At 41.1% G+C, this 236,774-nt stretch overlaps 8 protein-coding genes across 11 annotated transcripts in view; all 8 read right to left on the bottom strand.

Annotated features, from left to right (window-relative positions):
- Window positions 1-60,421: 60,421 nt before the first annotated feature.
- Window positions 60,422-125,268, bottom strand: LOC115364113 (myocardin-related transcription factor A-like). 3 transcript variants are annotated; one of them, XM_030058541.1, is made up of 21 exons: window positions 125,177-125,199; window positions 124,486-124,555; window positions 117,083-117,258; window positions 95,482-95,547; window positions 84,646-84,701; window positions 83,758-83,833; window positions 83,459-83,620; window positions 75,722-75,888; window positions 74,720-74,848; window positions 74,289-74,357; window positions 73,928-74,112; window positions 73,179-73,365; window positions 72,462-72,735; window positions 71,364-71,530; window positions 69,836-70,978; window positions 69,328-69,525; window positions 67,205-67,321; window positions 65,678-65,827; window positions 65,182-65,280; window positions 64,909-64,957; window positions 60,422-64,739 (listed from the first exon to the last, which is right to left on the bottom strand). In XM_030058541.1, the coding sequence occupies exons 3-21, from the start codon at window positions 117,219-117,221 to the stop codon at window positions 64,153-64,155; spliced, it is 4,020 nt and encodes a 1,339-aa protein (XP_029914401.1). In that variant the 5' UTR covers window positions 117,222-117,258; window positions 124,486-124,555; window positions 125,177-125,199; the 3' UTR covers window positions 60,422-64,152. The 3 variants fall into 3 exon arrangements, with proteins under 3 accessions (XP_029914401.1, XP_029914402.1, XP_029914403.1); XM_030058542.1 differs by lacking the exon at window positions 124,486-124,555 and having other exon boundaries at window positions 125,177-125,268; XM_030058543.1 differs by lacking the exons at window positions 117,083-117,258; window positions 124,486-124,555; window positions 125,177-125,199 and adding an exon at window positions 116,398-116,972.
- A 3,963-nt stretch (window positions 125,269-129,231) lies between these two features.
- Window positions 129,232-134,751, bottom strand: ccdc97 (coiled-coil domain containing 97). 2 transcript variants are annotated; one of them, XM_030057625.1, is made up of 7 exons: window positions 134,330-134,751; window positions 134,068-134,253; window positions 131,396-131,555; window positions 131,106-131,194; window positions 130,740-130,932; window positions 129,760-129,883; window positions 129,232-129,512 (listed from the first exon to the last, which is right to left on the bottom strand). In XM_030057625.1, exons 1-7 carry the CDS (start codon window positions 134,474-134,476, stop codon window positions 129,353-129,355), a joined length of 1,059 nt encoding a protein of 352 aa, XP_029913485.1. In that variant the 5' UTR covers window positions 134,477-134,751; the 3' UTR covers window positions 129,232-129,352. The 2 variants fall into 2 exon arrangements, with proteins under 2 accessions (XP_029913485.1, XP_029913486.1); XM_030057626.1 differs by having other exon boundaries at window positions 134,068-134,232.
- Window positions 134,752-136,238: 1,487 nt separating this feature from the next.
- Window positions 136,239-141,166, bottom strand: LOC115363416 (uncharacterized). The gene is made up of 10 exons (XM_030057623.1): window positions 141,060-141,166; window positions 140,766-140,840; window positions 140,436-140,569; window positions 139,777-139,830; window positions 139,628-139,685; window positions 139,151-139,309; window positions 138,794-138,900; window positions 137,915-137,969; window positions 137,138-137,395; window positions 136,239-137,043 (listed from the first exon to the last, which is right to left on the bottom strand). The coding sequence occupies exons 4-10, from the start codon at window positions 139,816-139,818 to the stop codon at window positions 136,541-136,543; spliced, it is 1,182 nt and encodes a 393-aa protein (XP_029913483.1). The 5' UTR covers window positions 139,819-139,830; window positions 140,436-140,569; window positions 140,766-140,840; window positions 141,060-141,166; the 3' UTR covers window positions 136,239-136,540.
- A 1,420-nt stretch (window positions 141,167-142,586) lies between these two features.
- LOC115363419 (GTPase IMAP family member 7-like) lies at window positions 142,587-146,116 on the bottom strand. Its single transcript, XM_030057627.1, has 2 exons — window positions 145,807-146,116; window positions 142,587-143,733 (listed from the first exon to the last, which is right to left on the bottom strand). The coding sequence occupies exons 1-2, from the start codon at window positions 145,838-145,840 to the stop codon at window positions 142,763-142,765; spliced, it is 1,005 nt and encodes a 334-aa protein (XP_029913487.1). The 5' UTR covers window positions 145,841-146,116; the 3' UTR covers window positions 142,587-142,762.
- A 13,463-nt stretch (window positions 146,117-159,579) lies between these two features.
- On the bottom strand, window positions 159,580-163,930 carry LOC115363415 (uncharacterized). The gene is made up of 3 exons (XM_030057621.1): window positions 163,429-163,930; window positions 162,082-162,374; window positions 159,580-161,326 (listed from the first exon to the last, which is right to left on the bottom strand). Exons 1-3 carry the CDS (start codon window positions 163,649-163,651, stop codon window positions 160,424-160,426), a joined length of 1,419 nt encoding a protein of 472 aa, XP_029913481.1. The 5' UTR covers window positions 163,652-163,930; the 3' UTR covers window positions 159,580-160,423.
- Window positions 163,931-164,287: 357 nt separating this feature from the next.
- Window positions 164,288-178,189, bottom strand: LOC115363414 (nuclear body protein SP140-like protein). Its single transcript, XM_030057620.1, has 16 exons — window positions 177,696-178,189; window positions 175,101-175,275; window positions 173,808-174,035; window positions 173,401-173,520; window positions 172,807-172,940; window positions 172,643-172,687; window positions 171,106-171,142; window positions 170,191-170,271; window positions 169,852-169,986; window positions 169,495-169,634; window positions 168,519-168,587; window positions 167,552-167,685; window positions 166,502-166,619; window positions 166,210-166,284; window positions 165,771-165,914; window positions 164,288-165,628 (listed from the first exon to the last, which is right to left on the bottom strand). The coding sequence occupies exons 1-16, from the start codon at window positions 177,837-177,839 to the stop codon at window positions 165,530-165,532; spliced, it is 1,878 nt and encodes a 625-aa protein (XP_029913480.1). The 5' UTR covers window positions 177,840-178,189; the 3' UTR covers window positions 164,288-165,529.
- A 1,299-nt stretch (window positions 178,190-179,488) lies between these two features.
- LOC115363073 (extracellular serine/threonine protein kinase FAM20C-like) lies at window positions 179,489-193,152 on the bottom strand. The gene is made up of 11 exons (XM_030057146.1): window positions 192,946-193,152; window positions 192,569-192,846; window positions 191,578-191,756; window positions 187,261-187,339; window positions 186,906-186,998; window positions 186,110-186,225; window positions 185,763-185,943; window positions 180,926-181,035; window positions 180,460-180,541; window positions 180,138-180,197; window positions 179,489-179,726 (listed from the first exon to the last, which is right to left on the bottom strand). The coding sequence occupies exons 1-11, from the start codon at window positions 193,150-193,152 to the stop codon at window positions 179,489-179,491; spliced, it is 1,623 nt and encodes a 540-aa protein (XP_029913006.1).
- A 32,808-nt stretch (window positions 193,153-225,960) lies between these two features.
- Window positions 225,961-236,774, bottom strand: part of nptxra (neuronal pentraxin receptor a) — an 11,637-nt gene continuing 823 nt past the window's right edge. The window contains exons 2-5 of the mRNA XM_030057624.1: window positions 229,874-230,156; window positions 229,119-229,360; window positions 227,070-227,249; window positions 225,961-226,202 (exon numbers count right to left, since the gene is read on the bottom strand). Of these exons, the coding sequence (XP_029913484.1) occupies window positions 225,972-226,202; window positions 227,070-227,249; window positions 229,119-229,360; window positions 229,874-230,156 (936 nt within the window). The 3' untranslated portion in view covers window positions 225,961-225,971. The remainder of the gene's footprint in view (window positions 226,203-227,069; window positions 227,250-229,118; window positions 229,361-229,873; window positions 230,157-236,774) is intronic.

Genomic DNA, 236,774 nt, shown 5'->3' with positions numbered 1-236,774 from the left:
TCCTGCAATGAGCTCCCCTGCTGAGTGGATGTATAATCCTTGAAAGTGAAGATTTTGGGTTCCTGACAGCGCTGGCGCAGAGAGGGCAGGCAGATTCCTCTCAAACACACAAACAGATCATCATGGACTTCAAACAAGAGAAGCTTTTTCACTCAGGAGAGCAACTCCTCTCCCCGAGCGGACACCAACTCTCCCGTCGAATATTGGAATACAATCAGTTCTGATATCCAGGAAAACTTTTTTTTTAAAAGTGACAGGAGTTTGGTGTAATCCTCTGGTGGTATTCTGTAAAGTGAGAACGGTGTCCGTCTCCTCCACTTTTTTCCCCTCCCGCTTAACTCGCCTCGGCCATCCTCCTGCTCTCCACTTCGCTGTGAAAATGAAGCTTTTTTATTTTTGTGGTGGGCATCTTTTCTGACAACCTTAGTCCACCTCGGTAATCACTGCCTCTCCCCAAAGATGTGTAGCTCAAGTCCTTGATGTCCTTGCAAGTAGTCTTAACAAGTATTCAGTTATTAAAAAAAGACTGTGCAGGACATTTTTTCTCCCTTATTTCCAGCAAAAGCCCTGATGGGTAACAACAGCTGTTAAATACTATCTAAAACTGTATCTCAGGCTCGCATCAAGCTGAATGAAATCCCTTGATGACTACAGTCCACACTGGAAACGTCCTCCTTGCACCTGAGGCGGTGTGTCTCTCATGCGCACACACTCTCACAGACACACTCGGCTGAAATCCACTGGTGACAGCGCTCCATCAATGTCAGTCTGGAGCTAATAGGTTTAAAGCGACAGGCAGAGAGGGCAGTACAATAGCTTTGCTGCGCTCGGTGTGTGTGTGTGTGTGTGTGTGCAGGCTCCTGTTGCTTGGCTCTCTGTGCTCGCTGCTCACTCCACTCCAACCCTCCCTCTGTCTCCGGGTTCCGGGGTCTCTGACAGACCCGGGCCACCAGCAGGGCGTAGTGTATCGCACACTGCTGACGTCTAAAGCCACGGGAGTTGTCCTACAAGTGCTAAGAATCAGGAGAGAGGAGCAGAGGGGGAGAGAGAGAGAGTGTGTGTGTGTGTGTGAGAGAGAGAGAGAGAGAGGGAAAGAGAGGGAAGGGCTGATGTGATGTTGAATCTTTTAGCTCAGTATAAAGGGGAGAGGAGTCTTTTAGCGTTGCTGCATCCACTCAAGAGCAGCTGTCAAAGAGATAAACATGCTGGAATTACTTGATCGGATTGGAGTGTCCCACTTAATGGATCACGACTTGTCTCTTTGTTGCTTTTGTTTCTTCCCCTTGGTTTTGCTTTTGGGCTTCTTGATTCTCTTTGCTCACAGTGTGACTGAAATGTCCTCTCTTTGCTTTGGTAGTTCTCCCTCTTCTCCTTCCTTCTTTCTTTCTTTCTCTCTTTCTTTCTTTCCTCCCTCAACTTACCTCACTCTCTCCTCTCTGCCTTTCTCTCAGCGGTGGCTTTTGTCGCCGCTGAGGAAAGATCAGCGAAAGCCTGTGGAACGTCCTCTGGACCTTCAGCAGACACACTTCTACAAGCCTCGGCGGAGAGACGCTCTCCAAGCCCTTTCAGGGGGCTGGAGAGACAGGTGGAGATGCGACAACGCGAACAGGGCAGAAGAGGACAGATCAAAAAAATATCCTGTTTTCACAAGAAGCCTCCTTAACAGGACTGCAGCAGAAGCTCTTTTGTTGTTGTTCAAATATAGAGCCAGTTTTCAAAATTTGCATCAATATTTTTTTTTGTTGTTGTTTTTTTTTTGCCACTGAGCAAAAAAAAAAAGGAAGAAAAAAAATCTCAAAGCAATAATTTGCTACAATGTTTAGCAAACACTGTATTAAAGCAGAACTTCCAATTTGCTATGCAATGGGTTCTCTTTTCTGTCAACACAGTCCATGTCCGGCTGCAGCTTCTATGAAAACAGGCATAATTTGATATATATGTATAGGAGTTTTAGATATATATCATATGTATGTGTTTTCACTGTTGATCTGCTTGTGGGATGCTCCAAACAAGACAGGAGAAGCAGAAGCAATAGAATATTTTTTGTTTTTATTCCATCCTCCCCCTTTGTTGTTGCTTCTTCATCAGTGTGTATTCCCTTGTTTGCTCGTCGCCTTGCTCTGCTCAGTGCGTCTGTGTCCCGTCCTCTGCTGCTGCTGCTGCTGCTGCGCTGCTCTTCTCTAGCAGGACTGGACGACAATGCCTCACACACACTCTCTCCGTCACTCCTCCCTCTCCGCCTCACTCCTCCCCCTTTCTCTCACTCACTCCCCCCGCCTCACACTCATTCGCTCTTTTGTGAGCGAATGAGCGTACCTCTCATTTGCTGACTCTCCCCTTCACTCTCTCTCTCTCTGTTTCTTTCTCCATGTGTCATTGACACCCTCCTCTCTCAGCTTTGTCCCGCATTTTTATTTATTTATTTCTTTGATGTTGTTATTGTTTTTTTTTTTTGTTTTTTTTAATCCCATCTCCCTCCCCTCCAAAATCTCTCCCTTTGGCTGCTTCTCCTTTTCACTCCCGCTGTTCCTCCCTTCCTGTCCTCTGTTCTTTATTTATCTGTGCATCTCCTTTTACCTCCTGTCTATCCAACCTTTTCTGTTTGCCTTGGCTGCCTCCCCTGCATCCTCCCCCCCCTTCCCTTTCCCTCCCATTAGCATGCTTTTATCCTCCCTCATTTCTTTTCTGGCTCTGTCCATCTTTTCATCTCTCACTCTCTCTCCCCCCTCTCTATTTCTGTCCTTTTTTTTGTCTCCTGCGCTCCTCTCCTTCCCCCAAAAACCTCGTCGGTTCAACAGATGAGTGCAGTGGTGCTGACTGAGATGCAGGTCGCAGTGTGTGGGTGCGCACGTGTTTGTTTGTGTGCGTTTGTGCCCTTGATTCTGTGTGTTTATGTGTGTCTAAATGGGCGCACTTGACTTGCATGTATGATTGCAGGCGTGCATATGTGCGCATGTCTTTGCTTTGCATGTGTGTGCGCAGCTGTGAGAGCGCTGGGCGCATGTGTGTGCAATTATTGCGCTACTACCTCTGCACCTCTTGGTCTTTGTGTGAGCCTGTCTGGAACATGTGTGCTGCTGCAGTCGATCGGGGCTGATTAAGAGGGGGAGGAGAAGGGGGGGTGGGGAGAGAGAGGACAGGGATGGAGTGAGGGAGGAAGAGAGAATGGGAGAGGAGGGAGGCAGGAAAGGAGGGAGGAGGAGAGAAAGGGCTTGACAGAGAGGAGAATGGGAGGGAAAGAAGAGAGGAACAATTGCAGGAAAGGGAGGGGGATTAAGAAACATGGGGGTAGCAACTGGAACAGGAACGGACAGAGGGATAGAATGAGGGAGGGAAAGATAGAGACAGGAATGGAGTGGAGACAGGTTGGAGGGGGGAAAAAAGGACAGACATCCAAAGCCAAAGTGACACATTAGTCTTGGTAAGGAAGATAGAGAGAGAGGGAGAAGGAGGGAGAGATGGAAGTGAGGGAGGATAATATTCAGAGAGAATGCACTCAAGGCCGCTGGAGATTTCCCAGCAAAATAGACAAGGGACAAAAGAGAAAGTCGAGAGTGTGAAGCAAAATGTAATGAATTTTGGATAATCTCAGATTTGATGTTGAACTAGATTTTGTAGAAGAAGAAAAGGAGAGGTGTCTTTTGGCCTCGTTGTGCATTAGCAAAGATATGCATGAGAACGTGTGTGTGTGTGTGTGTGTGTGCGTGTGTGTGTGTGTGTGTGTGTGTGTGCGTGTGTGTGTGCGTGTGCTGCTCAATATTTCATTCTATTTTTAAGCATTCAACATTATATTCCGCTTGAATATTCATCTTTAAACTTTTCTTCTTCTTTTATTTTTTTTTTTAAACAAAGAAGCTAAAGAGCTTTTGTTTCATTTCCCGGTCCCCACCTCCTCTTTCATCTTCTCTTTTCCACTCTCCCTGCTTCATCTTCTTTTTTTTTTCTCCTCCTCTCACACACTATCAGTCCTTGCCCTACCTCTTTGTGCGTTTGAGTCACACCGGCTTTGTTTTTCTTTCTTTTCTCTTTTCTTTTTTTTTTTTTTTTTTTTTTTTCCCTGCAAGTATCCCCAGCACAGCCCTGCTCTGTTTTGTACCCCGTCCAACACTCTCAGCCTAAAATTCAGTTGAAATTCTTTGGCACAGTGCAGCAGCAGTTATGTCAAGGATACACTCACTCACTCACACACACACACACACACACACAAGCATACACAATTCACACAAACATGCATTCACGCACACTCACGCAATTACACACTCATGCATACACACAATCCCATTACTTTCCGCTGTGAGATGCGCTACAAATCACCTGCTCTCAAAAGTCTCTTCCTCTCTTTATTTCTCTCTTTCTCACACACATACATTCTCTCTCTCCCTCTCTCTCTTTCTCTCTTTTTTCTCTGGGTGTGACATCAAACGGGTGACATATTTTCCATACTAGAAAGCACCAATGACAATTTCAGGCGAACTTGCTGTTATGTAAATCCCGCATAATGAGGATCAGCTTATTAAAAGATACACAGAGCCCTGGCTACTACCTACAGATAGACAGAGGGAGATGGGAGGGAGGGAGATGAAAAGCAAGACGGTGAGCGAGAGCGAAGAATGAGATGAATGGAGGGGCAGAAAGGGGGAAATAAAGGATGAGTCCAGGGGGAGAGATGGAGGGCAGAGAGTACAGATTGGATGGGAGATCTGCCTTTCATCATGTCACTGTCTTTCCGTCCCGCTGCGGTCTAATAGCGCACATCTTTTGCTGTCTCGTTCTCTCTCTCGCCTGTTATTTCCCCCCTCTTTCTCATGCATAGCGCTCTCATATCCAAATTTTATCCTCCTCACTCAAGATGTAATTTGACTCCAATTTCTTTCCATCAAAAGGCAAGTGCTGATGTTCCGTGGAGTTTGATGACAGAGTTTCCTGTTGCATGCTGAGTAGGGAAGCCATAGCCCAAAACAGTGCAAAAGAATACTGCCGCACCCTCTCGTCCTTCAGCCCGGTGTCGAGGCGAAGCGTGTAATAAACCCGACGGTGACCAAATGTTCAAACCCCCAAGCTGCGCCCCTTAAGTGCACTGCATGTTCATGTAGCACTTACACTCCAGTTACAGAGCCGTTTTCATCAGGATGGGGGGCAGTTATTTCAGCACTTAGCTCACCTACACTGCACACCTTTCAGCACCACGGACAGCGCCTCAGCGGACCAAAAACGCCCCCTAAAATCCACCAAAACATAGAATAACACTAGTAAACAAAAACACAGTGGTTGCATTGGTGTAATATAACGTATCTACAGTATATTGGTTGTGAGATACCTTTTTAAAATAAAACACAATGTATTTGTCAGGGTGAACAAGCGCAGGCTGTCGGCTAAATGGCTGTCTGTGACACACTGTCTTTGGGCAGCGAAAAAGCGGGACAGTTTGGCAGCGACTGTTGAAAACTGACATTTTAGAGTTTTACAGATATTTGTCAGGACTCAGGACACCCAGCTTGCTTGTTTTTTAACGTGTTTGCTGATGTTAGCGAACCTTTCCTAGCTAACGTTTCTTAACCTTAACCAAGTCCTTAACCGAACCTTAACCAAGTATTTTAGCGAACAATAGCTATTGTTCATGCATTCACAGTGACATTAAACTCAACCTGGTGTGCAGTTGTAACTGGACCGGCAATTCTTACACACTTTGGGGTTTTAGTGAGTTGTCTCCTTCCTCCTCACCTCTTCTTTCTATCCTTTCCCCCATTCCCCTTTCGTACAACTAAATAAAACATGAAGAGGCAAACGTATGGCATGTTCACCCAAATCCCACCTATATTTTTTTTCATCTCCTTTACCTGTTGCCTTCAACTCACACACCCTCTCTATATCTGCTCTATCCTTTCCTCTACCTCCCTCTATTTTCCTCTCAACCCCCTATCCTTACATCAGACTACAGTGTATGTATCTGTCTCTCATTGTGTTTTTTTTCTCGTAGACTCTCTCTTTCTCCCTCTCTCCAGGTAGCTCATCATTCCTATAGTCTGTAACTGTCACTCACTATAGAATAATTTAGACAGCTATAGGATGGCAGAGAGAGAGAGAGAGAGAGAGAGAGAGAGAGAGAGAGAGAGAGAGAGAGAGAGAAGAAAAACAGATTTATAGGTGGTAAACAGATAAATGGCAAAGAAATTGTAGGTGGGGGGAACATAGAGTGAATGATAGCAGTACTGACAAGGCCAGGTGAGGATTTAATGAGAGACAGAGAGACAAGGGGGCACTGGGCCTGAAGAGTTCTATACAGCAGTAATTGCTTCCAATCTTCAAGAAACCAGGACAAAGAAAAGAAAAGATTAAAAACGTTAGGGGGGAAAAGGCACGGGAAAGGTGGAGGGAGAAGTAATTGAGGAGAAAGCGAAATCAGGGAAACAGTGAAACATAATGGAACAAATATATACAGCGAGGAAGAATGAAAAGAGAGAAGACAAAGAGTAAATAGAGTACAGAGAGACGGGAGTTTAAAGGGAGCTGAAAGAGTGGGATGATGCCTGCAGGGCTGACGAATGTCTCTGACTGGCTGTTGCTTTTTTTTTTTCTCTCTCTCTCTTTTTCCCCGGTTGCCCTCTTAAGTAGCCTACTGAGCTGGTGACCTCCTGCAACCTCATCCTTGACTGCAGAGACCAGAAATCACACACCTGACAGAGACCACACACACACACACACACTAAGACATAAGTTTAAGAATAAAAATTTATATATGCATGCATGTAAATGAACCCCTTGAGCCCTGACGTCCCATTAAATTCCATTCACATTGTTTTCCCATATTGTATGACAATGTCACACACATATTCTGAAGCTGGTTCACTGAAGTCTCATCACACTTAATACTTTATGACTACAGCATCATATCAAATAGAAAATATTTTGACATGTTTCCCTGTAATTCAGCAGGACATATTTGGAATCTTTGGAAACCTTGAGATCTCCACTAGAATTTAAAAAAAAAATGAAGTTGTGTGGATATGAACAGAGCTTGGCTGTACAGAACTGATGAACATGCTGATGGGAGTGGCAGTGTTGAAGAGGTTAATGCACAAGCGCAGAAATGGATGCAAAAGCACACAGACCTGGCCATAACCACACTTGACTTCATGGAGACAGACACACACACACACACACACACACACACACACATACACACACACACACACACACTGACACTCACACACATAGATAGATATCTCATTCTGGGGGAATGGTACCTAGTAAAAGTGGAGGGTAGCAGCAGAGTTTGAGCTAGAAATGGCCCTCGGCCAGCATGAGTGGATGTAATCTACTGTTAGTGCACTATGCCTTAATTAAGTGTCCATGTCTGTGCTGTGTGTGTGTGCGTGTGTGCATCCTCCTTTAAACCATGTTTCAAAGTGTTTGTTCCTATCAACAAGAGAGCTTTGGCATCACTGCACCAGCTCTATCCTGCAAATGAGTACTTATTTAAATCATCCCTCTCACCGTGGTACCCGCCTTTTATTTTGACAGCGCAAAAAGAGCAGAGATGGAGCAAAACACTGCAGCAAAGTTCAAAGTGCCGCTGACTCTCAAACCTGTGCGTCATAACTGTCTGTTTAAAAGTGTAAATTTAAAACCACGCCACTGAAACCCTTCCTGAGAGTGTTCAATAAGCTAACAGTTTCTGGCAGAGTACAATCCCAGCCAGTGGAAGCACACTTTTTTTTTTTCTTCTAATATTACCTCAAAGATTGAAGATAAAATAGTTGTTCCACAGAGTAAAGCTGACTCACTGGAGGTTTAAAAATGTTTCAGAGCTCTCACCGTTGCAGCTCGCTTTAAATAAAAGTTTCCAGCGTGGATGAATCCCCCCCCCTGTGTGGGCCAGAGTCTAATTCCCGACTGTGGCACTTTTTGTACTGTGATCCCTCTTTGTCTATAACCCTCTCAGCTTTCCCCTCTTCTTCAATCAAAAGAAAATACACAAAGAGCTCATCCTGTCTGTTCGCGTCAGAAAAAAAAGAGAAGGGCTCTGGGGTTTGGAAACAGCCCAGAAATCCTAGCAGCCTGTTGTGAAAGGAGAGCCTCGCTATAACCTCGCTGTAAGACAATGTGGGTCAGCTTTATTTTTAACAATGAAAAAAAATCTGCTTTGCATCATGGATTTCTTATTCTAGCTGCTTCATTTTATCAGTGGGATCCTTACGTCTGGAGTGGCATGATGCTGCATTTGTGTTGTGCTCTACATTCATGAAACGGATGATTAAATGAAATGCTTTTAATGCATTTTAGTTAAAGGTATAGTACAAACATATAAATTAAAAAATATACATATATATTATGTTATTTCTAGTGCCAAATGATTCTGCACAATGATGATTAAGCCCACCAATAAAACTTCCTCCATTCTGCATTATCACAAACTTTGCTGGGGTCTGTGGCTACATTCTTGTGCTGGTGCACTGTTGACCTTTAGTCATCTAGTTGTATAATTAAAATTATAACATGCCTAATACTCTGAGTCTGATGATTCCATGGCTCTCTTAGTTTTTTTTCCCTCATGTTTTTCTTTGTGCATCGAAGACTGAAAAGCATTCTCCCTGAGCCACCTAGAAGTGTATTTTTCCACCCAATTTGACTGTTACTACACAACTGAATGGGCACTATTGATGTTATCAAGCGTTCTGTGAAGTTTCTAATTTAAAACCCTTTCCTAAGCCTTAACTGTGACCTTTTTCTAACCTTAACCAAGTACAAAACTAAGCTGGCAAAAGCAGCTAAAGCTAATATTTGATTGGTTAAGTGGAGTAGGGACCTACTAACCCATACCTGCGGAGTGATAATGACTGATAATGCCCATTCAATGGTTTGATAACAGTTGAACCAGGTGATTTTTCAAGCAGCGTTTAATTTACTGCCGGTTGAAAGAATATCGACTTATTTTGCATCTTTTTCCCATTCTCTTTCCCTCCAGGTTATTTGTTAATCTCTGTTTCTTCCTCTTTACACATCATGCCTGTTTTTTTTTTCCTTTATTTTCTCTTTATTTTACCATAACATTTAAAAATCAGTCCATCCAGTCCTGTGAGCTAGCCACCCACAACAGATATTTGTTCTGAAGATGGTCAACTGGATACTCAGTTTATCAACAACAGCCGCCCTGCAGGTCAACAGCTAGCAAGTGAATCAAACAGTCAGTCAGACAACAGCTGAAGGAGAAAATGAGGCAGTCTCATCAACTGGTTCTGTTGGCCACCCAACTCATGATGACAGGTGGTTTGTCAGCCAGCAAGGTAGCCAATCAAACGCCCTGATAGCCTCCCTGTCAGTCACCCTGACCAACTTGTCCATCTGCCAGCTAAGCAGTCAGCCAACCACCACTTGTCCTGATTTTTTCAAACCACTGGTGGCCTCAGTTCGACATGTCAAGTCATATATGAGCCAACAGTTCCTTCAGCCAAACAGGGAGTATCTGTAGTTCAGTCTTTAATTGTCCCACCAGGGGAAATTCAACTTGCAGCAAGGTAACATAGACGGCACAACTACAATAAAAACAGTAAAAGAAACACAAAAGCACATAAATCACTTTGATAAAAAACAACATAAATACACAAAATAGGTTTATAAATCCAGTCTGGAACAATAAGCAGGTACGAACATTCAGACACAATATACATTAAGTGCTTGAATGTGCAAACTCCCAGAAATGGGAGGTGCAGTTTTTATCATCACTGGGAGAAGTAGTATTTGGGCTAGTGATTACTTAACTCAACCATGACCCCATTAGCTCTGCAGCTATACTGCTCTCTGCTGCCTTTTTAGATCAGAGATGCAATAAATGTTTAATATTTTGCTATTTTTATTGAATATTTTTACATTCTACATGCGTACTTATATTCTGTCTCTGCTGAATCATTTACTTTTGCTCATGCAAGGACAGAACTGCCCTACAGTTATCTGGTATCATATTATCTTAAATAGGTTGCTGTGGATCTTTTTATGTGGCATGTGATTGTTATGTTGAATATGTGCACTCATAGCTGTTTGATAAAACCCTGAGTTAACAGAGAAGATTGATTACCACCTTAATAAGCCTGGTTAGACAGGATTACCATTGACAGGTTTTGTGAAGACAGTTATCCTAAAGACATGCTGTGTTAGACCAGATATAATCTATACAGGGAGATATTCCACCCACAAGAATATCTGAGGCCAGCTCCAGGGGGAACACAGAGCTAAAACTGCAGTAAACACGGGAAAATGAACAGCAGTCAATGGGAAATTATAGACTAAGATTTTTTTTTATTACTCGGCATTGGTAAAAATCACCATACACTGGTTAAGAAGATAAAATAGATATTTTATGTGCTTAGATGAATGAAATCTGAAACCATTTAGGGGAAAAAATGATTGGTTGTGCAACCAGACTGCACTGCACTCTTTTCTCTGCCTTACATCAGTGAGTGGCAGCGGTTCGGCTTTCTCTCTCTCTATAGGCTTGGGTTAAACTTTCTTAATGAGGAAGGCCCCTGGATGAGCTGGCTTTTTTGGTTGGGGAAAATATTAGTGTGCTTGGTGATGATGCACAAACTGCAACAACATTGATTGAATGTGGCATAAAGAGGTATAATATAAATCAGGATGCCAGCCAACCACCCGGGCTGTCACAAGCCAAACCAACAAGCCGAGCAGTCAGCTGACCAGCCGACCACACGCCCCGGCAGGGACGATGCTAGCCAGCGACACAGCCCGTCAGCCAGTAGTCATGTATATTAAATAGCAGATTGGCCTGCTGCCTTTCTGCGAGGGTCTATGTCATTATCAGTTGTCTATCTCTGTGTCATCCTAATGCAGTCCCACTCCCCTGCAAAGCTATGCAGCGTGTGTGTGTGTGTGTGTGTGTGTGTGTGTGTGTGTGTGTGTGTGTGTGTGTGTGTGTGTGTGTGTGTGTGTGCGTGTGTGTGTCAGCCAGTGAGTGTTTGAGCCATACTCTGTCAACAGGGACAGGCACAGTAACTCAATCAGCCAGCCAGAGATGGGATCTGTCCTCAACTGTGCCTCATGGAGAGCGAGAGAGAGACAGAGACAGACAGACAGAGAGAGAGAGTGAGAGAGAGTGAGAGAGAGAGAGAGAGAGAGAGAGAGGTTGCAAAAGGGTGAACAAAGAAAAAGTGGAGGTGGTTAAGATGGTTCAAGGCAAAGAGGGAGATGAAAGTGAGAATGAGTAGAGACAGACGAACAGCCATCAAGACGAGCGACAAAGAAGAGGATGATGAAAGACAAAAAGAAAAAGAGCTGGATAAACTTGCAGTAAAGGGACCTGGCTCTCTAGGAGACACCCCGGGCCATCCCCACACCCCATCCGCTCTCACCCTCTTTCCACTAAAGTTACGTGACGCAAAATGCATTTGTGACATCCAGTACAATCCAGTGTTGTGTGAATGAGTGTGTGTGTGTGTGTGTGTGGGTGTGTGCATGTGTGAGAGAAAGGCCCTTAAATCAGTCTGTGTGATATAAGCAAAAATGTAATATGCTGTAGTACATAAGTCACATATGTATTAGCATATATAGCAGTACATAAGTGAGCTCTTGTTTACCATAAGTTATCTGCGTGCTTTAGGTGGAGCTTTGGTTTACTGCATAGCATGTATGTGTATATGTGTGTGTGTGTGTGTGTGTGTGTGTGTGTGTGTGTGTGTGTACGCTGGATTTGTGCACTTCAGTGGATTAAGCCTAGTTGAGGGCTGATGTTTTCCTCACTGAGGCTCCTAAACTGGTGGCTGACTCATATTTGTTCCACGGCCGCTGATGACATCACCATACATCTCCCTGCGCTTATCCCTGCAGCTGTTTATCCAGTTCTATATTTATCATCTTATCAGACTTATAGAAACACATTCCAACTTGGTAGCTCACATCACGTAGAATCCATATCACGTACATGCGACGAACAGACTAAAAGCATCTATGGACTCTCGTGAGGGGCTGCAAAGAGGAGAAAATCCCATATGTTTTATGGTGTATAAATACATGACATACAGTGCAAAGCAAATTGCCTCAGAGAGGATATTTTACTGAGCGAATCTAAAAGCTGAGCCAGCAGTATCAAAGTCAGGACTCCCTTAAGGTCCTTGAAAAAGAAAGTCAAGTCACGGAGACTTGCAGTGGTGCTCGGGTTCCTCAGTCGTTTTCCTCTCTCTCCGTCTTCAAATCTTGTTTTGTTGAGAGGGAGTGAAATCATGAGTAAGTTTTTCAAGACGAATAGCTGACTTCTCACTTTGAACATCGCAATATTCCAAAATTAACCAAAATAATTTATCGCATCCATTCAAATATTCATTCAAAGACAGAAACGCCATTCATAATTCAGTTCAGACGGGCCCGCCGTACGTATGTGTGTGTGTGTGTGTGTGTGTGTGTAATTTGCGATTTAATTGCAAGTGAGGATTGCATACTTTGCACGCTTCTGTCTAGTCTCCGAGATGTGGATATGGAAACCAAGATCTGCTTTCATCAAGACACATCAACAATTAACTTAACGACCACTGAGAGTTCTGAGGCACGTCGGTTTTAATTGATTTGCCAATTATTCTGAAATGAATTCTTTGTACTACCAGCCTCCAACAAAGTGCTGCGAGAGGCAAAATTACTCCTGGTCATGTGTGAAGCTGGTATAATTCTTCCAGTCACACATTTTTTTTTTTTTTGTTGTTAAAAGGAGCACTTGCCCAGGATATGTCAAAAAGATAACTGTCCTGGATAACAGCACTTTGTGTCCGTCTGAGATTTATTAGAACCACAAGTGATTTTGTGGTCCCAGTAAATCTCTGATGCTGACAACAGGGTGCTCATAATTTTTTTTTTCTTCCCACAGCTTGTCGGCTTTGAAGTAAGAAATCTTTTCAAAACCACTGCGATGTGCAGTCTTATTTCATCCAGTTTTCTTTTGTTTCCATTTTCCAAACTAGGTGGCCTTGAGAGTTCAATTAGTACAGATGGCAACAGGAAGAGGAATGCAAACGGTTTTTGATCACATTATGTTTCACAGATTGGACGCGCAGCGAAGAGATACAAATCTTTTCGGCTCCATCAAATGAAAGCCCACTGCCTGTGACCTCACTGGCCCTTTCAAATTTCCAAGCGCCTCTGAAATTGGCTCATCTCTGGAAGTGATGTATAATTATCTCCACTGCTCACAAACAATTCAAATCAAAATGATTTCTTCCAGTGTAGCAGGGGAGGACATTTTCTGTTTCGATCTGAAGGAAAAAGTTGACATATTGCCTCACATTCTCTATTCAGTAGTCAGTTCATGTTGCAGTAGGACATGTAGGACATGCAGTATTTCCATGATGTCCAGCTGCTAAGTTCAAGTTACAATACATTGCACACAACAAGTTGAGTCTTATCGTACACCATGTGATTTCAGAACCTGTGTGGAGATTTTTTTGAGACTCCCACCAACCAGCCGTGTCACTGTTTTCAGCTCTTTATTCAACTTTTTTTTTTTTCACATGCTACATACTATTCCTCATGATGAGGAAACTGATGTGATCTGATGTGTAAAAGCAGCAAACTCCTAAAAGAACCACTCTGCCCCTCCCATTCTTGAAAATTCACAACAATCCATTAAGAGACTGAACACAATGACTGAGGGAAGTGGGAAGCCAAAAAGTTCACGTTCTGTTTCAAAATAGAATGTGGTAAGAAACATATTCTTGTTTCGATAGGTGACGTTTATCAGTTTCCGTGACCTGGCAGCTAAATTGAATGCATGTCAAAATGAGGCTGGTAACCTGGGAGACCCTTTTGTCCCTTTAGTGAGTGGTTTAGCTTTGCTATTCGCCTGCAGCTCAGCAAATTTTGTCCTAAGCTGGCCTCCGACCTGCAATGACATAGCCTTGCAAAGAGTTTACATACAAAGTCGTTGCTGCTTTAAATACCATCTAGTAGTGGTCAGAGAAACTTAATAACCTCATTTTGCTTCCTGAAACAAATGAAAAGACAGTGGGGCCAAGCATGTGTCCTCTATTGATCTATACAGCCTCATTATTTCAAGGATTTTACTACAACTCAAATACTGCCAGTGGAAAAATGTAAAACCTAGTTGAACATATGAGTTTCCGTACTGATTATAACCTTAAATGACCAAAGAGGATGGGTACTTTTTGCAGGGCACTGTGACAGTGAACCCTCATTAAGGGGCAGCAACTAACCTGCTCTACAACTTTCCAATGCCGAGCCTTTTGAATCTGACCCCCCCATGGCTGTTACATTACACCTGGGCTCGGTTAGGGTTACGATCTGTGGGTCCCTTTACATGCCACCGTTGAGAAATCATATCAGGTTCTATTATTGTGGGAGTAACCACCGAGACAGCTGGAAGCTCCTGGTCAGAACAGGATATCCTCTCTTTTAGGACGGGACCTTATCATACAGGTCCTGATGAAAGACATGCTGATTAGTGTGTAAGAGGTGTGTGTGTGTGTGTGTGTGTGTGTGCAAATCCTCAGTAGATCCTATGTGAGCTACTCCAGAAGACATGTCTACATATAGTGTGTCTCTTTCTGTAGGGGGCTTAAGGTTGAAATCCATCTTACATTCAGACTTAAACTCGAAATCTCCTCTAATAATGTCCCTGGCTGGGCCTTTGACTTAAAGTTTTAGGTTGGTGGAAATTCATCCTGTCGCGGTTTTACTGATGTCTACACCGATAGCCACTGAGGAAGTCTGCTTGCTTTCATGTGTCATACCTCGGATACCTTGAATTAATGTTGCTACAGACTCTTTCACTCTTTCACTTTCAGTTGTTTCACCAATTTTTTTCATTTGATGTATTGTTATAGCTGGATCAATCAGTCACCTTGCAGTGGACACTGATGGCTCTAAATGGCAGCAAAAATAAAGTATTTGAAAAATTGTAACTCTAATACCCAATCATAATAATCAGTGGCCAGCCAGTTTATGATTGCTTTTAACCAAATGATCCCAAAGAAACAAAAGAAGCAAAAAAAAAAAAAAAAAAAAAAAAAATCAAATGTTGGTGAGTCCAGCTGGACAAAGCGCTCTGCCACTGGTCCTTTAGAACAGTGGTTTTCAAAGTGGGGTCTGAGGACCTCTAGGGGTCCTTGAGGGGCTTCCAGCAAAATGAAGAAAAATTTAGTTAAACTATGATTAAATTCCTTGGGAATCATATATATTTTATCATGATGTTTTAATCTCACCATTTTCAGTCAGTTTGTCAGTGTTCAAGTATGACATTTAAATCCTTGTGAAATGCATCTGAATGTGGACTTTTGTTTTGTATAATATGCACATGACCCTTTTCTAATGTTTGTGGCAGAAATCAGGTGAATTTGCTCAGGTTTCAGAAGATGACATGCTAATGAAAAAGGCTTTCACAAGCATTTAAACGCAAAAAAAGGACAATAACGGTGTAGTATTGGAATTGGAATAGCATTGGCTAATTATGAATACAGTTTTATTGTAATTTTTTCTTCTTTGCAAAATTTTCTATACTAATGTTCCTTTTTTGTTTGTTTATGCTAATCACCTTTTCCCCATGAAATCAAGTGAGTTTGCTCAGGTCTTGTAACAATTTAAAGCAAACCAAAATATATATATATATTTTTTTTTCATATCACTGTCTTTAGGGAAAAAATCAAGTCAACTTGTGGATCCAGAACATGAAAAAGTTTGAAAATCCCTATATGCTCTTTTGCGGCTCCATTTTGTGGTTTAAGCTGATAAGTGTTTTTTTTTTTTTTTTTTTTAATGAATATTGTGAAAGAAAACTCTCATATTTCTCATATCACATCGCTTGAAAACTGAAAAACATGTATTTAGAAATTCCCCAACATCCCAGGGGCAGAACAATAGCACAGTAGTATTTTTACTATTTTATGCAGCGCTCGCAGTGAAAAGGAGGACTTGTGAAATTGCGCAGGGCATCCACACCCACAACAGGGGTTCAGCATCAGGTAAAGCATGTAAGGGCTTTAAAGGCTTCACTCTAATCACAGCCTTGCAGGGCAGCTCAGGGCTTCTGAATGATGGATGAACACGACGCAAGTTCAAGGCCGTTTTATGCTCCTTTGTTTTGCTTTGAGTCTGTGTACAAATACACGGCTTGTTCAGCAAATGTGGCTTAATTGTTTCCTTTCCTTTGAATTCCTTTTTTAAATTTTCCCTGAGAGAAAGTGAGCAATCAGCAGCATTGCAAAAATGTCTCCAAAAATAATAAATTCAGTTCAGGGATCCCATTACTGACAAATGCAACTAGAAGAATTTTAACCACAAATCAGTCCGCAAAGGGTGTTTTTGAAGATTTTATATTTTGCTGCATAATTAAATGAAATTGACACAGGTGATAAAAGACTTGTGAGGCCATTAGAGTTGAGATGAGGGTCTCTACTGTATATAGACATAATAGTGCTGGTCATTAAATATTGTAATTAGTCTGTCATGGTTTTGTGCATTAGAGAAGTAGCAAGGCTGCAATGAAAATGAAAATGTGGGTTCTTTAAAAAGGTTTGTGAAATGTTTCACTGTGCTTCTCTGCATTCAGTATTCCACTAACCTGACTTAATTCCTTCAAGGCTCAGGCGGGAGGTTCACCACAGGTTCATCTAAGATGCAAAAGGAGCCAATAAGCACCTTGTTCATGCTCAGGGTTCCCTTAGAGGTTTATAGAGCAATTGCTGCTGAGGCTTCCCTAGAGGATCGCCCTATTCTCTGAAAATAAAACCAGTGAGAAACAATAGTCCGCATCTGCCAGTCAAAGTGAAATAGAGTCGGCAGCATGAGTATCAGCGCTCCCAGAGAGGCTCCCTCTCCCACTGCCTCCCTGTGGAATTCAATATTGGCTCACCAAATAAAGCGAGCAAACACTGTGTGTGTGTGTGTGTGTGTTAGATCACACCAGTCATTAGGAATTCATTACGTTCGAGGTAACATGAAGAATGTGTGTGCTCGGCTCTGTTTGAGCAGCCTGTGCAGTTTGTGTGGGAATCCACTCCCACTACAATTTTTTCCCCATCTTAACAAGTCAGGCATTGAGTTTTCAAATCTGCCAATATTGTGGGATCATATCACTCTTGTTCCTTTTGCAGATTCACCACTTTAGAGATTTCTTTTCTTTTCTTTTTTTTTGTAAGCAGAGATGATATCCCTAAATAAGGTGGATCAATCCTCCGCTATTTATGACTACAGAGTGCAACTCAATTCTAGACAGTTCTGAAATGAGTTGAATTACATCAGAAACAGCAGAAATAGCAGATTTATTCAATTAGTTTAGGAATTTAAGCATGCCAGTGGTTTAGGTCATGCCATGTAGCATAACCATGAAATATCACACAGGACTGATGGAATGGCAACTCATAACATGGTTTCCTTTTATGCCAGCAAATTGTTTTATAGGGCATCATTTGGAATGAAATCTTAGAATGAAACTACCATCTCACATAAAATCACATGCCATCACTCTTATTGAGAGCACAGCCTGTGCACTAATAATAGTGTAAGACTCAGTATTAGAACACAGAATTCAACATAAGAAATATTACAATACAGAATACAATTTTTATGTCGCCTGCATCATCTACTGTTATCACAGACACCAGAGACTGTTTTATAATAGGAGATTTACCTTTACAGTACCATAGATAGATAGATAGATAAAAATGTTGTAGATTTTGTTTGAGCTATTTCTCTTCAGCATATGGAGGACTTTCAGTGTTCACAATTTTCACACACACAGTATGCGTGTCATGTTATTGAATATAGATCACAGGAAATTAAACAGCAAATGTGTGTAGTGAACTCATCATGTCATGCATTTACAACACATGCACACACAGGCACACACAGCATGTGCTTAACCCCCTTGAGCCATATCATTATTAATGACCCTCATAAGGTCATTGTAATGTCTGTGATTCTTACACATGCATGCACACACACACACACACACACACACACACACGCTCTTTCACTCACTCGGCCTCTCTCTCTCTCTCTCTCTCTCTGACCCTCTTTCTCTCTCTCCCAAATACCGAAGCCTTAAATTCAACACCACCTCTGTGAGGTTGTATCTCGCCCATAATCAATAGGGTATGACTTTCATTATCTTCCGCAGAGCCGCTGGTAATGTAATCACATCGTAGCCCAACACAAGTGCAGCGTGATGCTTTATGATCATAATCATAATCACTATTGATGTAAGTGGATGGATATTTAAAGCGCTGCACTCGTCTCCTGGATGATGATTCAGCGTGCAAGTTCCACTGAGAACTGTTATATCGCACCAATTACATGGGTGAACAAACTATGGCTGTTTTATGCCTCATTCTTGGGTCAAAATGAGGTCGAACACAACTGGTATAGTCTAGAGGAACACATCAAAAAGGGAAAGGGTTCGTGAGAAAATGTTTTCATTGGTGAATTTTTTTTTTTTTTTTTTTTTGACAAACATTCATTTTGAGAAATGAAAAGGGAAATGAATAATATTAACAAAATGCATGTGTGGGAGGTTGATAGGGTTGTTACTACCAATGACTCAGCAATTCCGTTATAAGGTGCTCATGTTTCTGGCTCTCTAAGGCCATTTTGGGTCCCATGCTAAACAAAAATGCGCTGCCTGTTGGAATTTCGAGCCACTGCTATTTCCCACCCAGTTTTCTCACATAATTTTCAGTTCTGTCATTAGTGTTAAAATTTCTGCTGGGCGCCAAAAGAGGTTCACTAAAGCATGAGTGTTTTTTTTTTTTTTTTTTTTTTTTTTGTGCCTCATTTTTGCTTTCCATCTATTTAATGTTATTTCTTAATGTATTCACCACGGCTGACAATGCGTGCTTTTTTAAATGTACTCTTATTTACTCTTATTAATTAGTTTCTCCACACAACTTAGTCTCATTTGTTCCAGTTGAATTTTTTAACTCAGAAGTCAAAAGGATGCCTCACTGTTAATCAAGCCAACAATTACATTCAGTAAAGTTGCATTAGAGAGCTAATACAAGCTTTAAATGTCTATTCTGAAATAGGTTCTATTCATTGTAATTAATATGATGAGGGTACAGGAACACTGTGTGAGCAAAGCGGAGAGAGCAGTGTTTTTTAAATGGGACCAGGGAAAACAAAGAAAGAGCAAAAAGATTCAAATTCACTGTGCTCAATTATCCACATTTCACCAAAATAAATCTTTCAGCCATTAGTTAAGCCTCACTGCCGTCAGGCTAGGACCCTTCTGTCAATCACAACCGAGCGAGGCCAACAGGCAAAACAGAGCAAGGCACTTGTCTCGGATAAAATCCACAATACTAAACAGAAACTACAGCTCGATTTTACACTATTAGAGTTTTACGCTGCCAGCTGTACAGGGAGTAATTTGTATCATTTAGACAATACCTTTGAAAACACTTAAAAAAAAACAACCTCTAAAATAAAGGAAAAGGCATGTATTCATAATGTGATAAAAGCACCAGTAAATAACATGCAGTGGTGTAGGATAGTAGGGGAAACTTGTGTTGTAATGGTCCTTATAATTGCCGGTTTAATGCTGCAATGTTTTGAGTTTTAATAAAATATGACAGGTTTAAAATATTTAGAGCATTAAGAATGGATTTACAATGCATTTAAGATGAGTTAATAACGTAAAGCACTTACTGTACATTAAAAAGTAAATTGCATTTGCAATGGGATATTTAAAATTTGAGTCGATCCTAAAATAATATTACTGCTAATACATTTATAGAAAATACCATTGCATGCCTTGATTTTGTAGTGAGCACATACAGTATAAAAATAAAAAGATCAGACTGTTTTTAAAAAGCAGCTCATTCAGTTCATGTAAGATTGAACTGTCATGCAGTCCCATGGGCTCACATATGGAGGAGCAGAATATGGGACCTTGGTCAAATTGACATGCAATGCATTTCCATGACAGGGCTATTGTGGAGGGGTCATGAGGGCATCACGTGCACGTGGCGACTAAACTCGTACCGGGCTCATCCAAGCGAGGCCAGAATCACACAGCATCACCACACATCTGTCTTCTGACTCATAAATCAACTTCTGGCACAGTAGCAACTCAGGCCGTACATCAAAGTGCAGCTCATGGTCGAGGAAGAAAAATGAAGTTTCTCTGTAGACTTTCCTTCTCTCTGGGAGATGGTAAGCGATTTCATAAGAGATGGTCATTTGAAGAGTTTCATTCTAAAGCTGACAAATCCACAAATGATGCCCTTCAAAACAATTTGCTGGCATTAAAGGAAAGCACGTTATGAATTGCCATTCAGGTTATGAGTCATCTGTAGACCTTAAAGCTATAATCTGCAGTTTATGCTCATTTGTGTTTGTGTGCACCCACTCGTAGCTGTGCAAGAGGAATTATAAAAAATATATGCCTCATAACAGCCTGTTTTTTTTTAGGAGAAGCAAACATAAGCAAGCTGACAGCATGGTAATGACATTAAAATCTGCCTTATAACTGTAGCAAGACTAACTAACCATGTCACTGGAAAAGCCTTTTGAGTTTTTAGGGCTTTCTGCTTGACAAATACTGAGTCAGTATTGATCCAGTGCCGGGAACAGTCACACACATGTTTCTTCTCCATGTGCTGTTTCTTAGTTTTGAGGAGAAGATGCAGAGAATCTGATAATCATGCATTTCATCACCAACATTATCTTTTTTAAATGGTCAGTTACCCCTCAGCTTATCCTAATGCAGCCCAGCTCCAGCCTGTGTCATCATGCGTGTCCTGCCCTCCACCCTAACTAACACAGGCCAGTCACCAGGACAATAAATGTTGGCATTTTAAATTTCTGCAAACCAAGGATATGTAGAAATGTGTATGCTTTCAAGTTTTGTGACATAGTACACAGCGAATGAAAACAATGCATTAGAAGGTAGGGCACAATCACAAGGATTTTGTTTTCAAATGTTCACGTCCCCTGTCAAGCAAGAGTTGCCAGCTAATAGAGGTGGGAATCACCAGAGTCACCACAATACCATATTATCATGATACGATTTTATTGCAGTTTTAAACATTTTGCAATATGTTCAGTATTGTAATAACTTATAACTTATTGTAATAACAAATTATGTTCCCGAGGGAAAACTTTATCAACATGTTTTATCTAATACGACAAAGTTTTCATGCTGTTCATCTCACTTCAGTCATTTTCATTGCAGCAAAATGGGATAATCAAGCAGACAGACTGACCAACATTGTCATAAAACGTAGCATGGATACTTAGTGATACAAAAAATATCACAAAATATTGTGATACCATGCTGTATTGTTTTTTTCCACCACCCCGACTAGCTGATATTAGCAAACGTTATCTTACGTTTCATAAGGTTAACCAAGACCTTTCCCTAAGCTTAACCAAGTAGTTTTGGTGGCTAACAAAATAACAAAATGAAGCAAACGAAGGCAGTTAAAGTAGCTAATGAGCTCACACTGGCTAACGTTAGGTAACAAACAGTCACATGAAGTTGATGCAGGCTCCACCACATTGGCTATAAGATTAAATGTTGAAATGCAACATATTTTTGGTACACAAACACTGAAATTTCGATGTATTTGTTAGTCTGCACAAAAGCAAAATGGCAACAATTTATTCTAGTGACTACCATCATTTACACACCAGGAGGCAAATAAGACTGTTTTGGAATAAGACTGTTTTTGGAAATGTGTATAAAATGATGCACAAGACATCTGAGTATTTGCTGTTTGATGTAATGCTGCAGCACTAAAACAATGAATATTTCACTTAATAAGTGTGATGTAGCTTCACTGAAGAGCTGCAACCAGCTGATACAGACTATGTGTGACACTGTCGTACAATATTAAAAAAAATCAAAATGTTAAGCCGCTTAATTACTTCACCATTGCATAATTGTGGGAAAATGTACGTTGCCTTTTATTGTCTGCGTTAGAGCCGTGGGTTCTGTCAGCTGTATGGGGTGCTTGGATGTGGAGAGTGATTATATTTGACATCCTGCTAACAATCCCCCTGTCGGTGAAACCATTTAAAGGTACAAATACCAGGATGCTTCACTTTTAGCTGGGGGCATACAATACAATAATAGCATCAGCTGTCAGCCGTGAAGACACTGTGGGGAAAGCAAGCGCTCAGCTTGTTGTATGAGCTGCTGAGGCAAGGGAGACTAAAACACAAAGCCAGAGAAACCATGAAGAGGAGTGGAGGGCTGTGGGGACCGGGAGACGTAGGGATTGGGTGAGGAGAAGGTGCCTTTCAGTTTAATTAGCAGTGGCAAATTAATTAGCAGCAGGATGTGAATTAATTAGCGTCGAGAAGGCAGTTTAAAGGCAGCGCCATAAGGAGCCACTGCAGAGGTCCCATAAGGCTTTACAGTTTGTTGCAGTCCAAACATTATCCCATTATTTAGCAATTAAATGCTTTTTTGTGCCCCCTTCCTTCTATCCATTTCCCGATTTTGTTTCTTTCTTCCTCGCTATCTTTCCTTTTGCCGCTGAATCCCCTTTGCCATACCTTCAGAAGAAAGGAATGCAAGCCTCCTGCTGTTATTTATGAGTTCTCTTTATACTTGCAGCTGTATCAGGCATTTTGTGTGAAATGCGCCTCTAAATTGGTCCATAATTTTCTTCTTTGTTGTTGCACTTTTCAGTGTATTGGTCTTGCACCAAAAACTGTTGCCTTGAGGGTCTTTTTTTCCACCAATAAAATGCCAGCTACAGTTTAGGAGATTCAAGTCTTTAAAAATATTTCTTTTTCCCAAGGATTTGAATAGTAGTGCAGAGAGGAAAGAGCGGCTATTTGGTGTTTTCAGTGATTTTTAAAAGCCATTTCATATCCAATGGTTTCCATTTCCAGAATATTTGGTCTGTCTCAGTTTTTGTCAAATTTGAGAATCCAAATTATTCCAACTCTCTTTTCAAGCATTCCTGAGAGTGTCCTGTGATGTTACAGTATATTCTGTCCTCTCCCTATTTAAATGCTCCCACAACTGTTAAAGCTCTGGGGAACTGATTTAGATAAGGCTGTAAACCTCCGATGCGATAAGCGAATGCCTCCTTGATGTCACTGCCTGGTTTTAAAGACAGTTATCACCATTTATGTTTAATAAAGCACAGTTTGATTTTCATGAGATATAAGCTGGTTTGGGCTGGCTGGGAGTGGACATTCACTCATTAATATTCATAATTTATCCATAACTTACGCTTGCATCAGTATAGCATTGATGGCACATTAACATATGGCCAGTGTTATACATTGATCACAGTAACATAGCTCCTGCAGCCACAGCCTCGATTACATCTACCCACTTGGGTGAACAAACTCGGGAGAGAGGGAGAGAGAGAGAGAGAAACACACACAGAGAGAGAAACACACACACACGCACACACACACACACACACACACACACACACACACACACACACAGAATTGACTGCACTGAATTGACTTTGAATTGACGAAACTTAATGCGATGTGAGTTTGCATCCATTGGGCTGCATTTTTTAACTTTTCAGTTTCCAGGAATGCTTCCATATGGTTGGCAGACCATGCATGTAGTCTCGCACAAGCACACCAATATCATTTTATAAGGGTTACGTACAAGATGAACCCAACACTGCCCTGCATTAAATATTGCTGGTAGAAACTATTTTATTGGTTGTTGGGACTTGGCTGTGTGTATCGCTTCCCCCTCAGAAGCCCGCCCAGTGAAAACCTGATGTTCAGACAGAGGGAAGCCAGCTGATCTCTGCCAGGCCTGACTGCTTTTTGTGGTCAGATTTACTTCAAAATATTTTCAGGGTTGTGAAGGCAAATATGTTTTCAATTAGTCCGCTGCTGAAGAAGTTGTTTTCAGATTCATTTTCCCCTCCTTTGACTTCATATAAGCCTGGCACGGCTTTGATGCATGTTTAGGCTCATTGTTCTGCAGAAAAAATGAAATCCTCTCCCACACAACTTCAGTGATTGTTCCTACCTACATCACAGTATTTCTTCCTACACCCTTTGAAGGATGTACTGCAACACACAAATGGTTTGTTTTTGTTTTTGTTTCTTGCTTTTTTCAGCCAGCTGATTTCCAAAATGTCGGAATGGTTTTCTTCCATAGCACTGCCCCTGTGCAACCAGACAGCAGCACTGTGTTCCCATATGTAGTTTACAAAGTGACAGTCACAGTGCTACAGCAGTTAATAGTGGAAACCAGCTGCCTGAAAAGAGCGCCGATAGTGAAACCAAAACACACGTGTATTGTTGTGCAGCCTTAAAAACAATTTTCTAGCTTTGTGTGATTGCTCAAAATCATGCTGTTTCCCGGTCTTTATCTACTTCATTCAATTTGGAGCAGAACACCCCTGGTGAAACTCTTGTTGTAACAGGGAAGAATTTAATGGACCAAACCTGGTGGATGTACAGTGGTGGAAAAAAGTTTTCGCACACCCTTAAAATTTCACACAATCTCAAATAATACCATGAAATATTTGTGGAAAAATCTTTTTTGTGTTTCAAAAGGTGTGGCTGCATTAGACAGATACAAACAAATACAAATTATATTTTTTGGTTTATTGTTTACAAGAAAAACTAACAAAACTAATGTGCGTACCCTCACATTAGTAGGAGGAAGATAAAGCTGGAAACTGGACTCATCTGACCACAGAATCTTCTTCCAGTTCCTGGCTGTCCAGTTCTTGTGTGCCTGGGCCCAACGACGCCGGGCTAACCTCTGTCTCTCATTGATCAGGGGCTTCTTGATAGCCTTGCAGGACCTTAAGCCATGATCTAAAAGTCGGCCACGTGCAGTGCGGGTGGAACACTGGACACCAGTTTGGTTTGACCACTGCTGCTGAAGCTCCTGTGATGTCATTCGGCGGTCATTGCCTGCACATGTGGATCAGGATGCGGTCATTTCTTGCTGAAGAAACCCTTGGACGCCCAGATCTTGGTTTGTCTTCCAAGCTGTTGGTTCGTCTGTATTTCTGCAGAGTGTATCCAACTGCTGAAGGACTGCATCTGCACTTCCTGGCTATCTGGCGGCAGCTGTACCCTTCCTGGCTGAGAATCTTTATCTTCAGGCGTGTTTCCTGTGTTAGGTTCCTTGTTTTAGCCATTTTTGTGTCTGAAGAACTTTCAAATGTGCTGGCTTTATATAGACACGAAGCTTGGCAACAAAAATTGTGTCTTTTAATAAAAAGAACGACCTTCATCACTGGTACCAAAATGACCCAATACTCAAAATTTCTCATGTATTTTTATGGAACCAATCAATTTTAAATTTTTAATGGCTTTTTTAGGATTTGTTTAGTATTTTGGCTGTGACTGTACTAAAAGAAATTGCACTTGAAGACCTAAGAGTGATTCTTAATGCAATATTTCACAAATGCATGGGGTGTCTGAAAACTTTTTTTCCACCACTGTATTACACTCACATAGAGCAGCAGATACAACTATATGGGTAAGAATCCAAACTGTCACTTTAAGGCAAAAGGCATGCCACTCTTCTGCTGAATAGAGTGCTATTTCTTCTTGGTCAGTGTGCATCTGATTCTGTGCAAGTCACCAAGTCTGTAATAGGCCAAACATCTCCACCTGATTGACTGTAGGCTTTATTCACTGTACTATTGTATAGTATTATTCACATTAACCTCAAATGCAGCTGTCTCCTCAAATAAATTCTCCAATTGCAATTGTAAAACCTGTTCAACCTGAAATACATGTATAAACGACACTTTGTTCAAAGAAGTGAAACTGCTGCTCTCTCATTATGGCTGTAGTTTGCAAGTTGTCCTCTGACTGTACTTTTACTACTTTCAACTGCACTTTCACTTTGTTCAGTTAACTTCTCGGATGCAGATGTGTTTCTGTCTTGTAAAAATGCTGGCGTTATATTTTGCTTTGCAGATGGTGTGGTGTGCCTGGTGTTACTTTTGCTGAAAAAAAAAAAAAAAAATCTGAAAATCTCTCCAGTATGTGTTGTACTGTCCAAAGGATTTTTGGGGGGAATTGCTTGGAATCATGTAGGTCCAGGGGCATCAGGATTACTGCTTCACATTATTAACAAATGTGAGGCATTGATTTTCATGGCCAAAAACAGTGTTGAAGATAATGCAGTTGTCTCAAGTTCAGTGGCAGACTCAAGAATGACCTAAAAGATTATGTGGCTTCCTATCGGCAATGCTTACAGTGACAGGGGGTAGGGGTGATAGAAGAGGATCACAGCAAAGTCCCACTTCTCCACACCTATGGTACTGCCGGCTTAGACATGTTCCATTCTGCAAATTTGGCTGCTAAATGTTTTTATTCAACATTCACAATGACAGTTTGGCCCCAAACTGCCCCACTAAGCCGTTTTGATATTATTACAAATGACCTTAAAATATTTTTCAGTAGATGTTCAAAGTTAAAGCACTAGCAGTAGCAAAAGTTATAGAAGACTATACTGATGTCGTCAATATCAGGTATTTGTTGATGTCGCACACATGATAGTTTTTGGATGGCATATGTGGTGTGACAGCCATACCAAATGGTGTTCAGAGAAAATAATCAGATATATTCCAGTTTCATATGGCCATTACTCAAAGATCTATTTGTATCAGTTCTAAATTGTGTTTTCTTGACAAAGAAGTATCAATTTAAAATGTTATTTTTTGATAGATAATGAAAATAACCACTTCTTCTGTGCGTGTATTATATGGTCTTTTCACATGCAAATGAAAATCAAATTCCAATTTTCATTGGTACTTGTTAAAAAATCAAATTAGAGAGGGTTGTTCTGGGCAGCTGGTCATTTCTGTGTTTTATTTATTTGTTCATTCATTCAGTTTTAATCAATTGTGTGCCCCTCACTGAAAATGATGGCTCCATCCCTGAATACAGTAGTGAGGTGGAAATGATTTTCTGTCTTCAGCTGGATTACAAACACAGCGGTGCAGGCATCAGTTTAGAGACGTAAGGACAAATAGGAGGCACCCATCACAGCTCTAGACATGCTCAATGCTCTGTTGAGTCTGCAACTGTCACTTGTTGTCAGATAATTTGTTAGTTTGTTCTTCAATGATATACCAATAATAAAATGTGCCATTTCTGAGTCATCCGTTTGTCATAACAAAGGTATGTGGGAAATAAGATCACAACAATTTAAGTCTTGGCATGAAAGGATGCCACACACGTCTCAGTGATGACAAGTTCCCCAAACACTTGCTTTGAACTATATGCAAGTAACATTATCTTTGATTTTACAAGATATTCTTTATTCTGGCATTTTTCAGATTTTCCTAGGCCCTCTCACTGCAAGATTCACTGACCTTGATCTCCGGGTCTCTCTTAACCAGCAGTATTTTGCCTTTAGCTAATTTAGCCATCTCAACCATGCAAACAGTGTTAGTGTTTTTCTTTTCTTTCTTTCTTTTTTTTCCTTTTCTTTCTTGATGATTATTCTCTTTGGCCCCTCACTTGGCCCTGCAGTGGGAAAAGCAGCTGAAGCATCATCCACGCTGGGGTCAGTGAGTTGGATTTGTCGTCATTCTGTTTCCTTCTCTGTCCCTCCTGACTCAACCTGGGGAAGCAGTGCACCCTCTGCCCTTCACGCTGAGACGTGATTGGTGGCCCTTAGTAACCATGGAGTCATCCCCATGGAAACCAGGAAGATGTAAAGGAGGAGGATGGCGTTCCAGCCCTCCAACTGAGGTCAGGGAAGAGAAGAGAAGAGAAGAGAAGAGAAGAGAAGAGAAGAGAAGAGAAGAGAAGAGAAGAGAAGAAGAAAAGATGAGAGCAGAGGTGGATGAAAGCAAAGAGAGCAAGACAACTTTAAATTGGTTCGTATTGTGACAAAACAATAGGAACCATGGGGTGGCTGTCATTTAGTTTCTATTATCCAAGTTTTTTGTCATTCTGTTTCTTTGTTCTTTGTCTGTTTTGCGTACAGTGTCATTTCATATTTGCAAGTATATCAAAAGAAAAATCGAAACCGGAAATAGAGGCACGAACAGCCCTCAGCATAACTGTGGAGATTCGCTTTGCATTGCCTCACTTTACCTGCTGAAAACTGCCCAGGAACACACCACGCAGACTACAGCTGACGGCCGACATGCAGCACGTTCTGTGCATGTGTGAGAAGAGATTATTCTCCATGCCAGGAGGGGGCAGTAGTCTCAAAAAGTCTCTAAAGCCTCAGGATCGCAGAATTTCAAAGAATCAAACTAGGGAAAATTAAGGGTTTTAGCCCTTAATTTTCAGGCCACTCTCTTCAAATGGTTTCATTATGAGAATCAAGAGTATGTCTGAGAATATGAGAGGCTGGTGCTGGATGTGTCAGCCTTTTGTTTGCTCTTGCTAGCTGGTTAGCACCATACCACAATGCAAAACAACTGGATTTCTGTTCCTCCTCTCATGCCCTGATTTGCTCAGGCCAAACAGCCAATCAGAACGCTGTCGATTCAACATGCTGAGTTTGCAGGAAGTCACAGAGGAGGGATCTGAGGATGCAGAACACACGGCACAAACTATGGAGTCAGGGGTCCTAAAGTCTGTCTCTTTCCATCAAAAATAAACCAAAAAACAAAACAAAAAACAACAAGCCATTTTTTTCCACTGTGTTGCATTTGATTTTCAATGTTGGAAAAACAGAAAATGGGTTCGTTTTCTTATTTTTCGCCTTCGGTGTAAAAGGGAAAAATAGAAAAGATTATTGTTTTTTTGTTTTTGGTTTTTGATGGATCACGGGTTTTAGCTTCACATCTCAGGGTGAAACTAGCAGCCACGGCACAGAGAAGCAGAGCAAACACTGAAGCTAAAGATATGGCAGACCTTCAAAACATTCACGGTAAACATCAACATAATTCATAATTTTTTTTTTTAATTGCAGATTTGCTGTGTTCTTCATTTGCTTATTCACCGCCTGTGGTGGCTGTGTGGCTGCTGGTTATCTCAGCCTCAGGCGAGATGCTGTAGACAGCTCATCATCATGAGAGACAAGTGTTTGGGTGTGAGCTCAGTGAGGAGGAGGAGTAACAATACACTTCCTGCCTCTAGGCAAAAACTTGCATTATTGTAGCTTTAAATAGTGTGGCAAATCTGCTGACGGGGAGGGAAAGTGGGAAAAGTGCAACCGGTTTTTATTTATTTTCCTTTTCTGGATCACAGACAGTTTGGTAAAAGTCAACAGGCTTCCCAAAATGTGTTCTTCGAACTTGTCAGCAAATCAGTCTAACAGCTTTTTGGCCTCTCTCTCTCCCGACATCTCGACCTGCTAACAAGGAATATAAATACGGGAAAGCTAATGGGGTTAAGTTGGCATTTGTGGTCTCATCAGATGCTTTTCCGCCTCCATATCAGCGCTCAGTCGTGCCCCCGCCTGACACCACTAATCACCAACATATTACTAGCAACAGTAAGGAGTGCAATTCACAAGAAGATAGAGATAATTACAAAAATCCGCCCTCGGCAACACACCTAGGCCTTCCTCATGTCATCTGTCATCTGTTATGTAACATCAGACTGTGCCAGCCATCGATTCTCCCAGCTGACTGTGTGGAGTCATGTTTGCAGCTCAGCCGCACAGAGCTGCCACCCAGCCATCGACTGCCCCTGATCAATGCTAATGAGGCTGCATGTGCAACATCTCCACAACTTTTACACAACCTCCAACATTTGGCTTGTTTAGTGCTAACACACACGGCAGAGACAACGCCGGGGCAGTTTGTGACTTTAGATGCTGCTTCCTTATCCACGGACCATGTTATGCCTTGAGTTTATATTCATGTTTGCAGTTAGCTGTAAAACGTTGTAAAGACCTTGTATCAGAATGCACTGCATCCACTCACAAATTGCTGCCTCCCTGCTATTCCAGCCCAAATCAGAATGGTAGAGTTGAGTTCTACAGTTAAACAGTCCTTTGTAGGACATACATTTACACTAATTCAGTTTTCCGGTATAAGCATTTCATAGTGTATTGACTGCAGTACCAGTGCAGAACAGATGCAGGACTGATGCATAATGCAGCTTCCACTGATGCTGGCTGAAAGTTAGGTCTCAATTACAGGCAGGGCTTCTGGCCTCATGGATGATGCAACTGCTCCATACAGACCTGCAAACTACTGCTGCATGGATCAGCTCTCACGGTATCTGAATCTTGATGTATGCATAAATCATCCACCCGCCACGCAGCAGAATTAATTATTTTCTGAGATTTACAGATCCGCATCGGCATGGACATTTCACCTCACCTCTAAGTATGTCTGTAGGCTATATTGCTTTTTAAATGAAGTCGAGCAGTGTGAGCTTCCCGTTTTTCTTTTGCCTTTATTGTGTGTTGTATTGATGCGTGTGTTTTCTTTAACAATTTACTTTGAAGATTAGAGCGTCTGCTTTCAGTAATTGTAATTGTTTCCATGCGCACAGTAATGTCAAGCAAGTATCGTGGGACATTTAAGCAGCAAAACTACAAACTATAGTTACAACCTTGACAGGACAGAGGAAACTCTGCAGGGGAAACAGAATTAAACTTGGAGCTTCTGAATTTTTTTTTTTTTTTAAACAGCTGTGATGGCGCTCGGGATTTATCAGGAGGACGACTGCTTCACTCCAAGCAATTTGTCTGTATGAATGTGGACTGTGTATGTGACCTTTTAGACGTGTGTAAGAACACATAATGAACATTCGATCCTGACTGTTTCTGTCGGCGTGTCTGGAGATTTAATAATCAGTGGAGTTACACCGCTGTGCCTCGTGTGGAAAGACACAGCCTCTCTCTTAATGGGGAGACACAGTTATCGTTATTGCTGAGGAGGGATCGCCGCAAGTATTTAATAAATTCAAATTCGAATTCACCCACCCGCAACCCATCCACTATTAATCAGAATATTAATTTTTATGAACCGAGCGGTCTGATCCACAGATTATCCATGAACATAACTGCAAACCGCGCATCGCTATTGCAAATCCAATTCACAGGTGGGAATTCCAGTATGAATCCTTTTGGATCAAACATGAAATAAGTTTTACTTCATTGCTTTGAACAGGGATGATGCATATAGCAACATTTTTACTGATTTACACAAGCTCAAGTAGGTGATGTGCATGTAGAGATTATGTGTTTATGGATGACTGTGTGTGTGTGTGTGTGTGTGGTTGGGTGGTCTTTGTTTATATTGAATGCGTCTGTATATGCATGTGTGCATTTCTCACTGTGTGCATATGTGTAACCATACTACTATGTATGTAATGGAGTCAGGAGTGTCAATAAGCTATATTATTATTATTAATGTTGTGATTATTATGATAACTATGATTATGATTATCATTCTCATTATTCTCATTATATTGATGTATAACAAAAGAAACAAAGCATGTATGCAAGGAGCCTTGATCAAAGTGTTTAACCTGCAGCTGCTCCAGTCGAGCTGCTCGGTTGCAAATAGTTCAGGACTCTGGTAGCACAGGGCGGATTGCAGGTGTCTATGTGTGTGTGTGTGTGTGTGTGTGTGTGTGTGTGTGTGTGTACAAGCCCCAGCCACCTGCAACTACTCTTCCAAGCCGCCTCTACAGATGCATTCTTAACGTCCTCATTAAATAAGGGTTGAAGAGATACAGAGGTGCTGGGCCGCCAAACTATGTGTGAATGGAGCGGATGATAATAGCACTGTATCAGAGTCAGCTATATATCACTGGCTGATAAGGTCAGCTCCTGAATAATGACCATAATAATGTGATGAGTCCCAGCCAGGAGACCGAGATGGCGGCCAGGTCTTGGGCATAAAATGGAGAGAGGGTAGCTAACACACAAATTGAAAACGGCCAGTGTTTATGTGTGTGTGTGTGAGAGAGAGAAAGAGAGAGGAGATAGAGACGAAGATAGGGAGTGAGAATGTGTCATTTTTTTATGGCTGTGTGTGTGTGTTTGTGTGGGTCTAGTTGTATGTGACTGTGTGTGCTTTCTGTGTGTGTTTTTGTGTGCATGTGTGTGGCTGAGTGATTGGATAGGTTTACTGAGGAAGCGGGGTTTGGCGAGCCCTCAGTCGCTCCATCCCCACCCACCCCCAGCCAGGAAACAATAGCTCCTCTGCTAAATTTAGCACGTCTGCGTTTTACCTCACCCGTCTCCCTCACACTCTGTCCCACCTCGCTCACACATACAACTCCTTGACTCGCTCCGTCTCTCCCATGCCTTTTCTCTCTCAAACAAATTACACAACTCCTCCTCACTTTCCCCTTTCGCTTTGCCGTCTCTCGTCTTCTCAAACAAAGAGCTCCTCGCTCTTTTTCGCCGTCTCTCCACCCTTTTCCCCGCTCCCATGTGCCTTGCCCCTGATCAAACGTCTCTGTTTCCTCCCGTGCTTCTGCAAGCTCTTACAGGATTGTTGCTGTTGCACCGAGTTCAGCCTGCCGTCACAGCAGCCAATTGGGTCACGCTTGATGCTAATAGCTTTGATGAGTGTTTCCTCGTTTGCTCCACGCTCGGCCTCTCTGCCCCATTATCACGCTTCCCCACTACCGCACACTGTGTCAGCATTTTTTCCGTCTGTATGCCGCATTGGCATATGCTGCGTGTGTGTGTGTGCGCGTGTGTGTGTGTACGTGTGTGTGGGAGGATGCGTGTGTGCTTAGTTTTAGTGCCCACAGTTGCTTGTCGATGTCCATTGATTTCAGCCCCATGTCATTAGCATTTTGTGTGTGTGTCTGTCGACTCTTTGTCTGTTGGGCTTGTGTGTGTGTGTGTGTGTCTGTGTGTGTCTGTGTGCGTGTGCAAACATTGGTCCTCATGATGCTGGCTTAAAATGGTCACAACGCGGCCTGTGTGAAAAACACACTCGAAAGAATTAAGGCCAGCTAAGGACAAATACTAATTAAAAAACAAAACAAAACAGAATTATAGGTAGGTCAGTCTGTCTATCAGTCGTGTCAGTGAGTGGATGCAGGCTACATGTGCTCCAGTTTCAATTTGTATGTGTGATATCATCCAGTATCTTAATAATTAAGACTTCCAGCTACTAATGGCTTCACATTTTCTTTAAGCCATTTATCATCAATATCATAATGCTCTGTAATTTTCAACAATTGCTTCTTCATGCTTGAGAAATCCTCCAATGATGATTGAAATGAACTGTCAATACGGGCCGCATGAGGCTACAAAGCCACGACAAACAGCATCAAGGACCAAACAGAAAACATCATGTCAGCGTGCAACAAATACAGCCACAAGACTGACATTCCCTAATTATCTATGAACCCACTTCGCCTACAATACTCACCATGGTATTCATACATGTGGTGAGCAGTTATCACACTCAAACACTTCTTGAATCAGCTATTACCATTGGACAGTGCAGTTAAATTGTGACCACACTTTTTTTTAATTTTGCAGCATATTTTGCAACTGTGCTTAAAAGGCAAACCCACGGAGATGACACAGGTCAAATATTTATGTGACCCGAGTCTGTAAGTACGCATTAACACATGCTGGGGCTGGCCGTGTCTGCCAAGCAAATTTCCCTCTTGAGACAATAAAAGTTGATCTATTGACTGATGCACTGATTAATTGATTGAGATCTTCTCTGTTAAAATCATTGAGCCGTGGAGTAAAAACACCCGATCTAAAATGGAATCCAAGCCTGTGAATGGATGTACTCATTATTTTGCATATTTTGACATGTATTTAGGGCAAAATGCATGTCCCCTTTGCTTTTCTGCACTCTGCAGCTTTACTATTTTCACATTGATCAGGGTGGAGTAAAAATAGCAGAGGTTTAAAGTTGCCTTTAGAGTTGCCTTTTTTGTGTATCCCCCAGTCTTGAAAATATAGTACTTTTGTATGTTGCATATTCTGTTCTTTTTTTTTTTTTTTGTCATCATGTTCTAGCTCTTTGCTTGTAGGCACAGTCTCCCTCATTTATAACATGGCAGTGGCAGTTTTCAGGCCACTATTTGTGATGTTCTGATGCTGTACTGATAATCAGGATAACAAGCAGAAAGAGAGAGAGGGGGAGAAGAACATTTTAGGCGTAACTGTCGGTTATTTCAAACAGCAAGGCATCATGGGAACAAGAAATGTTTGTTTTATTGCCGTAAGGAGGGCTGTGAGAACTGACTGTGATCAGAGATGCTGATTGGGGATTCCAACACACAAACAAACAAACACACAAACACACACACATATCTATATGGTCTTCTCTTGTAGACAAACAGACTGTCTTGGTGGTTTCAGGCATTTCCCCCCTAAAAGTCTCAGTTTGATATTTGCCTGCTGTATACTCATATGCATGTTTTACACTACATTTGCTGATAAACATTCTGTTTATGTGAATGTCTAATTTGATTCAAAACTGCCGAAAACACAAGCAGTGTGTGACGTAACACTAAAATTCTCCACGGAAACCAAAACAAATGAAACACGGCTGTGTGCTGATTTGCAGTATCACTGCCAGCTCTGTATTCACATAATCTGTGTATCTCTTGTGGGCATGACACTGTGTGCCTGCTATCAGCAGGCGGCCTGGCACATACCCCCTCCTCTGCTGACGCATGTATTGGAAATAAATTCACTGCTGCCAAACCACGCAGACAGCCTCTCTCCAGTGTCCCTATTGTGCTCATGCACTAGGAAGGTAAATGGTGCCACTATATTGAACATTCCCACTGATTGTTATAATTAGTGTATCAAAATTTCTATTTACATCAGCGGGCCCAAACAATTAACCATATCATCGGAGGAAATAATAGGTAAGCTGCCACATCAGACATTCAACTCTTAGAGGGTTGTTTGGCAAAACTGCAAAACTGGAGCAGGTTATAATTTTCTCCCAAAAAATTTGACTGAGCTTACATAATTTACAACCTTAAAGGAACACTGTGCAAAATTGTGGAAGGTTAACTTGAGGGAGGACATTTAGACTGTACTGATAAATATTCGGGGTGGGGGATAAAAAGATTCACTGAGGTACTGCAATTATTTTTTTCCCCCAATTTTTGAAATTGATTCCTGAATCAATAAAAAAAAAAAAATGCAATATATTGTGATATTGAATTGAAATACTTGTGAAATCGCAATACTTAAGTGCTTAAATACTTAATTACTTGATGTGCATTGTTCTGGCAAATATGACTCATGATATACAGTTTTTAGAAGCGTGTGATTCAACTCTTCCCTATGATCTAGTGCTAAAAAAAAAAAAAAAATCGGCACCCAGGTATTGTGATAGTATCGAATCAGGAGATAAGCATATTGTCGCAGTCCTATTAAATATGTGCAATAAACACATAATTTGATGGTTGAGTCTATATAGTTGCCATTATTGACCCATCTCAGTGATATTTCACATTTGTGTGTGTGTGCCTGTGTGACAGTTGAGTCTAAAGGTTCCTCACTTACACCAAACCTCTGCAGTTCTACGTAGTGCACCTTTAAATCTGTGTGCAGCTTTTTTCCTCATTAAAATAGAAATAAAGAAACAATATAATCAGCTGTGTCCACCTTCTGCCTCTTTGGTGTTCTTGGCTTCACCGGTGCTGGTTACCTCATCCACAGGCTCGATTTCAAGGTAGACAGCTCATCAAAGTGTGTGTTGAAGCAGGAGTGTTGATCAACCCAGAGGGAGGACGGTGAGACCTGCAATGTACTTCCTGCACCCGCCTGTAAACAGTACTTCACTTACTGATCAGCTGTTGTGTTAGCCACTGTGGGGAAAAGTGAGTCAGCTAGTCAATGACCGAAAGTGCCTGACCCACACACACACACACACACACACACACACACACACACATAAACACACACACACAAAAAAAAAAAAAAAACATGTAAAGTGGCTGCATCCACATTTCCGTTAAAAATAAGATGACTAAAGGCAAAAACCTGCATACTGAAAGGCTTAAACTAGATCTTAGGCCATGTTAGTCAGGTGGCAGTAACTTTCCAATATAACCAAAACGCTGGGTAAGGGATTTAGCAGCATTTTGCCTTCAGGAAGAGGAACAATGGCACGCCTGCTTTCAGTATGAAACTGAATGAGACGTTTAGAAAGTGCAGCAAATGGCTTGGTTTTGGAATGAGAGAGGACACCATGGGAGCCAGATCTGGGCACAAGACAAAATGCATGGTGGGACTTGGCAACACAGAACTACACTCCTGTGCTTAGTGTGCCTTAAAACTCAATCCAGACGCTGCAGCAATGAGATATTGCCCTCACCAGATTCTTTCTGAAACAATCACTCTTCATTTTAAAGTATGGAAACTGAAGGAAATTGAAAAGAATTAAAACACATGGACGGTAAGAACAGGACAGCAGTTGTTTGGCTTTTCATGATGTTCTTCTCCTTTTCTCCTCCTCCTAGACCCACATGATGCCATTACATGCAGTCTAATGTTTAATATTCATCAATACAGACACAACTTACTCATGGACACGCATCCTTATTGAATGAATGCTGATAAGCCAAGTCAGGCAATAATACATTTTAACTCTCCTAATCTCTATTTAGATATTTTTCTCTTTCATGTGGCAGGAAAGGTTTTGTGGAATACAATTCAGCCGTCTCTCTCGATAATATTTCAGCTCAATTTCCCAATAAGTGATTTCACCATGAAGAAGCGCTGTGATTCTTGTCGTGCTTGGTTTGATTACTGAGACAGGGGCCGCTAATGCTCTTTCCCTGCACAAATTAACTGTTCCCAGCGCTGACAGTATTCTGTCTTATCTCCGAGGAAGGCGTAAGGATTTAAAAAGGCTGCGTCGAACAGGACTGGTGACAGCGGCCGTATCTGTTAATATCAGATGTGATAACATGCCATTGTAGCTAAAAAAATAATAAAATAAAATAAAAAAAAAAAAAGGTGCTGTGGAAAAGAAGAGAATAACTTGTGGTCTGACAATTTTCAAGCTGGTACAGATATTAAAGAGGGCTTGTAAAATTGTTAGCTGTCACCCAGATCCAATGTAATGAGAGCAAGTGTGTGAAATATTGTGGGAGTGACGACAAAACATTCACTACTGATTTGTGCAAACCCACCTGTGGTTTGTGCAAGAGAAAACTCTGATCTGCTTGTGTGCACATGAGTATAAAGGTGTGCGTGTCTGTGTGTGCATAGTCAAATGTCTTTTTTGTAGAAAGAGCCAGCCTTATGTAGGGCTACGCACTATTATATGTAATATGGTGTGTTTGCATTTCCCTCTTTCATTCATCTCTTTCTCATCACTACAAGTGACCCATTCCTCTTCATTCCTCATCCGTCTTTCTAAAATCCTCTCTGAGAGTTCCTGTGTACTGTTGTAGAAGCTGCAAAGGTTGAGCTGTGAACTTCCCTGCAGTGCCCACAGAGTCTGCACACCCAGGAACAAGAAAGAGAATATAGGATGCATTAATGGCGAGAGAGAGAGAGAGAGAGAGAGAGAGAGAGAGAGAAAGAGAATTGTTAAAAAGAGAGAGAGTAAAAAGAAATGGGAGTTAGAAAGAAGATGATATTCCAGTTATTATGACATACAGTTATTATGACTGACTGATCTAAATCAAATGGACAATTGAGGAATGGATGCTACAGTGGTACAGCTGACCTGCTAATGATATATGCCTTTTTTTTTTTTTTTTTTTTTTTTACACAATTTATATTTTATATTGGGTTTTTGAAAAAAAAAAAAAAAAAGGTAAACGCACAGCACAGTCTGAAGGAGGTGCAAGTATTATATTCAGGATACAAAAACAAATTAAAGCGTGGCGCTACCTGGAGTGTGGATTAAATTTTTTCTCTTAATATTGGGTTTTACCCCGTGAGGAGATCAACATGGCATGAATGTAGCATCAGAGCATTTGAATGGTCTGCTTGCCAACAACCTCACACCAGTTAAAATGGGATTTTTTAATACTGGAATAAATAAATGAGTTTCACGCAATGGATAATGAAAAAATTGGATGCAGTCAAGTTTCTAGAGTTTCAGTCTTTTGGGCTTAACGTACATGAAGCTTTAACAAATTGCAAAAACCATGAATGAACTATGTTTCCTCTTTCAATAGGTTGTAAATAAAATGAGGAAAAATAAAATGTTGCCATTTTACGCTTCTGCAAACCAACAAATATGTTTAAATGTCTATGTTTCAGAACCAAAAAAAATCATTGCATATCAACATTTATACCTAAAGCCAATGTGGCGGAGCCTATCATGTGACTTTTAACAGCTAACATTAGTTTTATTTGCTGTTTTAGCCACTTTCTTGGTTTTGTCTGCTTCATTAGCTGTCAGAACTACTTGGTTAAGGTTAGGAAAAGGTCATGGTTAAAGGTCATGCTTAACGTTATAAATATTATCACTAATATTATCCACCGAACATAAGCTAACTTTAGTTAACAAACCCCAGTCTGTGGATGCAGTCCAGTCCTGTTGGTTACCATCCACCATCTTTCCTACCTCTTAACACAGTGTTTTCACTCACTTTACACTATGTCACAAAACCTGAAAACATGACATTTCAACATATCCTTGGTTTACAGAAACGTAAAATGCCAACATTCAGTCCTGGTGACTGGGCTGGACTGCAAGCATCAGCTAACATTATTACTGTAATCACCATCACTCTTCACTCCTGAACTCCTCCACCCAGTTGCAGTAGTCTTTGATTTGGCCCTTTGTGGGTAATTACGCCTCCAGCTCTGCTGGTCTCTGAAGGACATGAAAAGATAATTTTGATGTACATTGATTTTTTTCCAAAGAAAAGTTGCGTTTGGCTCCGTTCACATCTATTTTGCAGTGCTTTCGTTAGGTTTTCCCAGACCAAATATAGGTGTTCACTGTCAAGTGAAGCAGGGACACCTTTAAACACTGGCCATGAGCGGTAAGAGTTAATATGAACATTGCAAAGAGAGAAAACAAGGAGAGTTGGAGTTTAAGGAGTGTCTGAAATGGAGAGGTGTGTTTTGCGTGGTTGTGATTTTCAGTTCAGTTTCAGTCACAGTCTTTTGGCAGCACTTGAGAGAGTCCTCTTTGGCCTCCGTATGAAATCGGGTTTGAATTTAGACTCAGGAAGACAGGAAGAACAAGAGAGTAGGTGGAAGTGAATGGAATGTGAGATAGTGAGAGATACAGACAAAATGAGGGATCAGAGTCAGCAAGACCGAATGAGAGAGGCAGACAGAGAGAGACTGATCACCTGAAGTACAACAGAGGAGAAGGGAAAACGTGAGCCCAGGTGAAGGGAGGAGTACGACAAAAAAGGATGTTGCCTGTGTGTATGCAGGTAAGAGTGTGTGTATAAGTTTTAACTGTACTTGCAAGGTCAATAAGTTGTTACATACACTAATAATAATATTAAAAAAAAAAAAAAAAAACACTTACATTATGGCAATTATAGATTCAGTTGGACCCGATTTTTGTTTTTTTGTTTTTTTAATGTAGATGGATGGCCAGACATTTTCAGCATTCTGTTTAAAACCTTTTTGGCTTTCGGAATGACAAATTTTAAACAAATAAATGAACAAATAAATTTAAGCAAATAAATTTTATAAAAACAAGTAATGTTTCACTTTTTAACGCAAAAAAGGGCATATCCTAACCCAGGCACATCACATTGCTGAAAAAGAATAAAATAGTATAAAATAGTATAGTATAAAAAAAAAAAAACACAGTATAAATTAGTATAGTATAAAAATGTAACCATGTTTGTTTGGTGTTATAGATGGTGGTAAAATAGTAGAATATTTGCCAGTGCAGGCAGTTTTCATTGTCAACTTTACATTTCAGGGTTGACAGAGACATATTTTTGGTGTAGCCCTTGCCTACTACTAATAGCCAGACATTTTGAAAAGCTACAAGGCGCGTTCAGAATTGTGTCCCATGAGACAAAGTTGATTTGTGAAATATCGGCGGAATATCTTTCTCCTGCTGGTTTTGCTCTTTGATTGTTTGTGGATTTTAAATTACACAGTGCTGTATCTATTTAGGCTTCACAATAACACTGCTATTGACAATACCTTTTATAAGATAATATTATAATTAAAATGTTAAAACTGTTATTAAAATAGCCTTTCTATTTCAAGCTTGATATCATTTGGAAGTTGTTTGTGCTGCTGCAGGCCGCCAGTTGAAAACGTCGGCTTTAGGGCATGGGAGTGTATGTGTGTAAGAATGTGTGTGAGATTTCAGTGTATTGCCTGCGTGTTTGTATGTATGTGTTCTGTGTGCATGTATGTCTGTGTGTGTGTTTATGTTTGCATGACGCTGACCTTATTCCCTGCTGCTTACGTTAACTTAATCACACTGAGAGGGATATGAATCACTGAGCAACACACACACACACACACACACACACACACACACACACACACACACACACACACACACACACAGAGTAACTGAAAGCTACTGTGAGACAGATGAATTGGTAAAATGCATTAGGATCATGTTTGTTTACACATAAAGTACAGCACATACTGTGTAACCACACATGGCATGTAAACACATGAACTTTTTGAATGAGCTCCTGTATTTGCAGGTCCATTCACACCGATGCGTGTCCTACCAGTCAGGCGACAGCAGCATATCTGGTGACTACCTCGCAGAACCCCCCTCCGCTGTGCATCAGTTTGTTCTTTTCCTCTGCAGCTATCATAATTTTTCAGTCACCTCGCCATGGATTATCTCTGACGTACAAAATAACTTAGTTTATTAAAGACAGATCCTACAGTTTACTATAGCAGCTCTCACAGTCTCTTCTATCATACGTCTATTTGCTTTTTTACCATTCAAAAGCATTCCTTTGAGTACTGTCTTTCTCATTTGTCTTTAATGCTATGAGAACTTTCACTTCTTTTGCTGCTTTGCAATTGGAACTGGATATGGACAGCATGCTGTTGTCCTACACTTGTGAACAGCTGAGAAATCTCAAGGAATCTTCTGCACTGCCGGCTAGACAGTCAGGACCGAGGGCAGGGAGGATGAGGAACAAGATAGGAACTGTACCTTCCATTTATTGTCATCATGCAGAATGCAAAGTTCCTGGAACAGAAGGTAGGTGATATCTGTCATGATAAGTACTCATTAGGAATATCATAAATACATTCTAATATGCTTTGTTTGGAATACAAAGTAATACAGTGGAACCACAGATTTACACTGAGGGGTTTTCAGCTAGTGAGGCATTCAAAAAGAGTGAAACAGAGTGATTAGAGGACAGGAGGTGGCCGTGCTGTTTTTGTGCAATTGAAGAAGTAGTTGAAGAAAAGCCAGAGTTGAAATTTGTTCTTGTGAAATCTCGGGTCTTTCAATATTCTGTATCTAACAGACTACCAGTCAGTTGTCAGTTGCCTTCACACTGGAGGCAGTGTGAAGGCCAGAGATGCAGACAGGATCAACACAGTGGCTCTTGCAGCCGAGCTTCCCTGGAGGCAGAAGTAGGAAGACCTTAATACATTCATGTTTTAATAAAACATGATGACATTTGGCTGTTCCCTGCAAACAGAATTTTGATCCAGCTGCTGGTCGTACTGGTGTACTTGAACATCGTTACTAAGGGTTGAATTTATTTGATGTCATTGTCTCAGTGTTTCTTAGCAGTGGACAGGGACTGACAGATGGGGACATATGACTGCCATGAAAATTTAGTAAGAACCTCAGAAAGCTGATGTGTTAATTCTGGAAATGGTATTCACTGACTGAGCCCATGGGAGGCAGTTAAAATGATTAAAGTGATTAAAATTCTGATACTGTAAGTCTGATGCACTGCACTTTTTTCTAGCCTAACAACAATATTCAGATTAAAGATGCCATCTTGTATGCCCCAAGGAAACTGTGATGTTATGGAAGGAAGTCTCTTTCATAACTTTAATTCAAAAGTATGGGCCTTATATCTTCCCAACAGAATAGGACCATGACATAATTACAAGGTACATCAGTGTACCTCACCTGGACATCTAATAACCACTGAAGTCAAAGCACCATCACTACACCATCTCTTCAGAACTGATGGAAGGTTTTACTCAAACAGTTACACTGGTCATAATAGCTATACTTAAAATTCACATCCAGCTAATAAATATATACAGAATATTTACAATATGTACAAGTAATTATCCGTAGCACGTACATAATCGAAAAAATTCTGTCAGCTATTGAGCAAATTAGAAACAAAGAAGTCCAAACGGTTTTGCCCACTAAACCACAAGATGCTTCCATTTTTGTTTTCACAGGAAGTGTTCTCTAGCCAAAGACTGTGTTCCATCAAGGAAATGGAGAATTCCAACAAGAAAAACAGAGAGTTCCATTACAAACAAACAAAAAGAATCCATGAACAAAAGGCAAGACTCCATTGGCAAAGGCAATATTTGACCAACAAAGGAGTGTTCCACCAACAAAGCTAGTTTCATCATTGAATAGGTGTGTTTCATCAGCAAAAGGGATTGTTCCATCATCGAAAGAACTGTTCTATGAACAGTGTTCTTTCACCATTTTTTTTTTTTTGTACTGCTCATTTTTGCTTTTAATGGGGTTTTGTTGTACCTTTAAAAGAATGAACTTGACCTTAACACAAGTTAGAGTGCAATCAACAAAGATTGTGTCAATCCAACAAAGACGTATTCTGTGAGTAAAATGGAATGTTCGGTCAATCAAGGGATTCATAAGGGAGTGTTCCCCTATAAGAGGAATGTTAAACTGAAACAGTTCTATTAACCAAGAGAATGTTCCATCAATTCAAGTGAGTGTTCTAGTAACAAAGGAGAACTTCATCAACAATGGCAGTAATGTGTTCACAAAGGAGTGGACAGATTACACATTACTGAGTGAACAAAAAGATGAATTCCATCAACAGTGGAAACTGAGGTCTGCAAATGTAGTGTATCATCAAAAAAAGGAATGCTCTCTCAACAGCCAGTAACTCTTGTCAGTGTGGGATACAAGATTCTTTTTTTCCCAGCAGTTATTTTGACTTTAAACAGTAGAGTAAAAACAGGTGTTACTGATGATATTAATTAAGGTTCTGTTCTGTTCTGTTAAGGCTCTGTTAGATCTAAACGGAACAGAAATTTCATTGATGTCATCAGTAACACCTGTGTTTACCTTCTCTGAAAAAACAAACGGACACACACAGCTTTATGTTAACTGTAGCTTGACTCAAAGTCCCAAATCAGAATTTGTGGGGACATGGAAATGAAAAATACATGTGGATCATCTTGCTCATGGAAAATACATATTTTGTTGCTTTCATAAGTCAGCATAGTTCAAAATGCTTTTCTGACCAAATTATGTATATTTTTCAGAAAATTACAAAATCAGTATTAACATAATATAATATGAAGTTGCATAATATACAGAATACAACTACTGAAACAAGGTTAATTCAAAATGTTCCCCAGCATCAATGGTGAGGAGTAGTTTTGCTGCATAATTAAGCTGCTGCTTATCTGCAGTTTGCAGTATATTATATATTACCCTTATGTGCTTGCTTTTTTTTTTTTTTTATCTCTTCAGTTGTTGAGGAACACCTGTCTCTGGAAGACAGGCATCAGGGAAAATGCAGTGAAAATGCAGGAGTGATAGACATAGGCATATAACTTTCCTTGCACTTTGATTTGGCTATTTGATTTGTATGAATATCCACACTGTGGTTTCTGGCAGGTAAATGTTACGGGGTGTCAATTCCAAATGCAGTAAGACCCCTTTGCAATTTATTTCAGATGAACACAAATCATATTTGACAAAGTAATTTGAACTTTTTTCTAAATTCACAAGTTAACAGATCTATATCTATAACTATATCACAAGGGTATCTTGACTGTAGTCCAAAAAACAGTTTTAAAAATCTAGTTCTGTCGCTTCCCCATCACTGCCCATTATAGTATTTCCATGTGCCATCAACTTTTGTGGTTACCTCTCAGGGACGTGCCTGAAATCCTTCAAAGTTTTGTGCAGTAATGACAAAGAGCTCAACACAGTTCCCCAACTCCTGTTCATTATACTCATCCTGTTTCTCTCTTTTTTTCCCTCCTTACATGCTTTGTCCACTCCCTATTATTCCTGTCCACATTCACCCTTACCTCCTCCTCTCCCCTCCTACCTCTTTGTCCCCCTTCCCTCCTCTGTTGTCCTGCTTCTTCTGATTTGGAGGCCTCCTGTTCCAGCTGAAAGAAGGCAGGTCAGGCAGCAACACCTGCAACAGAGTCATAGATCATACAACTCTGACCTGTCATGACAGATAGGGAGAAGCGAATACAGCCATTCTAACCAGAGTACACTGGAGAGAGAGGGAGCCGGAGGCAGGCTCATCTAAATAATATAGTAAAGTTTGGGTTGCTCCTAGTTTTTGTAAACTTAAAGTTGCACCAGGCAAGATTTTTTTTGTTGTTGTTTTTTTTCTTAAATAAAAATACTTCTGTCTTGTCAGCGTAAATCCTAATTCTCTACTACGGCACCAACAGCAAAGAATGTTGCTTCTAGTCTAGACACTGTAGCTCTGCCCTATTTGTGCACATAATTATTATTATCATGATTATTGTCATTATTTTTATGCAGGCTCTATTCTGATCCACTCTGGATGGTACAAAAGGCTTGGACTACATCTATGCCTCACCAAGGTGCAAATTTTTAAACAGGCAAATCATGTATTTTTTCAGCATTACTCAAAAATAACCATCAAAAACTCAGTACTTACTTTCAAGCTTAACATGGGCACCAGCCATGGATGCAGGCATTTTCCTAGTATAGCTTTTTATGATGCTTATTCCTTTCATTTTATGCCTAATACCTGAAAGAGAGATGGTAAATTTTGAATGCCTGTAATCTGCTTGTCATAATTTTTGCATTTGACTGGCAGAGTAATTTTTCATTTAAAAAAAAATCACATTAGTAAGCAAGGACTTACAATTACTTAAATGTGTTGGTGGCAGTAAAAGACGTTTAGGTCTGAGCTGTGATCAGTTTGCTGAGATCATTTTACATGACGTATGGGTATTAAAGTGCTCCAGATTCTAACAGTTAACTAATGCTGCCTTTTGTTTCTTCCAGTGTGCAAAATTGCCCAGTGAAACCTTATGGTGTAAGGGGTGAAGCTCTAAATATACACATTTACTGTGCTGGAAGAATACACAGGCATGAAGCAGGCCAGGAGCGAGACAAACAGTCGTGCACGCATACTTGCATACCCAAGTGGATACAGACAGTAGATAAAGGTGAGTGTACTGACTACACAGACATAAGATGGACAGAAACACAGGTAGATGGACGTGTTGAGATCAAACAAATATGTAAACCTGACAGAGATGCTGAGAAGGAAAACTGCACATCATAGGAAACAGAGGAGACTCTGGATGTGGAGATTTCTCGCTCCCAGTCTCTCTCTGTCCTTCTCTGTCCTGCGCTCTCTTTCACTCTGGCAAGGGTTCAGTAGTTTTGCTGAGCTGAGGAGGAAAGAGAAGTATGGAAGCTGTCAAGGGCCATATGATGCTGCCTCTGCAGTTTACAGAGGGAGGGAGAGATTGATGGAGAGGACACGGAGGCATAAAGAGCTGTGAATCTCCTACAGAGGACTCTGCAGGTAGACATAAAACCACACAAGCACTGGTGAAACCCGTGTCTCTCTCTCTCTCTCTCTCTCTCTCTCTCTCACACACACACACACACACACACACACACACACACACAGAGAGAGAGAGAGAGAGAGAGAGATGCACGTATTAAAGGGATAGTTTAACTTTTTAAAAATCTATATGGAAGTCGATTTCATGAATTTGCTATCATTTGTTTTCTTCACTGAACAAAAATAACGACTTCATCCAGAGAACTTTTAGTACTCTGGAGAAAGTAAGTGGGCAAATAATGTTGTGGTTAGCTTCTTCTTTTCCTCCATTATACACCTTTTGGAGCTGTAAAAATTCTGCCACACATCATCAAACTCAGCTTTTTTTATTTAACATTTGATTGATTGAATCAATGCATTTGACACTGATTACAATTTAATTATGATTTATTTTTTTTTTATTTTTTTTTTTTAATGTTTGCTGGGGGGAAGTCCATCTCAACAGTTAGCATTTGGAGCATCCAGCCAGTATCCAGCACTCAGTAACAATGACAAGAAGATAGCACCACTACGGTCCTAAACAACAGTTAGAGGAAAAGTGAAATAATATCACATTTTTCAAATGGGTGAACTATCCCTTTAATTTTGTACACAATCTGTGTGTGGTTGTTTTTAGTTCAGCACCTAAAAATGACATCTGATTGATGTCTGCTTTTGATGTCCAGTTCCATTCTTTGTACCTGTACTGTCTGTGTGTGTGTGTGTGTGTGTGTGTGTGTGTGTGTGCGTGTGTGTGGTAGTAAAGGTCAGTACTGTCTCCATCATTTGACTGACCTAGATTCAAAAAAGGCCCTGTGTGTGTATGTGCATGTGTATGTGCATGCCTGTGTGTGTGTGGGTGGCCTGCCACTGTCTCTTTATAATCTCCCTGCTAGCATTTAGTCGCATAAGTAAGAGAACAGTCAGGCACTCAGTTTGCAAGGCGCCTGACCTACATTGGCTGCTCACAGTGTGCTTAAGTAGACACATAAACACACACTTACTGTATCTTCCTGCAAAATGCCTGGCTTCAAGGGTGTGTATGAGTGCATGTCTGCTTACAGTCTGCTTAAACACACACACACACACACACACACACACACACACACACACACACACACACAAACACACACAGCAAGGCTCAACAGTTTAGTAATGACGGTAGTTTCAGAGAAATGCTGCTGTCACATTAAGGCAAGGATTAGATGCTTCTTAAGCTTCTCTCACCAGGCTGCCTCTCTCCAGGTGGTTAACAGGAAAGGTATAATCTCCACACATACACACACACACACGTACACAGAGAGAGAGAGGGTGAGAGAGAGAGAGAGAGAGAGAGAGAGAGAGAGAGAGAATCACAGGCAAACAAAGAATTTCGGGCACGCAGACATGATGACACAAACATGCACACACGTGCAGAAAAAGGCGCACGGATACACAAAACTGCAAAAGTGCGCACGCAAACAAGCAGACGGACACACATTAATCCATGCATAAGTATGCATGCAAATGCAAACCCACACACAGACGTGCACGCGTCCACACGTGCTAAGACACACACACGCTCCCCTCATTGTGAGCTTTGGCAGTCTATTTGCAGCAGTCTGGCAGCAGTAATTAGAGGTGCGACAGTCAGACAGGTAGAGGTGATGATAATGGGCCACTGCTATTTCTGTTCTCGTTCCTTCCCATTCTCTCTCTCTCATTCTCCATCTCCCCCTCTCTCTCTCCATCCTTCTGTCTCTCTTTTCTCAATTTTCTTCTTCTCTCCTTGCCATCTTAACAGTATTGTCTAACACTGCTCTCCGGTCCAGGTGGAATTGAAATGTTCCTACACACACACACACGCTCAAACTCTATCTCTAGCTTTCCTCCTACCCCCTCTTTCTTAATTCCCCGTCCTGCATCCCCTCACACCTTATCTCTCGCTGTTTCTCATTTCAAAACTGCCTTCTCTTTGTTCCCCCGCTCGTTGGATTGACATGATGTCAGCGTTTACCTCAGCAGCTACACTGTGTTCTTCAGAGTCTACTCCATCCTGCTGCAGAGGGGAATGCCATTATTGTGCATTGGCATACCTGCGTGCGTGGACACATTTGTATTACTTCACTTGTGTGGACGCTGGCATGACAACAGAGTCACAAAGCAGATGGAGCTGCAGGTTCAGGGAGCTTTTTCCCCAATTTTGAGTTTTAATTTGAATGAAAACCACAATATTTCTCAGCACAGAATCAGCATCCTGGATAAACAACAATATGTTCTGGCCATCACTTCTAAATGTTTCAACTTTGTTTCAGAGGACTCACATTTTTCTATTGGTTTGTGTTGTGTTGAAGGAGCACTAAGTACTACAGTAAACATGCACCTCACTGACCATTACCACAGCATGGTGAAGACGTCAGCTGAAGCCGCAAAATAGATTTAATATTATATTATATTGTGTTCCAGATTGGTGGTTGCAATCAGGAAGGCAGTATAGATTCTGAAACAATTCAATGTGAAATATAATCTGTCCAAGAGGAAAAGATCTTTGTGTGGCCAGATTAGGTCTGGAATATTCCCTCTCCATACTGAAACAGGGTGGGCTCTGGTGAGGAGGACAGTCTTTGTTACTTATGTGGTTTCACTGAAACTCAGAGTGAAATTCATTTTGTGTTGTATTTCCCAGATTATCATGATTTATGAGGTTTATGTAATAAAGCTGGTGTAAATGAAATTATGCTCATGTACAGATACATTAGTGTGGTTGTTTGAGCATAAAAATGTTTGTTTGCAGACTTTATTGAGAAAGCATGGGCTAAAAGAAAGATGGCATTGTATAGATGAGCCCCCGCCTGGATGTGATATTTACTATTATTATTATTTCAGCTGGTGTTTAGTGGTAGTCGTTTTATTTTGATTAAGAGGACATGTAGGCACAGTATCAGATAGTATATATTGAAATATGTTTATTGTAAATCAGGAAGGTTTTTGTTGTGTGTGGTGATGGTACTGAACGTTGAAACTGAACTGTTTTGTTGTATCGGTGTCTTGTAATCCCATGTGGAATGGGGCCACTGGTGTGTCAAGACATGAAATGAAAATCACTCATTCATTCACTCATGCATTCAGTCATGTACCTTTGACTTTTTTCTATGAACCTGACTTATTTTAATACAGTTCTTATTTCTTTGCTGTGATGATGAGGAGAGTTTCACGCCCATCTAAGTGTTGGAAATGCTCATAATGAATGGGATTTTCATTTCTGTTCCCCAGGCCACCTATCTACTCCATATTGATTTTAACCCCTAAACTTAACATAAACAAAATTTAAACTTTAAAATCCAAGCTCTAACCTTAAATTAGCCTCTTAAAGAAGTGAGGGCTAGCAAAATGTTAATGTTAATTTCCATGTGGCAGTGCCTGATGCCCGGGACTGGGTGGCAGAGACTGTCAGACTTGATCCATCCTTATGGAATACATTTTCATAATAATGTATAACTATAAACAGAGCTACACTGATATATAATTAATAACTAATGCAAGTGTAAATAAAAACTAAAAAAAATATTTAAATGTAGATATATATGTGTATATATGTATAATAAATATATATGTGGATAGATAGAGCGATAGAGAGACACTAGAATACAAACATAATAAACATACAATATCAACATAGGATAACAGTCTATATAGTCATGCATGGAGGTAAATAGAGACATAGAGGAAAGCATGTGTGTGTCTATACGTTTCTTATGGTTTGTGCTGTCAATGTATTTTGCCCGTACACCTGCAGGCATGCTTTACATGTTTGTATGTGTGGCTGATGGGCAATGTCTGCTGTTTTTTTTTTTTTGGTTTTTTTATTTATTTATTTATTTTTTTTTTTTATCTGTGCTTATCTCTGTGTGCAGCTGGAGCTGAAATATGCCACTTGTATATGTGTGTGTGTGTTTGTGTGTGTGTGTGTGTGTGTGTCAGTATGAACATTTCATCACAGCAGGTCTCCATCAGAGCGGTCCAGATTTAGCATATTATCTGTCATCCATAGCGAAGCCGGTTTGACCTCAAGGATCTTACCAAGAATACATGAAGTATATTACTCTCTCTTCTCCATCCAGCCTCACATCCCACAGTCACTCCCTTCTTCTTCCTCTTCCTCTTCCTCTTCCTCTTCCTCCACATCTGTATTCCTCCAGCTTCCGACACATTTTATCGCAATGGGAAGGTATTCTTCACCCCCTTTGCTAACCGTGATTCAATTTCACCCTCTCATCCGCCGTGGAGATGTCATGCTTTTTAATCTGGAATAACATGAGTGCTGTGAGGGAGGAACATCAGAGCTGTCACTGTCACGTCTTGTCAAAACTTCCATCAGCTCCTTTCTGTGTGTGCACGCAGGCCTAACTGGCTGCTTGTTGGCTTGTCTGTCACGTTTCTTTTCTTAAGAGTAAAGTAACAATCCGTAGCGTTTCATCCTGATGTTGGTTTTGCCATTGTGTGGTATCAATTTCTGCTGCCAGTTGATACCGCACAATAGTGATTCAGTCTGTATCTTCCCCAAGCTATTAACTGCCATCCAGTGAAAGCCATGTATCTCCAGAGTGTCAGCTTCTCAGAAAAGAAGAAAAACAGCCCTGCTTTTAGTCAAGTCACTTTATTTGTATAGCACCTTTAAAATCAACAGGAGTTGACCCAAAGTGCTTTACAAACATGGCAGAGGGTCTAAAAATATTCAAATGTGCAAGATTAAGAGAGTAATTCAAAGAAGTAATACATTTTTGCTTGACGACTGCATTTTTCAGTTTATCGGATTCATTTTGAGAAGATTTCATCACCCCAAGGGCTGTAGAACTTTTTTTAACACATAGATGAGCAGATCGGTCCTCAAATTATGTGAAACCCTAAAATTCACAGAAACTGGAGATGCAGGATTGAGCAGATTTTCACTTTTTTTTTTTTTTTTTTAACATGAATGGGAATAAATGGAGATCAATTAGTCTTGACTTGCAAACAACCAAAGAACATTCTGTGCACAAAGACCAAGAAATATTTTGGATGGACAAATATGATCCCGACTGTTGACAGGGTGTTCTTGCCATGGGTTAGCATTTGTTTGTGTGTGTGAGCATATTTGCATACATGCTTTTCTCTGTGCATGTTTGCAAACACTGACATACTTGTGCATCACTTGCAGACTCCCCACTGTTGTGCTGAGATGCATCAAAGCATCAGCAGAATAACTTTGGGCTCCCTGTTGGCAAAACTCTCCCTCGCCCCATCCCACTGTTACTGGATTTAGATGTGTGTGTGTGTGTGTGTGTGTGTGTGTGTGTGTGTTGAGCCCTAATCTTGCTTTGCTTCGCTCCTGACTCATGCCAAGAGGTCTGGAGAAAATCGTGTTAGAGAAAGTGGGATAACTGGACTTTGCAGAGTAGAAGGTCCCAGTTTGATAGGCTCTGAGTTTGAAGAACACTTCTCACACACACACACACACACACACACACATAAATACATACAGGGGAAGTACTGTTTGTTTGTTTTTCTGACTGGGTAGAAAAATGCTACATGCTTAATCCTACATTTTTTAGTCTATGAGGTGTTTACTGTTCCTAGTACTGTACTCTAGTTAGAAATATGACATGTAATGGTGTGTGTATCCATAGAAACTGAATGAGTAGAACCGGCGTGGGCCTTTGGTCCAAATCAGAGAATTCCGGGTGATTCAACTCGCCAAGGCAACAGAGATGAATGTTCAGCAAAAGAGTTTATGTTGAGAGAACTGATGCATGCTTAACGGAAACATGTTCTGTTTTCATAAGAAAACGAATATAAGAATTGTGAAAATAACCTAATAGCTCTTAATTTTGATACACACGTAAAAAAAAAAAAAAATATATATATATATATTGATTTTGGGAGATGAGTCTTACCTGGTTGGTTGTTGGTGGTTTTGCCAGAAAGTTATTCAGTAAGTTTATTCGCAACATCACAGCTAATTAGTTCTCAACTTAGCTCACATCTAACTAGCTAATGTTAACATTAGTATGAGATGAGGCCATGACTTAGTGTCCAATAATTTTTAAATAACTTCAGCACGCAGATGATTTTAGTTCGTTTCCTGCGTTAACTTTGACTTCGCTCATTGCGGTAGCTGTGAGCTGCGCACACCGAGACCTCCAACATATGGTCAGGTGCTTGTTTTGTCACAGTGAAAGTTTTGATAAAAATGTTCAGACATACTCAGTGGCGGTTCTGCCTATGTTGCTGCCCTAGGTGAAAGTACTGCCTTACGCCCTTCCATGTTACTACTCCTACTCCTACGATTTCCCAGACGGTAACGGACGCTAACAGCGCCCCTCCAGCCACTAGAGGCGCCCCTCCCAGAGCCAAAGATTGATTTGCTGTGTAACCAAGGCCAACGGCAGGTCAACCTTTTCAATTTCTACAGAATGTGTTTACCTACAGATTCTGGTGAAGGTGATCTTTTACATAGGAAGAGGAGATTACAGTATAGACCTACTCACAGCAGCCATTTTGACATGAAACAGCAGGTAAACGCAGGCTTTACTGGTGACATTAATGAAGGTTCAGCTCCATTTAAGTGCAGCGGAGTGTTTCCAGTGAGCCAGCATGAACAACAGCAGGACCCAGGAGACCTAAATGGAACTGAACCTTCATTAAAATCATCAATTTACCCGCTATTTCATGTCAAAACGACTGCTGTGCCGAGGGTCTATTAGCTGCTAAATGTTTACCAAAAACCTTGACGGTCATTTTTCAAAACGTGGTCTCACTTGAAACTTGTCTGTCACTATCCACACATAAAACACTCAGTGTTGACTGTGGCTGATAAAGAATTACAAAACCTGCCGGTGTAAGAGTAACAGAGCCACATCTGTGTGCCTGTTCGTGTGCATATGAATTTACACGAGGGCCAGTGCAGCGGATGTGCAGAAATCTCGCCGGCACTGTGTTTTGTTTTGTTTTCCCCCGGCTGCTGGAAGGCAGAGCAAATGTGCACACGAGAGAGAGGGAGAGAGAGAGAGAGAGAGAGAGAGAGAGAGAGAGAGAGAGAGAGATCACACAGGATGGAGACATGAGGAAGAGCTCTTGTCATTGTGCAGTGATGTGCACCGTACTGTAAGTCAAAACAGTTACATCACTTTACAGCAACAGCCTGTGGAACATCCTGCAAACCTACACACACATACACACACACACACACACACTCTCTCTCTGTCTTTCGCACGCATACATACACACACACAGAGACACACAGACACAACCCACATATAACTGGGGGCTGCTGAATTCTCTTTTGTGGTCAGTAGAAACAGATGAGAGATGAGAAACAGGGACAGACAGGGACAGATGGGAGAGGTGAAAGTGATGGAAAAAAACTCATCATTAGGACCTTTTTACCACAATCTTGTACAATCTGCTACTGTGGGATATTTATCCAACAGATTGTTTCAGCCAACCAATACATTTTTTAAGTTTGGGAGGAGTGTTCATTGCAGTGATTCTAAGTATTTCATTGATGCTGGCAGCCCTCAGCTGTGCCTCATACCTCCAGTAGCAGCATCACTATCATATAATCACACTAATGGTTAACCTCTGGGCTATTATTTCTGCAACATTTACTTTTAACCTTTTCAACTCTGCCTGTCCCAACAGTGGGTTTGTCTTCACCAATTGCATGCTGTGCAGCTGAGCTTCTTTCAAACCCACAGATTATTTTAAATTCAAGTGGAGATTGCAGTTGTTCCACAGATACCAAACATGTCCTGCTGAATTATAGGGAAATGTGTAGAAAATATGTACATATTTTATATTTGATGTAATGCTACAGCCATAAAACAATGGTGTTTTGGGTTTGAATATTTCACTCAATTTAAGTGTGATTTAGCTTCACTGAAAAGTCCGAACCAGCAGATATAGAATATATTTGTGATGTTATACAATATTGGGGATTTTATTTCCAAACTTTGAATCTATTTAAGGTGAAATTCAAGGGAAAATCAGAGTTCTATCAAAGTTCTATCTGTCTATATGTTAATCAAAATGTATCAGCTATTGTGGTGTCACAATCATTGACTGTAACTCCATGAATGTGTTTTTCCTTTTTAACACAAACTGAACACTGACATGTCTTCAGTACTTCCACTCTTTTAGTTGATCTGAGATCTGATAGTGCAGCTCCATTTTCATTCTAAAATTTGAGAAAAACAAAACTGTACATAACAGCCTGAGCTAGGTAAAGCACTACAATTTCCAGGGCACTTTACACCACCGCTGTGTTCGACCGAGCAGCAGGCTTTCTGGGATAAAGGTGATGCTGTATTGCTGTGTTGTGTCGAACTGCACAGAATTTCTCAGATTCTCCAAGAGTGAAGACTAACAGGAAATGTCTTCCATGCCAGACAGCCATGCAGGGTGTTGGGATAATATCGACAGTGTAATACTGATTACATTTGAGGCCATGAATCATGGTTGAGGGGGCGGGGATTTAAAGCTTCAGCATGCACTGTGTGCTGCTTGTAAATAGGAACCCAAGAAGCAAGAAGCATTAGTTTAACCTTGCAGTGGTCAGCGCTGTGGCACGGCAACATTACAAATGATATAAGCTGCAAAATATTTCTCACCAGTCATCAACAGTGTAGAGCTAGTCTAACCTTCTGGTACTGGTGTTGGTAGAAGAGGCTGACATTTTCTTGGGATTCCTGTGGGATTCCTGCGAGATTGGAGTTAGTTTCATTATTCATCACATTACTGGGACGGGACAAGAAAAAAAGCCGACGGGAGATGGCAGGATGGGAATCATAATAACAACAGATCAGTTTTTACTAATATTACTAATAACTATTCGGTTAACTATTCTGTTTTCTTTATCTGAGCATAATGCTAGTCATTCTGTTGTTTTATATTCTCTCCAGTCTGCTCAGGTGGCTGGTTGCAGCCACCAGACGGCAGTATGACGTGTCTGGATTGACCACCATAAAAGTGTGAGCCAACCTACTGGCCAAATCATATGAATAAAAAAAAGAGCACCATATAAGCTAAGAAAGGGAGTCAAGAACATGAAATCAAAATCATCACATCATCACACAGATGACTACCCCCCTTGTTCAGAAATTCATATTTCAATTGTTCGTCTATGATAGAAAGCAAGGATTTAAAGGTATACTATGTAAAATTGCATTGAAGTGAGGACAACACTCAACCAACAAAAATAACCACAAAGGCATAAAGAGAAAATGATGTTTGATGGTTTTCATCATCTCAACGATGATGAGGACCCTTTAGACTCAACTGACAAGACCAAATTAAGCATGGAATTGGATGGTTGGGTCTACATGGCTCTCGTCATCAGCCTGTCTTACTTATAAGTTACATGCTTGTTTTTTGTTAGTTGAGTCTAAACTGCCCTTACTTGAATCAACCCTCAGTTTTGTTTAGTGCACCTTTAATACAAATGAGTCCTCCACACTTCTAAAGTAGCCAATTTGTGAAATGTTGAAGTCAGAGTTGCCCAAGCCTGATAAATTAGCCTGAACTTTTGCTAAGCCCTGTGGGCGAACAAGCCAACATGTCCTGTCTGGAAACTAAAGTTCTCAAAGTTTCACGACAGCCACAAACTTCCCACAATACTCCTCACTCAACTCCGTTCTGACCATGTTCATGTTCCATTCAACAACAGTGGAAAGGGAGTTCAAGCTCTCAGCTTTGCCTCTGTATATTTCATGCACAGATCCACAATCCATTGCCTCCAGAAGCTTGTTTCCTGACTCTTGAGAGAATGTGTCATTAGAGTTTCTTGCTCTCTCAGTGTAAGCGGCTACAGGCTGTCACACAGCGCACAGCTAGCTATGTAATTTAAGTCAAGACAACTGTTCAAGAATCTCAAGCTTGGATGTCAATTCTGTGAACCTTGGAGTGGGTGGAGAGATTCACCTGTCAGTGCACAGGGGAGGAATGTAGAGAAGAGGAGGTTATGTAAGGGCTGGGTGTGTTCTGTTCAAATCCCAAAGCCACGCTGCCACACCACTCATGATGTATTGTTTTGGAGGTGTTTGATATACATACTACCAGCAGGTAATTTGTTATTTTTTGACAGGGGTGATGGCCCAATGGGAGCACCACCCTGCTCCCACACCACCAACCAACATACTTGAATTGATTTTTAGGGGCATTTAATAAACTCTGAAATAATTACTACACCACATTCTCAAATAAACAGTTGTAGCACAAAGATTTGTTTCATCTGAAGAAATAACAAGTGAGCACTGGTGCTGCTCCACTCCCAGGCAGGCAGCAGTGCATCTCTATGATCCTCCTGCTCTTCTGCAACTGCATGTTGCTACTTGTCACTTTGGTCATGAAGATGACACTACTCTGTAGCGTATACAGGCTACAATATAGTGTAAAATTTATAGTATATAGTTTAGAGAATTTCATAATAAAACGAAACTGACAGAAGGGCAGCACTGAGAGAAAATGGCGTAATTATAAATCCATTTGCTACTTCAGCACCACGGACAGCTCCATGGATTTATCAATACACAGCGAAGCCATGCACAGGGCCATAGATGCGAACTTGCAGAAACCTCAGTCAGATAAAGGATCAATGAGTCAGCTAGAGTAGACTCACATATTCAATTAAACAAACACCCCCCGCACCCCCACCCCACACCTCCTCCACTCATTACCCTTGAAATGGGCTACCGCCTGCTTCTGAGTACTGCAGATTTGTATTAAAGCTGATCACATCTTGTGTCAGAGCCATTTAGGATACCTAAAATTGAAACATTGAAGTAAGGCAAACTGTTTCATATAGAGGAGAAAGTGGTTGTATATTTGTTATCCTGTATTTATGTACGTTTTCTATATGACTATGATCCTGATGAAAGCTTGAAAAATCCCTTCTTAACCTTAGTGGATCCATTAAGCCAAATCATGCACTCTTTGTTTATTAGTCTCTTAGTTATGGTATGCATGCCAATATATTGATTTATGTGCTGTTTATTGTGCAGAATGAATCATCCATTTGTCCGTCTATCCATCTACCCACTCCACCACACAATGAATGGTTAAATGACTTCTTGTGTTTAAATGTGCATTCACTATCAAGGACCACACCATCAGCAAGAGACATTTAACTGATTTATTGATGAGATTATGGAAGGAAGTAGGAAGTAGAGAAAAAGAGAGAGGAGCAAGCAAAGAATAAAGAAATAGGGCAAGAGAGTGGGGCGCAGAATACAAGGGCGAAAGATTAGGAGAGGGTTATGTGGGTATTTATAGGAATGCAGGATTAGGTGCAGCTGAGGTGATGATCCTGCTCCTGAAACTCTGCTAGAAAACTTCAACATCAGTTTAGAGTCTCTATGGTCCAGTCATCCTTACATTACTTACTTAGGCAATAATAATCAATTCAATTTACATCACATATCATATGTAGAATATACAGTCTTTTTTCAACACAACAGCAACACTATCAAGAAGAAAGCAACATGGAACGAGTGTGAAATGCTGCGATAACATGACATGAAAGCAGCAGGCGTCATTTTCAGTGGCAGCCAGTGATATAAAGCCGCAAACAAAAAAAAACAAAAAAAAAAAAACAGGCTGTAACAACAGAGAAAAAGAGTTCACTTCAAAGTGTCAGCCAATCAGCTGTAAACAAAGCTCTTCACCCTTTAACCCTCCTCTGTTGTGCTCTCTCTCTCTCCAAAGGCCCAATCTTCAAAGCCTCACTTCCTACTGCTGAAAAATGGATGAAATGAATGAAACGAATCCAGTGTTGACCAACTTAATTTGTGGCGCACAAGCTGATCATGACACAACAGTGCACTTGTTGGAAACAAAAGGTGACAAAAGGTGCTTTCTGTGCATTTTGTAGTATTATCCCCTGACATGTATCTTAAAAAACAAAAGAACTGTTCTGATCATGCGGCACGTCAGCTGCATTGTAGAAGGCGCTATCGAAAAGTTTGTGGCTGCTGATAAAAATGGCTTATTGTTATCAACGCAGCGTCTGAAACATTCTCAGCCACTGATGATAGCGATCATACAGCTTTACTTCAGCCTGTGGGAGATAAGAAGCCTATGCTTGATACAGATCGGCTGTAATCAACAATAGAGAAAAGCTGAATGGATCACTTGTTGAATCAGGGTACCGCAGGACTTGGCAGCTCTGCACGGCTCAGGCTGCACTACACTCGGGCCCTTGAAACATTCGGATCACAGTGGGTGCTGTTGGGAGCCTCTGGGTGTGCAGTGAGACAGCACGAAAGTGGACAGGCTGACGACTGGAGAGTGTGTGACTGAATCCCTGAATGTGGGTGTGAAAAATGAATGAGTAACACTCTCCACTCCTTCAACAACTATTGTTGAGGTGCCTTGAATGAGGCGCCTCAGAAGACTGTGCACCGGGCAGCTCCCAGGAGTGACTGTGTGTAAATGTGTAGATGTGAGACAGGGTGCTGCTGGGAAAGAGGATGCATGCTCAGCTGATTTTGCACGACCCAGAATCCTACAGGAAAGCATAAAGTGGGTCAGAATAACCCCTAATGAAATTATTGTTGTTCTTCACAGTCACCGTGTCCTGTTTCATCTTTATCTTCAACTTATTGAGCCAAATTAAGAATTTGATCATTCACAAATCATGACTCAGTCGTGATCATTTTTTTTCCTCTGAAGATTTACAGAGAAAAAAGAAAAAAAGTCAGTGATGTTTTTAAAATAAAAGGACAATCTGTGCTGACAGTCTATTTATTGATTAACAATTTTTTCATTTATTTTAATTCATTCATTCATTCATTCATTCATTCATTCATTCCACTTTCCAATCTATCAATCAGTTACTCCATTGTTAGTTACTACCATATCTAACAGTGGTACAGCAGCCATAAGGAGCAACACTTAGCTGTCATATGAAATTTGTGCCAGTAGTTTAGGATTAGGGTATTAGTATTAGAATATAATTATAAATCCCTCTGTATGCCAAGTGTATTTTCTGAGGAATGGTCTTATCAGATGATTAAGTGTTTTTTCTAGGGCTAGTGATACCAAAATATACATTTTTTTTTTTCAAAACCCATAAACAAGATTAAGAAATTGTCAGTGGTTAAGGCTGCAAAGAAGATTTTTGAGGAATATATGGAACATGAAAAAATGCAATGTTTTTATTTTATGTTTTTATTTTTAACACTAGCAAATATGATCATTTCCACACCGGCACTTGAAACAGATGTCTCCGGTTTGGTAAATTTGATGAACCTGATGAGTATTTTCTAGCCACTCATCTGCTTTTCAAGGAAAATCAAGCCATTTAGAGGCTTTCAGATTTACAATCTGCTCCATTATCAGTCAGTCTTGATTGTGTAATAATGTAGATGTGGGAGCTGTTTATGCACACACACACACACACACACACACACGCGCGCGCGCGCGCGCGCGCGCGCATACACACACACACACACAGTGGATTGTTCTGGCCTTCAGTGGGAGGCCTGTGATGCCCACTGTGGAATAGATTTTAGCCTGGCATCCTCTGCTCCCCTCCATTAGTCTGTAAACAGTTATCAGCCAATCACCTGCCTCCCCTAGTGTGCCCACCAATATCCGGATCGCTCAAGGATGTGTGTGTATGTGTGTGTTTATTCATATATGGAAGCGTGTTTTTATCCATTCGTGTGTGTGTGTGTGTGTGTGTGTGTGTGTGTGTGTGTGTCTCCCTTGAGCTGTGACCCAACAGTTATCTAGTTCTCCGCCCTCCTGTGACTCACTTTTCATGGCACGACAGATCTATCATCCTCCTGCTCACTGCACATTTTAACCACCCAAAGTGTGTGTGTGTGTTTGTGTGTGCAGGCTTGCACTGATGTGAGTTGCATGTGTGTCTTATTTGTGGCTCAGCTGCTTCCATTTATTGCATGCAAAGGTGTGTGTGCATGCATGATTGCCCTGATGAGAGCTCTCTTGCATTTGTGTTCACTTATGTTCATGTTAGTTTCCTTCTGTGAGATTTTTTGGGTGCTTGCCTACTCTCTTATGCTTTGATATGTTTTTGTTTTGTGTCTTTGGAGATGGGGCGCAAGGATATGTGTGTGTGTGTGTGCATGTGTGTATGTGTGTGTGCACGCAACATACAAATGTGTAGGGCTTTGTAGCTCAATGCCATAAATTTAGTTTGTATATCAAAGAAGGTCAGAGTAAGATCAAACCAACAAAGATCTAACGGACAAATAACAGTGTCCTAGTTTTCTTATATCAAAGCTGCCTCTTTGAACCATGCTAGCCTATGTTCACATTAGCGTCTTAGAGGTTGCTCCACATAAGCTATATGCTGCAATTTCCATACAACACTGAATGACTAATCCAAATATGAAAAACATAAATGAAAAAATGTCCTTTAAAAGTGGAGTTAAAAGTGTGTTTTGCAATTACCTGGAGAAATCCAGGAGAAAATAGCTCTAATTAGAGAACACATGTGCCCTGCAGAGTTTAATTACCAATGCATGTTCACAATATGCATTCTGCCTCTATTATCTCCCGTGTCTATGGGGTAAATTTATACAGGGATGCTGCTAAGGTAGGCAGATTACGCCTCTTCAGCGAGTTACCAAGCACGGCAGCTCTCTTTCATTAACTGCATCTTTCTGCCTCCCTCACGCTGTGTTCAGCTGTAGGTAAGTCACGTGTGAGCGAGAGGTTAAGGAGGAGTATCACAGGACGTTATGTAAGGCAACGCCTCTGGGGCCACAGGACATGAAAGCAAAGACAGTGGAAGAGACGGAGGGGCAAACCAATAAATCATCCCCACTTTGTAGCTGAACGTACCAAAAAATGTTCCACATATGCTTGTTTGTAAAAATCCAAATAATTGCAATCAAACTTAGACTACACCAGTCACTTATTATTATTTTTTTTAATAAATCCCCTTTGTTTTTTCGGGAAAAAACCAAACACTTTACATTAAAATTGCGCATAGAGCTCAAACAAGTTTTCACATAAAGTGGCTCAGTAACCAATGATACAGCAGGAAAAAAAAAAAAAAAAAAACAAGACTTAGGAAAATATATAACCGTCTGAAAGCGTTTTAAAGTTTGACTTGAGGTGTGTTTCATTCATCATGCCAGGCACTTGAAAAGCCTCGAAAGTGCAAGAAGGACCCACATGTGAGGTAGGAGAATCAAGCACACCTCAACTTTTCTCTACCATTTGAAGTCATTTCATGAGCATTTTTTTTTTTTTTTATCCTAAACTTTTTAGGTAATGGCTGAGTGGTCACTGTACATCCCCGTAATCCATAATGTGTACCATAAAAACAAAACAAAACAAAACAAAAAAAAAAAATCCTCATGGAAAATAAGACCTTTGATTGACTAAGTATCCTGCAAGAAAAAAAAAAAATATTGCAATTTCAATTGGTGTATTTGGTATTTGAGATGCTTTTCGAGATGATACAAAGCTAACTTGCTCACTTGACATGGACAGCACGTTTATCAAAGGGCTTATTTTCCAAAGGGTCAGTGTGTTCCTTTTAACCAGCCGGACCACTGTAAGTATAAAGTCAGAAAATCAAGGCAATTGTACAGGATAAATAATAAAGCCAAAAGTTCACCCAATGTCTTTAAATACCACAGTGTATGATATACGGTATAGTCTGCCACAGAAAAGGATATTGGAAATTTTTTGGGTTGCTTTCTGTCGTGCCATTTTGCATCCCTGTCATCAATCGCCTTCGGTGAATGGGATGCAAATAGGCACGTAGCAGGAAGCTGCAGGGTAACGGGTTAAAACTGAGCAGACACACTGTAAACGGACAATTCATTTTTGTATCCTGATCCGTTGAAAATATGCAGCAAAGTTGTTTTTAACGCTGTTTTGAAGTTGGATACGATCACATAGCCCTCTGGAGGATATTAGAAGTCCAGGCAAATAAGTGCAAATCTCTCCGAAGTCATCACAACAATCATAATGAAAAAAACTTACAGCAGCATGATGCAGTATGTGGTGACGAGCAGAAAATCAAGACAATGAAAATTCAAGCAAGTGAGTGGTGCAAAAATTAATGGGTGTGTGTTTGCAGCAACATATAAGTCTCTAGGGTTCCTAAAAAGGGGTTTTGGATTCAGATTACAGACATTTTGTCGGAAATACAATTTGTCACAGTTCACAGAAACTTGTGCTACCAGAGTGTTCCATTGCCTGAAATGGAAAAAAAAAGTAGCAGTAAAATCAAAAGTACATAATCACATACATTTTCAGTGTCTATACTGATATATTACAGCACTGCAAAATCTCACAGGGGGAAAGGATTTAAATTAAGTTTCTTTTCCCCATTGGCAAAGGTACTGATACAGTACAGCACAGTAAAATCACAATAACACAAATATAATCCTTATGAACAGGACGTTTTATCCCAATACACTGACAAGCGTCTGTGAAGCAGTTTCCCTCTTCTGTGTGCATGGTGTGTGTGGATGTGTGTGACAGAGGGAATAAGTTTCAAAACAAACCGCAGTTTTCAATACCAAATGATTTTCCAAATGGCTTAAATAAACCTGTTGCTTTGATGCAGAAACATAAAGCGCTGTGAAAGTGAGCTTGGAGTACGCCTGAAGCCCTGAACGGACGGTAAGCAGCAAGGTTTCGCACAGTGGCCAGTTGTGTGGGTACACAATTTTCTCCGCTTCTCAAGAGGTGCAACGTGAAAACCGTAATCGTTTAGCAGATGTCGCCATAGATCACCTCCACTGATTGGACAGCAACCCACGAATGCCGAATGTTGAAATGCATCACTGGCAAAATTCTGCTCGCCGCCCCGCTCCAATTCAAAGCGAATGGCACATTTGCAATGCAGCCATCGTCTGTTCAGGCCTTAAAACTATAGTAACGTAATGACTGGATACTGCTGTTCTGTTCACATTCCCAAGATGTAATAACTGTTCAAAAAAGGAAGATATTCCCTCATGAAATATAAATACGCTACAAAATCATATCATGACTTGCATAATGTACATCCATGTAATGTAGCAATACTGCATCATAAATTAAGACCATGAGTTCCACGACATGTTGAAATATGTCCAAACATTACACATTTCGTTATGCATATGAACATGCATAAATTATGCAAAAAGTAAAATAATTTTCATTCAACTTTCTCCACATGATTGCGCCTGGAAGCTCTGTAAATCTTCAGTAACTAAGCGCGGAAAATGACCACAGCAAAACATCTCGAAACCACTTCGTCCCCCAAGTGCTCTTTCACTCACAATGTTGACTGTGACACTGTGTAGCTTTGTGTGCCATTTTAAATTAGGGAACTAAACAAAAGAGCAGTTAGCTCTGGAGTTTAAAAGACTGAAATACTTAAAAAGTTGATGCTCAGTCACTGCAGGGTCTTGTCTAATTTTAACTCAGGCTCCTTCTGCAGCCCTCCACTACTCAGCCTGAGCTGTTTTCACTGGACTGCAACACCGAAGCCGCCGAGGGAGAATCCTCACCCAACCTTCGAGGAGTAACACTGATTTTGCCAGCTGTGTAATTTTTTCACGCACTAATATGCATCAGAATACACAGCCCAAGTATCAGTCCAAATCCTTCAGTAAGTTTTCTGCCTGTGATTGAGCTTCTCTGGCACAATGGAGCTAATTGCTTGATTCTAGAAATTCATGTAAAATATGCTTGTGATGCCGCTGTATTTGATTAGTAATAAACTACCACACAAAACACCACCGTTAATGAAGAGAATATAAAATAATGAGTAAGATTACACATATTCTTAAGGCTAAAATTATATATACAGCATATAATTAAGGCTAAATTCCTTCAACAGCAGTGATTAGGGCATATCATTTCAGTTTTATCATTGCAAAGTATCACAAGTAAGTTTTAGTGCTGTAACCTGCACAAGAATAAAACTTAAAGTCCAAAACAAGGACAGCTAAGAAGCAAAAACAAAAACAAAAACAAAAAAAAAACACTGTCACCAATGTGACAAAAATCTATAAAGAGAAGCAGTGAGATCCATTAGATTAAGTGGCAAGCTGTTACTTTTATGAAAGTTAATTTGTGTGTTCAAACTGTCAATCAGACTTTCCACAAACTGTCTCTACACTATAACCAACTATGCTGCTAAAACTGATGTGAAGATATAACTGTCTTTCACTTTTGGTTATTAGGTTTGCTATATTCTTTACCTCAAGAGGTTAATTATTGATTATCATTATATACAAATGCAGCTAAGAATGGGTTTGCAGTCTTATTATTGATATACCCTTCTGCTGTTCAAAGGTGACGATTATGCAGGAAACATGATTTCTCTAGAAGGACAGCAACAAATAGGCCTAAATGGCTCAGTTAATAGTGCCTTGTCAACTTCTGAATCCAAATCCACAAAACCCCAAATAATGTTACAACTCATGCTAGATGAATGGATACAGGACCTGCCTCGCATGTCTATCTAAATGAGTAATAAAGATCAAAGTGCCCTTAGGTTCAACATACCAGTGAGTGAGAAAATACAGTCAGAGTACTTCATAATCAAACATCAGCCTCAAATAGAGATTTCTGTGCACGTGTGAGCGTGCATGTAAGTGCAAAGCAAAGTGTGTTATGTAGGATGCGCTTTAAGGCTGCCCTAGGCTATAGGCAGGAATCCCAGTGTATCTGCAGGTCAGAACTGTCCAGGAAGTCAGTGGAAAAGACACTGGGGGGTGTTTGGGGGCCCAGTGGGGCCAAGGCAGGTGTCTCCTCACTTGCCCCCTCGCCCATGCTGAGGTCCAACCAGTCCATACTGTCCAGCCCCTGCTCCCCAAAACCCAGGCCTCCAGGAGGATCAGCCGCTGTGTAGCCCAGCTCGTAGGTATCCATGGGAGAAGAGGGGTGGTCCAGGATGCTGGGGGTGCTCAGCATTTGGCTGTGGAGGTCATCAATCAAAGTCAGCGGGCCGCCAGGCTCCACCCCCAGCAGTGGCTTCCCGGTGGTGCTTTCCAAGAAGTCCTCCAGGCGTCCGCTCTCTGTGTTGCTGGGCTGTTGTCTTGCCTCTGTGGTCGAGGCTGGGGTCTGTGGTTTGCCCAGCACTGAGGGTGCAGCCTGCGGGGCGTCTATGTTAGGCTGGGTAGGAGGTGATAGTACCAGCTGGAGTGGGGAAGGAGGAGGGGAGGGAGCAGGGGAGCTGGGATTTAGATGGTCCAGGTGGGGATCTGGTGCTGGTTTGAAGTTGGAGATTTCTGAGAGGAAAACAAGACATTTAAATTTTAGTCACAGGATTAAAACAATTATTCTCATGACTATTATTACAGCGCTATCAATGTAAAATGATAAAGGTTAATGAATAAATTTCAGAAATCAGGTTCTATATAGCACAGAACAGAAGAGAACAGTTGTATTGTCTCTTACCTCCAGTCTGAAAAATAATGTCAAAGATGTCATCCATATGCTCAGTGTCCTGGGGCAGACAGAGAACAACACAGAGCAGTAAGAACCCTGAGTCCTGGACTAAGCCCATGCTTTACTCATTCACACTGCATCATACAGTATTATATTGCACAATATGTGACAAAGTATGTGCAGTTTTTTCACAAATATGTAATGTGATGATGGAATGTGACATAATACAAATGATTTTGACACAGTGACATGACAGAGGTCATGGAATGCTGTGCACCCCACCTTGTCACCAGGTGATGAGGTGGCTGTTTTGATGGAAGCTGGAGACAGAGGACTGAATAAAGCATTGTGGTCCAAACCAGGACACACCTCCTCCTGGGGCTGAGGACAGGAGAGTAAAACTGTAGTTGGTTCTTCTGATAAACTTAATTTTCATATCTAAACACACTTATGGGAGACACTTTCATTGTGAGAGATGAGCCCTGCAGTTTAGTGTCTCTGCAGCCCTAATACAAAAGTATACTGTACAGTATATGTTTTTTAAAACCACATAACTAAAAACTGACTAATTTGATCACTTTTACAAGTTGTATATGAGGCCTACACATATAGACAGACTCAATCACAATGTAAGCTGGGACAGGCAAACAACATTTTCTATCTACAGTTACATTTTTATCATGTGATACATCCAAATCCTAATCTTGTTGTAATATGATTGGATCATAACAATTCAAACAGACTTTAAGTGTAACCATGACATCTGTGGACTGCTTACAGTTTGATAAGAAGGTGACAAAGCGTCCTTTCCAGTGCGAGTGGTCTCCTGCTCCTGGAAGAAAGGCTGCAGATTGGGTGGTGCTGAAAAAGACTGAGTGACCCCCTGCTGGGATTGGTCAGTAGACACCTGAAGTCCCGCCTTCTGTGCCTTCAATAAATCCCAAACGAGAGGAAATATAAGTACTCATTACAGCGAACAGAATTCAGAGGTGGCAGCTCTAGCTGCAGTACAAAATCAGTTAGGGGACATCTGAAATTAGCAATAGAGCACTTTCCCGACCATAGAATTTATTTATTTTTTAACTGAGCACACATTTTCATTTTCAGCAGCGTCCTACTTCATATTCATAGTTACTGACGCACCTGCCCTGTACAGCCACAGTCATCAAATATTGGCCAGAAATGCTCCAGTAGTTACTGAGTTATACTCTTTACCAAGTTTTCCCACTAAATCTGGGAACTGGCAACCTTCCAGTAACAAGTTCACTTCTGCCACCCCTGAACTGACAGCATCAAAGGAGGGATAAACACTCAGGTGACAAAGAAAGATGGCTTACAACAGCGATTCATGTAATTAGTGCACAGTGCTCTATAAGGTCTACTCTCTAAACCAAAAAGTTAGATATTTCAAGGCAGGCTTTGCCCAAAAGGCCATTTGCTTTGGCACACCTGCACTCGATAAGAGATACTGTACATCTCAATTAGCCGAGATGCGATGGAGTCTTTGTTCCCCCTCTGTTAACAACATAAATCATAGTAATGGAGGATGTCGTCAGAGTAATTAGCAAAGCAATAATAATCAGCATCAGAATACATTAGGCTACTCAGACACTCTTATCAAGGATTGCTGTCAGTGTCTTACACAGCATACATCATTAATTTCCACCGTTATTGGACTCACTGGAGCAGTTCTCATCGACTCTTGTCTTTATCCTTTTCTTTATGGAACATTAACAGACTGTTCTGTTAGTGCCATCGTGCCAGGATGAGAGCCTCCTTGGCTGGTGAGAACTTAGTTTGTGTTGAGGATGAAGTTTGTGATGGGGATACATGAAATGTGTACAAGAGAAGTTTAAAACTTGTTTGTATAAAGTCTTACCAGGCTTTTCTCACAGACATGGATTAAGCCTAACACCTGCTGCTCAGCAGCTATCTCTGATTGACAGAAATGTCCTATCCAGAAATGTCTTTCACTATCTGACACGTCAGCAGGATGATTCAAAAAGTGCTGGATGGATGTACGGTTCATGAAACCTGGTGGGAGGGTTGCTCACGGGCCAGGAAAGTGATTAACTTTTTGGGTCAATTAGCCTCAAGGGAGAGTAATAACCGGTGCGGCTTAGCACAAATGGAGCCAGAGTTTCCAAAGGCACATAACATCACAAAACCTGGTCCAGGATGACACAGTGTGCCCTCTCATTTTCATTTATTTCATAATGCTGTATTTTCTGCTTTTACTGTGTCATCCAAGCCTTGTGCTGACATTTGAGATGTGTTTACAAAATTAGACGATTGTTAAACTCACCTTTCTGTTTTGTTGTTTTAAAAGTCCCATTTGTATTCTCCGTTTGGACTGGTTGTCGACATTGGCCGGCTGTGGAGGGGATTGCCCGGGGAGCTTGGCTGGATTAGACTGTAATCTCTATTGGCAGTGGAAATTGAAAAAAATGAGACAGTCTGTTGGTAGACTGACAAATAATTAAAAGTAAAGCACATAAGAAAAATTGCCTTTTGTCCTTTTGTCATTTACTTTTTGTGCCTTTTGTCATTTACATGCTACAGTATATACTGGAAAAATGAAGTTATACATTAATGCCATCCAAAGCCAGATGATGCAGTTGAAAACTCAAAGTTGTGCTAGTCAAGTTTCTGAGTAATGGTGCCATTATAACCTTGAAAACTGTCAGCATGGAAGAAAAGTTTGCCAGACCTGGTGGTATTGTAGCAGCTGTGTTTTGAAAGCAAGAAGCAGCCACATCTACATATTCTTTTCAGGACATTAAAATTTGTTTAGAATTTGATTTCAGTGAAAATAGCATGTGCATGCAGTGCAGTTTAGCAGCTGACTTGAAAGACCTGAGGCCTGTATCATGAAGCAAGCTCAGTTTCCCTGGATTGCTCCGATCGAGATCATGGTGATCAGGGATAACCGGTATCACGACGCTGGTTATCAACTCGCTCACTCGATCCAGGTTTTTTTTAAAGATTATTTTTTTGGCATTTCTGCTTTATTTGACAGTCACAGTAAAGATAGACAGGGGAGAGAGAGGGGATGACGTGCAGCAAAGGACCTGAGGTTGGATTCGAACCCCGGTCACTGTGATAGGGACTAAGCCCTGGTTCATGGTGCACGCTCTTAACCGGTGAGCCACCAGGGCGCCCACTCGATCCAGGTTTGCCTCACCGAGAGCCGTGAACGCGCACGTATAAGGGGCGGGTTCTGAGGCAGCAGACCAATCACAAACATGAGCGACAAGGAAAAACACACAGTGTGTTTCACGGCGGAGGAGCAGCGTATTATAGTGGAAAAGTATGAGGAGGAAAAACAAAATTTACAAACTAAATCGAATACCGTGGCTGCCGCCAAGAGAAGGCAGAATGCTTGGCAACGAACTGCCGACTGCATAAATGCGCAAGTTACACATCAACGGCTCAAGTAGTCCACATCTGACGCTGAAACCTATGAACTCACTGCACTGCACAGATGTGTTGCGTGTATGACAGGTATAGCTGAATTCCTCCAGGTGTGACCCCTCAGGGGTTAAAAGAATGTGGGGAAAAAAAAAAAAAAAAAAAAAAATTAAAAGTAAAAATTAAACACAACAACATCATTGCATTTGGTAGGTTCAGCTTTTTGTTATAGCCTGTTATAATAAAATAAAGCTATAAGCTGACGCCACAATTCAATCACGTCAGTATATCAGGTTGATAGCCTGAATAAAATCACATACTGAGCTGCGTTAGAATTTAGCAGGAACAAAAGGCAACTATAAAGGCCGACTCGCCCTCTTGAATGAAGGGTAGAAATTATCCTATTTCACATTTGCATCAGCAAGCTGTCAATTAGGCCCATTCTCTCACCCAGGAATAATTTGCCCCCCAAAAACATTTAGAGCTAATTAATTGTGCCATTTGAAATGTCCCTAAAATGTTGTGAAACGCCTCTAAAAATACTTTTAATTATCAAATTTCCTTTAATGATCTCTCATTTCTGTGTTCCTCTCCTGCAGAATGTCAGCTCTGTATACTAGCTGTACAGCTGTATTCAGCTGTTAGGCAGGCTGAAGTGCTGTTTCAGATTAGTATCACTTCTCTCTCACACAGATAGTCGTCGGCAAAATCGAACGGATTTGTCGGCCCACTGTAATGCTCTCCTCACTATTTGAGCTCCATCTTCAATGGGATTCTCACTGATTGGGCAAGCCATGTTTTCGCAAACAGCTGATTGGCCAGGGGCGGTGCTTTATATAGGATTCACTCCTATCCTGAAAGCTAGCCTCAGGATAGGTTTCCTATCCCGATGAGAGGTGAACCAGCTTTGTGATACAGAAATTCCGGAGTGGAGCCTGAAGTTATCTCGCTAACGCCTGAATCCTGCTTCATGGTACAGGCCCCTGGTCCTTCCTCCAGGAAGTCCGCATCATTTACCTGCAATGTGATACAATTGCTGGCTTTGCTGTCAGGTGTGCCAGTTCCTTGGTTCTCTGCGATGTGATTGGCCAGTGCAATCAGGAAGTGGTTACCATTGCTGTCAGTGACCAGGGTTGGGGTGGAGCCAGTCTTGAGGATGTCCAGTGGTAAGGAGGGGGTGGAAGCTGACTGCTGGTTGAGGAACACCTGAGACACCTGTAGGTAACCAATGTTGCACTTGTTGTAGAATTTTCATTTACAAATCCTTTTTATTTCTCAACCTACTTGCTGTTTTACCAAGTAACAGTGCACAGTTTGAGGGATTATCCTTATCATTGTCCATATCAAAAGCACAGTGCTCGTTAAGGAGCATCCGCAATCACCGACTGCAAAGTATTTTTCAATATGTTAATTATTTGTATATTTATAGTAAGTATATACAAATAACATTATACCTAAAGCAGCATGGTGAGGAAATCTGAAACCAAAAATACATACAGATCACACCTTATAAGCCTTCCCTCACCTGCTGTGACTCCTGATGTGCCTGCAGTTTCTGTTGCAGTAGCAACTGTTGTTTTTCTTTGAACAACTGTTGCTGCTTCAGCTGTATCTTGGTTTGTATCTGGATTTGTTGCTGTTGTTGTTTTGTTTGCTGCTGTTTGGGGTTCTGCTGCTGCTGTTGTTTCACTTGTTGCTGTAACAGTGACTGTTGTTGCTTCAGCAGAAGTTGTTGCTTCAGCTGTATCTGCTGCTGATGTTGTTTCGACTGCTGCTGCTGTGATTCTAACAGCAGCTGCTGCTGCTGCTGTTTGAGCTGCTGTTTGTGTGACTTCTTCTTTCTCTGCTGAGAACGTTTCTGCAAGTTGTGCTGATTCTCAAGCATCTGATTCTGGTTCTGAAGCCTCTGCTGCTGGTTCTGAATGTTCTGCTGTTGTTGCAGCAACAGTTTCTGCATGGCCTGTTGCTGAGCCAACTGCAGAGCAGCGTGCTGCAGACGTAAGTGCTGCTGCTGATGTTGCTGCTGTTGTGTTTGTGTGCTCGTTTTCTCCGGCTTCATCTGCAGCTGAATCTGTTCTTGTGTCTCCTGTGTTTGGGAGTAAGACTGCAGGAATTGAGAGTGTGGTGACAGCATGGCTGTCTCAGACACAGCCTCTTCTGCCTCGATGGCTTCCTGTTTTATCGTCACCTTGGTAACGGCTATGTCAGATGAGAGGGATGATGGAGGAGTGGTGGATGGAGGATGGGCAGATGAGATAGCAGGGGATGAGAGAAGGCTGTTGGGCACATCGGGAGGTTCTTTCTTCACTCTAACAAGAACCACAGGATCTTTGACTTGCTCTCCTTCTCTTCCTTCTTGTGCTCTTCCTCCTCTCTTACCATGCTCTAGCTGCATCCTGAGCGCCTCCACCAGTCTCTGTTTCTGCCTCAGCATCCTGGTCAGCTCCTCTATTTGTTTGTCTTTCTCTTGCAGCATTTTGTCTTTGTCCACAGCGGTTACTGTGGTAGCAGAAGTGGTCAAGACAGCTGCCGGTACCAGGCAGCGTTTCTGCAGAGGACTGGTGTTGATGGAGAATTGACAGGGTGCTGGGGTGGAGCACAGGGGCTCTTCTTTGATGATGGCAGTGATCTGAGCTGCTGAAGATGGCTGGGTGAGGGGCGAAGTCATCTGAGAGAGAGCACGAGAGAGAGGAGAGAGATTAATGTAAAAGTATGTAAAAGAAATGCAGTTACTAGCTGCAGTAGAACTGATTTCAAACAGGTACAAGTTCAATGGGTAGAGATTTCAATGAAGATGTTTGATGTTTAAAACTAAAGAAAATGACATAAGTGCAAAAAGCTTTAAGGTTTTATGCTATGGATGGAGAATGTGCCTGATTAGTAATACCACATTCAAACACTCTTGATATAAAATTCCTTGTGTCATAAGCTGGTAGATTGTGTGGATATGCATACTTAAATATGTATGGGAAAATGAAATGAAATGAAAATGGGTATGTTACTGTGGTTATCTAGGATTAATTCAAATATCACAAAAATGAAAATCTTCAAACCATTTCCCCAAAAGTGTCACTGTTATAGCTGGTGTCGTCTGGGCTCATGTTGGATGCTGAGTGCTCAGAGGGAGTGGGGGAGACAGGCGGGGAGGAGCTGCTGCCATCAAAGGTCATAAGCTGCTGTGGGGGGGCTGCAGCTGCGGTGGCACGGCCACCTGCATCATCTGTGCAGTGGTTAAGACAGATGGACAGGATGTTAGGCAGACAGCACCAAGCCAATACAATAACAACACTCTTTTATTACTTGTTCCTAATGTTTTCTTAAACCCTTACTTCTCCAGGTAAGATTAAAGTGATAGTTCAAATTCTTACCCCTGTAGTCGTATTTGCTGCCCCATATAACTGTAATACATCCACCAAGTTTGGTCCATTAACTCTCAACTGGGAGTATACTGCTCCAGAATTAATGAAGTAGATATAAACATTAAAACAATACAACTTTGAAACAACACAAAGCCGAATAATAGTTTTGAGAGATACACAACAACACAATAGTTTCACTTTCATCCCTATTTTCAGTCCCCTGGCTTCCACAGTGTCTGACTATTTTCTACTGTAGCACTGTCCCTGTGTCACCACACAGCAGATTCATATTCAGCCTACAGGGTGACACAGTGGCAGTGCTCCAGCAGAAAACACCCTTTTTGGAGGCAAGGGGACTGAAAATAGCCATGAAAGTCAAAGTGAAAACAAACATGTATTGTTGTGCATCCCTAAAAAACAAATTTTCAGCTTTTTGGTAAATCTGCTTCATTCATTTTGGAGTAACACACTCCCGGTGAAGCTTCCGTTCTCAAAACAGGGGAGGATTTAACAAATCAAACTTGGTGGACGTATACTCGCATACAGGAGCAAATACCACTGTATTAGTTAGAATACACACTATCACTTTCAATGAGCATGGATGCTTTTCTTCAGCAATTGCTTCACACAATTACATATATTCCTTTGCAACCACCATGTTTAGTATGTAAGAGACAGTTCTCAGAAGCAAGTCTCTGAAATACATAAGTGATTACACACAGAAAATTTACATGCACTGCCTACATATATATATATGGGTTTAATCATGAAATTACAACCCTATCCAATCACCTAATTGAATGGCCAGAGATGAGGGCAGATGGTGTTGAAACTGTTGCTGCTCTTGTGATGTGTTATTGTTGCTGGCAGTAGTTTGGGATGTTCCTCCTGCTCCTTCAGCCCCTGGCCCTGTGGCACCCCCTGCTGCTGGAATGGAGGCAGTGCCATCCCCGCCTGCACCTCCCCCATTCAGTTCCTGGTAGGTCTTCAGCCTTTCGATCAGGTCATTTTTAGTTCCGGAGACAGGCAGGCCACGCAGCTTCAACTCAGACTTCAGTTCTGCCACCTGACAGAACAAAGAGAAAATCAAAAAACACCGAGACTGGAGGAAAAGACCAAGGAAAGTCAAAGATGTGACAATAACACAGGGCAAATATGAGAGGAAAATTGAAAAGGATCAAAGTCAAAGAGAAGAGAGGATGCAAAAAAGCAGCGTGATTCATCACTGTCTCTCTCTGTCAGGTCTAAGTAGAGAAGCTATTTTTCACAGTCAAAAGTTGGGCAATGGCGGAGCTCTTATACAAGTCAAGTCCTATCCACCAGTTAATCCATGTACTCAACAGCCTGAGGACAGCAGAGTTTGAATTTGCAAGAGCCAACACTTATCATTCAACACATGAGGTACAGTGTGTCAGCTCAACTCCAACACAGCTCACAGCATAAGAATGACAAAAGAGATACTAGTCTGGAGTTCTGCTTTGGATTTTTGCGTGTTATATTGTAACCAACCTTCATTTCATCCAGATTGGGAGGTAGAGAGACCGGTTTGGTCCCTCCTGTAGGGGCAGACGCCTGGCGGCTTTGATTGCCCTGGTTGGAGGGGACTGTTGAAGGGGCTGTAACGGTTCTAGGTGGGGAGGGGGCAGCACTAGACGTGGAGACGCTGGACACACACGGCTGCTGATCTGTCTGGGGTCTGTTGGAGGGAGCGAGAGAGAAAGATAGACGCAAGAGGAGACAATATTGTCACTGCCCATTAGGACTGTGGGAACAACTCCTCCACAGCATGACCTACTGTCGCCAGGAGACAACAGCACAAAGTATCAGCGAGACAGAAAACTCACTGCGTATGTTTTTGCAACCTTGAAAGAATATTTTGAAGGACAATTATTTCTACTTGTACTCCAGACCTGGCAGCCAGACAATTCTTTTTATAGGTTTCCAAAAATTCCTTCTCTACACACACCACCTGGTCATAGTGGACAGTCTGCCCCAGAGACAGGCCTATTAAGCAGTGATCCCATTGTACAATTTTTGTCAGAGCTACTTAGACTACAGTGCTGCATATTTCTAGAAACCTTGTAAGCCTAACTTACCTGAGCAAACTCACAAGTAATTAATATTTACATGATAATTATTTGTAAAATCCTGACCTCCATATTTAAAGGCTATTCCATTCAAAGGCTAGAGGGTGCGTGTGTACTAAAGATAATCTCATCTATACATCTAAATGCTTGAGCTCGTGCAAAAACACTCACTTGGGCGGCGCAGGCAGGATGGTGTGGTAGTTGTAATGCTGCTGCTGCTGGCTGAGGATCTGGAGCTGCAGGAAGAGCTGCTGCTGCTGGAGGATCTTGGCATAGGATGAGTCCAGCTGGGGAGGAGGCTCTTTTTCTCCCTTCTGGTCTGGAGGAATGTACTGATGGTACTTTAACTTCTTGATCTGGATGGTAACATGTTAACAAAATATTATTTTATTCGTATTCCCTGTGTCCTCTTTGGTCAAGAAGGATGTACTCGTTCTTTAAAATAATATCTTCACTATTTACTACCTCTTGTAATACTAGTCGTAATATCGAACCCCAACCTTACACCACCATAAAAAGAAGTCATATCTACCTTTGGCTTGCTGTCCTTGGGTTTCTTCGGTCTCTGGACTGAGCGGTCAGTATTTGGTTTAGGCTGGGACTGGGGAGACAGGAGGGATGATGGTAAACGTCCACTGTCCATCTATCATACCTTCATTTTCAAGTCAATTTCAAAATCCTTTACAGAGGCAGTTGGCTCAGTGCATTAAGAGGATGCCCATTCTGAAAACAGTTTCTATCCTCAGGTGACAAGAATAATGAGCTCAAACACAGGTGTGCAGGGCTTCTTAAGATGTATTTGTTTTTAAGGCTGAGCGAGCCAATGATTTTTCAAGGACTTTTTATTGCGTTTGTTTATACTAGGTACTTTCTGAGTGTATATCACAATAAATTTTAACTCTTCACTGATTAAAAAAATATGAAGATTTCAGTCTTTGATTGGCCTTGACAGATATCGCTCACCTTGATCTGTGTAGAGGCACCGGCCCTCTGTGCAGATGGTGCTGCCGTCTCATTGGTCAGCTTTAGCGGCGTGGAAGGTTCAGAAATTGATGGGAGAGGAGGAGGTGGAGGAGGAACCTGTACGAGGAACTGAAAATATACTTTGAGTTAAAAAAAAAAAAAAAAAAAAAAAAAAACATCACTGATGCCTACACCACAATCGGCAGAGGATGCAAACTGTGGCATTCTATCACTAAAACCTCAAAGACAAAAGAACAAGAGAGAAAACAGCTGCAACAGCGTAGCGATAGGATGTCATGTTCAAGCTAGAACCTGCGTAGAAATAAGAGGATTTTTGTTTTGTTTTGTGGTGGTTAAGCTTCTCTGTGATCATCAGACAAACAGGAACAATTTGAACAGCAAAGGCAAAAGAATAGTGGTGTTCAGATTTCACATCAGCAAAATGATGCTCTTAAACACCGCTTAACATTATTAAGTGTTCTTCTCTACCAATAATACCTCACTTGGGCAGGGGATAAATATGTTTTTTTCAGTTTCACTATTCATGCAGTTGCTGTTCTGTGATTTTGTACAGCAGCATAGTGTGTGAAATCCGTGCTGTTAATTGTAATTTGAACAGTTTAATAATTCAGCTGTACTCAGTTGTGACTTGAACATGTTGTTCTCATGGTGAAAAAGAGATGTGGTATTCATTTTGCACTGTTAGGGCCGATGTTACAAGTGACACTTTTTCATGCAACATGGTTTCCCTGCACGTTTTTTTTGGAATTGCATCCAATAAAATCATGACCTGGGTTTGCATCATCATTTGGAATGTCCCATAGGATTTGTTGACACGGCAACAGTAAAAATTTTATTTAGAGCGTGCAGTTAATTGCATAGAAGCTGCATAGTGCAATGTTGAGCCCAGGGATAGTGAATTCAAACTCGAGTTACAATTTTGCATGCATAACAGATAAAATGCATGTCAGACTTGGTGCAGTGCCTCTGTGATGATCCTACCTGTGTAGGAGAGGGGATGCCGCTCCCAGCCAAAGTGTCTGGGGGAGAGTGCAGAGGTCCAGGACCCAAAGGAGACTCCTGGCTACCTGGCTGCTCTGGGGACAGACTGTCATTACTGTCCTCATCGAACGATGAGTTCTCACCCGCAGCCTTCGGAAATTCTGTCTCTGAGAGAGAGGATGGGATTCAGGGTCAGGGAGAAAAGGCAAAAGGCAAATGATCAAGGGATGAATGCAGAGACACACACTCCTTGCTCTCTTGCTCTGTAATCCACACTCATTCACACACACACACACACACACACACACACACACACAAATACGTAAATTTCAAACAGGTGCGAAGCAATTAATTCATCCCCGCACTTAAAATATTGCTACAGTGCCAGCTGTCTCTGTCCTTGACTGTGTGTGTGTGACTGTCTGTGTGCATGTACATGACAACACACAGCAAGCATTTATCACCTGCGTTTAGAGGTGCTAAGACAGTGGATTCTTCCCTGGAGATAATGCTCGCTGCATTTTGCAATGAACCACCTCCCTGTGTGACTGTGACCATCCCTACAGTGTCAGCCAGTATTATCACCACTGCATCTCCTCTCCTCCACAAGTAGCAGCAAACATATCCCTGTGTGTATGTGTAGGCGTGTGGGCCTGTCTGCCTGTGCATTGCTTCAAAGTTAACACACGAGAAGCTTCCTCACTGGTGTCTGCACCGGAACACTCAATCAGTGCATTTATTGGTCTTTCCAGGATTTAATATTCCTATAATTTAATATTCTATAAACCAGGGTTAATTTTAACAGGCAATCTTGGTCGTTTCTTGAATTTTTTTTTGTCAGATTTTAGCCACTTATTTTGCATTAGTCTCAGTCAAGTTTTAGAAAGAAGCACTTCAAATTTTAGTCACAGTCATTTTATTCAATTTAGTCAAATGACAGGACACTATACTAAAATACTGTTGCATTTTCTGATAAGTGAGCATAATTTTAATACTGTAAACACTGTTTTAGCACCTGAAACAATACAAAGGATACAAAGGATACGCTACGAAGGATGCCTGAAGTATGTCAACGTCAAAGTTCATAAATAAACACTATGACATACTCTCCTCTCTTAACTAATGTGACTGTTAGAGCTTCAGTGCATTACAGGCGAGTTTTCACCAAGGATTCACCGCCAGATGAGTTGAAACTTGCAACGACTTGCAAAAGAAAGTTAAAATGTCTGCAATGTTCTGAAATCTGCCACCTGCCACCATCTGCCACCTACACCAATGAGACTAGATGAGACGGTGTACTGTTTCCATAGCAACGACTCTTTTTGCTTCGGTGTTTGTGTCAGCTTTCTGTAGTTTGATAGTTTGTAGCGCAGCTCCACACTGCCTTCATAGGAACGGGACGTCAGAGTATCGTCTGTAAAGTTTCTCCAACACAGTGTTCACTGTGTTAACTCAGGAAAATTGATTCTCTCTTCCTTGGTATTCCCCGTGGAGGAAATTAAGTTTCTTCCTCTTGAAAGCTTTAATTTCTGTGTTATTGCCAAGGTTGGAAATTAAGAAGAAGAAGCTTCTGCTGTTGGACTTCCTGTGAAAGCTGCTTAGGTGTCTATTAGGTTGTCTGTCTTGTTGGCGAAAGGGGCCAACTTTATGCTGATTTGTATCTGTGCATTTGTTTACCTCTGACATGTTCATATCATTATTTTCCATTGGGGTAACTAAAAAAATATATTGTTTTAATTTTCGCTTTCACAGAGTAACTTGTTAACGTCATTGTTTCATCGTCATGAAAAAAGAGTCGTAAACACCAATTTTTCGCCCGAATATTAATTGACAAACTTAAAACTGCTCCAGACATAAGGAAAAACAGCCTGAAAAAGTATCTAAAAAAGTTCTGTCAAAACTAGAACGAGGGATGGCCTTATTTCCACAGTAAATTCCATGACCACAAAGTCATGGAATCCTTTAGGGTCTAATTTATGCCCATAGTTAATTTGATGGCTGCTGCAGAGCAACTTGAATGCCTTTTCTTTCTGTTTGTGCACATCATTACCACAGAGGCAAGACTTAGAACCTACGTCCTCACTTCAAAAGAGAAAAAAGGCCTCTGGACATGCGACAATGTTGTGCCAAGCCTCATCCTTGTGGTACCTTTCGGTTAACTCGGGATACAGCTGGATGGGGCATTATGTTTTGAACTTAAGATGATCCTTTGTGTGATTTTTCATGGACTAACAGTTGTCCAGTTCATGCAATGGTTGAGTTGTGCATGCTTCTGCACAGCTCATTCTTGGGGCTGAAGGGGATATGGCCTTTACAAAGTCTGTTACAGTCATCCAAAAACAATGCTGAAGAAAAACAAACAAATCAGTGAATAATAACTATGCAACTTCTATATGGGGTTTATGAGGATGCTTCTGAAAGACAGCCAAGATTCGACCTCGACAAGAAGACAGAATCTTTGTGGTATTGAAGAATATGTATCCACCTTATTTTGAATTTTTTTTTGCTGCTGTGGACAGATAGTTTTAGTTTTGTCCTATACCTGCTGCTGTTTGGGTCTAATTCATGTTTCAGGTTAAGTGTTCTAGTGTTAAAAATGACCTGAACTCCATGAATGTAATTTTAACATAATAGCAAGACTAATTCATCTGTTCTCACTGAATTATAATGAAAGTGAGGGTGAGGGAATCTATATGATGGGCGAGGATTGTGGAGGTGAGTGGACCGAGTCACGGTCAGATGCCCTCAGTGGATAGTGAGGGCAGGATTTAATTGCACACCACTCGTGGTCTATTTGTAGTTGTGTGCTGTATGAACGATATTAACAGAAAATCATGATGAATAAACTGAAATTTGATCATTCAATAAACAAAATAATTGATAATTCCATATTCCAGGATCAGACAAATATGGTACATAACACCATCCATAACCCCTTATGACACTCAACTTTAGAATTAAGCAGATGAATAAAGAGCCTCAGTCATTACACAGTATTGGATTTATGTCAGAAATATTCCGATAGCTGTCAGTAGAAACAGATTATAGGTTAATTACATTATTTCATCCACTGCAATTCACATTCAATAAATTCACCACTGCACACCACTGCTAAATGAACAGAGAGGAAACACTGCTCTGGGCACAAGGAGCCTTCACCCCTAAGTGTTGACTGGAAGGCATTTGCCTCCTCCAAGACTGCCAATAGTGGGCTAACACTCTTCACTTTGCCAGCGACATGCTACTGTATGTGGCACGGTGCCTCACTCTTGTCCTCAGTCTTCTTCTCCACACTTGGTGAAAAAGCTGCAAATCATGTCCCCACTACTGGCTCTAGGCTGCATGGACAGCTCCATTCATCAGTTTGCAAACTTCCAGATATCTAGTTTAATTAATTAGCTCATGCAGTGTGGTCTGGCAGGCCTGAAGTTATTCTAACTCTTATCACACTTTGAAACATAATCACAACACTAAAGGATACGCCATCGATTATTTTGCTCTTTTGCACAGAAATGTATTATCACTTTAAACATTTAGCCGAGCCGATACCTATCAAACATTAATTTCTTAAATTTCAAGAATGACACAAATTCAGTACACGTATTTCACATTTAGCTGTATAGTAGCACAGGTTTCAGTTCACAGACGAAGGAGCACATATTGATGGTGGGATGTAAAAACCAATACTCCTTGGTGATTTTTCACTTCACCTGAAGCAGAAATACCAACTTATTGTCTTAACGTGTTTATTAAAATAACATGTCAGTTGTGTCAAAAGCAACTCTTGTCCAGGAAAGATAATTTCCCTGAGGCTATCAACTGCATTATTACAGTATTAATATGGGGATTTTACAGGGAGAGCAAGAAAAATTGGACCTGCACGGACCCACTTGAACTGTTGTATTATGGATAGATGTGTGTTATTTAGTGCACGGGCCAGTATCTGCTGAGGTGTTGAGCTCTGAAGAAGACACTGCTAGCCATTAATTTACCATCAGCAGGTGATGATGAAGGGACGACATGGGGCTGATTAAATACCCTCCGATCCAATAATGTGATGAATTCCCCACTGCGGTGCTATGTTAATGCGTGTGTGCGTGCAACTCCGTGCCTTGCATCTGTACAATGTGAGTGTCTGAGTGCAGAGCTATGTGCATGTATGTGTGCCGCAGTCCTGTGCATGCGTTGTCTTGTACGCATGTTGCTGTGCATGTCAACTTCATGTAGCTCGAGTGTCCGCGGTGGACCTAAGCGTCAGTAATGCGATTGTGTTTAATGTGTCCCGGTGACAAAGACAGATAATCCACTGACAATGTACCTTATTGAATCTCAGTTTTCATCCCTCCACACATCAATCAGCCAGCTGGCCCCGCTGTCCCTGATCTCATCGTCTAATGTCAGGCAACACTGGCACTTGGCCAAAAACAACTAGCAGAAGATTGATGACAACAATATATGAACACTGTGTGTTCCGTCTACAAATCCCTTTTGGGGGAATTGTACTGCTCATTCCTTTTGCCTTTTATTGTCGATTCAAAAAACATAACAGGGAGTTATAATAATGAAAAGGGGTATGAAATCTGTCATAATGCCCAGTGAGTGAAATCAAGCACATGTGCAAGAGACAAACATGCATTTTTTTCAGTGTTTCTGCAGTGTACACACATGGTCTCTTCTGCTCCCATGAACACAGACAGATCCGCATCTTGAAACATTATGTAACCCAAGAGACACTGGGTTTCATTAATGTTTCATTTGTTATTTCATTCCTTTGCTGTTTGTTTACTGGTGAAGCAGCTTTGTAAATTGTGTAAAAAAAGAGCCGCATTAATAAAGATTATTATCACTGTGTATTATTATTAACCAAACTTGTACTCATTTACAAACATCAGCAGAGAGGGAAGGGATGAGTTTAATTCCTGTCTGTCAGCCTGAGATGAGACAGCATTCATGATTAAACATATCCTCATTTAAACCTTTTTAAACCAGCAGCCGTGACTGTTTCAAGTATGAAAACTCAGTCAGGAGCGTAAGCGTGTGAGCCGTAGCTGTGTATGTGTGTTTCAAGCGTGTGTCACCAGCCTGCATGTGTTGGATGTAAATGTGTACTTATGTTTTTTTGAGTATGTGTGTATGTGTTTGTGTTTCAAGTGTGTGTCATCAGGCGCCTGCGTGGGTGCCTGTGTGCATGTGAGATGAGCACAGTAGAGGCATCTGAATGGGAACACCAATATGTTCATGATAGCTGGAGGAGGAGGTATTGGCCAGGAGGGACATCCTGTCAGTAGCCCCTTTCAGTGTGGGTGTTCTGAGAGATCAAACATATACATTTATTGTGAGGATGCTCACACAGACCAATCAGCCAGTAGTGAACAAGTACACATGCCAACACCTATACAGACACTCTATCTGTGCATGAATGCGATGAATGTAAAAGTCGGTGATGAAAGAGAAGTGTGTATGAGGTAGTTTTCCAGACTGCAGTGCCTCTGGTTACTTCTGGTTACAGAGTGACTGGCTGCTGCAGTCGTTCTGTTCATTCAGGGGTTTATCAATATCTCATGACCACAGAGCATCTGAGCTCCAGTTCATCAACAGCGTACTGCAATTTAGACGTGCTTCAAGTTCATAATTTGTTGTTTTTATTTTAAAAACAAAAGCTTGATGGTGGGCCTGGCCAACACAATGTCTTTTACAGGCTGTAGCGGGCTCAGTTTTAAAGCTATAGTGAAGATACTGGAATCATATGAAAATAGACCGCCTAAGGAATCGACACCATGCATCGATACCAGCATGACATACCAAGTATGTCAAGCTGTTGTCGGCAAGCAGGCTAAATATGTCTCAAAAGTCAGGCTAAATTTTGGCGGGGGAAAAACTGGCATTAGCATTTTCAAAGGGGTCCCTTGACGTCTGACCTCAAGATATCTGAATGAAAATGGGTTCTATAGGCACCCATGAGTCTCCTCTTTGCAGCCCACATGCCCGTCTTATGCTATCCCATGCAGTTTGGGGCATAAACAATGCAGTATAAATGTGTTATTTTCACCAATTCTAAAATAGTGTATTTGTGCATAGTGGAGCCTAAATAGTCTTGGCATTGCATAAATTGGGTTTTCACTGGAAAGCTGAGACCCTTGTGGATTCTGTGAGCCCAATGTTATGCATGTGTGATGATGTTAGCCCCCATGGTAGTCATTTCATTATAGTGAGACCATTTTTTAAAACATGTCATCACTGTATAAAATAAACTATTGTGACCTCTAGGATAGTCACAGCCTAGGGCATTCAGAGCATGTATAGTTTTGTTATTGAAGCATCAAAGTGTATCAAGGCAAACATTTTTCTATGGTGTAATTCAAGGTCCTGGTGTCCTGGGATATTTGACCAAATTCGGCAACAAATCTGCGTGTCAACCCAAAAATTGCTGCAACAACTTATGACACATAATTGAACATTGAAATGGCTACCAAAGACTTCAAAAGTAACATGTCATAAGGTCATAACTGACAGACAGAGATGAGCTGCATTTGGGGGGATAAGCATATTATTTCTTTCAATTTAACCTTTATTTTATGAGGCAGGTCAAAAAATGTTTTATTACACATGACAGCCTAGCAAAAAAGGCATCTTGAGGGCAAAAAGGTGGGGACAAAATAAAAATAAACCAGTGCACATTAGATCTATGAGGAAAATTATGAATGGACCTCCTGTAATGCAGGTCATTGAGCTTGTTAGATGACTTGTTGAAAGGCTATACCACTGATCTACATCAAAAAATAGCTGCAGCCTGAATACTTTCATTACTACATCTTTATTGCTAGAGCCATTCTACTGTGGCTAGTTCCTGATGCATTGCTGGGATTTTTGGTATACAAGCCTGAAGTGCTTGTGGTCACATTCCACCATCAAAAGTAGTGCCACACTAACATTAAGCATGTAGCTGACTCTATCATCAGAGAGTCAGTCCTAGCCCAGCTGGCTGGGATTTGATGACGGTGTGCCTTTCCCAACCAGTGAATTGTGGCGTACTACTAGATTTTGAAACATTATTTTATTGATTCAATAAATTGTAAATGAAAAGTAGGATCATGTCGGTATACTGTATTCTCCTAAAAATTGAAACTATGTGACAAACCATGCGAATTATTTCACGATTTTACAGCATTGGATTTGCATTTCAATGCTGCATCATTTACTATTAAAGACACAGACCGTTCATGGTCCTAAGGTGTTTATAAGTCACCTAACTGCATCGCAAATGTACCTGCATGTAGCAATAACCACACTATTGCTGTGGTAATAAGGGTTGAGTAAAAAAATGTATTCGCTAATGCATCATAATTTCATATGATCCAATTCAGAAGTGTTTTTTCATATACATTGTCATTGTTACAGGCAGCAGTGGACAGTAATTCAAAATGGTGATCTGGAGTCTGTTTATCACCCTATAGGGTAGATAACTGAAAAGAATCAAGAACTGATTTTGTTTTTAATGTATGTTTAATGCTAGTAGTTAGTAAAGATAGAGGTGATAGTATAGCAGTGATTTTTACTTATTGTTACTACTAAAGCAATTGCAAAACTTACCTCACTTACTAAAAATCACTACTATACGACCAGCCTGTGTAAGGTTGGGGTCAACAGGCAGGATATTTTTGCGGAACAGAAGTTATTTCAGATGCAGTGGTGCAGTTTTTCTGGCTGTATTTCTACTACAGTGATGGCCAAACATACCTATGATGGCCTGTTTAATACTGGAGTGAACAGGGAGGATGTTTTTGTGGATTAGCTCCATGGGCCCAGGCCGGTGGGAGATCTTATCATTCAGGTCGTCAGCAAGGCGAGCCCTCTTAAGCTGTAGCTGCTTGGCCTGCAATGACGGCTCTGCTGATGTCTCTGGAAGCATACAGAAGCAAGGATGAGCACTTTTACCCGCCTGTTACCAGCCTGTGAGACTGGCTGAATAATAATAATAAAAAAATAAAAAAAAATAAAAACCTCCACCCAGACAGGCGGCAGTTTGTGAGACTCACCCTCCAGGATGTGCATCCTGATCAGTTCCGACCGCTCTGGTCGACTCTTGATCTTCCTCTTGAGGTAGTCCTCTGTCTGAAGAGAGACACAGGATAAAATGAGAGACAAATAGACAGAGAAAGAAAAGACAGAAGGCAAAAAGACCAGAAGATGAAATTGGGCAAGACATACAAAGACAGAAAGGATATATTGAGAAGACAGGTAGAGGAAAGGAAAAGAGGAGGACACTAGTCAGATGTAGGGTCACTACAAAATCACTAGACGCTAACAAAACAACTATAGAAATGAACTCTATTTTTTCCTCTTATTGTTTTATCTGTTCTCTATCACTTCCTCTCACCATCACCTCCCCATGCTTACTCTTTAGCAGCCTCTTCCCTCCTCACACCTGCTTCAGGCATCAGGATCTCATCTCTCTTTCCCTTACCTACCTCTTCACTTCATCATGTTTCTTCCTTAGAATTGTCTTCCCTTCCCTCGTCCCCACCTGCTCATTCACTCTCTCCAGTCTCCAGTTTTTACTCCTTGCCTTCTTTTCTTTTTCTCGATCATAACCATCAACCATCCCTCATGGTTCTATGCTATATCCATGTATGTATTTGTTGGACACATTTATTCACAGCATCTTCCAGTCCCAGGAGAGCATTCGTACAGCTGGTTGACCACTGCATTCCTTACTGTTGGCAACTTTGGTGATCTAAGAACTGCAGCTTATTCTAATGTTGTACTCATCTGAAGTCGCTTGGAGTAAGAGTGTCAGCTAAATGCCTAAGACGTAAACTGTAATATCCCCTCGTTTCACAGAACCAAGAGGGAAGAGTGATTGCCTGCTTTACTCAACAGGCCAGTTTTGATTCCGGTGACTGATTCTAGGGTAACGTACTCACCCGTGCTCGTTCCAAACTCCGCCTCTGTTCGTGGAAGGCAGCTGAACTTTTCAACGCTGGGAGAAAGAAGAGTGAAAGCAGAACAAGAGTGGGTGAGAGAGCAGGAGGGACAGAAAGAGAGAGAACAAAAGCAAGAGAGAGATTGAGAGAGAGATTAGCATTAGCATGGCTGTGAGTACCTTCATGGTGCTGAACGGAAATGTCGAGCAAAATGACTCTGAATGGCTCTTGCCCCTTTCAGCTCAGTTTCAATAGGTTTATTAATGATAAAGATGATTATTCCTACACTGCGAGCGCTTTTCCTTCCTAACGTTCTGAATGCCATGTCAGTATTGTAAATGGCTTCTAACACTGTACAGACTTACACTGTGGTCCCACTACACGGCTCTGTCAGGCCAGGGCACAGGGTAAAAGGAGACTTCAAATGGATTGGATTCTGAGAGATCCATTTCAGTGAGACTTTCTACAACTCTGCAACTCATGGAATCTTTTCAACATTTAAAAATGACTCAAACAAGAGTACTCTAGGCTTATGATTATGCAAAAACCCCAGGAATTTGTGGTACTGGGAACCTAGAAGCCTCAGGGTTGTCATGATACCAAAATGCTGACTTAAGTACAGCTATTAGCGGAGGCATCATGGTTTTGCTTCTAAAACCATGATGATGAAAGTAGTAAGAGTCTTAAGCCTTCTGAAAATTAGCGCCAACTGTGTGTAGCGTAATAGCTCAACACCGCTTCACCATGTTTGAACTCCGGGAAAAGAAAGCAGACTGATCCCAAATGACTTGAAATGTCTAGATGGTTCAGATTGTAAATAAGTCAAAGATGTATTTTGACCCTTAAACCACTGAGTGACTAATAGACTAGCAGTGGTATTTTAAAGATCAGCTCTGGGGGCGAGAGGTCTGAGGTTCTGAGAATTGGTGTAATGTGGTCAGCTTTCTTAGTCTTCCCGAGAACTCTGGCAGCCATGAGCTGTAGCAGCATGAGCTGACGGTGTGGGTACATTTTTGTAATACTTGTTTGAACATGAATCCTCTACTTCTTGATAATAGGCTGATTTTGTTGCTGACGTGTTGTGGCTACTGCGTCATGAATGAATCGCTCACTGGAGTATACTGGACAACTGAACAAGAATGGGTAGCTGCAGACATACCTGACATGGTGGAGAATTTCAAAACATTGCAGTTGGATTATTCAGATTTTTCTATGGCTCAGACAATGATTAATTAAATCAATTTTAATACTGACATGATATCCATTTTATTACGATGTACCACATCTGTTGCTAGTATTTTTTAACATCCTCCTTATGCGTACCCCTTGCTGTCATTTCCCCAGATCTCCTGGTAAATTAGCTCTCAGATTTATTAAACTACCACACTTCCTGGGAGTGATACACGATACATTCCTCTATCTCAGTTCATTCTCTGTTTGATTATCTGAGCATCTTGGTGAGGCAGGCTTTTCCCTGGTCATTATGAAAGCTTCAAACAAAGAAAAGTGTGATAATTATAATCCATCGCATCACAATACAAACTCAGCTGATGTCAAAAAGTTATCCATTACAGATATTACCATTCTGTTATGATATGAACATAAAGAAGGTTCACAGCTACACAACTTTATTTGTTCCACAAGGGCCACAATAGGTCTTCAACCGTGGCAACAGCAACATAAAACAGTCAGACAGCACAGACAACAAATAATATTAAATTACTGATATGCTACTACTTATGATGATGACCCAGCGGATACTCATGTATAACTAGTCAAGTAACGTTATGTATACATCAACAACAAGTTAAAATAAGAATAAAAATACTAATACTATTAAATATATGAGCAATAAGCACGGCTCAAGCACAAAACGGCAGTCTTTGACTTAACTTCACCTTCCAAAGAATTTGAAAACATGCCAGATACATAAATTGCCACATTGTTGGCAAAGTTCATCATTATTGTGCAACCATGTGGTCGACTGATGAAATTTTTGTTGTCTGAGAAGTTGGTGAGATTTCCAACCTGCCTGCCAATTTTGAGCACTGTCATGGTTGCGGAGATCCAGATAATTTTAGTGAAGGAGTAAGAAAGAATAATAATCCAAGCAATCACAAGAGGACTCCAACATTTCCAGTGGTTGCACCGCTAGAAAAAAAGCACCATAATATTTGACAGCAGCACTCGTGAGCAATATGTGACCAGCAGTACCGCATCTGATGGAAGCAAAACAGAATCATCCATAAAATATTAAGAACATCATCATCCTCATCACCACCACAACTGACCAAGAGAATTCAACAACAGTCTAGGCATGGCTGGTTTTTGCTAGCATGATATCAAAGTGTTTGTGTTGGCCATGAACAGTGATAGTGCTATCCTGTGCACCCCGCTTAGCCCTTTACACAAACTGAAATGGAAAAGGTGTTGGATTTTCTCCACAAGCATCCTCATTACCAGTTTTTCCATGGACCCCAGGCCAGGGCACCTGATATAAAGTCATTGACTTCCACTGGAGGACTATTTTTCACTACAGGATCACAGTCCACTGTTTCCACAACCTCGACATCCTCTGCTGGCTAAGGGACAAGCAGAAGATGTAATAACATATGCGCCACTTGTGCTAGTTACTCAGCATAAGTAATGAACACCTGGCTACCAATATTGTCAGGACCATGGCTCTGCTCGACAGTGTCTAAAAACACTGACTCAAGAGTGTACAGCAACTGAGAGCTGAAGCCCGTACAAGAGAAAAAAATTCCATCCCATGCAGAAAATAGGCTGTTACAAAGCACATTTGCTTCCAAACAAGGTCAGCCCAACCACAAAAAGCCCCAGACTGCCTACAGGTACAACTAGCCCAGTCAGTTATTATGAAGCCTCTGACTGTGTGCATGTAGCATATGGAACTCCATCCATGTTTTGACTGCACGGGTGTAGGGCACTCTTTCTGTGTTTTGTTATATTTAGAGGTTAATGTCAGCGAGTGTGATATTACTGCAGTTTGGCAATGGACTTATGTTGGCATCAAAAGACAATATGAGTAACAGCAATGATAATAGTAACACAAGATTTTCCGCATGTTGCAGCCTTACCAAGTAAATATTTTCCAGATGGATGACGTCTTGCTCACACAAAAAGCAGAGCAACATAAACATATGAATAAGCCATATGATAAAATCAAACATTTTTATTTTTAAGGATTTATTTTAAGGGGTGTGACACACTATGATGACAGTAAATGTGAAACGAGACACAACAAAATAGCTTGTGGAAACGCTGCATAAGTTCTGGTAAAAATGTGGTATATTCTGTTTCTAAAATTAGGAAACATTACTACAGTACTTCATCAGCAAAAGTAGCCAATGAGACTAATGAGACTGGACAAAATAGCACTTCCTTTGACATCATTTGTGCAACTCATTTGTTCAAGCTTAAATCTGTTTTCTGTGTAACAGAGCTACAACACATTGTAGAAGACCCTCAAACTGCATATGCTATGGTGTCTTTTCAGGCCTGATAAACAACCTTCTGAGCAAAGGAGAAACAATACAGCACTTATGAGTACAACTCATGTATTGTGGTGAATGCATTCACACATACAGATGAAGTGACAGAGAACTACAGTAAGCTAAATACCTCTGTCTGTGCAACAAACACCATGCAGGCGTCAGTGCACGCATGGACGCTTGCACACATACGCACTCACATGTACTCCGATGTTGTGACCCACTGGGTCAGCTACCTTGGGGCAAGACTACTGGAACCAGCTCAAGCCTCAGTTCACGTCACTGAACACTGTCACACTGCTGGTACACACACATCCCCACACAAGGAGGTTGTGTGGCCTCCTTGAGGGGGCATGAACCTGCCTGTCAGTCATCTGGATGGGAAACGAGTAGTGGGATGGAGGGAAAGATGGGTGGGTGAACACAGGCCGCAGCACTGAAAGCAGAAATGGCGAGAGGGACAGAAATAGATAGGTAGGAGGTGAAGAAACAGGAAATGGATGGAAAGCAGGAGTTGGGGGAGGGATAGTGATGGGAAGCGGAGGGTTGAGAGATAGATGGAGAGGCAGCTGGGAGAAGGATGGCAACATCAAGCAAGAGAGCAAGGGGCAATGGGAGAGGAGCAAATAGAAAGAGGGTGGTGGGATGAGGTCAAAGAGAAAAAACCCTTTATCTGCATGAGCTGCTGCATCATGGCCCCTCGCCACTTTGCTGCACTACTTACACCAGCTAACATTCTCGTGACAGACAGCTCAGTCTTTAACATTCGCCGACATCAAGCACTGTCACTTCCGCCATCACTATACTTGAGCACAGTCTTAAACAAAGTCTCTGAATTCCTTTCTCGAACCAGTCCCTCTCAAACTTAAAATAAAGCTCAAGACCCTGCATTTTCGCTGACACTTCTTTATATGATGGACTTACAAGAGAAAAAAGAAAAGAAAATTCATTCATTGCCACTGTATTCATTGCTGTATTAACTCTCATGTACATCCCTTTGGATAAAAAATGTCTGCTAAATGAAACTGCAACATTGTGACACTGTAACACTTCTGCTAGCAGTGTTTGTCTCGTGTCTGTGCTCAATCTGCTGTTAAGTAGTGCCGTGCAGTATAACAATAAAGCATTTACATAATGAGGATTTGTGACTGAATGCTTGAATGAGCAGAGCTGAACTTGTACTTGACTGTTTAGTAGTTTTATACAAATAACCTTATGGCCCCATATGGTCATCAAACAGGCTATTAAGCAAAATATTACAGCCACATAATGATGTGCTTAGCATTAGGTCTTGTCATGTTTAAAGCATCACACAGTGGGAAGTAATATAACTGAGTGGACCACATTTAAACTGCAGTGCCTCGCAATCAATTCTAACACGATTTCAGCATTTTATTCATTAAAACTCCAAAATTCACTCAAGTGTTTTATTCAGGATAGAGATGGAGTGACATGTCAAACAATGTAATGAAGATTTTGCTCTTTCTTTTGTCTGCCAAAAGAATATATATGAGTGTGTGTGTATGTGTGTGTTTGTGTGTGAGTGATGCACATGTTCTATTAGAGTAGACCTGTCTTTTACAGCAGATATCAAGTCATCTTCTTCACTGTCAAGCTATTTTGTTTGATACTGCTGAAGTTAAGGCTATGTCTAGTTGCTGGGCATTTGTTTTTCTGTTTGTGTGCTGTGTCATGTTCTAGACCTCCTGGGCCCAAACTTTCTCCTCTGAATTTCATTTCCTCCCAAAAGGTCAACTTTACAAAATAGCTAGAATTACTAAGATATTGCTTTCCCCTTCAGCAAGACTGACATTCCGCCTGTCAGCGTGTTTGATGTTGCTGTTACAACATACATAAGGAGCCAATTCAGCAGTGAGAATGTCTCACATGCTGGTTCTACACCTGCTGCGCAACAGGAAATGTTTGTAAAAGTCCTCAAGCACTTATTCTAAATTCATCTGAGGTGTTTGAAGGGCCCCTGTCACCCCAATCACTGTGGACTTTGCTGTCCAAGTAATTGAGGCAAGCTCCCCAGGGCTCAGGTGCATAACCAATATGTTACTGTTCCTGGTTGCACAGGATGACAGCGAGGCTTCTTCTCATGCCTGTTTTGTGTTCAGAAATAACTCTGGCTTAGCTGTTGTCACTTTCTAAGCTTATGAACATTCAACTGATATGAGACTGAGGCCTCTCACTCACTCCCTCAGCTCTGTTGTCTTTTCTACTGTTATGTTATATACTGTGGCTAGAAGGAGTCAACAGAGTCAATAGACCAGACAATATCTGTGCTTTAATCAAAGGAAGCAAGTGATTTCTGCAACATAGCACACAAAGGATTAGGGTTAGCTAACCTGAATTGAGTAATAGTTTTCTGAAGTGTTTTCAAGGTGTACTCTATATGTACGGTGATGTGTAGGGTGCTTCTGGAGGCACATAGCGTCTCCGAGCGAGTATAAATAACATGCTAGGTAGGGTATCACTTCGTAAGCTTATAATAGCACTGTGTCATGCTTTCTGACATGAGCACACCCAAACACACACTGTGGTCTCAAGCAACCAACTATAGAGGCACAAATATACACACACACACATACACCAACAGATTTATACACTTAACAATGTACTTACATGTATGTTTGTATGTTCACACATGCAGACATGCAACAAGAGGAATGCTCACTCGCACACTTATGTGCATGCACCAACTCTCTCTCTCTCATACACACATACACACATCTCTCTTCGCAGCTGTCAGATGCTGATCATCTCAGCCTGACCACAGAGATCTTAATCTACGAACTGGCCTTGCTTGTATGATGAAGTATTTGTAGAAGCATGGAATTTTTTTTCACAAAATATCTCTTACAAATATGCAAATGCGGCCTGGCACAACAGTGTGATTCAAGAGGATCAAGTGTGTCAATTAGCAGATATGAACTGGAATATATTTGTTCTGAGAAAAGATTTGTAAGGCCTAGTTCCTGTGGTGGTATGTTAAAGTAAAAGAAAATAAATAAACAAACAAACAAATAAATAAACAGGGATAAATGGGATTGGGTCGCACTAATTTTTAACCAATAGGTGACAAATTTGCCTAGTCTAGAGCAGCATGCCCATCGTTTCAACTCATTTTACATGGTGAATTTCATTACTACATCGCTGTTATGCAGAAAACTTCCTACCCTCACTAACCTTCTTCTTCTCATCAACAAAACACAACAGCTTGGAGCCAATGTTCTAGAGATGCTCTCAAGCCTGTGGTCAGATCCAGAGGCTAGTGTTAGACACAGAACTGAATCGTATTAGCAGGGCTAGTGGGGATACTAGCCTGCCATTGCTAACACTGAGTAAAGACATCTAGACTATGACTATGACTTAACATTAGCTTAGCCACGGCAAAGTCCTAAGGTTAACGCAGTTGACTGATATCAAATGACAGGTTGTAGCCTTTAGCCTAGCACTGAAAGAAAGGACACGACCTCAGCTATTAATGAACAACATATCATAGCCATAAGGCTAGTGTTAAGTCCACAGGGGGAGCCTAGCCTATCTAGGGATGACATTAAGAGCTAGCCATTATAGCATGAGGTCCTTGGGCTAAACTATGATAGGACTGCATTGTAAAACCTGTTATTCTATTTAAAAAAAAAAAAAAAAAAAAATGTTTTGTGTATGTGCCTGAAAAATCTCTGGTTTTAAAAACTACAAACTGTCTGAATTTTCTTCCTGGTTTGTCACTGGCAGCAGTTTGCGACTGGTGCTACCCTTCAGCAATGACCCCTGACACGAGGATGTTATGTAAGTCAGAGTGGATACTAAAAACAAACACACAGGGATGGAAGAAGTGTGAGAAAAAATGATGCCACAAAGTGACAGATAAAGAGACTTGTACAGGTGGGCAGAGTGAAGGTGAGAGATGGAGGAAACAAAACAATAAGCAAAGAGGTCAACTCTAATGCCTCCGAACCAGAGAAGAGGGCCTCCTCTAGAGTCTAATCTGATTCTCTATGGAAGAGAGATAAAGGAAATGTGGAGTGAGGAGAAGTACTTTGAGATAACTGAGGGGGAGAGGGAAATGGATGATGGAGCGGTGAGGGAATAACAGCTAAGAGAAAACAAGAACATGGAGCTGAAGGAAGGAGCTGGCAACTTACTAAGGGGAGAATGAAGTGGAAAACAGAGTGACGAAAAGGACAAATGACTTCTGCTGCTCTCCTCCACCTCTCCTGTCCTCAGCTGACAGTCTCGTGTTTTCAGCTGTTGTTATGGTTATGCATTTTACACATTGCTATGACTAGAGAGGAGAGAGGTGCGAAAAATTGAAGAGGGGGTTTATATCTTCATCAAGTGAAACAAGGGATTTCTAAGAGGTGGTTCCTGAACTGTCTGTCTGTCTTTCTGTCTCACTTTCCTCTTTAACCTCTCTTTCTCTCTGTCTCTTTACCAGCCTACTTTCTCCTCTTGTTTACCCAATTCACTTTAGTCTTTGGAGACTGTAATCCTTTCAGGCAGCCCAAAACGTATCAAAGACATACCAGAAAGAAATATATCCCCTTTCAAAAAGACAAACTTAATGGTGCCTCTCCTTCAATTAATAGCTAGGCAACAATAAACGGGTTGAGCCTTCGGATGATGCAGTTTCCCTCTGGGCCAATCACTGACAAACATGTCACCTTGTGTTGCTCTGCCTGTAAATCCCCATTCACATTAGAGCTAAATATGGTTGTCACTCTTAATTTTAGCACTTAATCCAGTCAAGTTCAGACAACGATAATAATTTTAAAAAATCGTTCACACAGTTTTTAATGGGGGCAACTGGTAGTACACAATCAATTAAAAAGATTGTGCTTGTTTATACCTGCAAGCATTCTCAGTCTTTAAAAATATGTGTGTGTATATGTGTGTGTGTGCATATGTATCGACACAGAATATGAGTGACTTCAGTTATTAACTCTGGTGTTGAGAGCCAAGCTGCTGATGTGAACAGGGCTTATTGTTTTTGAAAATGCTCCAACGCAATACTGATGCAATGCAATTTTCAAGCTTTGCCAAAATCCAGTGAGTAGTGTCTGAGGTATCGACACATGCACAAATGAATATACAACGTGAAAATTCTCTTTGTGCTAATCAAATTTGGAATTCAGTGATGAGATGCATCACTACCATACCACCTGGTATACACGAGCACACTGTATTCCCCTAAGCACTACGCCCAGCGAGAAAGCGTCTCGCATGAATGCACCAACCAACAAACAAAGCACCAAATGAAATAACAAGGCTTTAGTTAAGGAGAAAGACACGGACTAATTGGATGGATGAAACTCTGCACAGCTCGGCTCCTCACATCAGCCAGTGTCTGTACAAGAGGAAGAGACGGGAGGAAACAAGATGTTAAGACAGACAAGAGCTGTGATAACACTAACTGCCCTGGTCACACTTGGCCCACTCTCAGCAGCTCGACTGTGTCTCTCTCTTTCACACTTTCGCTCTCTCTTTCTCTTTTTCGCATACACAAACACAGTGACAAAATTCAACAGTGCTCTTTGTCCCCTCACTGTTAACTGTGGTACATTTTAATCAGCATCTGTCCATTTTGTGCTCAAACCGGATGGGGTCTCAGCTGGACTGAATATTAATGCTGTCTGTCTACAAAGATAAGAACAGCTTCTTTTTATGTAAATGCTATACATAGAGAAGGGGAAATTGTGTGTGTGTGTGTGTGTGTGTGTATGTGTGTGTGTGTGAGAGAGAGAGAGAGAGAAAGGGAGGGAGGCAATGTATGTGTGTGTGTGTTTGTGTTTGTGATGCATGGCAGATTATATTCCTATAATAGCCCAGTGAATGCAGAAAATAGGCTGTGTAAATCACTTGAGTTCAGGCAGATAAGTCAAGCATTTACCACATGAACAGATAACAATGCAGAACCATAGCAAGTACTAGCAGATAAAACATACAACAAAACACGTTTCCTGGGTAAGTGCTGACAGGGGATTTTAAACTGAAAAAATGAGGAAGCGGTCTTATCAGCTTCTCAATATAATGAGAGACTATCATGAACCCTGGATCCACTGTCAACACTACAGAATAAAGAAAACATAAAGTCTGATTCAATTCAGCATTCCTCAGCATCCACTGGACGGGGCCACTTAAGATGACTTGCCACAGTGTTTTGGATAACACTGGATTATTATCAGCCCTGATAGTACTGTCACATTGTTGACACACGCGATCTAAAAAGACTGTAGCTCGTTATCATAGAAAAGGCATGGCTTTGCTGAATACTCAATGTACCTTTGATGTAATTTACAGGGCAATTTTTTAAAATAACTGTCTGTCATCTTTGGCTAATCAGTGGAGACTAATCAATCTATCAATTTATGTTTGAGCTACACTACAGCCATTAGGTATCAGGCATTGCCATTGGCTATCAAGCAAATGTTTTCTTGGAAATCAATGAAAAGTGGTTTATTGTTCATGTTGTGTTTGCAGTGCATCGCGTCCAATGACCATATCCAACCTCAAAACATTGCCAAGACTCAGCTGATGTGGCTGTGCATTCTCAAACAGTACATTAAATTAAAGAAATTAATTAAAGACAAATAAAGTTGATATGGAAGTGCCCAAGATTAATAATGCCTCAAAGTAAAATTAAAATTCCTGATGGTACAAATGAAACAAAAGCGTGCTGCAAAGTGTCAGAAATGTCATTATCTTTGCTATACACTGCAGACTTAGGAAGCATATTCTACTAAATGGATCTATTGTAAGTCAAGTTTTTTTTTTGTTTTGTTTTTTTTTTAGTAACAGGAAGTCAGTCCTAAACACAAAGCCAAAAAGTTATTTTAAAAAAAGAAAGAAATAAGACTAACAAACCCAAAATGAAAGCATCCCAAACCTTTTTAGTCTGAATAGGAATCAGTTTTGTTTTTGATTCAAATGCACAGAGGAAATCAGAAGATACGATAAAATGCAGTTGACAGATGTTAACAGTGTCAGTTAAGTTACGACCTCGGTTCACCTCACTTTGAGGACTGAAACCGGCGTTTCTCAGGAGCACACTGCAAGATCTAAACCACAACCCAAATCATTTCAGACAGACACTATCTGTTGTGCAATGAGTAATGAGGACAAATCTCAACAGCATGGCAGTTTCCGATGGCACGAATAGTGCCACTGAATGAGAAACTTGTACGTGAAAAAGTCATTTGATCGTTAGTATTACAGCACGCTAACAGTATATATTTATAAGTGGAAACAATGATTGTGAGTGATTGCACGCAGAGGCCGGTATTTTCCCCAAGAAATCTACTGCTGTTCTACTTACGTGGCATGATCCCCTGGTTGACCAGCTCTTCTCTGGTTCTTCTCTGTTGTAGCTTCAATTGGAGAACTGCAGAAGACATCACAGAGACAAAGAGAGAAAGAGAGAGAGACAGAAAGAGAGACAGACAGAAAGAGAAACAAGCATCAGCCACTGCAAAAGCATGAATGAAGAGCATCATCAAAATGACAAATACCAGCCCTCCCTCAGTTTCCTGCCCTCTGATCTTCTTCTGCTTCAGCAGAAGTAAAATGCAGGTGATGCCTTTGTGTGGATGACAATACCAACTAAGTAAAACTAAGGTACCTGTATGAAAATCACTCACACAATGATAAAAACAACAGTAAACATGAATCCTCAGTGAGGTATTAAGCCCTCCTCTTGGCCAGTTGGTGACAAATATTGCTGTGACTGTGCAACATAACTATATCTTTTATTTATCTGATTTTCCTCTCTCATTTCTATCGCTGATGCTGGAGCTCCTAGTTGTCTTGAATGCACCATTAATACATGTGGGCTCAAATAACAACCATAACAACCATGGAGGAGCATGACACAGAATGAAACTTCCCACAACACTCCCATACAGAACGGGACTCAGCCCAACCAAGACAAGATGAGGAACTTGGACCTAAAAATGGGTGTACTTCTGTCTTTTGAATGTGGTTTGGATGTGGGAAATCTAACCCTGAGCTGAAAACAGTAGTTTGCAAAGTACACTGCAGATGGGTTCCCATTAACAAATATGTCACTTTGTTTTAAGTGAAATTTTGAATGCTGGTATGCAGCAGTAAGATGCATCAGTCTCTCAACTTTTGGCAACAGGTAACAGAGCAATGAGGGGCATCACTCCCTTAACATCTTGTAAAGTCTGATCAGTGGCATCCATAATATTGTGTCTTTTATACAGAGAATTCAACATACGTTGTAGTGACCCCCTTAGGCAAATTCTGAGAAAGATGCAGTGCAGAATTGACAGACTAAATACTCCAAAGTTTCATCAAAAATCCTTTCAGTGGCATAAAAGGTAATGTGCGAGACAGATGCATGGACCGGGGCCAATCCATAATCCCAATTTCATCCCACAGGATAATGTTAACACATGTTCAACCCAGGCCTGACATGAACAAAGGCTTTTGATAATGGTGTGCTGACACATTAAAGGGGCTCCACATAAAGGTGTTCATCTACCCTGGTAGCAGTTTCTGCTGCTAAAAGACCTGAGGAGTTCACACTCATGAACTCATGCACACCAACACAGCAAGTTTCGACAGTGTTTGATAAAATAATATCAAACACACAGTATTCTGACACCTCTTTACCACAGACCCAGAGAAAGAGCGAGTGAGCAAGAGTGAGAGAGAGAGAGAAGGGGAGGGAGGCAATGTATGTGTTTGTGATGCATGGTAGATTATATTCCTATAATAGCAAAAGGCGGGTCGGGTGTGATATGAGATACAGTGTTGGTTTTAAAGGCAGCAATTTTCTAAACTCATTAGACTGTTGTTGCTGTTCTATTAGTTGCTTCAACCTGTTTGGTCACATGATGTTATTTATCAAAAATCTCTTGCATGTAAAAATCCCATAAATACAATATCATCACAATATTGATAAAAAAGGTATTTGGTCAAAGATATTGTGACATTTGATTTTGTCTGCATCGCCTAGCCCTACTTTCACACAACATCTAGTTGAAGTCATTAAATTGTGGAGGCTCAGTTTTTTTCTCAATCGCTTAGACACAATCCCCAAATGTGTTCTCCAAACAGTTCCTCCAAACCTCACACCATTAACACAACTGACCACAGCCCTATTTCAATTCTCACTGTGCTCACAGAAAATGAAAATGCAATAGCACATTTTGGAAAACACTAAAGGCAATTGTTATTGTGTCGCCACACTTCTCAGTCAAGCATGACATACAAATGATAATGCTTTGAAACTATACTCATACATGTTACACATTACTGTTTGGTCTCAGCCAATACATACAGGCATTGTAACTCTTATTGCTCCATTCTCAGCAAAACTCAGTGAAACCCTTAGCATTAAGCCTATACAGTATGTGCTTCTGGGCATTTAGCATTCAGGGTTTGCACCTGTGGAATGAGACTGACAAAGTGTTTTCTGTTATTCCTCAGGTGTGAGACGTGAAGTGACTCAGATGTCTCGCTGGACTTTTGTACAAACACAATGACTGTTAAAAAATATTTTACATGCAATGATTTACCCAATAAACTGCTGTGTCATCCCAGTGGGAAATGTACATAACTGTAGAACGCAGGTGTCCAGTTACAGTACTACAGTGTATTGTGATGGTCCTTCTGCAGTATTTGGATTTGATGTGAACTACGTTTTATATGTATTTTGCAGAGGGTGAACACACTTGGACACAAGTGACACAGCCACTGTGTCAAACAAGCTGACTTGTTGAATCGTCCTACGTTCTGGTTCGAAAAGGAAAAGAAACACTGAATGAAAATGGAGCAGATAAAAGAGCACCTTGCAGATGAGGTTCAATCTTTTCACTGGGGATGAAAGCAGATTTCTGTTTCCTGGTTTCATCTCTGCCTCCTTTATTTTATGGTTTGCTAAATGTTACACTACCTCCGCACGGACATTAGTGCACAAAACCTGTACACTTTGTTATTTTTTTAAAGATTATTTTTTCGGCATTCCTGCTTTATTTGACAGTCCCATTAGAGCGACAGGAAAGGCAGGGGAGAGAGAGGGGATGACATGCAGCAAAGGCCTGAGGTCAGATTTGAAATAGCCATGCAAACTTCTCTGAACCACACCGTGCAGATGGAAAAGCGTGTTCCAGCCTTTAATGGTTAGAGCGTACACAATGATCAAAAGGACAAATACATTTCATTAACTGCACGAAAATCACTGGTTGAAATGCTAAGACAGCCCTTGTTAACATTTTTTTTTTTTTTTTTACAAGATGACATGTAGGAAAATTGTCTTTGAACATAGCGACACCTCCAACTGAGCACTGACTGAAAGATGAACCAAGCCAAGTCTAATAAGAAATACAGTACCACTTTGGAATACAACATTGTTGTGTAATCCAGTTAACAACTACATTATACTAAATGCCAGTGGAAAAAGTGTCTTACTGTGGTGTTACTCTAACCGATTTCAAGATCATGAGATCATAGAACATAGATTTTAACCCTTGTACATGTAAACATTCAATACAAGCACAAAAGCTGCAGTTATGTTGCATGCCCTCCACTTACACCAGAGAAAGCTTGGCAAAACAATCAATAAATAGAAAATGCACCTAGTAGAGTGCAGACCCCTGCCAAGGAGACAGATCCAGTATTTGCCTTCGCCCAATAGTGCGGTATGTCCCCGTTCTGTCAGCTGGTTGGATCTGATACACACACATTAAAGTCAGCTGAACCACCTACACCGGTTGTGTTACGTCTGCAGCAGCTAGAAAGATCTGAGATGGATGGTGCGCTCAGCAGAGCAGCCAATGTCCTCCATTCATTTTATATTATATATCATGAAAACTGCAACGATTAAACGCTTTTGAAATCTTTTAATAAGGTCGTCGAAATTACAACAGTATGACCTGTATGTCATTTCATTCAATACTACTGAGACAGTATTTTTACAGCAGCGCTTTAACATTGGAGTCTGTGGCACTCCCGTGTCTAATCCCGGCATGAGGTCAGCTAACCAAACGTGGCGCTGTGGTGCATGAGGTGAATTGCTACACGGTCATAGTTAATTGTTGTGAAATTTTAATCAACTCCTTGTTGGACTAACCTTTCTATAGTTTCATGTAAATCCATTCAGATCTTTTTACATATCTTGCCCAAAGACAGACAGAAAGACAAACAGACTGATCAATGAAATTAGCATTAAGTAGCAATACAACACGGCTCTAGAAACATGTGTTTTTTCTTAGACCGGTGTCTAAGGTCTAAGAAGTCTACATTAGTTCTGTAGCACCACAGAGGGCTATTTTTCAACATACTGTGACCCGTCTGCAGTCATAATGTACGTTTTGGCCTGAGCACTCTGTAGCTGTGGCTGCGGTGTTGCATAGAGGGGATGAAGTGAGAAAATGTGACACCCTGCAGTCACAAACTGTCCATTGTACAAACACTGTGGCTTGTAGCTTGCATGTATGCGTCTGTGTGATCACTGTCAGTCTCATACTGTGTCTCTGTCCTCTTATGTAAGGAACATCAGTAATATCTATACAGAGAAAAAGAATGAATGAAGTAGACAATTCTGTAAGTCTTACCCCGGATGGATCAGAGAAGGTCATGACTTTCAAATAGTTATACAATTTTTAAAAATCAAATTGACTGACTGACAAATGACTATCGTTTCCTCTTTGAAAAAAAGCCCTTGGTTTCACCGGTTCCTGATGGTAATGTGAGAACTTGTGTTCTCGCGTGACTTTGGCACATTAAGTTCCATTCACTTCCACATGAGGCCAATGTAGCATTTCAGAGCTGTGACGTGAGCTATTTAGTTGTGACTGTACAAATAGGAGAAGCATGCCAAGACTACCGCAACCATCCGAAAGATCTTTGTTGAACTTTGTCATCAGTAGAAGTAAGTTTGATGGCAGACGTGCAAAACAAGTTAGTGCCAGTTTGTCCACGCTCATCAGGGCAGGTGCTGGGTTGAATGAACGTTTAATGATTTTGTGACCTGACGAAGGCCGAAGTAGCCTGAAACACTGTCATCTAATTAAAATGCTTAATGTTACCATGGAGCAAACAAGAGCCATCAGCACAAAGATGTTAGCCAAAGACATGCTTCCCATCAGCTTTGTCGAGGAGTTCGGTAGGGGGTCAAAAGTAGTTCCCTTTGGATATGAAACAGCATTTTGCCTGAAATACCCATCCCTAAAATGGATCCAAGAAGCCAGTATTTGCTGTTGAGTCTTCTGGACAATTTGTAGGTCTATGTCTCAAAGGTCCCTACACAGTCTGCACCTAGAGTCCGGCTTCCATTGACCCGGAGCTGAGAGCCTCAGCGCTGTCCTTCAGCCCAGCCTTTTCCAGCCACTGGTAGGATTTCCCAATGTCAGCCACTTCTGCAATCTGCTAGTGGTACATTCCACAGAGGGGCTTGGCTCGCCATGGCACCTTCTCTCCTTGCTCCTCATTCACATTCCCTCTCTACTACTGTCTGAGATAATCCCTTAGCAGTTTATCCGTGGGAACCTCTTTAAAGATGTGCTCATGGATGCTTCATGTTTCATTCAGGACAGTGGCCTTGACACTCACTGAATGACTTTGATCCCCCTCTTCCATCCTCTGGTCCACATCCCCGCTTCCCTCTCCATCTCTACATAAGCAGCCTTGTATTGTAAAAATGAAAGTAAAACTTGAAATTATATAGCATGCACCAAATTCACATCTTGATAAGTTTCTAGCACTTTTTAAGATGCGTTAAGCTACTTAATATGAGTGAACAACACAAGACAGTTCAGTCACTAGCCACCGCCATTGTTGTTTCTGGAAAAAATAAGCAGAACTCAGTGCCAAAAATTACTTGGATTGGATGTTAGTTTGCTTTTTTTTCTCTGCCAAGGCTTATTTATTTGAGAGATATATTTTAAATGTATATGACCTCAACAACATTTCAGCATGTTCATGTTTTTAAAGTAATGTCTTCTGGAAGTGATGATACAGGCCTATATTTTTTAAACAGCCAAGTTAGTGAAGTTTTGGTGCAAAACGGTCTTCATAGTCATGCATGAAAAGGTTGGATTTACTTTTCCAAATTAACACTGCATTGCACTGAATTTACAGTACATAAAGTAACAGAATCATCCCCACAGCCTGTGGAGTTAACATTAGACTTCAGGTCTAAATTGGGCAGCAGTTGTTTCCTGGCATTCACTTTGACCTGAGATATACTTTTTCCCTGCCCCTGAATCCTCTTCAACATTATTCCCATGGCAGGTAACAACCACTCACAAGTAAGTTGCACTTTGTGTCCCTCACCCCCTCGTCTCTTCAAAAACAGAGTGTCTTCTTTTTTGTTAGTCTCTCTCATGTCTGTTGAAAACAAGCATTCACCCCTCTCTTTATCCCTGCAATCTCTTTTGCTTAGAAAACAGCTTGACAAGCAATTATCTCTCTCATGCATCTGTTTCTCTTGTCCCTGTTATCTACTCAGCTAAAGTCTAAATGAGATCCAACCTCTAAATTGTTCACTGTTTTTAAAAATTAATGTTTTTTTTTTCTGCACAGAGTGTTTTTGTTCACTGATGTTTCAGAACACCCGATAAATCACATCATCCAAGTTAGTAAGAGCTGACTTTGTGGCTGTGGCCTGTGGCAGTGAGGCTCTACAGACAGTCCTCTGTGTGTGTCTTAGCCTAAGCAAAAAACAATTTTCTCTGATTTCTGTGTTACGGGCCACAGCTAACGAAAGATGGTATGGCCATTCCCCCTGGCGGTAGGCAGGATTTAATGGGTTTCTGCGGGCAAACATGGGCAGACTAATAAAGCAAACACCGAGAACTAAAAACAGGCGTAATATTTGTACACAAACACACACAGACACAGTGGACACATAAGCTCACACACAAAGCTTCACTTGTGGCTACATACTGGACGGTCGTGCAAGTGCGAATACTGATAAATTCATGGAACATGTCCACATACACATGCACTCTCTCCCCATTTCTCTCTCTCTCACACACACACACACACACACACACACCTACACACAAACATCTTTTCGAGACAGATGACTTGTGCCAAGAGATGACAGGCAAGTGATGCAAGGTGCTGATACAGAATCTATTCTGGGAAAGTGTGCTCATTGCTCAAATGCCACTACACAACAGTGAGTGTACCTTCCTCCTCTCAACAACAATATAATGGGGACTATGAGCAATTCTACATCGGTCTGATGGATATGGCCCTTCTGTGTCGTCCTGAATCAACATTTAGAGCTACGTTTGAAAGGGATCTTGGCTTGTTACCTGTGACTCTTAAAAAAGTCCCATTTAATCTCTCTGTTTTATCACTATGCCAGTTATATTCTGTGACCTGATTATTAACGTCATGTCTAACACTGTTTACGTCACTGGCTTTTGTTTGACTGCTGTCTGTAAGGACTTTATTTAGAAAAGCGCTACACAAATAAAACTATCATTATCCCCAAGCTGCCTGTTTCTCTGTGGTAATTCTGCCCCTGCTTCAGCCCTAACTCTCTCAGAGCAAATCAATTATTTTGTGCTCTTTCTCTCATTCCCTAGCTGCCTCCTCCTATTTCTCCATTGCTAATCCATCCAGTTTTCTATTTGTGTCCGTGCTGTAACAGCTTTGAGACTAATCCTGGACAGCCTGTTGAATTATAAGGAATATTACTGTAAATGACTGACAAAGTCACACTAAAATACAAACACTCACACACGCACGCACACACACACACACACACACACACACACACACACAAATACACACACACAAATACACACACACTTCCCCACAGGAGAAACCTAACGCTTGACCCATGTGTGGATCTTGGTTTGAACCAAGGTCTGCAGGAGAGGACACGTGCATTCAGAACCTCTTGTACCAAAGCCAAGCTGGTAGTCTGGCCTGCCAGGTCAGCCAGTCTGCACTTAGCAAAAAATCTTTGTGGGTGGGGGGTAATAACTGACAGTTCTGAGGAGAGGAAAGGAGAGAGTGTGACACACCGACCGATAAGTGGATGCAAATGAGAGACACAAAGAGAAGGCGAAAGTGTTATACTCAGTAAGGGATATAGGTCATTTTCCAGATTGCTGAATAAGTCTCTGGGCAAACCGGAAAACCACAATTTGCATATCAGTTTCTTACGTGACTCTCTGGGTTACCAGATCTTAGCTCATAATGGTTCAGAGTCTCCACTGGCATGCAAAGATGTCTCATGTTTCCCAACGTCTGCAATGAGATACCTAGGTCCATGCCACTGATTTAGCATACATAGCCTAGTAGCTACAAAATGTATATACTTCACATTTCTGCTAATCTTTTCCTAAACCATGAAACTGTATTTTAGAACTCCAATATCATTTTTCCTAGCTTTCATCCAGCCATTGGTTTCCATTCATTCCTCTACGAAAATGAACTTTCAGAGACTTCAAACTTTTTTCACACCAGTATTCCATCACCGTACAAAAGTAGCCCACATTTGTTTTCCCAAAAGCAGCAGCACTGTTGTGTTTTGGTGACTTGAATTCGGGCAGAGCGGTCTGAATGCATCTGAAAGCCTTCCTGGTGGTGCATTCAGGGGGCCTCTGACAACAGTAGGCAACAGTCATTTTCCATAGACCAACTCAGGAGCTGTGTTATCAGTAAACCTAACCCAGAGGACAAAAGGCATCAATGCTGTGAAGACAGTGACAAGATATCGTGATAGTTTTTAACCAAAATGGCCATAAAACTGTGTGGTAAATGTACTCATCTGTTTTCCCATATATTGAATTTATGGAAATGCACAGCTCCACTCTGACCTCAGATGTACTCCAATGTTAAAGATGATGAATTTGCTTTCTATGAAGCAACAGTTTCCACTCAACAATTCTACTGACTACTCTTCTGAACAGTCCCTCCACTGGAAAATAGTCCCTAGGGAAACGTTTGCTTTACACAGCCAATTATCAGTTCTGTGGTTTATGAATGGCAACAACTTTGTTAGTCGTAGAGGCAGAAATTATAAAGTGGATGTTTCAAGTAAAAATTCAAATTTAAAAATCATGGGATTTTGATTTTATATGTTCTATCTTGCATGATTTGCAAAATGGCTTGTTGTAATGTAAAACGTGGGTAAACTGTAGTAAATGGACCATACATTCAAAGTTGCCTGTATGATCTTTTAAGTTTAAAAACACACATTACACAACTGCATACAGAATACTTGACACTATACACCAGTAAAAATCTAATCCTGTTTGCATCCACCTGTTTCAGTGTATCTCAAACCCTTCCCCACAATTCCATATGCTAAGGCTACGGCACAGTTTCACAGACTTTAAATAGAGATCAGCAGTAATCCATGTAGAGATCTTATATTTGGAGTTTAGCTTAATCCATGTCTGGCCCTGTTTAATTACACTTCAGACTTCTGCAGAAGTCTCTGAGAGCTTAAAGTGTTTTCCTTTTCTAAATCAGTCCGTACTGCTCTCTGTCGAGACCCATCTCTCTACAGCCAAAGTAACAGGTTCCTGAGTTCATGTATTCATGGCACAGTGTGCTGTGCCTGCCTGGCTCAGCCCCAGCTGTAGCCCAGCCACATGTAGACTATCTGATCCACTTAGCACCTGAGCCCAGAAAATAGACCTGGAGGACATTGTGAGTAAGGGCTATACACTTAAACAACCCCTCCGATTTGTGATTTTAGCTGACAGAAACTGCCTGGGTGTAAATTTTTGAGCAAATACTACACTTCTGCTCTAAAAAAAACACCCATCTCTTAAAGTCAATGAAGTTAACCACAATTTCAGCAGATCATCAAAACCGTCAAAGCAAAAACAAGACAGCTCTTTGATCAGGTGCCTGGTTAGCACAAGAGCAACCAACAACAAACAGGATTTTCTCAGCAGGGTTAGAATGATGTCTAATTGCCTGAGTGAAAATATTTACCCAACAAAGTTAACTAGGGGACTGTAACTTGATTTTGATTCCATTTAACCTTCAGACAAAAAAAAACAAAAAAAAAAAAAAAAAAAAAAAAGATGAAACCAGGGATTAGAAAAGACCCAGGAATTAGAAACATCACCAAATGAAGCAAAAGGAAAAGAAAACACACAATACAGTTAACATGGGAGACATGTATAGTATTCCAATCCATTCCACATGTGTCAGAGAACTTATAGGGAAAAAAAGACAAGAACAGCTGAAACAGAGCTGCAATTAGTGCAATTAATGCAGCAATTAAATTGTTTTAATTCTCAATTAATCTATTGATTATTTTCTCAATTAATCAATTTGTTTTTAGTCCATAAAATGTCAGAAAATAGGGGAAAATGTTGATTACAATTTCCCACAGTCCAAGGTGATGTCCTCAAATGCCTTGTTTCGTCCCAACCAACAACCCACAGCCCAAAGAGTTTTAGTTTACAGTCACAGAAGACTAAAGAAATCAGACTACACATACAGTATGAGAAGCTGCAATCAGAGAATTTGGAAATGTTCCTCTTAAAAATCACTCAAAATGATTAATCAATTATCAGAATAGTTGGTGATTAATTTAATTGTTGGCAACTAATCAATTATTTGACTAATTTTTGCAGCTCTAGGCCAAAGTATTAAACCAGCAGGTTATATACATTCTACATGGCATGCATGAATATATGACTGTTTATATGTGTGTGTATGGGAGGCTTAACACACAACAGGTATCCCACCTTGCCTGAGGCTCTGACAGGCCTGGCGCTCTAACTCAAACCGTATGGCTCTCTTATCCATCTTGCTGCTGATTGGCTGAGGCCTAAAAGGGGTGGGATCAATGCGGAGGCAAGACAGCGGTTCCAGCATGGCGAGTGGGATCAAACTAAGAAATGATTATAAATGAGAGGTCCATGAAACAATCACCACGTGAACAGGAAACATGGGTCAAAAAGCTGCAGAAATTCCATGGAATTCAGCTTAGTCCAGGTGGTTATGTGGTTGTTGTTTCATATTAAAGCCAATAATTAAAAAAAAAAAAAAAAAAAAAAATCAGTCACAAAATGATAAAATAATGTTCCGCTACAAAAGCCAAGTTACTGCATACTGTTGTTGAGATTGAGAAATGGCAGAGGTTGCCCTTTGGAAAAGCCCATAAAAACAACTTTCACACTAGGCATGGACAAAAATGAGTCCAGAAAAGTCAGGCTCTTCTTAGGTTCTTGACTCAAAAGAGATTTCTCCTCTTCTCTGAAAAAAGGTATCTCCTGTCTCCTGCCACTTTTTTTGACAGACTTAAAACAGATGCAATAAGAACCATCAAGAGGACATTAGTGAAAAGGTAAACTACTGTGGGTTTCCAGGGAAAATAAAGCTATCCCAGCTACAGTATAGCTTCAAAGACTGTTCCACTATATCTACTGCGGACAGAACTGACCGAGCAGGAGGTGTGCATGTGTGAGTGTGTGTGTGTGTGTGTGTGTGTCAGATGTCGGTGAATCTGTGATCAAGCACTGTCACAGCTGTTGCTGTGCTCAGTCATTCAACCGTTGACAGACACAGGCAGGCGCTCAGAAACACACACACACACACAATCACACACACACACACATACACACACACACACACACACACAAAAAAACATATAGGCATACTTCCATACCTAGAAGAGTGCCATTCCCTCTCACCAAATTCCTCTCACTTTGCACTTATTATCTCACTTTAGTGGTGTCAACATTAGTGTATGCACCCCTCTATAGTCAAGCCACACACACACACACACACACACACATACACACACACACACACACACACACACACACACACACACACACACACACACACACACACACACACACACACACACACACACACACAGATTAGTGCATAAACTATAAGCTGATTAACCACAGAAACTTAATCAGTTAAAATTCAAATGAATTTTGATTAGAAATGATTCATTCTTTAATTAATGCTTCAATAAAATGCTTTCCAAATTTTATATGGCGATACACCCTGTTTTTGAGCTAGCCTATCTGACATTTTGGCCTACAGGTGGCACTACAGTAGAGTGGCAATAGTGTCATCAAAATCAAACAAGAACCTTCCTTTTGGAAATATAGGTGCATGCTCTTAATATCATAGTAATCCACTGACTAGATGTAGTAATATTTCATGTGCAAATTTGTCTTTTTGGCCTGAGGTTGGCACAAGGGGAAAGAATGTGAGGTTTTGAAAATTGAGTGTCCATCTTCTGGTCAATCAACTTGTCATGAATTTTGCTCATCAAATTTCATTACAATCAGCCTAATAAACTGTCACCAAAATTGACAGGGTTCATCATCCCAATAGATGGCAGGATATGTTACCTTGGAATAAAGTGTTAAAGTTAAGTAAATGGACAGACAGACAGACAGACCGACATTACATGACATGCCATACATGACATTACACATTATAAAATATCTATAACTATGTTTTTTGTTTGTTTGTTTCTTGTTTTTTGCTGCAGCTCAGACAGAGTAAGCAACTGTGACATTTTACTGGGTTGTGGTAACTTGTGATGGGAATTTGTCATAATTTTTGATCAATTCATAGATTAAATTATTAATCAAAAATACAATTAATAGATCAGTCAATGATAGATAGTCACAAGACCTAGCACAATACAACTGTCTGTCTGTCTGTCTGCCTTACTGGCTGTAAGGGCAGGCAAACTGCTGTTTACTCCATCATTGAACAAATCAGAAGAGTGACATTCAAACTAGAAGGGAACCAAATATCTGCACTGCTACATCTGAAAATGCAGATTTCAGTCCTATTCCAAGTGGACTGCGATGTGGCTTGTTAGGAGTGACAGTAGAATTCAAAGCAGCTACAGGAAACAACCCTAAAATGCAAAGTTTGATGGATAAAAAAGCGACCAATTTTGACATCTGACAGCCAGCAGTTTCTCATGCTTGGGAAGTGTAGCATAACATACTCAACTGCGGGCACACCGCAGTCAGCACTGATGCTTATAGTCATCTTTTTTTCATGTGTTCTGCACTGGTATGAGCACCAGAGAATGTAATTTGTGGCAAAGAGCACAGACAAATCCATCATGCTCAGCTAAACTTGCAGGGACAGGAGTCGGATATAAAAGGTCAGCCATTAAAATCTGTAGCCTGGCGGTATGACCCAAACCCTGCCTGATAAACAAGCTGCTTGGGAGTCTATGTGACTTTTGTTTGCAAGTGCAAGTTTGTTTGTAACTGGGCAGTGTCAACCTAAATGAACAAAATACTAAAATACAACAAAGTAAACTTTCCAATCTGGTTTGGACCAAAGAAAGCAAAAAATATGATGCTACCCTTAGTATAAAAAACCTGTGCCTGTCTGTTTTTCTGTATGTCAGCCTGCATCTACAGCAAACTGTTTCAGCACTGTTTCCTCTGTAATTTTAATACAGCTATGGTGCTTTGGGCAATAATTGTAGTTCTGTCTCATATGTGTCACTGTTTAGGTCTTAAGTTTTGTTTAAAGTTGAGGTTCTAGCGCTAAAAATGATTTCAATTATTATATAATCAGTACTTCTAAAGCACTTGAACTACACAGAGTTTAGTTTAAGATAATAATAATACTAAGGCTAAATTACAACATTTATTCTCATTTCACATTTACTCTTGCAGTGGTGGTAATTTCCTTGCTGTGGTGGTGCACCGCTGCAAAATGAATACAGAGGAAATACTGGCTTCGGTCTCTCTGACCCTGCCTTTCAGCTTCATTGTCTGTCTTTTCATCCGCCTGTCAGTAAAAAAAAAAAAGAGAGAAAAAGAAAAAAGAGAAAGTTCCATTCCACTGACAGTTTCATTCATCCCCATTATTGCGTATCTGTCTGGGCAACATCAGATAATATGACATGGCATTAAGAGGTTCGAGAAGGGCCTTTCAAGGTGAAAGCACAAAGCGACCCTTGCTCATCTGTCAGTCAGCATTAAAATGAGCAGGCAACTCTGCTCATGTTCACATTATTTTGACGAGGAAGATGAATGAAGAGAAGGAAGGGACATGAAGCATACATTAGCATGTATGTGTCAGCGATTTGTCTATGTGTGTTAAATATGCAGGATGCAGTGTCCCCAGGCAGAGCGCTCCTCACTTCGATGAGGAGGGGGAAAACAAATCAGGACTGTGATCCCCCACTGCTTCAGATAAGCCTCCGACCATTCGCTGGCAGGGTTAATCCTTCTTTCCTGTATGTGTTTGTGTATGTGTGATTCCCAGGAAGTTGTATCCATGTATAAGAATGTGTGCCCTTTTGCGCATCGGTAATGAGTCTGTGTTTGTGTGCGTGTGTGTGCACATGTGCAGTCAGCGTGTGTTAGTCTGTGTATACCCTAAAATGTGCGCTCACATCAGCCATAAATAATGACAGGAGCTGTTAAGGGCTCAAACTATATCCTAAATCAGTCTCTGTCTAACTCTGTCTTACACACATGCACACACACACACACACACTCACACAGCTCTGTTCAACTATATCAGTAGCAGCAGATGTAAATCACCGTTTATCACAGCCGAAACAGACAGAGTGACACTTTGATGCTCCTATAGGAGAGTATTTTCCTCCACTGAAAGCTGTATGAAGGTCAACCTAGTGATTTTCACTGCTGACATTTAAGCTTCAGGTTAAGTGCTATCATCAGCAGTTGATAACAGCTGTATTTCACAAATACATTTTTCATAGAGGAAAAATCTTGTAAACCATGGGCTCTTCAATTTGTTCATCCTGGGAACCAAAAGAAGTGGCAAAAACAACCTGATAAAAACAATCTCTGTATGATTAAGTGTCATGTAAACGTTATACTTTTCCCATGTGTGCACCAGTGACACACAGGCCAATTTGGGCCCAGGCCCACCAACAGCTAAAGGTGCCTGTCAGGCGGGCTGCATCCTGTCACTGTCAGTTAAAGACTCTTTCCAAGTTAGCTTTAGTCTCAAAACCCACACGGTGCATGCATGACCTTCGTTATGAAAATAATTTTCAAAGAACTCCAATTTTAGGACAGTACAACCTGTCACTTTCAACTGGCTTTGCCTCTACTTTTAAAACAACTGCGATCAAGCTGCTACTCAAAAAGACAAACCTTGATCGAGAAGTCCTTCAGAGACCTCAAACCTTCTCCCCCCAAAAACACTGGAACAATATGGCCAGCCAACTTCTTGATTACCTGTCTACTAACAGTTTTTGAACCAATCTACTAACACTGCACTCACAAAAGTAAATCTATTAACTGTTTTAGTTAATGTCAGCTTTGCTCAGTTGTCAGGAGTGACTCGGTGTCTAGAATAAGGTAAGAACAGCTACTTAGAACTAGTTTGAGTCCCTGCTGATGGGAATTTTATCTGCATATCCTGTTTTCTTGGCCAGTGTGTACCTGCTCGTTCATGTGGGTGCATGTCTGTTTGAGTGCCAGCAAACACTTTTCATTTCAGGTTATGCTTGTGGCCGGAATACATCAAAGAAAAATAGAGTATAACTAAAAATGAAGCAATAAATAGAACAGATTATGACGGAAAGCATCCTGCATGAGTGAATACTGAAGTAAGCCAATAATCCTATGGCATCTGGTGAAAAACTGCCAAACAACCCTGACCTCTGACATCAGTTGTGTAACATGTCCAGGTAGAGAGGCATGAACACAGATGCCTATGGGTTTCACATGACCGTGACCATGCACCCAGTTTACAACCAAGGGGGGGCCGGCAAGGGAGGGGTAGGTGACATCAGAGTGGCTGTGACACAAGTCATAAAGACTGTTAAAACTAGGCAACTAGAGTTTACTTGACAACAGCTCTGACTGTGACCACAGCCAGAGCTGGGGACCATTGGGTACGCTGGGACTGTAGCTTTTTTTTTTTTTTTTTTTTAAACCACACCCATTCGATTTGTTGGCTACTTCTATACAACATTACTTTACTTTGGATTTCACAGGCCTTATGGAGACTCATGTTTCATGGGAAATTTCTCTCATATGGTCACCATTTTTCATAGCAAGTACCAAATGCAGAGTTTACCACACATTGATTGTATTTGGGCAGCTCGCCCAGGTAAATCAACAGCTGTTCAAGTAATTTTTTTTGCTCAGATTTATTCTGGGTGCTGTGATGCACTAAGCTGGCATTTAAAATCTGGCAACTGGTCAGAACAGTGGGGTTACAACTTAAGCCACTAGAGGGGACTGTATGTTTGTCAAACGAGGTACCATCCTTGCAGAATCTGGCTTCTCATTAAAAGGATTTAATAACATTCCCTCTGCTCTTTAAGTTATCACAACTTTCCCTTGTGAATTAACACAATGGATTTTATTTATTTTAAAATAACAAAATAACAAAATAACATTATTTGAACAGATGAATAAAGAACATTGAGACACAGCTCCTCATCCCCACCCCATCCTATCAAAATAAGATGCTACTCAGTGGGAAACACTGATATGACATTCTTTGGCTGTTGCAGACAGTTGCGGCTCTCAAGGTCGTTCAATTGTAGTGCATTATTTTTACATTTTAGGGCTGCCACTGGCTTAAATTAAGTAAACAGGTCATGGTTCAGGATCTTGCTCTTGCCCTTTAGCAGGACACATGCTTTTTGCGGAACCTGAACCTGTGGTTTTACTGTTATTGGTTGGGGTTTCTCACTGCTGGGACACACTGCCACCAAGAGAAATGATGGCACTAGTGGTCAAAGGTCACTCTCACAAGCAGCTGCTATAGTCTAATGTGTCAGTGTATGTGTGGTTTTGTTAAAAAACCTGACTCAACATTTCAGGAAGAGCTACAGCACCATCTGCTCCACAAAGTCAAGTGATTGCTTTGAAGCTATGGCACATAAAAAGGACAGTTACCGTGGCTTAAAGCCAACAAGCTTATTTTTCTGGATCTACAGGGTACTCTTAATGTGAAGGCCATGATGCTGCCTGTGGCCTCCCTTCTGAGGCATCAGTTCACTGAAGGGAAATATGATTTTTAGTGCCTTGAAGCAGCCAACAGAATATCTACTGTGGCCGTGGCCAGGCACGTTTGAGCATTCATTAAGAGTGCTGAATAGTTTTCATGGGAACACGGGTCATGAAAGCCTGCCAAACTATAAAGGAAGACATAAACAGCCATTTCAGGCACAGGCACATAAACGCTGATGTGAACCATTAACACCAGACTTGCATGATTTTCAGCCAGTACTTTAATTTATTTTTATATGGAAGAAGAGATAGACATGTTTCTAGAGCCGCAGTCATGTGCATTAAGATTTACACCATCAGAGTCAGGATTAGCCAATTACATGATACCGTATGTGCTTCAATTTAATCTCAATAACTCAACTATGACTAAAACTCCATCTTCACTTTTCCAATCCTTACTACTGCGGCTGGTCCACTGATCTTTGTTATAAATTGTTCACTTGCGTGTCGGTTAAAATGCCACAGAAGTTTACACAATGAGGGTTGACCATATGTCCATCTCAGCCTTCATCTCAACTACTCAAGTAAACAAAGCCATCTTTTTACAACTCCAAAAAAAAATTTAATAAAAATTCTCTCAACAGCTGGTGCAACATAATCCAAGTGTTTTGCTGGCAAACTATGGCACAGTGTGGATCCAGAAGTCCAATATTTACTTCATCATCGCCTTTATTTTCTTCAAAAACATTTCTTTGTGGAACACACCAGTAGGTCACGCAAATGGTTACACACGGCCGCACCAACTGTTTGTTTGCTGAAATCTGATGGACATTTTGTGCATTTTTATAGCTGCAAAAAATGTTGTTTTTTTTTAAACTTTTATATGGTAAACAGAATAAGTTATTGTTATGAGTTCAATCTGTGACTGCTTCCAAACTTCATTGCTGTTTCAAAAGACGAGCTGTTGGGCAGCTAGTGACTGAACTTTCATTTTGGGGTGAACTATTGCTTTTATCTTAACCTCCCTTTCTCATGTTCCCTACAAATTCTTCTTTTCTCAACCTCCCAGCTTCACCTATTTCCTTCATCTTTCCCTTACCTCAAAATGATAAGCTCCTCCCCTTCTTCCATTACTGCCATCGCTCTTTCCTCTCACCCCCTGTACCCTCTCTCACTGGTTTAAATAGCAGGGACAGCCGAACACATGGCTATATCCAGAACCTGTTTATCTGTGCACACTGGGGCTAAAGTTACTTACAGATAGACACACACACATAACTATACATAACCTGAGTGGACAGATATTTTGTGTTAATGCCTCACAGAGCCTGTTCAAGGCATCTCTTCACAGCTTTTTTACACAAACACACATCATCCAAATATAAACTGCCATACAGAGCCCATTCAGGTCAGATTAGTGGGATCTGAAGGGGACTAAATCTGAACCTGAGACCAACAGATGGCATTCTATTCATTTACAGCTGAGCCACCCACACTCATGCAGTTGTCCTACAGAAAGACTGGTTGTAGTGCTCACATTGGACAGGAGGTGTCAGCGTGCATCATCTTACAAAAGACAACTCAGCAACGTGTCTGGTAGAGCAGCTTATTCATATGTTGTGTTCAAGGACTGTGTCAGCTACGTATTTAGCAGATATTGTATGTATTCATATGAACATACAAAAACACATGCATAATATAGGAATCCTATTTCAGTGAAGCTGCATAGCCCAGTCCTAGCCTGACAACATGACCAAGTATCTCCCAAAGCAAAGAGTGTTCTACAGACAAAGAAGAGTAAGATATTTTACAAACACTTGGAAAGCACCCAGAGTGAGTTTCCTGGGATTCGGAAAGATCAAAAGTCACTTTGTCTGTGTGTGCAGTGCTACAAAGAGTGAGTTAAAGCGAAAATGTAGGAGAGTGAGAGAGAAAGAGAGCAATTCTGGGTCGTTCCCATCTATTACAGTCCTTGCAACATGAGGTCATGTTCAGTTAAAGAGAAGAGGAGAGGAAGGAGGAGTATTTGCCTGTGGCTGGAAGCTCTGTAGAAGAAGATAGATTAGACTGAGGGCAGGTGGTCTTCTGTCTTTTTTTTATTGTGATTTATCGGTATCTGCAGGTAAATCACAAAGCCATTCATCTTCCTTGTATCTCTCTCTCTTTCCCATCTCTATACAAGCATCAAGTGAATTTAGAGTTAGCTCCTGTTCAAATAATCATTGAAACCTCATTATCTTTTAGTGGGTAGTTTTCAATTGAATTTGAGCTATATAAATAATATAGCAATAAAACTGTGTGCAAAATGATAAAAAAGAAAAAAAAAAAAAAAAAAGCTATCTACTCAAGCCATGGTTAAGTCTGAAGGAAAGTAGACGATGTCTAGCCACCCGCCACCCCAACCACACCCCCTGCCAAGCCAACAGCAATCAGCATGCAGTTTCACTTTTCTGCACAGTTTACCTCAGTTGATCAAATAGCCTCAAAATTCACACTGAAATGAAAATAGAGTATCAGTGCTATCAGTACAAAACTGTGATACATTATGTTGCTCATTTGTGTTCACCCAAATTGGGAATTAGTTTTGCAGCTTGGAAGCCAAATGTTGACTTACAGTATAAAACCTACCAGAGCGGGCTTTGCGGCAGAAAAGAGAAAGCGAGGCAGACTGTAAATTGTCTCCATGTGCACGATTAATTGAGATTTTGCAAAGAAAAAACATATACCTCTAGGCCAGACATTACCTCACTTTGAGTTTAGTGCCTCTCCTGACAGCCACACACGTACTCATATATACATGTGGTACATACACATGAGCTGAAGGGTCAAGCTGTGGGCAGACTACATCATTTAACAACCATTTCAATAGCAGCACTTCACTGGAATATGGAGTGTTTACAAGATTTTACTCTGAGTGGTTCAAGTGTGTGTGTATGTGTGTGTGTGTGTGTGTGTGTGTGTCTGCCTTTGTATGTGTGTGCCCACGGTGTACGCGACCTTGTGCCTGAGTGAATGTGCATGTGGGAGACAGCATTTGCTGTTTAGAATGAGGTAATGCGGGTGACAGCCCTAATATGTCAGCAATGTAAACTCTGCTACCTAGCAGCCGTACAGTTACAGCCTCGCTGGCAACTGTTTTTGGAGAATACAAGGGCAGAAGACACCACACTATCTCTCTCTCTCTCCCAGTTTCCCTCCAGGACAAGTTCTCTTGGAAACTAGGAATACAATGCCATCAGGCTAAACAGACTATTTCATTCAAACTGGGCCACAGCATGGTTTTATTTTCATGTTTCACACGAGTAATATCTAAGTGAGGACTTGGCTAGGAGTACGTACCGAGATTTTCCTCCCCTGTTTCAGTCATTTTATGCATGCAGCTCAGAAAAAAACATGATTTTGTGGACACTTGTCATCTAAAACATATTACAGTCCTATGAGTGCAGGAATTTTTAGCGTTACAGCCCCACAGCTGGTTTATGCGATATTCTATCCACTGAGGAAAACAGAACTCCACTGCCAGAAAAAAAGTGGAGATTTGTACCTTTTGTTGATACAAAAGGTACAAATCTCTGGACCACACAGTTCCACAAACCATAAGATTTGTGTCTAGTGTGTTAAACTACCTTAATGCTCATTTTGTTTAAAACATTAAGTTTTTATGCTGTATTTAGTTTATTCAGAGTTGAAGCACAAAAATTATGTGCACGCTCACACTTTCTCTGCTGTATATTTTCACCAAGGGTTGGACAAACCACAAAGCCAAAAATGCCAAATCTTTAAAAAATGATGATCTCAAAATAGGGGAGAAAGAAATATCTCCATTTAAGGTTAGGGTTAGACACATAAGGTCTGCAGAGTTATGGTGAGCATTCATAATAAACTCTGTAGTTGAAAATTATGTGTGCGTGATCTGGTTCTGATCCTATGCCAGAAATTAAAGAAATGTAAAGTTGAGGAAAAGTGAGTTCGTTAGCTCACAAACATAATACTAACATATCGACACACCACAAATACATACAAATTGTGTCTTGAAAGCATAATATGCAGGATTTTCCCCACAGGACATGTTGACTGTTCTCTGAGCTCTCTAATGAGCTCTGAGGTTCCCAACATGTAGTATGTCAACATGCCAGCGTTCAAAGTGATTCAAGTTTCATAAACCGCCAGTCGAGCGATGTGGTGACAGATTGTGGTCATTTAAAAAATATTTTGAAAGGTAAAATTCTGCATAGCATGCCTTTTTAGAATCTAAGTTGAGGTTAACTTTTCTTCCTTATGTTTACCACTACACTACTGAGTTTCTACTTCTATATTATATTCCTTACCTTTGATTTTATCTCGTCACATTTCTCTCTCCATCTCTTTCCCTGCCCTCATCCCACTCTGAATGAGGGCTGGAGAGTGGCAACTAAGCTCAGCTATCTTTCACTGGCTCCAACCCCCATTTCCAGCATCTGTACTATATCTCCGAGGCAATAAAAAGCAAAGTGATCAGTTATAAGCACACTTCAAGTGAGCAGTTATCTGCTGCAGTGCATTTATGACTCATTTAAATTCATAAATAACACATATTTTGGATGTGGTCCTTCACATGAGTTGTACCAACAAGATGCTATCATGTTTTTTTTTTCCAATTCTTCTGATATGACATGGAGGTGGCAGCAGACACTGTCTACACCGGGCATTACGATGCCATCCTGGTTGATGGCATTGTAAACAAACCAAAAGCACATCGTGTGCAGGCATAAATGCAACCAAAATAATTAAGATCTGAACAGCCAAACCACCACTGCATGTGGTTGGGACACACCTTGAGCCACATTACCAGCAAAGTGTGAATACATCCGCAGTCCACACACAGCACACAGAACAACAACATAAGAAATTGAATACACAATATATGCATAAGTAACAGATTAACAGATTAAAATTTTTCAAACTAGTTAGATTTAGCAGGGATGTACTACATCACTCTACAGGGATACATGTCGAGGCCAAATTGCCACTTACCATTCTTCCTCTCTCTGATTGGCAGCAGGTTGGGGACAGGCTGCAGGGACAACTCTTGCAGCTCATTGGCCACAGCCTCACTCTGAGGGCTGGGGGCGGAGCCATCTGCATTTGGTCCCTCCCTGAGCTGGGTCTCCATGGTTACCAGGTGGACAGAGTGAGGCTTGAGGACAGGCCTAGAAAGTAACAAACGTTCACACACATACACACAAAAGATTAAATTACCTGTCACAGTTTAATTTTTGTCTCATTTTCTTTGACAGGTCTTTTACTGAATCACAAGTTTCCTCAGAGCAGCATTAGAGCATCTGGGGTGTGTGGCTCCAAACACTGAGAGATTGCCTTCATCTCACCTTTATGGTAAGATAAGGTAATTTATTTTTCAAAATGTCATGCATCAAAAGGTGCCCAGCCCACATGAGCATGCGAGACACTACACAACAAAACAAACAAGAGCAATAACATAATGAGAGCGGAAGAACAAATATAATACACCTCCGTGCATGTCAAACAATGTCAAAACAAATATGAACACAATCCTGCTCTGCCCTTACGTTCCTCTCATCTGCACACACGGGCCGTATGCAGCTAGTGAGTGTACCGCATAAATGATGAGACCTCTCTTTTTGCCTGTCAGCATTCCAAAGTTATTAAATGTCACCAAGTCTGTTGACAGTACAGACTGCCAAATATGGAAAAGCTGGCATGACTAACAGCATCAAAGAAATACAAAAAAGATGTTGTTGTGATGCGGTTCACTACATTTTTTTTTAATCCATGTGCTAGACGAGGGAGTGGATGCAGTGTTTTTTTTTTTTTTTTTAAGTTCATTTAACTCCACCACTGCAGCTAGATACATGTGAACAAAATAAAAACATGGCCAACTGCTTCATCAAACTACAATTAAGCATACAACACAAGTGTTCATATAAATATCCAGCACGCTGAGACACCCACTGGAATTGATCCTCGAATGGGCCTCAGTTCTGAAATTACCACCACCACCCTAAAGCTTCTCTTTCTGTCTCTCTTCGTATCCCATCCCTCTTTCAGCCCCTCCACAAGTGAATCATCCCCAGTTACCCTAGCCCTCTCACGCACAGGCCTCCCTCTATCTGCCCCTCAATCTCTCTCTCCAACTCTCGCTCTGTCTTAAGTGACTCATTCCTAGTTATATGAGCCTGTAGTTAACAGTGAAGACATAACAGAGGTAACGGACACCCCGGTGTCCCTAACCCCATAATGGCTTTGCCGCTCATCGTCGTCATGGCAACCCAGAGTTGTTGGAACACCACGGCCACTGAGCCACAGTTGCAGAATGCAACGCCGAAACACTCGCCATGGCAACGCCTTACATAACCATCAGTCTACCCCGGGAAGAAAGGTGTGCATGTGTGAGAGCGCAGGTACCCAAAGTGTTTGGATGTGTGTGTGTGTGTTGGACGAGGGCTTGGTTAGGGTGGCGGGGGCGCACACTCGCACACACACACGCACACGCACGCACACACACACTGTCTGTGTCCTGGAGCACATTCAAGGTATTTATTGGTACTCAGAAGAGCACAGCAATCATTTTCCTATGGTAAATTGAGCCCAGAACTATATGTGTATACATACATAGTACAGAATAAGAATCTTCATTCCCCAAACAACAGGAATTTCTCATGGTGCAGCTGTCCACATAAAATTAAAATCCAATAAAAAAAGTATTTTAAAAAAAGATAAAATATAAAATACAGTATACATAAAATAATCAATTAAGATTTTGTCCTTGTAAGCAGGAGAAGGAGGATTTTTAGTGTCTAAAAATTTGATTCTGACATTGTATTGTCATAGCATTGTCTTAGGAAATGTTGCTTTCAGTCCACTTCTTGGAGATCAGAAGGTGTGAATTTCTGAATTTGTAAGTCTACAACCAAACTGCTCTCTTTGAAGCTTCCCTTGAGTTGCAGCCAATATTTTGCAGGTCATGTTCTATCCACACTCATGCACAAATATCACTTTTCCACTGCCAATACCGATTCTTAGTATTTCATACTTAATATTAGACTACAGAGTGAGATCTGTTCCAATCTACATTTAATGAATAACGAATACTGATACCATTATTTTGAGGTCATTGGGCATAAATGATTAAAATAAATGACTGCTCTACTTATTTTTCTTAAGAGATGTAGTACTGCTGTGTGTATGTGAAAATATGCAGACAAGTCAGTTTACTCTTGAGGGAAATATTTGTTTTATGGCACAAAGCAATCTTACTCTATAGCACAAAACAGTAAAAGATTGTAGTTCCTCTATGAAAACAAAACTGCAGCTTTCAGTGATTGATTTTTGGCTGATTCTGGAATAAGTGTTAAGCCAATGGGCAAAAAAAGAAAAAAAAAAAAAAAAGCATTTTAAACTGTTTACTGTTTTTAATAGTTTTCTCTTTTAAATTGATGTACAGCACTTTGATTGAAAGCGCTTTACAAATAAAATTCATTATTATCATTTATTATGAAACACACAGAAGAAACCAGCACTCTGGAATATCCAAATGGCGACTTAGTGCTGAAATGCATCTGTTTCAACCAGTTGTCCTCATGGTTTCACTTAAAAAAAGAGCTCTGCAAGATACTCCAGAGCGCTGGTTTCTTCAGTGTGTGCATGAAGCTGCTGGCGCTGACTGTGCACCTGGGGAAGATTGACTTAGTAGCCTAAAGTCTGACTTGTGCTTGCACCTACCTATTGTTTGGACAAAAAGCACATGACCAGTTATGTTCTCTTGTCCCTCTTGCTCTTCTGAACAAAAGTCAACAGCCACTGTGACAGGAAGCACCGGTGAAAATTCTGAGAAACATTAGCAGCAGCAGCACCACAAATACGACAGGAAGGCGATATCAATCATCTCAAGCACGCTCTCATCTGTCTATTGTTACACTTAGATATCAGGATTTATTTGATGATGATAAAACCTAAGAATATATTTTATTGATGTTTAAGAATGCAGCTTAGAGTACAGCAAACTAGATGTTGACTCATGTTTTTTCTCAAACCTGTATTTATTTAGGGAAAGAGGTCTGAGCATGTGACAGCTGTGCATATTCAAACTGTTACCCGCAAGCCAGAGTGCTGCAGATTGAAACTTCACCAGTCTGTTTCTCTAACCTGCAGGCTAGCACTGCCCTGGAGCATAGGTAATGGGGTCAAACCAATGGGCAAATATATTTATGGGTTACATCATCCTCTTGTGACAGGTCTCTTCCAAGTCTCTAGGTATTATGGTGGCTGTGACTGAAGTCCTGCCACAGATTAATGCAGTACCCACAATAAGAGCAGATAATTTATGCCCCCCCTCTCCTTTCCCCATACATCTTCTGTTACTGTTTATCCATGCCTTACTGTTTTTTCTACTAATTTGATAGTTGACGGATTCAAAACATGTTACAGTATTAAGTTAAAGTGATCCCAGTGGGAGTCAAACCCCTGATTTTAGCCACATTTACATCAGAGTGAACAGAAGGAAGACCTGGAGCCACAAGTAGCAGAATCAGGTGAAGGCTCAGGCTCTGATCAAAGTGAAAGTCAAAGCCAGTGATGCTGCCAATCACTGAAATTCATCTGGAGCGGAGAGGGAAAAGCAAAGGATCATACAAACCCCATGAAATAAATGGACTCTTACTTTCTTGATTTTATGTAGTTCTTGCTGAAACATGGTGTTTGGGTGGGGCATAGTGCAAGGAAGGATCATTCACAAACACAAGTGGGTGAGAAAGGATGTTTAAAGATTTGTGAACGTTTCATTGGTTGAAATTTTACCAGGCGACAAATAGTGACATCGTCCTGCACCCGCCAGCACAGGATGATGTTACTATTTAAGATACTTTGTTCTACAGGAAGTAGCTAGAAGTCATGTGAGGTCATTTGATGGAGACTTTAACATATCTAGGTCATTTACATCTGTTCACACATAATTCTCAGGCACTCCCTTTACTGCCCACTGTAATGATGCTTCCTACTATTATAAACCTGAGCTTACATTTTGTACATTTCAGTCATGGCAAAAACGTGAAAGCATTTGAAAGTGTGGGTAAACTTTATAGCAAAAAAATAGATTTTGCATGCGCTGCAGCAGTGTCATGAAATACTTGCAACTCAAGCATGGCATTCATTTGAAACAGCGCAGCATTTTTGACCAGACACACTTCCTCAAAATACCATTTCATTCTAGTGAGTAAAACTAGCATGCCTTATCAAAATAAACAGTCTCAGTGGTATGAACCTAATCGACTTCTTGCCCCGCATCATTCTCTTCATAGACACCGGCGAGCTCCAGCAGAGGGTTTGACTCGATAACACTAAGCTGTGAGCCCATGGGTGGAAAAAAAACAACAGCAAATATATAAATAAATAAAACACGACAGGTGACATGTGACCTCGAGTTAATGACCTACAGTACTGTCACAACAATTGAAAGGAAAGAAGGAAATTTTTTTTAAAAAATCTCATTTTGCCTTCCCAAACAGGTTTGTGTTAACATGCCATGTCCGCTGTCATGGCAACTGATCTAAGGCCCTGTATTCCCCCAGGGCACACTGAAGCCTGCTGGCCCTCCTCTTCCTCCGCTGTTCTCTTTCCTCCACTCAGCCCAGAAAAAAAACACCGCTGCCTGCTTGTGAGTCTGGCCTATAAGTAGCACCTCTGTTTCTGGAAACCCTTGGAGAGTGGCGGACTGCAGTCAAGTTTACCGAAATGCTCCAAAACTTCAACAGCATTAAATCAAGCAACGGGTGATGCTCATTTCAGTATGGCTGCACACTACATGGAGAAACACAGAAAAGGGCGATTGGTGGAGGTGTACAGGAGACCCTTTTAGTTATGAGCATACAACAGAAACAGCCACCTACATCATAAACAACACCAGCCAGTAAAGGTCATATTAACGCTTCATTAACTGTGTGCCATTCAGCAGCATGTCAACAGCTGAAGAGTTTCTCTCAGCATTTCAGAGAGGGGTAGTGGAATAATAGAGCTGAAAATGCAAATGGAAGCAAGTCAATGTGAATATCTGAAGTGATAAGAGAGAGACAGACATGGTTCTACAGCCACTACCGACTAGTGAGCAAGGCAAATGTGCCTTGAGATGCGAGACCTATAACAGCAGACTCTTATCCAGAGCGACTTACAGTAAGTGCAACAGTAAAGTGTGCAATCATTTCTCGAGCATCAGCAGAGTACACAACCAAACAGCTCAGAGTGCTATGACAGTAAAAAGTGCTGTAACATAAATGAAGAACAGTAAAGAGAGAACATCCCTCCTATCAGCATTTATGTTTTGTGTAAGCGTGAGGGAATGGTAGTCTGGATTCAATCACAGCCCAGAGACATCGTTAATAGTAATTCTAGTCGACTGAGGCAACTGGGCACCAATCTCGACAATTGTAACTGATTCAGGAAAGTAGCCAAAAAGATACTGGGGATTCAATGTATATTGTTTTCCAACTGATCTAAACACTTCTTAGACAACTGTGTGTTATTACATCAAGTTACATCAAACAGAGCTCAGGTACTTAAGATATTCCAAACTGCTGTCAAATATTTGCCTGGGACTAGATCAATGTCAATACACAAAAGTCACATGGACTCGTCCCGTGGGCCTGTAAGCTGTCTGAAACTGAGACAGTTTTCACCTGCTGTTAAAGACAATATGAGATATTTTACTTCCTTGATTTTGTTACATTTCCTGTTGAAACAGGATGTTGACGCAGGACATAACACATGGAGGGATCGATCCAAAGTGTAAACCAGTGAAATATCAGTTTAGGAGAGATGTGCAGTTTGATTCGACGGGCTGGGTGGAGGACCAGGACTGTCTCAAAAAATATATGAAGATTTTATTATTTTTATTAGGATCTAGATTGCGAGAGTCGGTTTTAACTCAGAGCTCAGTGTCCAGGGGAATTTGTCAACATCATGGTAGTGTTTAAAAAAAACAAACTAGTGGCCAACGATAGAATTTTTCAAAAGCTCTTTAATTTGTTGCTGGCCCTGCATTTTGGGTCCCACCAGAGGCAGGCCTGTGAATCATTTCAGGTCCCGACCCATGGGTTAATAAAGGGTGGCTGATGCCATGGCATGTGTCTGATTTCATATAACAGCTGGTCCCTGTGACACAGACTCAGCTTCATCACAAAGACCTGCCCATCATACTCTAAGCCAGATCTATAAGAGGTACTCTGTTGGGGGTTGCAGAGGCAATATTGGCTTAATATAGCGCGAGAATATCCCAGTGTATTTTTGTTACAATGCAAAACAATGTTTTCAATGCCGGCTATCTAAACAACTGTAGCTCCTCAAAGAGCAAAACACACATTACCCAGCTATAGCTTTGTCTGAAACAAAGCAAGAAAGCAAAACCAATAAATAAATTAATAAATACAGCCATGAAGATAAGCAGTGTATTGTTAAATTTCTACATGAAAGTAACATCATTTTCACAAGCAATCCCTGAGCTTTTCCTCCTATCACTGTTCTTTACAAACAACTTCAACTGCTCAAGCAACTGATTGTTTTGTCGTACAAGCAACTGTGAACAGAAAGATCCTGGACTAACAGGCGAAATTTGGCAAGAAACTGAATGAAAGGAAATCAATGACCTTCTAGGTACCCTTGAGCAAGGCATTAACAGCTTCAGTGAAGATGCTTAGCAGACAAAAGAAAACCATGGTTATATTGGACAACTCCCAGGAGTGCATGAAGTAGGATGTCACTGAAAAAGCTCATAAGGTTATCTCAGTGAGGTTGCTGGGACAAGAGCCACCCTAAATTTGGCTTATCCTTGCTTTGATGATATACTGTCACTAATAAGGATGTTCAGCTTTAATAAATGCTTTGTCATATAGGTTTATTATTCACTGTGTGTAACGTAAGTCAGTGTTACCAAACTAAAAGGTTTATTTGGTATTCATATCAGAGCAGTACTTCTGTGTGAGTGAACTAACACAAAGTTGGTGATCTTTAATGCATTTGCCTAACTTACCAACTTTACCTCATGTTTGCCACAAAAAAATGGATCTTTGCCTTTCTTGTGGCATTCTGCATAATCACACATGGTTAACGTGTTTGTAATCTCAACAAATAAATTGAATAAATCAACAAATCATTCACATATGATGGGCTTACAGCCAAACTAAATATCCACGATCCAACTGTGAGTAAGCAAAGTGTAAAACGTACGTTCAGTCAGAAAGTGTTCTCCTCATTTCACATGACATCATCTAGTGCTCCACTTTGTACTGAAGGCTTTATTAATGCTAATCTGACCCAGTTTTATGGAGTGAGAGTGAGAGAGAGAGAGAGAGAGAGAGAGAGAGAGAGAGAGAGAGGGAGAGAGAGAGAGAATAGTCCATGGACAATCTCACTTTCATGGTGCTTGTGTTTGGTCTGCAGCAATAGGCCAGCACCACAGAAATCCTCCTCCTATTTCACCATCTGAATCACACACACAGAGACATGCTGTGCAGGCAGAGAAAATGACTGTGCAACTTCTTCTGAGACAAATGATCTATTCCAAAAAGATCATACTTTACTGCACAAGCCTTCCCTTGCTTGCACACACTGCATACATGCATGCATGAAACTACCACAGGTTGGGGCAGGGGTCCCACAGTGGGGCATGAGGAGGACAAGCAGTCCTTGAGAGGTCCCAGGCAAAATGAGGAACAGTTTATTAACTACTACATCACTCACTAGAGTTGATCACAGTGAGAAAATGTATAAAATATGGTTGTTTTATCACAGGTTTCACTGCCCTCTTCTAGCCATAATGGAGACAGTTATTGTATAATTGGTGATATCTAACCTATGAAAGTTTTCTCCCCTCACACAACATTATCCAGTGTGATATAGTGTGGTTTAGCTCTGTTTGTTGTGGGGTCCTTCATGTAAAAGATGTGTAACACAGGCAGTAGAGTGGAGGCAGCTGTCAAGATGGGCTTGGTAGTTGTTGCAGTGCGTGACAAATACAAGTACCAAACAACATGCTAACTGCACTGACACAAGGCACCGCAGCATGCAGGCTGCTCGGTGTGTAGCTGTGAAGCAAACACATACCTTGGTGTTATCTTGAAGCCCTTACGGCGCTCATATCAGAGTCCATGTCGACAGAATGACAAGCAGAAGACAAGGTGGGATCCTAGCTAGCCTAGCACGGCTAACTGACTGAAGTACAGCTTGTTTGACAGACCGGTGTCAAAACAGCAAGCATGGAGCAACACCGTTTCCTGTCTCTCCTTCAAAATAAAAGCCGACTCTCCGCCACAATGGCAGTTTTGCAGCGCTTCTTTTGTTTTGAAGGTAAGCTTCTGTGTTTTCCGGTGTTGCCGCGGCTGTGTGTGTGTGGCTTGAAGCCGTTGTTTGACAGCTCTCCCGGGCTGCGGTCACGCCTCCTCCCGACAGAGACCCACTGCGCCGCACTCGTTGAACTTGCGATGCGAGCGGAAAAACAAAACCGTGGTGCCACGTAAAGTGACAGAGGGGCGTTTACACATGATAGTGTAGGTGAGTTTTATTTGTCCACACTGAAGTTTGCGATGTTGCACCGCAAACGTGAGGTGAGCATCACCAGCTGCGGTGCTGATGCCATCTGTGGCGTCAGCGATCTGTGATCAGTCCATATCAGCGTGCTGAGCTTAACCCTCCTGTCACCTTCACGTTTTTATCAGGTGGGGTCAGTTTGATCCAAGTGCTGCAAACCACAAATTAGTATAAGAACTATCATATGACCTATCACTGGTTTTCACACTACTACAGCCGAGGGCCCTGAAGCAGAGAAAAGTTTTTGACAATTACAGATGGCATGTGATAGTTCCTCAGTGTCATCCAAAACAACAAAACAACAAAAACAAATTTGTGTAACATGATGATATTTCTCATATGTTTTATACAGCTAAGAAAGCCTTGGGTCAAACAGACCCCAACGAAACACTGATGCACAATGTGTACAGCACTATATCATTATGTTCGTTTACCCACTTGTCCTCATTAAAGTAGGAGAAGTCATTAAATGTGAAGCAAAAATAAATTATGTTACTCATGTATTTAGAGACACTGAACATTGAATGGGGTCAAATTGGGCCCAAATATAATTGGAGGTTTAAAGTAGATGAAGCCACTGATCTAATACAGCCTGGAACAGTGCTATAACACAGTATAATCTTTACATTACATTGTGTATATTTTTGTTATTATTCATCATTGGGTTTAAATGGTGTAAATGGTGCATGATTGCATGATGTCACCATGAGGGATGACAATGAGGGATGAGTGGTCACCAACAATGGCTGCATCACCTGATCAGCTGGACTCAATGATGTGTGTGTATGAACGTAGTCGCTTGGAAAGAATTCAGGTCCCTACCTCTATGATCCGGCTGCACTGAAAACAGGCATATACAGTTCTGCCAGACCCCACACACGTTCTCCACTCTGAGTTTTACCCTCTGTCTTCAGGCAGACGTTACAGAAGTGCCAAGTGCAGGGCTGACTGACTGAATCTTTCCTACATGCCTTCTTCAATTAGCCCTTTAAATAACATCAAGGAGTATCACTTAAGCTCTCTTAGGTGCAGTCTTCATTGTCTTGAATTGGTTGTGTAAGCTTTTACTTTGTCACACCTTACCTGATATTACTATGTCTGGCTGTGTTTTATTTATGTAAGCAACTTGACTTGCTTTGGTCCACAAAGGATTTACCTTTTGGGACAAAAAAATGAATTCTGACTAGTCATAATTCTAGTTGATAATTTGAATCCCCTCAATTCAAGATATCTACAGTGTCCTTTTTAGATATGTTTTAAGTAGTAGGAATAACATTGAAACAATCATGAACTGGAATTCTGACTAGTCATAATTCAGTTGTAGATGTCTGTAATAAGAAACTGCATACACATGAATGGCAAAAGTGATGTTTGTCCAAGGAAGATATTACAGCTGTAATTAGGAACAATGCCATTGTGGCTATCTCAGTTGTTTTTGTAAGTCCCAATGATGTTTAGATGTTCTGAATAAAAAATCTGACTAGTCACAATGCAATTATGACTAGTCAAAAGGACGTTGCTAATGTCTGTAATGTTAATTCCAAGTAGTCAAACTTACACAAAGTCAGTCTTGTAGCCCTGTAGGCAAATAAAGTTAGACATTCATGAGTGGAAATGCACCATGATTTGATTCTCCACTAAAATGTCGGTAATTTTACCCAGATGTAGACAGATGTTGATGTATGATTTTTCATCTTACCCAGTAATGATATGGATTTACCTGACCATCTGACATACAGTACAGGCCAAAAGTTTGGACACACCTTCTCATTCAATGCGTTTTCTTTATTTTCATGACTATTTACATTGTAGATTCTAACTGAAGGAATCAAAACTATGAATGAACACATGTGGAGTTATGTACTTAACAAAAAAAGGTGAAATAACTGAAAACATGTTTATATTCTAGTTTCTTCAAAATAGCCACCCTTTGCTCTGATTACTGCTTTGCACACTCTTGGCATTCTCTCCATGAGCTTCAAGAGGTAGTCACCTGAAATGGTTTTCCAACAGTCTTGAAGGAGTTCCCAGAGGTGTTTAGCACTTGTTGGCCCCTTTGCCTTCACTCTGCGGTCCAGCTCACCCCAAACCATCTCGACTGGGTTCAGGTCCGGTGACTGTGGAGGCCAGGTCATCTGCCGCAGCACTCCATCACTCTCCTTCTTGGTCAGATAGCCCTTACACAGCCTGGAGGTGTGTTTGGGGTCATTGTCCTGTTGAAAAATAAATGATCGTCCAACTAAACGCAAACCGGATGGGATGGCATGTCGCTGCAGGATGCTGTGGTAGCCATGCTGGTTCAGTGTGCCTTCAATTTTGAATAAATCCCCAACAGTGTCACCAGCAAAACACCCCCACACCATCACACCTCCTCCTCCATGCTTCACAGTGGGAACCAGGCATGTGGAATCCATCCGTTCACCTTTTCTGCGTCTCACAAAGACACGGCGGTTGGAACCAAAGATCTCAAATTTGGACTCATCAGACCAAAGCACAGATTTCCACTGGTCTAATGTCCATTCCTTGTGTTTCTTGGCCCAAACAAATCTCTTCTGCTTGTTGCCTCTCCTTAGCAGTGGTTTCCTAGCAGCTATTTGACCATGAAGGCCTGATTGGCACAGTCTCCTCTTAACAGTTGTTCTAGAGATGGGTCTGCTGCTAGAACTCTGTGTGGCATTTATCTGGTCTCTGATCTGAGCTGCTGTTAACTTGTGATTTCTGAGGCTGGTGACTTGGATGAACTTGTCCTCAGAAGCAGAGGTGACTCTTGGTCTTCCTTTCCTGGGTCAGTCCTCATGTGTGCCAGTTTTGTTGTAGCGCTTGATGGTTTTTGCGACTCCACTTGGGGACACATTTAAAGTTTTTGCAATTTTCCGGACTGACTGACCTTCATTTCTTAAAGTAATGATGGCCACTCATTTTTCTTTAGTTAGCTGACTGGTTCTTGCCATAATATGAATTTTAACAGTTGTCCAATAGGGCTGTCGGCTGTGTAGTAACCTGACTTCTGCACAACACAACTGATGGTCCCAACCCCATTGATAAAGCAAGAAATTCCACTAATTAATCCTGATAAGGCACACCTGTGAAGTGAAAACCATTTCAGGTGACTACCTGCTGAAGCTCATGGAGAGAATGCCAAGAGTGTGCAAAGCAGTAATCAGAGCAAAGGGTGGCTATTTTGAAGAAACTAGAATATAAAACATGTTTTCAGTTATTTCACCTTTTTTTGTTAAGTACATAACTCCACGTGTTCATTCATAGTTTTGATTCCTTCAGTTAGAATCTACAATGTAAATAGTCATGAAAATAAAGAAAACGCATTGAATGAGAAGGTGTGTCCAAACTTTTGGCCTGTACTGTACAAGCATAATGAATGTCAAAGGGAAATTAGGAGTCAGATCTCCAGGCTCAGACTTACAGCTGTTTATGAGGAAAGATGCCATATTTCTCATCTGAGCTCCAGGATGAAAAAAGTCATATCGCTCTGTTGTTGTTTTTTTGTTTTGTTTTGTTTTTACAGCTGATATAATGATCATTACATTTGATTGTAAATAAAGATCAACTCCAAATTACAAAGACCGATGTTTATTACCAGCCTTTTACACTTAAGCATTAAAGGTAAAAAACACAAAATATTTCCTTGTTTTGTTACACTTCATATTTACAGTTTAATCACAACAATGTATACGACTATTCTGTCATCTTTTCCTCCTCTTCCTCCTCTTTATTTTCCAATTCCTCCTCCTCTTCTTCCTCTTCATATTCCTCTTCCTCGTCATCGAAGTACTTTTCTTCGGCATCTCTGCTTACGATGTCCAAGTTGTCATAATCCGGGTTCTCATCGACCTCACTGTAATACACAAACACATGTATGATTTTAAAAATAAAATTCAATAATATACGAGTTGAGTTGAGGTAAGAAGAACCAATGGAGACCCTGCAGCTTGACCTCACTTTGCACAGGGCAAAGAAAAAAAAGGATTTCTTTATGGGGATCAACAAAGAATCACATTACATTACTCAGTTATTAATGCTCTTTGGATCCAGAGGGCAACTATGTGCTTGTGTCTCTGGCTGTCAGTGGCGGTTCTGCTGACCTGTAGTTGAAATCCTTGTCCTTGCCATCCAGAAAGCGGTGGTGCATCTGACTGATGAACTCCTCCCTAAGCAGAGCCTTCTCCTCTGGTGTGGGCTCCCACTCCCCTTCCTTTACACCATCATCTACCACAGGAACGTAGAGAGAGAAATACATGATGGCCAACAGAATGAAGAGGGAAGGAGGGAGAAAAAGACACATTTTCTCCTTCGCCTCGTCACTTAACCGTATATGAACACTGACTGCTACTGAGTGAAGTGGAAGGCGAGAGAGACAGGCGGTCCGACAATGTCCTTCTTCTCTCTCTCTCTCATCCCAGGGAGTGTAGCAGTTCACGCTTTTCATAGTTTTGTTTTTACATTGGATTTTGGGCCACGGCTTGGTTTGCATCACCATTTATTATCATTTACAAATGATAATACCAATAACGTGTACTGCGATGTACCTGTGCAAATGGCAATAAACTTTATTCTATTAAGTCAATGCCAAATTTCAAGAAATCTAACTGTAATAGTTCCTATGCAGCATCGGCAGTGATGACTGGTGCCACATTTGTGAGTAACTGCCAAGTGCCAGGCACTCCAATAAATTGTGATAATCACCTTTTTTTTTTTTTTTGCCATGGTATCGTTTTGGTATCAAGTATGGCGATACTATACCTGGCATTGGTTTCAAAGTCAAAATTTTGGCTGGAGTAACATTAAAAGCAGCAACTGAACAGAAAAAGCTGAACAGGGCTTTTGCCTGTGTTCTGTAAAGGCTGTGCAACCTTGTATGCAGCTTGCGGAAAAAGCCTAATGTTATTACTAATCACAGGTTCACCACACATTTTCTTGAGAGAATCAGTTTTTCAGTTTCATTACAAAACTGTTACACCCCGATCGCATCCCATCATCAACTGTGCAACATAAAAACAAACTGCTGGAACCCCACGCATGTGATGTACATTTTATGGAAATGCACTTCAATGTCATCTCTCACCATCGTCTTCCCCATCCTCGTCTTCCTCCTGTGCGCCCTCCTCTCTCTCCTGCTCCTCCTGCAGCCGGTTCTGGATGAGACGCTCCTCGTAGGAGTGGAGGAGGATGTGGGCGAGCCCTCCCGTGCCGCACCCCGGGCCCTCTGCTCCCCTGTCTGCACCTCCCTGCATGGCCTCCTGGGAGCGCTCCAGCACCTGCAGTACGAATAAACAAAGAAAGATTAATCAAAACTGAATAAAACCAAACAGAGTAACAAACACTGTCTAAAGAGAAGCTAAAACTAAACTAGAGTTTGTAATTGAAAATAAAATGAAAACTACTGATTGTAAAAGTAGGATAACCCTAGTTCTTCATCATCTTCTCTCACCTCCTCATCGGTTAGGTACTGGCCGATGTACTGCTCATACAGCAGGGGCTCCCTCTTCCGCATCTGCTCCTCGCTAAAGTAGTGACCCTCTGGGAGTGGAGGCAGGCCAGACAGACAGGGGTGGCAGGTTAAGCAGACAGACAGAGAACACACAAGTTACTCAAGGGTTTTTAATGCGACAGAGAGCAAAAGAAAGTTGCTCTCCATTTGTTAATGCTGTTAAAGTTACTGTCCTGCATCAGCTATTTGGGCATGGATCTCCAGTGTAAAACCTAATCCTTAGCCCTTACCCCTCTGCAGGGCCCTGAGGGCGGCGTAGCGCTGGTTTCGGACTCTGGTCCTGTTAGTGTGTCCTGCACTTCGTCTCTGTATCACTCTGCTGTAGTGCTGGGCCCGCGGGTCCGAGCTGAGGTGGCTGAACGCCGCGAGATGCTGGGGCTTCAGGTACGCCTGGAAACCGGAAAGGTCAGACAACGTTCATCATAGCAACCTGTATTTAACACACCTGCTTTGAGGAAGTGTGGTTTTATGAGAGCAGATTTGCTAGATCAGGATCACAGATGGAAAGCCACAAAAGCTATTCTAGTTACTGTACTTGAGGTTAATGCGGCATTTAAAAGTCTGTGTTTTCATTTACTTGAGCTGATTTGTTTTGTGTAATTTCCCAAACAAGGCCTCCTACTCTAATTTGAGTAACATTTACCCCTTTACATGAAGAAATATTCCATTCCATTACACTGTCTACCTCTGGCAATGATAAATGAGATAGTCAAACAATTCAGGTTATAATTATGTTACAAGTACTCTTGCACACACTGTCCACACACCCACTCTCACATCACATTCAGAATTAATCATTTCTTCCATACCCCATTACCAAGAATGTTTAACATCAGGATATGCACACATTTTCATAACTGAATTTGAAATGAGACATGATGTATGTCTTCCCACGTCTAGTCGTTTTGACTGATTATCACACTACATGTCCCATCAGTGCTACTGTGTTCACATGGCTACTGGGGCTGCCCCTCCACTGCTGACCTCAGTTTTAGAGGAACGGGCAGAGAGGTTATGACTAAACCAGAACAGAGCACTCCCCTGTCCCCATGTTGACTGATAGGGTCGATAATGACAGGTTTGCCTCTTCTTACATCTGCTGATAGATACACAATCAGTTCTTCCTCACCACATGGCCAACTTTTCCAGTGAGGCTGAACAATATATATTAACCCTTTGAGACAGGAGCAAATTCACTGGATTTCTTTCCAAAACAAGAGAGGAAAAGGTGATTAGCAAATTACAAAAAACTCTGAAAATTAGCAATAAATGTTTTTTTTAATTAACAATCATACGATATTTATGATTATCAAAGTGATGCTACATCAGCATGGGATTTTTTTATGTTTCAATGCTTGTGAAACCTTTAATTTTGAATGGTTTAATTTCACCCACTTGACAAAATTCCCTTTTTTGGGTGGGGGGTAAATATTAATATTCTAGTAATTGTTTACCAATTTTCTGGTCATTTCATGCCAATTTGCTTGTTGGCTTTTTTCACATTTTTGAAAGAAATCAAGTGAATTCATTCAGGTTTCAAAGGTTTAAAAAATGACAATGTGATTGTTCGCAGGCATGTGTATTGAACATATGTTCTCTTACATCTAGAGATTAAGATTTATAGGCCAGGGCATCTCTGTAGCACCACAATACTTATAAAGGAATTTTGTCACATTTATTTATTTATTAATAAAATTGCAGCTCCTGCAATTTTGATATTGCACTTGCTGATGTTGCAGTTTTGGTAATATTTTCATGACCTGCTCAGATCCACTTTCCACATACAAAGTCATGTCCTGCTAAGAGACAAACAGGTGGAATGGGGCAAAGACTTTAGCTCCATCTACCTCCCCTGATGGAGGTTAAACAACTGTTAGTAATGTGCTTTGCATCTGCAGCGTGTGGACTGCATGATTTAATAATTTAAAAAAAATTAGATTTATATTGCATCTTTCATACAGCAGTGTAGCTCAAGGTCTTTGAACTTGAACTGAGGTTGAATAATAAACAAAAGACGCAGCAAAAGCCAGAACAAATATCAATAAGATATATGAAAGATAGAGATAACACAAAGGAAGACATAAGGAACTGTAAAAATAGAAGGAGCAGAGCATGATATAAAAATGGAAAACATAAAAATGATCTAAAAGGACAGAATATAAGAATAAAACAAAGGGATTGTTACAGTTATCAAAAAGCAATGTTGAATAAATATGTTTTCAGTTGTCCTTTAAAAAGTTTAGAGAGCCTGCATCCCTTACAGCCTTGTGTGGGGAATTCAATATCGGTCCCATGTGTCAAGTTTGGCAGCAGAAAATTTTCAGCTGTTGAAAACATCAACAGTAAATGTCAGGTTTTTGGCATCAGCCCGGCAGATTCAAAAAGCAAGGGCTTCTTTCTAGATACAATTTGACACTGGCATTCAACAATCACAGGGAAAAATCCATCACAGCAGAGGCAGAGATACACAATATCTGCAGGCACCGTAGCCTCAACAGACCAGAATGCAATGCAGACATTCTGTGCACATTCTGTGGGCGGAAAACTGTCATTTTTTTTCCTCAGGCGACAAATCTTTCATTCTCTTTTTTTTTTTTTTTTTTGGCAACTGCAACCAGCTGAATGCAGCAAGTCCACAGCCCCTTGACTTGGGATTGTTTAAAGTCATTCTTGGAAATGTAGTAAAGTTTAGAGAACATGAGTACACAAGGAAAGTAAGACCCAGAATGCAGTGAACATCTGAGACGCTGATGATAACCAAGATTTTTGCTTTCATCACTGACTTTTTGAAGCACACACACACACACACACACACACACACACACACACACACACACACACACACACACACACACACACACACACACACACACACACACACACACACTGACCTGGGGCCTACCTGGTACCTCTCCAGGAACACCAGCGGTCTGCTCCTGTACTGCTGCAGCAGCTCCTCTCTGCGCTGATCCAGAGTCAGCTCAGCCTCTCCGATCTGCTGGCTCTTCACCTGGATGCCGCTCCGAGCCACTGCCTCCACCATGGCGCTCACACAGCTGGTCACCTCCTGGGAAACGGAAAAACACGCCTATGGAAACCACATTTGTGAGCCGGGGCAGGATACAAAGGTTGTTTAATCCGTCGGGCAGGTGTCTCTCTCTCACCTGGCGGTCCTGCCGGGGCTCCCTGCTCGCCTCACGGCCAGGTAAAGCCTCCTGCGGCTCCCGGTGGCACACAGCTGCTTTCTTCTCGTCTCTGCTTTCATAAGAAGTCTGCTGGGGTTTATCTGGAGGCTCAATCTCCCCCCACATGACGAACTGTTTAACTACCAGTTCTAACTCACGTTAACCTGACCGGGAGAGCTTGTTAAAGGAAAGGTAAGGGAATGACAGCTAGCAACCTCGCCAATTCAGGTTATCTCACGTAATGGTAATTTACACAGCTGCGGTCATTTTTATATCAGCACGAGGCGGTGAATTTGTTAAACGCGTCTCCAATTTAACATATGAAACTGTTATTAGAATAAAATGGTTTAAGTTTCCTATCGCTCACATTGCCAGCCATGTTGGTCCGTCACTATTTTGGTTCCCCCGTCAGTCTTCTTCTTTGTGTATTTTTAAAACGTCAGTTGGCTCTCGCGTTGCGTGGAGCATTAGCGCCACCTCCTGGATTTCGGGGGTGAGCTTTTCATTTACAGCCTGCAATATTTTTCACACAGGTAAATTCACACAGTTGATGTGTTGTACAAATTGAAATCAAACTCAGCTATTATCCTAATGGGAATAAAATAAAATAAAACAAAACAAAGGGGAAATGACTAAAACAGCCCTGTGTGGGAAAAGAAACTCTACCTACCATGATTTGTCAAAATGTCAGTTCGCTACTGGGACGAACTACACAGAATAACACACTTAAAAGAATAAAACTAAAACACCCTGGAACCTCCAGGTGTTTCATGTGATGCCTTTCTTTGTAATCAGAATAAGCCGGAGCCTGCTGGGGCTTGTTCTTATGGCCTACAACCTCAAAACAGCAAGGAGGAGGAGGAATGCATGAGTGACTAAATACAGTAATATGCCATGCGCACTGAAGTCTATTCAGATGTGATGTCTTCGCTGTGTATTGCATGCCACAGTTATGAAAAGCATAGGAACATGAGGGATTCTGTAACATCTGCAGAAACAGTCGTGAAAAGGTCTAGAAATACAGAGTTGTGACCGTGTGTGTTTACATTGTTTAAACATTCATTTTGTTTCTACTGTTCAACTGGAACATTTCACAAAGTGTACTCCTGTTTTTGCACTTGTGTCTTGTGTACATTAGTTTAATCAAGGTTGTTTTTCATATGTAAGAACATAAAAAGTTAGACCAACTCTATATTTTCTTATTTTATCAGAAGCCCAGCTGGTATTTCCCACCACCTCTGTTGAGCTGCATGAAGAGTCCAGTGGGTGATGCCACCCTCTGATCCAGGCAGTTTCACCTTAGTGCACAAACTAAACTTCAAGTACTAACAAAAAGTGAAACAGCGCTGTTCAGTTAATTACAACTGCCTCTTTTAGCCCTGGTGACTCAGAGTGTGCCAGCCACTGCCCTATACTGTGATGACATTTCACTCACATTTCCAGTGTTAGGAAAGTTCACTTTCTACATGAACTAGTTCAAAGTTCAGTTCACAAATTTTAAAATGAACTGGTTCAGTTCATAGTTCATGAATTCAAAATTTTGAACTAAGTTCATGGTTCCAAAAATGAACTAGTTCTTTTTTTTTTTTTTTTTTTCCAAAACGTTTCTGCGAGCTATTATTTGTCAAAATTATTGCCACAGCCCATAGAAAACCACAGACAGCAATTATTTTATCAGTTTTAACACTGAGACTATGTGTCAGATTCATCTTCCTATCCAATTTAGAATCCTTATCCAACCAGGGGTTTACATTAGTATTGAGGCGACAGCCCTCAAAATACTGGCTTTTCCCTAACACTTTGTTGCTGCTCATTCAGTCCACACTAGTGGCAGCTGCAGCTTTCACACCTACAGTATATTCTCAAAAACATGACCAAAAACTTGCTGCTTGAATGGTCTTTATTATGAAAATAAAAACAGGACTGTAGTCCTTAAGGTGCAAATGTTTTTTTCCATTTCAATACTTTTCCAAACCTGAAAATAATTTACATCAAATTCCATTTCAGTCATACTAAAAAGGAACCTAAATAAAGCAGGACTGGAAAAATATACCAGGCATACAAATACAAAGGAGACCATTCTAAACCGTGTTTTTTACAGTCTTGGTCGGTGCTGACTTTTCCATAAAATTCTTTCAAATAATCATAACCCGTAGTAGATTCTGAGCGGTCCGAGCTAGTGCTGGTGCACTAGCGTCTTGATTTCATGTTAGCGCTCAGTCTCTGCACCAGCTTGATCAGTGTGGCCTGTTTGGAGCAGAGCTGATCCAAAACGTTGATGATCTTGTGCTGCGCCTCACAGATCTGCTGTAGGGAGTCGATCATGACCAACTCCCTCCTCTCACGCCTCCTGTCTTGGGCCTTGTCTCTGCCACAGCAGCCCTGTGCTGCAGGGAGTCTCAGGCTCCTCCTCCTGCGCCAACCTAGGGCCTTCTTTTTGTGGTTGTGCGGGACTCGAGCAGGGCAGTGGGACACACACACAGCTGAGCCTGGGCCTGAGGAAGGAGGGCAGTGATTTTGTGACGTGGACAGAGTGTCTGTAGTAGCCTCTGCCTGAGCGGGCTGCTGCTGCTGCAAGTCTAGCAGATACTCAGCAGCAACAGGTTCAGATATCTGCTCCTGCTCTCTCCTCTGCTCAGTTTGTGAGTCTTTATCTTCCTTCTCCTCCTGTTTGAGTACGATGCCATCATATTCTGCAGGTGGGAGAAGACATGAAATATGATATTCAAATGAATCCCTGGGGTATATTCATAAACAACGATTCAGGGAAGACAAAATGGAACAGACCTAAGATCATGCTGACAGGTAACAGCGTTGTGTGCTCTGCACTGACTGACAGGACAGGGAAGGGGCTGACGCTGGAAATGTGATTACGGCTTGACCCGGCATCCCCAGCTACGCTGGGTGTGACATCTGGAGGTGAGACTTCCTCTTTAATATCTCCACTGGAGACAGAGATGAGTGGATCTATTATCTCATCTTCACAAGACTGGATGGCCTCCATTCCGCTGTCTCCATCCTCATCCCATGGTATACGCCTATCCTCTGTTGACAAATGGAATTTACATTTTTGATGATTTTGGTCCGTCAGTATGTATCGACAATTACATAATTTACAGAGTTTATGCTCCACAAAAACAAGCCGTAAAGCACGGTACAAAACACACAATGGACATCAGACTATATGCATCACCCCGCATGGCTAGAACGATAATTCCAACTACTTTACACCTGCGCCTTTTCTAGTTTTTGCCACCACGACAATGATTGGTGTTTAAAATTGAATCGGTTGCCTCACTGTAAATCTTTGATACCTGCTCCGAATCACAAAGCAAGGAAATCAACTCAAACAGAAAGAGGCAGAGCACTCCATCACATCTATCTCCTCAGCAAGCAACACATAGCCTGTCTCATGTTTTTACAGCTATACTCGGCTATCAAAATTAACTTGAGATCAATATATTGAGGTAAATATTCTGCATGTGGGGGCTCTGATGGCACTTTGTACACCGAGTTCATTTTGCTCAACAATCAGAGGAGTTCACAATGAGCAAAAACACCTACCTCCAACTTGATGCTCTTGTTGCACACAGCTGGATGGCAGAGGTTCACATCTGACCTAAGAACAGAACACATCTGGTCTAAAGAAGAGCCATCAGAACATACAGCAGCTGGTCAGAAATAAAAGAAGGGTCTTCAACAGATCACTGACAAAGCATCATCATTTGCTAACAGTGCATAGTTCTCTCTAATTATATCACTGTACAGCTGATTTTCTCTATTTTGTTGTTTAGCAGTGGTGGAAAAAAACCCTCTGCAAATTTGGTTGTGCTGTAAGCACAGTGGCTACTCTTATTGTAGTTGTATTCGTGGTATAAAAAGTGCCATCTACTATTACCAGTGAATGACACCAGTGCATGTTTAGTGTAATATTTATAAAATGGATATACTAAATGTTTATGCCAATCTTCGTATTTTAGAACATTTATAGCATTCTTGCTACCTTTTTATCCAGTCATTGGTTTCCATTCAGTCCACTATGATATGAAAAGGAACTTTCAGAGACTTCAACACATTATCCACCTTAGTTTTCCTAAAAGCAGCAGCACTGTTGTGTTCTGATGACTTGAAACTGGGTGGAGCGAAACAGTTCGCTTTGCACAGCCAATAATCAGTTTCAGCATTTCTGAATGGCGACCATATTGTGATTATCAGGCAGGATGTTTTTGATTATATGCTGTGAAATCGTTGGTACCCCGACATGATTTGCAAAACGGTTTGTTGCAGAATGTTGGAAAATTGTGGTTAATGGGATAAACATTTTAACACTGTTGAGGTCCTTTAATATAATTCTATGATAATATTTTGCAGGTATTTTAAGACAACAGTTAGAACAAAATGGAGAAAACAACCAATTTGTAGCTGCCTTCATCTTCACTTTACCTCTGACAACCTCTCGACAAGTATGTGTAAGCAGCTCCTCTGCTTGGCCCAACCTTTCTCCACATGGTTCTCATATCCTGGGATGATGTACCAAAGGCTCCCCTCTCCTGCAAGAACAAGCGTGTCAAAGAGCCACAACTCTGCAAAAATGCCCCGCAGGCGAAGCTGCCAGCATCATTTAAGGTGAAATTCAGCAGTTAGCCACCTGTGATAAAATGATTCCTACAAGATCAGAAACGCTGCTGTCATTATTGTCATCATCATCATCATCAGCAGCAGCAGCATCAGCATCATCTGCATCTGCATCATCTTCCATTTCTCCTGTTGCCATGTTATCATTTTCTTTGTTTCTTTCACCTCTCAAGTCTTTATCACCCCCTCCATTTTCATGCCACGGCCTTCCCTCCTCTTCCTCCTGTGTTTCCAGGGTCAGTTCCTCTGATGCCTCGTCAAGGTCTGGATGCCAGTCTTCCTCTGTATCATCTTCCTCCAGCACCTCCTCCTCTGAGCCTGGCTCTTTGACAGGGATACAAAGATATGTACACAGTAAGCAACAACCACGGTTTATTATCAAATAATCAATGAAGAAATGACATTGTCCTGTTAACTCAGTGACTATTCCAGTAGATGTCATATGCATCTCTATTTTTAGACCTCCTAATTATTAATTACCTCTTGGTAGTTTTTTAATTGACTAAATGTAATTTGGTAATTTGGTACTTTAAGTTATTTTAATTTCATTAGTTTTTTTTTTTTTTTTTTTTTTTTTTAATGCTGCAGAATAAAACAGGCAGGGCACAAAATATGATTTTGCTTCTATGTGGCGTTACAAACCTTCAGAGGGGCTTTCTGATCTCCCTGATTCGCTGCTTGATGATGTGATTTTCCTCTGCTGGGACCACAGAAAAAAAAGTAAAACCTCAACACTCAAATCAGTTATTGTGACTTTGTTTATCATAACAGTGTAGTCTGGCATTTGTTACCTTTTTGCTTGCAGTGCTTCCTTTTTTAAACCCAGGAGTCATCAGGTAGCCCTGCTGTAATATTTGTGGAAATACTTGTTTTGTGAGGCAAAATGGTTAGAATTATTCATTAAATTATTCATTGATTAGTAAAAAAAAATCCAGGAACAGTTGGGTCTTGATGACAACTCCACTGTATTGATCAGCTGACTGGGTGCAATAAGCCTTTGGCTTCAAAAAGCCATAACATTTTAACTTGAAATGTTGAGTTCAACAGTAATTCATAAGGAGCTTTATTTCCATGCATGGAATCATATTGTATTTTTTTCAAACTGTGTATATCTTATCTTAACTTTGTATATCTTATCTGCCAGATTCTAATCCATTATTTTACAAAACTGTCCCACTGAGACAGCGGATTTAGTTTGTTCACACAGCTGATTCAGCATTAGTTAGTTTTGCAACTAACTGGCAATTAACATTAATGAGGAGAAAATGTTGTGAAGCACAGGTTTATGTATCATAACTGGGTTGGATGTGACAGCAAGCCCAAAAACGTGTGCATGAAAAACTTGAAAATGAGGTCTTGGCGTAGAAGCCAGTGAAATTACAACGATGGATAAGATGATTCCCATAATAAAATATGTTAAGTTGTGTATGAAAAAGAAAAAAAAAATTACCTCAAACCAAAACTGCAGAGGTTTATTTTTAAGAGAGATACTACTTTTCCATTTCCTGCTGCAACCTTTCCCCCCTAAGATCTCAAAGGCAGGGGGGGATATCCAACAGCCTTCACACTCGATGCACAACTCACCTACACAGCATGCATCCCAAATAAGATGCAATGCAAAAATGAAAAATGGCATAATTAGCAACTTATGGCACAACAGATGAAAAGAAAGCATTGAAAGGCTGACTACAGAGACTGAAAAATTGGTTATCAGATCAAGAATTTTAGACAGCGAGAGCACAATCACCTTTTCCAGAAGAATTATTTTGCTCCTACTCACCACTGGCCAGCTTGTCCACATCCAGCAGGCCCTTTTTGTTCCCGCAGATGACGAGCAGGAGGCCACGGCTTCTTTCTTCATGTTGAATACATTAAAATGTACTGCCAGATTAATTTCCTATAGTCTCTCACGGCTGCCATGATCTATTTTGTAACTATGACATGTGTAACTCTCGATCTTCAGTGATCAGATACAGTGGACACAGGACTACCTCAACCAATATGTGTTTTCAATGAGAGCCATAGTGTGCTCTGACTGCTTTAAAATCTACATTATAAAGTAATGGCCACTGACCGTGAGACTCACTCTGGATGTGGGTGCTCTGGCTGGATGGACCTGGCTGCTCACAGTGCTCCTCCTCCTCTTCATCGTCCTCCTCCTCCTCCTCCTCACCATCATCCTCAGTATATAACACTCTCTGTTTTCTCCTCAGGCTCAGTCTCTTATCCTCTTCCTCTTCGTCTTCAGTGAGTCTGGACCTCCTCCTTTTCCTCTCCAACGCTTCATCTTGTGAAAACATTTCATCCATTTTTTTTTTAATCAAAGGGGTGACTGTGTGACTATTTGGCCAACCTTATTTGCTCACAAGAGCATATAGGGCTTGTTTCCCATTTTCAGAGAGAGAGAGAGAGAGAGAGAGAGAGAGAGAGAGAGAGAGAGAGAGAAACAGAGACTGTAACGCTCTGATATCTTAGAATCGGTTGACAAAATCAAGGTGGAGTGGGCGGGCACACCTTAGTTACATAACAGTGTTGACTTTGCTCTGCTATCGAACTATGACAGGTAGTTCTATCCTGCGCTATCATTAAACTTTCGTGGTGCGACTTAACATCGTTCATCCGAGCAAATTATGTGACCAAACAGCTCCGTGAATGTGCTGCAACAGACATTACTGACAGCGCGATGAGACTGGATATTGGCCGGAATCAGGATTATTTTAGAAGAAAAATCTTGTTGTATTTACCTGAGTGATTACTCTGGGTCACATGCAGCCTGCGCGGAGAGTGCTTCATGTTTCAAAATGTTTCTGTTCGGAGACTCTGCTGGATAGGTCTAACCCTAACCCCTCACCTAACACCTGACCGCCAGTGGCATGTAACACGCCTGTAATAGTCCGTGAAATGACCACAGAGCGTACTCTGAATAACTTCAAAAGTCAAATTCAGAAAGCGCGCCTTACCTGGTTGACTCTTCCTTTTTCTCTTCTCTGGAAACGAAACTTCAACGCCGCCGCAGCGCCGCCCAGCTGCAGTACTGCAGCTACACCAGGAGGTGGCGCCAGCAAGTCACTTGTTTGGAAAGCCACATTTGACTTCACGTGTCAGTGCAGACAGTGCAACATCTGGAATGCCGTCTCATTGAAATGAGATTAGACATTAGACGTGGGGTTTCAATTAAAGAAAGGCACCGACAAGCGATTAAAATAGCATAAATAATAATTAAATGAAGTGCATAAACAATTTATAATTGATTAATAATTCATTAATAACATAAATGAATTAGTTGGTGAAGCAGCAAGTTGTTTTTTTTTTCCTCTTTGACTTATGTCATTTAATGCCATTGATGTTACTGGCTATGTGTCTTAATGTATTATGTTTAGTGTGAGACAAATTTCCACCATGGTGGACAGTAAAGTCACAGAAAATACAGCAAGAAACCTATGAAATGCAATAAAATATAACTGAATTTTGAATTAATGACTTATTTTACTAGTCATTATACCCACCCCATACACACATAAAAAGGGTCACTCTGACACATTTTCTGACACACAAAATCTGACACATCACATTTAAGTTTATTTATTTTTAAAATCCAGGATCATTTGCTTGTCTCAAAGAGTTCACAGAAAATGTATGTGCCTAGATCTAACTAGTGAACAGTCAACCAAAAAACAAAAGGATGTGAAACACAACATGCAAGAAAATGAAGTAGAATGCAAGAAACAAAGAAGATCCAGCACAGACTGAAGAGCATGTCAGTATCTCAAAACATAGTTACTTTATCTTATTTCTAACATCCCATGTCATTTTTCCTGAAATACGTGTACAGATTATGATTAAAATCCAAGTCAAAACTGCTGTGGCAAGTACTGGCAAACATGCATCTGGACTCACAATACACAGGAATGCTGCAGCCAAGACCGCCAAAATAATGAGCAGTATCATTGTGTTGAACTCGTTCCTTATCTTGTTTTCAGCTTCCAGTCTGGCCCTCTCCTCCTCTTTTCTCCACAGCTCCCTCTTTCTCTTCTGCAGCTCTTGGTCCTTGTGAAGCTCCTGCAGCTCAGTCTCCTTTTGGTTGATCTCCTTATCTCTGGTTGTGAGGATGCTCTCCTGTATTTTCCTGATCCTCCTCTCCTTTGGTGGGTACAGGTCTGTGCGGTAGTGACCTCGTCCATTCAGGGCCACCAGGGTATGGATCTTTGTCAGAAAGCTGGTCACCTGATCCGAGTCCTCTGGATTCTTGTTGTTGAAGACATGGAAGCCGCCGCTACACTTGCGTATGAAGTTGCGGAGGTTCTCTTCGCTTTCGGAGATGACATCGTTTATTGTTTTGCCCTCCAAACGATCCCCGTGGGTGAACAGCACGATGGTGTAGTCCCACACATTTGGGCCAAAATGTTTCTCAATCAGCGTGTTGGTGTCTTGATCCTCCTGGGTCATCCTTCCCAAAGGGACCACAATCACAAAGGCATGTGGTCCTGGTTCCTGGAGTTTGACGCACTTCAGGATCTCTCGAATAATGTCCTCTTTCTTCCGGTCGATCTCAATTTCAAAAAGCCCGGGAGTGTCAATCACAGCAACAGGTTGATCATCAACCATCCCGACCTCCTTTTCGCAGATCTTAGTAACTCTGCTGAGCTTCATGTCTGATTTAAATGCCTCTCGGCCAAGGATGGTGTTCCCACTCGAGCTCTTGCCTGCCCCGCACTTTCCAAGCAGCATGATCCTCAAGGTCTCTGCCTCTGTAAATTCAACAACAAGGGAACACTTTAGAGTACAGTATCTCTTTTCCATCGTGCCACCATTATCAGTGTGTACATTGTTTGCTTATTCTCTGTTGACTCCGTCAACATCCCGCCATGGCTCCAATGATACTGGTAGACTGGACATTATATGATAAAAATAATATATAAATATATTTTTTGCTAGTTACCAAAAATCTCTTCTTCTGCTAGGGAAACATGACAAAAAAGTCTGCTCTCAAAATTTTCCATTAATCTTCATATTTGATTATGCCCGGATGAATAATTGATCCTGGTTGGCTGGAGTGGTGCTGATAAATTTGAGATTAATCTTTATTAGACATTGGATTATGCCTGGATGACTAAATGATTCTGTTCGGTTGGAAAGGTGATGAGAATTTTGAAATAACAACATAACTACAGTTGTTTTTATCACTCTATGTTAATGCACCCGCCATATTGGATTTTCTGCCATTCTGGATTTTTTCCAAAACCCTGTTTTGTTTTGTTTTTTTGTGTTTTTTTTTTGTTTTTTTTGTTTTTGTTTTTTGCACTTGTCAGATTTAAACACCATTTGACAGGGACCTTCTAGGGATGTCCATCTTTCAGAAGTGCAAGGGAATTTCCAATACAATGAAATTTCATCAAATTATGATCATTCAAAATTTTGCAAAAATGGCATGTCAGATTTAAAATGCCATTAATTTATGAAATGGCAATTGATTGAGATGAAACTTATTGAAAATATTAAAATAAGGTCCCTTACCTGGTGTGCACGAGCACTTGACATTGACCCATAGGGGGCACCACAGACACAAAAAGTGTATTTCTCAGAACTGGCTCGACTAGTTCTACTGAAACTTAGTAGATGTGACACTAGACAGCATATAATGCTAAACTCCAAATTTAGTCAAAATTACTTCCAGTGAACATGGCTTGTAACATTTTAGATGATAGGCTAACTCAGATTGTCGGAGCAATTTCACAGAAAAAAGTGGGCCGAATTTATCGTTATGTGCTTCTAAATCTGACAAACGTTGTTTCATTTATGTATCTTGCACAGATACTGAGATATGACTTGTTGAATAAAAAATATGTGACTTGTCAATCGAGTTTGGCGACAGTTGAACAGGAAGGGAAAAAATCATCTTCGATTTTCCGAAGCCACTGCAATGACTTTTCTTGCAGTTGGACTTTCTGTCCCTCATTTTGCATGAGTGCTTGGGCCCCTTTCATGGCTGCCTCCAGCTATATTTTTAGTAATTATATTTTTATTATTATTAAATGGCATCAACGCCTTGAGCAAAAGCGGGAATGCAATTATTAGAGCTTTATAGTCCCTGAAACTGACCCTTCTGGCTGAATTTGACTCAAGTCAGCAGTCCACTCACAAGCTGCACCACTGGCTGTACAAAAGAGACTTTTTAATCAACTGACACTGACACGAACTCACAGATTATGGCCTGACTCTAACTATTCACCACCGCGTAGTCTGCAGCCACTTGTTCCTTCACTCTCCTGTCTGCCTACAGATGCATTCCTTGAACACAATGTTCTAACACCAGAGAGACTGGGTTCAACAGAGGACATGAAGCCCAGTTTCATGTGTTGCCATGACACAGTTTGGCTCTGGTCATATGATTGTTTGCTTCTGGTGAATCACTGCACATGATACAAAAAAAAAAAAAAAAAAAAAAAAAAAGTCTCATGAAGCAAATGAAAAAAATAAAAATAAAATAAAAATAAAATAACCGAAAAGGAAGCACACCCACTGTGGGTCAAGGCATAGGCTATACGTCTATTTATATATACGTTTATTTAAAGAATTGTTTTCATTCCCGCCCTTGCCCGCACGCAGTTTCTTTTCCCAGACAAGCGAGGGGATTTCTCTCATTTTGAGCGGTTATTTTGCGTTACTGGCTGAGGATAGGGTTTACAAATACCCTGCTTTGCTATGAAAAAACACTCGTGTCGTTGACCCCTCCTGTGCGAAGTGATTCTGCGCGTTTCCAGACGATACCTTGCGTAAAGTGTAACAGCTAAACTAAAAAGCGAAGTTCATTTTTAACTTACGTTCCCCCGGTTCCTCATGGTCTGCGGCCGACATGACGCCTGAGCTTGTGGTATTTCTGCGGCTTCAACTCACTGTGGACACTCCGCTCCGTCAGTACACTGTACACAGGTACAGGTAGGCCGACACCAGGTTCACTTGCCCTGTTACAGTTTACCTGTGTGTTTCCAGTCTGTACAGCAGCCTGTGAGCTTCAGGTTTGAGGTGCTGCCCGACTCTTTACTGCAGCAGTCTTTACTGCTAAAAGGCTGACCGCCCTGCGCTCCTTTCAGCAAAGCTTTCCACTCAGCAACTTGTTGCGACCCCTCTCTTTTGTAACCTTGTTTCCTGTAAGGGAGTGTGAAAGTGAAAGTAACTGTGAATGGAAAATGAAATACGAGAACAAGGACACCACAGGCTATTTGACTCACGTGGTGAAAGTAATTCACAAGAGATAAAGGGTTTAAAAGGGTTCAAATTTAAAAAGTAAAAAGTAAAAACAACAAATAACAACAACAAAAAGTTGGTAAGAAAATGACTGCTGGCGTAAGGTACAAGCCTAAAACTCATGTAATCCTCATCCTCAAAAGCAAATCAAATATCTTTTAATTTTTAATTTTTTAAGATATGTGGGGTTTTGTGTTTTCATTTTGTGATTTCATTCATTCATTTATTTTTTGTAAAATATAACCAATACAAGACATATAGTCACCTACATTGGCTTGCTTAGCAGTTTGCTGCCATTATTTAATTTTATTATTATTATTATTATTATTATTATTATTATTATTATTATTATTATTATTATTTCAATTATTATTAATTCCATCTTGTTGAAACCTTGTTGGGAACCAGCATCTTTTATGACTGCTGGATAGCTAGAATGCTTACTGTGTCTAAAGGAATAAAATATAATAAAATAATAATAATAATAATAATAATAATAATAATAATAATAATAATAATAATAAATAGCAACTCCAGAAGGAAGAGATGCACACCAGGGCCTGAAATTCATTTTTTAAAATGGGAGGGAGTGGGGGTGGGGGGTGTTACCGCCGCTACCTTTTTGAGGATCCGGAGGATTTGGGTCATTTTCAGGTTCACTGGCACCACCATTAGCGCCTCCGCTCGTCCTTTCTTCTGTTGTTGTTGTTTTTTTTGTTTTTTTGTTTTTTTTTTTCGGAGCAGTTTCCCCTTCAGAGGCCTGTACCATTGTTACAATTGGCCTTATAGTTCGATTGTCTCTTGCATTATCCAATGTATTACATAGTTCAGGGCAGCTTGGCTGCTAAGCAGAGGATAGACACAGCAGGAGCCAGATGTACAGTATATATATATATATATATATATATACACACACACACACACACACACACACACACACACACACACACACACACACACACACACAAATTCAACAATGCAGAACGTGGAGCTGTAGCCATTGTGACGTCATGCCGTCCGTCACAAACCAGTGCAGGTGATTGTAAAATATTGAGCAGTGTTCTAGGTGTTTTCTGTGCTGCGCGTGCAACGTCATCATTTGGTTGAATGTGACGTCAGTCGGAGTCTTTAAAAGGCCAGGTCGGCAGCAGGTGTTTGTCACATACCTGCTGCTGGTCAGCAGGTGTGTCCTCAGGCCGGTCTACGGTGGTCGGTGCAGCCTGCGCAGAGACTAGAGGCCACAGACTGGTGATCCTGAGTGATGCAGGCGCTCTCTGCTGATACGAGGAGACGGCGCCTGCGTCACGGATGTCATGGAGATGTGGCATTGGCCTGCTGAACATCTGGTCGCAAGGACCGTGCTGCTGTCCGGACTGCGCCGCCATGATGTGCCAATGACTGCTCCGTGGCTTCTCAACAGGGGATGAATACCGTCTTGGACCACGGGTCGTTGCCGTTACAGCTATACCGCCTGCGCCTGCTCCTTGATACGGAGACGGGACCTGGGGTCAGTTCCATCTATCTATGTATCTTGTATTTGGCAATAGCCCCTCTCCCGCTGTTGCCTTTGTGCATGAGGATAATATGGAGTAGCATCGTTTCTCAGTTCGAATTCTAGCTGATCAGGTAAGTCACAGAGTTCAGGTAGGTCTTCATGGATGACTCAAACAGTTGGGCGCCACTCACAGCCACTGAACGCAGTCACACAATGGATAGATAGATAGATAGATAGATAGATAGATAGATAGATAGATAGATAGATAGATAGATAGATATAGTTATAGATATAGCTGTATTCAGGTGTAGTCTACTGTCAATATTATCTTGAATCTTCAGCAGTAAGTATAAATGGCCTAGTTTTGAGCTGGTGGCAGTTTTGGAAGGCAGACTATACAGCTAAAATGGGAGGGGGCACCAAAGGACCAGACTGAGGAACCATAAAACCCTTCAGGTTCAATCCAAGACTAACCCACAGTCGTAATGTAACACATCTTGAGCCTAATGTTATGATTTCACATTTGCACAAAAACATAAATCATGGAGAGAAATGCTCTCATGTTTTGGATCATGATGGGTAAAAGAGTTATCTATCTAACTCCTGAGGCATTTTTAAATCATTTGTTTGAGAATTGAGAATTATCACGTCATACCTTAACATAACATAACATAACATAACATAACATAACATAACATAACATAACATAACATAACATAGCATAACATAACATAACATAACCCTCCCCTGATGTATAGTCTGCCTGTAAACAATATCATGTTTTCATATTATAGTAGTCTACAACACAACCATGTTAGATTCTGATTTGGCTGTTTTAGCTCCAAAAGCACTGAAAAGTGGTGCTTTATAGTCCCAGAGAAGAGCAGAGCTTCATTTTCTTCATCCTATCTCATCTAAAAACCAGTGTCACATAGCTGAAATATTTAACTTTAAATGCATTTAAATTTAATCTCCAGCAAGCACCAGCAATCCACCTTTGCACTAACAATGGCATTATGTAATCTGTATTCTGTTTCTGTGCGTACAACATCCATTGCACGTCTGTCCGTCCTGGGGAGGGATCCCTCCTCTGTTGCTCCCCTGAGGTTTCTTCCTATTTTTCTCCCTGTTAAAGGGGTTTTTTAGGGAGTTGTTCCTCTTCCGATGTGAGGGTCTAAGGACAGAGGATGTTGCATTCCTGTAAAGCCCCTTGAGACAAATTTGTAATTTGTGATTCTGGGTTATATAAATAAATAACATTGAATTCAACTGAATTGAAGTGAAGTGAATTGAATTACATACCACATCCCTTAACCATGCTTCTCCTTTGTGGGCAGCTGTAAAACTTTCTTTTTCTTTTCAATGTACTACTTTCCTTTAAACAGCAGATCTGCACACATGCTCTGAATTTCACTAGAGGGCGTCCTCATTCCATAGGAAAACCTCATCCTAATCAGCTGCTGGCATTTTGCCATCCTGAGTGGCATCGAGGACAGGGGCATATGGAAAAAGATCCTGTGCAACACTCACTAATCATCATTGGCCTAAATCGTCTTTTATTTGTTTGTTTGTCTCTTTGTTTCAAGGACCTTTGCATTTATTGAATAGTGAAAATCATTTGTGGTTGATCCAACCTTGCAAAGTGAAGTGATGTGGTTCCTTGACCAAAAAGAATAAAAAAAAAAAAAAAATATATATATATATATATATATATATATATATATATATATATATATATATATATATATATATGTTTCACAGTTTTTCTTTTGTAAATTTGTGATTTTATAATCTCAGAGTTTTTTTTCTCATAAATCTGCAAATTTAATCTTGGAAATTCTGTGTTTTTTTCCTCAGAATATTACCCCCCTTCCCCTGCTCCATAATTTTTTCCCCTACATTATGTTAGTTTTCTCTATCAGCATCTCAGTGAATTGAGGGATTTCCATGAAATGTGATGGACAGAAACAACAGCTGACTCAGTTAAAAGAACACTTATATCCAGACTTTTTCCTACTTTTGTCCTGTAAGAAAAAAAGTTTTGTCTTTTTGTTTTTTCTTTCTTTTCTTTTCCTTTTCTTTTTATTTGTATTTGTTTTCTTTTTGGGAGAGGGTGGGATTTTTTCTGAATTTTATATCTACATCTTAAGACAGAATTCTATGCTTCAGCATTTACCAACAAAAAACTGCAACTCCACTTGCCAAAGTGGCGATTTATTTTATATTTTTGAAAGCAATAAAGGAAACGGTGTCCAGAGGGTTAGATAAAACATTTCAAAATAAATGCCCAGCCACTGGCTTGTGCATCTCAGAGTGAAAAACCAACACAGTGTTGAGCCCAGCAGCCACACGGGCTTCCTGCCTGCACCGCCACAGACTGACGCTCTGATTGAAACGGACACGCGCCTGCTCGAGACTGCACTCCAACCCGACAGCTGACCAAAGGCCCACATGCAGCAGGCAGCAGGGAAACATACGCTTTCCATCATGTCTATCAAATAATAACTACATTATTATCACCAAAGTAAAGTGAAGGCTGAACTGCTGGGACAATAAACAAGGACTCCAATACCCACAATGCTGCTCATTGCTACTTGCAGCTGTTGCTCAGGTGAAATTCTTGCATTTCCTCTCTTTTAACAGATGGTTTTGTGGTTTCGAGCTACCAGCTTACTGAGATCATTTACAGGAAAAAGCTTTTCAAACTGTGTGTCTCATTGAAAATGTTACAGCTGTGCCTTAGCTCAGAGTTTCTTTCTTCCAACAGCCACATGTTGCGGAGGCGTATTAGGGCCTTTGTATAGGGAGGGGGAAACATTCAGAGGAAAAATAAGTCAGATTTTCCAAGATTAAAAAAAAAATATGAGGAGAAACAAAACTCGGGAAAAAAAGAAAATTCTGAGATTACAAAGTCACAAATTTGCAAAAAAAAAAAAAATCAGAAATTCTGAGATTAAAGTTACATATTTGTGAAAAAAAAACTCACAAATGTATGAGAAAGAGAATTGTAAAGTTGTAAATTATGAGAAAAAAAACTCGAAGACATAGTTTTACTTATAGTAACTTATTTATTAAGAAGAAAATCCTGGTTTCAGCCCAGAATCACAATATTACCAGCAGCATCTGTACTCTGAAGAGACATGGCCACAGGGCCGGTTCTAGACAGGCATATATGAGGGGGCAGACAGAAATGTGAAGGGGGGACATGGCGACCATGGGAAAGTGGATAACTGTTTTCGTCATGGAATTGGATTTTGTCATGGAATTGGATTGTACTTTGTCAGGCCTCTACCCTAAGACCTGTCCAACTTGGGTGTCCCACCTGAAGGCCTAGCTCCTGGTGGTGTAGCTCCTAGGGTTACTGAGGCACGCAAACCCCTTGACCACAATAATTTGGCAATCCCTCAGGGGGAAAACTGAAAAATTAAATAATAAAAAATAAAATAAAATATTCCTCATCCAGATTATAACAACATGACACTTAATTGGGATGGCCTACATTATCAAATATATTCGAACCCAACAATAACACTTCTTACTATTGCCAATATTAACAAAACTAAAAAGGGTAGGCCTAGTTATTAAAAAAAAAAAAATAAAAAAATCAATTCACCAAGTCTTGAAAAATATAACTGAAAAAAATATATATAAATGAATCAAAAACATAAAATAATAAAGAATGAAATAAAATATCCATCCAGATTTTGACAACCAGCAACATAAAATGTATCTTAATCAGATGACCTAATTCTCAAACTAATTTGTAGAACACAAGAGTTATACAGCAGAGAAAACTGTGGAGAGCTGCGGGCTGGGACGGGGCTTTATGTCGGGCTCTGACAGACACAGGGCATTTCTCCTCAGGCGGTTCTGAGCAGCGGACAGGCTCACCTCTGAGAAACAGACTAACACTGTGGGAAGAACAGAAGACTGTTCCCCAGCTGACTGAACAAACAAAGATGTTATATTTACTTTTGGTATTGTAAAAGGAAAATACACATTTTAGGCAGCTCAGACTTCCTGATTGATTTAGACTTGCTAATTGACTGAATCTCCAGTCGTCTGGCCCGGGCCCATCCTGTCGTCTGACCCTGGCCTTTAAACCTGTGGGTGTGAACACGAACACGTATCATGCCTTCGGAACTGCTCCCTACCTGATCACTGCCTTACAATACCTTGATCTCTGCCTTACAATACCTTTCCTCACCTTTTGTTCTCTGCCTATTTACATACCGTCTGTACTCACTGTATAAAGGTCTTCCCCTGACATTGCTCTTGGTCAGCTCACTGTACCAGATACCCTCTGTGTCGGTCAGTTCACCAGTGTGCCGGTATACTTCAATAAACTCACACCACTACAGCAAACTCCTAGATTGGACTACAGTGGTTTTTCTTCAACAAATGGTGCCGTGACCCGGATGGCAACATACTTCCACGGAGACTCCTTTTTCAGACCAAGGACACACCAGCGACTTGAGAATCCAAATTCACAAAGAGGTAAGGGATCCTTTTGAAAACCCAATTGCTGTTGCTGTGTGTTGTCTGGAGGTCTGAATCTGGAGTCCCAAAGAAGTTGACGCCATCCCAATTTCATGTAAGTTTGCTGTATGGTTGTGAAGGGGGTTATTGTAAAGGGTTCTTTTTGTGTGTGTTTAGAAGCTTCTAGGATTTGCTTCTTGTTAGCCTCAGAATCAGGTTTAGCATTTAGGTGACAGAGGTAGTAAAAAATTCAGTAAAAATTAAGGCTAGAAAAGACCAGGTTAGAGTCCTGTTATACTGCCAGAAATAGAAAAGACCAGGTTAGAGTCCTGTGATTTTATCTGAATAGGAAAGACCAGGTTAGAGTCCTGGGATCCTGTTCGACTACCAGTCCATTTGCCTCAGTGCTGAACCTGCAAGGAAGAGTGAGAAAGATTAGCTTTCCCAAATACCTAGGAGTTATTCCAATTTTGTTGTGTGTTACTGTTTTGTGTAAATGTAGGTTTATAGAAAGACAATGGGAAGTTGTTTTAGTAGAAAGTCAGAGAGAGAACTGAGCGGTCCTGTTAATTACATGTATGATAATTTTGGTGCTGATAGCATTAAATTTGTTGCAACATGGTTTAAGGTAATTGCAGATGATGGTCTTCTCAAATTTCCCCAAATTGGCACTTTTGACTGAACCCGACTAGAAAATTTAAGAGAGATTGAGTTCTCGCAGAGATAGCAACAAACATTTTTCTCCCTCAGACTTTGGAGGAATGAAAGTAGGCGGCGAAATGCAGAATCTCAAATAGCTTCGCTTACAGATCAAAAAAAAAAAAAAAGAAAAGAAAAAGAAAAAGAAAAGTTCATAGCTAAATTGGAAGAAAGAAAAGACACAACGCAGAGAGAAAATAAACTGAACAGCCGGTTAGTTGAGTCCTCTAACATAATAGCTAAATTGGAAGAAAAAAAAAACACAACGCAGATAAAAAAAAAAAAGAAAAAAAATCAAATCCAAAACCTTTATCCTGTGAAAGAGATAAAAGAATCTAGTGATGATGACAGCACTGAGGATGATTGGATTTTTGTGTACCCAAGATCTTCATCATCTCTCTAGTCAGAGAGATGATGAAGAAGGTTGGGTTAGGAAAAGAGGCATTTGTCTATAAAGCTTGCAGTCGAAGAGAGCTAAAAGAAATAGTGGGAGATTGAATTCAACTGCTAAAACTGACTTTAACATCTGATTTGAAAGACAAAGTGTTTGATGGTTGTAAAATTCCCGCAATCCCACTGAATTTGCAAGAATCACACCAGAGCAAGCGCATGCCTTCTACAGTGTCATAGCATTTGCAGGTCACAATGAGGTAGTACAACAGATTGATTTTGCATGAAACGCTAATGCTTGCTCAAGTGTCTCACTACACAGGCAGAGCAACCAGAGGAGGACGCAGTGGCAGAGGAACCTTCAAAAAAAGGGAGGTGGAGCCAAAAACATGGGCCAAGAGATCATCAACAACATGATCAAAGTCACAACTCACCTTTTCCAAACAACGCACATGAGAACTGCTTCCATTGTGGTGAGCCAAATCATTGGATGAGTAACTGCCCATATAGAGCCTCCCAGAACCTTACCATGCCTACGGCACCTCCACTGAGAAGCCAGATGGAACACCAACAAATCCCACAGCACAGTCAGTAGAGCTGTCAAGACAGCAACAGAAATTGAAACTGAAATTGAAAATTGAATTGTGACCTAAGCTTCACTAATTAAATTGGCAGAAACCTCATTTGTTGGAAGACATGCAAATGGGAAATCAGTATCCTTTTAGGTAAGAGACAGGAGCTTCTCTCTCAACTTTAAAAATTGACAGAATTCACAAATTTGAAAACATCTGAAGAAACTGTAAGGGCTGTGGGGGTTGGAGGGATTCCTATGGATCTAGCTGTAACTAACCCTGCTACACTACTGTCTAAAGAAGATGATGGTGACCCCATAACAATATGGATGTCATCTCATGTTCATCTAAACTGTACCCTGAACTTTCTGAAACTCTCTTCTCTAACCCTGACCTCATTTTCTGTACTAATGACTCTGCTTGTGGAGAAAATGGAGTGCCGTACGCAGGGTATACAATCTGTGATAATTTCTCAATTATTGAAAGTGCTGCCCTGCCACCCTCAAGCTTCACCCAAGTAGCTGAGTTACACATATTGATGAGAGCCTGCCACCAAGCAAAAGGTAAAGCTGTTACCATTTTCACAGACTCCAGGTATGCTTTTTGATGTTTACATGACTTTGGTATACTGTGGGCAAACCGAGGATTCATTACCTCCTCTGGGACACCCGTTAAACATGGGAATTTGATCAGGGAATTATTAGATGCATGCCAGTTACCTTGCATCTATTGCAAATGTGATGCCTACACTAAATCAAATGACACTGTTTCACAAGGCAATGCAATGGCTGACCATGCAGCCAAGGCAGCTGCCAAATTTGGTATTCCTGTCCATGTAATGCTCTGTCTTTCCATATCCGCTAACGACTTTGCTTCTCCTAATAACGTGGCTCTCTTACAAGAGGCTGCTGATGTGAAGGAGCAGGAGTCATGGCTTTCTCATGGTTGTAGATATGTAAATAATCTTTGGGTCCACAACGACGGCCGCGTTGTGGTACCCAAGTCTTTGTGCCTGCGGCTAGGACACATGTCACATGGCTTGTTGAACGTGAGCAAAGGGGGGATGTCTCAAACAGTGTTGGTATGCTGCGAAATTTATATCCCATTTAAAAATATTGTGAACAATGCCTAATCTGACAACAGCACAACCCTGGGAAACCAGTACAGACCACAATGTCGACACATCCTCCCCCTCGGGGACCTTTTGAAGTTTTGAAGAAAGTGTGAGGGATATGACAATATTCTTGTATGTGCTGATATGTTTTCAAACTGTCCCGAAGCCTGGGCTTGCACAAAGGCTGACTCGGTATTGTACTGAAATGCCTGCTGAAAGACATTGTCTCAAGATTTGGCATTCCACAGAGCATCAATTCAGACAGAGGTAGTCATTTCACTAGACAAATCATAACTAAAATCTGTAAATCATTTGGGATTAAACGACTACATCGTCCATACCACCCACAGTCTGCAGGGCTAGTTGAAAGACAAAACGGTACCCTGAAAAACATACTAGCCAAACTGTGTGCCGAAACATGACTACAATGGACAGTGTTGTTGCCACTAGCCTCAGTGTCAACGAGGCCCACACCCATCAAGAAACACAAACTCACACCACATGAGATTATCACAGGTAGCCCAATGGTTGTGCCAAGCACAACTATGCATGAAGAAGATGGATCTCCATGCTATGGATGAGTCGATGTGATCATTTTGCTGTGCTCTAACCTCTGCTGTTTAGTCAATACACAGACAAGGAAAAGCTGACCACTCTCCTTCTAGTGACAAACAGTGCCACAACATCCAACCAGGGGACTGGGTCTGTGTCCGAGAGTTCCAGTGGAAGAACGCCGTGAAAACCCCGGTGGTCCAAGCCTCAGCACATCCTGCTTACCACCAGCACAGCAAGTTGGAGCCGCTTCATCATCATCTACCGAACCACAGAATGTTGGCTTCATCCTTTGGCTGGATTTCCTTCCCTGGAGAGCAGTTCAGCCCCTGGAATCCCTGAAGTAGAGGTCCAACATTTCCCAGCTCACCAACAGTCGTCGGAGGAACAGAGGAGCAGCGCAGGCACCGGAGTCCCAGAAGTAGAGGCCCAACATTTCCCAGCTCACAAACAGTCGTCAGAGGAACAGGGGAGCAGCGCAGGCACCGGAGTCCCAGAAGAAGAGGTCCATCATACCCACTCACAGACATCAGGGGAGCAGCACAGATATTACAAACCGGATTTTGCAGGGTACCATGAAAGGAAGGTTACTGATGCACGTGAAACACAACCCTCAACTAACACATATCTTCAACTGGCAAAATTGGTAGCTGATAATAGCCCAAACCCCAGAAACTGTTACATATGTGGATTCATTCCGCACAGTACAACAGAAATTGTGATCATAAACGGGACAGCCTTGGAGCACCCATCTCTTCTGGGTGCGGTTGATGTGTGTTTTAAGGCATTTTTTGTATTTGATCTCAGTTACCCAAAACCATGTGCCCAGGTTTGGGAGTTCATTCAGACCGTGATCTTGCTGTGATGTAAGGATGCAGTTCAGCTAATGGTAGCACAGGGTAAGAAGTAGGCCTCCAAGACCTCAAAAACATGCCGTGGCTCAAGTGCTTCAAGTTTGTATGATGTGAGCTAAGTAGGCTCCCAAGATTTTAAAGTCAGTTATTCTTGGTCTGATGGTTAAAGTCTATACAATATGAGTTAAATAGGCTTCCAAGATTTTAAAGTGGGTTATTCTTGGTTTTATGGTTAAAGTGTTTATTATGTGAGCTAAACAGGCTCTGAAGATTTCAGTTACCTCTGGCTCAATGGTTCAAATTTTCATGATTTTAAAGTGGAAAAAATAATTAGTCCATGAACGTTACTGAAAACTTTTTTTTTTTTTTTTTTTTTTTTTTACTTTGCAATGTGCAATTGTTTGCCAAAAGAAAGTTTGGTATGAGGATCGTTAATGTGAAATGAATTGTTTTAAAATATTAATAAAATAATGCCTGGGACATTATGTGCTTGTTTCATAATTTTATAAATTAATTTTACCAGTTCATTTCTTAATACAGAAGTCAATAGAAAAAAATCATTTTAACCCAAATAATACCGATATCCCAGAATTTGGGTTGTATTTTTCAACCCACTTTTAACCCATCAATATAGTCATTTCTACCCATTTTTTGGGTAGAAAACATAACCCAACATGCTGGGTCAGACCAATAACCCAACTGTGCTGTGTTATAACAACCCAGTGCTGGGTCGGTCCCTTTTTGACCCAGCACTGGGTTACCAAAATAACCCAAATTGAGTTGTTTTAACCCAGCAGTTTTTAGAGTGTACGTCACACTGGGAATTCTTTTCAAATCGGGATTCTGTTTATATTGTATTTCCAGCAGGAAATTCAGGCAAGATCTATGCAGCTCAAATTTACCGCATGCCATCACATCAGCATGGCGGCACAAAACTCTCTTTGCATTCATTTTTATTTTTTGGGAAAACAAGCATTCCAGTAGTTTGAATGTTTGGCCCATTTACTACAATTTCCCCACATTTTATGTTACGACAAACCGTTTTGCGAATCATGCAGTGGTACTGAAGATTTCACAACATGCAATCAAAATGCCTTGATTTTTAAATTTGAATTTTTGGTTGCAACACCCACCTTAGAATATTCTGCTTCTGCTGCTACCAAAATCATCACTATTGATAAATCACAGAACTGAAATAAGCTGAGTAAAACAAATGTTTCCCTGGGGACTGTTTTCAGGTGGAGAGACCGTATTACTCCAACTTATTTCAAGTCATCAACAGTGCAGCTTGAGAGGCATACTATTTTAGATAGATAGATAGATAGATAGATAGATAGATAGATAGATAGATACTTTATTCATCCCACAGGAAATTTGTAGTTTTTCAGCAGTATCGTGTCTATCAATGTGTCTATCAATGGTCTATCAATTTGAAATTGGCAATTATCAAACAGTTGTTAAAAACAATAAATAATTTCTGTATGTGTTATGTAACATTTATGTTTCAGTTAAAGCAAGAGCAATGTCAAAATTTGAAAAATAAAGTTAGATTATGCATAAATACCAAGTTTATATAGATCAAAATGACTTGTGGGGTAAAAAGCCCCAGGGGGCGTCTTACCCCAGTAGGGGGGGCATCTTACCCAGGCCCTGGGGTAAGATGCCCCTTTACAAGATTTTACATTTTGTTTTATAATAACAAAGTTATAGTCTGTTATGATTTGATTACCCTCTAAATGTGTTTACTTAGGCATACTTCTTCTGTACATATACTTTCTCTATCTTGTTTTGTAGGTCTGATGCATTAGTTACACCCCCAGTCAACATTCACACACTAGCATCACACATTCCGGGAACAAGGCATGGACAGTGGTTGACCTGTCCATGTCCGGGTAACTGGCCAATTATTCTCGGTTGCGTCTAAAAGTCCAACCTATGTACGGGGCAGGCCCAAGCCCAAGAACATAAATGTGTATCATTTCCTGATATCGGGGCTCATTCTGACTGAGATCCTGCGGGAGCTCTGTCACACTGAGACCAGCGCAGCGGTGCTTTATTACCATATGACCATAATAAATATTGCATCAGAAAATTGAAGACTGACTCCGGTCTGTTCTTGGGCTTTCAACAAAAGAATCGGGAGCTAACATCATAAAGCTGGATTTGGGCTTAGCGAGCTAACTTCAGGCTTAAGCCTGGCTTTTCTGTACCATAAAGGTTGCTTACTTTTTATCGGGTTATTGTTACACAATCTATGTCAGTGTGCTGCTGTTTTAACTTTGTTCTCGGCTACGCTTCAGACAGCGCCGGACACACACACACAAAGAAGACTGAGCTGCACTCCCTTCTCTGGGGTGCAACTCCGTCATTTATCATCATCATCGGCATCATTACCATCTGTCTCTTTCTCTTTGTGACATCACACCGTCTCAAGCCATTGTGACGTCATCAACCAACATCACATTTTCTGTCAATTTGTAAATGAAAATTGAATTGAATTATACGTTGTTCTCTCTTTGACGTCACAGGGTGACACATCACAACATTAGCAGAGGTCATAAATAGACCTTGAGTGGTATAGAATTTTGTTCCACACTGAACCGACAAACCTGCGGGCTTGTTGGGCGCAGTGTCCGGGCTCAGCCGACGGGCTTCACTGTCCGGGCTGAGCCGACGGGCTCGCGCCTTTACTGGCCCCTACTTGTTGGATCAGTGTGGGACCAAACTCACTCTTTGTGCTTTCTCTTTCAGATGGAGGATTTGTGAGACCCCCGCCCATCGTGGAAGCCGGATCCGGAGCCAGAGCCAAAGCTGCACCCTGGAGAAGGACTAGTGGGACCGCCGCCCATCGTGGGAGGCGGAGCCGGAGCCGGAGCTGCACCCGGAGAAGGGAGTGCAGCTCAACCTTCCTTTGTGTGTGTGTGTGTGTGTGTCCAGCCTGATGTCCATGCTAAGGAAACCAATAGGACAATAAAAATAAATAAATAAATAAGTTACTGAACACATGAAACTTGATTCTGACACACACACACACACACACACACACACACACACACACACACACACACACACACACACACGAGCACAAAGCAGTGCAGGAGGAGAAAAACTAACGCGCATCCAATGAATGCGCTTTTTGGACTTCCTTTGCAACATCCACCAGATGAATGTTTAAAAACACATAGCAGCAGAAGTCATGTACAATACAATTTAATACACAGCCACTATCCCATTACATACACTTGTACTTAGAAGTCAATCTCTGACTTTTCAAACAAGCACCCCTTCATCATGGGACCACACTAAGATAATCACTTCAGCAGCTCAAACAGTAGTGGATCAAGAGCACCCTCTAGTGGCAGTCAGACATTACTGACTTAAATTTCTTTCTCAGGACGATAAAGACATCCACACTGACGTAAAACTTGAGTATTTGACAGCAAGAGCAGAAAGTTTAAAAGTAGACTGCACCACAACAGGTTTTGTGGGCTTTTTTTGTTTGGAAAAATCTGTATTTAAAATTTGCATGGAACATACAGTATAAAAACAGATGACGCATCATGAAAGATAGGATGTTGAGTAGGTGCTGTCACAAATAGTTTTTCAGAAGCATATGCTGGAATCTGACACTTTTTTAAGAGTCAACTGTAATTGTGGTGTAGTAGTTGCTGTTTTGTAAATATAAATATATAATGTGATGAATAAAACCCGTCAAAATAGTTGTTTTAGAATTATTGCTCTCAGGAACTCTGATGCTGATGTGCTGCAGCCGGCTTGATGTTTGTATTTTGCAGGATAATCCAAAACACCGCAGTTCACTTTAGTTTGATGTAGTGATATGATCATACAGTTTAACTTCACTGAAATCTAGCAGAGTGACAAGCTTGGTTACATCAAGGTCAATGGATGTGGACCACATGTGAGTCTCAGGTCAGGGTCTTCGGGCTCACCACATGACAGGATTACTTGAATGTTTTAATAATGAGACTATGTTCCTTGTTAGAAAGGTTTAAGAGCCTGTGAATGCACATCGCAACATCACTTCCGATCTGCCAGTCTCTGCAGGAGGGCGATGACTGTGTCCTGTTTGGAGGAGAGCAGCTCCAGCGCTGTGGCTATCCTGCTGAGGGACTCTGCCATGCGCACCTCCCTCCTCTCGCGCTTTTTCCCCCTGGCTTCAGCCCTGCGCCGAGACACCCGGTCAAGGTAGGCCTGCTCTTCTTGCCGCCTCAGCATCTCCTGGAGCCAAGTGGCGCTGCTTTGCTCCTCATTTCCCATTTGGTTCTGTCCCTCCGTGCCCGTCATGGTGGCGCTGGAAAATGAAGTTGAAGTAGAGGACGTGAGAGAGGAGGATGTAGGAGGGAAAGACGAGGCCATGCTGAGAAGGTTGTGTTGTTTGCTGCCCAGCTGTGCGTTGCTAAGACGAAAGGGCACAACACCTGACGAGAGAGGTGGAGCTTTAAGACTTATGTAGCGGTGGGCTGTGAGGTCTGTATTAGTGGTAAGTCCGAGGGAAAGGGAAGGAGAAGTTGTGTCCGTAGAATAGGGTGAAGTGATGGAGGAGGGAGATGGACTGAGTGTAGTTGGCTGAATGCTGGTGGTAACAATGTCACCATTCAGGACGATTAGGGGCTTGAGTTCTGGCACATTTGTTCCCGGGGTAATGGTCGTCGTAGCCATGGAGTTCATGGATGAAATGCTGGTGTCGCTGTTGTTGCCGATGATGCTGATTTGAGCGCTGGCGGCAACCTGGCCCACTGATTCCACGGCACCAGTGGTGGAAAAGTCACCATAACGGCTGATGTTGGACTGTGGAGCCTGAGGCTTAGCAGCGATCTTTGACAAAGTGCCAGATAGTGTAGACATGGTGCTTCCAACCTTGCTTTTTTTGTTGCCGATGATCTGAGCACCAACAGTATCACTAAGTGTGGCATCCATCAGCTAGAGGGAGTCAAGAGAGAAACAAAGGGACACGAGGAAAGAATCGTTTAACAGAGTAAGTTAATGAAAACATCTGCTCACATGGCAGCATTCAGTGTTTCCCTAGAATATGTCAGGGCATCCTTAGTGGAGGTCCCTCTTACCCACTGCCATCAGACTGTACAAGTCTGCCTTGGACTGATACCACCCACCCTTGTTCTATTTATTATCCACTTCTGGGGATCAATAAAGCACTCTATCTACCTAGCTATCTATGTGCACGCCTAAATGTTGGGCAATGGAAATTTTGGTTTCTAGGCCAGACCTCAACCCTGATACAGCTCTATTTCTAAGGGCAACTGTAGGTCCAAGCTAGCTTATTAAAAAAAAAAGAAAAAAGAAAAAAAGGAGGAATTCATAAAGCCTTACTTTTTCATTTGACCTCATCTTCACAACATTCATCCTCACAACATTGATCACTGATCAATAATGATGAAGGCTGCATGGATGAAAACATTTGTGCACAAAGTAAAATGAGAAAGTAAAACCACTAGTGTGATCCGTTATTTTTTTATCAGTATTTTGAATAGTATAATATATCGAATAGGCAGAAGACAGTGGTCATGAACAAAAGGTCCAAACTAACCCCATATTTATTTGATTGTTATCTGTTGCATTTTCGTATTTAACTGTGTGGGGAAAATTCAGGTTTGTATGCGAGTGTGTGTGGGGGTCACCCCTGCCTCTAGGTCTTCTTTTCTGACTATAGTACCCACATCAAAGAACTCCCAGGAAGTCTTGGCGTGCCCCGTCTCACGGCTGCGGTCTTTAACCCTCTTGTAGGTGACAATGAGGTTGTTCCACTTGCGACGGATCTTTTCGACAGGAAGAACGTATCCCTTGGCGACCATCTCCTCCTGGACACTTTGAAAAAGCTGCGAGCGCTCCCGAGTCTCGTACAGGCCCCAGCGGCGCCCAACGGCCTCGATCAGGCACAAAACAGCTTTGGAGGAGAAGTCTGAGCTGGAGGTGAGCGCCCTCTCTGAAGGAGTGGGCAGCATCATGTTTGCTGGGAAAGGACAGAGCAGAGGAGGCTTTCAGAGAAGATAACAGCTCCTAGTCAACAGCTCACAATCTCATAAACCAGTGATTTATGTGGCTGCCCCAGAATTTCAATTGTGACGGCTTTTAGTGAAGTTTCAGTGTTGCATGATTCACCACTGTAAAGGCTATTTATAAAGACTACAACCATTCACTGTAAGGCAGACTTTAAAACCAGAAAGACAAAACACTCATGCCATAACACGATATTACAATACCTAAAATCCCAGATGATACCTAGTCTTACATCGGTATAATTAGTAATCTACCAATTAATTGGTTGGCTGATTAATCAGGAAATCTGTGGCATTTTGAGATAAACAGCATTTCTGATGCTGTTAAGTGCACTAAATTTTTATTTCTTATTTCTAAGTTTTTTTGTTTGTTTTTTTTTACAAAGTGCAGTTTTTTGATTACCTGTGGACATTTATTTAGTTAATACATTTTTTTTTTTTATTTAAAATAAGTGCACTGCAGAGTACAGATCTACTTAGGCAAACAGTGACAACACAGGCAACAACAGTGTTAAATAAGTGGTCATTTCAGTTCAGCAATTTTGTGTCTCATGTTATTAAATTTCAGTATTTTATCTGATGCAATAAATAAATAAATAAATAAACAAACAAAGTGGCATCATATTAGAAACCATCAGCCACCCTGCTCTCTAAATATCTGCATCAGCCATTGGAAAAAACCCTATCAGTCAGTCACTAAATGTGACGTATTGCTCAGCCCCATTCAGAATGATGCTAAGGGCAAGTAGTTTGAGGACCGGCATTGTCATCAATGATATGATGATGCCGAAAGATAGATCTAAACTGCATTATCAGTTCGCATATCAGCATGGACCTGCAGGCCTTCTTTAGGAACCCTATTTGTTATATTTTGGTTAAAAAATGGCTAAAAATATGATGGGATTAAAGGAAATAAGGGAAACAATGTGATGACACAAATACCCCAGTGTTAACTGGGCTGGTTAGACATCATAAGCAACTTAAATTAACTGCCAACTTAACACTCACACAGCATTACAGGAGTTGTGTTGGTGGCTGCTTGTTGCTCTGGGTCACCCAGCTCCTCTGTAGTGGCACCCAGCCCCCCTCCTCCTCCGCATGCGGTACCGCCGCAGGGCGCAGACGCTTCCTGACTGCCCAAAACGAGCGCAGATGCATTTTCATCGACTGCCTCAATTTTCACATGCATCGCCCCGACGTCACTGGAACTTCCGCGTACACCGTCCTCCATGGCTCGTACAGAAACAAACGCAGGCTGCAACGAGGCAAGTGGGGCACAACGCAAAAGCCTGTGTGGCTGCGCAGGCTGTGCATTGAGGGGAAAAGTTTTGGTCAATGATGCCCGCTTCTCCCTCAGACTTCACGAGCGGGGTCTGGGGATGAAATCAAAGCTGCAGCACGCTACTTTAGTTCTCTGTGCAGACGGACACAGGCCACCATCCCCTGCAGCTGATGCGGAGCAGAGAAATGGCTGCGTTTTTCCTCTGTACAGTCTACGTATGCGCAACGCGGCTGCGCAGCTCTCGGCTGGGGCTTGCAGCTGTGCCGGTGACGTCAGCACAAAACACACACTGCAGCTGTGCCCCAGAAATGATTTTACTAGATATGAAGCATCAAAATGACAACACTGTCAGCGCATAATGAACAAGTATTGCTTGGATCTGATTCTTACAATTTAACTACTGTCATATGATTAAAAGGAATATGTTAAACAACAGGCACGGGATAGTAAAGACTGAAAACTAAAAGCTTCATTTGAGTATTTATTTCGTTAAAAAACAGACATACGGTAATAAACCAGGAAAAAAAAAAAAAACATTAAAAAGCTTGTACCACAATACTTTTATATTTACACTCCACAGTAAAATACTAAAGTACAGTCTTCATATTTACCCTATCTCCTATTTCTATTCTCTCTCACAGTCACAATCCATCTGTCTCTCTCTCACAAACACACACCCAGTCTGTGTCTGTCATCCCTCCTAAATAATTATTTAATTGCTATACAGTAAACCCTGTCCAATACCTGAGTTGATGTAAATCTGTACACATACAGATACATTTTCCTTGGCATAATATGGCCATGACACTGTGTAACTACATGATGTAACATCAGTGTGATACCAAAACAAAAAATGATTCAGTTCATGTGATCAGATGTTGGGGCAAGATACATGAACTGCATTTGCTCCTGGAGAAAATCTCTAAAATACTTTGAGTCAAAGTCAGATTATGCAGCCTCAAAGGGGAGGACACCCCAGCTTGATGAGTTCAGGACAAATCCATCATAACCCCAAAGACGTATTTCACTCTGTTGTTTATGTTTTTGTGAACATTTGACATCAAAACATTAGATTCAACACAGACATTTAAAAGTGTTACATTAATTCTCTAGGTTATTAGTCTTGGCATGAACCTGAGGGGTTTGATCCTTAATCAGCCTTGTCCTTAACATCAAGAAACATGAAGCGGTGTGCTCTCCCATTTCAAACTGCATATGGTCTGATTTAAGTTACCTCTATTTTTGTATAATTATTCAAAAAATGTGCAACTATAAAAAAAAAAAATTGTCTTACTAAAACCTACTGACAGCCACAAACCACAAGGTAAGTGCCAATCTCCCACAAATCTAAAATCTATCATTATTATTATTACAAATGCTTTCTTTGTTTCAAGAAAAGGAAGCCAAATTTGTTTCAAGAAAAAGTTTCAGTATATTCAAATAAATTGAATAATTTCATGCAAAGTTTTTCATGTTTTGAGAAAAAATTGGAATTTTAGACAGAATGCAAGATTATTACTTGTTGAAAAATGAAATGGTAAAGATACTATGGGTTAATAAGAATACTGTTGAATCATGCATTTCCATATCAGCAGTATCATTCTAAAATGAGATATTCTGGGTTTGAAGATAGTGATCCTTACCTCTGCAAAATAATCTCCAAATAAAAGAATTGGCAGTCCATGACTGGAAACATGATAATATTTCCAACAACACTAGAGTTTTGTTTTTTTTGTTTTTTCTTCTCCCAAAATGCATATAGACTTTTGGGAATTAACTCTTTGAACATTCTCCCAGTATGGTGGACACACAGTGTGAAAATACTGTTTATTGGTCCGTCTCCTCTTGGATGCGGAATACATTCTTAAACTCTCTGTCAAAAAACTCCTTCAGTGTGACGCCCACTATCCGGAATTCTTCATTATCCTGAGGAAACAAAAAATTAATCGAATCATAATAATGTTGCCTCTAAATCATTCAAACTTTTTCACAATGACATTCACCTGTTGATGCAAACCTTTGGATAACATGTGAGAAGATAAGCCATGAGTCATCTTGACTTTCTTACCCTGTTGAACGCAGCACAGTTGCTAAAGATGAGCTGGACATCAGACTCAAACTCTCCAACAGTCTGGTAGCATTTCTTCTGTAGCTTTTCTGATATCTTTTCCAGCCATATTGGAGTCTTGACTGAGGTGGCGTAATCTCTCACCTGTTGGCGCAAGGCAGAGATGAATGTAATTACTGAAAACTAAACATGGAGTATCTAAACTTACTAGAGAACATGATGAAAATGTGACTTCAGTGTTAATGTCAGTTACAGATCACCAATAACTCGTTCCAGAGACTAGTCGATGTTGCAATTGCTACTGGTTACTTAATTCATTTTTTGATGAATTACTACATAAAATGTATAATACTTTAGTATAGTACACAAGAGAAGTATATATATATATATATATATATATACATATGTGTGTGTGTGTGTGTGAAAGAAAGAAACTTACATGGTGTCTTGGATCTGTAGCAAATATTTGATCCTCATCTGCATTATACAGAGACAGGAGGAGATACTGGCATTCCTGTTGGGAAAAAATAGGGATGTGTCATATTGTATAGCCTGACTTGGATAGATGTATGGCACTGAATGACCGTTGAGTCTCAATGACGTCAGTCATCATATCAAACCCGCCCCATATCAGATAAACAGTTGTTCATACATGTTTGTTAGACAGGCAGGCAGGCAGATGGACAGACAGAGAGCAGTCAGAGTCAGAGATAGGAAGACAGTCTCCTCACCATCAAGTGCTGCGATATTGGCCGGGACAAGACAGTTTCACAGGTCACCTGTGCAGTGCGAAGCCACTGCTGAGTGGTCCTTAATACACAGAATGTACACATCCATTGTCTGTTATCTCTGTTGAAACACACACACACACACATGCACACACACTGTTTAGTTTAAATTCCACTGATATGAAAAGCACCTTTTAAAGGAGTCCTGGCTAAGAAAGCACCATCAAGATACCTCTGTAAGCCAACAGCAATGTATAAGCGAAAACCCTGAAGTCTGCAAGTCCAAAACATGCATTCAAAACATGCCTCAATAGAATTCACTACTGGCTCAATTTTTCATGAATGGAGTAAGATGGAAATTATGCATGTAGAAGATGCAGGTAGATCATATGCACTGGGATTTTTACTTTCCCAGTTACAGACATGGCAGACATGGCATCAGGATTAAAAGCACCAGCAATCCCTGCAATTACTATAAACCCCAGGATGTCCAGTAGGAATGTGAGATCTTTTCAATCCACTGTCAAGTAATACCAAGACTAGTGTGCCAATACTAATACTAATAATTAAAAGTCTTCTTGTATACATAAAACATGGCAAATTTTTGTGATTTACAGTGAAACTGGGTAAATGCATACAGTAAGAATTATATTTGAAAGCCTTTTGCATTAGTACTAAACTGCTAAATCGCACACTTCTTTGTTTTCTGTTCAATAAACAAAACACATTCAGTTCATCAAAAACATTCACCGAATGTTCAGTTATATGACTGTCCTTTTGGGGATCTATTATGTCAACTGGAACTTTGAAATAACTCCTAATAATGCCTTCCTTTCTTTGCTGCAGCAGAGCAGCACTAACATGTGTTCACTAAACATGTTCAGTCAAAAGTCTTTAAGAGATACTTCCCTTATTGCTACTCACAATGGCGGAGACAAAGGAAAGGAAGAAAAACGTTTAAAAAATCTACAATGCATAAAATCAAAAGCAAATATAAAAAAAGATCAAAATAATAAAGTTTTCAATATCTTGCCCCCCATTCTCAGAGCTCACCTCAACATGGAGTCTGTTACATGAGGCAGGTGACATTTCGGGTGGAAGGAACGAGGGCAATGATCACACACCACCAGGTCTTCCTCGTCGTGACTTCTACAGATGAAACACTCGTCATCATTCTTCTGATTCTCCTACCAACATGAAGGATCATCATTTAGTCACAATGTGATTAGTGTGGGCCTTTTGCATCTTTCTGCAGTACTTAGACAACTACAAGAATATTTTGCTTGTTTTCGAGATTTATTTTCTTGCCAGCCCCTAGAAACCAGAGATTAGCTCACAGGTTTTTTAATAGATTACGGCCGTACAACAAAACAGTGTGACATTTGAAATGTAAAATGCTGCACTGGACACTCCTGTACAGTGTGACATAAATGCAAGGCATATGAAAAAATGTTAGCTCTGACTTTTCTTGTCCTCCAGCCTCCAGTGGAATGGGGCGGGATGGGCACTCTTTTGTGAAGCTCAATTTGTCAAAAATAACAAAATTCATCAGGAAACACTATCTGTCCACCTCAAACGAATATGAATTTGAGGCAGATTTATACATTTTGTGTTCTTTTGGTAGGAACTAGTTCCCAACAAAAGTCTTTACCCCAAGGCCTTTGGATTATATATCCATGTCATATTTTTTTTTTTTGACAAAGCTGTTGCAGTTTAGTTTTTATGTACCTTCTTGAGCTCCACAAAACAAAACCTATCCAGTCCCACTGTCTTGGAGTGTCAAGAGATAGGGAAGACTGTGGCAGACTGGAAACCTTGCCACAGAGTGACTACCTGAATGGACAGACCGCACTCAGACTAAGTTGGCAAATATCATTTTTCATGTATTATGGGTGAACTGTTCCTTCAAAATATCCTTATATGTATTTTGAACTGCTGAATAAATAACTATTTTGATTCTGTGTGTTGACAACATGCTGTCCTCTCTGACAACCCAAACCTTACAGATACACAAACTTACCAGGCTTTCCTGATCTGGTTTGCAGAATCTGCATTTACACAGCACTGAGTGGATTTCCATGGCTTTCGTCTGAAACAGATCAGTAGTCTCTGTGGATCTTCATTGATGATTTATTGATTTAACATGCAAAATTTACACAAAGCCTGTAACTGTCATACTTTTTTGGCTCATGGTTACACTTGTCATTTGATCGTGATTCTTGAGAGCTTACTCTTTTTTTTTTTTTTAGCCTTCCTGCTTTCCTTTTCCTGCTGTCCACATCCATCTGTTTACACTGCATGTATGTGCATTATGACTTGCATCCAGACTTAGTGACCACTTCCATATCTGCTTTTCTGAGATCTAAGTGTAAATATATGATTCAGCACTGTTAAAAGTGTTAGAAATTAGATTTCACGTCTAATACAAACTATAACACATACTATATGGCCATGTTTGTGCCGCCTGTTTTGATGTCTTTGTATGTGAATGAATCCATATTTGATTCCTGGTACCAGTTCTGTCAACCAGTTCTGGTGGACTGGGATTTAGTCGCGTTACCTGGTAGACTGTTAAACTGTGACAACATGAACAGTTTAGGAGAAATGCCCCAGTTTTTGTACATTCACACGTGCCAATTTCTGTGCCTGCATATGATCGGATCACAGAAATCACATTGAAATGTCAAGTGTAATCACAGTCCCTCTCTGTCTCTCACAGACACAAACATACACTGTTAATAATTAAAAAAAGCACTGTCACACGAGAGGGAGTGCTGTTATACTGAATAGCAGCACTGTGGGCCTTGTGCCAATGACCAAATCACAGCCGTGCTGATGTAATAACACAACTTGGAGTGTGACTCGCCTTTTACACAGCAGCTACAAAGACCACCACTTATGAAGTAGGCTAACGATAATAATAGACAACAAACAACACACACACACACACACACACTGACTCACTCACTCACAGACACACCCCTCAGCGTGGTTACCTCAAAGAGGGCACCAAGTGGGTTCCCCTCCCACTCGATGTCTTTCTTCCAAGAAGCGTCCGGGTCTGAACATCCCTCCTGCACAAATTCCACTGGGGTCATCCAGCATTTTTCTGTGCGAATACTCTTCCCACGAGTCCCTAGTGGATGAACACAAAGATGAGGGGCCACAATTCAATGAGTGTAGTGATAGTTGATAGATATTGCATTGCAGTGGTGACCAGTTACAAGTCTGTGACAGTACAAAATGCTGTACTTGCAAGACATTAAACAGTTTAATATAGTATATCTTTTATATATTTAATTCTGCCTAGTATAAAAACACACGCACACACACACACATACACACACAGGTACCTGTTGCAAATCGAGATTTATGTAATGTTCCGGTTAAAGCTCCACATGTGACTCTGAACACTTTCTTGTTGTTGCTGTCATGGCTTCCACCTGGACTCTGCTGCGGAGACTCTTCCTCCTCTTCACTTTCATCCTCTATAATGAATACAAGTAGCACGAGTGCCTCAGAACAACCTGATCATGAGAACGTGATATTACCACCACTAACTGCTGACATGAAATGTCGAGGATGGACTGGTCAACCTAGGCAAACTGATGAATGCGGGTGTATAAATAAAGTGCTTTCAAATTTCCAATAACTTTTTAGGCCAGTGAATACTGTTCTTGAGAAATCTCTACCCGTGAAATCCGTGAGACTTCCTTCATCAGATGTTGATTTCTGGTCTTCCTCGTCCTGGGTAACTTCCTCGTCTTCATCCTCTGAAATGGGGAAAGAGACACATAGTCATTTCTAGAACATAAAGCTAATTTCTCTGAGTTATTTAGAAGCTATTTTTTCACCATCTGACAGTGGAACAGAGAACAAACGATAACTTTCCATATGATCAACAGATGGACAGAATCAGCACATGAAAGATCATAGTAACAGCAGAAAATATTACAGAAGCTATAAATAAAGAAGTCAAAACGAGGCAACAGTAAACATGTCCCCAACTAATGACCAGCTGCCAACTGTAAAATCACTTTGTAGTAAGCTGTGACTGTGGACGGGCAAAAGCCACTCGACAGTCCCTCCTCTGATCATAAGGTACTGTTGTGAAATTAGATGATGAAGCAAATAATCTTTTATCAAATTTATCAGCATCATCTCTTTATCGCCAAAGAGAGAGACCTGTAAACAACGGTTTCTGAAATAAATGCTGCTTGATCTGGGATGAACTGGGAATTTCCAAGTTCCCAATCGGAAATTTCAACTGGAACGCCACTTGAAGTTGGATTTCTGACTCAGAAAGTCTCACCAACTCTGGCCGAAAAATTCAAGATGGCTGCTCCTTGGATCCGCTGTAGTGAGAGCTGGAGTAGTATTCTGTTTATTAGCAATTCTGTCTTATCTGTGTCTCGTTAAATCAGCCGTACGCACAGTACTGTCCAACTTCTATCTGTACACATGTTGCTGTGGTGTTTGTATCCTGAAAATACTGCGTAATGCCTTGTTGTGTAGAGGTAGCCACAGGTAGGGCGCAGGGAGGCAATAACTTCTGCCTCCACAGAACAAACACTGTAAATGTGTAACTATAGAAATCTGCAACAAACCTGTGTCCTGTGACTGGTCTGAGGGGAACAGCGATTTCTGGGCCGTGCAAAGGACAGAGAGAAAAAAAGATACGTCACACAATCTGTTTTGAATCATTAAAACGGTCTGACTAAGGCAAGTTTATTGATATAGCCCTTTATCATGAGCATGTCAGTAAGGCCTTTACATGTGTGGAAGCAAAATACACATTTCGGGTGGCTCAGACTCCCTGATTGATTCAGACTTGCTAATTGACGGGCCCATCCTGTCGTCTGGGCCCGGCCTTCAATTCTTTAGGCATACACATGAACACTTACCATGTCTTTGTTCCCATTTGGAACCGCACCCTACCTGATCAGTGGTACTGTTATCTGTATATACTGTTTACTGTGTAAATTGTGCTTCGTATCTTGCTATCCACTTTGCTGCTGTGATGTGTGAAATTTCCCCACAGTGGGACTAATAAAGGAATATCTTATCTTATCTCATCTTACAGTACCTTGATCACTGTCTTACAATAGCTTCCCTCACCTTTTGTTCTCTGCCTATTTACATACTGTCTGTACTCACTGTATAAAGGTCTCCCCCTGACATTGCTCTTGGTCAGCTCACCAAACCAGATACCCTCTGTGTCGGTCAGTTCACCAGTGTGCCGGTATACTTCAATAAACTCACACCATTACAGCAAACTCCTAGATTGGACTACAGTGGGTTTTCTTCAACACATGCCATACACATGTCATATGCCATTCTACTTAAACACAACAAATGGGACTGACTGATCCATAGGGGGCGCTATGATAAGCCCTCAAATTCTAAGGCCCAGCCCTGCTGTGCCGGGCTCCTTCTAATGAACCACAGCAGAGAATAATGTGAAATTTAGCATGTACAGGAACTACGTAAGCCTTTACTATTTGCAAAAAACAAACAGATCAGTCAAACAAATAGCTAAGTTATAAATATATTTTCAGACATGTAAAATCATAACCAAATAATCTCTACAAGTTGCCGGAAATACAGACGAAGAAGTCTTCAGTCTTCTTCTTCTGTGGCTATTTCTGTCTTTTCTCCCATCGATATACTGCATGATATTTAAGTCTTTCATTAGCTGAAGGCAGACTGACGTCTCCTGGCTCTTGCTGCTTTTCGCCATGCTGTAGTGTGAGCCATGTCGTTTTCCCTGCTTGCAGTAACCATAGCAACAAAGACGCCCCAGAATTCCTTGCGAATCGAGCATGCGCAGTCGTGACTGAATATTCCGGTATGGAGCATTTTCCGACTAAGGTGTTTACATTCCTCAATATTCCGGTTGGAACAGGCATATGCCAGGGGTCTTATTCGGAATTCTCTCCATGGAATTCTCAATATCCATCGGAATTCTCAATATGACCTTAATCAGGTTCGGTGCGTGTTTACATGACACGTGCGCAACCGGAATATTGCGAATATTCTGAATAATACCGGGATATGGTGTGCATGTAAACGTAGTCATCGTGCATTTTTTGACATGCTGTGGTAACCTAGTCACTGCGGCTCACAGCTACATTTTGCTGTTACCTTTGTGCTCGCTCTCTTGTAGCCTGGGGTCTTCAGGTGTCCATCCTGTAGTGAATTCCAGAAGGAACAAAAAGAAAAGCAACAAAATCCTAATATGAACTGATCTGGCAAAATATGTCACATGGTTCTACACATAATTTAAAATAAAATATCTTGAATATAACCTTTATAAGTTTTCCCAGGGTGGTGTCCCTACATCGGATGCTGAGTTTCCAGTTCTTAAAACTAGTCTTTCCTGAGAACTTCTCAAATTCAATTGGAGTAAACCACTTGTTGTCGACCACGATGCACTTCATCCCTGAAACATCCCAAAAAACAAATCAAAACAACAGACAGAAAAAAACTAATAATCATAATGGTAGATCATATAAAGTATTATTATCATTATTATTATTAGTAGTAGTAGTAGTATTGCAAGCACACATCATGTTGTCTATTACAACACAGAAGGCCTGTTTGTGTCTTTTTCTTGACTAACTTTTTTCTGTGATTTAATGTTTTTAGTAAGTGTTTTCCTCCTGGCACTCATGTATTTTTTAATAATCAGTAACCAAATGCACAAATTATTACTGATTTCTTATTAATTAAATATAAAACAAGGCTATAATATCATTTCCCTCTGTTGTTTCCCCTTATGTAACAGTTCTTTCAAATATGAATTGTAATGGTATTTTGCTCTCCTAATTACATCACACATCCAGCATTTTTTTTTTTCTTTTAGTTACTGCAGACATTTCAGATTACTTGTCCTCTCTGACCTTTAGCCAGTCTGTCTCTGTTGAGCGTGCCCTCCTGCTTTCCACAGGTCACTGGTAGCTGGGTTTTATAGATTGGCCAGTTCCAAATGTCACCCATCTGTCCCTTCTTCAGGGGAGAACCTGGAAGAAGAGCACGAGAATTGGATTCCTTGATCCATATGAGAATTTATCTTTCGTTTATACAAATGCTAATGAAAATTTCCTCCTCATTCAAGTTTAGGTCCCTCTTACTGCTACAAGGCCAGGCAGAATTTGTCTCAGTAAGGATGAAAAACTCCTCTGACATTTACACTGCACGACAAATTCCAGTGCCGCTGATTAAAATGGTGCTATTTATATTTATCTTCACAAAATAAGACATCCAGCTCTGTAAGAGCGTAGTGTGATTGGTAGTGGGAATGACATACCGTAGGTTGGTTTCTGGAGCTTCTTCTTCTGGCCTGGAGTCATCTGGGAAGATGTGCTGGGCTGCTCATCTTCATTATCAATATGCTTTGTTTTCTGTCTCTTCTTTCCCCCCGTTTTTCCCCTTTTGCCTTCCTCATCCTCATTTTCTGCAGGCTGCTTCCTCTTCTCCTCTTTTGTCTCTATCCTTTCCACCCTCTCAGGTAGTTCCCCGGAAAACTGGAAGGACCCTGTGTTTCAATCATAGATCACAGATTAGACACCAGCAGCTTCCAGACCAGCAGACCAGCAGTTTCATCATCCTCGCCATCAATATCATTAACTGTAAAAGCACCACCATCCTCATCTTCACTGTCATAGCAACTGAAATGTTACCACTTATACCACCGTCATCATCATCACCTACACCACCCGCATCATCACTGCAAAAATCAACCACCAAAAACAGCATCATCATCATTATCATCATCATCATCATCATCATCATGACCTGTAGCCTAACACCATCTGGAATGAAACTGAATGTCAGTGTAATTAACCTTTGTCTACCTAAATTTTGAAAAGATCCCATCTTTACAGTGTTTGGATATTAGTTATAAAATTTGACAGCTAGATAGTGGTTACAGAGGACATGATATCACTTGAGAGGTGAACATTTCATCTCATGAAACAAAGCCCCTTACTATAAGCAAATGTATTTAATATCAAATTTATTTATTTTTATATTTATACTCTATTGTTATATTGTGTATATTGTATATTGTGTACCTTGTTTCTGAGTCATCTCTCCTAATGCTGCTGCCTGTAACAAATGAATTTCCCCTATGGGTTATAAAAAAAAAGTCTATCTTATCTTATCTTATCTTATTTAGTAGCCAATTTATTTTAGTGATGCTATAATCCTTGTGATTTTGGCACAAGCATGTTTCATCCACTTTTTCAACACCTTCTTTGTCAAGATTTGTATTTCAAATATACATGACAAAGTGTGTGCAAATAAGACTGGTTCGGAGTTGCTGTAAGGTTTATATTATTCACTTTGACAAGGCTAAGCTAACGACCCATAGGAACCGAACCACTGAGAGGTGAAAATGGTATCGAACACCTTGTCTCTGTCTGGTTAAGTCGGAAAAAACGCTTTAAGTCAAGTGTATTTCTGTAGCCCTTTATCTCGAGGACGGCTCAAAGAACTTTACAGAAAACACTGCCGTCTAGCCTATACTGAGCAAACCAACAACCACAAAATTTAAATCTTTGTTATCAACCTCCTCCTAATCAAAAGGTGAGCGGCTGACCGTCAAAGAGGCTGTTGCGCAGCAGTCGCAGGACGGGGTACTGGTTTATGATGCTCTCCGTGAAGACGCAGGTCCAGAACAGACGAATGTGCTGTGGCCGCTCACTCTCCAGCCAGTCCAGAATCCCATAAAGACCTGTCTTGATGTTGTCTTTGCTCTTCATGCGAATCACTTTCTGCACAGATGTAGGTATCCATAAAAAAAGAAAGAAAAAAAAAAAAACAGGAGTGCATCATTATTATTAATAGTTGGGCTCTTAACCAACTTTCCATAATATTAAACAGGTCTACTGAAAAATTAACAAAGAAAATAATATAAAATAAAATAAATAAAACCAATACAGTACAGTTTTACAGTGATAAAAATAACATGAATAATTTACCCCATAATGGAAATTAATTGACTGTATTTTTCACTTTTAATAAAAAGGTCTAACATTGAGCTCATATTTCCTACATGTGGTAAATAAGGGATGACTAGATAAAAACAATTTTAATTTTGTGGTAATTTCTTGTTTCAACATGATCGGGGAGATTAAGCCTACTTGTTTTGGCTGCTACGTATACCTACCAGTAGTTTGCAACACAAATCAACATAATTAAATTTTGTTTGTAATTTTCTTAATACTATGTCAAGGATCTGCCTTTTTTGCCTCTGTGTTGGCAATTTTTGCTTGTCAAAATTACTGAAACAAGTCAAACAAAGAACTGGGATAATCTCACAGAAGCATCTCACTAAAAACAAGATTGATGGATATTTTTTAGCCTGAATGACAAGGGCCACTTGTTGTGCCTTGTACTCCTGCTTGGTTTGTAGATCTACAGTGATACCTGCTGGCATACTGTGAGATACACAACCGCTCTCTGGGAACTTCAGCACAGGGAGTACAGTAAAATTTCTCTAAATTTTGTGTGTAGACAGAAAATGCCATGGTGACGAGTAATCCACTGGAGGTATGAAAAGAAGTATTATTGAGATGTTTTATGTAGACATAAATATGCTGGGATGGAAGCAACAGCGCATCTAAATGTAAGCGCTAAGCTCACTTCACCAAAGAGCATATAACTTGTTACTGGAAGACTGGGAATACCCGAGGAACAGTTACCTTGACAAGTTCAACTCTGTAATTTCAGATTTCAAAGAACCTAATGACCTCACAAAATGAAAAATAATCCTAGGAGAGGGAGACCCCCCCCACACACACACTGCTTTGTGTGTGGAGACCTTTCGTAGCTATAATCCACAGAGATCCTTCTCCTGTCCAAAATGTTGACAACAGCAACAAACCAGTGTGGCCACTTGACATCACCTAATTTTCATACGAGGCTGATCTGCATGATTAACAAACATAGTTCAAAAACGTGAACAAAATAACCCTTATTTGTGATTGGCTATAACAAACATTATGGTGCATATGAGCTTCTCATTTGCACTTGTGCAGCTCTGGCAGAGTAAATGACACGCTGTTCTCTGGGCCGTCCCACTGACACTGACCCACAGAGGAGCTGAGGGGTCGGGGGATGAGCCTCATAGTGGTCCCCTCTCAGAGGACATGTGTGTGAACATAGTTGTGCTCCCAAAGTTTAGAAAAAGTCACCACATTTGTCACTATTTGCCTCTTTTTAGGAATGAAGGTGTCAGGGGAGTGAAATCTCGCTAAATTTGGTGCCACAGTTGCCAGATTGGTGACAGTGGTTTTCCACACAGAGTGAAACCACCGGCTTCAGGCTGATGGTAACCGCCTGACTGGCAGAGGGCATGACTATTACCATATCACTTCTGTCCCACCACTAAAATCAAAGAGGTACACATCACATTTTTACACAAAATCTGTCTGACAAACCTATACTTCTCTGTTTTCAGATATTAAGAACAAATGTAACTTCTGCAATGATGAACCTGAATCTGTAAAGCATTTATTTTACCACTGTAAATATTCAGTTACTTTTTCACTTCGAATGAAAGAATAAATATCATGTATAAGAAGTCATAATGTTAAAACTGAACGTTAACATGTCATTATTTACTTTGAACATGATAAATCCAACAGTGGTTTCATGGTAAACTTATTGATTCTGTATGGCAAATTTAATATACATAAATACACAATTTCAAAGGTTAACCCCAATTTCATTGTTTTTTTTATGTGAATTTAAAGACTATATAAAGACTATCAAACTTACAAACACTGAAAAAGTAATAACACTGTCAATCTGTGCACTAAAATCCTTAAAAGGAATAACTGATGTGTTGTATTCTCATTCTCTAATGATTTTATATTAATTCAGAGTATTTCTCCCCATATGGCTTTTAATTCATGCTACTGTTTCCTTGTACATCATTATGTATAGCTCATATCTCCAATATGGGTATATTTTAATGTGTTTTCAATGAAGACTAATAAAAAAAAAAAAAAAAAAAACACTCTGGACAGCCTTTCCACGCAGGCGCGCCGTTGCGCGTGATTAAAAAGGCGCCACTCCACCGACTGTGACGACATGAGGGTGTGTGTGTGTGTGTGTGTGAGAGAGAGAGAGAGAGAGAGAGAGAGAGAGAGAGAGAGAGAGAGAGAGAGAGAGAGTACCAACACCTCACCTTGTAGTCATCTTCCGGAACCAGATTATGGTCCCTGAGCTTGTTGAGGAAGGTCTGCGGCTTTTCCATGCACGACATCTCCGTCTTGTTACAGTGGAAGAACCGCAGCAGCTGCTCATCGTCCAGGAAATCCAGCGGGTCCATGAGCGAGCTGTCCCACTATACACACACACTCAAACACACACACACTGGCCCTCCACAGTGATAAACAAACCGTCAGGGAGCAAGCGGGATCCGTGCAGTCCACAGAGATCCCCGCCTGGCTGCGAGCGGCCTGGTGGTGAATTAGTTTGCAGTCCCGCCGGAGCCTGAAACACTCTGCCGCGCATTCATGTCCCGCTCCTGAGGCTCAGGGTGATCCAGGCACCAGTCACAAAACACCAGCGACAACAATGACTTATATATCAAGAATCAAAACAAAAGTCAAAAGGCGAGCATGCGGATGTCCTCCCAGCGGTGATCAAAGCCTTTCGGGTGTGATTGCCCACAGAGGCTTTCTCACTTCCTCCTTCCAGTGACGTTCAGAAAGTGAAAGTAGTTTTTCTGGTGTTCGGCTTGTTCGCCGGACTACAGGCGCGGTTCAGAGGCAGACAGGGGGGAAGGGTGCACAGATCCCGACCAGGCCATGGCAGACCACCCACAAGCCCCCCCTCATTTAGAGCTTCAGACAAGTGACAAACATAGACCACCCCTGCAGAGTGGTGGGAGCTCTTGGAAACGGGGTGTAACACACGGGTAAACTAGATGCATCTGTGCATCTGAGCACAGAAAAATAATCCTCATATCTTCTTGGTCTTTTTTTTATCTGCACTGCAAATGCACAGCTGTCCCCAAATGAGCCCCATTTTGCAACAAGAACAATTTTGGGTGGTTGGAACTTGTTTGTCAAATCTGCAACTTACTTCAAGTCAGGAGTATGACACCATTTCAGGTTTGAAGACAACTGAAAAGGCTGTGTGGAGAAACAAGATTTGGCAAAGGGAGATTTCCTCTGTCCTGCGCATGCATTTCATTTTATTTATTTAATAATAATAATAATAACAAAAAAAAAAAAAAAACAATAAGAAGGATTTAAATCACAATAAATTATATTAGATTGGTGACGTGTTCAATAATAATCTTTTTTGTTATATATTTTTGGAGTAAATTTAGATTTGTTTTATAAATGTTTGGATTCTTTTTTCATTTTCTTTTTTTCATGAATTCACATAAATATATGAAAAGAAGATGTGGGAACCATGGACTGCTGAAAACAAAAAAAAAACAAAAAAAAAATAGCAAACACAACACACTAAACTGGCTTGGTGATGCAGCGATAAGCAATGCCTTTCTTTACATAGTCTTTAATGCCTTTTTTGCCTTTCTCCCTCATTGCCATCACCCATGTTCCTTTTAATCACTGAAGTGGATTTAATTGGTGAAATCAGTAAATCAACATTTCACTGGCTCAGTTCAGGTATCCACATGTACAGGCATCTCGAGGTTGGCAGAAAGCTCTGTATTAACTGGATGTAAATGAGTTTATAGATGCAATCAAAACATAAATCACGGTGATCTCTGAGAAAATAAACAATCATGTGCAAGGATTTATCAAGCAAATATTTAGCTCCCTCAACTGGGATGTTGGTCATATCCCTCCAAGCAGGGGTGCGGCCAGGGATTTTGGGCCCCATGAAAGAAATCTTATTGGGCCCTTGTATAGCCGACCAATAGGCAAACCTTTTTATTTCAGGCCTTTCAAGGGCCCCCTCCCCCATTGCAGCCCTGGGTAATCAGTCCCACTTTTCCCCCCACTACGACGCCCCTGCCTCCAAGTCATTGTAGATGATGTCGTCATGGTGATCCTGGCAGTCTCTCACCACCTGTAGGACGGTTGCCAGGCGGCGGTCCAGAGCAGAGAGATGTGGCTCGGAGAGGAGCGGGGCCACTCTCTTCAGAGGGTCCCGGGCCAGAGACTCCCGCATCACATCACTCAGACGGAAGTCAGGGTGGGACAAGAGCTGTAAACGGAGCAGGGTGGAGCGGCGGATCCTGGCAGGGTGGGTGGAGCATGAGACCACGTATTAAGTTTCAAAGAGAAGCTCGACTTTGAACTTTTTACCTGTGAGATTTTACTGCCAAGCACAAACTCCTAATCTCCTTTGCCTGGGTATATTATCACCGACTTTAACAGACTGTCAAAAATATGATAAGAAGTCTTGCCTCATTTTTGTAACGTTCCTCTATCAGTTGTTATGTGTGTGCTTTGGATCTTATTATTGCATAAACTGAAGATTTTTTGGATGAATGAAATGTTTGTTGTGTATATTTTGCTATTTTGGAATGAAATAGACTAATAGCCTACATAATGTCTTCTTCCCATCCTTAATTTTTCATGGTGTGCAGGTATCTACCACTTAATGTGTTTCTTAGAAATTTGACGTTTTATTTTAGTTTATTTACCTGCAACACTGTCGCAAGGGGGCTAGAATACTGGGCTCATCCCGAGAGTGACGCCCAAACCTAGAAAACATAGCCAGCAACATTTCAGTCATGAAGAACTGACATAAATGAAGTATAACTTGAACCACCATGATAAATTATACAGATGTAGGTATAGTGAAGTCCCACTTTGTGCAGTGTTCTTGCTGAGCTCTTGCTGTGCTTTGGCTGCATGCTCAAACAAGAAACACTGAGAGAAAAATACTACAGTGTTGCCTGCTTTTGAGACACTGGCGAGGAATAGGTAACGAGCATGAGCTGGTGTGGGGATAAAGATTCTTACGCTCGCCCGTTGTCAAGATGCAGCAGGAAAGTCTCGTTCCCAAACTTCTCAAACGTCTCATAGTGATGTCTGTCCATGTTGCCTTTCAGTAAAAAATGACAGAGGTCAGATAATGTTAGATTTTTTTAGTCAAATGCAAAGGGAGAAATACTTGAGCAGGAATACATTGGTTGAATAAGAAGTCCAACATTAATAATTCCTAAGACTCTAAGATCTTGATTTCACTAATTTTAATCTTTAATCACTAACATTCATGCCTTGAATATATCTGGAATATTCTGCTTTTTTCTGATGTACTGAGGAGGGATATTCTTGATCATGATTTTATATACACAGCTTGCCTCCAATAAGACTTTAACTGCTTCAGTTAGCTATTGCATTGCCTCCCTCACTCTGCTCCATCCCCTTAAGTGACCTTCTTCCACAGATTAATGAGTGCTGTACTGTATTAAATGCAGCTACTGACTCATGAGGAAGTCCAGTATAGCCATGTCTATGACGTCCACCAGTCTGGAGCCCTGGTTGTAGGGAGGCGTCTGTTTCACTGTGTCACAGTAGGCCGGGTCCTTCTCCCATCTGGGAACAACAGCACAATGCCACCAAGTGAAGCACATTGGAACACATCGCTAATAATATGTGCCATAAAGGAACAGGGAGTGCACAATAAAAGTGATTGAAGCTCTATTTGGTAATACTTTGTCATTTGTTTTACCATATAAGTGTCTCCGTTTGAAGCTGGTAAAGGTTTGGGTTAAAGTCTGCCTCACGTTATTCATTAAGCCCCTAAAAATATCAATAGCAAAACATGAATATTGTGGCATATTTCATAACCTAACCATGTTTTTTTTTTTTTGTTTTTTTTTTCCTCAGTGACTCTTATAGTTACACGAATATGGCTCATGTGAAGCAGTAATTTCAAGTGGATCTTGTTGCACGATGACCGGCCTTGCTGGTACTAATGATACGCAAAGCACCATCCCATCAGTTAACGTGATTGGCTGTTGGATTTGTGACAGACTACAAGATTTAACAAAAGATCGAATCAATCAGTCAAATATCAATTGGTGATTTAGAGTCGCAAAACGACATTCTTGTGGCTTATGACTTTCACATCAAGGTTAAGGTTACGGGCTGAAGCTGCACATTGTAATTTGGTGGCCCCAAATGACAGTGAAAGGAGTTCTGTTTGAAATTTAAAAGAAAACATATCACATGACTGGTCTGTGATCACTTTATATCAAATGAAACCGAAAAACAAGAGTTGCAGAAGATGCAACACTGGTGAGTCTAGTTTTCTCTCAACAGAACTCTCACAACAAGTTTTGTGTTTCTGTCTTAATTTATGATTCAGCACTTCCTGTGCACATAGGAAGTTCATATCCCTGATAACAATTGTAAACAATGTCAGAATTGCATTTAGGTAAACAAAGCACATCTACATATGAGTGACAAATGAAAGACCAACATCAGTTTTCTCAGTTAGGAGTTGGGCCACCATGAGCTGCCAGAACAGCCTCAGTACACCTTGGCAAAGACCAGGGATACTCAACTGGCTTTGCCTGGGGGCCACTTCTGCAAAATGACAGGAGGCCAGGGGGTAGTTAAATACCAAATGTTAACAATATCTATCAAATAACAATAATCATAATAAGAAGAAGAAGATGAACAAGAAGACAAAGACTAAGAAGAAGAAGGAGAAGAAATTAATATTTACAGGCCCATCTCTTTCTTTGAAATACTATATTTTCAAATTAACCGATTAATGAAATTATTGACTAAATTTATATGGTTCAAAGATTGACAGCTGGCCTATATGACAGATAAATCACATATTTTACTGCATTTAACAGCTAAAACTGCATTTTAGTTTTAAGTGCTTTAGTTACATTTGGAAGAGTTTATACAACATTAACCTCTTCCATCATGCTATCACTCAAATGTTGGAAAGATTCATAAACAAAAAATATAAACATAAACTGATCCTACTAGTGACAGAATGAAAAGCATATTTAAGCTCTGAGACACACTTATGGGATCAGAATTATCCTCATTTCTGCATAATATTTGCTGCCCTCACTCATCTTTGCCAGGAGGCAAATCCAGTCACCGCAGCCCTGCGCTGGTCAAGTGTACATGAACTTTTTGTGTCACCGCTTCTGCACACTGTACAGATCGCTGCAGGCTAATATGCAACTTCACAAGAACATCCATGGGATATATATATATATATATATATATATATATATATATATATTTTTTTTTTTTTTTTTTTAAATCACAGTGTGAATAAATATATTTTAATTTTGAATTAGAGAGACGGTGGGTAACTTAGATAGATAGATAGATAGATAGATAGATAGATAGATAGATAGATATACTTTATTGATCCCAGACTGGGAAATTCACACGTTACAGCAGCATCATCAATAAAAACAAAAAATTAAAAATTAAAAGTATATACAATAGAGACTAAAAATGCGAAATATATACACTAACGACAATAAGGGCTAAGTATATACAATAAAGTAGCCTGAGAATATGAGATGTTTTACAATAAAGTAGCCTGAAAATATGAGATGTTTTACAATAAAGTAGCCTGAAAATATGAGATGTTTTGTTTAAGTGTTGAAATGTAAGAAATATAAGATATACTGATGAAAATAATAAATATGAAAAATGAAAAATACAGATAGTAGATGGTATGGCACAGGGTAAGCTTGACACCATGGAACCAGGAAACCAAGTGGAAGAACCCGACACCCGGTAATGGGATTCGGCGATTGTCCGACTTGATTTGGTCCCATGGAATCACCACTTCTAATAAATAACAGTTAAGGTGATGAGTGATGGATAATAAAATAAAATAAACTAAACAAGTAAGTAAGGTGCTGAGTAGTGGATAATAAATAAACAAACAATTTAAGGTGCTGGGTAGTGGAGTGTTAAAAACAGAGCTATACTGCAGAGAGTTGTGAGTCTCTGTCAGACCGGTGTGAGTTATTGTACAGTGTGATGGCTTGTGGCAGGAATGATTTCCTGTATCTGTCCCTTCGACAGCGGAGCTGTAACAGTCTGTTGGAGAAGGAGCTCTGCTGTCTGTCCAGTGTGTGGTGGAGAGGGTGATCAGGGTTATCCATGATGGATAACAGTTTGTTCAGTGTCCTCCTCTCCACCACAGCCTCCAAAGTGTCCAGTTTGCAGCCAATCATGGAGCCAGCCCTCCTGATCAGTTGAGTCTGTTGGCGTCACTGGCTCCGATGCTGCTCCCCCAACAAACCACGGCGAAAAAGAGTACGCTGGCCACAACAGACTGATAGAACATCTCCAGCATCTTGCTGCACACGTTGAAGGATCTCAGCTTCCTCAGGAAGTAGAGTCTGCTCATCCCCTTCTTGTAGACAGCTTCGGTGTTGGATTTCCAGTCCAGTGTGTTGCTGATGTTGACGCCCGGGTGCTTGTAGTCCTCCACCTCCTCCACATCCTCTCCCAGAATACACAGTGACTGTGAAGCCGTCCTCTTCTTCCTGAAGTCAATCACCATCTCTCTGGTCTTGCTGACATTCAGCCTCAGGTGATTGCGTCCAGCCCACTCCACAAAGTTATCCACCACTGCTCTGTACTCCCCTTCCCTTCCCTCACTTATACACCCAACAACAGCCGAGTCATCAGAAAATTTCTGCAGATGGCATGACTGTGAGTTGTACTGAAAGTCTGTGGTGTATAAGGTGAAAAGTTAAGGGGACAGCACAGTCCCCTGTGGAGCTCCTGTATCACTGACCACCGCGTCAGACAGAACACTGCCCAGACGGACAAACTGTGGTCTGCCTGTCAGGTAGTCAGTAATCCAGGAGACAATGGAGGTGTCGACACCCATCACCCGCAGCTTCTCACCCAGCAACAGTGGCTGGATGGTGTTAAAAGCACTGGAGAAATCAAAGAATGTGATTCTCACAGTGCTGCCACCACCATCCAGATGCATATGAGCTCGTTGCAGCAGGTAGATGACGGCATCGTCAACTCCCAAATGGGGCTGGTAGGCAAACTGTAGAGGGTCTAGCAACTCCTTCACCTGCGGCCTCAGGTGGGCCAAGACCAGCCTCTCAAGCACCTTCATCAGATGAGATGTGAGGGCAACTGGTCGGTAGTCATTGAGGTCCGATGGAGTCGACTTTTTTGGGACAAGAACCAGGCAGGACGTCTTCCACAGCACCGGGACTCTCTCCTGACTCAGGCTCAGGTTGTAGAGGTGTTGGATGACAGAAGACAGCTGGCTGGCACACATCCTCAGGATCCTGGGGCTGATACCATCAGGTTCTGCGGCCTTCCTCTGGTGGAGTTTCTCCAGCTGTCTCCTAACCTGGCCCGTAGTCACAGTCATGAGGGGGAGGGTGCTGGTGTCTTCAGTGGAGGAGGAGGTAGAGGGGGAGGGGGAGGAGAGGTGCTGCACAGGAGTACTTACCACAGGGAGGAGAGGGGGGAGGGGTGGATGCAGTGGGGGCGTGTGGGGGTCTGAATGTGTGAGGGAGACAGACGGCTGTGAGCTGAACCTGTTGAAGAAACCGTTCAGCTCGTTGGCTCTCTCCAGGCTGCCTGATGGTTGCCTTTGTTTCCCTTTACATCCTGTGATCTGCTTCATCCCAGTCCACACATCCCTCACATTGTTCTGCTGAAGTTTGGCCTCCAGCTTCCTCCTGTAGTTGTCTTTGCACCCCCTCAATTTCTCCCTGAGTTCGTGCTGCACTCTCCTCAGTTCCTCTCTGTCTCCAGACCTGAATGCCCTCTTCTTCTTGTTAAGGAGCGCTTTCAGGTCACTGGTGATCCATGGTTTGTTGTTGGGGAAGCAGCGTACAGTCCTGGTTGGCATGGTGGTGTTTTCACAGAACCTGATGTATTCTGTGATGCAGTCCGTCATGTTGTTGATGTCCTCCCCGTGTGGCTCACAGAGTAAAGAGTATTAGTACCTTATATGGAGTCCATATTTGGCCCTCGGGCCATAAGTTGAGTATCACTGTTTCTCGAACTCTACTGGAGGGATGGAGCACCTTCTTCCAGAGGATTTTCCCTTATTTGTTGATGATGGTGGCAGAGAGCACTATCTAATACATCGCTGCAAAATCTCCCATAGGTGTTCAACCAGGTTGTGGTCTGGTGAGTGTGAAGGCCACAGCCACACATTTGAGGCTAAGGTTAAGGCTTGTTTTATTTTCTATCAACAGAACTTTTGCACAACTTACAGCATCATGTTAGAATGAAAGAGGACGAAAAGAGGCAGGGAGGTAGAGGGAGATGGACGGTGTACTCACTGTGCCTGTTTGGTGCGACTGTAGGATCGCCTCCACGGTGACCTCCAGGACCTGCGTGGAGCGAGGCTGAGGTCCGGCAGCATGGTGGCCAGGGACACCTCCAGCACATGAGGCCGACCACACACCGGATGCTCTGTTGAACAGTAGTACTCACACTGGCCGTAGAAGCACATGTTCCCAACTAGACAGAATCAGAACAGATCAGATTCAGTGGATGGCTGCTTGCTTTTGTGACTCAAGGGCTTTTATGTTGCCATGGAGTGCACGTGTGTTTCAGCTGAGCGGGTGTAATGGAAATTGCACACATGTGTGGATGCATACTGATATGCATATACACATACACACACCGGGAGAGGTGAAGAAGGTTCTAGACAGCCTGCGGTCGGTGGTGATCTCTTTGATCTCTGTGCTCATATTGATGAGTCGACCAACCACTGGAGGGATCCTGTTGAAACCCAGCAATCTGAGAGGAGACGAAGAGAAGGAAAGATAGAAGGGAATAGAGACAAAGACAAACAACAGAGAAGTACAATGGCAACAGAAAGAGACAGAGAACAACAGGAAGAATATACTCAAGAGGGCGAGAGTTTAGAGGAAAGGCAGGGAAGATGAGAAAAACAGAGAAATTAGGTTTCTTGTAGTTCAATTCTGATTTAACTGTCACATTCATTTGGTTAAAAAGTTTAATATGCATGATCTCCTTTCATAGCAATGTGTCAAAGGTATATGTGATACAACCACCACTTGGAAATGATGCAGATGACAGAGCTGGATGTGTTTAATATGTTGCAAGTGCACTGTATTAGAGGATGATATTTTTGATGTTTTTAACACTGGTAAGGCTTTAGGTAACAGGACCCAGGAGAGAGCAAAAGAGGCAATCAGTGTTAGAATTCAAAGAGCGCTTTGATCTCCATCTTACACAAGAGGTAATTTCAATTTGGTTCTTCTTATATCCCTCTGAGATGTAATTACAGGTACAGATTATACTGATGTTCCCTGGAAGCATGTAAAAGAGGCATTTTGTCTTGCTCAGGAGCATTTTGATAGGGTTAGATTCACGGGCTGCTGGTAGAAAAAAAATAAGAACAGTTTTTCTAGCCTGCAGAGGGGAGGTGTGTAGCTTTCCCTCTCCTTTGGTACCTGTCAAGGTGAAAGGCAGCGATCTCAGCGTTGTGTCTTTCAAAATCTGAGAAGTAGAAGAGGTTGACGTCGGTCTCTGCATCTCTGGACTGTCTGCACAACAAACAAGCACACAATACCGCACACACGTACAAAGTTGATAGAAAATGTAATTTCTGTGGCTTTATGATGACATACATTCAGTGCAGCAGCAGAATGTTTTTTTTTTTTTTTCATTCTTTCATGGGAAACTTCAGTGATGGGTAATATTACATCCAGCTAGGTAGCCTGAATGTCAACAAGCCCACAAAAGTTATGTCTCCGTCAGTTTGCCTGCCATTATTTAATCAGTCAGTCAGTAGCCGTGTGGTTTTACCTCATGGGTTTGAGCAGAGCCTGGCCATAGTTTGGGAAAGACATGAGCAGTTTGAGCTGGGTGCCTCCTGTCTTCTGAACTGAATAATATATAAAACACACAGTCAGGACAACAGTCATAAACCAACATGCAAATGTAAGCACAAGAGCATTATGTGTATACAAACTCTAGGGAACTTAAGGGTAAAAACAATATAATTATAAAGGAATTATAAAGGAGTTACTTACATAACTATTTCATAAGTCTCTCATAATTACAAAATTATTACCCCATAGTTCCCCAGAGTTTGCTTTTGTTACCCCATAATTACAAAACAGTTACTCCATAATTTGCAGGCTGTAAAATAAAGTGTCTCACACATGCATAAGTGCGTAAGTGAACACACATGCACACTAGATTCATTTTTTTTTTTAATGTTACATTTTGAATGAAATGTAAACTATTTTATGTGAGTACAGCATTGTGTTCCAATCCTTGTTATGCATTTAGCCTGTTTCTCCACATGGTGGACCCATTGCATAGCTAAACCACTGGCTGCCTCTGCACTCTCTATTTCTGAATATTGTGACCAAGAGAGCTGGAGCACACACTGTTCGAAATCAGTTTTGCACTGGTGGCTCATGGACAAGGAAATTAATCTTTTGAAAGGCTGTAAATGACTTGAGGTCACCACTGTAATCTATAAAATGAATTTGAATTTTACTGGACAAAAACTACAGTAGAAGTGAGTCTAGATTTGCATTCTTCCGTCCCAACAACCTTGCTCCAGCCGACCCGGCAGGCAGCGGGCCAAAGAGAAACAGATTAATCAAACTACTTTTTCCATCTAAAGTTTCAAACTTCCAGAACATTTGGGCCTGTAAGAGCAAAAATCTGTAAATAATGAAACTGAAGTGGATTTGAGCCAGATGGGGGGGTGTTCTGCCACTCGGGGGGGCTACAATGGCTAATTTTGACTCACCTGCATTGCACGTCATCACCTCTTTTTCTTTCAACTTTACTATCTTCTTCTCCCATCAGGGATTTTAAAGAAGGAGAAGTAATTCTATAAGTGGTTTTACCATTAAATATTTAACTTTTTATTTTAAGAAAACATTGATGATGTGGATTTCCATTATGTGAGTGAAAATTCATGAAAATGTTGTGAACGGACAAACCACCAACATTAAAGCAAACACTCAGCAATGTGTAATGCATTACTCTCTTCATAATATTTCTATTGTAATGGCTGTACCAACTTGACAAAAGTAGAATGCCCAATAATAACTGATCTGTGTATGTGCATCACGGTGAGGAAAGTGTTAAGCATTTAAGAAAAAGGAGGTGAGAGAGGATAACATAGGAAAAACAAGGCCTGTAGCTCAGATTAGTGCGCCTTAATCTGCACCGTTCAACACAAATTTCAATACATTATTCATTGCACGCTGCACTGAAGATGGGGTGGGGGTGTCTGTGAGAGAAGCAAAAACCAAATCTGCGTGTGTGTACCTGTGTGCCTGGGTTTTTGTGCCTATTAGTATGTGTGTGTGTTTGGGGGCTGAATCTGTGTGTGTGCCCATATGCGTGAGTGTATGTACGCGTGTGTGTGTGTGTGTGGGTGACTGAGATATTGTGAGCCTGTGGGAGGATTTTATCTATGACCCTGGAACAAAAGATCATGTGAGCTGCAGATTTGTGATGTTCGATTATCTGGCTTCTGACGTGTCATGAAACACCCATTGTTTTTTTTTTTTTTTTTTTTTTTTTTGCTGCTTCTACCCATTTGCCTGCCTTCTGTTTGGAATTATAAGAACTTCACTTTCCATCTGTGTGTGTGTGTGTGTGTGTGTGTACATGCGGGTGTGTACGTGCGGGTGTGCCTGCGTATATTTAGAATGCAACAAGCTTATGGCTGTTTTCTTCATTGCCTCTGAGAAGGAATTATTGTTTTCCTGTGTTCTGAAGCGTCTACAGATTTTGACCAAAGCCATGAGGAGGTGATCATCTTTTTTCTTTTTCTTTCTTTTTTTTCTTTTTCTTTTTCTTTTTTTTTTTTTTACACGTTATTGTAATGGAATTTCTGTTTTTTTTTTTTTTTTCACTTCTATAGAAATCATAGTGGGCACTTTGTATGTCCACTGAGCCAATCCAGCTGCACTGCCCAGAACACCCCTCATCCATGTTCTCTCCCTCCTCTCTCCTTCTCCCTCTCTCTTTCTTAAACAACACACACACACACACACACACACACACACAGGGCTTCACAATCAGCCTTGTGTCCTTACATGCTCCCTCTCTGTTTGCATTTCCAGCTCCTTCAAACCCTTTGCTGTGAGACAGAGGGGATTTGGGGGTCATAAAACAGTGTGCTGAAGCCTCCTGGGTTAGTCCTTTCATCCCCAGTAATGCCGGCTGTCTCAACAGAGAGTGTGTGAGTGTCTCTTTGTGGGTGTGTTTGAATGGGAGTGGGATGTAAATGCCTCCCTGCATCAGTGTGCGTCTGCCATGTTTTGTGTGTGTATACTATATCATGTGTATGATGTGTAATGATTTCCCTCTGAGGGACTGCAAGCCTCCCAGTGCTTCATTGCTCTGAATGTAAATTGCGGTGCAGACGTCTCAGTGCATGCTCTCTATCGCCTGTGGCTCTCTCATTGACTGTATGAGGGGATTAGAGTTGAAATGACGCGTTACACCCAGGGGAATCTGAGTGATCATGCTAAGAATAGATCCTGATTCTGCAAGAACAATAGACGAGGTCAGTTCAAATTTAGATGTGTTGAACCTAAAAAGGCACTGTGGAAGTGAGTATTCCACTTAAAGTCTTGTTTTTTTTCCCCCATTAAAACACATTGCTTAATGCCTTAAAATGGCTTCAATGTAATGCTACACCTTGTCCTCATTAAGAATGCACAGAGGTATGAATATGCAAATAGTCCCCGCCCACTGCCCTGCCTGCTCGCACACCGGCTAGCTTGTATCTTGGTCTTGGTATGGTCTTGTTGATCTTTTGAAAATGAAACACTCAAGAGATTAGCAGAGCTGATGCTAATGATATGGAAAGCAGTTGATGGGATTGGTTCCTTAGGTTCTGATGTCATAAACCTGGCCGTCTTTTTGGTCTTGTCCTTGGTAATCTGCAGATTCAAAATGGGAAAACTCAGCCAATGTGATCCTTATTTCACTCCTGATATGTCTTGTAGCAAATGGAACAAGGCTAAAAACTTTTAATCGTTTATTGGAGGTGTACCACTGAATTATTCTTTCTTAATACAGAATCTATAAGCGTAAACAATAGTAATTTTCATGCAAAAGCCCCCCTGTAATCCTGTCTATCAGCCCTTCAGAGGCTGCAGTACAGGGTCAAAAGTCTCCCTCGGAAGAAGACAGTCAAGCGAATAAACATTTGAACCGTGTGTGTGTGCTGGCTTGTGAGAACTGCCTCCCATATTCTGCATTCTTCCTTGGCTGCCTTTGACTCTCTCAAGCAAAACTTAAAGCTGAAAAGTGGAACTTTTGAACTACAGCAAAAACTGGGGAGCATCTCATGTCTAGCAATGTGAAAATGTCATTGTCAGACCAGGTAATGTGAGTACATTATTTGCTGAAGCACACTAGCATTGTTTATTTCACTCAGGTTGTCCAAAGATTATCTTCCACGTAGGACAAACTAATCTGTCTGTAACCTGATTGATCCTTTTGACATTTCCCAGAGTCTGCAGACATGCAAATGTGCCAATTTTGCCATACACCACCATTCATGGATTTAAGTTTTAACCTAAAAAGCCTTATTTTTGTTAAGATTATTTATATGCTTCATTGGACAGTACAATGGAGTACAACTAAACCAGCAAGACACTTTCTTGACCACTTCTTGTGATTATTGAAGGCCTTCACCAGAGCAGAATTAACATGATAACTTTACATATGTGCATCTGTAACTTGTTACATGATCAAAGATAATAATTAGTTGTTCCTTCTCACATGAATGGTTGGGCACCTCTGCATATACACTTCCCAAGAGGAGCCGTAAGAGGACGTTCACTTATGATGTGTTTCCAGTACATTTTCCAGCCTATAAAAAATGTACTAGTGAGATGCCACTGGGTAGTATAAGCACTAATTCTGCCTGAATGATACTTGAGGAACAGAAAGATAAAAGGAGACAAAAATTAAATCCCAGGTAATCCTCTTCTTTCTGTGCAGTGCACCCTCTTTTACCGTCTCCTTTCTTCCCCACACCTCTCCCTCTCCCTCCTCCCCTCCTGTGCGCTCTCTCTCTCTCTCTCTTTCTCTCTCTCTCCTCACCTTTTAGCCCCGCCCTTCTCCCTGACTCACCGACATTGAGGATGCGTTGCGTTGCCAGATAATGAGTGACCTCGGCCAGGTTGGGGTCCTTCCTGTCGTACAGCTCCCAGCGAGAGATGCCCAGGTGGAACCGCAGCCAGGGAGGGTGGGTTTCAGAGTCACTCGTCCATGCAGCTTTGTCATAGCCGTCCTCCTCACTGGCACTGCGCCTTTAGAGGGCGAGATGGAGGTGAGGATGAGGCAGAACGGGCCAGTGAAACAATAGTCAAACTGAAACACATAGATCCTTTTGAGCAGTACTTTACATAGATTTAAATCAATGGGTGAATGGCGCTTAAATACCATGCAAAACAAAATTACAGTTGCCAAGATCACAAGTTCTGAGGTTTTTCTGACATTTTCCTTTTATTTTGCTTCCCATTTACTTGAATGAGGTTCATGAAAACAGCTTGAAAAGTGCCTTTTAACACATTTGGCTTGCTGTTCAGGTATCAAAGCAGTCTTGTGTTGGTGTTCATTTTGCATTTCTATCGTGGTTTAAATAAAAAATTGTGTTTAACCTTGGTCATTCAAGGAGGAAATAAGGCGTATGCAACTTTTCGGCGCACCGTTTGCTCTAATAATAGAGACATATTTTCCATCAAAAATAATAAAGGAGGGGGTGTTGCTGAATTGGTTGACAAATGTGTCAAAACTGACTTTTCTGTAATTTTTCAAAGTGCCCATAACCCATCTTTTTAAAACTAAGTGAAACAATGTGTTTAGTGTGGCTGTGAAATATAAAACCCACTGTAAGGGAAAACTTTGTGACGTATATTCAAGTTGCTACAATGAGAGTCATTGTGTTAGTCCCACATAATGCGGCACTTTAGCAGTCATGCTGAATTAGTACAGGATTAGTGTTGGTGTAAACCAGCTGGTTGATAAGTCAAAACTTCAAAAGGTGTCCTGCCAAGACCTTTTCTTTACTTGATATAACACATCGGACTATTTTCTCTGCTCTTTTTCCAATCTCACTCACCATTCTCTGTCATTAGTGGCGCTTTCTTCCCTGTCTTCTTCTTCCCTCTCCTCCTCTTCATTTTCTGTATCGCTGTCATCTTCATCTCCCTTCACCCTCAACAGCCAGTCATCTTCTTGCAGCTCAGGGCGTGGCAGGTTATACAGCGGGTGATTGAATAGAGCCTCCAGCTTGGAATGACCTTTGCCCTTTTGAACCACTTTGTAAACCATCTTGGCTCCAATCAGATCGTTTTCCTTCTCAGTGACGTCACTGAGGAAGGCTTTCCCTTTATGGTGCTGCATGTTGGCATCCTCTGTGTGATGCTCTCCATTTTGGGCACCTGTGGGCAGCTTGTGCGAAGAGAAGGCAGACAAAGAAGAGGAGGAGTGGGAGACGGACTGACGGTGCTGGGCATCTGTCCCAGGAATGGAGAACGAGGAGGGCGAGGAAGAAGAGGAGGAGGAGGATGATGGGGGAAGGACACAGGCTGTCTGGAGGACGGAAAGACATAAAAATGCCAGGAGGAGGTGGAGAGCGAGGGAAAGACATGCCAGAACCAGGCACACAGAACGTGTGGAGCGACCCAGGCTCTGTCTCCGCATGCTGGAGGAAAGATGGATAGATAGATGGTTGTGCAGGTAGAGAAAGAGAAAAAGAAATTTAAATTTCAAACAGAAACAGTGGAGCCCCTCCACAACTTCAAAACACCGGCAGATCAGGATCAAACATTTTCTTCTGTTGGCATTCCACACTCAAACACACCTATACAAAAAATGAGAAACATCGCATGAAAAGGACCTTAACTTTGAGGTGCTTCAATCACAGTTAAGGTGAATGCAAATGGAGACAGAGTGCAATTAAGTCCTCACCCACCCCGGGGGAGAAAACAATTCATCCCTCTCCTTTGACTTTGTATTGCATGAGGGTGCATCCTTGGCTAAAGACGGTCACGACAAAAGTACCCGTCAGCTTTACACTTGGTATGGCTGGATTCAGCAGAGGATGCTGAGCTCATTTTTGTAGTTAAAGTTCTGTCTCAGCGGTTGAGTATTACGCTGCCAGAGCAGGAACATCACCGCCTGCTTGTCACTTGACATCACCCATCCTAGCTGCACAATACACAATCACAAGGACGGACTTTTAATTTTAAAAAATGAGCTTGTTTTTCACCATCCACGCACGCAATTTCAACCAAACATACACATATATACGCCCCAACAATTGCTCAGCATCTTCAGCTGAATCCAGCCATACCGAGTGTGAAGCAATCTGACAGATTCTTTTAGCCAGGATATACTGTCCGATTTTTGGTTGTCCCAAATGAAACATGACCAACGTGGAAGAAATCATCGTGATCATGTGGGCGTGGTTTTCAGAGGGTATGACCTATTCACCTCTGTATCCATTAGCCGTTTGATCACACTCCAAGACGATAATTCCTGCATAGACCCTGCTCAGCAAATTCAAGTGTGTTTCCCTGACTACCAGGGTGCAGTCAAACACCTTCCACTCCACACATCTAAACATCACTGAGCCTTTTGTGGGATCTTTTGGGATGCGAAGAGTGTGGTGGATTTCCACTCCCTTCATCCCTCAGTCAACTGGAGGCTTTTCACCTTGAAGAAAAGTCCAGTTTCTCACTGCACACACAGATCAGGAGTTGCATGTCAACAATTCAAGGAGCACCAAAGCTATTCTTATAGGGCAAAATGTGGCTTTAATCCTTATGCTAGACATGCATGTATTTTTAGATGTTTGTTATTTTGTCGATCTCTTGCACCCCACAGTTCACAAGGCCACTCGCTCACATGCAGACACACGCTCTCGTTGGACAGATGGATAATAGACAGGTCAGCAGGGACTCAGACAGAGACACAGGGACTGATACAGACAGGCACACAAACACAAACATTCAGAAAAAAAAAATAATAATAATCATTTCGACAGGAAGCCAAATGAATCATAATACAGATGGTCAACCAGACACACTGCCAGATACGCAGGTGGACAGACAGACAGACAGACAGACGACACTAGTTATCCAACAGAGACACACTGCTCATTAGCATGAGTTAGATAATCATTTGCGTCAACTGCTGAAAGAATAAAAAGCTGGCTAAAGAAAATCAATACATTATTGAGTGACTTGGTACTCCCAAATTCCGTGTGGATCAGCAGGCTGGGAGAATTACTCACATCTCTTCTCTCGCTCCAGACTTTTTCAGTCTCCCTCTCTCTCTCTCTCTCTGCTTGACGCGGGTTAATGAGACAGATCTTTAAAGTTCAGTGACATTTTTAGTTTAGTTTTTTTCCGGCCGGGTCTTTCCCAGGGAGATTAAATTTGTGTGTTTGTGTGTATGTGTGTGTGTGTGTGTATGTGTGTGTGTGTTATCATTGCAGTCGCCGCAGTTCAAACAGAGCAGTGAGACGACTGCCAGGTTGTGGTTGCGGTGACCTGTGTCTGTGTGACCCACGTTAAAGAGCACAGCACTGCACCACCTCATGATATTGTATCGATTACTGAGTCTGTTTGGATCAATGCAGAGCTATTGATTAAGCCGCTGATAAAACAGCACCGCGCCAATTAAATCACTAGAGGCCCAAATGGTTTTTCTAAACAGCAAAACTCAATAGACACTGGCTTATGTTGCTATATAAAATCCGAACAGTTTCATAGTTTGACAGCTTCATTAAATAGGGGTCATTAAAGGGCCGCAGACTTTATATTCATGCGGTGTAAACAACTACACATCAGACACCACTGGCTTCTTTCTGACCTCTAACTTCAATCTGACGCAAGTGTGGTTTTTTTTTTTTTTTTCTCCAATCTTTACAGAATGTTCCTCAAAACATTTTCTCAAGGTTATTATTGTGGTGCCTTCATCGAACATGGATAGAACATTCTCAGATAAATTTGATTATTTTGTGGGACTTCTCTTGCAGTGCATGATGTCAAGACTGAACTGTCAACTCATTTCCATCTTCAGATTGATTTTTTTCCCCAAGCCAATCACCAGAGACCAATGTAACCAACTGGATCTAATGTCATTTTAAGTCGACACCGATGTGTTGCCATGTCAACAATTTGTCAGTGTTTTAAGAGCTGAGTACAGTGGCATAAAAGCTACCATGTCAGGCGATGTTGAGAAGACATGTCATCTATATAAAATAAATGTAATTAATTTAATCAAAGGGGTATTTTATCATCTATTTTCTCATGTTAGCTAATTTGCTACCTGGCTCCCGGTCTCTAGCACAGACTGATTAGGTCAACAATGTTTGTCCCATCCTACAGCTGCTGATGCTGATTGACTCGGTTTTGTTTTTAAATCGAGAATTCACAGTTGAACTGAGCAACACCAGACATTCAGAATCACTTGAAACTTTTTAAAGTGAATGTGTGATTCCCAGGTTGGAACCAGGCTATTTCTTGCAACTTTCAGCCAAGGTTTCGAGAATGTTACCTTTTTTGTGAAATGCTTTTTTAACTTTTTTATGGTTCTCTTAAGATTTAGAAAATCGTTGGCGGTACATCCTTCAGAATATCCAGTTTTCTTAAGGTCACATTCTTGCAACCAAATGTTTTGAGAACGTTCTGTAAAGGTTATTTTTCTGTGGAACACTTTGTGGTTCACTTAAGATTTAAGAATTGTTGGCGGTAGAATTTCTTGGTTGACTGAAGCAAATAATCATGTCGCATGTCGCACACTATATGCACTGGTGACACGCCTCCCACAGTGCTGGAGGTTGTCCTGGCCAGGGATCTGACTGACATGGTGGGTTGGCAGCTGATGTAGCTCCCCAGGGTGCTCCACGCTGTAAATGTTGGCCCATGTACTCGCTCTGTAGACTGTCCTCCAACAGCTGACTCTCCTCTTAGTCTGCACATTCAACTCCTCTACCGCTCACGACACACACCCATGCTTTGCTCTACGGGCGAACATTGCTGACCTTCACACCCCATTGTTCATTTGTGTCACTGCCAGTTTTAATAAATTACATTTAAGTGTATCTGTTAAGTGGACATTTCAGTCTCTCTTTGTGACACACTCTGTCAGACCAACACATCCTTACTATTACATTGTGTGAATTATCCAACTGAATAAGTAGTGTTTATATAAATTATAACTAATATTCATATATTATTTATTAAGTTGTCGTCTGTTCTTACCGGCTCTGCCAGTTTCTTTGTGACATGTAAATTATTAGCCTTAGTGATCACAGTTGTGTGATTTGTTTTGAGCTTCAGTTTCAACGTGCAAATTCATTTTAAAATGCTCTATATAGTATGCAAAACAAAAAATACTAGCAGATGAGGTGATTCCTTTGTTAAAGTGACACTGTACATTCATCACTGAATTTTAATCAGTATTTAAGTGTTTGCTGCATCTTGAAGTAGATTGGTCATTACCACTTAATGCTGTTGTGCAATTTTTCCATCCACAAAGATTATTCATGAGATGCTTTAAAAAAAAAAACTCATCTGATATCTGAAATGCTGTCTAGTGTGTCTGCTTTTTCGAAATCTTTCCTTTGCTTAGTTCTTTAGTTCTGAGTGTAGCATGACTGTGACCGTCATTGATGCCGTTTTCTCTTCATAGTCTTTCATGCGAACACAATGGAAGTGCTATTCTGTTTCTGTGTGCTGTCAAGCAATGTCTGCTGATGTGTCGCAGACCTCCTTCACTGTAGTCAAATATTCAATACTTGACTGTTTTATTTTGGGCGCCCCTAGCTATGGGGTTCCACTGACCTTATTTTTTATTCGATCTGTATATAGATACTGTCATTTCAAGCTTTAAGTCCCGTCTTTGCTGTATCATTTCAAATCCAGTTATTTTGCTACACCTTCACAATTTTCTTTTGCTGTCATCTTTTGAACTTTGAATCTCCAGAGGGCGATGCCTTTCCTGCCTGGAACCCCTGGGTTATTACACATGTTATTAAACAGTAATCATGCCTGACTGCATTACAAATATTATAATATTCTCATCTCAAGACATTTGTGGTGTCTTTTGGAAATTTGGGATGTCCTCTAGAGTTTCAAATAAATTACAGCCAGTGTGGTTGCCCTTGGCATAGCATAAACATTTAATTAGGAAAACATTCAATTCAAAACCGCACATCATTTGCAAATTAATAACAATAGTAACAAATGAATTATGTGTTAGTAAAGATTACAGCGAATAGTAACACAATTTAGACATTTCAGAACAGTGCACAGTCATCTATAAAAAGCAGCAATAAGCACCGTGTGTCATGCAGGAATGTGTCTGGGTGGACAGATAATGTATTCAGAAATGCATCATCTCCGTTCGTCACCTGATGAAATGCTCTGCAACAGGACAGACACACTGAGGCACTCTGAGAAACAAACCGGCGGATTACAAATACAAAGACACACCGATGTGTTGTGGGGCACTGAGCTGTAACAATTACATACATACATACACATAGCTTTCATATTTTTATTTTTATGCCTCCAGTGTTTATTATGGTTTTCTGTGTTTCTGCAGCTCCTATATTCTAACTTTCACACTGTGTTACAGAAGCTTCAGCGTTTTCTGTTGAGCCGCTCTACAGCCTGTTGAAGCTGTGCTGGCAGTTTTAGGTTAATGCTAACAAAAGGTTTCTTGCAGTCACTTCACTTTAAAGCTTTTCAACTGCAATCATGGGGAAGGCTTTTATTATGAAACAGCTAGAGGAGATTAACTGGTACTGACTCCGCATGTAGTCTCACACTGTTATTGTTGAATATTAAATTACTCATAAAAATACATTATAAAACATTGAAAACATTTAATTATTACATTAAAAAATTTAAAAAAATGCACCAAATATATAAAATACAAAAAAGTGTGTATAAATGTATATGACATTAAATTTATATCTTGTAAAGCTGTTTAAAGGCCATGACACATCAAACAAATGGTCGACTGAAGGCAGTGTTTTTTTTTTTTTTTTTTGTCGGTGAGTTTCTGTGGCTCTAGTTTGTGTGTTGTGTCCTGCACCGTCCCGCATTGGTTTTCAGCCAATCGAGCATGTTCAATCAGTAATGCAGGCACTGACTTTGGTGTGTCTGGGTCTAAACATGCAGTGAGGACACCCACTCCTGTTTGATTTTGAGTCATGGATAGTTTGTTATGACTGTTGCCAAAGCTACATTAGTTTACACCCACCGAGCTAATGTTGGTTTCACTTTTGTGAAGCAATGACAACCAAGCAGTGTATTCAGAAAGCCATTTCAAAACTGTGATACTGTCTTAGAAAAAAAAAGCACCAACATGCAGTCAAGTCTTTCTTTCGTTCATTATAGCTTGTAAACTCTACGTGGAAAAGTTCAGTTACTGGAACGTATGTCAATTAATTTTCTGCAGATCATTCTAAATCATATTTTCTTACATATTTTTTTTTCCTTTTTGCTGCCTTTCACCTCACGTCTTATTGAAACCTCCTCTGCAGGAGCCACTCTTTTTGTACAGTTTCTTATTTGGCTCAGCTGAGGATATTTTTATTTCGATCAGGCGGAGCGCCGTGGGTGGAGATATTGTTTTCACTTGTGTGTGTGTGTGTGTGTTTGCCTTTCTGGCGGTCTGTCTTTTTGTTGATCAGTCTAGCTATCAGTTTATCTATCTGTCAATCTGTCTGTCCGTCTATCATTCTATCTATATCTGTCTTCTGTCAATCCGTCGACCTGTCTGTCCATGTGTCCAGTCATCTCTCAGTTTGTCTGTCCATCTGTCTGACTGTCATGTAAAAGAAGAGGCTGCTCGTGGCTGTGAGTATTTACCAAAACGTGGTGTTGCGCTTGCTTTGCTTCTCAAGATTTCTTTTATTTTTCCCTATTTCCGCTGGGTTTTCGGGGGGAGTTTTTTCTTGGCCGCTATGAGGATGAAGTCAGGGGATGTCGTCCTGTTTACTGTAAACATGTGGGCATGGAAAGCCCTTTGAGACTGTCAACAGTGATATTGGGCTCTAAATAAACGTGAACTTGCGTAATGTAGCCTACTTTTATAAAGTTTATAGAACCCATGCTACTGTACATTTCAACTAGTGGTGATGAGTTCATCCACATCAGTATGAAAACTGCTGTACAGCTGCTCTCCATTCCAACAGACATACATTTATTATACATGTGTATCTAGAAACATGTATGAGACTTACATGAAATTATATTATTATATGAGAGTGGCCATTTTTACTATTTACTTTATTTATGTGACATGCATATATATGTTGACGCTTATAGATGTGACGTAGATCACATCTATAAGCACATATGTGAGACATATATGGGCATACACTATGGATGTTGTTTATATAATGTCATATATCAGATTGATGTATGGGCCACATGGAAAAATGACAAACTTCAAGCTATACTTCACTCCCTCTGCTGTCTATTATACTTGATCAGTAAGTCTCTCTTGTAGAAGACACATGATGGAATAAACTTTTAACCCCACGTGCCATCTCCTTTCATGCTATGTCTCTTTTTACTGTCCCTGATGCTCTCTTTCTCTCTGTCCTCTCCTCTTTCTTTCTCCTGCTTTACATCCCTTATCTTTCTCTCACAGTCATGTCCTGCCACTCTCTCTCTCTCTTTCCCTCTCTTTACTTCTGACTCTCCCTGTTGTCTTTGACTCTTTCTTTGTTGCCTCTGACTCTCTCTCATTTGCTGTGGAGCTTTCCCACCTCTCTCTACTGCCTTTGACTCTCTCTCAGCTTCATTAATCTTCTTTCTCTGAGTCCCAGATCCCAACCATCCGTCTGCAATGCTTTTATCGGAAGACCCACAACATCTGTCAAACAGCAGCACTCCTTCAACCACATCACCTCTTCCCCTCTTGGGGATGTTTTTATACCCTTAATATTTCTCTTTTTATCTTCATATTTTATATGTTTTATTACTATTTTCTCCCTCTCTCTCCTTTTCCCTTGTCTTGTCTGCCCTCCCTTATGCCTATCTCTATACACATGTTATGGCCAAAAGTATTGGGACACTGTTAATCATTGAATTCAGGTGTTTCATTCAATCCTATCGCCACAGGTTTTTTAGATTAGATTAGATTAGATTAGATTACCTTTATTGTCTCACAGAGTGAGAAATTTGTTCTGGGCCCCAACGCCCATGCTGCAGCCACACATATCGAACAGTACATAAACAAAGTGTTGCACATCACACAAACAGAAGAAAAAAAAAATCATGAAACATGAAAGGAACACGAAATATGTGCATAATACAAGTCATAACATAATACCAATAATAGATAGTACTATAAAAAAAAAAAAAAAAAAAAAAAAAAAAAGAACATGAAATACGTACATAATACAAGTACAGGAACATAATGCCAATAAATAGATATTACTAAAAAAAAAAAAAAAAAAAAAAAAAAAAAAAAGGTGTATAAAATCCAGCAGCTAGCCATGCAGTCTGCCTTTACAAATATTTGTGAAAGAACGGCTCGTTCTAAAGAGCTCACTGAATTCCAGTGTGGCGTTGTAATAGTAATGTAATAGGATACCATCTTTGCAATGAGTCACTTCGTGAAATTTCTTCCCTCCTAGATATTCCACCATCAGCTGTAAGTGGTATTACTGCAAAGTGGAAGTGTTTAGGAACCACAGCAACTCAGCCACCAGGTGACAGACCATGTAAAGTTACAGAGCGGAGTCGCCGAGCGCTGTGGCTCATAGTGCGTAAAAGTGGCCAACGCTCTGCTGAATCAGTAACTGCAGAGCACCAAACCTCCTCTAACATCAACACAAAAACTCTGTGCTGGGAGCTTCATGGCATGGGTTTCCATCACCAAGTACAATGATAAATTTTGGATGGAATGGTGTAAAGCATGCCGCCACTGGACTCTGGAATGGTGGAAATGTGTTCTCTGGAGTGACGAATCACGCCTCTCTATCTGGCGGTCTGATGGACGAGTCATCCAACACCTTTGGGATTGACTAGAACAGAGATTGCGAGCCAGGCCCTCTGGTCTAACATCAGTGTCTGACCTCACAAATGCTATGGGCAAAAACCCCCACAGACACACTCCAAGATCTTGTAGACAGCCTTTCCAGAAGACTGGAAGCTGTTCTAGCTGCAAATGGGGGACTAACGCCATATTAATGCCTATAGATTTAGTATAGGATGTCATGAAAGCTCCTGTAGGTGTAATGCGGAGGTGGCCCAATACTTTTGTCCATACAGAGTATGTATCCTCAACATCCCCATAGCTCTTCATATTATTCTCCCTCACTCTCTCTTTTCTCTGCAAATCTCTGTCTTTATCTCTCATCCTTTCACTTCAATCCTCCTCTCAGCTTCCACCCTTCACCTTGTCCTCTCCCCCCCGCTGTTTTCTTTGCTCTCTCTCTCATTCTCAAGTTGACTTTTCCCGCTCTGGTGTTGACTTGTCAAAGGGCAACTGATTTGGGCTGTCTTCCTTTTCTCAATTCAAGGACTTTATTGGTTTTGTTTCAGGTAAAGTGCAGAGGTTCTCCCCGGGACCCGATGAAAGATGCACGAGAGTTAAGAGCAGTCGGCTGTGCCCACAGGTGCCAGGTGCACAGGCACAGACAGAGAAACCCATGCTGAGCAAAGAATTAATATTCCATGTCTCATCAGAATTCACTCACAGCAAAGGAGCCCAGATTGAATAAAATATTCATCTGTTTCTCTGTCTCTCTCTCCTTTGTACACTTCCCCTCTTCCTTTCCCCCTCCCTCCTCCTGCTCATAAAACCATCCACTCATCTCCTGCCATGACTTTCAATCCTTCACCCATCCTTCAATATTTTCTTTCCTCTGGTGGTGGAAGGATCTTTCCCTCACATGGTGTTGCTGCTAATTAGCTAACTGCATGTTTCACTTAATTAGCTAACTTTGCTTTGAGAGAGAATGTATTATGGATGTGGGAGCAGGTCCCGGCAGAATAGGCTGATTACTGATGTTTCTTAAACCTGGGGCGATTAGCTGTGGTATTGTGTGTAGGCATGGTGAGTGTTGCATCACATGTAATGGAAGGGGATTACAGCACTCTGATTACATGAGCAGCAGCTGTAATCTGCTGCATTTAATAAACACAAATTAGATTACAGACATAAAAAAAAAAACTACTTCTTGGATTACTAAGTAAAATGGGAGATCACAGCCTTAAAGCTCAGAGTGATTTCTGTACTATTGATGTGATTGTAGATCATCAAAACTAGGGTTGTAAATTGCAATTTTCTGTCACATTCAATGGGTTTTGAATGCAAAAATGAAGTTAGAGCTGAAATGATACTGAATTTTTTGGGCTGATGACAATATCGATATTTGGGAGTAAAAAAACTTCCAATAATGATAATAATAATCTACTGGCTGATGTGTTTTACATATGTATGGAAATATATAAACACATTTATATCAAGGAATCACCAAATTTAGAAATCAAATAGTTGTGATAAAAATGTGTACAGGAGGCTTGATATTTTACAGTTGAACATTAAAAACTTCTTCTTAACACAATCCACGCAACCATCTGCTGAGCTGTGACGCACTTCTCTGCTAACTCAGGATTGTATCAGTGGAGGCAGCCGGGAAACCTATTTTAAGACGACAACATTTTAAAATCATTGTAAGGGTGTTTTACTGCAATACTGCAAACAGTTACACCAATACTGGTTTATCCATGATGTATCGGTAAGTTAGGTGAGTATGTTGGATCCGATGACTTGTATCACATAGTTCCATTGTAATCGGTTCATTGGTATATTGTGTTTTGTGAGAGCAAGTATTATGAACACACAGGGATTTGACTTGGGTTTAGTTCAAGCTGCAGGCAAATCTGATTTGTTTATCAAATCATGTCTTCAAGCCTGACTGCATGTCCGCTGTTATTTCCAGTCAGTTTCCATGACCTTGTTCAGACTGCAAGCTCAAATCTAAATAGAGCCCCACAGATATGATCAAGTCTGAACAGAAAAAAAAATCAGATTTAAAGAGTAACACAACCCCCTGCACTGAAAGCCTTAATTTATAATATTTTTACAATTATTTATTTAATATTTAATAATGTACTTTGTGGGTTCAGCAAATAATGCATATGAGCTTGTGTAGTGTGTGTGTGTGTGGGTGGCAGGAGTGAGCCGATGGGGAAAACCTAGCTGGTGTAGGAGCGGTGAGACTGGCAGGGCTGTGTTGTGTGGCACAGCAGCAGTGAACTCTGTGTAACGGAGGAGTGTGTGTGGCAGGTCAATTGTGGAACAATGTGGACACAGCCAGCCAATGAGGATTTTCCTTCATCATGAGTATGAATAATGAGAAATTTTACTTGGATGATAGTCAGTATCTGTACCAGAAACATTTTCAGTTGAGTATTCGGCTCGACCATGATTCAATTTTGGTTAGGGATTTATTTACTCTTTAAATCACACTTGCATGGGGTTTGGAATGCACTTTGAATCAGATTTCTACGAAATATCTCAGTCTGAGCAGTCTGGCCAATCAAAAATATTTTTCAAACGGTCCTTGACGTCACTTGCAAAAAGACACATGACAGTGGTGTCACATGAATAATAAAAAACAAAACTGGAGTGTTGGCCGTATCTACATCTCTAGATAATTCTGCATCTATCTGCCTCCTCCATCCCTGATCATGTCGTCTGCACAGTGACTTGATAAATAGATGGCATGAAGGCAAAGGTGATCCATGTGCGTTCCTTATGTGCAGCTTATTGTTTTTCCTCTGAGACTGAAAAACTATTCCATCAGTTCATCCATCAGTTTGCATACATACACCTACATCATTACCACAGCAACCAGTGCAGATAACCTGACAGCAGCCTGGGAACCGGATGATCTGTGTGCTCATGTTATTTGTTCTAGCGGATCGGTCTGGCATCGCTCCGGTTCAGACAGATTTCCAGCCAACCTGACTCAGGTTGATCTAACATATTGATGTTGAAGACGGTGATCCGAGTGCTGCATCACACGCTTCACCGTTCTGATTGGTTGTAAGTCTATCCATTTGTGTCCAGAGGCATTTTGGTCTGTTACCGTTATTGGGAATCAAAAATTGACGGAGAGATTCAATACTGATACACATTTGTGAACTGGTCTGGCGATGCCAAGCTAGCTTAACAGTGCCAGATCACACAATCCTGACCTGATCAATTGCAAAGAACAGTGTAGACAGTCATCTGTAAAGACTGGATTTGAGAAACAAATCAGACTTGCCTACAGCCTGAACAAAGCCCTTTGTGTGAGTGTGTGTGGTGTTTTCTGCTGAGGCTTGATTCGAGCTGGGAGTCTGAACAAGACCTTGATATTGCTGGTGTAAAAATATACCATCGACTAAGCATCAAGAAGAAAACATACTAGCCCACATGGTGCAGGCACAGCAGGACCCCCCCACATTTAATGCAGTGGCTGCAGTGCCAGACACATAACAAACTCTAATGTAATATATTGCGATAAATTATTGATCCCCGTCAGGAAATTCTCTTATTGTGTTTTCCCTTCCTCGGGGATGTTGGGGGCAGCTACAGAAAAGCATCCAGGAAATTGCAGGGGATTTTGCTCAAGGACACTTTCAGCAGGTCGGATGCTTGAGTCTGAATCCTCCGAATCCTCCGCCACGTCGCCGCTGTAGACTCAACAGAGAGAGCAGAGACACAATCCCACATGAGCAGGTTGTGTCCTAACTATCACCCCGGCATTCAGATCTTATTACCGGCTGTCAGACAACCAAACAGAATAAGGCATTTACAGCTGTATTAATTTCACTTTCTTTCTTGTCTCTTCTAACATCTGTTTCAGTGTTTGACTCTCGATTCGCAGACACATACACACACATATTTGCACACTGCACAGACTCTAACAGAGAATACACATACTTCAAAGCTTTGAAGCCCCGTTTCCCTTGCAGCGGTTGCGGCTTAATGTAGGTTGCCTGGAAACAACCCAGAATTTGGCACTTAATTGGAGAGTGTGCTCTCTCTCCACCAGGCGGGCAGACGGTGGCTCTGTCGTGTGGAGGTGCACACTCAGGATAATAAGACAAAGTGAATGCAAGATCACATGTGGCACAATGGTTAGTGTTGGAGCGGATGGAGGACCTACTGAAGCATGTGGAAGATCGACCGATGGAGAAGAATCTGTGTGTGTGTGTGTGTGTTGTGTTTACGCTTGTATGCATGCTGGGTCTGTGTGCATGCTTTTGTGTGTTTTTGTGCTACAGAGAATAACTGTGTCATTAGTGTATGTGCATAAGTGTGTGTTTGTGTGTGCACTATATTCCTGTCTGCATACAGTAACATGGATGCTGCAAAAGTTTGTGTTCACATGCAATGTAGTGTGTGTGTGTGTGTGTGTGTGAGAGCTTGAAATGCACAAACTGATTAAGTGGCTTTATCAGCACCCCGGAGTGCAAGGGGTTCTCGGTGTGTATGAGTGTGGAATACAAAGAGAGCCAAGTGTTTAATCATGTGTCAGCCGATGTTTTAAGTGTTGTCAGGGCCCCACGCTCTCTCTCTCTCTCTCTATAGTTTTTTTTTTCTCTCTCTCTCTCCCTCTCCATCTATCTACATGTCTCTATCTATCTGCGTGAGTGTGTAGGTGTGTGTGTGTGTGTCAGATGCAAAGAGAGCGTTTCATCATGTGTTGGCTGGTGTTTGAAGTGATGGAGGGGCTGCATCTCCATGGCCCTTTCCTCTCAATCTCTCTCTCTCTCTCTCTCTCTCTCTCTCCACCTTCATCAGTATCCCTCCCTCTTCTCAGTCTATCGCTGTTTATCTCTCTGTTTCTCTCCCTCGCCTGCTCTCTCTGTCTTTTCCTCTCTCTTTTTCTCCCTGTTTTCACTCTTCCTCCCCTCCCTCCCTTTCTCCCTGTAAGCTCAGAGGCCCGAAGTCTTTGAAAGCATCGACTCCTGTGGCTCGGCTGCCGCTGCTATGCTCCCAATATGGATGGGCATGAATATTTCATCTGGGAGAGAGAGGAGCGAGAGATGGAGGGAGACATGGAGAGAGAGAGAGAGGGAGAGAGAGTGAGAGAGAGAGAGAGAGAGACGGTGAGGGATAGAAAGAAGTGGAAGAGACACAGAGAGACAAGAGTGATATAGTGAAGCAGATGAGAACAAGAAATACCAATAAAAGGCTGAGGTGGTGGAGAACAAAAGCAAAAGGGAAAGAGACAAGATAAATGCAGAAAAGACAGAGAGAGGGAGAGAGAGAGAGAGAGCGAAAGCAGGGAGGAGAGATACATAGGTTCAATAGATGGCGGGGGGAGGGCAAGACCACGAGGAGGAAACTCTTATGGAATACCAACTAAGTGTTGGAGTGGAGCAATAATGTGTTTGAGACACAAGCTCCATTTGGATGGGGAGATTTACTCCTTCCTCCGTGCGCGTCATACACACACCGTCAAAAAACACACAAACAAGCACAAAAGGTTGGATAGCGTGGATGCAAGCGCAAAGTCACATAAACCCTGGATAATCCAGCTTCCCAGTATTCCCAATGGAGTAATGTGTGTCATCCTCTTCATTCCCCCACTCTGCTCCCTACTTTATAACCTGTTATCCACCCCCTCCCGCCCCCCCCTCCCGGTCGATATCACGGCAACAGATTGCAGGATTGTGTCTATCTAACTCTGATCTAATCCTGCATCCCTCCATGTGGGACAATCTGTCATTAGATAAAGTATATAGATAAGTGTGTGTATGCGATCTGCGTCCGTGTCACGTGTGTGAGTGAGTTTACCTTAGGTAGACGAGGGAAACAAAAGAAAGAAAGAAAGCGACAAAGACGAAGAGGCGGGAGAGTAAATTAAAGCAGAGCGCTGGAAGTGAACGGTGAAAGGTGACTCATTTCAAACAGAGGAAAAAAGTGAGCGGGGCGATGAAGAAAACAGCAGACAGTGGGCCCACCTGGCCAAACACACGGGAAAACATACAGAGAGGGAAAAAAAGAGCTGAATAAACAGACGTGTGAAGCCAAATTAGCAGATGAGTCAGACATAAAAAGAAAGATAAAAGAGGCAGAAAAGTAACTAGAAGGAAGAAAAGAAGGTAAAGAAAGAAAGAAAGTACAGTAATCAGGACTGAGAATTAGCAGCAAGGACAGGGAAAAGTCAAGTCATTATTTCAATGAGATTCCCAAGTTTCAGTGTTTGGACATTCTTGGTTGTTCTCACTTCAAAAACCAGTGTATGATTTTGTATGATAACTTTTGAGGTCATGATGCTGTTTTCAAAGTTTTTAGGTTACAAGAAAAAGACAAAAAGGAGATGATGTGCTAATAAAAAAAAAGTTGTCACACGCATGAAATGTGACTTGAGCCACGGACCACTGAGCCATAGCTGCATACAATCCCACCTTGTTAAGCCCATCAACTACATCCAACTGTGTACAGCGGTTTTGAGATAAAATGTGAAACTAATCCACACAGCCTCACAGGATTTCACAGAATGAGCATGAACTCAACTGAAACACGTTACTTGCTGCAGACGTGAAGTGTGTGACGCTCATGTTCATCCATCCTGAATTGGATTTTATGACAATAGCACAAATTAGACATTTATTTTATACCCCTTTGCATCATCAAGACATCACGATTAGGCAAGTAAAATAACTATTGCAATAAAATACCCTTCCTCATCTTAACCCTTAAAGTTCAGTCTTCAAGTAAAACATATGAGAAACATCTTCAGTAAAGAGAAGCATGAAGTTTTGAGCGTGATTCCATCTGGAATATCAGCCTATCTGCGCACAAATAAAACAACTTTGCAACTTTCAAAACTGCATGCAGTGCATATGCAAGTCCAATTTTTTGCATGCGGTTAATAGACCAATCCAGTACATTGCCAAAGTGTGTAATAGAGCCGCTGGTAATGTGTGGTAGTAAATGGAGTGACAAAGACTGCATGAGGAAACAGGCTGGGTCAGAAACACTGCCTTTCCTGCTGGAGACCTGAGTTCAAGCCGCCTGCTAAGCAATAGCGATATTTGTTTTTAAAATGACCTTTCTTAGCTTTCCTAACCTTAACCACAAACTTTCCATAACCTTAACCAAGTAGTGTTGTCGGCTAATGAACAGTAGCCACCGAGTTAACGATTAGCCAACAAACTGATGTTACATACACACAAAGCCTGGCTGGTGACCTCATAACTGTTACCGTGAAGGACTGACACCTCACCTGAACGCAAAATTGAGCTTTGGCGTATACACTGCTCGAAGTTTGAAAGGGTAAGTCCTGTTGTTTGCATGCAAATTGATCAAATCAGGAAAGACTTTTCACTGTATGCAAAACACATGGGCTGCAGGGAAACCCTTTAAATTAGCAAACACACCAACCACTGCTTCTGGTTTAGTTAACATCAAATTCTCTATGCGGCCTTTTCTTTAGCTGCGAGGGAACGCTGGTATGTGAGCTATATTGGATCGAGCCTGCTTAATTACTGAGTATATGAATATAACAGAGCTGAAGAAACTCAGTTAGACTCATTCCTCAGAATGAAATTTACTTTATTGTTCAGCTAATGGATTCCTTCAGCTGGCATTTTAATAAGCTTTTTCAGCAAATCATTGTGCTTTCATGTAAACGACTGTTGAGTTTGTCTCCAGGCAAGAGAAATTCCTGACAAATGTGTAGTGGCATTTATATAAGTAGCTATCACAGCTGGCTTGGTGGAATAATAGCTGGGATGTGAGCTCCCAACAATGTTCAGGGTTGAGTTCAGGGTTCATGTTCTTACGGGGCAATTTTGATGAAAATGTCCACAAAATTGCAGATTTCTTTAAAAAAAAAGAAAAAAAAAGAAAAAAAAAAAAAAGACAGACATGTCAGGGTGAATAGTAGCCGCACCCATTTTGAATAGGTTATGTAACTCATAATGTGTGCATTTGACAGGGTTAATTCACTTTTTCAGCCTGGAAGCCAAAAGGGAAATTTAACATCTCATCCTAATGCCCAGTTTATTAAAACCCAATCTACTCTGTTCGGCTGGTCAGCAGTCGGTCTATTCCCAGCCCATAGCTGGAGACAAGTCCGAGATGAAACGTCTGGAAATAAAACGCAAACACACACCAGGTTAATCAAAACACTTGATGACTTCTTCACATGCCTGTATCCGGGGTACATTTTGGTCTGCGGTTATGTCTCTGCTGATACCGTTAATGTTGTCGGTCTGTCCTTTGTCTCAGCTAATTAGTCCACAAACTGACTCTGCTGCGTGACTAGATCCATTAGACTCCTAATTGTTCCAAGTGCCTCCTGATTCTTAATAAGCACATGCTGCCAGGCATCAAGTATTATCCTTCCAAGCAGGAGGGGTTTTGGCTAATACAGTTTAGTAATCAAACTTACTTCCAACTGTGACTCAGCGCTGCAAGTCTTCCTGGGCCTATTTCCTGAGAATATTTCCTGGCCTAGAACACTGTAGAAAGATTGTACTGTGCTCTGTTCTATCTGTTCTGTTCCACTCTGTTCCTTTCCATTTTGCTCTGTTCTACTGTGTTCTGTTGCATTCTTTTCCATTCTGTTCTGTTCTGTCCTGTCCCATTCTGTTACATTTTGTTCCATTCTGTTCCATTTTGCCCCATTCTATTCCATTTTGTTACAATTACAATTACAACATTCACACACTTTTATCCAAATTGATGTACATATGAGATTTTATACAGCACAAGCACAAATCCATTCAGGGGAAAACAACATGACATCAGCGATTGTTCTGTTCCATTCTGTTCTGTTCCATTCCATTTTGTTCTTCTGTTGTGTTCTCTTCTCTTCTGCTCTGTGGATCGTAATAGATTTTTTTATAATAGATAGCTTGGACAAAGGTAGGTTGGAGGTTACCATTACCGCAAGAGCCCCAGTTGGTCTGTATGAACCGCAGGACATTTGAGGTTATGGATCGTTTCTCCAAAAACTGTGGGAGAGGTCAAAGGTTCCTGCGGCTTACAAACAGAGCCCTAGGTAGTGGGCGATGGGAGCAATAGGTCAGCCGTTGAAGTAGATATTTTACATGAGCACGGCAGGCTTTGTATGGTAATACTGGAATTGTGACTCATGGCGCTCCACAAAGACAATGAGTAATTCTGTTTGTATTCCAAAACTGCTGAACGGGCAGCTGAACTTTTTTACCCGAGCTTTCCTACCACATCCATAACAAGTTGCTCATCGTCCCCCATCTGTGCACAGGAGGATACAGGAGGAGACCCGTCAGCACCACAGTTTTGACTGGGACCAGACACAAACTCTCATGAAGCAGGAGAGGGAGAGAGAGAGAGAGAGAGAGAGAGAGATGGAGGGAGAGAGGTCGTGCTTTGTGTGGAATAAAGTGATGCAGAGATGAGTGTCGAAAAATTGCAGTGCATGCGGCCATATGGTTTATGAGTCACAGAGCTGTGCCACACTGACGCTTGTAATATGCACTCATGATTTTTAAATGATGAGTTTTAGTCAGATTGATTGCTGGGCGGATTAGCAAAATCCATTCATCTTGCAATCAGATGAAATATGAGTGAAGCACTTTTGACTCGACTGAAGATTGCAAATGCTGAGGAGCAGGGAGCAGAGAAGGATACACACACACAGAGAGAGAGAGAGAGAGAGAGAGAGAGAGAGAGAGATGAAGTCATTATTTTAATTTGCTCAAGATACGGCTGTCAGCAAAATGCCTAGATCGCAAATTGTGTGTTTGTGTGTGTGTGTGTTTGTGTGTGTACATGTGTGCACCTATGTTTGTGTGGCTCTCGTCTATGTTGCAGAAAACTGATTTCTAGCAGATGGCATGGAGGCCCTCGGCGGACAAGAGTGTGTGTGCCAGCATAAAAAAAGATTTTGGAGGACAAAACACAGAGAAAGATACATTTTTAAACAGGTGTATGCGCTCGTGTGTGCCAATACACACGCACAAACACAAACACACACACACCCACATCCACACCTACACACACACACACACGTACTGAGGAAGTCTAAGTGCAGAAGAGTGTTTTAACACATTTATATTTTAGATGGAGCGAGAAAGTTGACTCCAGCCCATATTTAGCTTCTCTTTAGTTAAAATTCAGCGCTACACTTCAGTTTTAAAAATCACATTTGACTATGAATTCACTGAAGTGGCTTCAAATTGGACTGAAATTGAAACGCTGATGGTAAAACTGACACAGTTTCGCAACAGGTATACAGTTTGTCCAGATATGCTTCACATTTGTCTCTCCATTAGAAAGGCCTGAGCTTGTTTTCTGCTGGTTCTTGCCTTGCACTGAGGGTGATCCAATATTTTCCAACCGTTGCTTGGCATTAGGCGGATTAATAACCTCCTCACCAGACTGTGTTATCTGTCATGATGGCGCTAGCAAGCATGTGTGTGCTCCATACATACATATCAGCTGGCCAGCAGAGCAGATTGTGAGATATTGCGAAGTATTGCAAGAGCATCAGAAAGTGAGAGCCAGTGGAATCAAGGCATGAGGAGACAGTTATACATTCAATTCAACTAGTTCAACATTTAGTTCTATTTTCTTCTGTTGTTTAAATTGTTCATATTTCTATTTTTTTCTATATTCCTTGTTTATAGTGTTTATATTGCTTGTTGCTTTTTATTGTCTGTTTTTACTGTAAATTATGCTTCATATTTTGCGATCCACTTTGCTGCTGTAATGCGGGAAATTTCCTCACTGTGGGACTAATAAAGGAATATCTTATCTTATCTTATCTTATCTTAATAAACAGATAAACAAATGCTGATGTAGTTTGTGACACATTCATTTGCCATATTTGGTTAAAAATCCTTTGTTTGACATTTTGTTGACATTTGACATTAATTTATGACTGAAATTTAAATATTGAAATTTACTCTGACAGCCTCACCAAATACATGCAGGTCAGACCCACCAGTTCAGTGCCAGACTCTCTTAATGCCATCTTAGCATTTGCACAGACATTAATTCCTGCTGTCTTAACTTCTTCAGCACAATCTGTATTATATTCAAAATCTGACTTGGCTAAACGCTGGCGAACAAAACTACAAAACGGATTGGATTTGGCTTGCCAGTAATCTATAAATGTATAGTCTGGATGGGGATCTAAAAGTGTATGTGTGTGTGTGTGTGTGTGTGTGTGTGTCCCTGGTGAATAATTCTGTATTTGTTCCACTTCTCAGCTTGTAAATGTTTAAATGGGTACATTAAACCTCGGTGTTCTCACCCTGCATTTGTCTTCGCACCCCTTCATCGTTTCATACTCTTACACTCTCCTCATCTTCTCACTTGCCCAGTCATCCTTAGTCATTCTTCTTCACACCACAGTCATTTCCAGATTTTTTGTCATTGTGTGCACTTTATATACACCAGGGGGGAGTATCTTTCAGTGTTTTATAATGATGAATAATGAAAAAATATAATCACAAATGCCTGTAAAAGTGGAATTAAAAGCGCTATGATTCCTTCTTGCCTGGAGATATGAATGTTTGATTCAAATCCCAAAGAAACAGCAATTCGTCACAAACACAAGCACATTCACTCACAGCCGTAAAGCCAAACACGCACGCAGGACACGAGTGTGTAAATTAAAGTCACACCGTGAAAACTAACAGCACGAAATGTAAATCGTGCTCAACGTGCTTTATAAATAAGCGAGGGCACGCAGCACGTTGTGACAGAGTCAACCAAGAGCCAGTCTGGATGTGTGCGTGCATGCATGTATGCACACACGCACAAAGACACACACACACACACACTAAGCACAATCTTGACAATGGAGCCAAAGCCCTGCCTGATTTGAGTCAGAGGCTGCCAAAATTATCATGCATCCGCTCACTTCATTGCAGCGAAATTGGAGGGAGTGAGAGACAAAAGGGGTGAGACAGTGAGAGAGAGAGAGAGAGAGAGAGAGAGAGAGAGAGAGAGAGAGAGAGAGAGAAAGAGAGATAGAGGGTGTTAGAAGGAATGGAAGGATGGAAATAGGCAGGCAGGGGAGAGAGCAACAGAAAGAGAGAGAAAGAGAGAGAGAGAGGAGGAGAAAGAGTGTGATCACGGAGGGATTGCATCATTACATCATTACAATATGGCATTTCCTGACCAGTCCTCTGGTATGGATCCAAACAGGCCCCTGCTGGCTGTCTTTCCTGGGCTCCTGTTCAGCCTCTGACTCCCAGCAGTAGCAGCTACGAGATGCAGAACAACAGGTGCAATAGGAGGATTATGAAAGAGCGCACCTGATGCCTCAGGGGTTACATTCTTTATATCAAACTAATTATATCACAATCTCGGATGTAGGCTTTTCTGCAGAATGTTCTGATTTGTTTTCGATGACTGATGAACGCAGACCTCAGTACCTGTTTACAAAGGGTTTCATCAAGCTCAGTTTGTGTTAAATGCTCGTCAACAGCGTATGAGGACGCTTTACATTTAAAAGCTGGTGCCTCAGATGCGTCAAAGTTACGCTTTAGAGCTGTGATGTCTGATGGGCATGTCATGCAGGTAGGTGAGTGGACCCAAGTGCAGGAGCAGAGGCAGGCCACATCAAGGAGTGAAATAATTTATTAACAAACTCAGGGAATTAAGGAGCGCTGAGGAGCACACTACAAACTACAAAAAAGACCAGACAAGGAACTGAACTGAAACAGGACATACACTCGAACCTAATGAGGAAACAAGACACTCCTGGAACACAAGACTGGTGAAGACAGAGGGAAACACCAGGGAAGAAACAGACCTATCAAGGCTAATTACACAGACTCAGGACAGGTGTGGGAAGCTGGGAAGGGCAAACAAGACTGACACGGAGTCCAGATGAAAATACACCAAAACACAAGGAGAAAGAAAAAGCAGAATCCAAACCAAAAGTCCAAAACACAAAAAAAAAAACTCAGAACCATGACAGAGCAGGGTTATTTGGTTTGTACATTGTTTAACATTCATGGAGGTGTATGATATTTGTTCCTTTGCTCTCATCTGTTATGTTTTGTAAGCCCATGCAGGCTGGGCACTGTTTGGTGCATGGCACTTGGAAAAATAAATTACTTACTGACTACGACGCTATCGCTAATTTCCTTGGGAAAGGACAAGGACTTTTTATGTGGTGCAAATGAAAAGGTAAGGACTTACTCAGAAATACATGAAAATGGGTTGAGCACCCATAAAGGTGATACGCTGCAGCCGATCCTAAGTCATGCCAACCAAATGCACCCCAGCCAGTCATAGCTTAGTAAATACTGACATCTGTCTCCGTATACGTGCATGAAGATTCTCTAGATGTTGAGGCGCTTTCAGAGATTTATGCTGCTGCCTTTAAAAAAAAAAGACTCGCTGATGAGACATTGTGCCTGGGGTCCCTGCAGCAGAGACACACACAGACTGAGAATGAGATTAACAAGCAAACCTGAGTTTGGTCGAAGGCAAGTTTTTGTGTTAGATTTCATAAAATGACCAAACCAAGAGTTAACATCATAGTTGGAGGCTGTGCTACCTTAACGTGACCTGACTGGATGTTTTATTGAAAATGTGGGAACGAACACAGAAATACATAACCATTTAAAGCCAGTTTCTGCTGGAAAACAGTGTCTTGCACATGGAGGAACCGCCCTTTCAAAGGTCGCCATGTAAAAAGTAGAGGTCAAGTCACTACAACCCTGACATGGTTGGATTCAGCAGGGGACGCTGAAAATATACATATGTAACATGTATGCTTGTCCGAGCTAGCAACTAAGATGGGACTTAGGATCAGTCAATAAGAGAAGGTGTTCAACTGGAAAAAAAAAAAAAAGACATGACACTTCTGCCCATATGGAAATATAACATCTGAACTAATATGCCCCCAAAACATATATATGTTGTCATATATGTTACATCTATAGCCATATATGATCCAAACATATACACCTCCTTGTGGGTGTGGTGATACATATGTCGCCCATTAATGTTTAACATATTTGTGTAACTTATAAATGGCCATGTATGAAAACAACATATCATCCTTGTATGGTAATACACCCATGCCTGCTCAACATAAACATGTGGCAGTTGTAGCCGGTGACTCAAAAAACTGGGGAGTATGCATGCATTTGTAATATATGTTAGGCATATTTGTCCATAGATGAAAATGTTTCATACATGGGTTTTTAATATGGACATGAGGTATTTGCCATATAACTAATAAAGAGCCTAACTAACTAAATAAAAAAAAACGCAGAGTCTAGTGCAAACTAAATACTTCAAACTGAGAAACTGCGTCTTCTTGGCTGTTCTCCCTAACAAATATCAAGTGTGCAAATTTACTGGGCACTTGTACAAGTGAGCTCGAATGGCTTTAACTGTGCAAGTACTAATAAAACGCATTCTGACAAATGATGCGGTGCAAACACTGACAGCAAACCAGGCTGAACAGAGAGGAATGCCATTACCCATACCACACTCCCTGATGGCAAACACAGGCCGTGGTATTGTTCCACACATTGTTCTCTACACAGCTCAGTCCAACTTTTGGCTCAACGTCTGATGCACTTTGCTCCATCTCCAAGAGATGTTGGGAGTAACCAAGTTGATGAGTCTCACCTGGGAGGGTTTTGCATTTCAGTGTGCAAATTTTGATTCTGTGTAACCTTTCAAAAAGACTTGGCTTTAGTATTAATGCAGGGTAGATGCAGGATAAATGCATGAATGATGATTTGTACATATTTTACTGCTGTTTCAGAATCTCTGGAACTACAAATTCTTCAGCATCTTTCACACAGAGAGGTTTTTCAAGTACAAGCAACAGCAACCAAACAACCAAGTAAACAACCAATCAACATACCAGTGGTTTCTGAAAGTGGGGGTGGGGGATTTTTTTTTTTTTTTTCCTAATAATGAATACATTCTTTAATCATAAAGATTGCTTTTCCTACCAAAACACTTGTTTGTAGATGGTAGCAGCAATAATTTTCTATCATTATTGCTGTCAAACTATCATTTTTAAGAGTTACTTCACATAAATAGGTTATTAAAGTTGGGTTAGTAAAGGTATGTCATCATTTATGGTTATGGTCGAAAAAAAGCACAGTTTCTATCTGCTCTTCTTGGATTGTTAGTTCAGAGATTTTGGTGATGCGCCACACACTGACAGGTTTATCTGTGCAGTCTCAGGTTTCATGGGTAGCATGCAGTTGCAGACTGCTGATAGTAAACATGTGGCAAATAGGGGGCGCTTTGGGCATCACTTTTGGTGTCCCCTCCAAATATTGCTGAGGGGAAATTTTCCTGTCTCTTGTCACCCCCAACAAGGAGTTGGAACATCCACCCTTGGACATACCCAGATTGAGGATGTCTCATACCATTTGGAATTGCTGTACGTACCATCCACTGGTTTGGTTCCTATGTGTGGCATAATGTTGGAATTTGCTTTAACAGGTTGTTCTGTTTTGAATTTTGGATAGACAAGTCAAGAAACCAATGAGAGGATGGTGGGTGGGTCTAACTAGTTTCCTCCCTTTACCCACAGTAATCAGGGACCTTCCTCCAGGTTCTTTACTCTGTGCAGAGAGGAAAGCCTGCCAATAAGTTCATGTTGGACCAGAAACCACAAACCAAACTGCTAACACATTTTGGGATGAAACAGAGGAGGAAATTTTGATTAAACTAATCAAGAAAAAAAAAATCAGTGGAGCAATCCATTTGGGACACTTGTAATCAAAGTGACTCACAGTACCATGAGATAAAAATAACAGGGGTAGCCTCAGTGGAAACTGAACCATACCACACCCTGGCAGTGTTAGTATAATGATTTACCCATGGAGCTCTACAGGACCAGCTGTACACCCATGGAGTTTTACAAAACCACCAATTTGAGTGAATGAAGATGACTCAATAAGGACTAAGATGAAAGCAGAAGTGGCAGAAAAGAAGGCCGGGGGGAAGAAGTAACCGAGGGAAGGACAAAGATGACAGCAGAAGAGAGCGAGAAAGACGGAGGAGGAGCAAAGCAGTGTTCCTGTCCAGATGGAGCCTCTGTGGGGAATCTGGACTGGCACCTCAACTTGTGTATGTGTGTGTGAGTGTGCATGTGTAGGTGCCTGCGTGTGTGTATGCGTGTGTGGATGAGGCAGTGCGAGGATCCTGGTCCACTGCCATGTGGAGGCTGAGTAGGTGGATTACCTACACTGGTTCAAAGGCAAAGTGATGAGTGGGTGGATTTAAGGATTTTGATAGAAGGTACTTGTCGTGACGATGACTAAATCTCAGAGCACCATTGCGTAAAAAGCGAAATATCTGAAAAGCATAAAAATCAATTCACCAGACTTCGATGACATGCCCTGCTTTAGCTTATAGGCCCTCAAAACTAGAGACACAGAACACCAAATAAAGTAGGACTGCTCATTCAGTATAATCAAGAGTGAGCCTGTCGCTGTGGTGCTGTCATGATTTTTAGGTCTGTCGTCCAAGGTGGGACAATGAATCACACATTTTAAGAACATCTTATTAATATAATGATGTGATTTTACACTCGGATGAAGGTCCACCTGTGCTGAAATGTTGGTGAGATCACATGTAATTTTGCTGTGCTGCTGGAGCGGCTGAATCTATTATGAAATGACTTGAAAACTAAACTGAAAATCAACAGTAACTGTTACTTTTTTTTTTTTTTTTTTTTTTTTTTTTTAACATTTGAGGATCCAAACTGGAGGATATTCAATTTTTTTCATGTTGCTTTTTTATTATCACAGTTTTGGTCTCATGCTATGAAGAAAATCTTCCTAACCCTGGTCCATTTGTGATATTCACATCATCAGTGTCAGACTTGAAAACATATTAAAGCCCAGAGAACTCCCTTTAAAAAAAAAAATCTGTTTTCCAGAGGGCTCGACTCTGCTTCTTTGGCACATACCTGAGTTGGAAAACAGCTTTCACATAAGACCAAACATCCCAAACTCTCGGGATAAAAGGACTCTTACCCCTTCAGTTGTCTTAAATGTGAAAACACCCTGAGATACTTGGGATAAGGCCAGTCTCCACAAGCAAAATCATTTTGCATTAAAATGCACCCTGAAACACAATTTGCATATTTTTTTTTCATACGAAAATGGATGGTTCAGTCAATATTTGTGAAAATGAATAACGCCCTCCCTAAAGCTAAAACTCCAGTTTACGCTGTTGTCAACAGAAACTTCCCAGTGCTGCTCATTTGACAGGGAATGAAAAGCTGACTTTGTGTTTGCTTGAGCTTTTAAAGCCCAAATGAAATTAGTGTTTATAGCAGCACTAACAGCTCGGAAGCAGAGTACACCTATCACCAGAAACCCTCCTGGAGCTCCCCTCTCCTGGCAAACAGCCAACAGATGAAGTGTTTTATTCACTGTGAAGGAGCCAGTTCCAGGAAGCTTCACTTGTGTGACATCAAAGATTAAACTGGAGAGGCTCGCTCATGAGTAGAAATCAGAACGGTCAAACTAAACAGTCAAAGATAATAATAAAAGATAATGGACTATAGAGGATCTTTTAATCTTTTAGTCTAAATTTGCATCTTCAGAATCTGTCTCTGTGACATACATGCATTCATTTTCCACTTTTGGAAAATGAAAGGGGGCCAAGGGCTGTTGGATGAAAGCCATTATTGACATATAACATGCTAAACCATGACATAAGGCACAGACCACAATAGCAGTAATTTCTTTGCCTTTTAACCCTGTGAAACCATGATATATTTAAAATGAAAATTACAAAAAAGAGCAGAACAAACAAACAAACAAAAAACGGTGAACATTACATACAAAATAGGAAATGACCAGAAATTCTGTAATAAATAAATAAATAAATAAATAAATACATAAATACATAAAAAAATACAGGACCATGATTGTAAACTCAGAAAAAAAAGAAAACTGACCAGAAAAACATGCTTGCAGTAATTATGATTTTATATTTAAAATTCAATCAGAAAATTACTATCAAATTACAAGGAAATGACAAAATAATTTCCCCTAAAAAGAAAATGGATGGTGACGCAGCTGGTGAAATCAACCCTTTCAGAACAAAAGCTCCACTATCCATGGACTTCTGGGATTCACAGGATTAAAGAGAAACCCTGGGATTGCAGTTATTCTGCATATATCCTTTGGGATTTGATTGGCTTTTGGCAGGGCCACCATCAATGTTCTGGAGGGCCGCATGTGACCTGGGAGCCGGACTTTGTCTTAAACTGTCTCTGGACCATCCATTCCATGGATTACATGGGATTACAATCTGTCCTTTCCTAGAAGGAAAAATTATGGATTAGATAGAAGTTGGTAATCCAACAGGGACTAGCATCTCCTGGCTGTATAATTAGGGCTGCACAGTAGTCAGGTCGTGTTATCAATGGAAGGTCACAGGTTTAATCCCTGCTGCAGTGATGAAGTGTCCTTGGTGCTGTACCCCTCCTGCTCCTGGGGTGCTACGTCAGCCTGCCCCTGGTGTTCTGGCCTCTAAATTTCCACTTTTCAATGCATGTGTTTGAGATGATAAAACAAACAAATGAAAAGTAAAGATGAAGAAATCACATCTCAAACACTGTCCCACCCTTCTTCTATTGTCTAGAATGCTTGTGAAAAGTGAAGCAAAGCAAATTGCAAAGCAAACAAAGCCCCAGCCTGCCAAATAAGGGTGAAAATTGGCCGTGGCAGGTAATTCTGTCAGTTGGGCGGGTTTATGGCACAGTGTGGGCTAAAAATATTTCTTGGATATCAGCATACACCAAATGTCGTGCTTTAAGATTACTCTTGAGTTCATTAATTAGTTTAAATCAGATTTAGGAATGCCCCCTAAAAAAAAAAAAAAAACAACTGATATTCTATATGGTGCAAAAAGATCTACAGTTAAAACATGTTTGAATTGTTCCCCACACACAGTTCACCCAGAGAGTAACAAAGCTGAGGTGTTATAAGGTTAACACAAACTGGCTTACATCTAAGTTGTGTGACACCGGCCAGCTGATAGTGACTCTGTGGCACAGGCAGGTGAGCCGTTGATGGATTTAACCTGTAAGTCTGTGACTAAAAGAGAGGATTGCGTGAACAAGCACTGCTCAGTTCGGCCTTATCCTTATCTGGACTGGACTTAGCTGCATGAGGCTCACAATCAATTGCTCTCGGGCCAGATGGGCTCACACTAATTAGGGATTGCAGATATGCCTGACAGGCTCCGTCTGTCTTGTACTGTACCATCCTGTCCCATACTGTCCTGTCCATTAGTTGTAATATCCACCGGCATGACATTTATGGCACTGTGTACCGTCACGCCGCCTTGCTACTATCAGTCACCATATTTAATAACACCTTTTCGTCACCGCTCCCATGGGTGCATTTGTCAATGCTGCACAGCCAACCCACAAAACTTTATTTTAAATTCTAGTGGAGAGCCTGAGGTTTCCAAAGATGGCAAATAAGTCCCTCTGAAATATGGGGAAAAGTGCATTAAATGATGCACAAGACATCTACATATATTTGGTGTAATGTTGCAGCCATAAATCAATGGAATCAATGTGATGTGTCATTAATTAAATGTTGCAATCAGCAGATACAGAATATGGATGCAGCGCTGTTGTACAATATGGAAAAAAGTTTTTTCTAACTTTGAAGCCTCTTAATGGGAATTTTAAGGGGATGATTAGAGTGCAAGGAGTTAAACATTGTAATCTACATGTTTTTCCAAATTTTTACAATTGTTATGTTAGTGTGCAGGAATCTAGAGAGAAAATCAAGGCTCTAAGATAACCATTCTAATGCACAGCTTATGAGTTTAGGCTTGGGTAGAATTATTCGGAAATCAATTTGTTTTAAAATCCCTACTCTTAGCTATTTGTTTTTACAAATCATTTGCATACTTGATGCATTTTCATTTCTTGCTCAACGTATCCCCGCATATCTCATAAAATGACCGACTCATGGCAGCAGCTTTGAAAAATGAGAGATTCTCAATGCGTTTGCTTGTTGTTGTTGTTTCCCCCCCCCCCCTCAGCAGTCATGTTGAGGCCGTCGTGACTGAAGAAAAGGTTGAAAACAGGAGATGAAAGAATGGAGAAACGAAGGGATTGGGGGGGGGACGAAGGGTTGACAGTTGACAGGGAGCTGAGAGGACAAGAGTCACCCTTGGAGTGAGGAAGGAGTGACACAGAGACAGAGAGAGGGGGAGTGAGAGGATGAGAGGAGTGTGAGAACGGATAAGGACAGAGGGGCAAGAAGATGGATGCAGAGTGGGATTCAAATGCATTTTAATACTTGCAAGCGGAGGTGTGGAAATTACAAATTTTAGATTAATTATGTTGCCTTTTTGGGGGGCAAGCGTGTCATGAATGACGTCAACAATTTAGAATTTCATAAAACAAATGTATTGGAAATACACAGCCAGGTGTATTACACACGTAACCTGTACGTAAAGCACGGCTGCCTTTGTCATACAGGCCTTACCACAGCACATTGCATTTTAAAAATAGTCTGGCATGGCAACTTAAGAAGCTGAATATTGTTAAAAAAAAATGGCAAAAGCACAATGAATATAAATACGGCACAGAAGACTGAATGCTGAGTAGATGGAGTTTATTATTTCTGCTAGCCAATGATATTCATTGTACTATACATAATTTGCTGTCCATTTTAAATGACAGTTCCGCTTTCTATTCCCACTTCAGCCCATGTACTACACTGCACACACAGGCAGCCATTCGGTTTTATTCTTTTCATTGCAAATTCAAAATGTAGAGACTTGAAACTTACTTTAGTTGGGTAATCCATCACTGTGAAACCCTGCCCTAATTCATTTTTGTCCCTTTACCATTCCTAAAGGGACCTTTGAAAAATCTGCACTTCTTCTGTTGCATTCTTGGGTGATATCTTATATAAATGCTACAATTTGGAGCATTTATATAAGTGTGTGAGCCTTATATAGCCTATCTCAGACACAGATCACTATTTTTGACTCTGCACCTTTACATAAGTTTGCAAACGATACTTATGTAAAGGTGCTTCAAAGACACAAAGGCTTTGGGGTATTTATGTAAGTGTGGAAGTGGCTGGTAGACATGGAAAATATGCATGCAGTGTTGTGCATTAGCAGAAATATGAATAATTTTACTATCACCTTAATTTGACGTCCCATGTCATCTGTGCCTGCATGCTACAGACAGAGTGTGTGTCTGTTGTGCCTGAGTGGGGCTGTCATGAGATCAGTAATAGATGATGTGACCCCAGATGGGAGCGTGGTGCGACTGAAATAGCAGGAGAAAGAAAAGTAGCAGGTGACTTAGTGGGTCTCCCAAATGCTTTATTTACGCGTAATACATATTCTCGCTACACCTGCTACACCTGAGGGAGAAGACTCCAAGCTCCTCTCCTTGAACTTTCTCCTGTAATTTGCTTGGAACGACGAAAAGGAACAGAGCATCTGAAGCACGAAGAAAAACTTTTTTTTTCTTACATTTAAGTGGGAAAAAAAGTATTTCCCCCTGGAAGCGTGTTGTTCTCACTGCAGGTGTTGCTGCGCTATATCTATTACAAGTGTGTGAGTGTGTGTTTGCATGCACCGCATGTGTGTGTCCTTGAATGGGATAGACGAGAAAGGCAGCGAAATATGTATACTGAGTGAGGCCAGCGACAATCCACGTTTCTCTTACTCTTCAATGCTTAGTTCATGTGTGTATATTTATTTATTTATTTATTTATTTATTTTTTCTGCCCAAGGCCATGAATGAAATAAGGTAAAATGAACCTGTAAGTCCAAATGATACCATGACAAACGACTGCAATCTTTACATCTGAAAATCAAGACTTTAATAGTAAAGATTTTGCGATTTGTACACAGCACATATGCAGACCAGTACAACACCAGATAAGACACGGACATACAATAGTGTCATTTATGCACACACCAACATGAAAAAGAGACAGATCAGCAATGCAAACACTGAAAAAAGAGAAGAATGGCCATGTAAAAAAAAGACAAAGGTTTCTGAATATTGCTAAATGTCATATAAGCTCAGTTTGGTTACTGCAAATCATCTTGCTGTATTTTACATCGCCAGTATTCATACATATAAATAGATTAATGCCACACCACTATCAAAAAGCCCCATATAAGCTCCGACATGAGCCGAACAGACAACAGGCATAATATTAACAACACAGCAGACTGAGAAGCATCACCAAACAGACTATTAGACACAACAAGATGTTGTTGACTTGATTTAGCACCAGTTTGGCTGCACTGCACAAATTTAGAAAGTTTAGGATGAAAGTCCCACGACAGTGTTTTCAGGCGATTTCTCCAACCTCTTCCATCTTGAAAATTCACCAGGGACAGAAACACTGATGCTTAATTAGATCAAAATATCTTGCAGTGAGTTTTCCCATTGCCTGATAAAGTAGATGATTTGTTTACATGGGCACAAATACCCCGACAGGCACTTTGCACTAAGGAGTCATTTGTATGCTGGGGAGCCAAAAAAAAAAAAAAAAAAAAAAAAAAAGAAAAAGAAAGAAAGAAAGAAAGAAAGAAAAAACAAAAACAGGATTTTATAAATCTTGAAATCAACAATCTATGATTAACATCATGCCTTGTATAACAGTTGAGAATTACAGCCCGAATGTTTGTGCAGTACAAACATGATAAGAAATGGATTTTTGCACACATATCGGATGCACTGACGCCTGTTACACACATTCTGTATATCTCATGCATGGAATGTAGACGGTCGGAAGAGTCGGAGGTTGCAAGTTGTTCGATTTCCACACCACAACACTCGGTGGTTGCATTTATAAAACAGAATGAAGGAAACAGTCAGTATCTGTGAATATAAATAAAATTCTACATTGTAAATTTGAAATATCAATAAAATCCAATAATCCAATAATATATTTTGTTAAACGTTTTATTTGTGCACATATTGGACAGTGAATTTGAACAATACAAAGGGTGGATGCACACTACGAGATTTCTTAAAGATCTGCTTTCCTATGCTCAAAGTTGTTCTCTAAAACAACAATCAGACTGCGGCAGGAAAGGCTCAAAGAATCTGGATTTGGATCTTTGACCTTGATTTTCTAAATTTGCTTGGGATGACATAAACAGGGCTAAATCTTGTCAAAACTGGGTAGTGTGCAACCAGCAGATAACACCGCCATTCTGCTGCTGGTGGTGATTTCCTTGGGGAGTAAGATGCTTCTCTTCTCATTTTAGATCCGCTCAGTACGCCATAAGGAACAAAAGAGACCCTCAGTCCCACAACACACAAAGACTGGAAGACAGCAACCTTCCAGCCTAACACAGCGGCACCGCACTTTTCAGTGTTCTCAAACTGTGGGCAAACACAGTGCAGTGGCAAGACATGATAAGTGTATGAATACATCATGCAAAGGTGAAAACAGCGTGTCATTACTCCAAAAGAAGTGTCCCATCTGCCACCAGCTTTGATTTTCTTGGCCTTTGCGCTCCACTTTTTCCTCTTGTCTCCTAATTTTACTTCCTCCTCCCTCTTTGCTTTCTCTTTCCTCATGTTCCTGTCATCGACTGCTTAATATTCCTCTCACTTTCTGCAACATTATGTACTGTCTCACCTTTACTGCCAACCCCAAACTGTCTCAGCCCTTAATTAACTCTAGTCGGGCCCTTCCACATCACAGGTGCCTTAACACCTGAAAGCCCCGGAGGCCAGAGTGCAGCTGCTCAGCTCTTAGGTAATAATTGTTGTGAACAGCTAAACCTAAATCTAATCGAAACGGTGATCGAAACAGAACTAAATAGACTAATTTAATTTCTGCACTTGTTTGAAAAGGGAACTAATGATTTTGCCGCTGATGCATCTGACTGAGTTCTTTAGAAGGTGTCTGCTTGTTTCCTGGCTAACCATGCTATCTAGTCCAAACTGATCTCCTATAATTCTGTGAAATGAGCACAAAGTCTGTAATCAGACTAAAGATTATGTTCCTGCCCCATGAACTGGATTATGTGACAAAGGTAAGCCAATGTATAAATTTAGTTGAGTGAAATAACTTTGGCCGCTTTGCTAAATTAACCAACAAGCCAACGATACACCTGCTTGTTCATGCTACTTGAGACAGACAAGACAGTTTGAGTTAGTTTTGTCACAGCAACCTAAACTTGGGAAGAAATCTACTTTATCAGACTTTTTTTTTTTTTTTAATTAAATTAATTTATACGCCACACCCATTATTTGTGCACGATGAATCCTTCATGATGGCACCAGCTGTAGTAGCTGGGAGTTTGGTAAAGTAACACGTCTTTATATAGTCATGCAGCCATCAAAAATGTGCCACTTTTATATACTTACTGCACTACTGTAAAACTAAAATGCCATGAGGAATTGTTTAGAATTGTGTAGTGCTAAATGGGGTAGGCTGATCCCTAAAATAGCTACTGCTCAACCTCGTCCTCACTTCCCGTTCCCTCTCTGCGTCCGATTTCTCTGCTGTCTGTCACTGAGAGCTTCTGCTGTGTTTACTACAAGGCTCCCCGGGCTCCTTGGTGGCTCCGCCTGAAACCTCCACTGCCCTCTCGGTCCAGGGGGCCACGCTGCCCTGCGTGACTCTGCCGCAGCGGGCCAGGCTGGCCACCTGGTTGGATGTCAGGACCCGGTCCCAAAGACCCACCTGGGACAGCTCCCCGACCAGGGCCTGGGATGAGTCGAAACCCCCACCCAGGGAGTCCTGGAGAGTGAGGGAGGTGAGAACAGAGGAGGACTGTTAGGTGGGGAATGGAGGGGAAACTCGGAGGGATGAAGACGACTAGTTTAGATGAAGGGAATGTGATGACTCAGACCACATACATACTGTATGTGCGAGTTCACACACACACACACACACACACACACACACACAAGCACAAGCACACCACTCAGCCCTGCTTCCCACCACGACCCAGTCCCCTGCCCGCCTCAGAAATCCTCTGGTTCTAAAATGCGAGTATGCATACCCCGAGGCCCGAGTACTGCAGGAGGCACGTGAGATTTTTTTCAAATGTTAATTTAAAAAATATCAGTCATTGCATAATTCCTAAAATAATTAGCCTATGCTATGGTAAGTTAAATAAAAAATGTAAATGTAAGTTTCATAAACCATTTTTATATTCAGTGTTTCCTCCGGGCTTGTTGTCAAATGTGTGTGTTTCTGATTTAAAGCTGTTCATTATCACTACTAGATTTGCTCACTATGACTGCACAGACAAAAATCAAGAAAAAGGATTAGTGGTTGAAATGTAGCAGTGATACAGATGAAAACAAGGAGAACGAGGTGAAAAAGAAGTGAAAACGGCCAACAGAATATCATCAGTATCAGGTTGTTTTTTCAGACACGGGTCATGCTATATTGTACCTCTTTAAATAGGCTTTTTGGCTAATATTTCAAATGGGGTACATTATTGAAAAAAGTTTAAGAACCACTGGCCTAGACAAATAACTCACCTGTTCTCACACCAGCAGACCCCCACCAGTTACTTGCCTTTAATCAGTTAAAACATCTTCATTCATTCATCCATTCATTCTCCTATGTCATTAATTCATTCACTCATTCAGTCACCTGTTCCTGCCCCAGTATGAGCATTCCTCCAGGTCTGATGTGGTGCCCGGGTGCCAGTCCGTGGCCCTCGCCCCTCAGCTTGCCCCCCTGGTAGGCCTGCCAGGCTCCGCCCTTCTGGTTCCAGCTCACACAGATGTGCTGCCAGCTGCCACGGGACAGGTTCAGAGGCAACTGCGCCACCTAGGGATGGTTGAGCAGTGGGGCACTTTAGATAATTATCTGGATTTGCATTCCGAAAAGCTGCTATAAAATGTGTGAAGAGCTAATAAAAAAAGATGGCTATACATTTGGGGCAAAATATGCTGTATTTTTGCAGACTTTGGCATTGGGATTTACATTTGCAGATTTTGCATTGCAAGGTTTGCATTTGCATGACACCAAGGCAGTTCAACATCCATTTGGCGGAGGTTTAATAATCACCCATTCTCCATGTTTCATAATGAACCATTCAACTAGTTCGAGCCAGAAGTTGCACTCTTCAGAATTACAGCAAAAAAGGTTATGACAAGGGCAGGTATTGGTCACTGCACTCACAAGCCTGCTTTATTCCCATGAATCTCAAGTTGAGGCTGGAGTCTTGCAGTGTTGTAAATAATATTTTCTTCTATTAAATTTGGCTCCAGGTTGGCTGGGTGATATATTTCAAAAAGTCTCAAAGACACTTTGCCACCTCCAAGGACACAGAGCTATCCATCCAGGCATCTATTACCATAATCACATCACTGAATTTTACCTAAAGGCACTGGACTGCATTTAAGGTTGGCAGAGTGGCGTAATGGCACCTTAGTCTGTCATTTACACACACTGACACACACACACACACACACACACACACACACACTGAGCTCTTCATCTGCTCAATTGGCTGTTCCAAGGGATGTGCTCTGCTTCCTTTTCATGTTAATACAGTGCATTATTTTTTTCCCTCATGGTAGATATTTCAGATTCTAATCCAGGGTGAATTTTTATACAGTATGAGCGAGGGAAATGTCACTGATTTTTCATGCCTTGTAGAGGTGAAACTTTTTTTCCCCTTCAATATCCTTTCTTAATGTGATTCCTCAGTAAAAGACAAAGTATACCGTCAAGTAGCCGATTCTTTCACTGTAGACTCTTGTATTTAATTCAAGTATCAGTGAACCACTTTGAATCTGTCCTAGAGTGATTTCATCAGAAGAACCTGCGATTATTTCCCTGATGGTTTTATTCTCACACATGAAACAATGTTGCTGAAAACATTTCCATGGCCCTTAGCCTCAATAAGGAACGCCGCTCAAGGAACACACTTTTATATTTGAAGTTTTATAGTTCATACAGAAAATAGGAAGTTGATCACATACTGAACTATGCTAGTGGGTTTCATCATTGATGATTTGAGACACATTTATTTGATTGATTTATCGATATATGATCATCAAATGAATATATAATGATCATAATTTGGACTACAGTAGTGGAGCTCCTATCAGTGAAACTGATAGATGAAATTAACATTGCACTAATATGAAAATTTTCTTGAGTGAGTAATTGAGGGATTCCATGTTTTCAAGTTAAGAAGCTGTTTAATATACATCACAGATAAAATTGTGTGTTTTAGAAATTCAAATGAATGAATCAGGGAGCCACGTAACCGATATGAAACTGGTCCTTGAGTGATTCCTATCTTATACGTTATCCTTGGCGCTTTCATTAAAACTGGTGATGAATTGTAGATGAAAATAACTGTATAGCCTTGAGCCTTGATGAGGAATATTGCTTGGTAAATAAATTTTTTAAGATAATAAGCTGTTTAATATAGCATATACAGTACACTGTGCATTTTAGAAGGTTAAATCCTTCCAGCCATCCATACATTTTCCACGGCCAATTTTCCCTAATCAGGTGCACAGGGAAAATAATACATCAACAAATAAAGTCACATATAAACCACAGACAGTGGGAAAACCAATTACTCCAAGGCTCAGGGCAGACGTCAGTGCATCCTGATTAAAAAGCCCTTTCCCAGTGATCCCAGTCGCTGGACTTTCCCTGTCCAGGATCAGGTGTTACCTTGTCATTAACAAGCAGCTCGGTGGGGGTGTGCAGGCCTTGCAGCAGCACCAGCTCATTCGGTTGCTCGGGAACAGCGTAGGACAGGGGGGTACCGATGCCTCCCTCGGCGGGGCGCAGCCACAAGCAGACAGTGAAGGCCAACAGCTCCGGGATGGGGTGCCTCAAAACGGCGTACATGTAGTTTGTCCGTGATGGGAAGGACAGCCTGTAGCCTTCTGGGAAAGAGTGCCCTGAGATACCTGGGAGAGAGGACAGAGGTGAGTGAGACAGAGAGGGACAGGCAGAGACAGAGAGAGGAAACACTGTTTAACTAATCTACAGTAAATTGGCCGAAAGATCAAAAAGATTTCTTGTTTTCCTTGTACATCTTCCCTTTCCTCACTTCAAAACCTCTGATCTGTTTTTATAGTCCTTTTTTTTTTTTTTTGCAGAGCACGCATTTCATAGTCCCTCTGATCTCCCTTTTCTCTCTACAAGTTTAACATAACTTATTCATCATAAAGACACCCCATGGCTTGATTTGATGAGGAATAATAAGAAAAAATGAAACATGGGTTAAATTATAGTCAATCAAAAACTGCAAGGTTCTCTCCACCTGTTCAAATGTAAACCTCTATGATTTCCTCCATGTTGATTTCTGCATGAGCACACACAAACACAGCTGCATCTTTATTTCTTCCTCTTTCTGTCTCAAATGAAAGAATGCTCTCTGTTGATTGGATGATGCATCAATTTTTTTCTTTCCTTCCCACCTTTCTCCAGTCCTGAGATGCGGTGGTGTAGTTTATTGATGCCTTGGTTGATTTCTTGTCTGTGCCTCTGTGTTTCCATCCTTAGGGCTTTTCGCTCTTTCTCCAGCAGCTCCACCTTCTTCTCCAGCTCTCCCTCTATGTCTTCCATCCTCCAGGGCCCGCCTGCTCCAGCTCCATGTCCAGGATCAGCCAAACTTTCTGGGCCACCAGACAGTCCACCTCCCCCTGGCACTCTGGAGTCACTGGTGTCCGTCTGGTTGTGAGGAAATGGGCCAATATCTGACTGCAGAGGAGGGAGACAGGGGATGGAAAGTGGATCAGGATAGGATTTACAGTCAACAGGAAATGCTGGTAAAGCCTCTCTGCAGGAACCGTGAAGTTTATTTACACATCTACATTTGCAGCTGACATATATCGCCTTCAGCAGGGTGTGAAAAAGCCTCTGCCATGCACTTTTTGGTTTGAAAAATGGTTTGTTTCTTGGGCAAAGCTGTATTTTTTTGTAATTCTGTGTCTGGGATCCACTGATTTGCAGAATCTTGCACATTTTCAGAATAACAATTAGCCTCATAGATTCATTAAACATTCATAGATCATCGTATGATGATCACGTACTGAACTATGGTAGTGGGTTTCATAATTTATATGACAGTGGCATGATTATTTGAGACACATTTAATTATTGATTTATCGATATATGATCATCAAATGAATATATAATGATCGTATTTTGGATTACAGTAATGGTTCTCAACATTTATATGGCTGTGGCATGAGTACATGTGACACAAAATTCCAACACCCATTTAATTATTAATTTCTCAGAAATATTGCATTTGGCCTGGGGCCTATCCATGGGCTGATTTCATCACATTTTAATAAAGTTAACGTCAACATTTCTCTTAAAATTAATGTTTTTCCTTTTTGTGCAAAATCTCAATGCCTGCCTCAGCTTACTTCTTAGAGCATCGACATGCCTTTGCACCATGATTTAGAGCTGATTCTCCAAAATACCATTTAGGCTCAGGTCACTGCATTGATTAGGATCATAGTGATTATAGTGTGATGCAAATAAACTGAGACATTTAATTCAAAGCACCTGTGCACATAGAGGTGATCAGTGAAAGATAAGGAAAGAACAGTGTCCAAAATCATTTAGTGTTCATTTAGTCTTAATTTGAGTCCAAATACCTCCTTGTTAAGATAAGCAATCTCATCTGTGCAGGGATTTTTTCAATTAAGTTTAATCAATTATTCATAAGACAACACACCAGATAATTGGAAGCTAGAAAGGGTGCCAAGAGACTGCACTATTTCACTCACACTAACAAATTGCTGGGCTCCGCTTCCTGCTTGAACTGAAAACAGAAAACACTGAAAACACACCCAAACCATAAGGGAAGGGAGATGGGAAACACAGACTGTGCAAGATTGTTAAAATCTATATTGTGTTATACAGCAGAAATGCACAAAAGGCACCAGGGAACAAATGCATAAACTGTAGAGGCAGATTACTCCCCTCTTGTTTGCTGACTGACTGTTCACAGTAAATGGTTCCACAATTTGTCAGCTTTGCAATTTATGATGCTTACTTGGAGCCAAGACAAAATTTGCACTCTGTAATGGATGTGAGTTCAGATGCAGCGAGTAGAATACTTTCACAAAAATGTAACTAAGTTGAAGTAAAATTATTGACTCAAAAACTTACAAGCACAAAAATACTGTTCAGTGCATATTCAGCCGGCTGTAGAGAGTGATGCAAATGAAACCAAAACAAATTAGTGCTGTTGTGCATCCTTCAAAACAATTTTCCAGCTTTGTGTCATTGCTCAAAATGATGTTGTTTTCTGCTCTGTATCTACTTCATTCATTTGGAGCAGAACACTCCTGGTAAAACTCCCATTCTCATGACTGGGAAGGATTTAATGGACCAAACTTGGTGGATGCATTACACTCACATGGAGCACCACTATATGGGTAGGAATCCAAACCAAGTTCTAGAAAAAAGCAAGTGTTTCATTCCAAAATGAAATATGTACAATATTATTTGGAAAAAAAAAACAACAAAAAAAAAAAAAAACATTTTTTTTCCTGAAATAATTGAAAAACACAATTATAAACAAGTTATTGCACTTTTTAAAAATAGGTATTGAATATTGAAAAAAAAAAAAAAAAAAAGACAAAAACAAAATAGTTGTCATGTTTTTGTCAACATGTTTTAAAGATGTTGAATGAGTTCAGGTAGGCTAGGTGACAGGTGATTTTTCTCCCAAATATTAGGGAGCAGAACTTTTCATATGTAATCTTTAGTACAGATTTTATAACAGGCATGTCCAACTGTTCCAGCTGTCACTAAATGGCATTTCCTAAGGCCATGACAGAGGCGCATTTTGAGGCAGCGTTAATGAGAAAATCTCATGCACTATGTTTTGTCATTATGGATTAGACTTGTCAAAATCTAATGTGTTGAGTCTGCCCTAATTAGGCAAGAGTGACCAAATTTTGCCAGTTTTCTCACATCTAGCAGTCCATGTATCACTACCTTTAAGCCAGAAACAAGTTTGCTGTAATAAGTGATGTGTGATTTGACACTTCTAATTTTATGCCATCATAATGCTCTGCAGGTGGGAGATTTGAAGGCTTTGTCATATGAAATTGTATTTCTGCCATTATCCCACAGAGGCAGGATGTGCAAGACCCACCTGGAGTGCCCGCACCACACTTTACACACTTTTATACTTTCAAGAGCTTAGACACATCTGACACCTGCTGAATAGGACTGCTATGAAGAGTAGACGGACTTTGTACCAGAAGTACATCCGCTCAAAACACTGTGCGTGAATAGAGAGCCTTGGATCAGAAACTTTCCTTCGGGTCTTGGCAAGCAAGGTGATCCATTCTCAAATACATTTGACGGTTCGGTTTGTTGAGCCTGGGGTAAGGCTTCAAGGCAGGTATTTACATGTGTGGATGCCAGACGTTTTTGAGCAGACAACTACCAAAGTGGCAACATCCTGAACGAGTACAAAATTAATCTAGTATGGTGTAGGTGTAGTGCAGGCATCATTTACATTCTAGGCCAATGCTATGTGAATGCTACGCCCACCTTATTCCTTTATACTCGCCTTAAAGCTGTCCATCAGCTGTGTCTCCACTGTAAGTTTATGCAATTTCTTGGTGTGATCTTAAAGAGTTTGCCAGATCTCATGAATGTTGGTCTGATGCTACATAGATGTTGAAGGCACTGCTTCTCTGGAAGATTTCCTTTCATCTAACTTAATGCCTTCATGAAGCTGTGATGAAGGTTTATGCCTAATTGAGTTAGCCTGCTGTGGCCGTCGATAAAAAATAGAATTGAGGTCGAGTCTTGCCATTTTTAAAAAAGGGCTTTGGAGTGCTTGCATTCCCATGTTTTTCAAAGGATTTTAGAGAGAGAGATCTGACGTGGTTGCAGACAGAGATATTACAATTAGAGATGAAAAACTATAAAAGATTTCATAAGCAGTGTCAGTACAGAGGAAGGGCACTGATCCAACTCCATTTTATCATAAAACAATTGCAAGAACAAGTGCATCCTTTCTTTTTATGCATTATGCACTATTAGTCATCAATCAAAGAAAGCATAATAGTGGTAAATTATGAAAATAAAATAAAAAACTTCCAACATAGCAGAGGCCAACAGATATAGTCTCTCATTTTTTACACTTATTGATGGACTCTCTAAAACAGCTTACTCAGAAAAGGTTAACAGTGAAGAATAATGTTGCAGGTTATGCCTTACATTGCCAAAGCTGCTCTTCTACAATTGATGCCATGCCTTTGAACTTCACAAATTGCAGTCTATCAGCTTCCCCTTACATCAGGAGATATTTTGTCTCCCGCTGGAAATGATTTAAATTGTGCCAAAGCACATCATTCAAGTCAATACTGGATTCACTTACTGCTCCGAGTTCAAGCGCTTGGGAGCTGCATGGGCAATGTTTCCGATACTACAGATAGCTTACAATCACCTCTGGTTGCAAGTGTCATATTTTCTGCTTTGTGTTTGCTTCACAGTCTGTGTCATACCTGGGGAGACCAGCTAGTAGACCACAGAGACCATACGGTGTTTGTTTCTCATGCTTCTTAGTTGACACTGATGTACAGTATGCCCTGACCAGTGACCCAGGATCAATACCGCTCTCTGAAACTTTATGTACTGTATAAGAGCCTTGGTCTGCTTATAATGGTTACACTAAACCACAGAAGAACAAACATAATTCTGACGTTGCAGTGAAAAACCAACTGCTTAATTGTTTAAAGTGGCAATATGTTAACAGTAGCGTTGACCAGAACTTTTTTTCATGTTAGAATAAAAATAAATAAGATATGTAATACAGTATTTGTCTCTTTCTGTGACTCTATGTACAGGCTTACATCCCCTTTTTTGCCCGAATCTAGCTTATCAATGACATTGAGGATGTTTTTGGGGGTGCAACACAGTCTCCTAAAAAATATGTTTTCATACAACTAAACTCCATTCTTAATTACATTTGGGGCAAATATATTATGGCACGGATTAAGTTTATTTTTGACATATATTATAGCATTTCAGTGCCATGTGGTTAGGTTTAGGCACCAAAACCACTTGGTCAAGGTTAGAGAAGGGTTAAATCCACCACCCCATCTTCCTCTTAGCATGAACTTAAGACTAAGTGATTACAAATGTTCTTGTGACGTTACAAACAAACATTATCCAAGACAAAAAATATGGCTGGGGATGAGCTTGCTTTTGGATGTCATGGCAAGGCTAATGACCACAAAGGATTTCATTGCAAGAAATGGTGGAGAGCAGTAAGAAACAACACAGCATCAAAGCTAAACATTCACAAGACTAGAATAATGTAGGCACTGATTATTATTTTTGTAAGTGCAGATTGGCTGTGCTTGCCACTGATGTCAGTTACCTGAGCCTCAGGCTGGCTAGATGGTGTTTCAAATTAGGGAGCTCATCAAGATGACTGACAAGTGCAGGGGCATGAACCTGCTCAAGTGAGACAGAGGAGGACCAGACTGGCGATACACTCCTCAAGGTTGAAATGTGCATATTATCACTTTAACATTAGTGTTCGAAACTCTTATTAACTTTGTATTCACATCATTTGCTACCATATCACCTTGGCTTTGTGACATGGCAGATTTGATTGGGCTTAACTGCTCACCGTTGGCAGAAAATCGAACAATTCTTGTATGTTGTTAGCTGCTTGTGTACAATATTGCCTCAGAAATGTGTGGTCTTCAGGTAACTGGCCTTGAGAGCTGCTGGTGTGCATGCATGATCAGCAAATCAGCCTGAACAAACCACATGTAAACCACAGACTTTGATCTACATGATAAAATCTTAAGGTGGATGTAACATGTTTACATGATCATTTGACCTGACTAATATTCCCAAATGAACAGGATCTGATTTAACTACCCATTGTGCTATAAAACCAGGGCAAGCATTTACATGCAGTGGAAACCTGACATGGATCATAAGAGAACCAGGAGGTAGGTGAGAACAAGCACAGTGCTGGGGTTAGACAGTGGATACCAGCCATAAGACACTACAAGGGACCAGCTGTGCTAACAGACTAAAAATACACCAAATCCACACGTGAGGAATCACAGTGTTGCCACAGGAAAGCATTGCAAGTTCATTTTTTTTCTGAGTGAGCACCATTTTCTTGCTGTTTGAAGGTACATGCTGTTCTTTACAGTGTGTGTGTACCTGGAGACCAATAAAACACATGAAAAAAAAATCATTCTCTAATAGAAAAATGTGAGCCAATGCAGCACAGGTGTTAGAATTCCTTAGTTCCTGAAAAGCTTTGAAGGCTTTCATCTGATGATGGCAACATAAAAAAAAGACTGAACAAAAGCCCAGAATCAACAGAGAAAACTGTTCATACAAGCTTGTCCTATATAAACTACCTATAGAGATGGAGTATTGTGCTGCAGAGGAGCACTATAGTACTCCATGGTCTGTGCTTTTAACAAATATAGGCATCTCATAAATAATGGATGGTATTTCTCTAGCCAAAAATGAGGTTGTACATCATCGAATTCTGGTCAGATAGGAGCATGTTTCATGTTACTCTGCTATATTCTCTCCTCAACCTCCACCTCCCCCTGTTACTGCTCTTTTCCCCCTCCTCCCCTGTCTTTATCCTTCTCTCAACTTCTTCCTCTTTCTCTCTCTCTCTCTCTCTCTCTCTCTCTCTCTCTCTCTCTCTCTCTCACACACACACACACACACACACACACACACACACACACAGCGCGCGCGCAGATCTCTCCCTCTTTCTCACACACGCATAGATTCATATGTGCCATATTGGTATCACAGAACAGAAACCTGTGTTGCCAAAGCGCTATAGTTTATTGATTCAGGTAATGTGATAGATGACTAGTAATGAGCACCCAGAATCAATAAATATTGATATTATCAGCGATATTAAACTCCAGTGGGGCGCAGATTATTGCAAACCAACAAATCAATGGTCACATTTAATATTCTCAGGAAACAGATATCCAAATATTAATGTCCACAAAGCCTATTAGATCCCTCACTTGCTTTCATTCAAGCCTTGAAAGCCTTCTTTTCATAAACCACACGTAGACATGCACTGAAACCTTGAAAGGAACTAAGTGAAACCTGGGAATGAGGGGAGATGAAAAATAAGGATGTCAACTCTGACAACCTCTAATTAAAGCGAAGTGTATGAGGGGGCTATAATACTTCATAAATATTAAAAAGAATTTTCTGAGTGGTGAAACGGCATTCGGGGTGAACCTTAGCCTATAATCTGCAGATCCCTTTTTATGCCTGGAAAATCTAATCATGTGAGACTAAAGCGTTCTCCCTGGGATTAATTAA

The sequence above is a fragment of the Myripristis murdjan genome, chromosome 8 (assembly GCF_902150065.1).
Source record: "Myripristis murdjan chromosome 8, fMyrMur1.1, whole genome shotgun sequence".
NCBI classification, from domain to species: domain Eukaryota; kingdom Metazoa; phylum Chordata; class Actinopteri; order Holocentriformes; family Holocentridae; genus Myripristis; species Myripristis murdjan.
This window is presented reverse-complemented; position numbering and strand designations above follow the sequence as displayed.

Coding starts and splice junctions, on each gene's coding strand:
- LOC115364113 (XM_030058542.1), bottom strand. CDS start 117,221: ATGGAGACCCAGCTCAGGGAGGGACCAAATGCAGATGGCTCCGCCCCC. Junction 72,736..73,178: donor CCAATCTGGATGAAATGAAG/GTTGGTTACAAT, acceptor TTGTTCTGTCAG/GTGGCAGAACTGAAGTCTGA. Junction 69,526..69,835: donor CACATCAGGAGTCACAGCAG/GTGAGGGAAGGC, acceptor GGTTACCTACAG/GTGTCTCAGGTGTTCCTCAA.
- ccdc97 (XM_030057625.1), bottom strand. CDS start 134,476: ATGTGGGGGGAGATTGAGCCTCCAGATAAACCCCAGCAGACTTCTTAT. Junction 134,254..134,329: donor AGCCCCGGCAGGACCGCCAG/GTGAGAGAGAGA, acceptor TGGTTTCCATAG/GCGTGTTTTTCCGTTTCCCA. Junction 129,884..130,739: donor CGAGGATGGGGAAGACGATG/GTGAGAGATGAC, acceptor TTCCTGTGGTAG/ATGATGGTGTAAAGGAAGGG.
- LOC115363416 (XM_030057623.1), bottom strand. CDS start 139,818: ATGACTCCTGGGTTTAAAAAAGGAAGCACTGCAAGCAAAAAG. Junction 137,970..138,793: donor TTGTCGAGAGGTTGTCAGAG/GTAAAGTGAAGA, acceptor TTCTGTTCTTAG/GTCAGATGTGAACCTCTGCC. Junction 137,044..137,137: donor ACCTGTCAGCATGATCTTAG/GTCTGTTCCATT, acceptor TCCCACCTGCAG/AATATGATGGCATCGTACTC.
- LOC115363419 (XM_030057627.1), bottom strand. CDS start 145,840: ATGTCGGCCGCAGACCATGAGGAACCGGGGGAAC. Junction 143,734..145,806: donor CCATGAGGAACCGGGGGAAC/GTAAGTTAAAAA, acceptor TTGAATTTACAG/AGGCAGAGACCTTGAGGATC.
- LOC115363415 (XM_030057621.1), bottom strand. CDS start 163,651: ATGGAGGACGGTGTACGCGGAAGTTCCAGTGACGTCGGGGCGATGCAT. Junction 162,375..163,428: donor CACAACTCCTGTAATGCTGT/GTGAGTGTTAAG, acceptor GTCCTTTCCCAG/CAAACATGATGCTGCCCACT. Junction 161,327..162,081: donor CTTCCTGGGAGTTCTTTGAT/GTGGGTACTATA, acceptor GACTCCCTCTAG/CTGATGGATGCCACACTTAG.
- LOC115363414 (XM_030057620.1), bottom strand. CDS start 177,839: ATGGACCCGCTGGATTTCCTGGACGATGAGCAGCTGCTGCGGTTCTTC. Junction 173,521..173,807: donor GCTCCAGAAACCAACCTACG/GTATGTCATTCC, acceptor CTCTTCTTCCAG/GTTCTCCCCTGAAGAAGGGA. Junction 165,915..166,209: donor CTACAGATCCAAGACACCAT/GTAAGTTTCTTT, acceptor TTGCGCCAACAG/GTGAGAGATTACGCCACCTC.
- LOC115363073 (XM_030057146.1), bottom strand. CDS start 193,152: ATGCGGAGACAGAGCCTGGGTCGCTCCACACGTTCTGTGTGCCTGGTT. Junction 187,340..191,577: donor GCAACGCATCCTCAATGTCG/GTGAGTCAGGGA, acceptor TATATTATTCAG/TTCAGAAGACAGGAGGCACC. Junction 186,226..186,905: donor GCTGCCTTTCACCTTGACAG/GTACCAAAGGAG, acceptor GTCTCCTCTCAG/ATTGCTGGGTTTCAACAGGA.